The 243,793-nt window shown below is 32.3% G+C and overlaps 12 protein-coding genes and 1 non-coding gene across 18 annotated transcripts; 7 read left to right on the forward strand and 6 right to left on the reverse strand.

The window, feature by feature from the left end:
• The first annotated feature begins 13,590 nt into the window (after nt 1-13,590).
• Trnaa-cgc lies at nt 13,591-13,662 on the forward strand. Its single transcript has one exon. It is a non-coding gene; the product is annotated as a tRNA-Ala (tRNA).
• A 57,004-nt stretch (nt 13,663-70,666) lies between these two features.
• On the reverse strand, nt 70,667-72,012 carry LOC124534744 (beta-ureidopropionase-like). The gene has a single exon (XM_047110744.1). It carries the CDS (start codon nt 71,948-71,950, stop codon nt 70,781-70,783), a length of 1,170 nt encoding a protein of 389 aa, XP_046966700.1. The 5' UTR covers nt 71,951-72,012; the 3' UTR covers nt 70,667-70,780.
• A 569-nt stretch (nt 72,013-72,581) lies between these two features.
• On the forward strand, nt 72,582-73,899 carry LOC124534896 (beta-ureidopropionase-like). The gene has a single exon (XM_047110937.1). It carries the CDS (start codon nt 72,738-72,740, stop codon nt 73,821-73,823), a length of 1,086 nt encoding a protein of 361 aa, XP_046966893.1. The 5' UTR covers nt 72,582-72,737; the 3' UTR covers nt 73,824-73,899.
• Nucleotides 73,900-74,097: 198 nt separating this feature from the next.
• On the forward strand, nt 74,098-75,901 carry LOC124534661 (proteasome subunit beta type-3). The gene is made up of 5 exons (XM_047110637.1): nt 74,098-74,255; nt 74,477-74,682; nt 74,988-75,156; nt 75,254-75,382; nt 75,750-75,901. Exons 1-5 carry the CDS (start codon nt 74,253-74,255, stop codon nt 75,858-75,860), a joined length of 618 nt encoding a protein of 205 aa, XP_046966593.1. The 5' UTR covers nt 74,098-74,252; the 3' UTR covers nt 75,861-75,901.
• A 435-nt stretch (nt 75,902-76,336) lies between these two features.
• Nucleotides 76,337-92,460, reverse strand: LOC124534617 (phosphatidylinositol 5-phosphate 4-kinase type-2 alpha). 2 transcript variants are annotated; one of them, XM_047110555.1, is made up of 10 exons: nt 92,131-92,460; nt 90,893-90,990; nt 87,444-87,554; nt 85,685-85,823; nt 82,183-82,313; nt 81,551-81,719; nt 80,066-80,229; nt 79,734-79,846; nt 79,188-79,258; nt 76,337-78,694 (listed from the first exon to the last, which is right to left on the reverse strand). In XM_047110555.1, exons 1-10 carry the CDS (start codon nt 92,257-92,259, stop codon nt 78,572-78,574), a joined length of 1,248 nt encoding a protein of 415 aa, XP_046966511.1. In that variant the 5' UTR covers nt 92,260-92,460; the 3' UTR covers nt 76,337-78,571. The 2 variants fall into 2 exon arrangements, with proteins under 2 accessions (XP_046966511.1, XP_046966512.1); XM_047110556.1 differs by lacking the exons at nt 87,444-87,554; nt 90,893-90,990; nt 92,131-92,460 and adding an exon at nt 87,095-87,360.
• Nucleotides 92,461-92,970: 510 nt separating this feature from the next.
• On the forward strand, nt 92,971-97,564 carry LOC124534639 (very-long-chain (3R)-3-hydroxyacyl-CoA dehydratase). The gene is made up of 6 exons (XM_047110593.1): nt 92,971-93,384; nt 93,547-93,672; nt 94,154-94,277; nt 95,532-95,737; nt 95,927-96,066; nt 96,555-97,564. Exons 1-6 carry the CDS (start codon nt 93,190-93,192, stop codon nt 96,877-96,879), a joined length of 1,116 nt encoding a protein of 371 aa, XP_046966549.1. The 5' UTR covers nt 92,971-93,189; the 3' UTR covers nt 96,880-97,564.
• Nucleotides 97,565-97,568: 4 nt separating this feature from the next.
• On the reverse strand, nt 97,569-98,694 carry LOC124534642 (NADH dehydrogenase [ubiquinone] 1 alpha subcomplex subunit 13). The gene is made up of 3 exons (XM_047110596.1): nt 98,533-98,694; nt 98,030-98,250; nt 97,569-97,952 (listed from the first exon to the last, which is right to left on the reverse strand). The coding sequence occupies exons 1-3, from the start codon at nt 98,633-98,635 to the stop codon at nt 97,815-97,817; spliced, it is 462 nt and encodes a 153-aa protein (XP_046966552.1). The 5' UTR covers nt 98,636-98,694; the 3' UTR covers nt 97,569-97,814.
• A 100-nt stretch (nt 98,695-98,794) lies between these two features.
• On the forward strand, nt 98,795-100,034 carry LOC124534641. The gene is made up of 4 exons (XM_047110595.1): nt 98,795-99,212; nt 99,343-99,512; nt 99,668-99,748; nt 99,886-100,034. The coding sequence occupies exons 1-4, from the start codon at nt 98,975-98,977 to the stop codon at nt 99,967-99,969; spliced, it is 573 nt and encodes a 190-aa protein (XP_046966551.1). The 5' UTR covers nt 98,795-98,974; the 3' UTR covers nt 99,970-100,034.
• LOC124534640 (V-type proton ATPase subunit D-like) lies at nt 100,028-101,763 on the reverse strand. Its single transcript, XM_047110594.1, has 5 exons — nt 101,346-101,763; nt 101,015-101,253; nt 100,862-100,943; nt 100,663-100,777; nt 100,028-100,237 (listed from the first exon to the last, which is right to left on the reverse strand). Exons 1-5 carry the CDS (start codon nt 101,610-101,612, stop codon nt 100,080-100,082), a joined length of 861 nt encoding a protein of 286 aa, XP_046966550.1. The 5' UTR covers nt 101,613-101,763; the 3' UTR covers nt 100,028-100,079.
• Nucleotides 101,764-101,925: 162 nt separating this feature from the next.
• LOC124534627 (myb-like protein U) lies at nt 101,926-109,634 on the forward strand. 4 transcript variants are annotated; one of them, XM_047110569.1, is made up of 8 exons: nt 101,926-102,143; nt 102,225-103,160; nt 103,704-103,799; nt 104,383-104,454; nt 104,959-105,080; nt 105,737-105,798; nt 107,347-107,434; nt 107,532-109,634. In XM_047110569.1, the coding sequence occupies exons 1-8, from the start codon at nt 102,057-102,059 to the stop codon at nt 108,940-108,942; spliced, it is 2,874 nt and encodes a 957-aa protein (XP_046966525.1). In that variant the 5' UTR covers nt 101,926-102,056; the 3' UTR covers nt 108,943-109,634. The 4 variants fall into 4 exon arrangements, with proteins under 4 accessions (XP_046966525.1, XP_046966527.1, XP_046966528.1 ...); XM_047110570.1 differs by having other exon boundaries at nt 101,927-102,143; nt 104,974-105,080; nt 107,532-109,633; XM_047110571.1 differs by lacking the exon at nt 104,383-104,454.
• A 1,950-nt stretch (nt 109,635-111,584) lies between these two features.
• On the reverse strand, nt 111,585-140,973 carry LOC124534663 (OTU domain-containing protein 7B-like). The gene is made up of 9 exons (XM_047110639.1): nt 140,798-140,973; nt 128,581-128,631; nt 121,232-121,363; nt 120,078-120,228; nt 117,260-117,510; nt 116,376-116,620; nt 115,072-115,277; nt 114,368-114,847; nt 111,585-113,599 (listed from the first exon to the last, which is right to left on the reverse strand). The coding sequence occupies exons 2-9, from the start codon at nt 128,621-128,623 to the stop codon at nt 113,305-113,307; spliced, it is 1,803 nt and encodes a 600-aa protein (XP_046966595.1). The 5' UTR covers nt 128,624-128,631; nt 140,798-140,973; the 3' UTR covers nt 111,585-113,304.
• Nucleotides 140,974-141,626: 653 nt separating this feature from the next.
• LOC124534802 (tumor necrosis factor alpha-induced protein 8-like protein) lies at nt 141,627-197,621 on the forward strand. Its single transcript, XM_047110821.1, has 6 exons — nt 141,627-141,989; nt 166,160-166,217; nt 192,554-192,687; nt 194,228-194,386; nt 195,345-195,442; nt 195,982-197,621. The coding sequence occupies exons 2-6, from the start codon at nt 166,205-166,207 to the stop codon at nt 196,151-196,153; spliced, it is 576 nt and encodes a 191-aa protein (XP_046966777.1). The 5' UTR covers nt 141,627-141,989; nt 166,160-166,204; the 3' UTR covers nt 196,154-197,621.
• Nucleotides 197,622-206,955: 9,334 nt separating this feature from the next.
• On the reverse strand, nt 206,956-242,362 carry LOC124534743 (synaptotagmin-4). 2 transcript variants are annotated; one of them, XM_047110743.1, is made up of 10 exons: nt 242,183-242,362; nt 220,540-220,665; nt 220,065-220,234; nt 218,961-219,112; nt 209,877-210,011; nt 209,385-209,498; nt 208,836-208,947; nt 208,313-208,440; nt 207,679-207,871; nt 206,956-207,224 (listed from the first exon to the last, which is right to left on the reverse strand). In XM_047110743.1, exons 1-10 carry the CDS (start codon nt 242,232-242,234, stop codon nt 207,108-207,110), a joined length of 1,299 nt encoding a protein of 432 aa, XP_046966699.1. In that variant the 5' UTR covers nt 242,235-242,362; the 3' UTR covers nt 206,956-207,107. The 2 variants fall into 2 exon arrangements, with proteins under 2 accessions (XP_046966699.1, XP_046966698.1); XM_047110742.1 differs by having other exon boundaries at nt 220,059-220,234.
• Between the last annotated feature and the right edge of the window lie 1,431 nt (nt 242,363-243,793).

Consider the following 243,793-nt stretch of genomic DNA (forward strand, 5'->3'; position numbering starts at 1 on the left):
ATTAATGACTTTTGTTCGGCTCTGTGTGCTCAGTACTATGGAGCAGGAACAAACGATCTCCCTACTACATTTTATTTGACGCTTTAAAAATAACCTTATTTTTTATTTATATGTAGTGTAAAAATAAATTTTATTTATAGTATAACAAAAATAATAGTAATAAATGATTTCGATTCAAAGTTCTATATGATAACATGCCTGTTCCAATCGAAATAGGAATCGTTCAATTTCTTCTTATTTTCCTCTGACTCCATGCCGCTGCAGCCATTCACCATTACCAATTTTTGTTATTAGGACGCCAGTACATTGTTATATTTCTATAAAAATTTTGAAAATAAAGAATATAAAGTCACAACCAAATACTTGACATAATAAAAACTTCTTTGTTTCAAGTTTTGAAGTCAAACATAAACGTAAGCAAACCATAGATTCATGTATTCTATGTGATATGTATAATAACTCAGCTACATAATACAGTACTAAGAGATTTCGATTACTGTGTCGTTATTGATAATACTTAATATAACTTACAACCCACTATAATTTTACTCACAAAGAACCAACAGAAGCTTCATCGATTTTTGAAAATTCATATCCTTTGGTTAGGTTTGTCCTGTTGTGGGTGGAATAGGATATAGTTTGGCGATGTTATTGTAGTCTTACTACTATATACATATATACTACGTACTTGTAAATAAATAATTATTGCTATACTAAAACAAAACTTACTTATCTTTTATCTGATAATTTATTTCAACTACTTACTTCCCTGTTATTATTTATAATATTTTAGATACTGTGCATTTTTTCCTTATTTTTGTTATAATTATACGTTCTTACAATTAACATAGATGTTGATGAAATTGATAAAAATCGGCGCAATTAACTTCACAAGCACATAACGGATTAATTTAACATGTTAGATGCTCTATAGAAACATTAATGATATTATCAATCTTCAAAATCGTTTTGTTCAATCACTCAGTTCATTCAATCATTCGTTCAGTCGATAAAGCACGCAGAGCCAAAACAGAGAGCTAATACAAATGAAGGGAAGGCTCAATTGAACGCACGTTATTAAAGAACCCATAACAATACCGCGATGACAAAACTCTTATTTTCAACTCCTTACTAATCGCTCAGAAAACTTTATTTTCGTATTAATATATCCGTTAATGTCGCCGTGATATGACGTTATATTTTTAATCTCTTATTTTACTTATTTAAGCCTATGCTTAGGTCACTGTCACAATTAAATATACCACTATAGGTAACATGTTTTTTACTATGTTTTAAATCTATTTGAAAATTAATAGCCTTCGCCGTTTTCTGTTAAAAGTATTCTATTATTCTTAATTTATTAAATGCAATGCTAACCTAGAAACTGATACCGTATTACTTTCTTTAACTTCAAAGCTGATAAAAAAGCATCAATACTATTTATGAAGTGAGAAGTTATTAGCTTTTTAAAATGAAACAAAAAAAAATCTCTCTGTAAAATTTTTGATACAAAAAGTTTAAATCTGCCACGTGTAGAGTAAAGAGCCCTTTTTGTTTAATTGACAAATAGTATCAAATACAGTGTCATTAACGAGAATACTATACCTCTGTGGTGAAGAGACAAAGGCGCTGGTTAGACAGGACGATGAGGGTGACGGTTGAGGTAATGAAAAACATGGCGTCACGCGATTACAACTCGCGCTTGACTTTGTGCGATTGTTCTAATTCATCTAACTGAGATGTCTGTTTGGGGAGGGTAGGTAAGCTCTTTAATGTTAATCGGTTGTTGGAACACGATTTAAATTGAATGAGGTTTTATGTTGCGATTTGTTTTTTTTTTTTTGGTATAAACACAATCTCATTCAAAAAGGTTTATTGTATAACTGAAATTGAGAGGTTTCGATATGTTTCTTTATTTTATTTTTTTTATATAAAATATTTACTAGAACACCATTAGTATATTTTAGGGAAACAAACAATGATATGAACTTATGAGATAAAAATGTACAATATTACATATATCAGCTATGTGTCCACTGGTAATTAGACACAAATTATTAATACTAAAAAAAGACTAACATACATAAAATGAAATACAAACGTATACTAACGAAAACCTTAAGAAATTATGAATAACGTTAAATATTATTTACACCATTTACAGTTACAGTACACAATTATAGATTGACGAAATGATCTTGGACATTTAGTTACATCTCACTTTGCTGTAAAGTTAGTTACCGTAACCAACTTGAGAGTTATAATCAACCAATTTTGCATACAATAATTGTTTAAAGTTTGGAGGATCAAACTATGATCGATCGCTTTTATTTTTATCAGAGGACTTCCAGAAACTAGTTTGTTATCAATACGGTTTTTTTTTTATATTTCAACATACACATATACCCTGATTGTATTCAGCCTAACTTTTAATGACCATGACTTAAAAAGAAGTTAATATTTTTTTAAATATCAATAACATCATATTTAAAATTGATAGGCTGGGATGTGCTACCTGGTTGTAAATGATCACCACCGACAAAAGACACTGACAATCTAAGAAATATTAAATATCCATTATCATTGCCAACAACCTAAAACTAAGATATTACGTCTGTGCCTGTAATTATACTGATACACTAACCCATCAAAACGAAAAACAACATCATCAACATTTGTTGTATGGCGATGTAACATGTGATATTTGGGTGGATCATACTCAGACGAGCTTGCATTGACCTACCATCGCGTGAAAGTCTTTCAGTTTTGGGATACAAAAAGATGGATTTGTTTTTCTATATATATAAACCCTAACAGTTAAACTTGACTATGTTGTTGATAGATCTTTCTCCCAACGAACTATTTCGGCTCGAGTGTGAATTACAAAGCAATTTAATTCCTTACACATAAAGTAGGAACTTATGAGATAGTGTTGTAACAAAACTATGGAACAGAACTAGTCGGATCCGATATATCACTTCTCCGTGAGCACGTGAACAATGGCAGCCGAGTGCTCGCAGCCGGCGCTTGCGCATTATACAGTTACTAGCGGGTCTAGATACTTTATAATACTTTAATTCTTTATTTTAATTGAAAGCAACCTAATTTCACTATGTCATTTATATATTAGAATACTTTTTTAAGACGCTGCTTTACAAGTAATATTATTTAAGTGATATAATACATTGTACATATTTATAATATCAATCCCAATGAATTTAATTGGAGCCATCATAAATATTTAAAAATAAATATCAAATCTGTATGTTATCAATAATTTACATAAAAATTAAATTCAAAGAAAAGTATCAAAATCATCCCACGCACTACATTTAAAATGCACTAAATACCACATTATAAACTAACCGGTGTCTTGCGGTCAATATAAAGCTTTTCAAAACGTCACTAGCGTCTTCATGTTCCCACGACATTGTAGCGAAACAATCGCAAATGTACCAAAAACATCGTCCAAATACCAAAACCGATCAAGCGTGTTATATACACTGGTCGCTTTTAATCCTTTGCAATAGAGTTTAAAATGGCTTGATAAAATATAGCAAAGGTGCAAGTCTTATCTTTGTAGGGCAAGGAGTCCTTTTGTTGGTATTGTCTCGGAAGTCCAAACATGGTCTGTAGTATTATTTCAAGTATTGGGGTCAACTATTATCCTTGCGATTTATTAGACTATAACTTGTATGTGGGTGAGTCAGATTAAGTTTGATCGATGTGATCGTCTTAGATCCTGTGGGAATCTATTTTTAAATACCGTGTAATGCGCTGCCTTCAGCTTTCGCCGTTTAATCCGAAACTATACGAATTGGGATTGCAAAGAAAGAGGCCTCTCAATCCTTAACGGTCGGCAACACACCTGGAAGCATCACGGCATTGCACATCTCCAATTAAAGGTGGTAGGCACGTTCCATTAACTGATATTCCAAATTAAAAAAAAAAAAACATTAAAAAAAGGAAACGCCATCTGCCTCCTTGGTTTAAAGAATAAACTAAAGAAATATATATTAATTTTACAAATGTGAAAGTAATTCTGTCTGTTAGTCTGTCTTTCACGACCAAGCCACTGAACCGAACCGAATTTGGTATGAAGCAAGCTTGAACCCCAAGAATGGACATAGGCTTATTTGCCTGACACATAACAGCCTACACCCTAAAATGCAAGCAAAGCAAAGGCAACTACTGGTAAAGAAATAAACGTGATTCTAAGTCACAACAATGTTTTTCTTCTCTATCAAGGAATTAGGACTAGGAATTACACCATGGGTGTGACTAAACACTCTTTGTTGTTTTGTGTTTGATCACACACTTGCTTTATTGTCTCTCTTGTATAGTTTAATAGTATTCCTCGAGGGATACCACCTTGATAAAAACTAAGCTAGATGAACAGCACAATTTATATAAACGACGACCTCTGTAGTCGAGTAGTATGTTCACCGGTTGTCCAGTCATGGGTACTCTTAAGTCCCGGGTTCGATTACCAGTCAAGTCGATGTAGAAAAAGTTCACTAGTTTTCTAAGTTGTCTTGGGTGTGGGTGTTTATGGTACCGTCGTTACTTACGTTGGTTATGGTACGTCGTACATTGGGATCAGAGTAATGTATGAAATGTTGTCAATATTGTTGTCCAATAAAAAAAAGTGAAAAACGCTATAAAACTATTCAAAGAATTAATGAATCAGCAACTGAAATAGTGCATGATTAAATAAATTAATTATATACAAGCATCAATGATTATATATAGTATTTCGTATTGAAATGAGTTTTAATATAAACCCATTATGTATAGGAGTATATGAGTATATGTAACACACTGTAATTATGCACGAGCTATGGCTGAATTTTATGCAGCACTGATCGAATCACACCCGGACTCTTTTGCATCTGTCTCTTTTTTACATTAGGTTGAAGCACCACCGACAAGCTTTAGATATACCATGCCAATATTACCAAATCGAATGTACAGTCACAGTAAGAAAACCTTCGTCAGTTTTCAAATTAAATCCTTTATCAAGTCTTAAGCTTAGTACCTTTTGGATCTAAACATCAAATCATCGCGACGCAATATGTCATTCTCAATGGGTAAAGCAGATTATCGCACACGAAAATAAACCTTTTCTTACACCGACTCTACACAAGTGCTTACCTGTTTGCCAAGCCTTTTTACCAAGCTGCTACATTGCAATTTATCAGTACACGTATGATTTTCATCCTGCATCTTTGAATTCGAATTCAGTGATGCTCTCCGGATTCGAACCCCCAATCTTCTGTTAAGATTCACGTGCCCGACCATTGGAGCATCACGCTTCGTTAAATATGTTTTATTTTTGTTTCATTAAGAAGTTCATCAATATTTGTTCAAAATAAAGAGTATGTTATACTAGCGACCCGCCTCAGATTCGCACGGGTACAATGCCGATACACAACATACTAGAGAATGTCTGACGGACTTTTTTGAAGACCTTTATAATGTGTACAGTTCTGTTATTTGGATCTATCTGCGTTTGGTTTGCAATTAACCGCAAAAAATGTGTTAATTTACAACATCACTATAGAAGCCTCTACAATCAGTGTTTCTCTTCTATATTGTGCATGTATTATACAAATAAACCTTAATCCTTAATCAATCTATATATTAAAAAACCCACATCAAAATCCGTTGTGTAATTTTAAAGATCTAAGCACACATAGACAGCGGTAAGCGACTTTGTTTTATACTATATCATGATTAAACGTAAATATAATAAAGTATAGCTGTTAAAATTGGATCACCAGCCTTTGAATTAATTCGCCGATGGCCGCTGGCAGTCCTAATTGATTTCTATTTGCCCTCTGTAATTGCGTCGCGTCAATAATAATGCATGTCACTGACTCTTATTCATATTACTATCTATATTATATAAGGAGAAACTAACTCACCGTAGAAATCGTTGGTTGTCAACATTTCATGAGTGAGAAGTGAATTCCTACTGAATCGCAATACTCATAATTAAATCTAAATATCATAATTGAAAATTAAATAAATACAGGTATACTTATTCGGTATTGTCTTACACACGACCGGAAACAAACCAAACGCAGTGCCAACGGTTTAAGGGACTGCAGTGTGTACGCCTCAACCGTCAGTCTCTGGACTTCTTCCTTCTTCTCCATTTCGGCAAAAAGCCAAACAAAATTTCATAGGCTTGACCTCGTGTTTGAACCCAGGACCTCAAGATCTGCCGCCTTCAATCTAGCCACTCGACCCAAGAACTACATTTTTGAAATTAGAAAAATATTTCTCTGAAGAAAATCTGAAATTATTTAAAAAACAATACCGGAATTCCCCTCTCTCGTATTACATACCGCAATCATATTCAACTATACGGGCAAAACTAAAACTATGCGGAAGGGGAGGCAAGCGTCTACTAAAATCATAAAACTACATATGGTATAAAACGATAACAATTATTACACCGCGTATATTGCTCTTAATGTTTCGAAGTTACAAAACACATACGTAGTAAACCAGCAATGTACAGCAGGATAAAATTCGTCAACTATTCCAAGTTGATATTAGTGCAATGCTAAAAAATTGATATTTTATTGCGTCCGGGGTCCACTTTTTCGCTATATTTTATTCTCTCTTCGTCGTATTCCATTGCTAGCGACAAATATAAAAATTGTAACCATAACCCGTGCATGTCACGGAAAATTAATCATTAAGACGTTGTAATAAGGGATCTTTTGTTTTTGTTCGAGGATGTGCTTGGCTTACGATGATTTGTTGGTTGGGAACATGTCGTCACACGCACGGCTGAGTAGTATATCATCTTCTATGAACAAATGGCTCCGAGTATCTTTTGTAGCGGCGTAATCTAGTAAGAATAAACAACGTGCTCCGTAGTTTGAATCTCAAAGGGACTAAATTTGCGTCATTCCGCGAGATGAATTCGCTGATACGGCCGTTTCGGAGGAGATTGCATTTATTTGAATGATGCTATAGTAAACCTTTCTCGTTATATTTATATTATTTAAATTTATATACTTTAAACATTTTTTTTTTCTTTTCGATTTACTCAAGAATTTTAGTGAAATTAACAAATTGTGACCAAGAAGGTATTAAAATAGTATTTCTCCTAAATATATACTGGGCCAAAGTCTTTTCCTCTGGAGAATAAGGTTTAGAGATTATGTGGAATAATCTCTAACCGATGGCAATTGGTGGATAACCATATGACCCAATTGTATTATATAGACAGGTTTAAATTAAATTAAAATTAAAAAAATGACAACTCAGTCGTGCCGGATTTCAACCAGCAACATTCACTTGCTATAACCGCTGAGACATTTCACCTCCAATTTCGAAATTAGATTTATTAATTGCTAATTAATACCAAAACATGGTACAAATCTTTAGAAGCGGCAATCAAAATTCAGAAGCAAAGCTAAACTATCATATAGCAACAAATTCTCCCTTTGAGGAGGAAGTTTGGAACATATTTTCCACCACGCTGTTCCAATGCGGGTTGGTGGAATACACATATAGCAGAATTTCTATAAAATTTACCACATGCAAGTTTCCTCACGATATTTTCCTTCACAGCCAAGCACGAGATGAATTATAAAAGCAAATTTAGCACATGAAAAATCAGTGGTGCACGCGTTCTAACCACTGGGCCTTCTCAGTTCTCAACAGTATACAACTCTATCATAAACAATCACATACAGCTATGTAAACAGAATTCTTAAATGTTTGAACCTGAGAACGAAATCTGCAACCGGACTCGATTCAGGGATCGTAAATCAGAACCGATACTAATGTCATGTATGTTACAACAAATTTCACGGAAGACCGCCGGCGTTAATACAACCTAAATTAGATTTGGTCAGGTTAAACTTCGGTCGTGTTGGAAATTTGACTGGTGAGAATACTTCAGAAAATCCAACAAGATTACTGTATTTGGTCTGTCTTAAATCTATTGTTTGGATTGAGTTTAGTATATTGGTGTGTGTGCATATTTTTAATCAGACAGCATATCTAATTAGTATTTGATGACCTCCGAGGTCGAGTGTGTGTACACCGGTTTTTATGGGTACGCCATTCCGAAGGGTTCGATTCCCGACCGAGTCGATGTAGAAAAGTTCATTAATTTTCTATATTGTCTCGGTCTGGGTGTTTGTGGTACCCTAGTAACTTCTGATGTCCCATACCACAAGTACCTACATTAGCTAATAACATTGGGAGAGTAATGTATGTGATGTTGTCCAATATTTATATTTATGTATTTGTTATTTAAAACTATACATAGTAAAAGAAATTTATGATGTAGTTAGGCGAACGTTCAAATAGATGAACTAAGGTATTGTCAATTTTGCTACTCAGTTACCTTTCAAGAAGTTACCTTTCAGAACACAACAATACAAAGTACTTATTGCTGATTGGCAATAGAATATATGATAATCAGGTGTTACCAAAAGTGGTGATGCACAGAGCCCTATAATCAGAAATTAACTATAACAACATAAGTCATTGTTTTGATAGCTAACTACCGAAAAGAAAAAAACAAATTTCAACCATCTATTTGTTTTTTTATTGGTTTATAGTCAGTCAAATATTAAACTGAAATAAAACACACATTTTTTCTAGATCTACGAGGAATTAATAGTTTAATTGATTCACTTTCATAACTTAATCAATAACTGTTAAAGTCTGAGTTTATAATTGCTAAAAGCCGTGTAAACTAGTCCTACTAGTCTTACTGAACAAAGTCACCTGATGAAGCCGCAATGACCCAGCACAGTTACCTAAACCTTGCCTCTGGCGCTTAAACTTTTATTCGGAACCAGAATATCTGAGAGCGTTCACCCCTGACCCCTAACTGTTGGTCATCTCGAGACGCTACCCGTCCTTCTCTGGTGAAGGATGTAATATATATAGCTGACTCTTTCATCTTGCTGTGCACGATCCGATACAGCATGGATCGGAGTATCCTCTGAGAATTGCACTCCATTACACGGTACAAGAATTGTATATTTCAAAAGAAAATGTTTAACTTAAATTCTCGTAATAATAACTTCCTAATTGGAATTCGATTTTACATACGCTATTTATTTAAATATCTAAATATTTATAGGAAAATACATACGAATTATTAAAAAATATTTAAAGTCTGATAGGAATATATATGTTCCTATTAGACTTTCAACTATCAACACAATTACCCCGAACTACTAATATAACGGACATCTTTTATGACATTATATTGATATTGAATCTAATAAACGAATTTAACTGATTAAAATTAAAATAAATGAAAAAAAAGTTAGAAATCCTTCAACAAAAAAAAAACGAGTTCTGGATCTGAAATTTTGAACAGTATTTCCCATGATTTCTTTAAGACAAGACATTTCAAAAATACACATAAACTAACACTACTTACATTTGAATTTAAGTGCGTCATTTTGGAAACGTTACAGTATGTTCCCAAAAGCTAAATGGTATGAAGTATATTTGGAATAAGTTCCTAAATACTTTGTAGTACATTAAATAGCATTATAATACCTTTTGATTTGATTGTAACAAATACGAAGGATTTATTTTTTTAAAAAGGGCTTGATATCTTACTGTCACTTTTTTGCTTACCCGTTTGAAGCCCATACCTATATTTGACTACAAATAATTCATTCTCATGATGTTATGTCCAGTCTATAGTCAAAATACCAATTCTTAAGATTATTGTGTCCAAACAAAAATATCTGCATTTTCATATGATAAAATGTATTTAAATAAATACCATCGCCTCCCACCTGAACCGTGTCATAGTGGTAACTGGGAAGATGTACGAATGTTCCCGCATTGCTTGCTCGGTTACCGGCGCACTCGCCTTTATCATAGAATTATTCTAACATAGAATTATTTATCATTAAGTATATTAACTAATTGGTTTTAAGAAAATACAAGCGGACCAAAAAAATTTGTTCTTGAATGGGCATACAAAATATATTAAGTTTTTTTATCCTGTATTTTTTTTTTCACACTAAAAAAACAAGACTCAGAATGTCATTAAACTACAGCGTACATGTATATTATTATGTTACGTTTACACAAATTAAGTAAAAACTATTTAAGTTCAATTAAAAGTTCTTTATTTCAAAGAACATTGATCCTAAATATGTTTAATTAATATATAATCGACGCGCGGTAGAATAGAAATTGGTAGTCCAAAATGCTTAAAGCTAAGTAAATACATCGATTCTCAGCAGGAAATGAAGTTTGAAGTTAAACAAATAAGTGATATCAGGATTACATTGAAAATACGTTATACAACTACGATAACTTATTCACAAATCTAGTTACGATGAAAGAATGACACGCTTTCGACATAACAGACGTAAGAGTCATTTTAATACTAATTAATATAATTCATATCGTTCATAAGATTAACCAGAGGAATCATCCTATATTTCACTGGTAATTTAAACGTATTTCGAGATAAAACTAGCTATAACGGATTTGAATCGCGTATATTAATTATTTTCTATTATTATATATTATATCATTATATATTATATCATTAATTATTCCCGTGACCACGAACGCTGTAAAGTGCTCGAAATCGGGATGTTAAAAATAATTAATATACGCGAATCAAATCCGTTATAGCTAGTTTTATTTCAATGTATTTCGGGATGCCAAAAATCGAGTTAAAATCAAATGCCAATCTTTTATTTATGAATAATATTCAGTAATTTTTATGATTCGATATTAAACTTTTTTCATTAAAGGCCGTAATTGACTCATTTCGTTCTCCTTTCAATTATGTCAACCCAGAAATGATATCCGTGTATACGTGTATCTTGTTAACTTAGTCGTGCAAACAGGAATACCAAAAATAATAACATGTATATGTATGATGTAATCCAATTTGAAGGATGAGTGAGTCAGTGTAAGGAAAGGACAGTGTAACACAAGGGAAATGACATCGTAGTTCCCAAGGTTAGTGGCGCTTTAAAGGAATGGTAAATTTATTATACTTTACTTTATTTATTTTATTATACTTTTGCAGCACCAATTAAAAAATTAACAGGTGACAATGGTCGTTCGATAATATAAATAAATAATAATAGGTACTAATGAGACAACGTCACATACATTACTCTGATCCCAATGTGAGTAGCAAAAGCACTTGCGTTATGGGAAATCAGAAGTAACGACGGTACCACAAACACCCAGACCAAAGACAACATAGAAAACGAATGATAATCTATATCGACTCGGCTAGGAATCGACCCGGGACCTCGGAGTGGCGTACCCATGAAAACCAGTGTATACACCACTCGACCACGAATGTCGCCAAATTATATGTAGGATGTTAAATAAAAAATTATTATCGAATGGATTTTATATATAATTTACGATGATCGCTTATTTTTTACATTTGCAGCATGATTGCACATTAAATTTAAAAAGTTTATACGCTACTCTAAATAAAACCAACTATTCTAAAACTACTAAGTATGATAAAAAATATATTTTTGACCTATTTCGTAACCCTACAAATCAGAGCATCTAAACCACAGCGTACAAATAATTATAGAGACGACAACCGAGGGTTGAAACAACGGGGGTGCAACAAAAGAGTGCTGTAATCATTTTGATACGATTTTCACGCATCGCCGCCAAAGGATGTGGTTATCGGCCCCTGCTTAAAAATATATTATTAAATGTTTGACTTTGTTAAAGCTACACCGTTATATTTTTGTATTATGTCACAACTAGTGACGCGCCCCGGCTTCGCACGGGTGCAAAGATATGACATCACACTAGAAACCTCTGAATCAGTACTTCTCTATTATATACCGATATTATACATAAAAACTTGAAGGACTCTATCAATTAAAAAAACGCAAAATACCTCGTAGTAGTTTTAAAGATTTAAGCATACATAGGGACATAAGGACAGATAAAACTACTTTATTTTATACTATGTAATGATAATGATATTACAAGAATGTTAGAATACATCTTTTTTAAATACATGCTAGCAGCATTTCCACTGTTGACTCTCAATTCCGATCCTCTGGGCCAAAAAGAACCAGCCCTCCTGTCACCAGTGGAGGCAATGAGGCGAGGTGTTATACTTTTGATGAAACTTTTTGTACCACTACTCCAAGGGCCAAGGTTATAAAAGAATTCGAGAATTACTATGATTTTTTCCAGTATTCTCGCGAAAATTCCACGCGGTCATGATTTGAGTATAATTAATTATGTAATTGTAAGACACGTATTTTTCAATGTGTTTTATTATTCCTTTGTATGTGCTTTCTGTTGTCTAAAAATAATGTTCATCAATTGTTAATTTAAGTTAAATTTAGTGTCTATACATCGTCACGAAACTAAATAATAAGGTTTAGTCATTGATAAAAAAACCGCTTGAATCTCATGATTTTTAAACGAAATATTAATAAAATGGACATAATAGAAAAGTCCCATGCTTTCAACGTATAAATAAATCAACTACGGATACTTCGTATTACTTTAAATTTACGTTTAAAAAATAATAAAATAACAGCCTCTAAATGCCTAAAAAAGTTAGGCCAAGGTGAGCTTTCCTTTGGAGAAGCACAATAGTCAGTCTCATTCCATCACACTGCTCCAATAATCGTTGGTATATATGTGGCAGATTTTCACTCATCACAGTCAGGTTTCCTCACGAAGTCTGCATTCGCCGTCCAACACGATCCCGCAATCATCTATTTCAAGGTTCATATGTTCAAACCACTGAACAATCCCGGCTTTGAATGTTTAATACGCGATAATTAAACTAGGTATAAATAGAGCGGCTTAATGCTTATTTGTTTTAATACAAAACTATCAATAGCGACATAGTTTATTTTAAATTTTAAGCGGCAATCTGTAGCAGCAGCCGTGTTTAATATTTTCACTAATTAAAAGGGCGCTCTGCGAAAACATTGACTGCGATAACGAATTGACATTGACAAAAGTTAGCTTTAAATAACTACCTAGCGAATCACGTTTCAGCGCCATCTCGTGGTGACTTTATGAACCATCAGAATTAAGCTTTTTAAAGAGGCTGTATTTCGTATTCTTATTAGAATACTTACTTTATGTTAAGCATAACTATGCCTAATTTTAAGGTAATTAATATACCATAATGTATTTATTTAAGTGTGTTTTAAAGACAGAAGGTAAATAAAAGTTTAACAACTTAAAAAGCATATATTATGTATGAAAACTAACAGTTTAAATGAAATTTTCACGCATAATAGATACATTTCCGTTAATTTAATTAAATATAGGTAAAAATTTAATACTATACTGGACAATTATTTTAACAGTATTTTATATTAGTGTAACTCTCATAGGGCTTTTTTCGCGATTAACTATTTAAATAAAACAATTTATTATAACATTACAATTACGTATTTAATTATTAAATTTGATTTTTACAGCTTTGCGACATAGTCCGCTTGTGACAAATAATCACAGGGAATCAAACTTTAAACCAAATATTTAAAAAAGGATATTCGACGACGCTTATAAACGTAAACTATGCTGTTTTCGCGTAAACTTTCTATCGGGGGTGTAACTCAGTGGTAGAGTGTCTGCTTCGCATGCTGAAAGTCCTGGGTTCAAATCCCAGCACCTCCAAATTTGAAATCACTTTGGACTGTTTTTGTTTTTCCATAACTTATTTTTAATATCATATATAGTTATATCCATTTCTCAATACCAATATTATTTGAAAAAAATTATTATGGTCTGTTAAATTCTTTATGATATTTTAAAATATAAGTATACCCTTTATCATCAGAAGTAGCATCGATTTTTCGACCCAATAGAGCAAATACCGACACGCGCCGGAACTAATTACATACTAAATAAATCATTTAATTTTGTGGTGCACTGATTGACACACACCTGGACTTATGTTACCTGTTACGTTCATATTTAATACTCCTTTGTTATAAATTAATTTCTAGAACCGTCACACATCAATAACTTTATAAGTAATACGGGAATGTGATTTATACTTATACAGGAACTAGTGACCCGCCCCAGCTTCGCACATGTTCTTGCTATGTATCGTTATGTTATGACCAAATGACATAAAATCATTATAAATTGTAGTCTATGTGTTATTCGGATCACATCACATTACCGGATTAGTAAGCTGAAGTGGCAGTGGGCTGGTCATATCTACCGTAGAACCGACAACCGTTGAGAAAAACGTGTTCTAGAGTGGAGACCGCGTCTCGGCAAACGTAGTGTAGGACGTCCTCAGGCACGGTGGTGTGACGACTTACGCAAGGCGGCAGGCAGGAGCTGGATGCGAGTAGCCGGAGAAAGACCACAGTGGCGTGCACTGGGAGAGGCCTATGTCCAGCAGTGGACAAAAACGGGCTGATGATGTTATGTGTGATATGTGTTTATAAATTGTAGTCTATGTGTCATTCAGATGTATAGCCTATATTACTATAAAATTACATTCAAATCCGTTCAGTAGTGTTTTTCATAAAACAGTAACAAACACACATATATCAATTCTCACAACTTTTGCATTTATAAAACTAATTATAACGTATATATATTTAAATGTGTAATAATCGCGAAAATTTAAGACAACATTTTGCATTTATAATTTTAGTAGAATATGGAATTCACACTTCATGTCAATAGTCTAAGTTTCAATCTAGAGCCAAGGTGCCCCTGCCAAGATAAGCCAAGCGAAGCACAAGAACTTTATCTTAAAGCGCCTCGTCTTGTTTTTGAACCATTATTACTTGGATTTGGACATAATTTAGTGTATGTCAATAGCGAACTTATTACACATATAAAATTTGAAATGCATAGCTCTCTACCCTATTTTATTGAAATTTAAAAAACCCTGATTATTCTTCTTATACTTCCTACCCTACTAGACAGCTAAAATTTGTTATGAAGTAGCTTTCATCATATCAGGACACAAACAACAACAAAAAAATGTATAACTTGTTACTTTTATGCCCCAATCTCTTACTATTGGAAGGAATTTTGATGAGACGTCTACAATTTTGACCCCAGTTCTTTTAAAATTGATAAAAAATACAAAGCCCTGCAAAATATTTTTTAACAGAGCGATTACATGGTTTTTGTCACATTTTATATGAAAGTTATATAACTTAGATATCATAGATGTTATTCATGTGAATAACAAAAAAAATATCTTCTTATGTATTAGTATATATATTTTTTATGCCATTCATCACAAATTTTTGCTTTCAGGATTAATTTCATTGATATAAATAATTTTATACATTAACACGTCTAATATTTAGATCGTGGCCAGCACCAGCTCCTCTAAGGATTCACTTCGTATCCTCAAATGTTGACAATCTATTTAACATGGCGCCATTTTGACAACTACATCAATTTTATAATTATTATAATCAATGGCGCACATCAGATTCTCATACATATTTCACGCTAATATTCTGCAGTGAATTTTGAATTTCTGACTAAATAACTCTACAGGACCACTCCTTGTTTCCAAATGTTTCCTAAAATGCTTACATTTCATAGTATGACCAAATAAAACCGACAGTAATATTATCGTTTAAACTTCAAGATTACTGATATGACAACCCACCTTTATTGTAGACTAACAGTGCCCGCGACTTATTGCTCTAGTCTACATTACTCCTTATTACACCTGTCAGTGAAAGTGCCATCAAAATCTGTCCAGCCATTCCAGAGATTAGGCGGAACAATCAGAGAAAAATTTAAAAACATATTGTTTTGGTATATGTGCCGTGCATATGCATTAATTAAGAAGCGGTTCTTTTAATATTACAAACAGACACTCCAATTTTATTATACGTATAAGATTAATTTATATAATTTTATTGGTACAATAATATTTAATAACGATCTCAATACATAATACGTTTGCGTCTCTTTAAAGCAACCGTGAAATCAACCGCGTTTCAGTTTTTCATGGTCATTTTCAAATTATAATCTGTTACAGCGTTGCTTCGAGTTATATGACCTTCCGGATTAAGAGGGGAATTAGGCTTACGGCATCACAGGTATTGTGTAATAAATACTGAAAGATAATGCAACTGCAAAATTTCGTTTCAATGTAAAGGGTAAGCCAGTGTAAAGGAGGCACACTAGACACGAAGAAACTAACAACTTCATTGTTGCCAACTAGTGGTAGCTTCACTTAATATACTTATTTACATAATATATTATAAAACATTCCATATATTATAAAAACCAAAAGTTGGTGAATTTTAATAGTCGATTTATTCACACCAGGAAATTTAACCCGTATCTCTGGCCAAGGAGTCATTAGGGGTATAAACTTACAATAAGGAACATATTCAAAACTGAAATCTACAAAATAATATAAATTTTTAATTAAGGTGAAAAGTATGTGATAAGCGGATATAGCCCAACGGTGAATTATCATGAGTATTAAGTGAGTGACGCTTATGCTTACAAGATGACTTGCGTTCATGAGATAACGAAGTAAAGGCAGCAAAATAAGAAAAAAATGGTGGTTACAACAACAACAACAAGAGCCTGTAAATTTCCCACTGTTGGGCGAAAGCCTCCTCTCCCTTTGAGAAGTAGGTCTGCAACATATTCCACCACACTGTTCCGAAGCGGGTTGGTGGAAACATTTGTTAGGTTTTCGATTAGTTAAGAAATATTTAATAAAAAGTTGAAGGACGCACTTTTTAAAGTAAAGAATAAATACAACATGACGTTATATATAGAACACTCAATTTTCTAGTGTACGGTTTGACCTTTAACAAATAATTACACGAACTTTCCTCGTAAATACGATTAGGTCTCTCGAAACGAATCACCTATTTGAAATATTGAGCATTATCCATTTCGGTTAATCCTGTCTCGTTTATTATTCTATTTGTGCTGACATTTGCGTCGGGAGCCAATCAAATATTCATTTCGACCGTCTGTTTTCAGTTAGTAGGATTCAGGCTTAAAAATTTTGGTTTGACATCAACTACAAATATTGAGTACGAACCGACTATATAATACGTACCTACAAGAAAAATGTCATTATTCGACACTTTTAGCACTTTCAAAAAGAAATGTTATGCCTTTTATGCAAATTGTTAGTCAAAGTAAATTTCTTTCTATAATTTGTTTCTGAACTTATTTTCATTTTGTTTAGTTTAGATTTGTTAAATAGTTTTCGATAAATTATTTTACTTCATTGTTTTGTAATTATTAGTTTTACTTTTTTTTTCTTTTATTTTTATTTCCTAAGTTTTGTTTTAGAGTTCAATACTTTATAAGCGCATGTTGTGTTCTATAACTAGAGGTACATTTAATATTATTACCTGTGTTGGAGTTCCATATTAAATAAATAAATATATATTTATACTACGAACCTCTAAATAATGCTTTAAACTTACTAACACAATGCATTCATTTAGGAACAAGTGATCTGCCCGGCTTCGCACGAATAAAATACTGATAGTAAATCTACTGCAAACGATGTTACGACATCAAGTTAAAGACGTCTAAAATTATCAGATTTTCTTAACTACATTGTCCATGTATATTATATTCAAAAACCTCCCTTTCGAATCAATCTATCTATTAAAAAAATCGCATCAAAATCCGTTGTGTATTTTTAAACATACAAATGGACAGACAGGGGTAAACGACTTTTTTATACTATGTAATGTAGATGATTAGTGTATTGAATTATAGTCTATAATACTAAATCCTTTCAACAAATACTAATACCTTGTATTTCATGATATTGTGGTATTACATTTAAATACTTGTAGATAATCCGCCTTAAAAGCAAACCTTCCGTTTAAGTAAAGTTGGAATACATAGGATACCGATATATTTTTGATTAGCAAAACAAAATACTGTTTTAGTCTTTAGATTATCTATTATATTTTATAATAAATTGTTAACGTACTCTGTTAATCAATCATCATATAAGAGACTAGATGTTGCCAGCATCTTTACTCGCTTGGAAATTTATTATATTACCTGAGATTCCAATCCCTGTTTCACCCCCTTAGGGATATAATTTCCAAAATTCATTCCTTAATGGGTGCCTACTTTAATAGTTTACGATCGGTGTCAGGACTTGTTCTTTTATATACATATTAGCTGTGTCCGCGACTTTGTACGTGAATAAATATTATTGTAGCCTAAGTAACTCCTTATTATATCAGTTATCTGCCAGTGAAAGTCCCGTCAAAATCGGTCCAGCCGTTCTAGAGATTAGCCGGAACAGACTTACAGAAAAAAAATTGTAAAAATGTTATTTTGGTATATGCACCGTGTATGTAATACATATGCATTGAGTAAAAAAGGTCTATTTTAATATTACAAACAGACACTCCAATATTATTATATGTATAGAAGATATAAATGAATAATAAGTCAAAGTCAAGTTAAGTCAAAAACCTTTATTCAAAATAGAAGTGTTTACACTTTCTTATTGATTGTTGAAAATCTACCACCGGTTCGGTGTCTAGTATTATTGGAATGTACGTCACAATTTTTGGGAAAATCATTTATGTTTTTGCGTACATACATAACATTATCAAAAACAAATTGAGAAGAATTATTTTAATTTCTTTAAATTTACATCTTAACGAATCTTTTGGGTCCAGGTTATAAATTGCACGAATAACCCTCTTCTACAGTACAAAAATAGTATTATTGCAGCTGCATTACCCCAGAGTAGGATGCCCTACGACATAATACTGTCGAAATAGCTAAAATATACAAGGCGAGCCGTATCCACATCAGTCAAAAGTCTAATCTTTTTTACCGGATAGGCTGCAGAGCTGAGTCTATTCGCCAATTTACTTATATGGGGGCCCCATTGGAGCTTAGAGTCAATTGTCATACCAAGGAACTCTGTTGATTCTAATACATCTTATGCTTCCCCGTTCCCAGTGTGACGGTGTAAATGGCTGGACGGTTAATAGTTAGCTCCAGAATAATCGTAAAATAAAAATATTAAAAAGTTTTTATGTGCACAAAAAATCTACGAACAAGATATGTATAATATGATACTACTGTGAGAATGTTATCTTAACAAATAGTTTCATGAAACAAAAACTGTGCTTAAAACTATATTGGCTGTGAATTAGTGTAAAGACAAAGTGATTAAGTTGGCGTTAACTCTCCAAACAGGTGAATAGTGCGTTTAAACAGACCATTAAAAAAGGAGAAGAAGAAAATAAGTTTATATAAAGAGATAAGTAAATAAAAAACATTAATTTGTACCGAAAATAATTATTAACTTTTGTGTATTAAATTGTATGCAGTGAAACAAAACAAGTATAATAAGTTTACCCACAAAAAACTCCACATTACTTCTTAAATAAATAATAAACTAACGCACTGATACTGAAACGCTATTTTAGCAAATCCACTATGCGTTCAGTTGGTCTAGTGGAGACAACGGGTGAATAGATTCGCAAGCAACCAGAGTTCGAACTCACGAAAAGTTTGAATTTATATTTCTTTTAAAACATTATTTACAATACTAGAATCATATAAGTTCGAAAAAATAGTTATAAATAAAATTACACTTTAAAATATTTAAGCAAACTGAAATTTCATAACAATGTAACGACACGACGACCAAGGCAACAAGAAAACATCGAAATTAATAATATTCCAATGGATCACAGCTTTTAAACCCAGAACATACTTAATGAATCCAGTCAAAGTTTACCATATTTAACTGATGATGAAGAAAATATCGGTACATTATCGTGTTTAAAACAACAAATAAATCATTTGAAGTTAGAATTACAAGCAGCATATGAAAAAATAAATAAGTTAACATTGGACAACGAAAGTTTAAAACAAAACATAAGAAAAAATTCGGAAAAAAAAATTAATCAGAAAAAATCTTTACCAAATAATTTAAAATTAAATTCTGTATTAACACATCAAAATAAATCTGCACACAGTTCAGCATGCAATAGTAATATTGAACAAAAGTCAGCAGATATGTCTAAATTGCAAAATAAAAACTTGAAACATGAAAAATCAAAGAGAATGTACGTTTTTACTACGAATAAGTATCATAATTCGCTGTCCCTCGCAGAAGAAAAATTCGGATCAGAGTACCAAATATGTCGTTATCTTTATACAAATGTTGGAGTAAATACCTTGTTTCAAAGTTTAGATATCAATTTGAAATCATTCACCAAGGAAGATTTTTGCGTTATTATTGTTGGAGAGGAAGATTTCAACCAAACAAATGACTATTATAAGCTTGTTGTGCATATCAGAAACATCACTTTACAACTCAAACATACTAATATTATCATTTGTGTACCAAATTACAAATATAGCAAGTATTCATCACTTTATAATTACAGGGTAGAAATGTTTAATAATTTGCTGTATTTGGATCAACAAACTCATGAATGCGCTTACGTACTTGACTCTAACCGTAACTTAAAATGTAATTATGTAATGTTTTCGGAAAAAACAGGAAGAATCAGTCACAATGGCATGCGACAAGTTTTTCAAGATTTACAAAGTTTAATCAACAGTATTCAACTGGAAATTTTGCCAACTGGAAAAAATAATACACATACATTATCCAAAACAGGTCATGAAGACAACTCCTTTCGTTGCTAACACTTATATGAGAATAATGCATCAAAATATAGCGGGTCTTATAAATAAATCTGATTTACTAACCGTATGTTTGGAAGAACTACTACAAGAAAAAAAACAAATTGATATTCTATGTATTACTGAACACTTTATAGCTACTGGGAATGAAAATCTTTTGAATCTGTCACATTTTAAAATAGCGAGCATTTACACGCGTGAAAATAAAAGAGGCGGGGCATGTATATTAACTAGAGAAGGTGTTTTTGAGTATAAAGAACTACCCTATGTAAAAAACTTATCTTATAAATGTGTTGTTGAATGTTGTGGTATTGAATTGATTGATTTTAATATAATATTAATTTGCATATATAGAATTCCTAACTCTGATATAAATTGTTTTTTCAATGTTCTTAACTGTATATTTAAAAAAAATTGTTTTAATTCTAAAAAAAATGTATTATTTGTGGTGACATTAACATTAATATTCTTAATCGTAATAATATTGTATTTGACTTTGAAAATCTATTACTGACATATAATCTTAAGTTGTTAATTAAACAACCAACAAGACCTGGTTCTAATACTTGTTTAGATAATTTTATAGTCAATTTCAAAGGTTGTAAAATTGAAATAGAGGAACTTGCGCTATCTGATCATAATGCACAAATTTTAAAATTTCCCATTAAAAAACAATGCCTTCTAAAATTTTGGTATATAAAGAAACGTGATTATTCTAATGAAAATTCCAAAAAATTCACTGAGTGCTTACAAAGTCTTTCATTCTATGATATATATAATAGTAATAATGTTGACATATCGTACAATATGTTTAAAGATATTTTTTGTTTATTTTATGAACTATGTTTTCCGTTAAAAAAAAATGTCATGAAATCAAATAAATCACCAAAATGGATAACACGCGGTATAAGAGTATGCAGTAGAAAAAAAAGAGAGCTTTTATGGATATACAGGAAATCAAGAACGATAGTAAAAAGAGAAAATTTAAAAACGTATAAAGAAAGATACAATAAAATTATAAATTTGACTAAACGTGCTCAAAATAATTTTAAAATAAAAAACGCGGTAAATAAATCAAAAGCTTCTTGGGAGGTAATTAGAAATACAAATAATTGCCCAGAATTACTGCTAGTAAAATCAATGATAATGGTGTAACAATAACTAACCCCACGGAGATAGCTAACAAATTTAATAATTTTTTTATAGATGAAATAACAAATTATAATAAAATATCTTATTCATATAACGTTACTTTGTATAAAAATTATAATATAGTTGAATCATTGTTTTTTAAGCCCACTGATTATATTGAACTTAAAAATATTATTCTAAATTTAAATAACACACAAAGTGTTGGGTATGATGGTATAAATACAAAAATACTTAAACAAAATGTAGACATTTTAGCACCATTATTAACCCATATAGTAAATCTTTCGTTGTGTTCTGGTAAATTTCCTGATGCTCTTAAACTTTTCAAAAAAGGATGTCGTTATAACATATCAAACTATCGACCAGTTGCACTTATTCCGGTAATTGCAAAGGTTTTTGAAAAGGTAATATTTAATAGGCTAATTAATTTCTTAGATCATCATAAAATAATAGTACGTCAACAAAAAGGATTTCGAAAAAACAGTAACACCAATATGGCGATTTATGATTTACTAAAGGAAGTAACTTATAATATGGATCTAAGGAAACCAGTCTGTGCCATATTTTTAGATATGTCTAAAGCTTTTGATCGCGTAGATCATAATATATTAAAAAATAAATTATATGGAATGGGGATAAGGGGTATATCTCTTGAACTTATAATATCCTACTTAGAAAATAGATTGCAATATACTGAAATAACTAACCTAAATATAGAAAGAAAGGAAGAGTGTAAATATATATCACAGTATAAATCAAACAATTTTGGTGTACCACAAGGTAGTATTTTAGGACCCCTCTTGTTTCTATGCTATATAAATGACATTACTGAATCGACAAAACATGAAATGGTACTTTTCGCTGATGACTGTACTGTAATAATTAAGGGCGATAAAATCGAAAGTTATGAACAAGATATAAATGACGCATTAAGAGATATAATAGATTGGATTGATAAAAATAAACTAATGATAAATTTAAATAAAACTAAAATTATGCATTTTCAACAAAGAATAAAATCTACTAATATAAACTTACGTTACGAGGGAATTACAATTCCATCTGAAAACCGTACAAAATTTTTAGGTTTAACAATAGATAGGCAATTAAATTGGAAATCACATATAGAGGACACTTGTGCAAAATTAAGTAAATTCGCCTTTGTACTAAAAAAGCTAGCGCGCATTTCTAGTCTTGAGACTACTCTCATAGCATACAATGGTTATGTTGCCTCAATTTTACGGTATGGTGTCATTTTCTGGGGAAATTCTACAGACTGGGAAAAAATATTTAAAGCTCAGAAACGATGCATACGAGCTATTTGTGGTCTAAAGGTAGAAGAATCATGTAAATCACACTTTAAAAAGCTAAATATATTGACTTTTCCATCTTTGTATATTTATGAAGTAGCAATGTTTGTGAAAAATAATCCTAGCCAGTTTAATTTAGCACATTCAGTACATAATCGAAATTTGAGAAACGAGAGTAAGTTGCATCTGAGCCCCTCCCACACGGCCTTAATGCAAAAAGGAATTTTTAGAATGTCAGTAAAGGTATTTAATAAATTGCCAGAATACATAAAATCATTACCAATACCTCTATTTAAGCGTAAATTAAAAGTATACCTCATTGAAAAGACATTTTACAAAATCTCTGAATTTTTTGATATTAGTTAATGATGTTTGCCTAAGTTCGTATCTATTTTCCTAATCAATCTTATTTCTAATTATATTATATTTTGACATATTTTAATTAATGTTTTATTATTATTGTTATTTTTAACAACTCGGCTTAGAGCCGGTATTTACGTCATTCTCACGGGCCGAAGCCAAGTGGTCAGACACGTCTTAAAAATTGAAAGCTCTAAAGCAATTCCCGTTCCCCATCAGTTGCAAAAAATTTGCGTACAATTCTGCAAGTGTTTAGTATCACGGCCTTCTGCATATTTACATATAGAGAATTTGGAAGATTTAAAGCTTTTACAGATATGTGCATTTGTTTGGGTATGACGCCAGTAGTGGACAAAACTATTGGGACTATTGTAACTTTCTGCAAGTGCCACATACGTGCTATTTCTTCTTTTAGTTCCGTGTATTTTGTAAGTTTTTCATTTATGGTGCTTTGCAGATTGTGTGTGTTAGGAATGGCAATGTCAATTAAAAAGGCAGATTTTTGTACTTTGTCGACTATTGTTATGTCAGGTCTGTTGTAGTGAACTGTTCGATCTGTAAGTATTGCTCTGTCGTAGTATAATTTGTGAGTGGTGTTTTCTAGTACCGTTTCGGGTGTATATTTATAGTATGCTGTTTTGTTAGATATTAATTTGTACTTTAGAGCCAGTTCTTGGTGGACTATATTTGCTACCTGATCGTGTCTGTACTTATAATCTGTTTGTGCTATTGCTCTGCATGCGCCAGTTATATGCTGTATGGACTCCGAAACACTATTGCAGCGTCGACATAAATCAGTGCTTAAGTTAGGTATTCTCATAATGTATTTCTGGTAATTACGAGTCTCAATAACTTGGTCCTGTATTGCAATCATAAACCCCTCAGTCTCAGGAAAAAGCTCGCCTCGACTCAGCCACGCGTTCGACGCATTTATGTCGACGTTACTACGGCATAGGTCTTGACGATGTCTTCCGTGTAGTGACTTACGGGCCCATTCGCTTATTTTAACATTTCGATCTATTTGTTCTTCATTTTTTTGCGTGTTTTTATCCTGTAAGTTTAGTGGTGTGAGTTTTTTATCGGTTTCAACTATTGCAGTGTGTAGTTTTGATGTGTTAGATTTAGTGTAAAAGTATTTTCGTAGGTTTGTAATTTGGTTATTGTGCAAGTTTATTATGTCTATAATACCTCTCCCCCCCTCACTTCTTGGCAGAGTCTGTCTTTGTACGCAAGCTCTTGGATGGTGTTTTCTGTTTTTAGTCATGGTGGTATTAATATTTCGCTGCAATTGTTTTAAGTCGTTTTTTGACCATTTAAGTATACCGAAAGAATATATTAAAATGGGGATAGCAAAGGTGTTGATGGCTTTAATTATGTTTTTGGAATTAAGTTGTGTTTTCAATATCCTATTCAGTCTATAATTAAATTGTTGTTTAATTTTTATTTTGGTTTCTTTTTCTAATATCTGTTTTGCCTGATTGTAACCTAAATATTTATACGTATCGTTTTCTTCTAAGGGATCTATTGTTTCTCCGGTTTGTAGTTGATAATGCATTAGATGATTATGACCTGATTTAATTGAATTGATTTTACATTTGTCAATGCCGAACTCCATTTTAATATCCTGAGAGAAATTTTCAGCTAATTTAATTAAGTTTTCAAGACCCTTTTCTGTAGATGAGAACATTTTTATATCATCCATATAAAGTAAATGATTAATATTTATAAGCTCAATGTTATTTGTTAGACTGTTTGTGTATTGTAATGTGTATCCATTGCATGTAGAGTTTAAAATAGTAGAAAGGGGGTTCAAAGCAAGGCAGAACCATAGAGGACTTAAAGTATCGCCTTGGAAAATACCCCGTTGTATTTTGATTTCATCGGTTTCAATAGTTTTATTTTGTAAACTAATGGTAAGTTTAGTAGTCCAAAGAGTTATAGCGCGCTGTAAAAAATTTATGATTTGTGGGTGTATTTTGTAGATGTGTAAAATATTTATTAACCAGCTATGTGGCACGGAGTCGAATGCCTTTTTGTAGTCAATATAGACAGTATACAGATCTTTTTTCATTTTTTGCACTTGTTTTAAAATAACTGTATCGATGGTTAGTTGTTCTTTACATCCCTGACTATTTTTTCTACATCCTTTTTGTTGTTCTTCTAAAATTGCGTTTTTTTCTAAATGATTGTAAATAGAATGTGTAAGACATGCGGTAATGATTTTGTAAATTGTTTGAAGACAGGTAATTGGTCTATATTTAGAGGGATTTGCGGTATCATTAGGGTCCTTGGGAAGCATGTAAGTAATACCTTTTGCTATGTATTGTGGCATTGAGCTTGGGTTTGCAATAAAGTTATTAATATGAGTATACAAATAGGGGTGTATATAAGTGAACTTCTTGTACCAGTAGTTATGAATTCGGTCAGGACCGGGTGATTTCCAATTATGCAATCGTTTTAATACAATATTAAATGTTTCTATCGGGATTTGTCTGAATTCCATCGGTTCAGTAGTTTCGTGTCTGTGTATTTCTTCTTTGATCCAGTTAGCTTCATGGTTGTGGTTGATTGGGGCTTCCCATAAGTTAATCCAGAATTTTCTTAGTTCGTCTCTGGGTGGCAGATTTGTATCGTGCATGGTTGAGTTTTTAGTACAATTAGTTAGATTAGTGCTTTGACTTCGAATATTTTGGTAAAATTTTCTTTCATTAGTTTTGAATTGAGCGTTTTCGGTTTTTCGAGCTGTGCATGCTAAGTATCTTTTAAGACGGCAACTAAAGACTGACAATTTTTGTTTGAGAGTGTCTAAGAACTGTGTGAGTTGTACGTTATGTTCTTCATGTTGTGTGTGTACTTTATAATGTTCTAATATTGAATCTACCTCTAGTTTAAGAGCGCAATTGTTGTTACCATTTATAACTTGTGTCAGTTTACCTATATATTTTCTTAACTTCAGTATCCTACGCTCTAAGCGTTTTTGCCAATTTGGCTTCTGATTCTTGGTCTGAGGGAGGGTTTTATTATGGAAAGGGAGACTTAATTTTGTTCCATTAATTTTAGCTGAAGTCCATGCTGCGGAGTATATGATTGTTTGTTCACTTTCAAATGTAGTATTTTCGTCTATGTATTTGGGTAAGATTGATGTATTAAGATATGTTATTATTTTTGCTAATTTTTTTGAGGTATTTTGTTTCGGTATATAGGGGCGACAGTTTGGATCAGTAGTTTTGAAATATTCTAATGCTTGCTGAAAAGTATCGTCTATTTCTGAATCTATATACTGAGGAGTTTCTTCTTTATTATTTTTATCTTGTATATGATCATCTATTTGTATTCTGTTTAAGTCATTTATTATCTTCCATTGATTATCCTCATTATCTTCATTACATGTTGTATCTTGCTCGCATCTTTTATCAGTTGCTATGTCTGTAATGCCAATCTCATTAGTGACCTCCTGTTTTAGTTCTTCTAATCGAGAACTGGGTATAAGTTTATTGTTTATTATTACTCTTCTTTGGTCGGCTACTCTTTGTTCGCTTATATGTACGAGATGTGGGTATTTTTCAATAAACTTTTGGTGTAGTATTTTCCTATATGATGTCCTATTAGTATTCATGTCATGTGTAATCTTATAATACAACCTTATTATTTCTTCGTTAATTTCGTTACTCCACCGCATTCTTTGATTAGTCCGACCCTGAGTGAAATGCGTTTGAGTGGGTGAATGTGATGATAATTCTGTTAAATGATTTGCGTGTAGAAGTGTATCAACTTTATTGGCACTTGATATATCGACTGCTAAGCTATGTAAATATGCTTTGGCTTCATTGCGTGCTTTGTTTTTATCTTCAAGCGTTAATAATTTATTACGTTCTATTGCTCTGCGTTGATCGCCTACGCGTTGTCTACTAACTTCCATGTCCGGGAATTGCTCTAAGAATTTTGTATGCAAGTCGGTTAAGTAGGATGTAGTATCTTCTTCTAATGAGGTTAAAATATAATATGTGCGCAGGATGAACATGTTCATTTCTTTAGTCCATTTTTTGCGCGCACGCTTAATAGTCTTAACGGGTGCAGAGTCATCAACATTTGTCGACTGCACAACGTTTTCAACTAATAACGGAGAATGACTGCGAAAAGAGGTATTTGTGGAAGAATTAGGATGGTTAAAGGTATTTATGTAAGAGGGTGTACAAGAGGATATTGATGAAAATGAAGATTTTGGAGAGGATGCAGGGTTTGAAGCTGGGTTCTGAGAATATCCCTGTGGTTCAGCTGTAACTTCGACATCGGAAGCCCGCCTGTTCAACTCCCGATGATCGGCTGTAGCTTGTTTTGCGACGAGGGCCCGCCTGCTCAACGCCTCGTCGCCGGTGGACCGCATGCTGTAGCATCCAGCACCGGCTCCAGATGCGCCCCGGCGACCCCCGGGAAGCGACCGTAAATTATATCTATTGGTTTTATCCATCATGCTCCACGGGGGTTGGGAATGATTAGTTTAGATAGAGTAGCCTGGGTTATTTGGGCTTCATAGATTCTCCCATTAAAGGGGTATTTGGTCAAGATGTTTAGACCTGTTTTTTGTTCCTGCTATCCTTAAGCCCCCCCACCACGACAAGGTTCATTCCCTGGGGGGGTTATTGTTATTATTATTATTGTTTTTTTTTTATGTTTTAGCAGTTAATTATTTTTTTATATTTTAATTAATGTAAAGTAATAATGTGTACCAATTTATATTTGTATGCCTAGTGGCGAAATTTTTGTTGTTTTCAAAAATTTTACAAATAAAGAATTTGAATTTGAATTTGAATTCCCCGTTTAAAAGTACATTCGTTTTGACACGATTCTAATTTGACACAATAATAATAATTGAACCCGATTTTAATATGAATTTTGTTGCAATACTTTAGTAGTAAAGCCTTGACGCAGACGCTGCAACTGATAAGCTTACTCTTTTATAAAATATATCGAAAATACTTGAATCGTGTAAAATACACTTTTAAACGATATCATGTAAAAATATTTCACGAATCTAACAGATGTTAAAACGCGTAGATATCCGAGCGGATTACGGCTGGAAATTGAATCGCGAGTCAATTTCCTGCAACAGAGAAACTTTTTACTTGCTCTGAGTTCCTTTAATGCGGCTTTCGAAACTTTTTAAATAGTATTTATTTATCAATCTCTGAATTTTACTCGACGATAAGATTTCGTTTTAATCATAATCTTACAAATTTTATAAAAATGTGACAAATATAAATAAAGAGTATGTGAAAGGTTGGGACGCAATTTTGTGGTCACCATCACCCATAGACAATGACGCTGTAAGATATATTACCTCACATCGTCAATGTGCCACCAACCTTGGGAACTAAGATGTTATGTCCCTTGTGCCTGTAGTTACACTGGCTCACTCACCCTTCAAACCGGAACACAACAATACTGAGTACTGTTATTTGGCGGTAGAATAACTAGTCTTTTACTTCTACATCATCAAGAGCTTAAACATCCCACTATTGGGAATTAACATCAATTTTTTTTTTAAATCTGTAGATCCTTGTCTAAGGATTTAAGGATCTTACTTTACTCGCTATAGTTATTTTACAACATATAAACGTTTTCCATATTAATCTTCAATAAGTGAAGGGCGTCGATATGTATGATAACTTAAAAGAAGTTATTATTAGGCTTCGATAATTTGATGTAAGCAATCTGGGGTTTTGGAAACCAAACCAATGAAATAATTTAAAGAATTGTTTAGTGAGTTTTGAAATTAACTTCGATTTTTCCAATCTTCACAAATAGTGATGTATTTCATGACGAAATTAAACAGTTTAGAAGATATTACATGTTACAGCTGGCAAACGAGCACATCAGCAACACCAGAGGGCTTCCAGATTAGTTACCGGCCTTAATTAAATGAGTAAGCTCTTGAAGTTTCCCAGGTTGTATTGGTTCGGAAAAACCGATTTTATTTATAATTAAGTTTGCACATCAAGAATGTCATTTTCGCATTTACCATTTTTGTATGCCTCGATTATTTAACTACAGATGAAAACAGAAAACTTGCTGGCAATGTCTAAATATATCCAATACTCAGGGAATACTGGCTCAGAAAATTTTCAATATTTCCTCTGTAAAAACTTGATCTAAGGTCAACCAAAATCCCTAAGTGTTCATCGTGCTAAAGCCTTAAGACGTCACTACTTTCACAGAGTGTCAGCCATCGGTGGCAGGTCGACGATGAATCGGTGCCACAGAGGGGACAAATTGCGCTCGCCCATGGGAAATCTGCGGTTATTAGCTGTCAATCATCGCAGATCGAATCGCTCCCTGTAATGATGAGATTGTCGGCGCTGAGATTTTATTTTGGTTTTTTTTCTTTTCACTGTTCAATGTTTGTCTAAATTTGTAATCTTAGTTACATTTGGTACTATTTATTTCAATTATTTGATCTAAATTTTGCACAAAAGAGGTCTTACTTCCCAATAAGGCCCAATAAACTTCTAGAAATATTGTAAGTAATACACAAAAACGAGATATCTCAATAGACGAATTAAATAAATGCAAATTGTCAAATTGTGTACAAATAGGTATCTTAGATTAAAAAAAAAAAACGTCCCAGTTATCCTTAAAAGCATTATTTTTAAATACATTTACACGATCGCATTCCAATTTTAAATCGAATCAATTTTTGTGATCAAAGCTGCCCACAATTCCTTTCATAAACATATTCCTCTCTATATAACGTTATTCTGAAACCTTAACACGGTATTTAATATTATCAGATATGCAAACGGCATCGCCGAGGAATCCTTTAACACCACAGAACGAACGAATCCGGGAGTAGACTTTATAAATATAAATGAAACGGCTTATCTGACGCATACAATATTAATGATTATCTCCATTACTTTGAAAGCCTATTCGGACGAACAAAAATATTATACTAAATTTAAATAAAATTTTATGTAATAAAAAAACCTATTGGAAATAAAACGTAGGTTATTATTATGTATGAAACAAAAATAAAATTATTAATAAAACTCTACTCACAACAATTGTCATAACTATTGCTTAAATAAAACTTACTTCAATAAGGCTCATGACTCTTTAATGCATTCTTAAGCAAGTGACACTCATTTTCGCAAAAAGAATTATATAAATAAAGTATTTTTTACTCAAAACGTAGTTCAGGAGTTATTAGTTACATACAGAAACTTTTTTGAGACACTCATCATCTCATACAATCAGAAAATTGGTGCAAACTTGCAAAATTATTTTCCAGTTTGTAAATTCGTTATTGCTTGGCCTGCTGTTTGAAAATATCGTAACATTTGGTTTTAAAATGTAATGTAACTAACATATTTACCTTAATATCATATATACCAATAAATCACATCTATAAAACGAATTCGTACATAAGTTAATAATAATAATAACATCCTGTAAATTTCCAATTTCTGAGCTAAGGCCTTGTCTCCCTTTTTAAGGAGAAGATTAGGAGTATGCACAAAAGTGTAGGCATGGCCAAATTTCGATGAAATTAAAGACATGTGCAGGTTTCCTCACGATGTTTTATTTCACCGCCGAGCACAAGATGATTCATAAACGCAAATTAAAGACATGAAAGTTCAGTGGTGCTTGCCTGGAGTTGAACCCACAATCATTGGTTAACATGTTCTAACCACGTCACTCCTTATCCTTTTTCTTATAGATATACATTAAATTTACTCTATTATCTATACTATATATTGTTATCAGTTCGAAAAATATTTATAAAATTTAAACTTAGCCGATTGTTTTTACCTTTAATTTATTTTATAACTAGCCCAAAAGTTTTGTTACTATATTTGATACTAATTAGATATTGTTATGCAAGTAACAACGATACACAAACGTTATATTATAAGGAACAAAAATTAAAACGAAAAAACACCCAAGACATATCTAGTAAGCAATAAATCTATAAGTAAGTTCATATATTAGACACAAATCATAAGGGCGATTCACAAGCAGGCAATAAATCCATTCTACCACTACAATACATCAGACCACTCCACCACCCCACTAATTAGAGGAGGCCATAAAAATTAACCTAGAAGTACTTTATAAGTGCACTTATTTTGATGTATGTACGAACTCAACGGTGTCTGTGCCTGACTTTAGAATATCTTAAGAAAAAAAAGAAAACAATTTACAAATATGCGATAGGAACAGACTTTTTACGATTGAGTTAAAATACACATTAAATAGATTAGAATATTATCTACATTATAATATTTAAAATGTATACTAAACACATGTATAAGGTTTAATAACTTTAACGAGTGTTATAATCTAAAAGTTTAATTACAATAATATAAAGTACACATAAGCAAACAATTTATAGAAAGGTTATTTATTATAACGACATGTAAAACTGATTTCTTAATTATATCAACAATAAAATTAATTAATATATATGGCAACACTGTCAAATTAGACATTTGTTAGAATATGAGAAAATTATATGTCTTGATGATACAGGTATCTTGAACAGGTAATAACTAATTAAGGTTATAGTCATTTGATAAATTATTGTTATATTTGTCAACCGACTTCAAAAAGGAGGAGGTTATTTTGTAGTCTTGATATTAATCCATGTTTTAATTTTTTTTTATTGAGTGATAAAAATATATATTACTATTAACGTAAATAAGTTCGTGTATTGATTTGTCAATAATCTTTGAAAATTGCTTTCGAATGGAACATCACGTCTAACATAACCCATTAATGCTCACAACAATATTGCGTTACACGCATCATTAGGGGCCTTTATTAATAGACAATGGAAGGGTTATCAAGATTACCGCAGCCGATAATACGTATTGTCGACAGCTTTGTGTTGAATTAGTGTTTACAATAAGATCATAGACGCTGCAAGGGTTCGTATTAAAGTTAATGTAATCATGAATTAATATACCGCCATTGATTAAGTAAGGATTAAGTGATTGACATGAGTGTATGGATAAAAAAACAAATATTATAATATTGAAGCCTGTAAATTTCCACTGCTGATTTAAGCCCTCCTCTCCCTTTGAAGAGAAGGTTCGGAACATATTCCAGCACGCTGTTCCAATGCGATTTAGTGGAATATACAATTATTGCCAATTTTTTTTTTAAATGCGATACATGCAGGTTTTTCTCGCGATGTTTTTATTCACCGCAGAGCACGAGATGAACCATAAACACAAATTAAGCATGTGATTCAGTGATGCCTGCCTGCGTTTGAAACCGCGATCATCGGTTAAGATGCACGCGTTCTAACCACATGGAGATCTCGTCTCTCACCCACCCTCTCAAGTATTATTAAACGGTTAAGTATACAGCACGCATTAGAGATGTGAAGAGCTACGAGATAATCGTAAATAGCAAATAAATTAACTTATTAATATTACAAATTCCAGTTTGAATGCGTCGTTTAAATTGTATCCAGTGACCGGGTCATTTGTCATCATAACTCGGTCCCCAATTAGCATGCTGGCAAGACACGCGAGCGTGACAAATGGTCACGTTGTCACGCCATCTCAACTAACAACTTCACGTTTAATTAATTCAAATGTTCTAGGATCGGTATTGTCCGGATGAAAGCAATAAATAATTATAACAACATCGAATAGAAAAACTCATGGTCAACGTAATTTAACGAATTAATACTGCGTTGATCTACATCTTCTTATAATTGTATGGCCGTTGTTTTCAGCCGAATAATAATGATTATTTCTTGTTTGAGCTGAGATGGCCCAGTGGTTAGAACGCGCGCATCTTAACCGATGATTGCGGGTTCAAACCCAGGCAAGCACCGCTGATTCATGTGCTTAATTTGTCTTTATAATTCATCTCGTGCTCAACGGTGAAGGAAACATCGTGAGGAAACCTGCATGTGACAAATTTCAAAGAAATTCTGCCACATGTGCATTCCACCAACCCGCATTGGAACAGCGTGGTGGAATATGTTCCAAAACCTTCTCCTCAAAGGGAAAGGAGGCCTTTAGCCCAGCTGTGGGAATTTACAGGCTGTATCAAAGCATGTATTTATTTTATATTTTAAAATTTTACTTTCTCCTTTCTGATATAAATTTATTTCCTATGAAATCCTTATCGTCCTTAGTATTTAATTTTATTTTGCTTTTCTTTTAATATTAAACTAATATACATTTTTTTCTGAGTATTTTTATTTAGCAATAATATAGTCTAATATGGTTTGTTTCCAAAATTAAATTAAATAACATTTTCAAAACTGAAAGGTTGGAAATACTACAATCGTAGTTTAAGTTTGAAATTTATAAAGATCGGTGTTAAACAAGCTTTCTAAGTTGGTTTTTCCATTTCACTCCCGTAGAATTATCGAGGTTTAAAGGAAATACAGAGAAAATGATAGGGTGTTTTGTTTTTAAACATATTTATTTATGTAATCGTATTATAATCAGTCTCAATCGTTTTTGGTTATCTTTGGTTAATTGACTATCAGTAACACAGTCTTTTAATTAAGTAGGAACTATAATAAAATTGATATTAAGAAATAAAGTAACTTATCACAAAAACCACGTTTTCTATATAGTACGAACAAAATGATATGTAAGGTAAGGACAAACTCTAACGCTAACTGAACTTATGTTTTTTTTTATGCTATAAGTTGGCGGACGAGCAATGGGCCACCAGATTGTAAGTGGTCACCACCGCCCATAGACAATGGCACTGTAAGAAACTTTAACTATTCCTTACATCGCAAATGCGCCACGGATCTTGAGAACTAAGATGTTATGTCCCTCGTGCCTGCAGTTACACTAGCTCACTCCCCCTTTAAGCCGGAACACAACACTGATGATGAGTGGGTGGTACCTACGCAGGCGGGCTTGCACAAAGCCCTACCAACAAGAAATGTATACTATTAAAAACTTCATTAAAAAAAGGTTTCATAATTTTGGCGTCAAATGTAGATGGAATTAAAACAAAATCTTTCAAATATTTCGAAATTCCTGAAAAACCGATACACTAGTCACTAATTGATTTTCATAACTTCCTTTAATCAATTGCGCCTTTCATATGTATGCTGATATGTTATAAAGATCCTTGTTTAATTAAACAATTTGCGCGGGTGGCTCCCCTTGATTTACGCGCTCCGAACCACCTGAAGCTTTGACACGACCGACAAATGACACGTACGGTTATCATTTGAGAACTTATTCTGTAAGATAAGTTTTACGGAGGAGGATTTTTATTATTGAATATTTAATATTTTAAACCGAAACGCAATTTGATATACAACAGGATTTCAATTTATGCACCAACATTGGATCATGACTGATTGATGTCAAATCAAATCAAATCAAAATATACTTTATTCAAGTGGGCTTTTTCAAGCACTTTTGAATCGTCATATAACAATTAAGTAAAGAACCGGCAAGAAACTCAGTAGTTACTCTTTTTCAACATTTAAAAAAAAGTACAGTCATGTTAGTTAATACAATTATTTAAATTAATATATCTTGCCTGGAAGTCAACAGGTATTAATTCCACGCTTTTTTATTATCTACAAGATGACATGTCAAGAGGCATTTTCTTGTTGAATCGCAATTCCTATAAATATTTAAATTAATAATAAGATTTATTTTGAAATAGGAACACACACATACGTACACACTAAGTCTGGATTAAACTAACTTGGATTCTTGGACTAGTATCTCTTATATCTTTAAGTAAAATGAATATCAAAATATGATAATGTCTTCCTGAGCATGTTAAAGTTGATCTACACAGATTATATTATTAAAGTGCACAAGTATGTGCTGAAACACAAGCCACGTTTCAGATGAAATCCTCCTTTGTGAATCTAACCATATTATGGGGATTATTATCCATAGGATAGGATGTCCAGTAGGACAAGGACAGTTTCTACTAAATATCTGACGAAAAATGTATTAGTAAAAATAATCTTACAACTAAAAGCTTCTTTATTATTTTTCGACCGGCAATTAGTACAACATCAGATACTTTACTCAGATCCCAATTTAAATAACCGAAACACTTATGTTATGGAAAATCAGAGGTAACGACGGTACCACAAACACTCAGATACAAGACAACATATATAACCAATGAATCCGGGACTTCGGAGTGGCGTACCCATAAAAACCGGTGTACACACTACTTGACCACGGAGGTCGTCCCTGAATGTAAATACCGAGATTCTATATAAATTTCCAAAAATATGATGTATATAAACTATTTACACTTTTAGTTACATTTTAGTCTTATATCACAATAAATAAAAAAGTCACATTGTGACGTATCATTTGAGAGATGTCTCTGGCAATTATTTATTTAAGAATTATCAATGCATGTCAAGTTTTATAAACATTTATTTTATTAAACATTTTTATAGTATGTTTGTTATAAATGTGTACGTTATGGTATTATTTATATGCGACACATTAGCATATTACAAGAGTGGACCAGAATTAATTTCACCGAATGTCGGTACTGTGTTATTCTCGCAATCGGATTTGAGTAAGAAACACTGGAACAAAGATAAAATAAAGCTTCTTCAGGCTCGGAAACATGTACAGGGCCTAATTCCTTACCCCTATCCTTTTGGTACTATAAATGAAGATTATTTGAACATGCTGCTTTCCTATTTTAAAGAATCCTTCCGAACAATTAAAAGAGAAATAAAAAACTCTGAAATTAATAATATGGTTAATAAAGCCCTGTCTGACGCTCTTGGAGGATATTTAAAAGTGTGGGTCCTACCTATCACTAAATTTGCCTACTATGGAGGAACAATATCAATGGATAAAGCAATAAATGTATTCAAAGTTTATGAAGATATTAAAAGAAGTCTAAACACCGACGGGAGTGGTTGGCGCAGCCCTAATGAGAATCTACTAAAATCGGTTGAAATTAATGTTGTTCCACGGCCACGTGAAACTCTTACGAGAAGCATGGAAAATCCTTGCAAACAACTAGCATACTATGAAAACACCGATACAGACTTCTCAATCCCACTCCCGGTGATAAATTGGGATATCATTCCCATAACTTTATTTGTACCCCTTAAAAATCAATCTCTTGTACCAATTTCTTCTCCTAATTCTTCTAATATACTGTTTAATTATTATGACATTGCAGAAAACTGCACGCAGGCTCAAAGTCCTGCTAGTTCTGAAAATTTTAACCGTAAATTTCAAACATGGCTGTCAAATGACGTTGCTCCTCATTTAAATGATGATAACTTGTATTTAGCTTTTGGAGGTATACTTAGTTTAATGAATGATACGAATAAGTTTTGTGGAAAAACGATACTTTATAATGGTGAAAATGAGAGGGTTAAATCTGAAACACTGTGTGGAATCAAGTCGTCACTCCAGGAATCACCGAAAAAATATTTGATTATCACCATTATACTTTTAGTCGAACTAATCTGGTGTATACCCTCCTTATTTTATGTCTTTTGCTATAAAAAAAAGCAAGGTATAAAAGATAATTTTTTAAGATTATTTAAAAGAAAACGTGGAAACTTTAAAATATTCTCGTATTACACACAAAATCAGAACCAAGAAAGAACTCATCAGAACTCTTTAGATGAAAATAAACCAGATAACGGCGTGCAGTTTTTTATTAAACCTCGTCAAAAAAAATTACAGTCAGAGGTTCAATACCCTCCTTCCAAAAACAAATATGTGTCTGTTAATAAAAGCAAATCATATTGCAAAGGTGTGTTCACTGAACGAACTGTGGCAAATACATTTCCCAAGAAATCATCTTTGAAAAAAATTATACCAGAATTTACTAGTATCGAAACTGAATATTCAAAAAATAATCATTGTAAACCTAACGATACTCAAAAGATAAGTAAAGAAACTAGAAAATCGAAAACAGCTATACAAAAGGATATAGAAGTAACAAAAACATTAACTATATCACAAGATGAACAAACAATAAAAGAAGTTAATTACTCTCAAGACAGTACTTTTAAACAATCGTTTTCACAATGTAAGTGTTGCTGCGTAGTAAGAAGTTCAAACTTGCCAGACCACTGTTGTTGTACTTCGTATGGGAAGAGAAGTAAAGACATAATCAATGCTGATAACGTAGACCATTCAACATCGTCTAACATGAACCCAGAAATAAAATCAAAATTGGAAAAAGTCAAAAGGAAGGAAAGAAAACAACAATATCAGACGATAATGCACGCACAAGTTGACGAAAAATCGTATAAGATAGTTAGTGAGAACAATGAAATAAAAAAAGATACCGATAGATCACCGCAGTTTAAAAATAGGAGGCCACTCCTTCGCATCAGGATAGAGAGACCAAGAACTGAAATAAAATTAGGTATCAATAGCTTTAGAGAACATTCGAGTAATAAGCCGAGTAAAATACCGAGACTAGCCGTTAGAAGAGAAAGGAAAGGCTCACATCTAATTGATAATGAAGCAAGTTCTTTGCAAAACACTGATAGATCAAAAGTTACCAAAATAATTTCACGAAAAAAGAATTTAAAGGACACCCTAGATGATACGGCAATCAAACGGACTTCAACCATCGATAACAAATTAAACTTAACAGTGTAGTAATTAATATTATAATGTTTCTTAATTAATATATTTGTGTCTAAGTATTTTTAGCTTTTATTTATTTATTAAACTTTATCAAAGTTTTCCTGCTTAGCACATTAAAATATCGAAACTATTTTTTTATTACTTTTGTTTACTTCTTGTCATTGGGTGGGTATACTGCAAAATTGGGTGGGTATACTAAAAATATTTCCTAGGCCACACTGAATGAAAATAAATAATAAATGAATCACCATTACAAAATATCTAGTAATTTATTCGTATTGCATGCAAACACGAAGGTATTTAAGACCTTAATTGATATTAATTCAAAACGCTAGACTAGACTTTTTTTTAGAATTGTGTTAAATGAGATCATCAATTTTATTAACATTACTAAAATATTTTTTCTTTCTAACAAACTTTCTAAACATTCTTGCATAATTTATACATTGATATAACAATATTTTATGTATTACATATCTTCATGTATATGATATTTAATTGAATGTATTTAATTATGTAACTTTTAATAAACATTATTGATGTATTCGTTTATTTTATAAAGCTTGAAATTTATTCGATTACGCTGTTTCAATTAGGCACATGTAGCAGACTTTCATCCGATGTGTATATATGTTACCTCACAATGTTGAATTATAAACAAAATTTAAACACATAACAAATTATTATTAATTTAATATAAAAAAATATTTTTTTTATTTCAATTACAAAGTTACATATAAAATAAGTGATCTCCATACTTACGATACCAACGCGACCTGTACTAATCACCCTGACGAATTTATTGGGCGCGATCCGGGTGAATTATATTCGGCTGTACCCGGGTTGTGTGAGTTATAGCATATTTTGCCCGGCCAGCTCAGGTGGCCGCAGGGACGCGATAATCTGTCATTAGCTCCACTTAGCAAATTGAGTGCTCGGACTGAGGTGGGTTTTATTCGGTTGCGACTGGAATATCTCGTAGGTCTGGCTTTTCATAACATGTATTTTAAACGTAATGGAAATATTTAATTTTAAATTTATTTAACGTAATAATTTATTTATTTATTTTTTTTTTTGTTATGTATGGATTCTTATTTTATTCTCATATACTATAATAACATATGCTTTAATTCAAAAGTCTATTTATACAACTACCTCGAAAATTATCCTAAATACAACACTAGTATCACCGTACCTCTTTGATGTAAAGAGGTACGGTGATACTATCTCTAGAAGATCTATAGAAGATCTCCCAATAAAATATTATTGGGAGATCTTCTATACAATTCTATACAATCCTTCTACACAGGGATTGATTTCCAAAAACGTTGATGCTAACGTTTTTTACGGTGAAAAGAAGACGAATTTTCATATTTTCAACTTCAAAATGAAGAACATTTTCATACATGATTCATACTAAAACCCCTTTGATGATGAATTTTCTAGTAATTTTTGACAATTGTCGTTGACTCATTATCAGAAGCGTTTTATAATACCAATTTTCATATCTATCATCATATATAGCCAAACTTCCATCTCGTACCCCGTACCCTTTCTCTTTAGACGAATTAAGTAAAAATCTTCCTTAGTTCATTACGTACCATAAGGAATTCATGAACAAAATCTCATTATATTTGAACAGATAATATACCCAAATCTCTATGTTCAATATAAAAGCATTACACTTAGTTATTGAACGAAAATTAAATACTGGTACGAAAAAGAAAATTCCCTGACCTGACATGAACCGGCGAAAGAAACTCAGCAGCATTTTTTGACAATTATAGTATTAAATACGCATATATATCATGAAAAGTATTAGTACAAATTATAAACACACTAATTGTATAATAACCTTTCGCACACAAGCGTTCCTATTTATATATATATATTTTTTAATTTGGCAATATAGTCATTTTGAACGCTTGCTGGGATATTGTTGTACAACATACGTTTCCCCACAAAAGAATTACTGACTCTATACAGTCGAATAACGTAAATATAATAATATTAACGATTCATTCTAAAGTTTTATTAATTAAAATAAATTTTGCCAGAAAGAAGAAAAGGTAGGTAATTCGAAAAATCCGACTTGCTATTCAATAACATAGATACTCCGTTCCTTAATGCCACTGATGGGTCTTGTCAAGACACAGAGGCTGAAATTGATGTTATCATTTTATGTAGTTATTAACAACAGAAAATATACTTACATTGCGCTGCTCGGAACCGCACTTTCGAAAGTAATCGAAGCAATAGCGCTAACAAAAAGAAAAATACCAATATAAGTACACCGGAAACCGGGTATAAGCCTACTTTAAACTATAAAATGTCAATAATCCTACAAGATGTGAGACAGCAGCAGTTTTCGAATACATAGGAAAAAAGGAGCGGTATTCAATATTGCAATTAAAAACTTTAAAAAGTATTTTAAAGTAATAAAGTAACCTGCCCACTGCTGGGCTAAGGCTTTCATTGTCTTTAAGAAGATGTTTTCGAGATAATCCCACCACGCTGTTACCACAACTAGTGATCCGCCCCGTCTACGGACGGGTCCAATACAACAACAACAACAACAGCCTGTAAATTCCCACTGTTGGGCTAAAGGCCTCCTCTCCCTTAGAGAAGAAGGTTTGGAACATATTCCACCACGCTGTTCCAATGCGGGTTGGTGGAATACACATGTGGCAGAATTTCTATGAAATTTGTCACATGCAGGTTTCCTCACGATGTTTTCCTTCACCGCCGAGTACGAGATGAATTTTAAAGACAAATTAAGCACATGAATCAGCGGTGCTTGCCTGGGTTTGAACCCACAATCATCGGTTAAGATGCACGCGTTCTAACCACTGGGCCATCTCGACTCACGACGGGTCCAATGCTGATACTAAATATGCTACAGAATTTTTTTATTTACGATATCTTTAATAACTAAAACTAATAAAATAAACTTCAATAGTAATAATAATACTATATTGTCTATCCATACACAAAAACCTTTCTCTCGAAACACTTTTATCTATAAAAAAAACCTCATCAAAATCAGCCGCGTAATTTTAAAGATAAGCATAAATAGGGACAGCCAGCGGTATGCGACTTTGTTTTATAATAATAATATGTAATAATGATACCTGTTGTAGCTCCCGAAGTTTGTAGCCTGATTTCCTATACCCGTATCAATTAATAGACCATATATTATTCAACAATAACAAATGCTTTAGAAATGTACAATAGTTTTCACATTTAAAAAAATAGATCAAAGCAGGAAATATAAAAAAAATCTAAAAAAAAATTGGTACAAAAACTAATACTGATTAATAAGGAAGGAAGGCGGATAATATATGGTAGATTTTTTTCTGTTTAAAACAATGAAATAATCAAGATAATATGAACGTATTGATAAACCTTTGTAAACAATTCAATCACGCCCAAGACTTATCGGCTAGGGTGACCAGTTCGCTATAAATACCGACTAATGTTTCGGGCTTACGACCAATTTTCCGGGATAATCCCCGATTGACATGGGATTTGGGGCAATCGTCTTCAATTGTAACTAATTTATGGTCAGCGTTACCATACGGTTGTAATTATGGACATCTGGACTAAACGAAGTGGGTACATTCACATACATTTACATAACAATACTTCATTTTTTATTTCGTTGAATTTCGATATATAAGCGGGGATTTTGAAATACATATAGTGACGATCGCCCGGGCGGATTCGAAGATGATGGCGGGACCTGGATGCGAGTAGCTCAAGAACGATCTCAGTGGCGTGCAATTGAAGAGGCCCATGTCCAGCAGTGGACGGAAATGGGCTGATGGATTGGATTGGATTTGGATTGGCGGGACTTAATGGGTACTAGGGACTCGGCAACTTTGGCGCACTTTGGGAGTCCTCCTATATCCAACAATGGCAATCTACTGTCAATCAAATACAACTATTGTAATTGTGTGATGACAATAATAGCGTAGTATCTTATTTATATATCCCATCGGAACAGAGATATCTGCGTAGTAAAAATGTACTTGAATAAAGTTTAAAAAAAAAAAGAAAAAAAGTGGTAACACGGTTATATTAACCGTAGAACATGAGTTTAAATCCAGACTAAAAACGTATTTCATCTAGTACTTGGTGGTAATGTATGTTACTATTAAAATTTCTTTTTCTTGAGAAATTACTAACATTCCTCTTTACCCCGCCAATTGAGCATAAAGCATGTACTAGTGGAATCAACATTTAGGGGTCAGGATCGAACCTACACTTTTAGCGTAATACGATTTTTGTGACAATTGAATCTTGTAAAATTAATGATTGATATCTAAAAAAAGATTTATTTTATTAACCAAACCATTTAATACAATATTTGAGTATCTATTGAGAGACAAACTGATACACAGAAATAATATACGTAATGTATTATATATAGAATTAAATAACAACTTTTATCAAATAAATTTATTAATAGCAATCGTATTTTATAAAATAAATTTATTAATCGTTCGAAATTAAATAACCATATTGCGCAAACGGGTAGAGCTGCGGTCATCTCTGATTTATTTCGTTCCGTAATCCGGGATTACAACTTCATACCTTTCTTAATCTCTACGCTACGCTATAATATTATAACAAATTACTGAATTTGTCGATTTTTTTCCACTTTAAAAAGGTTAAGATCGTACTTAAGATCTTACAAACTATTTGGATTAATCATGTTAATAGATTAAATAGGATGTATGGTATGGAATGAAAATTTGAAACCAATATAAAGATAGATGAATAACTATAATCTTTATCCATTATTATAATATAAATCGCTTTCATTAATAATCGTCGGAATCAACACTTATTAAGACTATAATAATTAATAAAGACTAGGATAAGTATGTGAGCGTATGCTAGCGTATGTCGAAACCAGCCTTTCAATTAACAGTCTAGCCTTTTAACTAAGCAACGCTTAGCCTAAATGACATCCAAGCAATAATTATGATAGCTCGCATAGACGATTCTTTTACTTCCCTAAAGAGATAGAATGAGTACCGTCGGTGTTTCGGAGTATTTCGCTGTACTCAGAACCGACAAAGTACCAAGTAAATAAGTTTATATCAGTCATTGAACGGCTCCGCTTGTTAAAAAGGCTAGGCTATTAATTGAATGGCTAATTCAGCTAGTCTAACCTGCTACCCAAATAATTTTCCAGTTAATAAAAATGAGAGCATCTAAACTATAAAAATTATGTACCATTTATGACTGATGATTTGTGAATATAATTTAGTCTATACCTTGAAACATAAATTTAAGAACTTCAAAGCTATTAATTCCAGCACATTCTCTTGCTATCAGAGACAATGTCAAAAGAACTCCTTAAATTAACCCGTTGACAACGAATTGCCCGAAACCACCCCAAAAACGTCGCCAACTCGTAGGAGCTGTAAATTAAACAATCTCTCCCTTGTTTGGAAACTCGAGACCACGATATGCATCTGCCACCTTATCTGAGTACTTCCCTACCCTTAGCTGAGGAAACGAAAGGACACGAATGATAAAGTGTAATGCGACAAGGTTGTAAGTGCGCTCGAGCAAATAAATCCCATTTCTAATTGTAATAGCTAGGTGTGTTTGTAATTAAAGGATGGTAACAAGGTCCTTCGGGACCTCTTGAGATAGAACCAAAGGTTCACCAAACGTTTCATATTCCTCGGAAATTCCCAAAGCTAAGTATAAACATATTCTAAGCGTTAAGAAGAAACACAAATTTGCAATTTAACAATAAATAATCTTAAACTTTAACGATATATAGTAAAACCATCTTACAAATCTTCAATAAAAACGCTAATTATTTCCTTGATTTTCAACGTATAATATGGCAACACTAATTTTCCTAAGGTAATAATAGGGCTGTGAAATAGAGAAATTTATTTAATCTAATGATTTATTTTAATGTTTACGGTAAAAATGTCACTGGGCACTGACGCAATAACTAAAATATGTTAAACATGTACAAAACGTACAAAATATTAAAATACATTTTTATTTAAGGGTCATGATGACCCAGTTATTACAAGACATACATCTTAACCGATGATTCTGATTTCAAACCAAGCTCATTATTCAAATCGTGTTCAACGTTGAAAAAGAATATCGTAAGGAAACCTGCATGTCATGAACAAGAATTAGGCAAGATATCTTCTTTTCATTCTTTCCAAATCTTCTTTTTAAAAAGGAGAAGATGCCTTTTCCCATTAGTGCGACGTTGATGGGCTACTTTACTCATATATTTTTCTTACCTTATTTTGCTTCATAAAAATCGAGTAATAAATATTATGATAATACTTATATGGCGGTCTAAGATCGATAGTGTAGTTCTTTTGATCAAAGATGTCAGTATAAGCAAAGGTTTTTATAATAATAGTGGGCAGCGGTCTAGTACACATGGTTAATAAACTATCACTTGTAGGACCTTTTAAAAGTCACTCAGACACTCGCATTAACGTGAACTAAACTTAAATAATTTAAAAGAACTATGAAATAATACGAGCTCGATTTAATTTCTAGAATTAAAATAAGTTTCTTTCTTCACATATAATACTCAAAATTATATTAAACCCTGAAATGTGTGGGTATTGGACAACACTGTACCCAATGTAAGTAGCTTGCAAAGGAGTTGTTTTATGGAAAATCAGAAGTAACGAAGGTACCACAAACGCTCAGACCCAAGACGACATACCACGACGGCGTACCCATGAAAACCGGTGTACACATCACTCAACCACGGAGGCCGTCAAATAATGTCGGGTATAATGTTTTGTAAATATTTTGGCAACCCTACGAGAGTCCAGGTGTCTTTTAAACGAGCGTGGAAGTTTCTTAAGGTTATATAACTTGAACTGAGATAAAAAAGTTTTTAATATTTTATTAAATTACTAAAGGCTGTTCGTTATCAACGTTGAGATTAGTGAGGAGTTGTTTCTCAGTAATTTTCAATTTTATTTTAATATAAAAATATAACATAATTTATGTGATTATATTTTTGTAACAAATATTTGTTGCATACTTATTTTATTAGAGTTTAACTAAGCTCGTTAACCCCAGAAACCCAAAATTAATTAACATAGACAAAATCGTTAGTATTCTGCACATAACATTTTTTTTAGTATTAGCTTTGTTGATCTGTAAAATCATATTAAAGCTTTCAAGCTATGATTTAACCTATATTCTTAAATTAAAAATCACATGCTGCAAAAAAATCATCAGGCAGAAATGTTCGAGATAATTTATTTCAATGGAGATTACGTTAGTTGTGAGTAGGTATACACGCACACAGGTTCATAGAAACCCTAACTTTAGAAGTGACAATTTCTATAAAAGTGTATACATTAGAAATTTATAGGAGTTCCTTCTTAATAATTTTGACACACTATGTGAACAGATAGACATCATCACTTAATGATCCCTATTATAATATTAGTACAAATTAAGAAACGACTCCAAGAAACCGCAATCCTAAACCATCCTTTAGAACTATTTGATCAACTAACCAAATAACATACAGTACGTCCAGTTAAATAGACCCATCGAATGTATTCAATTCGAACTGAATGTTTTGAAAACCGTGAGGAAGGGGTTTTTGTAATTTGGTGGTAAATTGCTAGGGGAATGAGCAAATTAATCACAGTTCCAATTTGGTGGAACAATGCGGGGTAGGAATGAGTGGGATTTCGTTATTGCTCGAAGGTCGTTCGGTGACAAATAGTAACGATTTATAACCGAGTTCGTGTATTGAATAATTAGTAAATTATTTAGCTGCTTAGCGAGTGACTACAATGTCAATGTATTATAAATTCCAAACAAAGTCATACTTCGTATGTTAACATAATTTGCAAAGATACCCTAGATATGTGACGGACGATTCTGAAACGAATATACATATATGGCGATACATTCTATATAGATCATAAAATCAATCCACCTGTACTATGACACATAAACATTAATTAATTAGTATGTTACAGAAACATTAAGAAAGACAAAGACAGAAAGCATATCTATTCATATAGTCTCCCAAAAAGAATATAATATAACTCAATTGAATGAAAAACTACCACCGATTCAGATTAGTTCCTATCTAAAAGGACCAGCTAGATACTCAATAGTTACTCCATATATCTAACTATATATCTAACTATATACGATGATATATCATAGATAGATCATAAGAAATCAATGCTTTTTATTATCAATTGAAAATCTACCACCGATCGGAGTAGTTTCTACCGAGAAGAACCAGCTAGAACTCAGTAGTTACTTCATATCTCTAACTATATACCTACGTAGTTAATTAACTAACAGAGATAGTAAGAAATCAATGCTTTTTACTATCAATATAATCTTATATAGTTTATTGATTTGTGTTTATTGCCATTTAAAAGCTTTAGCAAACCTTTTTTAAGCAATACTAATTTGCAATTATAAACATACAGCTAATTTTAATTTCCGTTCGTTACAATAAACGAGTGCGCCGTAAACAAATTGTTTAACAACAAAACGTTTGACACAATGTTCTTGAAAGGAAATACAAATTAAAGCTCGTGAAAGACGCTGATAGCGATGCGTCTAGCGGATGTCACTTATTGTCGTGTTGCTTGCAAGCACGCACTTAGATATCAGACGAGACTGCAGCCGCGATTTCATTAGCTTAAACCCTATTTATTACATATAATTTTAAAAAAGAGTTTTTATGGCAGCGAATTTGTTTGAAGCAAAAATCTGGTGCAAATTAATTTCTTTTTTTTAATTTAACGCAACTTACGCAACTGCTTCGCTTATATGCATACACGGTATGTATAGCAAAAAACTTTTTTTTCGCTTTTGGTCTGGCTGTTTGTTCCGGGTAATCTCTGGAATTACTGGATTTTGACGAGACCTTTACTGGCAGATAGCTGATGTAATAAGGAGTAACTTAGGCAACAACTATAATATTAAAAAAAGTTATTGTTGTTAATAACTTAGTAACAACAATAACTTTTTTTTAATCCAATCGCGCAAAATCGCGAATATAATCGAGAAACACTGATAACTTTAGAGGTTTTAAAGTGATGTCGTAAATAGTAAGACTCTATGTAGTATATTTAGTATCAGCTTCATAAGGTCGCTACTTTCCATACAAATATACTATTCAAAATCCAAAATAGCGTATTAACATCGCATTTTCCTTAAATGTAAATTGCTCCTTTAATACTTATAATTTTGTAGGTGTAATATACATTATATTACACATATTAAAAGAACAATACTTTTGAGCGAACTGTCGTATCATTATATCAATAAAAGTCCAAAATCGTTAAAATAATATTCTAATTAATGAAGACATAAAAAAAGCAATTCGAAATTCAAAATTCAAATTAAATCAATAATCAACATCAACATATAGGTATAACAAAATTCGACCACAAAACATCGGAACTAAGAATTCGCCACACCTGGCGGAACTCATCCACCTAAACCAGTGAAGTAATTAAAATAAAAAAAAAACACCGGAAACAGTTCCCGTTCCCTTCATCCGGTTGCCGATTGGTTGAACCTTTGACCCAACCCCACCTGTGTATATAGAACTTATAGAGCACCTTATATATTTGTACCCTTGTGTAATGTACTATGTGTTTCACCCTCAACATCAGTATTGATTCACGAGCGAAAAATAATTGGAAAAGTGCATTAAGTACATATACAGATATGATAATGAGTCATGCTTCAGACGTATTTTTGTTTACTTGGTGGTAGGGCTTTGTGCAAGCCCGTCTGGGTGGGTACCACCCATTCATCAGTTATTCTACCGCCAAATAACAGTACTCAGTATAAATTGTTATGTTGCGGTTTGAAGGGTGAGTGAGCCAGTGTAACTACAGGCACAAGGGACATAACACCTTAGTTCCCAAGGTGGGTGGCACATTGACGATGTAAGGAATAGTTAATATTTCTTAAAGTGTCTATTGGTGATGGCGACCACTTACCATCAGGTGGCCCTTACGCTCGTCCGCCAACCTATTCCATAAAAAAAAAATTGACGAAAGTTAAGTAGGAAGTCTGAATGCGACTTTAGGAACAAGAAGTATATTATTTTCGGAACAAAAACTGGATCATACCGGTTTATATAGTTGAAAAGTAAGACCTCGGTCCTTATTCTTCCTGATGAATATTAACGATATTTACTACAAGATATACATATGGAATTAAGTCATTTTTACACAATCAACATAAAGCCTTATAACCCGTAGACACCACTTAATCGTTTCACTTATGTGGTTCTTAACTCTTGGAAAAACAACCTTTCAGAAAAATGTTAATTTTATATTAATATAAATAGCGTGTATTTCTAAAAATAAATATACAATTTTCAATAATAAACAATAGTAATATAGTTTGTTAGAGTATTCAATAGCTAATAATCGATATTTTAATTAAAATTATTTCTATAAAGTATAAACATTTTTATTTATCGCCAACAAACATTCTCAAGCTAAGAGTATCAATATTTATTGAGAGTAAAATAAATACTCCGACAGATAAAAAAATAATATTCGACAATTATACTAAAGACATATAATTCATAGGAAATAAAAAAAAATAAAACAATTCGAATTAAAAGATTCAGATTTAAATGAATGGCGATGATCATAACAAATAAAAATATAATAATTACGGGAATAAGAACTCGTTTCAATACATTAAAATCGTGAAATTTTCTCACAGATATATGCTAACAATATAATATTCCACAGACAATATTCAAAACTCTTAAAACAACTAATGATATATTATTTTTACGAGGTACGTTCCTCATTGTTTATCAATAGCCATAAATTACTTTAAAATCTTTCAAGTGTGTTGTACAAAATAATTCATAAAAGTCTTTGAACTAAATATAGATGAACAGACATCGTCTTAATATTTCTGCTAATCACTAGTTACGTATACATTTAAAACGCAAGAAATGGCTATTAACTAATTGTGTACTAAAAGTTTGAAAACAAGATGACATGATGCGGTAGTTAGGTCTTAAACACTGAAGTATGACTCTTTTTTATTTCATATCGAGAAAATAATAAACGACCTCACAATCTTAAGAATTATTTAATCTATGTGTTGCTTCACATACTTATATTCTTAAAACAACAATAAGAAATAAAATAAAACGAATTCAAATATTTCAATACTGATAATATTATATTTATTTTAAATTATCATATTTTTTACAAACTTCTCGTAATTATATTTCTATATCATATGAGTGATACAATTATTGATTAATTACAAATACAATAACAATTGAATATAATATACAGTCGTTATACATAAAACGAATTCAAATATTTCAATACTGATGATATTATATTTATTTTAAATTATCATATTTTTTACAAACTTCTCGTAATTATATTTCTATATCATATGAGTGATACAATTATTGATTAATTACAAATACAATAATAATTGAATATAATATACAGTCGTTATACATAAAACGAATTCAAATATTTCAATACTGATAATATTATATTTATTTTAAATTATCATAATTTTTACAAACTTCTCGTAATTATATTTCTATATCATATGAGTGATACAATTATTGATTAATTACAAATACAATAACAATTGAATATAATATACAGTCGTTATACATAGTCAAATTTAAAATAGTCTCTCCTGGTTCGTACCCGACTCAAAGCTGCCCATAATGCAGGCTGATTTCCACGCTGTACGGCAATGGGTTGTCCATTGCCGTACAGCAGCTACTCTGCGCCAGGTAGGACCCGGAGTGAAGTTTTAATGATATAAGTAGATACGTACCGTACGGAATATTAACTTATAATAATATAACTATATGGATAACAATCGATAACTAAAATGTTATATCTCTTAGTCCTGTAGTTACACTGGCTCTGTGCCCAAACGGGAACACCACAATACTAAGTTTAAAGAAGAAGAAGAAGATGAGTGTGTTGTACCTGGCACGGAGTTGCACCAAGTCCTACCATATGAATTAATAATTAAAATTAAGAAATATTATTCTGAAAAGAAAAGCTTGTACCTGGCACGGACTTGCACGAAGTCCTACCATTTGAATCAATAATTAAAATTAAGAAATCTTATTCATAGAAAATATTATATGTGTTAATACGACCGCGTCTCGGCAAACGTAGTGTAGGACGTCCTCGGGCACGGTGGAGTGACGATTTACGCAAGACGGCTGGCAGGAGCTGGATGCGAGTAGCCCAAGAACAACCTCAATGGTGAATCCAGCAGTGGACGAACATGGGCTGTTAATGATTATATTCATAGAAAACAAAAAATCGTACCTGGTACGGACTTGCACCAAGCCCTACCATGTGAATCAATAATTAAAATTAAGAAATCTTATTCATAGAAAATATTAAAACAAAAACAGAATAATATTACAATTGAGTAATCAAAGCGTTGCTAAATACTTGGATTTGGGTAAATTGTCGTTCTATTTAGTCACAGCGATGTAAATAGCGTAAATAAAACGTTACGTATCGACGGGTCATTGCATTTTGAATTAGCATTACATTTAAATAACCGAACTAAATTCAATTCGTCTTATCCGGCAAAAATTATGACTTATAATATTACAAAAGAATACGATTACTAAAGACACAGCTTTCGATTACAGCGGCCTTTCTCCGCTAGCTAATTGAGCAGGATATTAAGATGCAGTTCATAACTGCGTACAAATATATTCAGGCTATATTTCCTTACTCAACCTACGGGATCTCAATCTGACAACAACAACAACAGCCAGTAAATTTCCCACTGCTGGGCTTTGGCTCTCCCTTTGATGAGAAGGTTCAAAACATATTCCATCACGCTGTTCCAATACGGGTTGCTGGAATACATGTGGCAGATTTTTTATGAAATTAGACAAATGCAGGTTTCCTCACGAAGTTTTCCTTCATCACCAAGCAAAGAGATGAGTCATAAACACAATCTGACACGATTAGAGAAACTTTAAATACAAAGCCAATAGTTTGACGTGCTAGACTCCCATGGGAGTGACGAGATCGCTGAGCAATGACAACTAGCAAACTTTGCCATTTTTGAATGCCATTGATGATTTCTAGACGGAAAAATCCAATCATATATCAATGGTGCAATACGGGGCTTGGAATGCAAACCAGTAGACTAAGGGAGGATATCAAATGCACAGACTATAATCAATAAGAATGCCAATCTTATCGTCTTAATTTTTCAGAAAACTTTTTAAAATTCAATAATTAATGTATTTCATGCCGATACCAGACCGGTACCATTAAACTATTCCTTGCAACCGCTCGCATATTTCAAACAATTAGATGGACCAATCGCGGCCAATTTGAGCTCAGCCGGCCATCATGCTACAGATAATAATGTAAAATGTAGTAATATCGTTTTCGCACTTTGCCTTGACAGAGAAGTCATTTCAGTTAATATTTTATGTTAATTTACGAAAACAATTACCCAAGTATTACATTATTGACACAAATTCTAAAAAAATACTTTTAAAGATTTTATTTTTTACAGATATAATTTGCCGTGAATTATCGATTAAATGATATTAAAAAAAAAAAAAATTATAATTTTAAAAATAATAGTATTTAGTCTTTAATGAAATAACCAAATACAATATTGACAACTATTTATCTTTAGCAATATATGCAGATGGGTCATTTTTAAACATATCTAAACATTAAAATGAATCAGTTATTTAACAAAAATATCTATTCAACATATTAGCTATGACTTCTATTACGCCAATACCAGGCGGTCAGAGCGGCCATAACTCAATGAACAATAGCCCCGACATTCTAATCCAGCCCCGTTGGCAGCGTAATGAAATTCCCTGCTTATTGCCCGCGGCACCGCGTGTAATGTCACGTCGTCACAACAATTAACCGGTCAAGTTGAAAGATGCCTGAGATTCGCTGTTTAATTGCAACGTCACCAGGGCAAAAAAATGAATGTGTTCATTGATATGAAACAAAAGTTCTGCTGGTTTATTAACATTGAATAAAGAACTTTGACTTTGCCTCAAAATGAATTCGTCTTTCGTTGCATTTGTCCTACTTTGAGTGTCTACACTACAGTCTTGCTATAGTAGTAAGACGGTAGGCACTCAAAGTAGGTAGTAAGTAATTTAGACTGAATTAGAAATTCCAAATTTAAAATTATGGCCAAGCTCCTTGCTCTGCTTAATTATATAGATTAACAGCTATCTTATTCAAACAGATGTACCACCTATAGTTCAGATACTAATTCATATCCATCTTTAAAAATAGTATCTTGATGTTATGCCGGCAATCTGTTGATGAAGTATTCATACCTAATGTCTGTCCAGTGATCGAAATTCAATCAAAATTACTATAGAAAAGTTTAAGATAACATACTGTCTCGTCGTTGTATATGGATATTTATTCAATAATATAGTTTGGTTTGGTTGAAAGCTGAGCTGTCCCAATGGTTAGAACGCGTGCATCTTGCGAGTTCAAAACCAGGCAAGCACCACTATATATATGTGTGTTTATAAAAAAACATCGTGAGGAAACCTGCATGTGTCTAATATCGTCGAAATTCTGCCACATGTACATTCGACCAACCCACATTGGAACGGCGCGGTGGAATATGTTCCAAACCTTATCCTTAATAGGAGAGCAAGCCTTAGCCCAGGGAAAATTACGGGCTGTTACTTTACTTACTTTTGTATGTAGGTACATTTTCCGAAAGGACTGTTGACGTTATAAATTGCGTGTTATTTCTGCTCTTGTTCCAAATTCAAATCAATATATTTTTTTTTTATCGATAACATTGTAATCTTGACTTATTGTGTAACTATTTTGACAGATAACCTCCATAAACTCTGTAATGTCTATTGACAAACATCGGAAAAAAAATATTGAAGTTTTTTAATCTTTGCTTTTTTTAACTCTTTATAATCTTAAAACGGATAATCAATAATATCTTTATGATCAATATTATGTTTTTAGATATGGCAAACTTGAGGGTGACAACAGAAATCAGAATTCAGGAAACATTCTGTACCGGGGTAAGAAAAGATCTTAAAAGAAAGAATCTTAAGGTAACGAACCTTTCGATCCGATCTATTTTCGTGTGGTCAGTATGAGCGATAATCTGTTTTACCGATTCAGAATGACATATCGCGTCACAATAATTTGATGTTTAGATTCAAAAGGTACTAAGACTTTAAGACTTGATAAAGGAATTAATTTGAAAACTGACGAAGGTTTTCTTACTCTGACTGTACAATGAGACAATATGTTGGCTATAATCAATGTCATTATTGAACCCATTAATGCCCGATGTTTAGTGCAACTCCCAACCCCCAATTAGTACTATACACCGACTATATTATATTGTATTAAGATACCGATGGTGAGAATAGTTAATCATTAATTCTTTTGTTATCTATGATCAAACATAATTTAGTATTACCCGACCATCGTCGGTAGAAGTGGGCTTCAGCACTAAGTTTTTAAATGCTATGATTATATAATATACGTATCTGTGTTCAGGCTTGTGCTTTTGTAGACAGGGATTGAAATATTTTTATAATATTAATAACAATAATAAATAATAACACCATAAAATAAACATTTATTTACTATTTGTTTTATTTTTATAAAATATATTTGACCAGAAGTTAGAAATCAAATTAACAAAAATATCCAATTGTCGTTCCACGCGCGACTCTCTTTTGTTTTTTTTTTAAATCCATTTGCGCGGGAAAACATCTTGTATTACTTTTTACAGCCATACGAATGGCGTTCTAAAATCGATTACACCTTTATGAAATCGGATACACAAACAAAATATGAGTGTATGAAATTTACAATATAATATAAATTTATTAACATAAAGAAGTATTTCTAACAATATATTTATATCCAAATCTTTACTCTATATTTGTTTTACAATGTTATAGTGGCTCAATTAGTTGTAATAGACGTATTCAATGTGTATATAATTGAACATATGCAAAATTTCATTATTTAATTTTAAAAATGCAATATATTTCTGAACGAGATTCGTTTTGTATAATGTTGTAACTATTCCAGAATAAGACTCTGTCAGACTCTATTGCGGACAAGTATCAATTCAAAACGTTTTGACGTTAATACTTATTTAAATATTCGCTAACAATAATTTGCTAATAAAGGGAAGTGCACTACTAGCTAACCCCATTTTCCACTAAACTCTCCGCCGTAAGAGCTCTATTCACCACCAGAGGGCGCCAGGAATTAAGCGATACATTCAGCCACGGACAATAGCAGGTGTAGTCGTGAATCTGCATACTGACTTTAAGTAATTGGCCTCGCCTCAGGGTTGTCACTCGTCACATTCATTAATATTACTTGTAATATCTACAGAACTATTCAGGAAGTACTACTTTCAAAGACATTACGTAATGCTGTTATGGAACTGAATAGCGTGTAATTGGTCTAGATTTAGGGTTGACGCCGCAAATATTACGTTTCATTAAACGTAGGTCAATGATTTCATAACGATTCTTCAAATTTCGAATACTTTTATCGGAACTTTAAATTATCATTGCTTGCATCGTCTCATTATCATTACAGATGAGATCGCTGCCTGTGAGGCCTTTCATGAACATTTGTAAATGCATAACAAGAGGATCATTAATGTTTAACTGTAAACGCTATAACGGATAAAGTGCCACTGCCCTTGCTGTATCACCTATTTCTACCAGTTTAAAAATTATCTAAATTTATGTCTTTTTTTTTGTTTATTAATCTAGCGTTCAAATTAACATTCCATGGTTTATTCCTACCACAAGAAGATAAAATAAAAATAATCACCAGGGATTTGTGCAAAAATGGCGACTTGAACGTCGACGAAACTGTTATCGAAATATTAGATGAAAAATCAAAAATTGCATGAAATACGTAAACCTAAGGTATATTTATATTCATTCCTTCTTCGATTGGAAAATACTATATACCAGTGAGTAGAGAAAACATTCAGCAATGCTGACATTTTATATAACCAGAAAACTGAAATTCAAAAACGAAATACAAATAAAAATAGTTTCCTACACATTTTTAAATCGTAACTTTAGAGATATTACGTCACAGTTTTTCATGAAGATACTGTAAGCTTAGAATGTGTCTACATGGAACACTCGATAAGAAAGCTAATACTTGTTTATAATTTTAAAATTATATTTTTACCTGGCAAACAGTGTAAGTATGAATGTTCAAAATAATGCATCGGTTTTTGTTTACAAATAATATAATCTTAAAACAAATTGTTTACATATGATTATAATATCTCAGTTCAAATACTACTATGGTATGTTTGAAAATCGTTATGCTGTAAAAGATAGTGATCCTAATAATTTTAAATTTTATAGAATTTCTCAAGTAACGCTCTATACAGATCTTTGATTAAGTATTTCGTTTACTACATTTATCTTTTTCTTGCAACCCTAGTGGAGGGGAGTGGTAGGTCGCCTACAATGGAACTCCCATCACAATGAGTGGCGCCTTCATTATTTACAAATGAGCGTATAAATCTACCGCGGACGATCCAGCCAGCTATACTAATTGCGAATACACGTGTCTCACTCATTCGTCTCCACTTATTCATAAGTGCGATTGAGACAGGGCATATATTAGGTCGTAATCAGTCAGGAACTATAGTTATAACAATAGTCAAGACGTTTAGGAAATCATAGCGAGAGATGATAGCTCGCTTAGTATTCATAGCTGTGACACGATACTTTGTCGTGAGAATTATGTCACCTACACCACACACGAATTCGTAATAGAATCCCAAATAACACCTTAATTATTTAATTAATTTCGTAATTAATTTCAATGAAATAATCAATCTTGTTTCATTGTGCAAATGATGTCGTTATAACACGTATTATTATGAGACTGTCGTGATAATTTATGTGGAGAAGAGAGAGATGTAATCACTTATGCTGACTTCCACTGACTGTACTTATTCCCTTTATCGGAGATTGGTTAGAAATAAGAAAAAGGAATTCTTGTATTACATTTTTTGATAAGAACCGTCAGTCATCAGTCAAAAAATTAGGTACATCAAAAATATAGGTAACTTCAGACATAGATTAAATTTTTAAATTATTTGAAAATAGTCCATTATATCGTATAAAAGTATTACACGACATATTACGAAGTAAAAAAATATTAAAGGTAATAAGCCGATTACGACTTTACAATAAGAGAAAGCGATCAAAATGACTAATTTTCAAAATAAAAAAAATTAAACAAAGAACTGAGAGTCGAGATGGCCCAGTAGTTAGAACGCGTACATCTTAACCGATGATTGCGGGTTCAAACCCAGGCAAGCACTGCTGACTCATGTGCTTAATTTGTCTTTATAATTCAACTCGAACATTCATTCGGAACAGCGTGGTGGAATATGTTCCAAACCTTCTCCTCAAAGGAGAGGAGGCTGCGCGGGAACGCCGGCGACTGGACTGCATTGGAGGACGTGCGTATTTCACTTATTATAACAAATATTTATAACAAAACTTGTTTAGAGTGAGTTTGTTTACGTAACTTGTTTATGAGATGAGATGTCCCAGTGGTTAGAACGTGTGCATCTTAACCGATGATTGCGGGTTCAAACCCAGGCAACCAACGCTGATTCATGTGCTTAATTTGTCTTTATAATTCATCTCGTGCTCAGCGGTGAAGGAAAACATCGTGAGGAAACCTGCATGTGACAAATTTCATAAAAATTCTGCCACATGTGCATTCGACTAACCCGCATTGGAATATGTTCCAAACCTTCTCCTCAAAGGGAGAGGAGGCCTTCAGCCCAGCAGTGGGAATTTACAGGCTGTTGTTGTTGTAAACAAAGAACTCTTGTGTGCAAAAATGTTTGAGTTCAAAACTCACCTTGGATTGGAAACGATTGCCTCCGACTGCATATTTCTTGTACTGATAGATACAGCACAAGAAAACACTAAGTTTCTTTAGTCTGTAATCCATATTAATATTATAAATGCGATACTAACTCTGTCTGTCTGTCTGTCTCGCTTTCACGGCGAAACTACTGAACCGATTTTAATGAAATTTGGTATAGATAAAGTCGAGAGTCTGTGAAAGGACATAGGCTACTTTTAAATGGGAAAAAAGTGTTTTAAACAAAGAGGTCTTACATCAATGTTATAAAATTAAAGTTAATTTGTAAATATATTATTATTTTCTGCGCATTGCGTTGTAGAAAACTCCGACGTAACTTAATGATATAATCGTTCCCTGTCTCATTTCAATGTCGATATAGCCTATAATAAGATATCACTTAGTTCTTAACTGTTAAAATTAAATTGGTGAGTATTATGTTGATGAACAAACACACAAATATCATTAACTGTTAATCAGACAGCTGTTTGTTGGACAATTCACGATGCATTACAATACCCCTTACACACCTAATCCCGCAAAACACAGCCAGATAAAATAAAGGCACAATAGACCCTTCCTTAAAAAAACCCGCAACGGTATCAAGTCAACAACGTCTTAAAACGATTACAGACAGTCGTCAAGGTGTGAGGGAACACGCAAATCGCATTAGGTATGTTAAATCTCAGCCCCCGAGGGGACGGAATGCTTTTTTACGCGATATTTTTATTCGTATCGCTTACTTTTGTGATTATTGCTCGGGCGCCATTTGCATTGCTTTGAGTGTAGCGCACTCGGATAGTTTTGATTTTTAGGAATTATTTTCAAACTAGCGATCCGCCCCGACTTCGCACGGGTGCAATGATATGACATCGCAGTAGAAACTTCTAAAATCATTAGTCTTTACTCTTTCTTTAAAAAAAAAACGCATCAAATTCCGTTGCGTAGTTTTAAAGATTTATACATACATAGGGAGATAGGGACAGAGAAAACGACTTTGTTTTATACTATGTAATGATATACCTAATCTCACTTTTCAACCTCTTAAGCCTCATGTTCAAATGTAAAGTTTAGTATCTCAATTCGAATAAAGTTATTAGTGATTAATCTGAATTAGTGACAAAATCAATTATTTGGAACTATTTCTATAGTAAATTCACATATATTATAAAGTGAATTTGTAGGAAGTTCCTTTAATCAATAAAGTAAAATAATAAACAATTTCATATTAATTCCTAATTATTTTTTTGAATTGTAAAATATTGACAAATAGTATTAATATTTAAGTATTTTTTACTTAAGAAATTTCATTACAATAAAGTATCAAAACGTTTAAATCGCACAATCCGTGTGACATTTCCCTAAGTCTGTTTCCAAGGAGTTGTCACAGAATCCACACCGAATCAGCGACGCAGATGTCAGAAACTCCTTCAATTTACTTTACACGAGTTGTCACTCTTAATCGCGGTTACGATTCTTTTACTTATGGCGGTTTGTTGACGTCATAGTTTATCAATCAAAATTATCTGGCTACGTTTATCAAATATGTATATCATTTTTCAAAAAGTACTAGAAATCTACTACTACTACTACTACTAAGTAACAACAACAACAACAACAACAGCCTGTAAATTCCAACTGCTGGGCTAAAGGCCTCCTCTCCCTTTGAGGAGAAGGTTTTGGAACATATTTCACCACGCTGTTCCAATGCGGGTTGGTGGAATACACATGTGGCAGAATTTCTATGAAATTTGTCACATGCAGGTTTCCTCACGATGTTTTCCTTTACCGCTGAGCACGAGATGAATTATAAAGACAAATTAAACACATGAATCAGCGGTGCTTGCCTGGGTTTGAACCCGCAATCATCGGTTAAGATACACGCATTCTAACCACTGGGCCATCTCGACTCACTACTAAGTAATTATTAGTTAATTAGTTAGGTGGATGCAATTATATATCTAGAAAGGAACATATTTAAAAACAACTCGAATATACTGTAATTATGGCCTCGTGAATTATCGAGAAACGCGGTAACTCTCTGAGTTAAGTTCACTTGATAAAATAGAAATCAAAATCAAAATATTCTTTATTCAAATAGGCACATAAAGCACTTTTGAACGTGCACGTAATATCGTCAAAAATCACACTGTTGAATTGAATGAAACAATTGAATGAATGAATTAAATTATCAAGCTACGGTCGGTCAGGAAAGTATATTCTACCGAGAGGACCCAGCGAAAAACTCAGTAGTTTTTCACCATTTTAATAACAGAATATGTTAGTAAACAACAATATTTTTTGTATACTAGCGACTAGCTTCGCACGGGTGCAATGCTAATACTAAATATGATGATACTACATACTGACTGATACTAAATTATACTAAAAATGATGGGATAACAATCTGAGAGAGATTTCTTTCCCCGGTTTCTCTAATCCAAGAGGTTAAATTCCGAACCGGTGGTATATTTTTGACTATCAATAAGCAAGTATAATCACTTCTATTTTGAATAAATCTTTTTGACTTGGGCTTGAGTGAAAAGAAGAAAGCCCACACGTTGGACCAACAGCTTTATGATCTTTCTTGAGCACGGGAGACAAACTGTTATTGAAATATCTAAGCAAAAAAACAGGACTACAATGCAAACTCGATTGTGTTAATTCAATGATGACGTCAACGAAATTAATAGTCAAATATCAATATCTTGTAAGTCCTCATATTTTTTCATTACTTAAGCTTATTATAAGCAATATTTCTCGCCCTTATCTAATCCAAATGTCGCATAGAACTAACCTTTAAATTAATAAAATACAAGCAATTATTTCGTTCACATCCATCGCTCGTAAGATATTTGTATAAAAAATATAAAGTACTTAATAGAAATGAAGAAATGACAGGTCGTCATTCCGCCCTTTTACTGAAAAATAAAGTGTTATTTGATGTTTCTTTTACAAACAGCCCGTTAGATATTCACAGCCGAGTTGGCGATTATTTAGCAACCCTCTAACCCCTTTGTGTACAATCGGATAAAAGCCACCCATTTCCGGCAATGTGACTTCTTAATTCAAAATGCAATATCTGAAATGTTATAACGTGTACGTAGATTCGGATACTTTCATTGGTTTCATTTTTAACTTCCCAAAGAACTTTTTAACCTGGGGAATTTTTAGTGCTTAGGTACATACTCAATTTCTCTTTTCTACTAACCACTAGATGATGAATATGAACGAATCTGTTATAAATAATGTATTATCCGATAAAGGAATAGTTCTCGATCATATAATACATTATACAAATATATAAGATATCTAACGATTCCTAATATCACAATTTCCCTATTCCTATTATCACTTCTTCCGGGGCTGTATTTTATTTGAGCTGCCTTTTATTGGAATTGGAAAGCTAAGATGTTACTATAATGGCACACTTACAAGATACTTTATGCTGACCAGCTGTTCCTTTAAGACACAGAAGACATCGCAGACTATGATCATCATATGTTAAATATCAATAGTAATATATCAAATTGACTGTCTAAATAAAAATAAAAAAACAGGCAGGATACTCACGTCACAATAGCGTATCGGTGGTACAATATAAGTTGGTTCCAACAGTTTACACGTGAGATACGAAGTGACTTTTCGTTAAAAGTAACTAATGAATTTCTAGCCGATTCTTCTCAGTAGAATCTACTTTCCGAACCGATGGTACCTACACTTAATATAGTTGCAAACTGACGACTCAAAAGTGCTTAAAAAGCCTAGTCAAGAAAGTATATTTTGATTTGATTTGACTACTTATACAATAGAACTTCTTCGCTGGTAATAAAAGTGTTTATACTTGAAAACTAACAAACGTAAATACAACCAACATCTTACTAAATATTTACTTTCTGGACAAATTTAAGGAAAATCTTCGTAACAATCACAGGTGCCGTTAATGATCCAGAAACCTAGAAGGGTTCCTCATTCCCCCACAGAATTAACTCTTATTTCAATCCGCGTAGATAACATCCCGAATAAAATGATAAATTCCTTTACCACCACAAAAAGAACCCTTTCTAAAATGCATCAAAATTAAATATCATCTTACGCTTTGAAGTTACAAAGGCGCCGAAGGTCAACTATAATTGGTCATGTTTTACAGCTTCAACAATATCAAGTTAATGATTTGAAATTATTACTTGGGAGGAGAAATTCGCGATTTATGAAGATAATCTCACTTTATTAGCGGATCTCGGTAATACTGTTAAGGGTAGATGTTTCTCGTTTAATGTTACAAAAGCTACCCGCCCTTTGAATGTCTACGATAAAGATATTTTTTATCGAGACAGTTTTAAATGTATTATGCATATATAATTTATATATCCGATATTTCTCGCAATCAAAAAAAAGATGTGATGCTTCTATTTTAAAAAAAAAAATCGATTTATTTTGATGTCTAACACAGAAAGATCTTCAACGAAATGTTATTTGGTTTGCCCACACTGCAAACTTCGCAATTTTTTGAAAAATTAAATTGAAAATAAACTTTATTAAGATTTCATTATGAAAATAAAATGTTTGATGTAATTATTAGATCTTCAGTTAAAAACATTCCTATAATTTATTTACGAGTGCTTATACAATTCGTTCAAATGGCAGAAGTAAAGATTTTTGAATCGCATTGCAATATTACGCACAGCAAACAGTTTCATATTCATATATATTAATGTATACTACAATATTATATTTACACTGTAATTTTACTTCCTAATAACAAATTTGACAACAATCAATACGCATAATTTTATGCATACCCATAAAAAATAATATTACAATATCTTTTAATTATATGTCAAGTTAATTCAAGATCAAAAATGTTTACATATACAAGATCAAAAGGTTCGTCACATTAAGATCTATTTTCGTGCAGATTATCGCTCATACTGAGCAGTATGAGCGATAATCTGCCTTACCCATTGAAAATGACATATTTTGTCGCATTGATTTGATGTTTAGATTCAAAAGTCGCTAAGAGTTTAAGACTCGATAAAGGAATGAATTCGAAAACTGACGGAGGTTTTCTAACTGTACATACTATTCCTATCATTGACATTGACTGATACGCAGTCCCAGCCCCCTTAACGAGGAAGTTAAAAACAATAATCCAATAATGGCCTTCAGTACTTGAGCCATTTCATTGTTTTAAAAAATGTCACCACGAAAACCACACATTTTATAGAGTTCATGCCCTTTAATGCCATATCGTTTAGAAAGGTCGCGAACTGTAGCCAAATGCCACGCCCTTTGCGCCTTGCTTCTCCCGGAGGAATACTAGTGGCTAGACGAAATTATTTTAACAAAACATTATACACGTATATAACTAACAATAGCTTGAAATTGTTAAGAAACATTAATGACTATCAAAGAACAAAGCTTAATCTTTTTAATGCCAATTGAGTTTTACATTTTCTATCAATAAGTCTCGAGTATAAAACTATGATTAATAAATACATTTACCTTTATAATTATCATTAAAAATTCTAGTGGACTACACAACTTAGATAGCTGGATATGAATAAGGTTTTTTTTATTTATAGTGCAAACTTTAATCAGGTTTCCTGCCATTTTCAAAATGGATGGAACGAAATTCGAAATTTAAACTCTCCGATGGCGGTCCCCTTTGTATGACGTATGAGACCCAGGGGAGTGATCAACTATAGACAAGGAAATTATAAATACGATGTTAAAACCAGAAAAAGGATCGAATTCGTATTTGTATCGAAACGGTAAAGTAAATGCGCTCTTTAAAACACGATATATTATTTACATTCAAGACTTACGAGTAGGCCACATCGGTCTAATTACAGGTGCTGGTTGTATGGTCAAATGATTTTGTAAAGTTCCTTGTACATTTTAAAGCAAATAATGGTACAAAAAAAACAATGCGATTTAAATTCAATGCGCCTGTCATTAATTAATAGCAGTAGCATATGTTTACATAATGCGTAATATAATTTTTAAGGCATTCAATTTAAATTATGATTTCTTTAATAAATAATCAGAATTAAACATTATTTTTATTGCTTAATCGTTTTCGTTTGTGTGAAATATTTAAGTTAAGCAACCCCACTTTCGTTATTCAATTTATAAAATCTTTTATTTTTTTTATTTTGGAAGTGCGAAGTTGTTTTTTTAAATGACTTTTAATGACTTTTAATAAATTGTAATTATATGTCTTCACTGATTTAATTCCAGCAAGATGTGTTTGATTTAAAATGAGTATGTTTTGCATTACTCTATCATGTATTCATTTTATATTGGATGTTGTTTTAATAATATACATGTTAAAATGGCAAACCATAATAGAGTACCTAGAACACATATTAAACATATTAATTTTTACGTCACCTCGGTAATACAACATGCGGACTGCGGAGGGCTAAAACAGGCGGTTATTGTTTGATACAAGTTTTATGCTGTGATCCATCATAGTCTATTATCAAATTATAGCCCTCATCCTTGCGACCCATCCAATTATGTTGCCTTAATTTCAATTATTGCAATTTTCTGTCTGTTTCTCTCGTATTGAACTCATACGAGAAAAAGTCGTGTTTATAGCTCGTAACAATAGAGAAAGAAATAATTGTGCTACGTACCTATATGTCTAGACCATATTTGGACGAATAATCATAAAAATAATTTGATTAATTTTAGAAAAAAGTTTCTAATATAACTTTCCTGTGACAGTTTTTTTACTGTGGCAATATTATAGTGCAGGGTACACACGTGTGGTCCTTCGTTTCCGCAGTGTCAATTTTTAAAGCGATAAACGCAACGCGTGTAGGGCTGCGGTAGCGGGGGTGTCGGTGTCATTGTGTAGCCTTCATGTGACACTAAAGGGATTTTCGAGTGTGCTTTTCAATTTGCCGACGACAATATGGAACAGAACATTCTATCGAGTAAATCGGTTTTTATCGAGCCTTTTCAACAACTGTGATCAATGGATTTTAAATTTTTAGTGTTTACTTTTTACGATTACGATTTACACGTAATTTATCAAATCCATGTTGTCTAATGGACGTATCATGTTATATATATAAAGATATATTCAACTCGAGCGTTATTGCAAATTTACTTCCACATGGAACATAATAATTATTGTTTTAATCATGACCTTAGTATTTAGATGTATTTTTTTTTTAAATATATTTACATCTTGAGTGAAGTGGCTTTTCTATCGGTATATTGTTAAAGTCACAAGACCAAAATTATTTATAATGAAGTGTTAAGTGCAACTTATATGTAATGCCATAGACCATATCTAGCTAAAGTTGATATGTGTATAGTATTTTTTAAAGAGTACCATTAAACTATTTCCTAAACAAATTATTGTTTCTATATTTATGACCAAATTATGTATAAACCTTATATTAGGGGTGGTTACGACATCAACCAGGATCAAAAGGCTATTGGACAATTAGAACTTCACTATTGCGTATATGCGTCGCGCACATACGTGGGAATGCTCTTAGTGTAGTGAAGTATAAGTGCCTCTTTCAAATCACCATTTTCCATGCCTATCGTATCGGATCAATTTAAAGTAATACCAAAATAGCCGTCAAAAACTCTTACTAATTAAAAAAATTAAAAAACATTTCCAAAAAATAAACAACGATTGATTTCTCTGTTCTTAGTCAAATCAAGTCGGTAATAGTGAGACATTTTTTCAATAGTCACTGGAAAACCTCTGCACCGGAAATGAAACTGAACATGGTCGATCGAATCGTTGCCAAGCTGTTAAAAACCTGCTCCCACTTCGCGATCCATTGATCGGGTGATTTTTTTTATCACTCGCGCAAATTTCTGTCAAACTTATCAACTATTTATAAATTAATCGATGTGATATGTATTTAATTTATTTTATATATTATAAATAAAATTTAGTTAGGTAAATATTATAATATGTAAGTTTTTTTACCTTAATGTAGCTTATCATTTTATACCAAACATTTCGCCGATATTTACACTTTTTTTTTAATGGCACAGGTCTTGTGAAACGTGGCGGGAATATAAAGATTTCCAAAATGGCGTCGCACCTGTTTTCTAAATTAAATTTGGTAAATTATTATGATAACATGAATTTCACACTTTTAACAGAAACAATAAAATTTTGTTACGTATGAGTGGATAAAAAATAAATAGGTTAATTATTAACCCATATAGACAACATAATAAAATGTAAAAAAAAGCTTGTGTTCTTTTCTTTAATTTTTTTTATTGTTATTTTAAGTGTGAAATTGAAATTTTCTTAAAGAAATATATTAGGTACATATTTATTAATTTGCATTAAAAACATTCCTTAGGGCAGAACCAGCTCAAAGTTAAATGAGAAATTAGCGAAAAAATTGAAACCGTCGACCGTAAATGAAAAATTAAAAAGTGCCGCCGGAAGCGGTAGTGCGGCCATCTTTCTTCTAAAACGTAATGGCCTTAATTACAAATTGCAAAAAACATACCGCCGCAATAATTATGACTTTAATCGAATTTTAAGATCTTTTTTAAATGAATTATGTTGTTTGTTTTTTATGTACTGTTTACTTTTAATTTATATTTGCGGTATGCCAGAAAAAATCTAAAACTGCTCTTATTGGGATCTTATTTTAATTTATTAATTTAAATTAGAATAAAATAACAAATAATAATATGAGTCTAAATAAATAATTGTAAAATACACGCGAGTCTTATAAATGAGAATTAATATTTATAAAAAGAAAGTTTTAAAATCGATAAATTTAAATATAACGTTTTATTTACTATAACAACATTATATAAAAATAATCCTATACATAAATGCAAGACTAAATATTTATCTCAAATAAATAAAGAGTTATTTCAGTTATTTATATTTAACGATTATGGCAAGGATCAATAATATTACAAAACTGTATAAAGAGACAATTTATACCTACGTCCGTATGCATATTAGTGTTCCTTGCTTATACGCATTAAAACACCAGTATCGGTGAAAACGAGGTTTAAAGCACCTATCAGGTCTGGTGCATTTAGCGGAGCGAGTGCTTCGGTGACATCCGGCCGCAGTCGACCTAGTTGCAACCAGGGCTGCTTGGAAAAACAAAGTTTAAAATATTGCATTTTTAATCTTTAGTGAATAAATAAAGTTTAAACTAAACTTACATTCAAATTTAAGCTAAATAATTTATTTTATTTCATTCATTAATTTAATCATCAATCATGTCTTAAAGAAAGTACGCTTTAACTTTATATACTTTTTAAAAAGATATCTATAGCTGTTTTAGGCGAAGAGTTTTAGCCATAAATAAATAGATTCAACCAACACATCTAACTGCGTCCGGTAATTTTAAAGCTTTGTAAATTGTTAACAGTAATTGATTCTATAATTACCAGACGTGACACTACTATTTTCATCCCTCCCATACAAATATAATGACTAAAATGTACATTTCAAAACGCATCCCTAACGAAAAAACGTCATTATTGTAATGGATGTCACGGGCTGCAACTTCACAAGTACTCTAGAAAACAGGCACCACGTAACTTTAAATCTTGCTGCGCTAAATCCAACTTTAATTCTTTAGCAATAAGAACGTTCAAAATTACATTAAAAGTTTGCAGCGACGATGGCTAGATGGTGCGACATCCGCGAGAGCAACACATTAGCGACATCTTTCGGAGTGAGAAAATTACACAGAAATTATTATGTTGAGTTTCGCGCGCTTTTAGTGACTGACTTTTTAAGAAATACGATTTGTTTTGTTGTCTATAGAAATGTGAAGTGTAGGGTTATTGTTTTTATTTAGGAATTATAGTCTTCTATTATATTTTTAATATGTTAGAACATAGCGATAATAATAAAAAAGGAATAAAAGATGTTACGGGATAAAATATTTTTTATAGTTTGTTACCTTTCCGGTGGTGGGTATAAAGAAACAATATTAGGTTATAAAATTTTTAATGCATAGTAACATAATATTATAAACAACCAATTACTTAATTTACTAGTTACTTATGTTACTTCTTATAATGACTATTATATAAAATTATGCCAGCTAGACTCAGCGTGGGTCACTTGGGATAAAAGGCAAGCTTGAAAATTCAATGTAATTCAATGCAATTCAATATAAGGTTGAAAATTAGGCGCCACTGACGATTAAATTAGTTGATGTGGTTTGAAAGAATACACCGTTCGCCAGACCGGTGTAAACGAAATTTATAATATAATTAAAAGGGGGTACATCACCAAAGTTTCCAGCTACACGTGGATACCGACAACAGCTTAGGGAACAGGCCTGCCGTCCTTGGAGTTGCACCAGCCGCTATCTGGGCACACTCAACCAGGAACCTGGAGCCGTTCCCTCTTAATATTTCCATTCAAGAAGTCCACGCGGTGGGTAAATCCGATTAAAAAAAAAAAACCTCCTGTAATACGAAATATACAGGTTCAATAAGTTAAGCAAATAAGCAAATGATAAATACCTTTAACGAGAGATGTAAGCACGAATTTACCTTCTGGAGGTTCAAAGTCCTGCTTACTCAAATTGACGATCTCAACTCCGGAGAACCATTTCAAAGGGTCACTGGAAACCACAATTTACACATGACTACGACTTTTCGAATTGTAAACCAATGTATTTAATCAAAAACAAGAATAAAGACTTACAATTTTTTACGAGTCGGTAAACATGATATAAAGTTCTGTCAAACTTCAAAACTTCATTGTTAATATAAATTCTGAAAAGATAACTGCTATTAAAGCACTGAATACTAAACAACCACAAATTAAGAAACTCAATCATTAAGACAACTCACCGACATATTCAGTATATCGAATTAGAAGTTTGAATTCGGTGTGAAGCCGATAGTTTCAAAATTCAAAAAGAACGAAATCGAAAGTTCACGAGCCTTTGAAAGGTTAGCGAGTGTGACCAGTATCACTACCAAAACACCCTCAATGAAAAAGGAATTATATCCATAATTAAATCAAGGAAATAATTATGGAATAATTATTAAAATTAAGAAAAGCCAAATATGAGGCAAAGTAAATTTATCATAACTAGACTCCGACACCTACATCGAAGAACTAACCTTTAAACTGGAAGACAGCTAATAAATTAATCTGAAACGATGTGAAATGACCTCTAATCAAATACAACAAACAAATTAGATGATTAAAATCTTATTTTAATAATTGTTTTAATGCACCTTTAAAATAAATGTAATTTATTTTATTAATTAAAATTCAGAAAATGCCAAGTCGAAGCGTTATACTAGCAACACCGACATAAATTAAGTGGGAAATGGGTCAATGGCACGGAATTTAGCGAATTGACACTTTTTTGACGTTTTATATAATTATAAAAAAAAGTTAAAATTATGAAAATAATTTTTAATGTAACAAGTTTATAATATAAAATTAATAATGAAATAAAGAGGTGTATAAGAATAATCACGTAGATAACTACGTGATTATTCTTATATAATTTTTAATAACATGCAAATAATTAAATGCATTTAAAGTAGTATAAGTACTGGTGTGGGACAGTCGTTACATGAACTTGCGGTTCTCCCAGGCTTCGCAATGTTGTTTGTTTGTTTTTGTGCAATGCTGACACTAAAGATACCACAGAATTTCTATATTTACAAGATCAAATTAGAAACTTCTAAAATTGTCAGCGCTTCCTTATGCTATTGTCCATGATAAAGATCACTTGAAAATATACAAAGACCTTCCACTTGAATCACTATTAAAAAAAACAGCATCAAAATCCGTTGCGTAATGTTAAAGATCTAAGCATAGGGGAACACAGTGATAAGCGATTTTTTTTCATACTATGTAATGATAAAATGAAAATATAATGTGTGATTTTGTCTATTTTGAGCGATTTTTCACGTAATTGTTGGCTTTGCGACAAAAACCGTGTACTATTAATTTCACCCTGTGCGGCGTGCGCGCCAAATAAATCACTCATAATTTTTTCACAACTTAAGAAGTGTAACTTTAAAAATAAACAAAACAACTTAAAAAGTAAACAGGGTTAAAGTCCTGTTATCTGCATTTGGTTCACTTGAAAAATATTTACATTATATTTGTTATCAATTCTATTGGAATTTAAAATTATGTTTAAGACCTTGAACCGCAAGGGGGCGTACACAAAATAAAAAAAATAACTAATTTAGGTATGTTGCTATTGAGCTGACAGATTGAATGTAGGTTAAGAGTAAGAAGCTCCTGCATAACCGAAAAGTTTATAGTACTGACTGAAAAATCCAACTTTGATAAATAATTGTACGTAAATGAGTTTGTGATGATCATCAGCGGACATTGGCGCTCCAAAAAATATTAATCATTCTTTACACTGCCGCCACCAACTTAAAACTTTATCACCTGTGTCTGTAGTAACACTGGCTCACTCACTTTCAAACCGGAACACAGCAATACTAAGTGCTGCTGTTTGGCGATAGAATTTCTGATAAAGTGGTACCTACCCAGACTGGCTTGCCCAAAGCTCTTACACCAAGAGATTGCTGTCTGTGATATTTATTTACCATCATTAAAACAAGTAGATGAAGAAACACGGTCTCTTCATTTACGCTAATTTGCATTCTAGAGTTGAATAAAAACATATATGATTAAATATTTATTTATTTAAGTAACGCTCAAGAAACTGCGCAGTGCTGGGTAAGTAATTATTACGTGCATAGAATATAATCATTATATTAGAATGCACAAATAAGGCCAACTTGTAGAAGCAACGGAATTTGCCTGGAACGACTATGGGTTCGATTTCTAGTCTGTGCTAAATTTACTATATATTTATGACATTATATTAAATATAAAATAGTTAAGATTAGGTCATAAACTTATAATAAATAAATAATCAATTTTAAGTATTTATTTTTAAATTCAGTCAAAGATCAGTTATAAATGGTTTTAAATATCACTGAAACATTTTTATTAATTTTATTATATAAAGTTTCGAAACACCTAGTTACCGGAATTTCTATTATGCTACTTGAAAATATCATCATACGAGCGCATTAAATTACGAAACTTAATCAAAATAATAGAAATCAATTATTTCTCATATTTGATTAAAGTAATATACTTATGTTAATGAGAATCATCGTTATATTTAAATATATTACATTTTATAACTGACACTTGGATCTTTTACGTGTATGGAATAATAAGATAAGTAACTATCTCATTATCTAAAAGTTTATTAATATAAACAAATGGACCACACACGAGTAACAACATTAGATTAGATTAGAGTGGATGTCTTTTTGTTATCGATTCCTTTCCTTAATTGACTAATTAAGGAATAATAATATAATTATTTCATAATCATTACCAATACCAAAACATTGAAAATTATAACTAAGGTTACATACAAGCTTATAGCATAGAACTTTTAGCTTGATTATTATTTTTTAGCGAAAGACCTCTGCAATTATTATTACGGGTGCTTAAAAATAAACACATTGTAATATCATATTGCATAAATGTATATGAATAACATTATCTATTTTTCAATTACAAAAATAATCAGAGCCAATTGAAACAAACACCTCATTTTTAATCATTTATTGATAATAATATTCAGCGTGAACAAAACAATAAACTTGTAAATGTGAAGCGTGTACATATTAAATACGAAAGTATTCATGATACACAATTATTTTTTCATTTCTCAGTCTCGTGAACGACTTGGGGCTTGAAGTCCAAATCCAAAACCCTTTTTAAGCTCTCCGCGTACATGTCTAACCTCTGCGTCATATAATAGCAGCGACGGTCTCTAATCTGTCGGTTCATGTTTAAGTCCATTACAGCAATCAAAAGACCATCCTTAGTACGAGAGAGTCCCGGGCATCGTACACCGTCCGGTGCAGTGAAATAGCTGGAACCGTAAAACAGTCCCAAGTCTTTGTGAGCCGGCTTGCCATCAGCAGACGTGAATTCATTGGGGAATTCCTCGTACCCTACTCTGTTAATAGCCGCTGTGAAATAGCAGTTTGTGATTGCAGCGTTTCTAGCTTCTATATTCCACATATACTCACTTCCAGCTTCAGCGGCAATCGTTGCTGACGGGTTGAAAACGATGTCAGCACCGTTCTGTCCAAACATCATCCAGTTCAACACGTGATGACGTCCAAAGCAAATATTAACGCCTATTTTACCATATCTAGTCGCAAAAACAGGATGTCCCGTGTTACCTTCCATATAGTAATTAGATTCGTTGAAGTCCCCGACTCGTGGAATGTGGTTTTTACGGTGCTTGCCGATAACGTTGCCCGTGTCACTAATGACTACGGCAGTATTCCATAGAATGTCTGCGTGATTCTCGTCCCTCTCCAGGATCGATGAGACGATAACCATCGCGTACTTGATAGCGAGTTCGCGGAGAAAACGAGTCGTTGGACCATTTTCGGCGGATTCAGCAAATTCGCACCAAGGCTGCTTCTCCCGTGTACAGAATGCGAATGGCATGTTCCATAACTCTTGGAAACACAGAATGTTGACGCCCTCTTGACCCGCTACGTCAATAATCTTCTTAACTTTAGCAAGAATTGCATTTTTCTGCTCGTTAATTGGACGGTCGGTGGACACGCCGATCGAATGTTGGATGATGCCCACTTTGACAATCCTTGGTGGTCTTGTTGACTCCTTCTTAGCGGGAAATGCGTAAGCCGCGATTTCGAAGTCATTATCTTTAGCAGTAGCAATAGAAGATTCCTTTATTTTTACTTCTTTGTGATCTTTTCGGCCATAATAGATCCTGTTGAACTCATCAAGATCGCGGCCGTTTAGGTTGTTGTTAATTATCGCCTCTAGGCTATGTGTTTCCCCGTCCATTGCAAAAGATTACTGGTCTCTCTCGAGTCAGCGTCAACGACTGATCTTTCTCGATCCTGCCCGCCTTTAAATAGCCCTACCGGTTACACTGCATGAATAAAAGACGACGGTTTCTGTTTGTTTGTGTTAGTTAATAAAGATGAACTTAGACCCTGAGAGATAAGATTCAAACAATGCCGAGTGAAAAAATATTTGGTTTATCTTTGAAAACAAAACTTCGATTTATATACGTAAGAAAATGGTATGATAAGGTCATATGCACCATGCAAAATAACAAAATAAAATCAATTCATTATGCGTATTTAATATAAGAATTTACTGTTTTTTTTTTAGTACTACTGTCTACTGTATATACTTGTATATAAATTGATATGCTATGAGAAAACGAAGTAAAGCTACATATATTTATAAATGTAATTTACTTTTATATAACTTTTTTAATATCAATTATTTATGAAATAGTTTAGATTTATGTTAAATAAAACTTGTGTAAAATGCAACCTTAAAAAATCTCATTAAAATATGCATAAAAAATTAAATGAATTGAAAAAATAAATTTACTTTAAAAAAAAATTCTGTTCCAGCTGCGAGCATTATAACTTGACCTTACTGTATGTGTGTATTAAACACGCTTGTAGTATGAGCGCTTACTTAGCCAATACATCAAGTTTCCATTCCATACTATTAATCTATTTATAGTTAGTAGACACTTAAAAACCAGTGCATACCGATTGAAATTACTTCACATCGACTTACGTAATTATTAACTAACGCTGTGATAAACAAAATGGACAGCTTAGATAATATAATTAAAATTCGTTTAAATAAAGATAAATTAAAGCAGTTTAATAAAATACATTATGGAAGAGAAGATAATTGTGAATTGGAACTTAAGGAGTCCACGAAAGCTGACAGTGCCAAGGGTAATTTTGAAGTCGCGGGATATTCTTTCATAGCAACGAAAGAGGAGCTTAGAAAACCCAACATTTTGAGGTTAGGTTTAATACAACATTCAATTGTTTTACCGACTGATAAGCCGATAAGCGAACAAAGACAAGCTATTTTCAACAAAATCGAGAGAATAATAACAGTAGCAGCATCCGAAGATGTTCGCATTATATGTTTACAAGAAACGTGGACGATGCCTTTTTTTCTATGCACAGGGGAAAAAGAAAAGTGGGAGGAATTTGCAGAATCAGCTATTGACGGACCAAGTACGACATTCCTCAGTAAATTAGCAAAACGATATGAAATGGTAATCATATCTCCAATACTTGAACGAGATGAAGACGGCAAATGGTGGAATACTGCTGTTGTGATTGATGAAAAAGGTGATTACATGGGCAAACATCGTAAAAATCACTTGCCTAGTGTTGGTAGCTTTAGTGAAACATCATATTATGCACCTGGTAACCTAGGTCATCCGGTATTCGATACGAAATATGGAAAAATCGCCGTAAATATCTGTTATGGACGCCACCATGCCTTGAATTGGTTAATGTTTGGGCTCAACGGAGCACAAATTGTTTTCAATCCTGCGGCTACAATCGCTGAATTTGGAGAAACGTTTTGGGGGATTGAAGCTCGTACGGCCGCTATCGCTAATCACTACTTTACTTGCAGTATCAACAGAGTTGGTACGGAAGAGTTTTTTATAAATAAAGATAAAAAAGTTAGAACTTATTACGGATCCAGTTATGTTACTGCTCCTAATGGGTGTAGAACACCAGGTCTTTCTAAAGATAAAGATGGTCTTCTTATCGTTGAACTAGATCTGAATTTGTGTCGACAAGTCAAGGATCAATGGGGTTTCAACATGACTTCTCGTTTAGATGTATATGCAAAATCTATTGATAAAAATAATTCAAAATAAATTTGTGTTCATAATGATAATTTTTAAGTAGCTGTAACGTTCACTTTAAATGCGATTAAATTACTATTTACAATTAGAGATGTTTTTTGTTTCTTACTACAACTAATAGCTTATAAGCCTTGACAAGCATAATGACGTAGACTTACTCATGACTATTATATAATGGTTATTTCTTTTAAATCTTTCACTCTACATTATATTAAAATACTTCTTGTTTTATTTAATGTACATTGAATGAAATGCGCATTAAATTTTTATAATCGATAATTTTTTTTAATCTATATTTATAAACTTTTTGTTTTCTATAATCTGTGAAGTATTCAATGATATGTCATTTTTCATTTCCGAAAACTACAAATTGTTTTTTCATTAAGAGTTAAACACGAATGGGTTATTGAGTTTTAAAAGAAAGATATAATAAAAGTAAGGATGGTGAGTAAATAATATTAACCTTTCTATTTATGAATTACTTATTGTTTTTTTATTCAATTATTTATGCCGGCTGCAGTAGCGTCACAAACGTTACTAAGCTTATTTTGACTTAGTAAATTAATGAATAGACAGATGTTTATTAATTTCTTCCTTATTAATTTTCAATGTTAATGCTTGGTGTTACTATTATACTAAGTTAATCGATTATATCTTTGTTCCAGTCAATTTTGGCTTACAATGGAGGTGCGGTGGTCGCTATGAAAGGCAAAGACTGCGTGGCCATCGCTACGGATAAGCGCTATGGTATCCAAGCTCAAACAGTATCAACAAATTTCCCGAAAGTTTATCAAATTGGACCCTCACTCTTCGTCGGTCTCCCTGGCTTAGCCACAGACACTCAGACTGTGTACCAGAGGCTTAAATTTCGGTGAGACTGCGACCAACTACTAATTATTATTTACATTAATTATATTACAACGCTCCTCAAATATTTTATGAATATAAGCAATTTAACGAGTCACTCACACTCTCAAGAAAAAAAAATTAGGTTAAAAAATATACAATAAATATATAAAATATACAATCTATACACATTAAGTAAAACACAATGCATACAAAAAGTTTTATTAGTATACGATCCATCATCTAGCATTTATTAACATTTGGTAATATTTAAATTTATAGTTTTCCATTGAAATAATTTAATATTTACTGATGTCTTTTTGTTGCCAGAATGAACTTGTATGAGCTGAAAGAAAACAGAATAATGAGGCCCAAGACATTCTCAGCTATGCTCTCCAATTTGTTATATGAAAGACGTTTCGGCCCCTACTTCATTGAGCCAGTGATTGCTGGCTTGGACCCGATAGACAATAAACCTTATGTCTGCAACATGGATCTGGTAAGAAATAATACATACTGACTTTGTGTTGTTTGGTCACACACTTTGAGTTTGTATTGTACTGATACCAAATAATAACTCTTGATACTTTTTTCAGATCGGTTGTCCCAATGAGCCTGAAGATTTTGTTGTATCAGGTACTTGTACCGACCAATTGTACGGCATGTGTGAAGCACTGTGGGAACCTGACCTAAAGCCCGATGAACTGTTTGAAACAATTTCACAGGTAAAATTAATTAAATGCTTATTATTTAAACATAAAATCAGATTAACACGAAAGAACATTGTTGGCAAGGTCTATGATAGTTGTATATTTGTTATGAAGCAAAGGATTAACAATGATAGGCCCATCCATAGTACCGAAACTGAATGAGTAGTTTGCATTTAACTACTGTCCACCACACTCTAAAATGACTCACCTATGACTATAATACTAGTCATGTTGACCCTTTTCATCATGAATTACTATACTGCCGCCATGTATTACTTATAATAAAATTGTATTGTGAAATTTTTTTTATTTAAGTGAACATTATTCCTCTTAATAAGAGTTATATCAACAGCTAAAACATTAAGATTTGTTATTTTTTCAGGCCTTAGTAAATGCGGCGGATCGTGATGCCATCTCTGGTTGGGGCGCTGTGGTTTACATCATTGAGAAAGACAAGATCACTGAGAAGCATGTCAAAACAAGAATGGATTAGGTTACTGTAAAATACAACTTTATAAATAAATTTTAAAAATATTCCCTTTTTTCATTTCATACCTTGGCATTAATTAATGAAAATGAGGGTAACAAATTAAACCAAAAAACAGATTATGTAGGTAGCTAAATTTTTTATGTGAAAATGTATCATACTTTTATCTTTCATCACAACACTAATATTCCAATGCAGACATCCCAATATTTTTGAAAATTAACAGTCCCAGTTATATTTATCTATCACATAAATCAATTATGACTTAACTGTTGGAATTGCCTGTCAGTTAACTATATTGCACAAATTCCTTTCAGAAGTTTCTTTAATGCCTTAATTGCAATGAATTTCCGTCAAATCTTGATAATAATGTCAATGTTTAAATTTAAAAAATACATCTTATTGTATTTTTCAATGGCATTACAAATTTTATATTCAGAAAAAAATACATGCTATAATCGGGAGAAGTAAAATAAAACACGCTCATTGCAGAAACTTTATAAACCGAATAATTAAAAAATTAAAGTTTAATTTTTTTTTCATACACATTGTCTTTACAAGAGTAGGAATTAGACTAGAGAATTATAACATTTCAATTATGTCGCTTACATGCCGATTATTAGCGAAGCATCTGTATTATCCGTAATAAATATATGCCAAGTAGGCTGTAGCTCCCTCACCGTTAACAAAATATAACCTATTGTAACATTACAATTAATTATCGACCTAAACAATGGCAACACATATGACATATTGAATCATTTCATGACTAACACATTGTTCAGGAATCAATGTCGACACATTAAAAATTACAAACCGTTTAAAGTGTGAAACTAATGCTCGCAAATACCAAAAACATCACTTATATTTTTAATTTTACATTATTTGTGTGTTAAATGTGCATAATTTGAACAAGATTATAATGACTGATCGTCTTATTTAGATTAAAATTAAATTCTAATTTAAACAATATCTATCACAAAAATTATCTTTGACAGAGTTTAAAACCAATGTATAGGGCTTAATTAACCTTTGAAACGGAATACTGTTTTTTTTTTATAAATATTTATTAATAAACATACAATGGGTCACAACAAAACGATCGAAAAAGTCTAGAACACATCGTTTTTAGAATTTTCATGGTTACATCCTTAACCGTCCCACAGATTACGATTCAATATTAACACCGCGTTACATATTGACAGTTTCACAGAACAACATCACAAAGATCTCAGTAACAATCCAAGTCTTAATTCTTTATAGAATAATAAATAACAAAATCTTACAATATACTTTAACACTACGCTAGACAGATACTAAGCAAATTATTTAGACATTGGCAAAAACAACGATTACATAGCGTTCCCGCGACAATCGGGCCGGATATAACACAGGATACATCACAGCGCCCAGTCGTAACAGCCATTAATCGTATATCAAACTTTACACCGAATTCAGCGTTTAACATTAATTCATTTTAACTCTCAAAACTTTATATCAATGATATTTAACAATAATATTCATTACATACTAATCTACCATAGCTGAACATTATAAAAGCTAGTAACGAGTTATGAAAATTATTGCAATGTGTGCTTGTAGATTTAAAATATCAGTTCAAGACTTTTAAAGAGATCAGAATCAAGACTAACAGCTTTTTTATACAGTTTCAATGAGAGTAATTGTAACGCTTTATGCCATTCCATTTTTGAATAATAATACACTGATATTTAGAACCAACTAAGTACATAGTCTTACATATTTTAGAATATTTTTAATTTTTTTTTAATAGAATTCATTTTTTTATATGGCAATGGCACTTGTTAATTTAAAAAAAAAAGCTGTTACTCAAGTAATCATCAAAGCTAATTGAGTTTTATTAAAATTGAGTTATTTATTTATTAAAAAAAATATATATGTGCATTAGCACAGAAGCTATTGAATACAATTCAAAATTGACAATGATTATAAAATTCGTTTTCGTCTGAATCGAATATGTAAAACAAAAAAATACAAAAAGAAAAATGTAATTTCGTATTTGTAAAATATTAATAATGAAAGCTGGACAAGGTATTTGAAGTTTTATTATGTTCTATTAATAGTTAGCAAACAGCTTTTCATTCAAATTCGGAACGATTTGAGTATGTACTCAATCAGAAGCTTTAAAGCTTTTTAAATGACAGTTGTGCACCGACCATCCAATGTTGGGAGATATCTTTGCCTCTTTTAGTGCTCAATCAATTTTAAAAATATGATCATACACCCTGTCACATCCGCATTTATTTAATATAAAGCATAATAAATAAACACTAAAATATATTATCGTTTCATCTCATTTCACCAATGTATTTTAATTTTCAATTTGGAATGACCATTTACAATTTTTTGTTTACAAAATATATCAATATGGATAACGACTATTTATTAATAAGTATTTGTAACAAATAATTTCCATGTAATTTTAACATTGGCACGTAAAAATATTACAAAACGGGGCAAATTGTACGAACAAAAATTCACATCGATTGGAAACCTTCAATTGTTCAATCAAAATTAAAATGAAATAAACTAAAATATATTGAAACATTTGTATATACCTATGTATATTATAATTAATAATATAATAAAGAAACTATAATACATGTTCAGAACAAAGTAATAAATAAACCATTACCATCACATAACGGTGTGCACTAAAAGAGGCATTGTCATTAGTTTTAATTGCCTTCGATGGCTTTGGCCACAAACTCAATGAATCGCTTCCCGTACTGCTCCGGGTCGCAGGTTGAAATTCCGTCAACATTGCTCCCGTATTTCACTGTCTTCGCTGCTTTAGCTGCCTGTAAACATAAAAATTACATTCATTAAATCTTCATTACATAGTAAAAACAAAGTCGCTTACTGCTGTCTATGTCCCTGTATGTGCTTAGATCTTTAAAATTACACAAAGGATTTTGGTGCCGTATTTTTAAGAGGCAGATTGATTCAAGAAAGTTTTGGTATATAATACATAGACAATATAGTAAAGAAACACTGATCATTTTAGAATTTTCTAATGTGATGTCATAAATAAACAAATTCTGTCGAATATTTAGTATCAGAATTGCACCCGTGTAAATCTTGGGTGGGTTGCTAGTGATTAATGAAAAATATCTCCACTCCATTGTGCTTTAAATACCATTTATGCTCAAGTGTATGAATTCGCTCATATACTATGTTTAGCAATTTAAGAGACTATGGATAGACCAAACGAATGGGTATTTTATCTCACATCGTTTTGAAGGCGACTTTTATATTCTATTGGAAATATATGATTAAGAAAAGTAGTCTCACCTGTTTCTTGACTCCGTAGTGCGTCAGAACATCGATTAAAGCAACGAAATATATCTCTTTCTTTGGTGCACCTGTAAATAATAAGGAATATATAAGAACTTATATTAATGATACTTGCTTTGATATAAACAAAAATATATTCAGATTTATTTTACAAATTATAAGAATCATTTTCACATTAGATTTATCATAATTATACTCAAACAAGTTAAGATTTTTACATAGTCGTTAGTATAGAATTGGTTTAATTTATTTATAAGCAATCTAAAAAATAAATTCACCGCCCCAAAATTTATCGTATCTGAATCTCTGAACTAAATTTTTGAGACATACATTTTCTGATAACAATTTGTATTTTTCTTCTTTATTCTCACTTTGTGGCCATTTTAATAAACAACTTGTACAATTGACTATAAAACTTCATTTGGTTCATATCGTAGGATTATCTGACATAATCACTTATATCGACCAATGGGATGCGAATAATTTGTTCCCTTACAAATACGAGTTCGACTATATAGATTTAAATAAACATTGTACACTTACCATCATGGCTGGGGATAGCGTAGATGTCCAGTTCTGGTATGATACCTTCATAACGTAACGAGGACTGACGGCCCAGTCCTCGAGGACTATCGGGAGGAGTATTGTAGCCCCATCTGTATATTTACCATAGTTAATTGACAAACACATGCACATATACAAAACACATACATATCAAGTTCGATAAGTAGGTAGGACTGTATGAATGAATGAATGAATGAATGAATGAATGAAAGAATGAATGAATGAATGAATGAGCGAATGAATGAATTAATGAATGAATGTATGAATGAATGAATGAATGAATGAAACATATCGAGACAAGTGTGGGTGACCTGTCGCCGTGGTGGCGGTTGTCGGTGTCGGTGTCGGTGTCGGTGTCGTCGCTGTCGGGCTCGGCCTCTCGCTGGCGCGCCGCCTCCGCCTCGGCCTCGCCGCGCCCGCACTCGTGCACGCCCAGCAGCAGCGAGTAGTCCATCAGGTGCAGCTTCGTTAGGAACTGATTGGAAGACATACTATGATCAGTATTATCAGCAAACGGTACATTTTGTAATGTCGACTATACTCAACAACAATAGCCTCTAAATTCCCACTGCTGGGCTAAAGGCCTCCTCTCCCTTTGAGGAGAAGGTTTTGGAACATATTCCACCACGCTGTTCCAATGCGGGTTGGTGGAATACACATGTGGAAGAATGTCTATGAAATTTGTCACATGCAGGTTTCCTCACGATGTTTTCCTTCACCGCTGAGCACGAGATGAATTATAAAGACAAATTAAGCACATGAATCAGCGGTGCTTGCCTGGGCTTGAACCCGCAATCATCGGTTAAGATGCACGCGTTCTAACCACTGGGCCATCTCGACTATACTCATGACTGACTAATTTTTACTCTGACCATGTTCACGATTGTATACTCATAAAGTGATTGGAATAGACTCCAATCACTAGATGTCAAAAGACTAGATGAAGAATTGACGCGGTATCATTAATCTATAGCTCGAATAATCTATGATATTCTCTATGGATTTGCGAAAAAATTTGGACATCGACCAAACTTTTATAAGAAATTTGGAGGTAAAATGAAAGTGGATTAGTATTGTAATGCAAATAATGGCATATTTATCAAGAACTTAGTAGTGCACAATTTAGCCGAGATAGTAGAAAACTTAATATGAATCTTTATTCTGAGAGTAATTGTATAATTACTTTTATTATAAGTATTTATAGTGTTGTATTTTTACGTCTGCCTGTAAATACGAAGGTATAGTACGACACCACTTAGATGTCGCATCCGCAAAATTCGTAAAACCGATCACATCCGAATTGAGTACGCTATCCCAAATTATCAATATTTATTTCTCATGCGAATATGATCTTTACACAAACTTATAATATCATATGACCTTATATATTCATCAATTTGACGCATCGATTAACATGCACTTGCTTTCTTTGACGCGAGAATCTATAGCGACGAATAGCGCGATAGGGAGCTATATCTATTGGTCGTGTAAATCGGCAGTAATCGGTTTTATTTTCAATCCATTGCATTATCCGATGCTACATCTAATCTGTGTCGTATATCTGATGACTATAGTTGTTTGTTTTATTTTACTAACAATTATTATTATTTTTAATCTGTGCCTTTGTCGCAATGTTAGCCATATCTACGAGCACCCACCTCCTATCAATTATTATTATTTTTAATCTGTGCCTGTTGTAATGTTAGTCATATCTACGAGCAGCCCACCTCCTATCAATTATTATTATTTTTAATCTGTGCCTTTGTTGCAATGTTAGCTATGTTAGCTATATCTACCTCTACGTCGGCGGTGAGCGTTTCGAGAAGCTTCTCCTTGGCGGCGTCGCCGATGTCGACGCGCACGCCCTGCTTGATGAAGTCGTTGTCCTTGAGGGTCGGCAGCTCCTTCTCCAGCTCCTTCTCGGACGCCTCGCGGTCCACCGTTGATCCCTTCAAGTCGTACTTCCTGCAATTGCGTTCGTATTAATATATATGAAGTATTTGAAGTCACTTCGGTGTATCAATCGAACTGTTTATTTTTGTTTAATTAGCTACATTTCTTTAATTTTGGTCAATGTTTGCAAGCTTAATAAGGTGAAATTTCTCTTATCCTTTGGGATTATTAGTTTACGCAATTAATAATAATTTAAGTTGTAAAACAATTATCTTAAAGTAAGTCATTACTTCAGATGTAATCTAATCTATGTCAAATATACAAAAAATTATAAAATATTCAGGCACTTATTAAAACATGAATTCACAAGACTTCAACACAAATCTACGAGTTCGAAATATATAAATATATATAAACTACAAGTTCGAAATATATTTAAAAATCATTTAATACATGCATATGATGATCAATTTTAATCATTAAATTAGTCTATGAGCAAGTCGGAAGTGGTGATGGTGGTGGTGGCGGTACTCACTTATGAATATTAAGGTGGTTGGAGAATACGTTCCTCGTGGCGACGAGGTAATGCTCAATGCCGTCCACCGTCAGCCGGTACATGCCGAGGTACTGCGGTAGGAGAGTCTTTCCGTGCCTTTCGACTATATACTGAAAATATACAATTTCGGGTTCAAGTATTACGTAACGCAATTTTTGAAGATTTTTCATCCTCTTTCCCCCCTTTGTAACGTACCTTTTCTGTATATATTTAAAAAAAACAACAATGTTACGTAACGTGTTGTAAGAAAGACCCCCAAAAAAACGCAATTTTTGAATATTTTTGATAATACCTCCCGCCCCTGTAACGCATCGTAACGTTTTACAAGACACCTCCCCCCAAATTGTAAATTAAGCTAAAGTACGTTAGTTTCGAGTTTAAGATTGATAGCACACCTTGGGAATGAATCGAGTGCATCCTGGCTATTTCTATTCATATTCAGTATGTATTTAATTAATTTGACAAAAGAAAAAAAGACCCGCTGAGTTTCTTTCGCCGGTTCTTCTCAGGTCAGGGTGTTTCTTTTCCGAACCGGTGGTACTGTTTAATTTGACCATCAATAAGTTAGTGTAATGCTTCTATATTGAATAAAGGAATTTGAGTTTGAGTTTAACTCTCAAAATCTTTTCTACCGTGGTATACCAAAAATGCCGTTAGCTGACATCTAATCGATTTCCAACTACTAACTTTTCATCGAATATCAATAAGAAAAATAATATCTTTCGTTATATATTTGCCATTTTTTGATATCTTGATTATTTTGTAAAAAATTGTCTTATTATCGACAAATTACATAATACTGTTTACGTTTTTACCGCGTTTTTTGCTCATAGCTCATAATTAAGTTTAGGTAGGTAACGGCATTATAGATAGGTATACCTTTAGATTATATTATTACAGATTATATTTGTGGTCAAGCTATGAGATATACTTACTAATACACACTTTTATATCAAATTCCTAAAACGACGGAATATTTGAAAATCCCAAAAAGTCATTAATAGCCCTAACACGATATTATACGAATTTATTTAGCTGCTAAGTTAGTCGTTAATCCTAAACGCTAATAGCTAAATCAATCGAGCGAGGTAGATAATGGATGTGATAATATCACAAGTAATTATACGTTTTTAAACAACTAAGATACCTTTAGGAATTGGTAATAAAACATATTAATACAAATTTACGATTAAATTACTAAGCCGATTTTGATTGAATTTGGTATGAAGTTAACTCAAATTTCAAAGGACATAGCTACATTTTTGTACCTGAGGACCAATCAATAAGACGAATCAACTTTACAGGCAGTAGTTGAATTAACTAGTTACATTAAAAGTATTGGCCTTATAGTAACAGCATGTAAACTTCCCACTGCTGGGCTAATGCCTCCTCACCCTTTGAGGAGAAGTTTAGGAGCAAATCTCACCACGCTGCTCCAATGAGAGTTGGTGGATTCACATGTGGCAGAATTCCTTTACCGCCAAACTCAAATTAATTATAAACACATGAAAATTCAGTGGTGCTTGTCTGGGTTTGAACCCGCAATCATCGATTAAGATGTACGAGCTGTTACCACTGGACCATCTCTGCCCTTCGTCGTCTTGATTGCCCTTATCGAAGGTCAAACAAAACGAAATATTTGTTAAGTTTTATATTAAATAAAACGTTTCGGAGGAAAGTGTTTTATGCATTATCATATCAAAATGTAAATTTCTCCGAAAATCGTAGGCATGTGTCATGAGATTAGATAGAAGATATCGCTATCACATGTAACAGAATACTTATCAAGTATTTGCATTTAGATTCTGCATATATTAGATCATCGCATACAATAGTTTTAGGAGATACCGAATACGAGAATATGAATTCAATTTGAGATACTACACATTTACATAAGAAAGACGAAATTTGTATGTCTGTAATTTTTTCTATGTGTGTGTGCGTGATTAGTGTTGCCAGGTCTCCATCTTTTGCGGTTTAGCTATAATTTCGTAATCGGTTAAATATTAACAGTTACATGTGTCTTGCAATATACACGTTGATATAGAATCTGTAGACCAAGAATCCGATTTAAGGAATCAGGAACAAACCTAACTACGCTAATAGAGATTAAACAAAGAAAAAAATAACAAAAACATCAATGGCAACATAAATAATTTAGTATTATTATGTTTAAGCATAATTTGTTTTCTTAAATAATTTTTTTGAAACCACAATAAAATATTTTAAAACCAGACTGAAAGAAATTGTTTAAATAAGTATGAAATAATTAGTTACTAGAGCCCTTTGTTGCCTCTGGGCCTTCAGATCTCTCAATCCGACCCCGAGTAGAGCTCTATTATAATCCCACTGAAAACATAATTCTGACGCAGCCAAAGGTCAAATACTTAAAATTAAAATTTCATATTTATAGCCAAGACCGCAAGTAACCTGAAAAGTGAAAGAAACTAAACAGGGCATCAAATTTTGTAATACGTGTTTTCATTTTTTCAATTTGCAATTTGGAACGAAATTATAATATATCAATATAAAATCTCTAATCGGCAACTATGGCGACGTATACAGATTTCATACACTGAGATTACTTGCAGTAATCAGGTAAGGATTGTGTTACAGATAATGTAATCAGTTTTATTTACATGTCATGTACAGTGTCATAAAAAACAAAACAAAAAGAAAGATTAAAAACGATTATAGTTATATCGAAAATTAAACAAATTTTAAAGACATGGCCTAAGAGCTGTGTATTGAATACAATCATAGATCATGTGAATCTAATAAGAAAATAAGATAAGTTTAGAGTGAAATGTATGCCATATACTTATATATCGTTTAAAGCAAAGTGTTACACAGTGTGATCGAATAAACTCAAACTCGAGCATATAGGCCACCTGATGGTAGGTGGTCACCATCGCCCATAGACAATGACGCTGTAAGAAATATTAACTATTCCTTAAATCGTCAATGTGCCACCAACCTTGGGAACTAAGATGTTATGTCCCTTGTGCCTGTAGTTACACTGGCTCACTCACCCTTCAGACCGGAACACAACAATAGTGTTGCGTTCCTGTTATTTGGCGGTAGAATAACTGATGAGTGGGAGGTACCTACCCAGACGGACTTGCTCAAAGCCCTACCACCAAGTAAGTAACTAAAATGATTTAGCGACTCCATTTACCGACTTTAGAATTAATGGTAAAGTATTCTAAATATAGAAAAGCGAAATACAACTTACTGATTAATCACAAAGTCTCAGAAACTATGATAACACATACAAACTCAAAATTGGCAGGTAGGTTCCTTATAGGGTGTAAATATGCGCTGAGAAACGATTTTACGAAACTCTACCCCTAAGGGAGTCAAACGGTTGGTTTGTTTTATAAATATTCGCACGGGTAAAGCCACAGGAACAGATATTATTAAATAAATCAAGGTAAGTAATTTCTTATTAGGTACAAATATTGTCTATAAATAAACTCACAGGATGATAGTGTTTGAGGAAGGAATGCATCCTCTCCACCTCCTCGGACGTGAGAGTCTTGAGGATGAAGAGTCTGTCGTAACTCTGGTAGAACTTCGCCCCGGACTTTCCCGACGAGTCGTCCGGAATCGGTTGAGATCTGGTGACAATTCCATGGAGAATTTAAATCTTCCAGCGATGAGAAACAACACTCGCCTCGCTGAGTGCTTCAACGACTACGTCATAATCGTAGAACAATGTTGAGTTCATAACTTTGTTACTTTATTGTACACAATGAAGTTATTTTAAATTTAGAATAAAGGCTTTTGTACAATAAGAACGGACTGTTGGAAAATAAAAACAAATACATGTACGTATATATTTGTTCTACGACCATTAAAGTTTATATTTACATCGAGCTATGAATGATTACAGACACTTTTGGTAAAACAAAGGCAAAGTTTAACTTATATTTTTACTAAACATATACAACATAATTAAATAGTATTTTTAATTAATTTTTTTTTTTGTAATAATGTATGTTTTATTGACCAAAAAGACACTAATTTTTAAGAGGTAAAAATAGATAGGCCAATGAAACTGTTTTCAAGATATCGAATTTACGTACAAAATATTTAAAAATAGGGAATTTCATCAAACACAAATAAAATACCATTAGAGATCTATTGCTAGGAAATCTCACACAAAAAATTAGATACATCATACAATCCAAAAACGTAACACTTTCTTATGTTCTTTAAGAATATTAAAGGGTATTACAGGGATGTTCAAAAGAAACGTCAAATAAATCAGACTTTTTTGGTTTTTTTATCTAAATCTTTTTTTTTAATTATATACCATAGACCCCAACCCGAATCGTCATCGCCACCAATATTAGTTAATCTGTGCTGTTCTGATATGTGCATGAAGTTACTGATACTTGCATCTTGTACATAAAATAATACCGTATTTTCAAACTTTTTTTTCATGTGTCGTTAATTGTGCCTAAATGCTTACCTTCATATGCATCTCTGTAAAGTGCGATCATGAATAAAAACTGCCAAACGCTGCCATCGTGTAAATAAATATATAAATACATAATATTAACATTCGGCCATGATTTTGCTTTACAAAGGTTTTAGAAACGGGAAAATTTCAAGGGAAAAGGGAGTAGTAAGGACATTTAAAACACAAAAAAAAACCAAAGGGATTTTGCAAAACTGAATTTCACAATTTCAAAACACACTTCATGATCTTTGGAATTGTATATTTATGGGTGCTCTTTGTTAAGGAAGATGACGATACACAGCGACAGCCGACAGCGTGTGTCCGTGATATGCGAATGAATGCCGTGTCAGTTTGAAGGCACACTAAAATATTGTTATTTAAAAAAAAAAAAAATCATACAGCGCTTAGTGAAACTCCGCTGACCTCAGACGTTTAATCGTCAAACCGCGCTTGACGAATTCACTCGCATCGTGGAATATCCCCTCTTGGTGGGCATCGGCTTTCAAATCGCCGACACCGGACGGCGCTGTAGCCGACCGCCTCAGCTTACTGTTAAGCCTCTTCGTCCTCCTCGAGCAGAGGTAGTTATCTGGCTTTCTAAACCTAGGGACAGGATGGGTGGTAGGAACGGGGATACCAGTCCGAATAATATGGGAGTAGAAATAAATATACATAAATATATCGCAATTACATTGTACGATAGCTCGTTAGCGCTTCACACGTGCGCAGCAGTGTACGATTAGTCTCTATTTATTATCGCGTAGTTCCTTACCTTGTCAGTGACTCCTTGTAGTCTAAGTCGTCAATACCGAACCTTTCCCTGAGGTTCCTGAAGACGAGGGGGCAGTATTCTTTCACCTTAAAATGGGATGGCATGTTTTCTCTGTAACATAAAAACTCTTTTGTTAGTATTAATTACAATCTAAGCCAGAGATTTTTGCTTTAAAACATTAAAAAAAAAATTGAATTTAGATGATTTATATTTTTTGTAATTAACCGGGACAAGATTTTAAAAATCGAATTTGTACCCAACGTATCTTTACGAATGTTTAGAAAACTTATCATCCCTTACAAGGAAATTTAAAACTTCCAGCTCGTTTTCGGAGTTGCACGTTTTTTTTTTCATTCATTAAACACGCAACCTACGCCGCAGACGGATACGTTACACACGCAAGTCGAAAAATAATGTCGCAATGTATCGTATCCCTACGCTGCTATTGGTCAGCGGCATTGGACATTCAGTAATCAGTTAAGTACGGACTACTTAGGACCGTAGTTACTGGAATAAATTTGGTTTAAAAATCGATTTCGTTGTAAAAAAAAAAATAAGTAATGGGTTACTCGTAATAAATATTCATAAAGGTAACATTACTGTAACACAATATACGGCGATTGAAGCGTGGAACGTATGTTATCAACGATAAACTACTGGTATCTATGAATAAGAAATAAACCTTGCTTAATCTAGTTATTAATGCTGTATATACCTAGTATATAAACAAAGATTATTCTTTAATTAGCTATTATTCGTTTTTTCATATCAATGTATACCTTTTAAAACGTAAATATATTTTGTAACTCCTTTCAATTAACAAGTACATCGCTAAAGCTGACATACAAATTATATTGTCAATAAAAATTTAGTTTTAAATTTATGTACTGTACACAATTTATGTATTTTTACATATTAGTCAAATACTTAAAAGTCCAATTATATTATGCTACGGCTCCATCTACGCGTGTACGCTTATATTATCGCGTTGATATAATTACTAAGCAGATGTATGTAACTTCTAAGGCTTTCGTATTTGATTTAGTTTAACTCATAATAGCTAGGCGGACGTAATCGACCTTTTGATGGTTACTGGTTAGTGTGGTCATAGTGCTGTAAGAAATCTTTACTCATTTTCTCGCGCTACCATCTTTGGGAATCATCTTAAAATATGACGCTTGTACCTGAATTATACTGGATCATCAACCGAAACAGAAAAGTACTAGAAAGAGAAGCTTAACGATATGTACTCATTCACACCTAGTACTACCAGTACTATTACTGTACTACCTATCTAGTCGCGCTTGCACAAACCCCCAACACCAACAACATTCATTCTTTTCTAGCCAACTACGCAGAACATATGACAGTGGACAAGCGTGTAATCCAATGCTTTCCAAACCAATCTCTAGGCTGCTACCGAAAACTTTCTTTACTAAAGACTTTAATAATAGTATCAAATACGATAACTCGACTGGCGGGCCTCTACGGATAACATTTTTAATGCCTTAAATTACGTTTTAATCTTATTCTGATTGCATTATACACAGTTATCTCATGAATATACAAACAACTCTTGACCGAATACAAGCGGTTTCAGAGGTACTCTGAACGGCGTTTGATCTATTCGTTAACAGAAAAGCAATAGCTCGTGAAAGTGCCTTTCCGAAAAACAAATTGTAAGTTTAACTCAGTTTGAGAAACCACTGTGTGCCGATTGTCACTTTTATAAATTAATCTGAAAACTACATACATCTACGAGCTTCAACCAGATTAAAAAAATTTTAGTACGCGATATTTTACATCATCTTTAATTGATGAAACTCACATTAAAAAGAAAAAAAAAAAAACATAAAAATATTAATACAGTTTCTATACTTTTGCGTTTCAGCGCACTGACATGATATCTAAGTTAATTTTTTTATATAACATAAGTCCTATATTTATATAAATAGTTTTCGAAGAGACCCGTTTTTATTTACTTAGCCTTCTATTTGCCTTTTTGCCTCGTCCCCGACATGCAGTCATCAAGACATGCCAATACCCAGGATGCCTAGTCCGACCTATACATCGGAATACCCACAAAAAAGAAACAGCGTAACCGTCTCCGTCTTTTCGCAGGGCGTCACTAGCTCAGTTTCGCGTGCTACCGTGACGAACCTTTATCCACCAAGCTAAACTACAATTATCATTAATTTTATCACCGATTAAAAATAAGGCAATCATAAAAAGGAATAAGCGACTAAAGATGGCGCAATAGATATACACGACTGATTCGAAACTATTATTTTACTGGGAACTTCAGAAACAGTGCATTAAAATATTAACATAGATGCAGCAGTAGCATAATGTAATTAGTCATTGATGAATTTTATGTCATAATGTCAATATCTTGTGGTTAATATGTAATATGATCTCTCTCTATTTAAAATTATTAATATTTGTAGCAACTAATATTACATTTACTTAATAAGATATATCAATGTATAATTATTGCACCAGTATTTATTTTATGCATACAATAAATTATACAATAAAATGTATTGTTTATTATAATTAAAATTTAATGACTTATAAAAGGAAATAATACATAACTTTATAAATAGCTAACAGATATAAAATATATTTATAGCCCTCAAATTACATTTGATTTATTACTTTTTAATTGATTTTGTTATTGTTGATGCACATTGTTTGATTTTGTAATAATAGCTACCCAACACAACTTATAGGTAATGTGGTTCTTTATGCAACTCTTAGAAAAACCTTCAAGAAATTAAAAAAGAATTACTACATACATATATATGGGTAAATATAAAGATACTAGCGACCAGCTGTGTCTTCTCACATATGCAATGCTGATACTAAATATACTACATAATTTTTCTTATTTCTATACTATATTGTCCATGTATTATCTACCAAAACCTTCCTCTCGAATTAATCTATTCATTAAAAAAACCACATCAAAATTTGTTGCATAATTTTAAAGGTACAGGTAGCAGTAAGCAACTTTGTTTTATAATATGAAATAATAACCCTTTCTTTAATAACTCTGCTAATATTGAAACATACAGAAGGGAAGCCTTTGTTTTATAATATTGATGTTAATATAATGGTTTTTGAGTGTCAATATTTTGAATATAGGAATCAAGCATGAAGGAAAAGGTTACAGTTAGTTTTGACTATAAAACCATTTGTATTCTGCAAGTATTATTTCAATTTAAGTAACAGGCTGTACATGTCGCACTACTGGAGTGAGGGGTTCTCTTCGTTTGAAGAGGTTCGGAGATAACTCTACCACACTGCTCCAATAAGTAAACATCTAGAAGATTGATATTCAATCCATACCTATTTCCTCACACTATTTTCATTTAACATCAAGAATCTCAGCACTTATATTATTTAATCAAGCAATATTTTCTGAGCTTTATATGCCTATATCTTACTTGTTAAACAAGTGGTTGTCCACTTTGAGCTTCGAGTAAGCTCTGAAGTCATCGGGAAGCAACATAACTGGTATTGAGACATGGCTTAATTCATTTATCTGTAACAAAACATTTGAGTATGAGTTAGACTACATAGACTTTTGAAAAGTTCTATAAATAGTGAGTCATGAACACTTAAATTGTAATACATTTTTACATATGTAGTTATTTACTATTTAACTTTAAACAAACCACCAAATCTATCTAAGCTTGTAAATCACTAGATATTTTGTAATACTTAACTGACATATACTAAACATATATTCATAAAACTTACACCGGAAGGTTTGGCATATTTAGGAGGTTTTATTATATAATATTGTTATATAACTGTGGTTGATATTTCCACCTACTTTAAATCTAAATTAATTACATAATTGTCCAAAATATAAGGACCCCAAGCCCAGGTTGGGGTAATTTTGGTAATTTAAATAAATATTTTAAAGCAGGAAGATATAAAGAGTAACCATATATTTTATTTAACAATATGAATTTATGAATGGTTAAATTGATAAAACATAGTTTTTTCTAAATATCAAATTGATTTGTGTTTTATTTTCTTTCTTTTTAGAAACAATGGCAAATTGGTCATTTTCATAATCTAATAAGATTATTTTTATTTATTAAGTCATTTTGTTGAAATTTAAATATAAGGTTTTTTTTTTAATTCTGTATTTGTAATGTACCAGATGAGAGATAAATTAACTTAAAATATAATCTTGAGATTCCTTAACATTTTTAAATCAACATCATAACAAAAATATTAAAGGTACAAAAAATGTTTATTTACTGCTACATTTTCCCTATTATTTTTCTCTTAAAGAAAAATAGATATAAAATTAACTTTATTTACTTTCAATTCAATAGACCATTATGTCTCCATATACATGAGAAGTAATTGGCTCCTCATTGAGCTTTTAAATCCTTCAATGTTATAAACATCTATATTTAGAAGACAATAACATATTTAATTATTGATCATTTGCCAGCAATCAAAAATTTATAAAATTTGTATAACATAAAATATAGGTAGGTCGTATTTTACAGGAAACATTTATAACTTACGACGTTTTAACGCAATTATATTAATTTTTATTTATTTTTCTTCGACTGAACACTTAATAATGTTTATGTTGTCGCAAGATCTTGTTGGAATAATTAAACATTAAGCTATCATATAAAAATAACGTAATAATTACCGTGTGATTAACACCCCACATAAAAACAGACAGTAACGGTTCATTAGCACGAAACAATTTCACTTTTTGATGTTTCACGCGAATATGTTTCTTTTTCAATTTGCTCAATCCAGTGTTGGGAACGGACATTTTGGATTTGTTTACAAGAGTCAGTGCACAGCCACTTAATAAATTTTAAAAGAATTTACAATAATTAAACCATTTTTTAGCAATATAAAATCGAAAAGATTCTCAAAGAATTTGAATAAATAAGAAATTTATTACAGAAATCTCGACACCCATCAATAGGGCAAACGGCTTTTTGACAGACGAATTAATACCTACAGGTTAAAAAGGCTGTTTTTAGTCGCCATCGGTGCTCTACAAACAGATAAGAAAACAAAGTGTATTCCAATTTTGTCCTCTTTTTTACAAACGATTGATGATACTGGAATTAAATACTAAAACAAAAATTCATAAATTTATTTAAATACAGAAATATTAATTTAAGTATAAAAAAATTATTCATTTGCATGTTGAAGACTTTATTCGCAAGTTTTATTGTTGTTTCCACCCTATTCATTTCTATGTGCATTGTGCATCCACTTTTGTTTTTTATATATTTTTTGTGATCATAAATATATCCATATAGTGGAATACAATATTTCTTCTTCAATTTGAATAAGCTATAGTGCAAATAAATATACTATAAGCAACTAAAATATATTATAAAGGTATCAACTATTGGTTCCGCTGCATTCTGTGCAATCTAAAATAAGTATCGATAACTCGATAGCACAGATCAAATAGTATTTTTTTTAAATACTCTGGTAACACTGATTTCGTATTATTGATAAATTGCTATCTATGTATTTATTCATAATCGGTAAAAAATCTGATTGTGATTATGTACCTAGCACATAACACATTATAAAAAACGTTGTAGTAAATACGATTTAAAATGAAATTCCTATGTAAGTAAAATGTATTAACAACAATACGAGTGAATTTATTTGGTACAGTGAATTTATCCAAATAATTCGTATTGTTTATTAGTTATATTGAATAAAAAAAATAGTAATGGGTATTCCTAGCCCCTTTGTTTATTGGGCTCAAACTGACAAAACTGTATCACTAAAAATTGATTTAAGAAATGTTTTGAAGCCTGATATTAGTGTTTGTGATAATAATATAAAGTTTGCGGCGCAAGGAGTGGGTGCTCATGGAGATAGTCAATACGAATTCAATTTAGATTTATTTTCTTCAATTAAGCCAGTAAGATATTTGAAATTATTATTTTCAGTGTTATTTAAATGATTTTTAATTAAATTATTTTCCTTTAAACTCATGTTGTTTCTGTCTTCATTTAAATATATTATGCTAAAACTGATATTTGATAACTTAACTTTATATAATTTCATTAGTATTTATCTACAGAATAATGATGGAGATGCAACGACGGTCCGAATTTTTGATAACAGAGTGGAAGTAATTTTGCAAAAGAGCAAGCCGACATGGTGGCCGAGACTTACAGCTCAGCCTCAAAAACCGGCTTGGCTAAAGGTAACATGATTACAATTAATATAATATGTAAAGTAAAAAGTAAAGTAACAGCCTGTAAATTTCCCACGGCTGGGCTAAGGCCTCCTCTCCCATTAAAGAGAGGGTTTGGAACTTATTCCACCACGCTGTTTCAGCGCGTTGGTGGAATATATATTATGTATTTCATTTCAATTAATTTTATATAATCATCATCGGACACATCACACATGCAGGTATTACTCGTGATGTTTTCCTTCTTCCTTCTTGTTTTTTTCTGTTGAGCAAGAAGTAATAATTCATTTATTACAAACATTAACTACCCGGGCTCAAACCTACAATACTTCTTAAATGAATGTTTTTACAAGTTCTAGAAAATTCATCAGGAATTTTGTGTATGCCAGCAAAAAACTTAACAAAAAAATTACTGTTATTTATTTAAGTATGCTTATTAATGATCAATTAGGTTATATTATATATAATATTTATTTTTTGATGATTATAGATAAACTTTGATTTATGGAAATCTGATGATGGTCATGACAGTGAAGAGGAAACTAGAGATGTTATGCTAGACTACCCTGGCATGTATGACAAGTTACAAAAAGAAGAAATGGGCTACAGAAAAGGTTTGATATATTTTTATTTTATTATTCAAGTATGTTGATTTCAGTAATAAGTACTCAATAGATAACACCGCCTTATTTATGTTTATAAAATGTCACTTACAAGTTAATGAATTCATTTTAAATTAACATACTGTATTAAATCAATGAACTGCTGCAAGTAAACAAAAGAAAATGACCTATAGATTAAGGAATATTATGAATAATAATAAATATGACTTACAGAATAATTGGAAGGAATATTATAGTTGTTTCATGCCCTTTCTGAATGTCTATACTTATATATTACAAAATATATATTTGAAACTTGAAACAAAACAAAACTTAAGATTTTTTAAAAGCCAATTGGTATAAAAAAAAAAAATCTATCTTTGGAGCTTTATGTACTGTGACAGAAATGTAACAGTTTTATTGTTTATATTTAAAAGCCTTTTTATGCAAAAATCAACTGTATAGGTAATGCTCAAAAACCAACTGATCCTTTGTAATTGGCTTGTCTGTAAGGTATTTAACTTAGTACTTGCACTGCTCTTTGCAAACTTTTTTAAATTTCTTCTATATATTTTTTTATATCTTAGTTCACATTCACACAATACGTGAAATGATTATATATTGTATATTTTTGCATTTATACATAATTGATTGTCTGGGCACATTGAAGATAATAACAAATATTTTATTGTAACTTTAAACATTTAAAAAACTAAGTTGTATCATATGATTTATAAAAATGAGATTATATAAGGTAAATATCAACATAGACGGTTTTTTGATTTATTACCTAACTTATATAATCTCAAAATTCTGAGGTCATGGTTACTAACGGAGACAAGTCTATAAAAGACTGGTTTTTCAATTGAGCAATTTAAGAAGCAGCTAGGTAATTTCTTTATATGTTGACTCAATGTAATACACTCTCTTGCTTTTAAAAGCCTGTTTATAAGCCTCTGGTTCTGCACCAAATTGTGTTAGTTTACCATTGGACTAGGGAGACCTGAAGAATTATTTATGTGTTCTTAACATTCTGCATAGACTTCAAATATAATCTTTAAAATATTATTTTAATAAATTATCTTATCAACCATGAGGATTAATCTGTAATATTAAAGCAAAATGTGATTGAAATTAAAGTCAAATCTTGTATGATTTTGATAAGAATTGTGATATATTTAGGAAGATAGTATAACATATTCCAATTAACTTTTTAATATAGAGTAGTTCGTGTGTAATAATTCAAAATGGTGTTAAAACTTTCAGAGGATGTGAAGAAGGTGTACCTGGTCATATACAATCTGTGCCAGTTAATTGGATTTGTTTATATATTATGTGTGATGGCTATAAGATATATTAAGCTGGACTATGATTCCGTTGCTGACACATATCAGCATGTGGGCTCCGCAATGAAGTTCCTACAACTCATGATGTTTCTAGAAGTTATGCACCCTCTATTCGGATATACTAAGGTTAGTACTAATGGGCATTTTGTTATCTTATGTTACTATTGTTAATAAAATATGTAATAAGGCAAGAACGTAGATTTGTTTTTTGTAGATGATGTTTACGTAGTATCATTTTCATTGTCATTTGAGACAGGTAATTTTCAATCTATGTTTTATGAATTACTATTATATTGTCATGAATATTTTTTTCAGGGTGGAGTTCTTGTGCCATTCTTACAAGTAAGCGGGCGCGCATTTGTTCTGTTCGCTATGATCGACGCGGAGCCTAGGATGCAGACGAAGCCAGTTGTTTTCTACCTGTTCCTTATGTGGAGCATTATTGAAGTTATCAGGTATATTATAAAAAAACAATCATAACAACTTTTTTGACATAACCATAAGATACCAATATCCATATCATACAAAGCTACCTCTCATTTATAAAGTTAAAATTTCCAAATATCCTTCAATTGAGGATACTAAGTGTCGAAAGGACAGTAACTATGTCAAATTTCAAGTTAACCATTTTTAAATATACATATATTAAAATTAAAAATCTATAGTTTTCAGTGTCAGCATTGTAAATAATATCGAACTTTATGTGTAAATACTCTATGCTGTTTAGATATTAATATATGACTTTAGTGTAAAGAAATATAATTAAATATTTAAGGTTCTCAATATCTTTAAGCATTTTATCCTACATCTGAGAAAAAGATAAAGATAGAAAACTTTCGTCCAGTCAGTAAACTTTAGAGTTTGTATGCAAAATAATCAGCTCAAATTGATGGGAAAAGAAAACATTCAAAATTTATTATAATGACTTTCATTATTTTTTCAGGTATCCTTATTATATAATGCAGTTATATAAAAAGGAAATTTATATTCTAACTTGGCTGCGTTACACAATGTGGATTCCACTTTACCCACTTGGAATTGTGTGTGAGGCTACCGTCATTCTACGGAATATACCCTACTTTGAAGAGACCCAAAGGTTTACTATAGCAATGCCAAATGAATGGAATTTCACCTTCCACATGCCAACAATGCTAAAATTGTATTTATTGACTCTTACCTGCCCAGGATTGTACTTTGTTATGAGTCATATGTATAAATTGAGGAAAATAAAGTTGAAACCAAAAATTGTTATTAAGAAATGTAAATAAGGCACAAGAATTAATGACTAAATTTATGGCTTATATTGCTGTGCACATGGCACATTGTTTACATTTTTTTATGGTGCAATTATTATGAACATAACATTGCAATATTGCTGCCTATTTTAATGAAGTTAATAGTTATTCTCTCTTCACATCATAATGTAATAATCAGTTGTAATGAATTTGATTTATTTTATTACTTGAAATGAAAAAATATATGTGTCCATACATAACTTGTGGTTTATATTTTACTTATATAGAATAACAAACCATATATAAATTAATCCGAATACATATTTGACAATTGTCTCACTATTCATGTAGTCTTTAGCATATAAGTATAGGCATGTAGAATAATAATTATTTGTCTGCATATTACCCATTGTCCAGTTGTACTTGGGAACAAAGATTCATATATTATGTGGAAAGTATAAGGAAGGTATGAGCTGTTTTGTTTATCAGTTAAAATTATTTTGTAGTGTTTAAATATCTCATAATTGTTTTTGAATTTGATGTTTTTTTAAAATAAGGAACAATATTTTTGTTTTACACTTGTTTACATTTGTTGCAATTATGTTTATATTTTTGTATGTTACACATAATATAGAAAATAAATGACTTTTTTATCAACAAACCTTTTTATTACAGTTGTATTTAAGGGAACTTTTACAATGTGGAAAAAAATATATGAGAAATAATTTGCTCACTAATAAATAAGCCTTTATTAAAGCAACTACATTTTCCATTTTGTTTTGTATTTGAATATCAAACTGTGTTCAACATCTATTTCAACTAAAGTGACCTTTTATGTATTTAAGTCAGTCGTTACCATGCAATCGAACACAATACAACTTCTTCAAGGTAACCAAGAGCTTATTACATATTACTTTAAATGACTGACTTATTCAAAATTCCCTTTATGAATATTTCATAACAGGCACTTAAGACTGCAATTTGATGAAAGCCCTCTTGAACCATTCAGTTGGGGAGCTGTGTGCATAGTATTCATGGAAGATGGGCTCCACTAGAGCATCAGGTGGCAGCAGCTTATATACACGCTCACCATAATAAGTACCAACCTAAAAACGAAATAAAAATTAGGAACTTTGGTCAATTCACAATTATTTCTTTAATATTCGTAGATTAAGATCTTTACCTCCCATCCAGGTACATCACGCATTAGTTCTGCTTCCGCGTCGCGGTTTCGGCGGAGCTGTTTCAAGTATTCCCTGTCCCTTTCAGCCAACAGCATAGGGTAAATGGCCATTTTGGCAGAGCGCATCTCAATTTCATTTTTATTGATTTTCTTACAAGTCAAATTGTACAAATATATAGATACAAGGGTCATACCAGCATAGCCAGCAAACATAGCATACCCTATAAAAAAAGAGTTAGGAGTTAAGTTTTCAGTGCCTTTTTTATTTATAAGGTCGTTGCGTTTTGACTTGTTTTATGGTAAAGGGTAAATGTTATGTTGATAATTACAATATTAATAGAAAGCGTAAACTAAGCGTATATATCAAATGAAATAGAATGTTATTGTTATATTCAAGAGTTCTGTAATTTTTGAGTACATATTAGTAAAGACCTAACCTATTATGAAGTTACATAATGTCATATCAAACAATAGTTAAAAATGTATTTTTATATTTTGCTTACCACTAAAGTATTGTTTCGCCGGCAGCCGTTTAAAGGGAATAGGCTTATAGCCTCCCGGAGGAGGCAAATCTTGTTTTCGAGCTATCTGACAAGCCTCAGCCATTTTTGAGGTTTGACAATGGCATTGACAACTGACCAAAATCCAAATACTTTTTCAATGTTGACAAAAGCCATCATTTAAAAACAGATTATAAATAAGAACAGATTTAATGGTCAATTTACAATTTAACGTGTGACGTTTTCATTTGTATGTATTTAAGGCCTTAATGATGATAATTATTTCACAGTTTGTCTCAAAGAGAATAGAATCACTGCTAGTGTCTGAATTTAGTAAAAACATATTGTCACATATTGTTGCCTACGCGCCTAGCAACGCATAAACAAGCATTTTTGAATTAATTTAATTACATTTTCTAGTATTTGAAACACCTTTTCTTTGATAATGGACGAAGAAGTACAAGCAGATCTACCAGAGCCCCTTGGAGAAGAAACCGAATTAAAAATTAGACCTTTAGAACGCGTAAAGCTTCACCCAAAAGCACCCATTGAACCTTCAGCATACGGCAAAGGAAAGAATTTCAGTAGACCATGGATTTTACAAGATGGTCGTGAAGTACCTGGAAAAGGCAGTGAAATGCGTGATAATTATAAAATTCCTAAAAAATCAACCCACACCGAAGGTACTTTTATGTTGATAGTACTTAAACTACCACTTACTATTTTTTCGGACCCGTTTATCTGCTTACAAAATAATGTTTAGTAAGTAAAGTCATAAAAATTTAATATATATTGAGTGATGTTTTCTTAAAGGTATTCGAAAAAGAATGCTGACTGACTTTTTTTGGGAACAAATGCTAGATGAAGTAATCGATGAATTAGCAACATCAGAACCTGTTGATGAATACTGTTCTGAGTACGAAGCGAACTATGTAAAGGACCAGTTTGAACCACGGAATCTAGAGAAGACTGCAGATAAAAATGTAACGATTTACGCATAAAATCCTAACAAATTGTAGTATCTAAACATTGAAGCCAGTGATGCATAATTTTTCTTTAATTATAGTTTTAAATGTTTAGAATTTTTTATGAATATGTAAATATTGTTATCATTAAGATTTTATTAATGTGATTTCAGATGCATCTTAAATATCCTTTATATGGAACTGGATCCAGTGCGATAACTTATTACAGTGAGAATATTAAAAAGACAGGACCCGTAAGTTGAAAATTTTTAATGATGAATTATGTCATTCTATTTATATTTTCATTATTTTCATGGATGTAAATCGTAACTGGAAGGGCCTTCTGTACTGGTCAAGTGACAATTTATGAAGTGAAATGACTTTTTTTCAGGGAGAAATATTAGAAAAATTCAGGAGATGTCAATATTTTACAAAACCGATGGAAGAGAGACTAGATATCGGTTGGGTTTTGTGATTACTTCAAAAGTAAATTGTCCGACTTCATTCCAATGTACTAATAAAAATCGTTTGGCACTTAAATTTTTTTATTTATTTAACGAAAGAATTAATGAATAATATATTTATTTAAAACAGTAAGTCTTCATCTTCCCAATTATGTGGATAGCATTCTGGTTTAAAGTCGCCAGCCGATACAGTAGTGGAAGAGAGGTTGTCGCATGGACGAATTTTAGAAAGACATTCTAACGATTCTTTGGGAGATGCTAGCGGGTTTACTGGTTTATCTGTAATTTGATCATTATCTTGAATATTTTTATTTATTTAATAAGTACACTAACAATATACATATTAATTGATGGCTTACACAACATCCAAAAAAAGAAAAACAACTTCTGATATGTACATCGATTACAAGTGTACATAACATTCATAGTGTATCGTGTCAACATATTTGTTTAAAGTTGAAAATAAAACATATTATACAATTTAAAAAAAAAATTACCTATGCTATCGTCGTTTATAAACATAATAACTATAACTAAATAATATAACAGAAAAAAAAAGAAAAAAAACAGGAATGTAACGCACTATTTAGCTAACAAAAAGTAATCCATGAGCTTTTTTTTAATATTGAACAACATTTATCTTTAAAAGCCTAAACTTTTAATACATATGTAATAGCGTATTTCTACTGAAAAGATAAACTGACCATTATCGCCAATATCTCCACATACGGCTTTTTTATCAGTCTTAACTTTTGAAAATGACTGATTCATGTTTTTCTTTGCCTTTACCATTTTCAGACGATATAATTCTTCTCTTTCCTTTGTTATAAAAATAAGTATTAATTAATAGGCAAAAAAATACAGATTGTACTTCGAAAAATAATAGCAATAACAATTTTTAACCCTCTCATCCATTTCTGTCAAAATGTAGCTTTCCGTGTTCCGTAATTTGGGCATAATTACTTTTTCGATGCCATTTACCTTCCTAAAAGAAACAATAACACATTATGTAATATCAATTTTACTATCAATACTATAGGTAAACTATTTTAAGACCTTAGAGTTGATTTGACTGCTTCATCAAGTAATAAACATGTGTTGCGTAAAGAGGCAAATTTTATTAATAATTCTACAGCCTTTCTAAACGCTTTTTTGGTCTCTGCTGTACGGTGTCCACCAGCGCCAAGACCGGCATAACGGAGAGCGTCATTGGCAGTTGTGTCTTCGACAACTTGAAGAGATACTGTTGATACTCCTGATATATTTTCTGGAACTCGCTGAACGCGAATCTGTGCCTATGTAAATAAATGAGTATAGTTAGTAATAGCATATAGAATGATTTATCTAAATAATTGAATAAAAAAAATATTTATATCTTATTGTGTACCTCTCCTACGTTCTCTAACACCAAAGCATTAGACTCTCCATTAGTGAATTTTATAGCTGCTAAAGATATATAAGCCTCTCTCAATGTATGCCCTAATATTCCTTGAGTAGTTGCTAATTCTGCTGCAGCTTGCCGACCACGAATCCGAAGAGCTTCTGCCTTTCTCTTCAGTAGCTGATATCCTCTATTAACTTTATCTTGACGGCTTTTTATTTCTCGTAACATAAATAAAGAAGCCGTTACTGGATAACGATTTTCAACATTCATGGTTTGTTAGTTATATTTTACGTAATTGACACAATTAATTATTTTATATAATGATATTCAAAACAGATGCTAATTTTTAGTTTAAACTTATTGTATTGAAAAGATTAAAGATTAATGACATCAAAACGCAAATGACACATGTTTATTTTAATAATTTATATTTTTTCCTTTTTTTATTATTTTATTATATTTTAACGTTTTACTTTTAAAATAATGGCATCTTATACCAGTATCTTGAGCGCTTGTCACGCCCCTATCGGAAAAAAATGTATTTATCTCAGGTTTTAGAACGCAATAGACGCTTCTGTAATGTCTATGTATGGATTACCTGTCTTGTTTTAGGACCATAACTTTGAATGTCAAAACAGTGTCTTTTGCATAAAAGATGCATTCTTCGAAAATAACATAAATAAAGGTTAAATAAGGATATTGTACCCATTAATAATGTCTGGTGGACTCATAGATAAGGTTTATATAGGTTTGGACAATGCGCCTGCCGCATTTGATATTAAATCAAGAATACTCGGACCAGTAAGTTTTTGGGTTTTAGATTAAAAAAAAATCAATTTTTACACATAATTTGCAATAAGATGTCAAATCTTCTAATTACAGAATGGTACAAACCTTGAATATATAAGATCAGAGACAGGAGTTGTTGCTGTATTGAAAAGTGATAAATTTGAACCTCTACACTTAGCACTTCACCACACAAGGTCAGAGGCACTGGCGGCAGCCAGATCGCTAGCTCAAAATCTTATCGAGACGATCCGAGCCGAGTTAGCGCAATGGAGCGCTGCTCAGGCAGGAGGCCCGCCACCTGCTCTGAATGTGCCGCCGCCAACCCTTACCACGACTGCCGCACCGCCGCCCGTACCCCCCCCTGTTGTCACAGTAGCACTATCTACTCCATCAACAATGACAACAACATCACATCCGTCAGTTATTCCCCCAGTAGTTAGTGTTGCACCCGCTTCCACACCATTGATGACTGTTAGACAACCTACAGTCTTACAGCTACTACCACAGCAGCAATATGTCCTAAATCAGGAAAGTGGTCAACTCATACCAATTGTGCAGCCTGGAGTTCAAGTATCCAACACTAACTTTACATCACTACCTTTAGCGCAACAATTAAGTGCAATTCAGCAACCTAATTTTGGTGCAACACAAATTGTCGATATATCTAGTATGCAGCCAGTAAATGTCACTCAGTTGCGACTTAGTGGGGTACCATCATCAATGTCAATGATCTTGCCAAATGGTCTATCATTTCCTCAGGCAAGTTTGACAGGTGCTGATACAACTACGGTTAGTTCAGCTACAGCAACCCCAGTAGTTTGTGCGGCACAAAGCACTAATGCTTCACAAAAATTCCTGTATAGTACCGATAAAGGTGATAAAGAAATTAAGTACCATATACAAGGAGCTGAAACAATGCAATGGACGGTTCCTGGATCACAAACAATGTTAATACCATATCAACAGTTGCAAGATTTAGCAGCAAGTCAATCAGGTTTTACTAACATTCAGCCGCAACAATTTGTATCAGTGAGTATCAGTTTATGGTTTTAACAATATTCAAAAATTATCATAGCTATCATTGTAAATTTAGTTTATGATCATTAAACTTAATGAAACACTCTTCCAATTAGAATAGTATTAACTTTGAAAGTCTAAAAATGCTAAAACAAGTTTAATATTTACACAGGTTGCTAGCTATAAAATGATTGATGTGGATTTTTTACCTATATCAAATGTTTGTTTTAAGTTTGTTCTTAATTCAAAATTGATATTATAGTTGATTTGCTGTATCAATAAATGTTTTAACTGCCATCAGAGCAGTGGCAATTAAAAATAAATAAATAAATATTTTGAGTACTTTAACAATTTGGCTTACACAGTTAGTGCAAGCAGTTACATATTTTTAACAATTTTAATAATATTTAAATTCATAACTACTTTGTTAATTAATAAAGTTATTAATCTTACTTTGTCAATTGTATGCTGATGTTTTTGTCTTTTACATATTTCACATTACATACTTTTTATTTGAAATACCATATATTGTTATGCATTAACTTCTCTTTGCAGATTGCTCCAGCAAATAGCTTTCAGCAAACATCACTGCCATTATCACAACTACAGCAGTTACAAGCAACTGGTACCATAATGCAATTGAATCAAAAGGTATAAATTACACTAAGATTTTAATTTTTATCATAATTTTGTGTTACAGTAAATAGTACTAGGGGTCTCACAAGGTTCTATATAAGGACACCTATTTAATAATATGTGTAACGATTTTTTTAAATGTGCTTTTTTTGTTTGGACTTTAGACATCAAAATACTATCTTATAGATTTGTATTGATGAATATCAAGTGCTATTATTGTAGTTTTACTCAATGTAAATTTATAGAAACAATAAGATCTGACACAAATGCAAAACAAAAAATATAGTTCACTTTTTCCAATGACACTTCTTGTATATTGTCTTTAAGTGCATATCTCACGTCAGGGTACACATACCCAAGTTATCCGCTGTTTCTTTCGCCGGTTCTTCTCAGCTCAGGGTGTTTATTTTCTGAACCGGTGTAGTGTTTAATTTGACTATCAATAAGTAAGTGCAACGCTTCTATATTGAATAAAGGAATTTGAATTTGAGTATGAGGGAACCTTACATGCTATCCTGACAAAGTCCAAACGAAAAAAGTTTCATGTACAAACTATATTGTATGGAGATTATAATGAGATCTTTTACATTTTTAACAGCCAATAGTAAGCAGTGCGTCTTTAATAAATATTATTTCTACTGGTCAAGCGTCCTCTCCACAAATTATATCAGTGAGCAAATGCAAATATTAAATTAGCATTTCACCATACTAATATAATTTCTTCTCTTTTTCCCCCATTTCCCATTTTAATGTTAGCTTATAATATTTGAAATGTTTATTTGCCTTACGTCATTAATTGTAGTTTATAAAAGGATCTGTTGCATTTTTTTTAGTTTTAATTTAGAAACTTAAATTATAATAACATTTTACCGGACTATGTGATTAAAATTATTGTGTCTAAAAAGCTGAAATTTGGTTGATTTTTGGAACTTGGCATCGACTTGAAATTACATGACTGTAATCTTCTATAAATGTGACAGATTCTTTCTATTCCTTTGCAGCTTCAATATATTTCTCACTAATTTTAGTTGCAAATAATGCCCATATTGTTTGTCTCTGTCTTTTAATTGTATCATCTGTCTCATTTCCCCGCACTAGCCTTTACATTAATTGGTTTGTGGGCTTATCGATGTTATTCGTGTTGACACTTCAGCTTTTTTAAAGTTTAAATTAGTTTCAACAATTTCAGAGTTCGTCAACGCCGACTAAGAATTCGGGTCAAGAGACGAGAGGTCAAAAGAGGTTGTCTGACGGTACGCCGAGTCAATTACAGTTACGACCAATCGCTCCGGCAGGGTGAGTCTCCATTATAGTTATAATCGCACTAATATATTTTTTCCAGCTATTAGAAGAAATTATTATTTTATCTCATCTATAATTTCGTGAAAGTAAATAGAATTTTTCCACAAACCCGCATTGGAACAGCGCGATGGAATATGTTCCAAAACCTTCTCCTCAAAGGGATAGGAGGCATTAGCCCAGCTGTGGGAAATTTTTACTGCTGTTGTTGATATGGAATTTATTTATAAAAGAAAATTACCTTTACTATATGGGCGATATGTCCTTTCGAATGTTTGAGGATCATTTTTAATTATATTTGGTTTTATTTTATATCAACGCAACTGCTATTATTGATGGCGTTGCTTCGACTATGATATAAAGACATTTCAGCCTATTCAGAAATATTTTTGGTCTAAAAACAATTTACATATATTTCTCATTCTCACGTATGATACAAATCAAAGAATTTTAAAAGGACAAATTATTAATTCGTTACAGGATACATAAAAATCGTAATGAATGCATGCATTTTGAATAGGATATTTATAAAGGAATATTTTAGCTCATATACTCATTTTTAACAGCCTTCGTCGACGGCTTACGTAATAGTTGTTTTACTATGTTTAACATATATATATTTTCGTGTGTATTGAAATGATACGATGCCGCAGGTCGCATGTAAGCCAGGACAAGAGTTCGTCGAGAGATTCGAGGTCTTGGACAGCCGCCGCAGGTACATTGAAGATTTAATGATTTGCAATTTATATCCGAGATTATTTGACGACGATCTTTATATTTGCTATTTTTTTTTCTAAACATAAATAGGATTGTCATACCGCGATTAATGTTTTTCGTATCTATTTAAACTATAAGTACATACGAAGCTTGAAGTTTTGGAGACTCATGAAAAAAAAAATGGGGGTGGTAATATCAAGTCCTCTCATTATCTCGGATATAAAATGTTTCTATATTTGTTATAACTAACTAATCTTAACTCCTGTAGTATTTAATATATTCTTTGCGTAGAAGCCAGTATTTTAATTTATGTTGTAAAGATAGCTCAGCGAATTATTTTCAGATGACATCGAGAGATGTGGTCTTTGAATTGCGCAGATTTTTTGAAGAATTATAAATCTTGTAAATTTTTGTGATCAGTTGTTGAATAAAGATTTGTGTTTAATTTATAGATCTACAATGAAGGCTGGACTTGTAACAGATTTACGACAGTAATCACTATTGCATGTTTTTTCAGAAGCAGTTGAAAATTTTGTCCATTCTGTTAGACTAGACGTGATCGTCGTCCTCAGACAAAAATTATGGCTTATATTTACAGTTTGACAGCATAACGTGTTTCCTAAATGGATTATGGAGAAGCTTCGTTTAGCAAGGCATTTTTTTTGGTCGTGGATGTTTAAAATGTATAATTTTAGACATGTGCTTAACTTGCCTAAAAAGTTATGCGTAATTGCGTAAAGTAATTAATCTTGGACTATTTGGTGTTTTAAGTCGCATCCTACACTTTGTATTATACTAGCACCGCCTAAACAACGTTGGGGGTTTTCTATCATCATGGTTTCTTGATTTTCAGGTTGCCAGTTTTTGGCGATAGTGCTTAATGTAGTCATTTTTTAATTTAGATTGAAAGGGAAATCTCTGTCGTCTATGGCTGTAAAATAATTGCTACTGATACATTTCCTTTTACTAATTTAGGTAAACATTCAGGATACCAAGTGCGAGTGGAAACACAACAGAAGCAGTGAATCTGCTTAGAATAGAATACAAAGCGATTGCGTAAAATTTGCATTATATTGGACATAATTTAATTTTGAATTAAGAACAATTTTAAACGATTATTATAATTAGCCAATTGCGTAAAAGCTGTACAGCGTAATGCGTATGCGTAGGCGGTAGGCGTAATGCTTACATGTATCTGTTAATCCTATTATTTAAAGTCAAAGCTGTTTTAAAATGTGAAAAATGCGGATTCTGTTGGGGTGGTTTTTTCTTGTAAATATTTTTGTTCCAGCATCGTTTATTAAAAAAAGTACGGAGATAGTACAAACTGCCTACGAAAGTGATGCGAGGGCAACAAATAATCATTTATTACAACCTATTTGAATTGCAGATTTCTGCTTGGAGTCTCACCGTCTAACTACTCCACTACGTTAACTATAAATATGCATGCAAAAATTAAAGACAAATGCGTAGTTTCCTGAATGCAAATCTGCGTAATAATGTGTATGAATTATAATCTTTGACAAAATAAAACTATTCCCTATAGCTAGAGACAACACTATGGTCAGCATGGGTATGAAGATAAATCCGGCTCACGGGACCATCATACATGTCTCCTCCGGACAACAGACTAAGTAAGTAATTTCATTGGCTTTTGGAAATTATCATTCTTAAATATATTTTCCAAATCGTTATAAGAGATATGTAATGATTTTATTTCCAATTTCTTAGTGTATCAGCATCAACAGTTACCCAAGACGGTACTGGAATGTACATAAAGCAAATAGACAGGAACGCAATTCAAATACAGACAAGTAAAGACGGGCAGAAGCAAGATTTGACGACGAATAAGATACAGAGCGCCGCGCAAAACGTGCAGATGATAACAGTTCCTCAGGGGATGACTGTGCTGCAGAATCCACTCAACATCAGTCAAATGCCGACCGTCATTGGTCAACCCAACAGCCAAGTTTACATGATACCAGCGAATCATCCTAATTTAGTTCAAGGAGGTCTTCCCCCCGGATTACTCGGCCAACAAGTTCTACAATCGGGACAGAATGTGACGGTGATGCAGCCAAACCAGCTTGGAATGCCAGGCGGTGTTCAGTATAACATGCCAATAATGCCGATGAATATGCCCCCGAATTCTCAGTATATGCAAGCTGGACTGAACCTCAACGCGCAGTTGTCAGCGCAACAGTTGAATGCAGCCCTGGCCGGTCAGCAACTAGCCAATTCTAACCTTACCGTTTCAGGGACGATACCGATCGTTCAAGCGCCGCCGTCCTCGCCGATGACGAACAATCCTGCAATATCCGGGTCGCAGCCTCCTTCGGTGCATCAAATTTTACCCCAAAATTCTAATTACCTAACTCCTACCTCGCAGTACGCGGGAATGCCCCCTCAGTACGTGATGCAGACGAACTCCGGAGCGCTAACTATGCCGGCGACCAATCAGAACGTTCAGTACACTATGCCCACAAACCAGGCCACCGCCCCTGCCCCCACCAACGGCAACGGACAGACGACCACCTCCGAGCCCGACACCGCCAACGGAACGAGCAACCAAACCAACTACATTTCCTCCTCATCCCAAGACAACGGGTACTCCATGTCCGGCACGCCGGCCGTCCAGAACACCGCGCAGCAGAGCTTCCCGGCTGACGGCAGCACCACGCCCACGGCCGGCTACCCGGCACAAGCCGCCACGCAGCAGCAATCCTACTCCAACGGCAGCGGCTCGCAAAACGCCGGCTACAGCGTCAGCCAAGCGTCTACGCAGCCCACGTATGCAAATGGGGCCGCGGCGCAGACGCCAAGCCAGCCCTACGCGCAGGCCTCCACACCGAGCTCGCAGAACGCGTCGCAGACAAACTTCTCGCCGTCCACGACGCCCGCTCCCAACCAGCCCTACCCCGCGCCCGGCGTGGCCTACCCAACCAACCAGGGCGCGCAGAACCCGTACCCGAACGCGACGGGGCAGAACCTGGCCGCCTACGCCAGTAACCAGTACCAGTACACGAGCCGGCCGTGGTTCCGACCGCGCTACGGCTCCCCGCAGGGCTCGCCCTACGCCGGCGCGCCGCCGCTGCCCGTGCCGCCGCCCTCCGCCAACTACAACTACTGGCAGGACAGTTGAGACTTGGAGAGCATCGTCGACTCGGACATCGTTCCCGACTCGTGACACGCGCCGTGCGCCGAGCTGATGAATATATTGCTGTTGAACGATTCATCTCTGCTGTTCTAATTCGGGTCGACGATCGCGTTTCCGTAGTTATTAAGTAGATAGTGTCGGTGACACTAATGACCAGTGGAGGACGACGAGTGTCCCAGTGTATTGTGCTGTAAAGTTTTATAAGTGACCGATTAGCCGACCTCCGATACTTCCCCTTCGTATGTTTCCTTTGTACGAGTTCTACAGATGTCAACCACGTGCCAGGGAGACGAGAAGAATCTATAAATATAAGATGTATGTCAGAGAGACTGCTTTAATAATAAAAAAATACATTTATGAAATGTATAAATATATTATATAATTATGTCTAAATGATATTTCTTTCCACCTAACTAGCGCATTCAAATTCGAGAATATTGGTTCATACTATACTTGTAAATAATTGTAGGTCAGAGGCATTTTAAATGTGATTAAAACGTAATAAAAGTAACCAAATGTGGCTTTGGCTGACTGAATTCGAGAAAATATTGACAACTATTTGAAGTGGTTTCATTGTAGTTCTATTGACTCCCATTTCCTTGGTAAAATTTAACAGAAAAAGTAACCTTGAAGATATATTTCATTAAATATACTTTTAGAACCAGAAGTAGGAAGTAGGTTAACCTCTAAAACAATCATCTTTAATTTAAAATAACAATCAATCTATCACAAAACGAAAAACATTTAGTCCACAACACAAATAACCATCAATAATCACATTACACCCTAATAATTAAATCGGCATCTCAATGTGTCAACCACGAATCTCCCGCCTTTTTTTTTAAAGGGAAGTTTTGTAACTTGACACTGCTTATTTATTCCTACAATATAATTTCCAAAACATAAAAAAAAACAATTAATAGTTATTTGAAGCAATAAATATGCAAGTACCCCCATTTTTTTTTGTGTTCATGACACTTCACAAAATCAAGGAACGGGTTGTAAGCGAATCGAACAAGGTCAACGACCTGTATCGATCTCACGATGCAGACAAGAAGGTATTTATCAACCACAAACATGAGTTTTGCAAGTTGAAATCCATTTTTTTATGATACAGAAAGAAGACAGAACTAGGAATTCATAAAAAAATTCAATATGTACTGTGATATTTATATTTTTAACTAGTCTAAATTGCAGCAAACATGGTCATATGTTTAAATTTACTACAATGTGACGTGTTTTTTAAGTTGCATGGCGTAGAAAGAAAACAAAAATTAAGCTTGAAACGAAAAATTATCAATAATACGCACACAAATAGAATAATTTATTTGATATTGAGTGTTAACAGGTTATCATTTTGTTAAAAAATTCAAAGTCAATTCAACTTGCATAACCATTTATTGTTCTACAAAACATGATATGCCATATCTATCCTTAGGATATGAAATATAACAGTACCAACCGGATATAACATGCTTTATAGTTTTACTTATAAATTCGGTGATTGTTAATCTTATGTCATGTAATCTCACTTCTATATTAAGTAATTTCACAGATCTTTAAACCTAAAAATAACAATTAGTAAGTGACAACAGCTTATATTAAGGAATAATGGTGGGAAATGTTAATGTTTATTTGAATGCAAAACGATTTTTTTTTAATTAAAACAAAATTTAAAAGTAATCAACATAGTGTTTCCTAATTTAACGCAACTAATTAACATTAAATAAAACTATTTTGAACTTTACGCACAAAGAAAGATTAAAAAAAATTTAAACGATTAAAAAGAAAAATAGAAATTTACACACTTATAGCATCCGATGGACTTAAAACTTTGTACAGTTATAGCTTGCTTGATGGTATGGATAAAGATTATAAAATAATTTCAAAATCATTGCAAAACATGCCGGGGCACGATCTTTTTTTATAAAAAAATATAATTTTTCAATCAGTCAAAATTAGTTTTATTTCAGTGAATAACTTAATATTAATTTTAATCTAATTCTAAACTATGATTATAAGACTAGATCAAACAATTTTTTATGAATGTGTTATAAGGACGGAGAATTCACTCCAAGCTCATTTTGTATGAAAAAAAATAATATAGAGGAAAAACATTTACCCTGAATGTTGGCGAATTTTTTTTACAAAAATATATATTTTTATAACATATAATATCAAGATGTTGAAATTAATTAATCTACTTTATATATTATCTGCATTCTCATTTCAATGGAAGCACCATAACTTGTCTGAGATTACTTGTAAATTAATAAATCGTCAAGAACTTAAAGACCATGGTAAAATATTTTGTTTAAAGACTTAATACTCTAAAACCGAGGAAGGTATTTACTTTCTATCTATATCAATAACTAGAAACATATTACTTTGGAACTATATATTAATTAGTGAACCATTTTATTTAAACTTGAGTGAATTTAGTCATTGCTGATACAAAAATATGTTCGGAATATTTTTAAGTAAAATATTATTATTCTATAATCTTTCTATGTTTTAATTTTTTATTGAATTTATTGTCTTATTATAGGGTAAAACGTTTTTTTTATTCTATAAGAAGAAATAATATAGTTTTCGCGTCATAGCACCTGACGATACGATTTTTTTTGAACACATTTATGATCAAAATTTCTATCTAGTGATGTAACATTTACATGTTTGTTTTGATTTACATTAATTCAAACTTGGCACTCCTTTATAACAACAAGAATACTTAATTTGTTATTTATTGCCATTCAATGTCAATTGAATACATACTTTTACATAATAAACAAAAAATCACAATTCTGAATGTATGAACTGCAAATGAGATTTCATTTTACAATGAAATGATTCAGAGTTTTACATTTTACAATAAAATAGATCAAACTCGGAATCCTACAACTTTGTCATGTATATTTTTAGGGATTTCAATCAATTACATACAATTAAAACAAATATAAGTTTGAGATTGAAAACTTGATAGTATGTATTCTATTGAAATGATATTTCAAGATCAAGTGGTATTGTGTCACGAACAAGAGTGAGGAATAATTATTTCTTACAGCAAACACATTTCCAAAAACTCTTCATATTTTACACCTATTCTATGTAATATAGTAAAATTTTAAACACTAATAATACATTTGTTTGAAAGTAGCCTTAGGATATTAATATCAATTCACACGATTACAATCTTAGGAAGCCTATATAACAATGAACTTTTTCATTAATAATAATTAAATTTAACGATATAATTAGAAATCGAAATATTTGCACCTTATATATATCATATAACCAATTGGGTATTTGAATTATTTATTTTTGTCATTAAATAAATTAATGCAAACTAAAAGATAAATACTAAAAATTTTATATCTTATTTTTTTAATTAATACCACTTTTGAAAGAAAATGAAATGGTGAACAAAAAGTGATATAGGTTTTTTAATTGCCATTCAAGTACCCAATTGGACATTTTAAACAAATTCCAAATACAAAAATTTATTAAGTTACTTACTTGTAGCGTCTGTGGTGACTTTAATATCCGGTTCTTGCATTTGATATTAATATATAATTGTAACATAATAGTTATCCAATAGAAAATTAATTTACATTATTGTAATATTTTTGACTATTCCTGTCTATAACTATTAATGTGGAGTCTAGATGAAATTTGTCAATAGATAAAAAAAAACAGGGCAATGACTGCACAGAGTACCAAGCAACCTTTTTTTCATATTTAAAAAACTAAATATTCTCAAATTTACTTAACGCTTTTATATAAAATATATATGCTAGAAAACTAGCAACGGTTTTTTGAGTATAATTTAATACTTTGATATCCGAAATTTATATTCAATGTCAATATTTTATATCAATCCTAAATTTATTTTAATTTTCGAAAATACTTGTTTGGTTATTTTCTACGAAAAACAAAAAATGAAAGCGAGTATCCGAACGCACACATACATACATAATCATTTAAAAGCAGACTAGTCTATTTTGGTGCTTGTATTGTTTAGTGGGGTTTTGCGTTCAAAAAAGTATTGTCTGTACCAAGACTCCTATAGAAAATTTATCATACAAAATTGGAAGCACATACAGTTACTCCATACAGATAAATTAGTGTATTGTTACATTTTATCTGACATAATAAAGGTTTAATAAAATTTGGAAATAGAATCACATATCGTCTACATACATCGCTCTCACGTGAAGTACTGTTTGTCTCGTATTGATTGATGATGAGTTAGAGCGAGACAACTATATGTTTATCAATACGACAGAAAGATACAAAAACTTTGTGATTATTAAGTACAACTAAATCTACATTACTAGCGGGAAGCACTCACTGTAACTTCGCACAGCTGGAACAGTAGTCGTTATTCGCCGGACTGCCGTAGTACATGCAGAGCGGGGCGCGGCATGGTTTAGGGGAGGGGGGACGGTCATCGTAGAACGTCGACTTGGAAAGGTACAGGGTTCGATCCTGTGCAGGCTTAACCGACCGAGCGGTGAGTGTTCTGGCGACTTCGTGCGCCGCTCGGTCGGCTTCAGCGTAGAACTGCGAGCGGCCGGTGCCGTAGCGAGGCTGCGAGGGCGCCGTACGGTTTTCTTCCTTTCTGTTTTTTTCGGCGGTATATCTGTAAATTCAAACAACATATAAACTCAATGAACTATTTCTCTCTATAGATATATATGTTTAGGGCGTTGGTTTTGGTAGCTAGGAAATTTTGAAAGATTTTTATAACTATAATCTTAATTGATTGCTATTATATAACCAATTTTCTATCATAATGAACATTTAATATAGTATTACTACTTTTATGTAACTGTAATGAATATAAGAAACCGAAATTTGTTATCCTTTCATCTATGTAACGCAGACAAAACATTTGTTGTTATATATGTCGGAGTCGGTCATGAATTCCTTAGCGTAACGAAGTGCGGCACGATTCCCGCGAGGCGGCAGCACTGTCGTGACGTCACGACGCGACTAACTTCGTGCGACTCACTTACGATTCCGCTCCCATTCGCTTCGTTGCCAAGTGTGATACAGTGTGATACTGAATTCCTACTAAGTGTATTAGGTACTTTAAATGTAGAATAAACGTGTTCCTGTATTCGCGGTTTCTCTTTGCTCGATCACCCTAGTGATACGCCCCTATGATGTTTGACGATCGTACTGATGTCGCTGTCGATCCGACATATATTAAATGCGACAAGAATTTATATGAAACCTGTCACATGCAGGTATCCTCACGATGTTTTCCTTCACCGCTGAGCACGAGATGAACCTATAAAGACAAATTAAGCACACGAAACAGCGGTGCTCGCCTGGGTTTGAACCCGGAATCATCGGTTAAGATGCGCGCGATGTACGGCGTAAGAAGGGACAGGGGATGTCGTACCCGATCCAGGCCTCGTCGAGGTAGTTCTGGACCATCTCGTCTTGCACGGGCGCGCGCGCGGCCGCGAGGCGGGCGGCGAGGCGGGGGGCGAGGGGCGCGGGGGCGGGGGGCGCGGGCGTCTCCTCGGGGTTGCTTTGGCCGCCGCGCGCGCCCAGCTTGGCCATCGAGCCAAAGTTGGCCATCGAGCCAAAGTTGGCCATCGAGCCGAAGTTCTTCCGCAGCTTGCTGCTCATACTGCGCCCGATGCTGCCGAACTGCTTCGCCACCGAGCTCATCTGCTTCGAGCTCTTCGTCGACAGCGCGTCGAGCGACCGCCGCAGCTCCTCGGGCGCGCTGCGCGAATGGCACTCGACCGTCTCGAGCTCGAGGTACGCGGCGAGCATGGCCGTCCTCTGGTACTCGTCCGGGAGGAGGTTGTTTATGGTCTTCTGGTCCGGCTCGACGTCCCATCGGAAATCTTCGCCCGGATCTACGTTGAAGCTGTAATCGAATTAAGTCGAAATTTTATTTCAAAATTTGTCCAATGTGTGTTTTCATGACATTGCAAAGATCTTCCTATCTAAAAATTGAGTACAGTAATGTTCGGAGTCCGTACAAGAACTCAAAGTTGGGTAGCTTGTTGCGGCGACTTCATTAAAACACTTTGACTCATAAATATTCCTGTTTTATGAAGCAAGTGATTTTGGTTAAGCATAATTAAATACCGTATTGGCATAGGGTTTCCATCCTCGTCTTCCAGCGGGACTCGAGCTCCATCGGTGGGCAGAGGCTCGCATGGGACGAGCGCTGAGAAATGTCCGGCGTCGTAAGCGAGCAGGATGGGCGCTTTGCTGCATACCGCAGGGTCCAACTCCAACGGCAGGTAGATACCGCCGAAGGGGATTGGGGCTATCGGATCACCGCGGAAATCCTGTCATAAATAAATAGTTTTTTTAGAAACTGTTTATCTTCGAACTTAGCTATATTTGATTTGATTCTTATGTTCTTATTTTATTCGTTTCGTAAATATAGAAGAAAGATAGACGGGGAAAAAACGCACATCATGATCATTATATTTGGTCGGTTCAGTCATACATGGTGTGTATCTGTGATATCTGCCTACTCAAAAAGGCTTACACAAAGGAATACCATCATAAACATGACATTTAAAGCACGTTTGACAAAGAAACAACGATAGCGTGATTTATAATAAATATGAGACAACATCACATACATTACTCTGATCCCAATGTAAGTAGCTGAAGCACTTGTGTTATGGACAATCAGAAGTAACGACGGTACCACAAACACCCAGACCCAAGACAACATAGAAAACTAATGGTAATCTACATCGACTCGGTCGGGAATCGAACCCGGGACCTCAGAGTGGCGTACCCATGAAAACCGGTGTACACACCACTCGACCATAGAGGTCGTCGTCGTCGTCGTCGTCGTCTAACGTCACCTATAGTCTGTTCGCGTTAAGAATGCAGTGAGTTGTCATTCTTTACCGGCCTGACTCCGCACCCTTTGACCAATCAAATCTTTTCAAATTACAAAGTCAAGTTCACATTTAATTAATTATTAAATGATATTTTTATTTTTATAATTTAAATTTTGTTTATTTATATACTTATATTTAATTTATTCAAGCTGTACACGTAATAATTAATCTAACCTATAGCTACTAGATGACGTTATGTCAAAATATGTAAATTTCTACATCGCGATGGCAAGATTCGCAAACGATTGTATATACCTAGTGTTAAGAATTTTGTTGATTAAACACCCCGATTCGATTTTTTACTTTAATGTGTATTTATAAAATTCATTATACTTAGTCTTTAAAACAAATATAATTTGTTGGAATTTTAACACAAATATGCATACACCTTCACCCTGCTGTTAAAAAAGATTTGATTGGTCAGGCGGCGGAGTAAAGCCGGTAAGCAATGATAACTCACTGCATTCTTAACGCGAACAAACTATAGTTTAAGTACTGTTGTATACAATATCGAGCAGGGCGTACCCTGAGCGCGACGTCTGCGAACACGATGACGGGGCGCTTCATGACGTGCGCGAGCGCGAACACGTGCAGTTGCTCGAGGCCGGCGTAGTGCGGCTGCGCGGCGGGCTGCGGGCGCGGCCGCGGCTCGGCCGACGCGGCGCGCACGGCGTCCGCCCACTCGCGCGCCCACTCGCCCTCCGACGGCCGCAGCCCCGCCGAGCGCAGCGGCACGCTCTCCGACCAGCGCCAGCGCCGCTTTATGGCCTCTGCCAAACCACGCGACACATCACACTGTCATTACACGAATCGAATTCGGCGAAAGTCGTCCAACCGACTTTTATTACTCGGGCTTAGGCCACCTCTCCCTTTTGAGGAGAACTTTTGGGGCTTCTTCCACCACGCTTTTTCAATGCAAGTTTGGATTTAATGGAGTATGGAGATTTAATTTTTTATATTTTGCAGTTTTAAACATGATGTTTTCCTTCGCCACCAAGCACAAAATAAAGTACAAACACAAATTAAGTACATTAAATCTATTGCTTAAGTTTAAGTGTGCAAGCATAAAAACACATGCATGCACGTCTTCTAACCACTGGACTATCTGGGCTTTAATTATTAATAGTAGCAATAGAAATAATCCAACAATACAAGAATCTGAAACTTGATATTAGTAGATTGATGAAATACTCACAAACGTACCTAACTATACATGGTGTTATTTTATTACGCATTTCTTTTGTAAGAGAATAGAGAAAAATAGTTGAACTGGATTTTAAAAATAATAATTACCGTTTAACAAACTCTGTGGTATGATGACTATTTATAATAGTAATTTAATCACATACATGGCAATGAATCATAGACACAAAGAGTAAAAGATTGATAGAAAAAAAATGTAAACTTACTTGTTAGAGCATCACCTCCCTCGCCGGATAACAAGGCTTGCACTTTCGTTCGGAGAGCCAGAAGTCGATCATGGAACCCGTAGGCAGCTAGCGAGGCCGCGTGAGGTAAGCAGTTACCGTCGCCAGATGTCGCCAGCGGTAATAGCCGTGGAGCCCCCGGAACGCGGCCGTGGCACCACCAGTTCAATATACCAGCCGACTCTAACGTTACGAGCGTGGCTGTTTCGAGAAGATCCTTTTCGATAAATATCCTGAGAGCAAACGAAACAAAACATTACAAAAAAATCGAAAAGTTATTCGTAATTGCTTATTGCTATTTAAATTTTTACTTCGAAACTACATTAAAATGCAATCTCTTAGAAGCTATATAAGCAACTAATCGAGTCAATATTAATAAAATTTTATTACTATACACTTTGTAGCAGCATTCCATTATGGTTTTTTAGAAAAAATAAAAATAAATGGGCGAATCTTGGAGCATAAATTTAATGCTGTAGTTTGAGATAAAACCAACATTGTATGGTACGCGTAATTACTGCCGAGAATGTAAAAGTACATAATTTAGCTAAATGTCGAATTTGTTATGGGGATAAAAATACATGTCCTATACACAATATCGTGTCTTTCTAAAGGTCTATTTATTTTAAAGTACCTGAAAGTATAGCATGAAAGCCTTTGCATATTCAACTAAAAAAGATTTTTTCTTTTGCAGTGAATTAGCAGACCAATTTTGAACTAGATTATTACGTGAAATTGTATATGTTTTGCACATAGTAGTTATAGCCTATAAATGACCCACAGCTGGGCTAAGGCCTCTTTCATTAAGGACAGGGTTTGGAACATATTCCACCACGCTGTTCCAATGCGGGTTAGTGGAAATGCTTGGTTTGTTGCACATAGGTATGTGTCTAATGTATGTAAACTTTTATAAACGTTAAAATATTTAGAAAAAAAAACAAACTAATAAATTGCATAAATTCAACGCTTGCGTGCCGGTATTTTTTTGTAAATGACCACAAATACCAAGTTCAACAATCGAGTTACAAAAGGTTAAAAGAGTGAATGGTTTGTAAGGGATCAATGACTGAAAATGATTGTAATGTGTAGCGTGCTAGATAGGGTTGGGCCCAGACGAATGGTTTACTTAATCAACTAAAAATTCGATGTAGTATCTGTATGCTTCAATATATCTGTTCAATTACGAAAAATGAAATAATCGGAAACACATTGTATTTTTCATACCAATTAAATATTGACAATAATAAAATAAAAATAAAAGTCGTACTCATGACGCAAATAAATTTGACCAGTTCGAGTATTCTTTCTTTAATTATAAAAATAGCAGTTGTTTCATTATTTTGTTTTTATTTAATCTAATAATAAATTATTTTCTACGAGAAGTATATATAATTAAGAAGTTGTTTATAACAGATACAATTTGTGTTATTTAATATACCTATAATGATTTTTCGTATAGATTACTTATATAAATAGGCTGAAGACAAAACAATTCATTACTTTTTTTAGTTCTGTCTTTCAATATGAATAAAACAAATGATATAGGCATAGAAAAAATATTCAGAATGTACAAATTCGTAAAGATTATCCTGTTTTTTTATACCAATAATAAACGGGCACATAAACCACCGGGATTATTATGGTTAATGGTCACCGCGGTCTTTGGCGCAGTAAGGAATTCTTTGCATTGCCAATGTGCTACCAACCTTGGGTACGATGTTATACCCCTCGTGAGTGTAAACTCACGAGGGGTATAGAGTGAGTGTTTTTAGTTTTAGTGTAGAGAGAGTTTAAAGAGTGAGTGAGCCAGTGTAAACTGGCTCACTCACTCTTTAAATCGGAACACAACAATGTTATTTTGGGCGGTACCAACTAGGGCGGGCTTACACAAAAGCCTACCAAAAAAATTTTCAAAAATGGAGATCGAGAGTTGTACAAAATCGACACCCCTATTTGTCCCTGTATTGGCAAATTGCCGAGACACGTGTGGGAAACGCAATGTCACGGCGGCTGGTTCGAGAGGCCAAGAAAAATCCTCGCTATAAATGACTTTTATACGACTATATCCGTAGGAAAATTAACTGAAAAATGCTGAATAAGCCGCATACGAATTTCGGTACTACGAAACTTATTTGTGTAGATATTTGACATTTGAACTTTGTTTATTTCCTAGTTTTAATTATATGCTATTGGGTATCATTAAAAATGTAAAGTAGCTGTAATATTTAGGCAGGTCGCCTTGACCTCGGCATTCTGACAACAAATTGACAGTTTATCGCAACGAATCGAAATGTAATCGTTGCCGTTGAGCCGAATACCCATTTAACAAAAGGAATGATCGAACCTATTCCAATGGAAGTAGGAAAAAAGATGAACAAACCTCAAATATATGTATTTCATGCAACTTTGTACACTCCTAAAAGTTTATGATAAATATTAATTTTTTTTATAATATATTAATATATATTTTATATCATATTACTTGCAAAATTCCGATTACATTTTCGTCGACGTTAAAAAAGCCAATTTTTGGTAAAGCTATTGTGAATATCATAGATTAATCAAGCTCTTGACCATCATGTCTATCACGTCAATTTGCCGTCAAAAGTTCTTTATTTGGCTTTTTTTATTGTCATGTTTGGAACAGAGCTTTAGCAAATCGCCTGAAATACGTAAATAAACATTTGTTTATCTTTTTCCTACTTTTCAGCCATACATATGTGTACTTGTATGGTGTCAAAAAAGTAATTGTTAACTTAAGAGTTGCTATACTGACTGAATAATAAAACCAATCTCTTACCTAAAATCTGGCGGATAAACTGATATATCCGGCAGTAGGAGAATGTGGTCGGAGGTTAGTGTGTTCGGTTCCGGGTCTGTGTTGCTTCTTAACGCCCACACCAGTCCCTCGTTATCTGTCGCTCTTGATATACCTCGGGAGAGTTTACGACCTGACGATAGATATAGACTTATTGTGTGAAATTATTTATTTGTAATTTTTGCCCGACTATTATAAAGATGACTTGCAAAGTAAAAATAAACCATATTTCAAAAGGGATATGATTGAATAATTTATGATTTATAGTGAGATTGTCTTAGTGTAGGACCATTTTATAGTTTTATGGATGGCGAATATTAGCTGTCACGCTATCTTGAAAAATACATTTTAGCAAAAAATTTGCTATAAAATACAGATATTATATAGATACATTAGCCGTTCTGCTATACCGATGGGAGTATACGTTTCTAATTATATGAGTGAATGAAAATCACGGTCTGGTTTGATCGTGGTCACTAAGATAATACGGACGCATCCTAAGTTTGGTGCTTTATGCTTAACTTGTAGTGGAACATTAAAACATGAATAATATTTTAATATTCATATTTATATTGAGATAATCCTACGTTGTATGAAAAATAATTGAATTCATTCATGGCTTGCAACGCTAATTGCAGATAGGTAAAAAGTAATTTTACAGGTAACAACAAATAATCGGGATATTTTTCGAGTTTCTCATTATCGCCAATAGATGGCGTTATAGTATCATGTATCATTTATTTTTACATTGTTCGAGGTTTTCTTAGCAGGACGAGTGTTGTAGGATAGTTTTACATATGTTTTTTTTATGGAATAGGTTGGCGGACGAGCAAAATTATCCTTACATCATCAATGTGCCAACCAACCTTGGGAACTAAGATGTTATGTCTCTTATGCCTGTAGTTACACTGGCTCACTCACACTTCCAACCGGAACACAACAATATTGACTACTTGGCAGTAGAATAACTGATGAGTAGGTGGTACCTACCCAGACGGGCTTGCACAAGGACCTGCGACCTAGAAGTTTCGTAGTTAAGTCTACCATCAGCAAGCAAAATGAATCGTTCCTTGAATGTTGTATAAAATATATACGGAAATTAACTATTATTATTGAAATTATTTGATGTTACTTACATTCGGGTGCTGGTGTGAGTACTAAGTTGGAGGGCGCTGAATATGACATGTTGAGGTCGAGTGTTCCCACAGAACGTTCTGGGATTACATCGCCACCAGCTCTCGGCCGAAGGGACGTGTTATGGACCCGCTCTAGAAATAAAAAAAAAACTTTATTAATTATAGTATTGTTAAGATCTATCACAAGTTTTTTTTTTGCCAAATATAGAGGGAAAATGCCTAAAATAATAAACGATGATTTGATGAGCATACTTTTTGAAATAGCAGTCACAAATTTAGTGTTAAAATCATAGTATCGCACAGTAATAAAAGTGTATTGACTAATGTGATGTTGGACTTAATAGTCTTGTAACTAAAAACGTCCGCCATCATATTCCTTATAAGCCTAGTATGCGACCAAAAATCTCCCACTGGATTCTTTCCACCGTCTTCTCAGATCTATATATTTCTTTTCCCCCAACTGACGTTGAATTTTCGATGATACTTTTTTATGTCACGCACCTTACAAATAGTTTATAAATGTTTCCACAATACTTTCTTTTGTATTTTCTAAATGGTATAGAATTACTAAATTACACCACTAAAATACCCATTTTTCGGATATTATTGTGACACATGCCCGACACCAAAAATTCTCATCGTCGAACCAGATATATGTTTTAATAATTCACATTATAATTGTTTCTTATTGGTTACGATGGCCTACTGACCGATTTCAACCATGGCCACTCTCGTGGGAGACTATCCAACTGCTCAGGATATGATGGAGCACAGATGTATGAGCAGCACAAGTTTCATCTCAGTTCATCTCTCTATCGTTCTAATGGAATACCGTCGTAAGACAAAATGACAAACGTTCTTTTGTTAGTGTAAGTTAGCCTTTATATTTATCAAATAATTGATGTAATAGGTGGATGGACAAATAGGTCAACTGATGGTAAGTGGTCATCACCGACAATAGATATTAACACTCACACCAATCACTACCAACCTTGAGAGCTAAGATGTTATGTCCCTTGTGACTTTAGCTTTACTATTGCTGTTTGGCGGTAGAATACCTGAGGATAGGTACCTTACGGGCCTTACCGAGGCACTACCATAAGAAAATGAATTGTAAAGTTCCTTAGATTAGATATACAAAAAGATTTTTATTTAAAAACCCGCTATGTAAAAGTTATCAGATAGTTGATGATGTTGTACCGTAACAACCGTAACAAGATCAATTTATTTTTTACACTATACTAGCGAAACTCAGGCGGCCTGTCCATACATATACAATGTGTATGTATGGACAGGCCGCCTGGTATATGTGTATTACACATATACCAATAGTCAAGTCAATCGCTTGAACAGTAAACTAGTGTACGTGCTGCAATTCCATCTAATAATGAATTACGACAGAGGTATTCGAGAAAAATAAATATGTACTCTCATGGTAATCGGTCTAAAGGCGTCGAGGTTTATTGATCACAGACATCAACGTACACTTTTTTATACAAATTTATCCAAATATTTATTCTTAGATTTCGGTAACCTAGAAACAGGGTATTTTTTTTTTATTTATAAATATGAGACATCACATACATCACTCTGATCCCAATGTAAATAGCTTAAGCACTTGTGTTATGGAAAATCAGAAGTAACGAAGGTACCACAAACATCCAGACCCAAGACAACATAGAAAACTAATGATAATCTATATCGACTCGGCCGGGAATCGAACCCGGGACCTCGGAGTGGCATACCCTTGAAAACCGATGTACACGCCACTCGACCACGGAGGTCGTCAAATTATTTCATTTGCTCCTAATTTTGTATTAATGACAAAATTAGGAGCAAATAAAATTTAGGCTAGCAGACGGAATCTAATGCGATTTGCGGCTCGATCGTTCGTGATTCACTTTCGTCATGTCATACCTATAATGGGAGGTATTTTTATTTCTGCCTCCTTTACGCGTTGCGTTGTTCAAACATGACTTCAAAATATTATTATAAGACGGCTGCTCGTGCCAAAACAGTCGTCATCGTGCATCGACGCATCGTATACGATATGTAATTCTAGATGTTTTTAAATAAGTCAGTAAGTCAAATGTGTTAAAAATACATTACTGATGTATATGGAATGGTATGGCAACCATCATTTGGTAAAGATTGCGTGAATCTTAATGAACGAATGCGGTTTCAAATGTAAGCACGCTTAAATTTTTGCGTAATTCGTGTTTATAATTCATGTCCTATCAGCGTGGTGGAATTCCCTTTCCTAAACACAAGATGAGTGTTAGTTATTTTTTTTATTTTGATAGTCGTTGGCGATCGTCCAAATGGGCCTTCTGATGATAAGTGGTCACCATTGCCCATAGACAATGGCACTGTAAAAAATATTAACCATTCCTTACATCACCAATGAGCCATAAACCTTGGGAACTAAGATATTATGTCCCTTGTGCCTGTAGTTACACTGGCTAAATCACTCTTCTACCAGGTAAAAAAATTGAGTTCGCTTGTCGATTCGAGGTGCGTTCGAAAACAGCTTCGACGCCTGTCCCCGCCATCTCCTAATTGAACGAAAGCCGGGATGGTCACGCGATTGCTATCCAGTGGTTTTAGTTAGTAAGAATTCCATATAACTCGGTTCCAACATTTGACAGCGTAAAGTAAACAATGCGTGCGTTCAAAAAGTTGGATCTCAAACGCAGCTCCAGGTACGAGTTACCTATAGTCGATCTAGTTAATTTATCACTAGCCGTATGTATTTAATTCAAGCAATTTTCTCGAGTCATATCAGACGAAGTTAATTCGTATAGGGCTTTGATGAAAGACAATGGAAGCAATGAAGCGAGAACCGGATGCGATTGACGTGAACAGACGTACGGTTCAGTGCGCATGCGTACCGTGTTACATAATTTTACTCAGAGCTAGCCCTTGCTCCCAGCTACGCTCTAATGACTTTCATTAATGAAGATAAACTAATTGAATCGATTTCATACATAACCTATACTAATGTGAATTATCAATAAAATGTTTTTCTATCATATTTTCTTACTTCTTCTATTTCTCACTTTACAAAAATATATACAACTTTATTCTTAATATAAACTGTCTCAAAATCGGTTTGAAGCTGATAAAAACCGATAATATACAGTAAATATCCAAAACACACCGGCTCTTGATTTTGTTATTGGTTTACTCGACTATGTTAGTAAATGTGAATTTAAAATAGATTGTATTTGTTTTCGAATTCACTGATTTTGAAAATTGAACGTTGTTGAAATCATAGTGTGGTCAATGTTAAGGGAATATTCATGTATTCATTACCAAGAACAGTGTTGACTTTGGCGGATATACTCTACAGGCTGCTTTAAGCAGCTTGCTTAAAAAAACTGATAAAACAGGATGCAACAGCTGCAACATTCCTCATAAGAAAAAATGTCTTCTTTTTATATAACAAAAATAACAACAGCCAATGAACCCAATTTTTCGGATCGCGATAGCAACAAATTAAGGAAGAATTTAATAAATTAAAAACAATGAAATATCACGAATTGCTCATGAAAGTAAATTGGTTGGTATGAATAATTTAAGCATATTCCACGAATAAGACTACTTTCGTGACATTTGTATCACGGGATAATCTAGTTTTGCGGGATTCGGTGTAGATTATTGTTCCGCTGATTTCGTAATAGGTATACACTGGCATAGTTTAAAGGATATAGCAATTAGACTGCTCCGTTGCCTTAGTGGTTAGTTTTTCAACGTGCCAATAAAGTATCTACGATTTTTTGTGTTTATTTTCAATAGCCTAGAGTTTATTGCTTGATAGTGTTAATATTACGTGTCTCAAACAGTAGAAATATCTAGTTAGTCCCGTAAATGAACAATTCCTGTAAGTTTCGGGACGCGATACCGTCGGATTATATGAGTAATTCAATATAGAGAGCATATCTATCGTCGTATATCTATAATGCCGTTATCTAGCTAAACTCAATTATGAGCTATGAGCAAAAACGCTGTAAAAATGTAAACCTATGGAATTAATTGATGATAAGACCATAAAATTATTTCCAAAACGAATCATGATATGAAAAAACCGCGTTTTTATGTCGATAGAGTTTTATTTTCTTATGAATATGCCATCAACTATGGAAATCGATCACATGTGAGACATGTGTGTATGAGGACGCATGGAGTAGGACGTCCTTAGGCACGGTGGAGTGACGGTCGACTCAAAACGGCTGGCAGGAGCTGGATGTGAGTAGCCGAAGAATGATCACAGTGGCGTACAATTAGAGAGGCCTATGTCCAGCAGTAGACAAATATGAGCTGCTAATGATGATGATGATGATGATGGCTGATTTATATTAGCACAATTTTTCAGCAACTTTATATTTGTCGGTGATTTGTTATTCCGAGTTGAGATTTTCCGCGATGACAGAAATCGAATTGGACATAATCACCATTATATTTTATTTGATTTATAATAAATAAATACGTTAATACAAACAATATATTATTATATAAACACATTCCATTTCTCAAAACAACTTTAACGATGTTATTAAAACAAACGATATAAATCAATCTTCATTACTATCATCTTAAACTTATTCAGAACTATCGACCCGCCCCGGCTTCGCACGGGTGCAATACTGATACTAAATTTACTACACATTTTCTTTACTAAATATTCTACAGATTTTTTTATTTACGATATCACGTTAAAATAATCCCACCAAAAATATTAAATGTAAAAAAATGCCAAGGGTCTTTCCATTGTATCTCTTAAAACCAAGTCCTATTCAAATTATTATGTTATAAATCAACATTTAGTAATTGTATCAATAGTTTTCTTTATATTATAATTATAGTGACTTGGCAATGAGCACAAATTAAAAGCTGCTTGCTGCTTGGAATTATATGCCAATGTTACTGAGCATCCCCCGATACTCCAGTACCAGGCATTTGTGAGTAAACCTAAACCCCCCTCCCATTTACATGGGGGAAACGCGGAAGAACGATGTTCTAACGAGATGATGTTTCAGGAAATTTCATTAATCATAATATATTTTTTATTTTTTTTATAATCTAAGTTTATTTTAGTTTTAGTTTTGCAGTCACTGACTGATTGATAGGCAGATTTAAGTAAAACATAACATGATGACTATAGCTAAATTTAGTATTTAACAATTTAATTTTTGTATTAAGAAATAATAAACATCCATAAAAGAAAAGAAAACAATCAATGTAAGACCAAAACGCCGTGGGCGGGAAATGATTGTCATGAACTTATGAAATAAAACAGTGAGTGCGAATGAGTAGTCTTGATATTTTTAGAAATCACATGTTAATATTTAGGACGGTTGGACTCCGTGGGCGATTTGAGGGTATACGTTTTTATTTTGGTAACAGCCGCTCTATTCTCAGTGATGTTATAGCGACTGATATAACATGATTGTTTTAGTTAATCCTTGTTAGTAAAGATTACGTTACAAATCTGATCAAGTTTCAAGCATCGCTACTTATCGATACATAGTATAAAACAAAGTCGCTTACCGCTGTTAGTCCCTATGCTTAGATCTTTCAAATTACGCAACAGATTTTGATACGTTTTTTTTAATAGATGGACTGATTCAAGTTTATTTGTGTAATACCTGTATAATATAGTAGAGAAAAACTGATTTATAGGTTTCTAATGTGATGTCATAAATCGACACATTTTTGGATTTATATTTCACAAACGTCTATTTACTTTAATACCAACTAGCCATTTATAAAAACAATTTTTGAAACAATAACAACTTAATTTACGCTGAAGCTCCAGTCTAATCTCCAGATTATTGATTTAGAGTATCGTTAGTAATACTGTTTGCCTATTAGATTTCATTTTATGACGTCATAATGTCACAAAGTATTGTGTAAAATTAACTGAAACATTTGATTAAGTGATTTATAATTGCATATATACGTTAAATTAGTAGTTTCTTTATCTAATCAATATGTTACATATTGTTAGACAGTTATGTGTGTTATTATATCAGCTAATCGTAAAACCAATGTTTTGATAATATTGAATATTTTTGATCTACGTCAGAAATAAGGAAGTTTGTAAATTGGCAATTTTTCTTCTTTAATTATAATTAACCAATATTTAAATTCGACTGTATATGTTCATCCTGAAAATTTATTTGGTGATGGGCTTTGTACAAGTCCCATCTGGGTAGCTACAATCCATTAACATATTATATATACGTATGAAATATATCATATAGTGAAGCAGTAATACTCTGTGTTTTTGTGTTCCGGTTTGAAAGGTGAAGGAGCTAGTGTAACTACAGGCACAACTGACATAACAAATTAGTCCCAAGGTTGGATGTACATTGGAGGTATAAATAATTCTTTAAACATCAATCTATGTGGCGTAGTGACCCCGTAAAATTAAGTGGCCCAAATGCATGTAACGCTACCAATTTCATACAAGCTATTTAACTTAGCTATGTAATATATAATACTAGCGACTCGTCCCAGCTTCGCACGGGTGCAATACTGACACTAAATATACTACAGAACTTTTTTTATTAACGACATTACATTAGATACTTCTAAAATTATCAGTATTTCTTTCCTATTTCTCCCTGTATTATGTACAAAAACCTCCCTCTCGAATCATTCTATCTATTAAAATAAACGCATCAAAAGCCGTTGCGTAGTATTAAAGATTTAAGCATACATAGGGATAAAGAGACAGAGAAAGCGACTTTATTTTATACTATGTAGTGATTTATAACTTACCTACATGTTATTTATGTAAGAATCCTTGACATGTTTGGTTAAGAATAATCATGTTTTTAAAATAAATTTAATGAACCGCGTTAATAGCTAATAAAGTGAAAATTAATCATGTAAGGATTAAGTTATTACGTTTCGTATTTAAAACACAAATAAGTATAATATGAACGCGTTCGGATTTGAACATTCCGAGTGAGTGGATGCTAATGAATGTTCGAAGGTTGGCAGCAAATTTCGGCCTCCATACGTTACCAGATTAATCTAGGTTAATTTTCTATTTAGATTAAATGTTTATAACACAATTATTTATGTATGTCCGCTTGTACTGGCATGATTTCATTGTTATGCATTCTCCTTCAACTTTCTGAATATTGAAAATAATATATTGTCAGAGTATACACCTACCCACTTTTAAAAAAATAACATTAAAAAATTATATTCGAAATTTAAATTTTAAAACCTAACACAAAACCAATTTACTTATAAAGTTACTTTTTCGAAAACACAAAATAATGTATTAAATAAATTTAATGATTATTAATAAAAAAATAAAAAATATAGTTTACCATCTGTGTGATTGTCACCAATAGGATTGGCTTCCATCACCATGATGAACCCTGAAACAATAGAAATAAAATTAAAAAAAAACAACGTAAAAATAAATAGAAACCTATTCTTTGTTACGAGTTACGACTATAACCATTCTTTATATTTGTCCCGACCGTGCTACTTGGAAACGAAAATAATGGCACCCAAGGGGTAACGATGTAATTTGCGCCTTTTATCGCCAAACATCACGTAAAACATTTTCGAGACTTAAATATACTTTTCGTTTGAAAAACATACGTAAATTGTAAAATATTCCTAATACATAGTAAAATTATAAGTAATTTTGGATTTATATTCTTTAACCTTCGCATAATCACTAAAAGAAGTTTATTTATCTTTTGATCTAGATAGAACACTTTAGATGTAGCAACAAATATAAGTTATATTGTCTAAATGCGAAAGTATCTGTCTATCTGTTGCATTTTCGGTGAAATCGAATTTGATGAGATTTTACTACTCTTTATGTTTAATACCTGACAGGCAACTCTAAAACCCGAGTGAAGACGCTTCGACAATCATTCTAAAAATATTATACATAGAGACAGCTTCTTTACGCTTTTATTGTTGGAAATATTATACATACATTATTTAATATATAATATTAACTTTTAACTAAAGTATTTGTTGTAATGTTTGAAGCTGGAAATCGTGGACGTCTTCTAGTTTAGATATATAATAGTATAATATATCTAAACTAGAAGACGTATAAAGTATATAGTATAAATAATTGTGAAAATTTAATTCTGTTAAGCGAAGTGTATATAACCAAAGGATCCTATCGTATTATTTTAAATAACTTTCCAAAAGATATCACAAAATTTTTGGCCCTAATAATGTTTACAGCGATCGTTGCCAAAATGGTACATGAAAATTAAGAAATAAACACGCATGCAACGATGACACATAATACACCTACACAAAGTTTAAAATAGCGTGGCAAGTCTAATAATAAGACGGCAGAGCAACCAGTTACATTGACCTCTCAGATTTAGTATCAGTTTCGGTCCTTTGAATCTTCGTTAGTAGAGCGGAAGCTCATTGTATCGTGGTTGTTTTAAATTTTAATGACAATATTTTAACAGTGTAGAAAGATTTGAATATTAAAAGCGCTGTTGTGGAAATTTTCATCGTTCGTGGTTATGAATTTTTACGTTGGATATTTACGGGGTCGTTAGCACTACTTTACTGTGAAAGTTAGGGTTACCTTAAATTAATTTTTTGTTTCGTTAAGTTTTTAAACTATATTAATTTATTATTTTATCGTTAGATATGTAAGATTTATTATCAAATTTTACCATCGTGAGCGTTTACATATTTTTTACGCGCTAACATACATGCGCAAAATAATCAATCAATTTAATTTTGAAAAAAAAAAATTATATATACATTTGTGTCTAAATAATGAATAAAAAATGACAGCAGATCCATATCATTGCCTGGTAGGACTTGGATTAGCACTTAATAAGGCGTACTATGTAACTTTATTAAGCTGTCAACGCTCGTCTTAAATAATATCCATCCTCAAAAATACACTCTAGACGAGTATGGCGACACAGCCACAAAAGCAATATGATTGAGTAGCTGAGTCGTTGCGTAGTTGTCGTATAAGGTAACGCAGAACCTAGAAGTCGGTTAAAAGTGTGTTATGTTACGTGAGGTCTTAACGAAACCTTATAAGGCCTGCATCACAGCGTCTGGGCGTGAACAAATGCTAACTACAAAGGAAACGTTTTATATTGTGGGCGGAAATTCGAAACCGTGTCTAGTGTTTATAAATAAATACGTGTATTGTGTGCGTTTTAAACCGTTAACGCTATCTGTTTAACCTACATATTTTTTTTATGAATTTGCCAGTCGCCTCCACAGCGTCACTAGTCTTAAAATAATAAACCGGAATAGTTGTTAATTAATTCATTATATATTTATACAGACATGCTTATATAACTACGTTTTAAAATAACGTGTTCAAAATTCGAGATTTACAAATGTTATCAGTACGTTGTGTATACAATTATAAAAATCTAATTTAAATTAAAAAAGAGAAGGAATAAAAACAAAAAACCCTTTTCTCTGTTTTTGTTAAATTTCATTTTTTAGTATTAATTATTAATACCAGCAGTCAGTTAGTATGTTTGTTCGTGTGTATGTTTGTTACCAACACAAAATAGTTGTCAGCAAGGAAGCTGAGAAGAATTTAGCTATCCTATGGTATTGAAACATCGATTACTGTATAAAATAAAATCGAATTTATATTATATACAATGAAAAAATGAATTATCCATTTGACATAACTTGGAACCGATTACAGCAAAAATTTCAACTGAAAGGTCCATATTATACAGTCACATATCATATTTATATAAGAGCTTGTAAAATAATAACATTAGCATTTATATAGGTAAATCATAATAAGACATTTATCTCTGAAAACAATATTTCATCTCGGCTGAATGATTCGAGGTATATCATTGTTTAAACTCATTTAAGGGTACAAATTCTAAACTAATGAATGTTGATATCGAACGACTCACTCTAACCCTGAAATTTGGATAATAAAACAAAGAGATCTTACTATGCCTATAGTCTCCCTGAAGTTGAGTAAACAATTTATTGCTTTTTATTTGTTGGATGTTTAAATTAATATTGACGCGTATCATTGCAAAAGATACAAGAGTTTTATTTTTACAAAACAACCTTTTATATTAAATACATATATAGTATATAATATAATTGTGGTATGTGTTTACTCATACGAATTTGGGTAAGTAGTACACATACCTAATTGTCGAAAAGAGATTAGATTCTTTGCGGATTGTTGGACGTTAATACGTGACCTTACGATATTTTCCTTATTCGCATATTTTGTGGCGAAGAATAAAACAAATTTAAAACACACAAAAAATAATATACAGTTGTTTTCGGTAAGTACATACGCAGATCCTATTAGACAATAATTTACTGAAAAGTTTTAATCTTTTTTTTACCTGGTGTTTTGTCATACATTTGAGTCTCAAATGTAGTCTATCTCATACAATACTTAACATTATTGGCTGTAATAACAGGTACATGGGGTAACATCATGATTTCCAACCAAGGTCAGCATTCCGTTGAACATTTATTTCCACTTGCATTCTACACTTTTACTTTGTTAGCATTTAGCATCAGATGGCATTCTACCTAGCTGTCAAAATTAAAAAAATATTTATGTCAAATTACTTTTTTGTCTCATTAGATGTCGAAACACTTGGCCCTTGGAGTAGTGGTGCAAAAAGCTTCATTAAAAGTATAACAGCTAGCTTTATTGCCTCCTCTGGTGACAGGAGGGCTGGTTCATTTTTATCCCAGAGGATCGGAATTACGATTCAACGGTGAAATGCTACTATCATTCTTGCCACCATTCCACGCGGTCAAGATTCATACAAATACTATTTTAGTTGACATTTGTATATATTTCATTACTTAATGTTAATAATTATCATATTAAAAACATAGATAAACAAAACTGTATCTCTATAATTACGTTATCAAAATACTTTATAACATCAAATATTCCACGAAACGTGTACATTTCGCTATATTAAACGTGGACTCTCTGAGGACATCATTATACAGAATACCAAAAGTTGTTAAAACACGCTCAAACTAATGCTTTTCTGTGTCAAGCTTAAATGAGATATCTAGATGGAGTTTCGAAATTTGTTTATCAACTTTAAGTTCTACAATAAATAAGGCTACGCTATTGCACAATTTTAATAAACAAATTGAATATAATTGTTGAGGACATACATTTTAAACAGGAGCATAATTTTCCGCAAAAAAAAACCGGTAAAAGAGTTCTTTTTTCAAAAATATTTATGGCATGTATTGGAGGAAGGCCAAATAAGTCACCTTATTGTAAGTGGTTGCCACTGCCGTAAATTTTAACCATTTGTTACGTAACCAATGCGCCTATCAACCTTGTTACTGAAATGGTAACAAGACAACTAACATACAATATCCTGTGCATGTAGTAGTACCTACAATAACATAGATTATTGCGTTTTGCCGGTAGAATATATGGTGATGAGTGGGTGATACCTACTAAGACAGGCTTGAACAAAGGTATGTTACCAAATACTCGTAAGTCTCGTAAGTATTTTGTACTTAAAGGGATTTTATTATACTAGAATAGCAGTTAATCATATTATACACTATGTTAAGCAACGTAATGTTGAACTTAAAAAGTGATACGATATATTTTGTATATCATTCCTTAAACTACCAATGAATCACCTAAGAATACGTTTTATGTAATAATTACTATGATTGACTTGGAAGTTTAATAGTCTCACCTATATGATGCCTATATGACCCATACCTATGATGAATGAGGTGGTACCCACGTACAAAAAAGCCTTAACAGCAGTAGTTCAATAACATATATACCTACTAGTACTACTATAGGAGGCATATATTGCTGGTTATTTCGATTTTTATACATACGGATAAAAATGATAATACATTTTATAAAGGAAGTCAGATACACGAAAATAATCTATAAAAAAAAATTAGTTGTTTGTTCAGTTTGTTTGTTTATTTACGCAAAAACAAATAATGAAAACGAATAATAATAAAATTAACGGCTCCCCTGCCTCCTGACTCTAGAGTCAGGCACAAATGGCATAATAGTATTACAAAATTGGATTAAAACTTCGCTGCAAATTCAATGTGTTCCGTCTGACTATTAATCGCCCTCAAACAGGTATTTGGGACAAGGACGGAATTAGAATCTTCCATGTCAATATCGTGTCTATTGAGCAGAGCAGCTGAGCTGTCTCGTGAAGCCTTATTATTGAGTTGTGATCAAACAAAGCCGATTTCGAATGAAGAATAGATTTTTTTCTTAAGTACTTTATACTATAAGAGGAATAAATTACGAATTTCAATTCTCAACTATCAAATAAATAAGTACTAATGAGATGAAGCTATCATAATATTAATAATAGGTTGGGGAAAAAGTTTCTTCGTATTTTATATGAAAATTCAAAAAGTTTTTTTTATAGTTTATTTACATTTGACTAAAGTATGTAGGTGCTATTTTGTTCCATAACTTTTTGCCATCTTGTTGGTAGTGACATGATCCCATTGCTGTAAAAATTTTGGGGCTTCTGATCGAAAAACTGCGACAAGTGGTTTTGGCAGTCCTTTCGTGATGTTAACCTGACACTGCCTAAGGTATTCTGCAGAGACCGAAACAGATGAAAATCTGAAGGTGCAAGGTCAGGACTATACGGCGGATGCATTAATACCTCCCAGCCAAACTCTCGTAATTTTTGTTAAGTGGCTAAAGATGTGTGAGGTCTATCGTTGTCATGGTGAAAAACCACACCCCTTCTGTTGATCAATTCTGGCCGCTTTCTCTCAATTTCTTGCTTCAATCTCATCAATTGTTCGCAATACAGTTCTGAATGATGCCCTTCCAATCCCACCATACACACAGCATTACCTTGTTGCGAGTTAATTCGGGTTTTGCCACAGTCTGTGAAGCTTGACCTGCCTTTGACCACGATCTTTTTCGCACGTTCTTGTCGTATGTGATCCACTTTTCATCACCAGTTATCAGCTTCTTCAAAAATGATTCGGTTTCATTACGTCGTAATAAAGAATCACAAATGAGTACACGGTTCATTAGGTTTTTTTCAGTGAGTTCATGAGGCACCCATTTATCGAGCTTTTTTGTGTACCCAGCTTTATTCAAATGAGTCAAAACCGTTTTGTGGTCAATCGCCAGTTCTTCAGCTACATCGTAACTACTAATATGCTGATCTTGCTCCACTTTTTGAAAAATGGCATCAATTTACCAAATATGATACCAAAACCAGCCAGATACAAATGGTATAGCCAAAGAGATTTTATTACAAGTTCATACATACTATATGCGAAAAGACATTTTCCCCAACCTAATACTAATGTTTAAAATACTAAGAAACATTCATGAATAATTTTTATAAATGATTTTAAGCTCAGATGGTCCAGTGGTTAGAACGCGTGCATCTTAACCGATGATTTCGGGTTCAAGCCCAGGCAAGCACCACTATTTATATGTGCTTAATTTGTGTTTATAATTCATCTCGTGCTCGGCGGTGAAGGAAAACATCGCGAGGAAACCTGCATGTGTCTAATTTAATCGAAATTCTCCCACATGTGCATTCCACCAACCCGCAACAGTTTGGTGGAATATGTTCCAACCCGCTCCTTAATGGAAGAGGAGGCCTTAGCTCAGCAGTGGGAAATAAACAGGCTACTACTACTTTACTTTTTAAGAAAATATTTAAAATTATTTAAAAATCGAATGCATAATAAGACGTGACGTTGTATTAATAAAAATTTAAAAAAAAATCTAATAGTATGTCATGAACAGTAAACAAAGCACCAAATTTATTGAAAATAATATATTTTATTAATTCTAAAGGGTATAAAAATAAAAAATGACATTAATTGAGAAGCGAAATCGAGACACGCTGAGAAACCGGAAGAACGTCCGCGACTAATACGGCGGCGAGGCGATGTGGCCGCCGACTAGTCGTAGGCAAAATAAAGGATAATTGAAAAGGAAGTCCGTTCATTGCTGTGATTTTCTTTGTTTTATTTAATTGCGAAATGTTCGGTTTCGTTTTCCGGTGTTAAGAAATTGACAAAGAATCTGACGATTATATAGATATCTATCATAACGACCGTGGTCGAACAATGTGTGTTCGGGAATCGAACTGATAACCGGATCAGTTCGATTCTCGACCGAGTCGATCTTGAAAAAGTTCATTCGTTTTCTATGTTGTCTTGCGTCTGGTAGTTTGTGGTACCGTCGTTACTTCTGATTTCCCATAACACAAGTTTTAGCTACTTACATTGGGATCAGAGTAATGTATGCGATGTTGTCCAATATTTATTTATTGACATCTAATTATATCGTTGCTACCTGTATTAGATATTTTAATTAAATTCTAATTTAATCTGGCTTTATATATTCATAGTACAAATATTTTTGTTCTGAATTTGATTTTAGATCGTCACGAAAAACGGGAATATTTCTTTTTTTATAATTATTCGTTTCAAAACGTTTGCGTAATATTGTGATAATGTTATTAAAATAATGCTAGGTATGTTTCAAATAAACCAATAGCTGTTTATAAACACGCAACATACTAAAACAGAACTGATAAGACACATACGGCTTAGCAGGCCAATAATGGTGATTCATAATACTTTTTGCTATATTTACAATTTTATCGCCTTGCAAAAAATATTTTACTATGGTTTTTACGCATACATTACGAAATACATAAATGTTTTACTTAAAATCTTAAAAGAATATGCAACATCAAAAATACCTTAAAAATACATTATTCTTTCAAATACTTTTGAATCGTCCTTATAATTATGTACAATATTATATTAAAAACTACAACCGATTCGGAATGTAGATTGTAGATATTATGTACCATTATATAGGTATGTTAATTATGTCGTTAATCAACGAGTTAGCGTGAAGATAGAAATATTTTAACTTCTGTAAAATTAATTAAAAAAAGTGTAGAAATCGGCATCATAATAAGACAAAAAAATTATTTAATTTTTTTTTAACATTTTTGATGTTTATATGAAAGGTACATAAATAAAGGCTTACCGTATAGGATTTGACAAAAAACAATTTCTTTCAGGGTTTCTTTTTCCGAACTGGTGGTAGTGTTTAATTTGACCATCTATTAAGTGTAATGCTTCTATATTGAATAAAGGAATTTGAGTTGAGCTTAAGTTTAGGACACTTTTTTTACTATTGTTTTAAACGATACCACGTCATTTTTCGGAAAATTATTTTAAACTTCAATGTATTGAATTTATTAAATTCGTACGATATCGCTCAAAATTTAATATCTATTTGGCAAGACATAATCACATCGCGTATGCTCGTCGTATAGTAAGAGAAAGTGCGTTGATATCATATAATTGTTACAATGAACTTCGATTGGTTACGGTCGTGTTATGGAAAGCAGCAACGATGTAGCAAAAATAATATTACTTGTGACTATGCCTGGTTGACATTGAAAAATACCCCATATTTTTTAAAATGTAAACTCTCTGTCAAATCAAATCAAATCAAATCAAATCAATTTTATTCAAGTAAACTTCATAATGAAGCGTTTTTGAATCGTCAATAATCAAATACTACCACCGTTTCGGAAAGCAGCTTCTAGCGAGAAGAAACGGCAAGAAACTCGCATAGTTGCTCTTTTCAAATAAACACATTTACAATGCTGTTATTGACAGTAATTAGCGTCCTATGATGGAACCCGAGCCTAACTCCAGGCGTTTCTTTCTAAAAAGTACTCTTTTAATGAATAGTATGATTTATTTATTAATTTAGTCTTAATAATATTATTATTAATGATTTATTATGATTATATATTATTAGATATATAATGATTTATTTATTAATTTAGTCTTAATAGTCTTAATAATATGTCAAGGTTGTTTCTCTAGGCAAATAAAAGATTTTTGGATATTTGCTTAGAGCTGTGCGAGAATGAAATGAGATGGTATTGAAAAATCAAAATCAAAAAAATCTTTATTCAAGTCGGCTTTACGAGCACTTTTGAATCGTCAATTAACAATTAAGTGAAGCTACCACCGCTTCGGAAAATAGATTCTACCGAGAAGAACCGGTAAAAAACTCAGTAGTTACTCTTTTTCAACATTTAATAAATACAAAGTCATGTTAGTTAATACAATTAATTAAATTATAATAAAAATATTGATGGGTCAATGAAAACAAACCTATTGTGTGTGGATTAAGGTGACTATCATATATCGGCTATGTAGGCCATTGTAAGAATACGTACAATATACAAATGTTTTAAACGGCGATTAAGTTAGGATAGAAAATTGAATTAACAGTTAACATTGTTCCTATTTCCCTGATCTATTATTTATTTTATCTACTAATCAATGTAATTTACATTACTGTATTCCAAATCGTGGATCTTGGTTTTTTTTTTTTAATACTACCTTTTGAACCTCTGTCTCTTAAAAAAAGAAATATTATTAAATTAAAGTATAATATAACAGAATATTCTGGACTTATGAGTTACAGGCAATTACTTTCCTCGAAACCGTTGTGTCTGTCTATTCAAACCATAAACAAATCTATGTCAAGCGCTGCTATATTAAAGACACGAAATAAACATAATTCATGTGTTTAAAGAAATAAATGGTCATCAAACGTGGCACTTCGTAAATTTCGTGCGATACGACAGCCGCCCATTTTGGCGATGCAACTTCGCACCGCTTTTATGGCCCTGAAGGTTGAGTGAGCGAGTGTAATTATAGGCACCAATGATATATATTACATTATAAAATAAAAGGTAAACCAGCGTCTCGATTTCATAAGGAATGGATCATAACAATATGCAGTTACCTATCCAATAGCGTACCTTATTGGAACTGTCTTTAAAAAGATTCGAAGTTCGAACCAAACTGGCTTTGGTTCGAACTTCGAATCTTTTTATGGAGTATTCGTGCTGTTAAAAAGCGTGCCTATTAACAATATGTTCTCGGATTGTGGCCTTTGTTAACTACCATTCACTATTATATCAAATTAGTTTTGGTAATGACTTATTCGAATGCTTTATTGTAGAATCAGTGCAAAAAATGCTTATTGTGATTTAATTTATTATTTACGTCATTTTATTTGGTTCAGTAAATAGACAAATAAAAATAATACTGTTATCAGATAACACCTTGTTCTAAATGAATATCTGTGACTAATAAACTCCCTGCCCTGACCAGAGTGACTGATAAGAATGCTTGTCGTCACAACTATTATATGAGGAGAGTTGTTATCAGTGATACATAGATATTAACATCTAATTGTTTGAGAATTGTTACAAATTTTCAATTGCGGTCTAGTTATACTGGTTTGGTATATAGATATGAAGAGAATGTGAGGAACTTAACCAAAGGTCATAGACTACTGAGTTTTCATTTGCCTGAATGCTTATAGACTCTGGAGAAATACATCAGATACTTGAAAATTTTAACAGATATTCGGATATATATTTTTGATATATCTCAATAGCAGTGAAGTGGAAAAATGAAATATTGTTTTCCATAACAGAAAACTAGTGTTCTGGCTTAACTGTATGTGTGTGTTTAGTCTATATATCAATCAACATTAACAATTAACAAACCTCATATACCTTAATAAAAAATGTATTTGAACTCAAACACCTTTGAACATATCGAAACTTTTCAAAATATTGCTGTTTATTGATTAAATACATTTACATAATTATTTCAGTATACATATTGCATAATGTTCATAACATAATTTTTATCAGTATTGTATAATATATTTATTCATTGAATTAACATTTGACTAGAACCTTTACAAAATTTGTTATTTGGACATATAAAAAAATTTAATACAGAAACCAAGAAATTCAGTGAACTACAATGTACATACAAATACTCACACTGCATTTCTGTGTACCCTACACAGAAATGAAAGGATTACATATAATCCTTGATGATAGCAGTCAAAATAGAATGACTACCGCTTTTCAGTCTTAGCCAGAAAAATGCTATCCTTATTCTGAGAATAACAGTTAGTGCCTCTCGCAATAGAAAACATGGCAAATACTGCCAAAATAGGTCTGTTTTATCAGAAAGATTAGAAGATAGACAGAAGTGCCAATGACACATCTAATGACAAATAAATAATCTGTTATTTCAATAATAAAACTTAAAACAACAAAGTATCATCTTACATCATTGGTATGATATCAGCCAGTACTAAAATATGATTAATAAAAAAATCCTATGTATATTTTAAAAAAATACTTGAAATTCATGCATGTAACACTAATAGTTTTATTTAAAGCTGGTTGAAAAGGACAACTCAAAAATACATAAACAAAAAAAAAATTATACTAAAACCTTCTCAAAAACGTACTGCATTCTGGCATAAAAAATATCTGTCCGCAGTTATAAATATATGTATAATATAATAAAATAAAGAGAAAGGTTTATAAAACTATTTTATTATCTGACAATGTATTTGACTTTTAGCGAAATATATAAATACTGTGAATAAAAAATATCAAAAAGGTTTTATCCTACATTAATATCTCTGTACACCTAACATATCTTGTAATATTTATTATGGTTTTAATCTCTAATTGATAACAAATTCATTTGTTATATTCTAAATCTATTATCAGTAAAATTATATATTTCCGGTACTTTTGCAGTGGCTATAATGGTTACAATTTTTAAAAAAAGCAAGCATCTCAATGATATATTAATTTTGTAGTGTATAAAATATGTATTGATAGTTTATTAATTAAAGAAACAGAAAAGTTACATTGACCTTTACTTTAAAAGACCTTTTTTAGTCAATCCTTGAATAATATATCAATGTGTCAAAGGAATTAATTAGATTTAAAGATTGATATTTAGCAAGTGAACAATTACAATAATAATTGACTTGATAATATATTTATATATTTGATTATATTTCAAACTGACACTTATTGTTGATTGTACTTAGACAATGAACAACAAAGCATTACAATTACATTATTAAAGAAAAAAAAAATGAATTTAATAAAAACAAATAAGTATAACTTTAAGTTCAACTGTTATGTTGTTTATTGATAAAAGAGCTGCAAAAATTATAGATTTATGTAAGGTATTTTTTTTTTGCTAAAACAATAATTATTGGTTTCCCGAATACTGTTCTCCATTATCAATTTCCGAATCCAATTATAGTTTTTAAGTTTTTTTCTTTTCATCAATTTTAATTTTAATGGAAATATATTTTTAGCTCATGATGATGTTTAAAATATTTTCTGTACGAAATATAATGTTGCAGTACAACAAAGTACACACCTTGCATTCAAAAACATATGTAAATTGTAAAGCACAGCTGCCGTTTTTAACGATGACACTCTTTGCCTCAAGGTTACACGGAACAGAGTTAAATTTCACTATTTATTTCATAATAGGCTTAAAAAGATAGCTTCGTTTCGTATCTTTTGATAGTAACAAAATAATGTATGGCTTCCTTATTTTATTTTATCATGAAAAGAAAAACCAAGCAGGTGTTATAAATATTATGCGTAACAAAAACTAACTCACCTGTATGGGCTTAAACTTGTCTCAACCGACGAGTTTTATCCATAAAACACTTTAATAAATATTAAAAACAAAGATTTCCTGTATAAATACTATTTTCTTCTAATATTTACAATATAACAATATTTACAAATAGAGCACTTTCTACTGCGCGAAGCACTTGTGAAATGCCATAGACAAATAAGACACAACTGTCATTTTGGAAATGACAACTGATTAACGTTGCATGTTGTCGATATAAATAATCAAAAAGAAAATATTTGTGATTTCTGTTAAAGAATATGTTATTAATTTAATAAAAGCCTACAAACAAATAAGTTTTAAAATACTCGATAAAAACGAAGTTTGATTACAAGTTTACTTTTTTTTAGCGTTTTTATCGATATTCGATAAAACATGTCAACGTATTCTATACTAGCATTGCTCTATGGAAAATAATGTTGTCAGTTTTCTAAAATTTGCACATGTTACTGATTGATAGATTTGCATATTTACCTTTTCATATAATGGTACTAAAAATCTGGTATAGTTTCGGAAATTGGAAAGCTAGACAATATTAAAAAAATAACTGGATAATCATCATACAACTCATATACATATAAAATAGACATTTTGTATAAAGTAGATAATTTAATATTTTTTAAATATTTATTTTAATAAAATACTTTATTTTATTTAGCCTCCTTCTATTTTTTAATAAAACTGCTGCCCTGTTAAATGTTACATGTTTTTTTTCTATTATGATTAATTTAAATATTCATGACTTCGAATATGTGGTAAATTGTAATTCTAAGTTATGGCAACTCTAATTATAATTTCCGATTCCGGCTGGGGCTAGTAGCGTAGAACTACACTAGTAGCCGAGAGGATAGCTTAATTGTATCATCTTTATATATTAAGCTTAAGCTTTGGACGTGGGCGGTATCAAAACATTGAGTACGTTTCGTATGTTGACGGACTATTTACTGTTTAATAATATTGAATTAAAATTAAAGACGTACGGATTGTTTTAATTAAATATTGATGTTAAGTGAAAGGCAATAGTGAAATTAAAAAGATACAATTAGTATTTCCTATTTATTGACTGAAGTGTTATTTGTTAATTGTCGGAAAATGACAGCATCCACGATGATTGAACTGGAATCCTGGATAATCTACCAGTGTGTTCTGAATGAATGCCATGTCTCCAGCACATGTATGTATATAAATTCTTCTATTTATATTTTAACAAATATATCTTTATTATTTGTGAAAATATTATACGAAAATTGTCTCATTTTATTCCACTAATTATTTAATCGACAATTTATTTTATACGTTTAATTATAAATTAAAAAAAAAGACCTTGTAAAGACTAAAAATATTTATGTATTTTTTAAAAAAAAAGGTATGTATAAGGTATTTGGCGTATAATTATATATGTATATTATAGAGACAAGGTCTAATTGCATCACGTGTTCGCGCGCTTACTAAATGTTCTAAGTATGCTTAATTAAAGTTAATTGGCGATAGTCTTAACAAGAATAAGTTCTGCTTGGTCATACTTTTGAATTTATATCAGAGAGACAAAATTTAAAAATGGAACATGTACGCGCCATACCAATTTTTTTTTATATTCTGTAAATTTATTAAGTAAATACGATACCCAATACTTACTACGAATTTTTATATTTAATTATATTGATTTGTCTATACACAGGCCTTATAAAAGATATAAACCTTAATGTAATGTAGGTGATCAATTATCTGTATATATAAATAATCGATTCAGTAATAACAACAAATATATACTTATATAAATACTTACTAAATCTGTATTTTACAATTATTTTAATTATGTTATTTTTTTATCTTTAATAAAAAGCAATATCATAGAGCTATAAAACATATTTATTAAAGGCTTATTATTATTATTATATACTTACTAACAAAAAAGATAATCCATGAATATTATAATATGACTTTCAAAAAAAAATAATGCGTACAAATGTAAATCGATTTATTCTTTCGACACACCTTACAGCTCCAAGGACGCAGCCTTGGTTACCGTAAGTTTCATGAACATCATTATAATTTCTCTATGAAATACACGTCACATAGATTACAGCTGATATTCAGAATATAATTCGAGGTCTATAGCGTTCGTAATGTATCAATTGCTTGGCGTACCAATATGAATGAAATGTCACAGCATTGCTTACTACAGATATCTTGTCAACCCTTTCGCATTCAAGCATCTCTTTGATGTCATGTTAGTTTAAAAAAAGTAAAGATTTTATGAAATAGTTTATGTTACCTATGGAGTTAAGCGCTTTTTTATTCATTTATATTAGGAATTGGTACATCTGTAGTACTGTTCAATTTCTAAATACTTAGATACAAGTTTTCTTTTTTTTTAAATTCTTAATACGACATACTTATTTAAAAAGGAAATTGCATGATTTCTTGCCGTCTTGAAATTGTTCAATAGTTTATTGACACACGCATACATTAAATTTTACATACGAAAAACGGATGCCTTATTTTGCCACACTACAAAAATACTGATGAAAATTATTGAACAAAAATTGCGAAGTTAGAATTTTTTTTTAGTTGATTTATTTAAAATCCGCGGTAGGCTTTTTATATCCTATATCTTTGCCTTCTCTCAATCAAGTAAATAAAAAACAAAGTAATATCTATGCAAAGCATATTCCTGCCAGTACAATAATAACCTTTAGTAACAACAATAATAAACACAAGTCTCGTGTTGCATTGTGGTTGTTCTAAGGAAGACGAGTTTCAAGAAACGGAACGGGGTTAGTTGAAAATTAATATGCAACTTACAATGACATTATGTTATTAATGAAACTGCGAAGCGCAGCTACACACATAATAATATTATCGACGACCTTTTCCGAAAGGTCTTACGTTTTCTACAGCTATAGACTCAAAAAAAAAAAAAAATAAAGATTTCATAATTAATTAAACTAAACTTACTCTAATTTGAGACAATAATGAACATGTTAAGTTCATATATTGAATGATTAATATTAATATATAATTAATTACGAATTCTGCTGACGAGGATTCATCGATCTGGGTCGTATTTGGAACTGGCGGCTTTCAGCATCAGCGATTCTCCTACAGTCGTCTTATTTCTCATCTTCGGGTATAAGTTTAACGAGTAACAAATGAGTATAACATTATTTAGGTTAAGTAGTTTTTTCAGTTAGGAATTGAGAAAAAACCTTTTCTTATTTATTGCTTTGCTATGAAGTTCGGTTTTATTACCTACTAGCGACCTGCTCCGACTTCGCACGGGTGCAATTCTGATACTAAATATACTACAGAATTGTCCTTGATTCTTTACAATATTGTCAATTGTGAATCAATCTTTCTATTAAAAAAACCTCATCAAAATCCGTTGCGTAATTTTAAAGATCTAAGCATACATAGAGACGGCCAGCGGTGGGCAACTTTGCTTTATACTATGTAATGATATGTAACGATGTTAAGCGAATTAGTAATAAATATCATAATAGATTCACGTTTGCGTTAATAATATAACAATTATAATTCGTTTTGCTCGTGAGAAGCGTGACCCTTTAGTACCTTCGTCAGAACTGGTTTCGTTTCCCAAAGATATCGCTGTACCAATTTTTAGTAATTCATATCTCATCCCTTTGATCAGACTGCAATTGTAAATTATACAGGGTTTCTCGTTTAAATTTGTGACCATGCTTTTAACGTTTCAGACAAAATCTATATTAATATTATAAATGTGAAAGTAGCTCTGTCTGTCTGTCTGTTTGTCTCTCGCTGTTTTACGATCAAACCGCTGAACCGAATTTAATGAAATTTGATATGAAGCTCAAAGGCTGATTGCGGGTTCAAACCCAGGCAAGCACCGCTGATTCATGTGCTTAATTTGTCTTTATAATTCATCTCGTACTCGGCGGTGAAGGAAAACATGATGAAGAAACCTGCATGTGACAAATTTCATAGAAATTCTGCCACATGTGTATTCCACCAACCCGCATTAGAACAGCGTGGTGGAATATGTTCCAAACCTTCTCTAAGGGAGAGGAAGCCTTTAGCCCAGCAGTGGGATTTTACAGGCTGTTGTTGTTGTTTGTTGTTGATATGAATGCTAATTTGAATTTCAAGAAACACATAAGCTTCTTTTTTGCCCAACACATGACAACTAACACCCTAATATGAGCGAAGCCGCGGGCGTCTACTAGTACTTATAAAGAATTTACATACAGGAATGATTTTCATAAAATGTACATGTTGCAAGATTATGTGTTGAAACTATTTTATTTTTTTATTATAACACAACTGTATCTAAGAATTAAGGTCGTTTAATTATTCCCCAACGGCTCTAGGGTTTAATTATGCATGGTAAGGTTAGGGAGCGCGCTGTGCAGTAACGTTGCGTATATTTCTTTAACGACAAGAAATTAATCATTCATCCTTTCATTGTTCAAACATTTTCTATGACAGTCATTTACATTTTCAAGACACGTAGTTTTGGTAGAATTATATAGCAAATTTTTTTTTCATAAATTTTCATACTGAATACAAATTTTCGTTCATTAAAGTGAAATGAAGATAACGTTATCCGTGCTTAATCTTTGATTCTTATGATGATGATCTTTTACAAATTTATCTTAATATCGACATACAATTTCATAACTTATTTAAAATATAAGAATACGTAATGGCTGAATGTGACTTGAAATCAATCTATATTCGTAATCGGCGCTTTTTGAACATTATAAATGATTAATCCATATATTATTTATATAAAAGATACTTTATGTGCGTATAACATAGTATTAAAATATATACAATACCTGATCAGTTACTGTTTGTATTAGTTATCATATCTAAACATATTTAATTTACATCGATCTAAAGTCGGTCGCTTAATATATTTATGTTTAAAAATATATCCAACTAATTACATAACTTTATACGTCAAAGAAAGAGAGGATACTTTCAAATTTATATCGAAAAAGATCCACAAAAAATCCCATAAAATGTCTACACTCATAAGTTTCTGCGCAAACAAAAGCAATCAATGGCGTATTAAAACTTTGTCGATATTTGTTTCTGCAACAGATGCTCGATTTCGACTTCATGTCAATGGCCTTAGGAACTTAAACAGTTTGGTCTCATCTACATTCGCTTCAAATTGCCTTCCCTTGGAGATTATCCCCAGCAAACTTTGACGCAAGTAAATTTCTACCAATCCTGTGCAACCTTCAACAATATTAAAGTTTATTAAAAACGATTTCATCGGATTAGTACTACGACTGAGAAGCTAATTTAGAACTCTATACATTTTTTAATTAATACACCGTTAACATGGCTTTATTGAAATAAACAATACGATACCCAATCACAGTTATACTGAATTCGAAATGCAAACGAGGAAAATCTATATTCTGTTGTTTTCAGCCAGTGTCTATAGTTTTTAATGTCACTGATATATTCATAAATATGTAAGTATATTATATAAAGCAATTTAAATTCTACGATCTTATAATTACGGTTCCATATAGTATGTTCCAGATTATTCGACATTGAAAATTAATAAACTTTGTCCTTGTACGTAGGCACGTTAATCTTCAGGATTCGACGGGGAATGTTGAATATGAATGGACGAAGGTTGAAAGTTATGAGTGTGTTCTTACGCTCTGCATTCCATGGCTCGTGTGGTATTATACTCGACCTTCCACAAAACGCCCTTACGGGTCGGATAATATTATATTAGACGTGGGAAATCATTTCAAAGCTAAAACGTATTATGTTATACGTTATATATAAAGGAACCAATAATTATTCTTGTGATCAAAAACATTTTATTTTTGTAAAAATATATTTGAATTCAAAGTCTTATAATATGGTTTTGGTTATGTAACTTCATCTGAGTTTAGTTGACAAGACGCGAGACCTTAGGACCTTACGTCTCATTCAAAACCCATTGAATTATAATGTGACATAACCTAAGAACAAGGAACAAAATTAAATAAATTAACTTTAACAAAATTTATATTTCATATCTTTTTGGTGACCAAAGCCAATAGAAAATGTTACATAATAAAAAATACGAAACAACGTATACAATACTAGGTATTCATCAAAGCATATTATAGAAGTTCAAAAGCTTCTCAATGAGTCCCCTTCGAGCTAAACAACGTTGTAAAAACTCAAAGATGTGTTCACAGCCGGTAAGTCGGTAACGGCAGGTGGGCAAACAGCTGTTACTGTTAACGGTCGCCGTCCTTTATCCTGTACTGTTTATTTACCTGCGAAATTACATCTCTTATTAGGGTTCGAAAGAAACTTTAACATCGAATACGAGAAAATGGATAGATTCTATCTTTAAAAGAGAAAATTGTTTTGTAAATAAATGTGCTATCGGTAAATGGATATTTCAGTATTGAAATGGAATTAATGTAATGAATGTATATAAATTTATTATATAAAATAGTTTTTATAAACCTCGTATATAATGAATGCGATAAATTGGGTCAGGTTTAATTTAACCTATTCAATGTACCTCGATTCAACACTTTGCAAATTGAAATAGCGATGAGTATTCATCACATTACGTATAGAGTATACAGACCTTTTAACTTGTATTTATTTTAAAATATCAAGAATCAAAAATCAAAATCAAAACATACTCTATTCAAGTATGCTTTTACTTTTGAATCGTCATTTAACAACTTTATTAGGTGAAGCTACCAGAAAGTAGATTCTTCCAAGAAGGACCGGCAAGAAACTCGGTTACTATTTTTCAACGTTTAAAAATACAGTCATTTTAGTTAAATACACTTATATACGTATGCAATATGTACTGCCTGGAAGTCAACGAGTATTAATTCCACGCTTTTTTATCGTCTGTAATCTTGTATTGAATAATATGACTTCTTTACTTATGTATTTTTAACTAATGATTTGAATTTATGAAATTGCAAAGTTAGAAATGTTAAAGCAGTTCAAGTTAGACGAATATATTAAGTGCAATTTTAATAAATATGTTTTATATTGCCCATCAGAAGACAAGATTTAAATTTGCTATCTTTTTTTAACTCTACGCAATAAGAAAGGGATGTGATGATTTTTATACTGTGTATTTTAGTGTGTGTGTACCACCCATTCAAGAATTAGTCCTAAGTCGTAATATAATCTATTGCTGTCATCCTCTTTGAAAAGTGAAAGCCAGTAGTTACAAAAAAATCCATTTTAAACAAATTATTAGATCCTATGATTCGTGTGTCTTCTTTACATAGTATCTTTACCTACATACCGGTTAAAATTTACCATCAGAAAGCGCATTAGTTTTCACAAATAATTTGTTTTTTTAATGTTTATTTCTACAATTTCAATCCATTTATGTTACTTAACAGTATAGTAAAAATACAATCATTATAGTATTTGCTCTATTCTATTTGAATTGTAGATAATGTAAATATAAATATGGTCAACTTAAATCGAAATATTTCAAACATAAATTCAATTTCGATTATAATTTGTATTCTAAAAGCACTACGCTAGATTGGATTACATTTTTGATGTTTCGACATTTCAAGCGCTTTCGGGGCTGTATGTTACATTCGGTATAAACCATTATGTACATTTGTGACAACGGGCAGATCTTATATGGGTTCTTCTGATTTTAAATTAGGAAATGCACAACTAACCTAACAACTAATCTCTTATTATTTTCAAGGCATTTTTTATAATAGATTATTAATAAGCGTAACATTTAATGACATAGTTAGATTTATTTTAATTTTAAGATTAAATACTTTTTTATAGAATCTTCCTTTGACTATTATAGAAAAAAAAAAATGAACGAAAATTTTTTTTTCATCGCTGCTTTTACTCATCATATTTCAGACTTAGAAAATGGCAGGCGGTGTTAACTTGGACCGTTACTAGTTGCTACGTAACCGGTGCAACAGATTGCGTCGCGATGTGAAGCGACGGCTTGTCCACGATAGGTACTATTGACAATTCGGACCGTAAACAGTAGTTATAGTACGACACAACTTAGGTGTCGCATCGGCAAAATTCGTAAAACCGATCACATCCGAATTGAGTACTCTATACCAAATTATCAATATTTATTTCTCATGCGAATATGATCTTTGCACAAACGTAATAACTTGTAATATTATATGACCTAATATATTCGTCAATTTGACACGTGGATTTACATGCACTTGCTTTCTTTGACGCGTGAATCTATAGCGACGAATAGCGTCGAGTGGCGCGATAGGGACCCATTTCTATTGGTTGTATAAATCGGCAGTAATCGGTTTTAATTTCATTCCATTTCATTTTCCGATACTACATCTAATTTGTGTCCTACTATACTTAGGACCAAACTCGACAGTCATATAGATCGATCTTGAGATCTCAGAAAGTGACATTGACTTTATAAATAATAACAAAACGATACACGTAACAAAATAGCGAATAAAAATAAGTTTGTTTTAACAATTCGTCTGTTATACAGGTGGAAATTTCCAAAAATATGTTGTCATTGAAGGAAACACTATTTACGCTGACGAAACATTTTTTAAAAAGTTGAACAATTATACTATTGTATGATCAAATTCATTTATAAGTTAATATTTGTCGCCCTCAGCTTAGCTCGTTTCTTGATTTTAGGTTATCAGGTATTAGGCATAATAGAGTAGCCTTCCTTAGAGGTTTCGTTATAAGAAATTACATCAACATCGGTTTAGTAGATGTGAAAGAGCAAAGAATACAATTTTATAATATTAATATGGATTGGATGGACCACAAATGTATTACGACAATGTACTTTTTTCCTTTTAATTGTTCACAGATAATTAAATGGGAAACCACATTTCGATCAACTATTTTTAATTGTTTACAGTGCAGTTGTATATCTGTTCTAAACGATTCGTCTTATTCCCTGGAAACTTTTCTATACAAGCATACTTTATTGAACTTTTCTTTCTATTTATCTACATTCCTGTCAGTTTGAAAATTTGCTATTATTACTTATCTATAATTCCCAAACTAACTTCTTAACTGTTTGTGTTCGGTTTATTATGATCGTTACAAAATAAGTTACACAAATATTATAAACGCTTTCAATTATCGTTATAATTTTTAAATTTGGATCGAATTCATTTGTTTTTTTTTTTTATTTTAAATTAGTTTGTGTTCTCTGCTTAGAATATCATCATTTCGATTGGTGTAAGAGTATCAATTATCATATGCTCTCATAACAAATAGTATAGTGGCGGGGAATCAGACACAGACAATACAAACCAAGGAGGATTGATATCACACAGACGTATAACACCAAGCTGTAAAATTCCGCGAAATCCTTTTTCTTACTTTGTTATAAAAGCTTCTTATTTTCTCTGAGCCATCTCAAGGCGAACGTCTTCAACAAATTCGCTTTAAAAAAAACAATCCTATACGGTATTAAGTGTCTACATATCTAAATACTATTTTTTTAAAAACATAAATATTGTGTGACGTCACACATTCTAAGTTTAAAAATGCAAACAAAACACTGTATTAGTAATAAGCAAAGCTTCTTAATTTCTCTGAGCCATCTCGAGACGAGTCTTCAACACATTCCCTTAAAAAAAAAAACAATTCTATATGGTATTAAGTATCTACATATTTAAATTCTATTTTTTGAAACGTAAATATTGTTGTGTCGTCACACATTCAGAATTTAAAAATGCAAACAAAACACTGTGTCAGTCAGTAATAAGCAAAACACGACTAATTAAAGTGGTAATGTTTGTAAGGCCACAAATATATGAGTCATAACGTTAAATGATAACTCCGTAGGTTATTAATATTAATAAACGCGGCCTGTGTTCGTATAATAATTAATCCACAGTCGTATTTTATAATGAATTACTACGCGCAACATACATCTCGTATTGCTGATTAATTATTCACATAACGCCGATTTTATCCACAGCTGCGTCCGTCTGTACTAGAGTTATATGTGATTTTATTTTTGAGTTTAATCATAATAATCTATGAAATATTGCTTGTTTTATTTAAGTTTAGCATGTTTTGCTAAATCATTTTAAATAATTTGTCTTTTTATATCGCTTTGATATAAAAAGACTAATCATTAAGAATCATTATACAATCAATATTGAGGATTTTTTTTATATTAAGGTATAATATTTAAGAATCGATGCTGAGGTAATCGTATTTTTTCGAGTTTAGTGTTATTCCAGTGATGTCGAAATATGATTATTGAAATTTAATATTTAAATAATTTACTGCTGTTTTCCTAAAAATAATTCGAGTAGTTAAAGTAGTTTTAAATAAATAAATACGAAAACAATTTATTGTAATTCGACATCTTACTAGAAAATTGTAGTATGGAATAATATCCTTTAACAAGTTTGCCCAAATAGAAACAAGAAAAAAAAATGCGTTCTAATAATCCAATAAGTCACAATCTACATAATAGTTTATAGAGTAGTGTATACGTTCAATTAATACTTATAAAATAAAGTACATGATAGTTTTTTTTAATTGCATTTTTAAAATATTATCGTAAATACGTTACGTTTGATTTAAATCTTTCTGACGCAAAAACCATGCATTTCAGTACTGAGAAGCGAACGAGTTTTTTTAAGAATTTACGAATCCTTATCGAGTTTTATAACATTTTAACAATCCCTAAGCCAAATACCGCACTTACAAGGAAACCGGTAAGTGAATCAGTGTATGATTCATACAAATAGTGGGAACAATCACTGTTTGACTATTCTTGACGTAATTATGTTACCTACATAGTGTAAGTGGTTAAGTGCAAACGTACATCGGGTACGTACAAACATTTTTTTACTTTTTTATATTTGAATTACAAATGACAAAGGTCTTTAAAGTTTCAACCAAATAAGTTATGTCATATCGCATGTTTTACTTAAGTTATTTTAAAAACATATTTAATTTAAAAAATGTATATGCCATAAATTAATAAGTTTTGTATACTCACGAAAAACATTTCGAATATCAAAAAAGTTCTAAGTGATTTGAGCTTGTATTAATATAATTTAGATTTTGAAAAAAACATCAATAACTTAGATTTTTCGTTAAAGTCAAGAGTCAAGTTAATTTCATCCATTTTGTATTATTTTTTCTTATTTTCCTGTCTTATAAGGATCATAGCTATGAACGTGACGAAGTATCGAACACACAGATTTTCCTGTTTATTATAAATTATTCATCTATTTTTAAGCATAATCATTATATCATATATTTTATGTTACAAATTCAATTACCTCATTAAAAGTTTGCGTAATAAATGTATCACTCCTATATTTAATAATTTTTTTTTTGTAAAACGTAATCGATCGATATATATTACATGTTATTTTTGTAACTAATGATATGAAAGCATATTAAATTAAAAATACACCAAAAAACGTATTACCTTGTTCCAGGTATAATAATTAGGTAATAAGACTAGGGTTGCCCACTGTTTGGTCAGCGTATTAATTGCCATACGATAAAAATATTGAGATCTAAAATCGCTATCGATATTTTAAAAATATCTTAATTGAGAAATAAATACTAATAAGTTGTGAAATGGTTGGTAACATACTGAGTCAATGAGTGAGTGTTTGCGTTTCATATACATGTTATGTACATACTAAAATACTATCTTTAATAGATAAGCAAGTGTGTAGTAAAACTCTTGAAAAATCTGGATTGGTTAAAGAAAAAAAAGTGTCTAAGAATAATACGATACTTCGCGATATTTACTTGTGTACACAAGTAAATTAAATAATTTTATTTTAATAATATTATCTATACAAATTTTCAAACTAAGTAAATACTTAAATATTTCATATCATTTAAATCGTGTCAAATGTATAATGACGTTATAAGTTAACAGTTTTTCTTTTTAGCGGATTTAAGTAAAAGCTTGTTTTTTAAATGGTTTCTTACTTTTAATTTATGTTTGTACTAACATACAGACACTTGACATACGACGCCTTATATTGTCAAAATATGCATAAGTTCAATAACGTATGACGTTTTTGTTCAGTTAATAAGACCATGAATAAAGTGATGACTGATGAGATATTATGCGATAGGTCAATGAACTTACCGTCTCAACGAGAATTCGCGTGGTCTGGATGTTTCAGATATTCGAAATATCTAGTGTTGAGCAGTTTGAACGAAACCGCGAAACATCCAATATTAACATCCTGTAAATTTCCCACTGCTGGGCTAAGGCTTCCTCTTTGAGGTTTGGAGCATATTCCATCACGCTGCTTTACATGCATGCATGCAGGTTTTCTAATAATAGCACAAATAGGCTTAGTAAGGGTTAGAAGTAGTTAAAAAATTATAGTGCCATGTTACAAAGATGCAGTTGACAACTAGGAGCCAATTTGTATAGCCGATTCCTCTCGACCTCGGTTATAGCCAGTTGGTATAATATCACAGTGTCTAGTCATGCACTACTGATTTCTCACACGCTTAATTTGTGTTTATAATCATAAATATATCATATCGTGAAAAAACCTGTACAAACCGGATGAAACTCCACATATATAATCGTGTTGAAACAAGTTCCAACTTTCTCCCAATGAGGGAAGAATACTAGCGACCATTAATTTAAAAAAAGAATGCGTCGCGTAGTCATGGTAACCTAATAGTTTTCCCATATGAATACACCAATGGAATGCTTTAAATTAAAGTTTGTGGGCCACAAGTCGCGTGCTACAATTTGAAAGTGCGACAACCAAATTAGTATCGCAGCATCTGCAACAGTAATATAACTGTTAGATGTGGTCATTCCGGTTCTGTGCCGGGTAATTGATTTTAGAGGACTCGTTCGCTTGATTGCAATGTCAATGAATTTTAATGAGATGCGCGAAACAGGTCGATGAATTATTTGCGTTTGCAACTTTCTTTAATTTTCGCTAATAATTTAAAAAAAGAACAATTCACAAACATGTTTGAAGAAAAATATAAGCTTTAAGTTATGTATGTAATTAATTTTGCAAAATATGTACTTGTAAAACGACTATGCTTTATATACGACGTTATATAGATTTTATTAATAGTCGTTATATACAATGAGCCATGTTGTGAATAATTAGCTATGTTCATTTTCCATAAAGATATTTATATATGTAGGTGTAATTATAGTAATTTTTCAATTAAATTACCCCAAAATTTATAGTTCAATGTAATCTTGCTTATATGTAACAGATTTTCTAGAACAGATTCGTATACTCGTTGAATTTAAATTTAGAGTGCCTTCGAATGAAGATTATCCATTTCATTACTCGCTTGTAATATGAATGTAAGATATTTTTTTTTTGTTTAAAAAAGGTTAAGTATTTACTCCGAAAGTCCATACAAAAATATTAACGATTTTTTTTGTTCTATTCGTCTCGTCAAAAATAGAGTTTGTGGTTTTCATAGTCTATTTTCTTATTAAAAAAAATAATATATTAGAATAGTATTTCAGCTAATTCTATTTTTAAATTTGATTTTATTTTACCGTTGCTATAGTCACGAAATGTTGCTGCTGATGAACGAGCGATTATTGCTTATGTAGATTGTCATTGTAAAGTTATATTCATATTATTAAATTAAATATTGAGACTGTAATGTGATGCCGTCATTGTTACCGCGAGCTTGTGGCATTAGCAGATTAAATATCAATTACTGTACAATGTTTAGCTTTAATATTTCAACGAAATACATTCTTATATGTTTGTATTAAAAATAAAAGTTCTACTTACTCACTGCATATTAGTTTTATGCTTGAAAAAAAATCTGGTCCGATAAGTAACGTTTATCATGATGTTTTTTAATATAAAAATTTAGTTATAAAAGTACAATCTCATATTCTTTGATGGAGTGTGTTAAAATTTTACTTTTAGAGACTGTATTTTAAAACTTAGACTTTATTAATTTGTTTATTACGCTTTCACGATTGGAGTACTAAAACGATGATCGTGTAAATTCGCTTTCGTATTGTCAGCAAAGGGACATAGAAAACACACTTTACAAGCGGGCAGAGCCGTGGAGGAAACCTAGTATGGATTGTACATAGATTTAATGTAAATCTCACTTTTTTTCTCACGTCATAATTTTATTTTATTTTTAACTAGCAAAGTAACTGCTAGTTATGCCATATATAACATTTAAAAATTTCGTACTTACCCGTCAGGGGAATAATGGTATAATGAAAGAAGTTCTTAAAACAGTTAATCACTCTAAAATAGAGCAAAAATCGCTGCATTTATATTCCTTTGTTCGTTATGAAAATTATTCTTCGTTTTCGTGTTTTATTTTCACGGAATCCTTTCACAGAACAGACTGGTTTAAATTTAAGTGCAAATTAAACTAAAGCTTATTGCTGAGATAATGTAAAACTTTAATTACAGTTAATATATAATACATATAAATTATAGATCGTGTCTCTACATTAATATTGTCTTTGAATATTATAATAGAACTTATTAGTCACTGCGGATGTTGTAAAGTTTTTTTTTTAAATCATTTATTTTATAGAAACATTACCTGCTGGATGTTTTTCGTTTTGTTTGTCCCTTAAATAATTCAAAATAAGAAGTTAATATAGCAATTTGATGTTCATTATGTAATTACATATGCGATAAAATCGACGTAAGGCCTACGTAATATGTAATGCCTATGTAATTTGTTCTTTAGATATGGGTAAATCAATGAATATTAATCACACACATAAGTGCATCGTTTAAAAACATATTATTTATGTAGAAATTACTATAAAAATATCTTAATGTAGAAAGGTACTATTTACTGAGGTGATTTGAATATATTTAAAACGCAATCAAAATTATACTAAGCTTATGTTTTAGGCACTTTTAACTGAATACATAGTTACCATAGTTGAAATCAATTTTTAACCTTTAAAATATAAAAAAAAAGTCAAAAATCGATCAGAACTGAAAAGGCTTAAGAAACAATAAAAATGCTTTAGTTTTTTATAACCTCGTAAGGACCATAGTGTAAAATTTTAAGAAACATGATTCAGGGGAAATCCCGCCTACTAAATTTATATAAAACCCGGACTGGTGCATCGCATTGGGATAAGCCCCCATAATAGAGGATTTCCTTTTAGATGCTGTTACAATATATAGTATTATTACATATACTTCTTCTAGTATTATTAGTAGTAGGTAAATCCTGCGTATCTTATCTTTAGTAAGATTTTATCAAATTATAAATGTATTGTTAGTTCATTTTCATGTTTTTACAGATGATTCAATTTTATTTATACATCTTATGTCGATACGACTTTTCTTTAGAAAGATTTTCCATATCTCTTATGCTTAAGGAATCGTTATTTTCTCATGAACGTATTTCACGGAATCGTTTTTTGGTCGCCATACGTTCCAAATTGATTTCCACGTAAAAATCTACCATTGTGTCTTCTTTCTAAATATTCATCAAATAATTTTTGATATCGTATGAGAAGCTTCGATTGCTCCTTACATTTTTTTTATGATATAGTTTGGCGGACGAACATATGGGTCACCTAATGGTAAGTGGTTACTATCACCCATAGACAATGACGCTGTAACAAATATTACAATTCCTTACATTGTCAATGTGCCACCAACCTTGGAACTAAGATGTTATGTCCCTTGTGCCTGTAGTTACACTGGCTCACTCACCCTTCAAACCGGAACACAACAATACCGAGTACTGTTATTTGGCGGTAGAATAACTGATGAGTAGGTGGTACCTACCCAAACGGGCTTGCACTAAGCCCTACCACCAAGAAAATTTCCTAACATCCAAACTCACAAAGTAAACATCTATATAATACCAGTTGATTTGAATGTTATGCAATAGTTACAACATTAAGGGGTTAATTATTAAACTTTTGAGCAGTTACTGGAATTCCTGACTAACCAGACGCCGTAAATCTTTTAAAGTTAACTCCGCTAAAACAATTTGGTACCAGTCACGATTCCACGCTACGGTAACCGGGTTCTTTTATTTACGAATATGTTGTCATAGTAATGGGAATACCATTGTATGATTTAAGGCAGTTAAGTGTATCATAGCGAGTGTTATCAACGTTAATTATTTACGAGATCGAGATCGCTAATAGTAAGAATAACAATGATTGTGAATTCAAATGAATTCAAAGCCAGGCAAGGATCATTGGATTTTTACTTTCTTAATTTTTTTTATAATTTATTTCGTGATCCACGGTAATGAAAATCATCGTAAGGTTGATGCCTCCACTGGTGATAGCAGAGGCTGATGAGGCGATTCTAAGATCTGATGAAATGATCATATTCAACGCAGCTATGATGTATACAATTACTATTATTTCGTATAATCTTATTTATTTCTTTGTGTAAATATTTTTTGAACAAAGTGTGTTTTTCTAATTACTTAACTGAAAAACTAATAAATCAAAATAAACTTATGTCAAAAGAAGCTGCGCGTTTCGGAAAAGGTTTTAGAATTTAATATATGCCGAATGTACTACCTACTCGTGTATATATCAATAAATAAAATGTAGTGTTTGTAAGCTAATAATGAATATTTACATTTATATAATAAATTTCATAATTACAAACATCACGTGTAAGTCTAATGTTAAATTATGTCATGTACGAGTAAGTTTGCCCTTAATTACTTTGATCCAAACACTGGCCGTTCATATTTTTAATGCGGAACTACGTCACTATCTTAACGAACTATTTGTAATGTTGAAATTGGTTCAAATTTCAAACATATTACGGAAGCGGTTTTGTTTGTTTCCAATTTCAGAATTGTATGCTTTGTTGAACTTCGTGTTATATTTCTTGATCAAACATTTTAGTTGTTTAAGGGTTTTATTAGGTAAGTTACATTTTAATATAACTTATGAGGCGAGTTGGCCCACCGGTTAGAACGTGTGCATCTTAACCGATAATTAGGGGTTCAAACCCAAGCACCATTGAATATTCATGTGCTTAATTTGTGTTTATAATTCATTCTCCTGCTCGGCTGTGAAGGAAAACATCGTGAGGAAACCTGCATGTGTCTAATTTCATTGAAATTCTGCCACATGTGTATTCAATCAACCCGCAATGGAACAGCGTGGAAGTATATATTCCGAACCCTCTCTTTAATGGAAGAGGAGGCCTTAGCCCAGCAGTGGGAAATTTACAGGCTGTTACTTTACTTTTACTTTACTAACTTAGCGCGTCAGTATAAAGGTATGTTAGAAATACTTATTACATTTTTTCGTTTATGTGAAAAGTATAAATTAAGTTTCAATAATTCAGTAATTAATTATGGATGTAAATGTAGTATTTTCGGTAGAATCTACATACATTGCGAATCGATAAAATTACTTTTAATTAACGCTTACAAGAAAACAGTACCTAAGTAAAGATGGATATAATATATTTTTTTAAATCAATATTTGTTGGACGCGTAACCGACGCGGTTCAATCGTTTGTTTTTCTATTTTTTTTAAGACAACAATTCGTTCAAACGTGCAATTTTATTCAAAAAATTATTTTGTTTTTTATTTTTTTTTTATGCTTGACAGGCACGCACTGTATACCCTTCATGTGTATTTACAATCAATTATATCGATTCGACTCTAGCGACTCAATTGGCAAATATATACATATTTGGAATAGTATACCCGACAGTATGTTTGTTGATTTCAAAAGTAGCTTTTAAAATTTAATGGAATATTTAACATAAAACACAAAATTAATAGAAATAACAAGTTCGTTAAGAGTGGACAGGAGACCATTAGGATTATTTAAATAGAATTAACCACATTTTATCTCTTAGGAATTTACACCTGAACTAAAATGATTATCTTTACTTATTATAAAACAAAGTCGCTTTTTCTGTCCCTATGTATCTTTGTACGCTTAGTACAAAGTATATAGGATGATCCAAGGGGAAGTTTTGTCTATAATAATACATGAACAATATAGTAAAGAAACATTGATAATTTTAGAAGTTTGCAATGTGATGTCGTTATTAAACAAATTCTGTAGTATCAGTATTGCACCCGTGCGAAGCCGGGGCGGGTCGCTAGTTTAATATAAATTAAAAATATACAACCCATGTATAATTAGACGCACGTTTACATAAATAGGCCACTATAAATAATTAAATATTTATCAATACTTTCAGTTATAAATGGTGTTCAGTGTGATCCGCTCGTGTGCAGTGACGGTTTCCAAGCAGGGGAAGTCAGAATAAGACCATAAGAAACCTTACATTACCTTAACCGATCTTCTACGTTCACCAATCGTCACATATTTAATATATAAAATTTATTTTACCATCGAAGTCATACCTAAAGTAAAAAAAGTAAAGTAACAGCCTGTACATTTCCCACTGTTGAGCTAAGGCCTCCTCTTAAATTAAGGAGAGGGTTTGGAACATATTCCACCACGCTGTTCCAATGCGGGTTGGTGTAATGCATATGTGGCAGAATTTCGATGAAATTAGACACATGCAGGTTTCCTCACGATGTTTTCCTTCACCGCCGAGCACGAGATGTAGCATGTGTAGCATATATATATAGTGGTGCTTACCTGGGTTTGAACCTCTCAGCTCAAGTTATTCCTATGTACTCGTATTTATATACCTTATTGTTTTTCTTAAATTATAAATTCTTTCTTATCCTTTGGTGCTTTCCATTTGTTCTTATTTATGGTTATTTTATATATTAAAAGGTAGATCATTGGTCACACAAGGTATATTTTGTCACACAATTTCTGTTTATGATGTCATCATGACATTTTTTATAATTGTTACAAATAAATTCGTCTTTGAAATGGTATTAAAGCAGAATTTCGATTTGTAGACTAATATAGAATTTATTACAGTAATCTGCAGACTCGTGAAATGACTTAGTGGGTCATTGAGTCGAGAATTACGATTGGTTAACTTCCAAAGTGATAAGCAAACTTTGATTTATGCCTGAGTAAATTTACATCTAGAATATAGCTAAGGGAGAGCATTGAATATATAAATTATCGCCTGTGAAAGAGATTTTGCGTCGGCGATAAGAAAATCTATTTAGTTCACGCAATTTTTTTCTGAAAGAATATATTGACATTATAAATGATTTTTATGTATTCGTTTTACTTTTTTATTTTTGTATGTCATTGTATATGAGTCTAATTATGTGTATAGGTATTTACATTACGAATAGTGATCTAACTTTTTTCCATATTGTGGATAGATGGATGAAATTTCATCCGATTATATACAATTTGCATTTCATCGAGGAACACGAAATAAAATATACATGAAGTATTTTCGAATTCAGTGAGCTCAGATAGAACCTTTGGTTAAGGTATACGTGTTCTATCTTGATATTAAGAATTTTGGCTGAAACAAAACTAATATGTCTCTTACTTAGTTCTTACCTTTTATATATATTTAATGATCAGACCCTTACTATATTTTTATGGTAATATTGATAGAGAATAATTTAACAATACTAAAATGTACAGCGCCTTTAAAAAGAACAAAATTTAGTTGAATACTGTTATTAGATTTAGACAATATTATAAGTCGTGAACGAGATTTGATGCGAATTTGGGTGATAAGTAATTGTTATGAGATCTTTGTTTAATCTTTAATGAGGCATTTTCAATATTTTTATGTAAAAACAAAACTGTATTTGAACGCAGCTAAAGTCACCGAACACGAGTTAGTGTGAGTTATTAAAATTAAGGTTTTTACATCACGCAAGTAATTTTTACGAGATTTTCGGAATCGCTCCGACTTTTATTCAATTACATTAACATCAGGGATTACTCAGAAAACATGTCGTGACATTTTGATGGAAAGTATTATTATTTCTTACGATATGTAAATATATTCCAAATAACAAGAAGAATTAAATTATAACAGATGTATTGTTATTTATTATTGATTGTTAGATGCCCTATATATAAGTAGTTGTCGCCAGGGTTTCATTCGTGTTTTAAGGGATGGTCGTCAGTTATTAGTCATAAGAATTTGCCTTTGTCCTTCCTTGGAGGTGAAGCTCGCTCCATACAAAATTTCACCAAATTCCCTTAAGTGTTTTGGCCGTGAAAGAGCCACATTCATACATCTACTTTCGCATTTATAATATCAGTATATAAGTATACATATTGTAGTCATTTAGAATATTAGTAATCAACAACAATATTCTTTACGAATACATAGTAGCAGTTATAAAAGAAAAACACTATATCGATATATGTCGATTTTATTTAATTCAATTATACTAATGTATACATAATGTATATTAACTAGCAACCCGCGATTCGATTTACAAATACTACGTAGAGCTACGTATATTTTTCGAATCAATCCTTTTCAGAATGAGATTGTACAGATAAGAAAAAGGTTTATGCTGCCACCTATATTATCGTTTTTTCTTTTAATAAAATAGAACAAGGTATTACTTTTTTAATTTAAAAATGGAATGACTTCGATAGTAACTCTCGCAAAACATAAACCCCTCATTGATAGACATATTATAATACTATTTATACTATGTTTAATACTATTATAATGCAGACTTAGAAGATGTAATCATATTTCTTACTGTTAGTATACAATCGTTATATTTCAATTCTGGGTAATATCAAGAAGCGTTGCGGAATTTTTTAGTTATTGTAATATGAATCCCACGGTTTTACTCGCCTCTCGAAAGTCGAGTGAAATGATTTGTTCCTCTCTTTAATATGTTCATTAGATTTACAATTGTTTGTGATATTTGATGTGAGACGTCTTTTGTTTATGGTGTTACATGAAACAAGATTTGTTATTTAACTGTTAACCTTGTGAGTCGTAACTGACTTCTTAAGTAAAAAGGTTTAAATATAAATTACTAGTAGTCGCCCGCGGTTTCGTTCGCTTTTTAGGGTGTTGGTTATCATGTGTCAGGCAAAATGTCCTATCTTTGAGTTCAAGTTTGCTTCATACCAAATTTCATTAAATTCGGTTCAGCGGTTTAGTCGTGAAAGAGCGACAGACAGACAGAGTTACTTTCACATTTATAATATTATTATAGATTTATTTTAAGATCATTCAACCCTAGTTAATTTTTAACTCTTCTTATTAGGAATTTTTGAAAATTAGCTTACAAACATTTTAAAAGAAAAAAAAACAAACGAACCAATATTTTTTTCTTAGTGTGACAGATACCTTTGGCTCCTGTCAAACTTCATAGTAATTTAATAGTATACGTGTACTTAGTGGGTAGAAGTCGAGCACTATTTCTTGTATAGTAACTATAATTTAATTTTACGTAGGTATATGTATTTTATATTATTTATGCTACATACATACCATACAACATGCTAAAAAAATTTAAAAACATATTGTTAAGCAATCTTTTAATAATTTATTATTGTGTATGGTAACCCTAAATGGAATGGGTTTCTTAATAATGCTTATTCACTTCACTGTTAATCTCACATTTCATTGTATTTATATCACAAGGAAATGTGTCATGATCCAAGCTTCCGGTGCGAGATTACTCGTTTTCTATTATTTTTATAAATGTGGGAAGTTATTTAAAGAATTTAATGGTTTAAATGAATGTAGATATTTATTGGGTGGGAAATATATTTTTCTTTTGATTTAATTTTTATTAGTTGAATATAGTTAGAGGCACTTTTTAATATTTATTCAGATGATACACATGAATATATGAAAATAATAAAACATACTGATGAAAATTAAATTGCCTTTTATTATCAACAGTAATAAAAAAAGAGAAATCACTGTAATTATACAAATTTAAATGCCTTTTTTTTAAATGACAACTATTTTTTTAAATCAAGTAACCTAGTGATGTTTGCCATCGTATACTAATTACTATTAAGCATAATATGGCAAACTACATTTTTTTTCAATTTAAATCTTTGCAACTGTAACTGTTGGAATATTCGAGAATGCGTAACAAAGTATTCGTAAATAGAATTAACACTTCCTAGTGCATCTTAACTCTACACCGGAACGGTTGAATAGAAAATTAAATATTGTCACGCACAATGTTATCCACACACATGGTCCACAGATAGTAATAGAATTTGTCATAAGTAATATTGATAGTGTAAAAATAGCCTTAAGATCGATAATTTTATTTTTTATTTTTGACTTAACTTTTTCTGTTAAAGGCGTTACTAAGATTATACCAAATAAGTGCATTCTAGCAGCTTAAAGATTATAATAACACAATTTTTTTTATTAAACATATTTTTACGGTCTAGTAAGAAAATTTATCAACTAGGTATGTCTTTTTTATATAACATGTTTCAATGCTATGTAATAGTTATATCTTTTTAAAAACTATTATTTTTTTAATTCATTTCATGAAAGCAATTGCTAAATCCTATTTAAATTGAATAAAGTGTCATCAAATGAAAACGCCATGGCAAGTGCGGTTGTTATCGAGATGAAACTTACAAAGTTATTAAACTTTTCAGACTTAAAATTAAAAAGGTTTTAATAAGACAAGTCCGAATCACGAGAAAGAATTAGCGAGCACAGATAATAAAGCAAAAACATAATTAAAACGATTTAAATGTTAAAACAAGCACCTGCCTGTGTTGCATCAAAGCATTTCAATCGACTGATGACTCATGACGGATAATCCCGTTTAATTATAACTTATTATAGGTAGTTCAATGACTTCTGATGCTAAAATAATATATTCAAGATAAAACATCCGAACCGTTTGATGTTAGTTCTATAATGTATTCATTTCCATGTAATTACTAAATATTTATCATTCGTGTGGCTTTGGAGATATTGTTCGGATATAAGTAAAGTAATAAATTTCAAGATATATATCAGTTTTTTCATGCATCATGTACCAGATATAAGTTTTGTTGAAATAGGTTCAGCGCTATTTGAAAAAATCAACAAATTACCATTTGTAGATATAAATAAGGACGATTTTGAGTGAAAAACAAAATGTAGAAATATTTACATATGATCGGCCGAATTCAATAATACGTGTTTAAATCAAATTATTTTATTACTCTTTGGTGATCAATTTGAAGTCGGTGCTATTTTTTTTTTATTTTTTTTATTAATTATTATAAACTAGATCTGAATCGACTGATTTTTATTGAACAGTTTTCTAACAGGCCATACCGTACATCTATGAAGAACTCCGTAGTTATTTTAAATAAGAATGATTTTAGTTTCAATGATAGTGTATATTATTTTCGTATAAAAATAGTTTATTTTTTAATTATGCGAAGTTCTCATTTTACCAACTAATTGACATTTTCTCGTCTCTATACTAAATATATTTCGTATTATATGGAAAGAAATTATAAATATCTATTAACAGTAAATAAACGCCGCGCTACAATCGGATGATAAAAATCGCGATGTATTGGTTAAACACAATCGCAATTCACTAAGGGAGTTATTTACTCTGTTATTCGACATGTCTTTGCTTTTTCAAGAGATACTTACTAAAGCAAATGTTTTATTTTGCCAATTTGATTGAAAGATTGAGAAACGTTATTGCAAAAGTTTCGAATAAAAATTCGAAAGTTTAAAATTTGAACACCTATAAAGGACCGTTTATTATTATTTTTTTTATGTAACATTTTAAATAAGTTTATAGTTAATAGTATCCAGCCATCGATTTATTGAAATTACTGTAGAGTTTCAATAAATATGTATAGACATTGGAATCCAATAGATAAGACTAAAATAGTTTCCCATATATTATTGCCTCTGCGTCTCCTCTATAAAAAGACTAGTTCGTATCAGCGACGGCCCTTATAATAAATTAGGCGGAAAACGTGCGTCTACGGATAATGGTACAAATGGATTACAGAGGAATATAGCCTTTAAGTTTTATAATATAAGGATTATAATTCCATCAGAAAAATGTTTATGTACTGTCCAACGCACACGATAGCTACAGTCTAGCTCGTTTGGTACGACAATTGTAAGCGGTAAATGCATCTGTTCATAGCAGACCCGCTCATGTTACTTATATTATCGTACTTTTACAGGACACAAGACGGAAACGCGGTGCTTTAAAATAATCACATATAAATAAACGATAGAAGTATTTTTATAAGAAGTTAATTGGATAAATATATATATTTTTGGCCATAGAACGATCACTTCAAAAGTTTATCAATAATTTTGTAAATATCTATACATATATGTTTTTTTTTATTATATCATAACGACATAAGACTCAAATTAAGTAGCATGTTATTGGACTGTATTTGTACATAGCTTTCTCAAATTTACACATATATATTTTTTTATTTTTACAAACTATAAACTTCACAAACAGTCATAACAAAAGACAAGATATGTTAATAATGAACTAGTATTACAACACAATCGTGTAATATTTCCTGCCAGGATGTCTTTTCAATGCACACACATGTGTGCAACCGAATCCTTTTTTACCGCTTCCGGTTCAGCACAGATAAAAGGATACGAAAATAACGCGGCGCAATAACAGTTATGTTTAAGATTATTTCCGTAATAATTTTATCTCGTTGCGATATTTATGAATATATTACAATTGACTAATTTGGTGTTAGTGTATATTTAAAAGTATATCTTCATTACATAGTATAAAACAAAGTAGCTTACCGCTGTCTGTCCCTATGTATGCTTAGATCTTTGAAATTACGCAACGGATTTGGATTCGGTTTTTTTTTAATTAAGTAGGTATAATATAATACATGGACAATATAGTAAAGTAATAATGATAATTTTTAAAATTTCTAATGCGATGTCGTAATTAAACAAATTCTGTAGTAAATTTAGCAATGGTATTGCATCCGTGCGACGCCAGGGCGGGTCGCTAGTGTATATAACCACGTCTATCCACCGTGCTTTCACGGTCAAACTTTGATAAAAAAGGTCATATAGTAATTTTTTTTATATCTAACGCGCGGGCGACATTTGGCATTATATTAAATATGAATTATTATTTATTTTATGTACCTACTGCATATCAATATAAATTTAAAATCGCCTACGACAAATATACGGTTCAGTATCAGAATCGTATATGTCAAATCTAAGTTCTTGTTTTTTAAAGGTGTTTGTTTACGGCCGATATTAATGTTTTATGATTTTTTTTTAAATTAATCACATATATCTTTTCAAATTCCGATCCAGAAAATTACAATTACGGAACGCAAAAGCTTGTATTATTTTTTATTTTATTTTTATTTCTTTTTATTCAATTTTTACTTCCGCTAGTTTTTACCACCAAACCCATCCCATTTTTTCCTGTTTATTTTTGTTTTTATTTTGTTTTCATTATTATTTTTTTATTTTCAGGAGCAGAACAGTTTTTTTGCCACGAGTTTTTTTTAAGTTTTCTTCATGGTAGCCACTTGTAAGTTTTTTTTTTTATTATTTTATTTCATTTTTAATTCATTATTAAAACGTTCAAGAGCATTTTTTAAATAATGTAATGTTTATATATTCTTCTTAATGATAAAAAATATGTTTATTATTTATACATGCACACTTTAATGAGTCGTTTAAGATAATAAAAGATAGAAAAAGCTTGAACATTTAGCGATGATTGTCCGTACCACGTGTCTGTACACTGGGCCATCTCGGAACCCATTAATAATACGACCCCCTAAGCCAATGGAGTGTGTAGTATCAGTTATGATAACTGGTCTTCTATTATGGTGGCAATGTTGCCACTAAACATATTTGAATAAAACATGAGCGCGAAAGGAAACGCTGTTACATGCGAGGAAATCATTTTCCGAGAATAGTAAAACTACTATTACTCAATGCCAGTTTGTTGAGATTGAAAAAAAAAATTATAAATAAGAAGGTGAAGGTTTTATATGTCGTCCTCAGTGACTAGTATCGTGGTCACTATGTGTAGCAATTGCGCTAAGTCAAGTGTAAGCTCGTGACTAATGATTAATTAAAGTACTTGTTAATATTGTTTATTTTGTCACCAATAAAGATGTCCATTCAATGTTGACATTACAATATCTATATTGTTAGGACAGGAAAAGACTACCCAGTCATACTATTTATGAAATATACTATATGGTAGGGTTTCGTGTCAGCCGATCTAGATATTCATCCCGCGCCACAAAATACTTCGTATTGTTATATTCCGTTTTAAAGGATGAGTTAGTTACTAGATCTATAGAGACAAAGGATATGACAGGACAGGACTTTTAGGTTCCAAAAGTTGGTAACGCTGTGATAAATGGGATGGCCAATATCGTCAGGCGGCGGTGGCAACTTACCGTGAACTTTGATCTTGAATTGCCGTGTGATGATTGGCCGAAATTTAAAATAAATGGTATTAAGTATGGATTTGTTAAATGTCGATGAAGAGGTTATCTGAAATTGGAAAGTGAAATTAAATTGGATTATGTGATTGAGTAAAATATGTAGTCTGTTCATGCGTATGTATAAAAACTCGTTTCATTAATTTTTAGTTACCAAGTTTGGACCGATTTAGGCTGAAAAGTCGCCGTGGCGTTTCGATCATAGTAAATAAGATTCCTATTTCTTCCAGACAAACTGAGGGTGGGTAGCTAGAAAGGATAAATTTATTATTAATTAAGATTGGTTAGCAGCATACAATATTAGCAGAAATCGTATAGAAATTAATGGTTTGTTGATCTTTCAAAGTATGTATAAAATACTTATTCTGTAAGACTCTATTATTAGAGGATAAGCCATAATTACATGTTTTTCCTCGTTTAATCACTGTAAGTGTTTACTGCATGAATTAACATGAAATATACAATAAATTCAGGCTATTTTCGGTACATACCCAATTAGTGGTTTTGTGTGTTAACTGTTTAATTTCGAAGTATTTAACGTTCAAAGTCTAATTTGAATCGATTAGAACATAACGTAAGCAAGGAAATAGATTCGTATTAAATATTTATATGTATCTATATTAATATCGTAAATTTGGAAGTGACTCTATCTGTCAGTCAGTCTGTCGTTCTTTCACGATCGAAACTAAATAATAATATAGTGTAGTAATCGTACACATAAATTATGTCGGATTATGTGCCTTATATATTAATGCTTATTATTTTAATAAAAGATTTAAACAGATTACATTACCCGATATAAAAGTTTAATCTTAATTTACATCAAAGGGAACGCGGATTCAATTTCATCTTATTTTCCGCTCGTACGGTCTTTCAGTTTAAGAGCTGCTGGAAATATTTGCTAGAAAATTGTCTCTGGTTACGACAATAAAACGCGACAAAAAACCGGAGTGGATTTTTTTCAGCGTAACATAAAACAGAAGTGAGCAATTTAAATCCATAATGTAATGTCGTATTAGCTTATATAATTTCGTTGTTTCATATCGTAGGAGAAATTACGTTTTCAGATGAAACTTGAGGTGTTCGTGTATGTAAGGGTGTATGTGTGTGTACCGTAATAAGTATATGTGTGTGTAGAATATCAATAGATAATATAAAACAAAAGTTCCCTGGCCGCGTCTGTCAACCGTATGTTTGCGATACACTCCAAAACTACTGAACAGATTTTTATGCGGTTATCACTAATAGACAGAATGATTTGTAAGGTATTAATTATGTAATTTATGAAGGTGTTTGTGTAACGAACGACAATTGTTAAACATGTCGGAAAGCAATAAAAAATATTTAAAAAAACTATGTAAGCCGGGAGGGGCCGTTTATTGTTAAAATAAAATAAGACTGTTACTGTGTGTTCACTACCTTATCTATTGTTAAAACGAGTTATGTTTTTGAATATGAATAAGTTATTGATAAGTCATACACTGCACACACACACACACACACACACACACACACACACACACACACACACACACACACACACACACACACACAGATATGAGCTGCTAAGTCAAATTGAATGTTAAACTTGCATATATACCAACCGTGTTTATTGGACTGTAACTGCATAATTATGACCGTGAAATAAACAGTTCGAATAGCCCTCGTTCATATTAGGTTAATATGTTCGAAATGAAACACTTTCCTAGGTAAACTCGTAATACTGTCCCCTATATAATATATGTACCTAAGTATTCTGTATGTAAATTCGCCACGATTGGTCTAACCTAACTTTTTGAGACTTGGAACTCATTTATATACATATGTAACTCTCAATGTTTCCTTCACCGCAGCAGGGCCGGATTTAGGGAAGGGCAACCGGGGCAACTGCCCTTAGGCCTCAACATAAGTGGGAGCCACACAAGTTTTCAGTGAGTTAATAAATACCGAGATATAGTCAAATTATAATAATCTTACTTAATATTTTAAAAGTTACCGATACCAGTCAATAAATACTTACTGAATCAAATTAATAAAAGCTTAAGCTAATCCATTAATCCATGATATAATTATTAAGATCTCCACGCTCCTGTTGGTCTAGGGCCTCCACTGCTTTGTGGCCCCAGGGCCTCCAGACCTTTAAATCCGACTCTGCACCGCAGCATTTAGTGTTGCTTGCCTGATGAACAAACCATGACAAATTTTAAACCCATTTGTTTTAATTACTGAGCTTACATTGATGGTATGTACACTTATTTTAATGTATAAAGTAATCTTTAACCGATCTATTCTTGATTTCTTAATATGAGAATTAATATTGATACAAAATACACAATGATTATTTTTTCTTCTTTCCAATCTTGACTAATATTTATAGTTTTGGCTCACGGTTTCACTCGCACTTTAGAGGTTAATCATGAGGTGTTTCAACTATAATAACCCTATGTTATTACTTGGGATTCGAGTCAGATTTATACCAATACTAGTTGTCACCCGCGGCTTCGCTCGCATTTTTTTTGTGCCACCTGATGGTAAGTGGTCACCATCACCCATAGACAATGACGCTGTAAGAAATAATAACTATTCCTCACATCGTCAATGTGTCACCAACCTTGGGAACTAAGATGCTATGTGCCTTGTGCCTGTATTTACACTGGCTCACTCACACTTCAAACCGGAACACAACAATACTGAGTACTGTTATTTGGCGGTAGAATAGCTGATGAGTGGGTGGTACCTACCCAGACGGGTTTGCACAAAGCCCTACCACCAAAATTTAACAGAGGTCGATTGTTATGTGTCATGTCATGTCAAAAAAGTAGCCTATTTCCTTCTTTTGAGTTCAAGCTTGTTTCATACCAAATTTCATCAAAATCGGTTCAGCGGTTTGGTCATGAAAGACCGACAGACAGACAGAGTTACTTTCACATTTATAATATTAGTATATATTCAATTAATTCAGTATGGTTGATATATGCAACTTACTTAGCGATATTAAATACAAACAAACTGTAAGGTATAACAAGTGAAGTGGTGCTGCACCTCATTCCTGATGCTGTCGGTCAAGGTGGGTGGTAGTGGTAGGTGCGGCTGTCCTTGATACTGCTGGCTTCGATTTGTACATTTGATTTACCTTGATTATTGACACGAAACATTATACTTAACCGATTATGTTTCAATCTGTAATTAACTTAATACCTTCGTCGTCAATCGTATGGTTGAATTGTTTACGAGTTATTTAATTAGTTTTTATATATAAGTCGATACTATAAAAGCCAATGTGAATTGTCATGATATACTATTGAGGTATATGTAAGACTACTACCGTGTGTGGTGTAGATTCTATTAAGAGGAATCGGCGAGAATCTCAGAAGTTACTAATCGAATCATTACAAACATAATTAGCTTTCTTTTTTAACATCTATATGGAACTTATTTATCAATGTATAAATTTATTAAAGTTCTTTAATGTTTCATCAATCTTTATAAAATAATTTAAATGAAATGTATTGTTGTTGCTTACTTTAAATAATTTAATTAGCCTTAAACGTATGAATTTGTTATTATGTATGTCATTTGATACGCATGATTGAGAAGAAAATCGTTCTATTATAATGTGTTATATTAGATTATTATTACTTAGATATAATAAAATGTATTTACAACATAATAATATCCTGAATATGTACAGTAGAGCGTTGTGAAAGCCCTTTTGCCACCTGCCTTCCTAGCACCTGCCTATTATTTATTCTACCGCTAAACATAAATAGGTGCTTTGCTGCTTTGTTCCTGTTTAAATAGTGAGAGTAATTACATAGGACACAATCTATGTTTGACAATACATTGCCTTTATAAAAAGCAGATATTATTACTGAAGTTCTGACTAAGCCTGTGTTGACAACAACAACAGCATGTAAATTTCCCACTGCTAGGCTCAGGTCTACTCACCCGTTTTTTTAGGAGAAGGTTTGGAACAAATTCCACCACGCTGTTCCAATTCTGTTTGATAGAATAGACATGTGGCAGAATTTCTATGAAATATGACACATGCAGGTTTCGTCATGATGTTTTCCTTCACCGCCGAGCACGAGATTAATTATAACGCAAATTAAGTACATGAATATGCAGTGGTACCTGGGTTTGAACCCACAATCATCGGTTAAGATGCACGCGTTCTGACCACTGGGCCATCTCGCCTTTAACGCAGATAAAACCTCACTGAGCAGTTAGTATTCTATACTTTATGTATATCTTTTATTTTTCAATGCGAAATGCGCTGACATAGGAAAGTTATTGAGAAGGTCTTAAAAGGCTTCGATTGTATAGAATTCTTTTATGTTGTGATATCTAAGTGTGTTAAGCCTCCGAGAATTGACGATTGCCATGACGACGCTTTTGAAGAGGAAATCGAAGGTCGAATGCGCTTTGATATCATTACACGATCGTATAATTCTAAGAACTGCGTAATGTCATATAAATTCTAAAGATTTATACGAAATACTATATTTTATATTTTCTATCAAATCAATTTTATTCAAGTAAATTTTACAGTGAGGCGTTTTTGATCGATATTTAAATACTTCCGTTTCGGAAAGCCTCCAAAGAAGAAACGGCAAGCAACTTGCATAGTTGCTCTTTATAAATAAACAATATCTGCTAAACGTCTCAAATTGCTCATATTCATTGCAAGCTAACACAAATAAAAAAAATAACTGAATCTTCACTTCCGTGTATCCAATTAGGTAATACTATCCGTCCGTAGTAAAAATTAAATATTTGTTGTGACGAAACGTAACGAAGTGTGGAATAAAATGTCATAATAATTATACCAATTAATCAGTAAAGATAAATGAGCACGATTTTGTTTCATTACATAACAATAAAACGTTTTTTATTTTTCTTAAATGTGTGCGTGATTACGAGAACATGTGTGTAGTAGAGTATGTGTATGTGTGTGTAATATTATTAATTCCAAATGCAACGTATAATATTTATTCTTATTGCGGTATATTGGTATTAAAGATTTCGAACTTGTCTGTCGGGTTCATTGGCATCGAACTCTGTTTATTTTGAGTGAACCCTCTAAACAGTTCATAGGGCAACAACTTATTACCACTATCTTAGAATATACGCATTTTTTCGAAAGGTATTGTTATTCTTACATTCGCTTTACTCTACTGTGCTTTTTTAATTTTGTCATACTATAATTACAGTACATAAGTAAGTTATATTGAGAATAGATGATTAAATAATATTTATAATATTCTTAAATATGAAAATAAAATCAACAAAAATTGTCGAGATAATTTATGTTTACCTTATGTTAATGCCTCACTCGTGCTACTAGCACTTACTAGCGTGCTTTGTTAGTTTGCATGTGTATACACGCAAACTTTAAATTTATAAACATAATAACTTTTTGGTAGTTAATTATTATGTGAAAAAAATGTACAAAGATTCGATTATTTGGATGTTCATTTTTATATATTATTTTTTATGAATATTGTCAAAGTAAAAAGTATAAAACTATCATTATATAGCGTTTATTACAAATATGCTCAGCAGTAACAGATTGAAGTGACCACGTACTCACGTGTACGTTTCTCACAACCTTTATTGTATTGACCGTGTCTTGTTACAAATTCTATAGTCTAGTCTAAGCCCCAAGGAGGTGTTATATACAAAGCAGGCCAGCCGTGTCAAGGATACAACATTGTTCCAGTTTCTGGAGTTACCACTTCGAACCGGTTTGCACTCGTTTAGGCATAATAGTATTATGATATACTCTGTGAATTACTGTGAGAGTTATACGCAAATGAGGTTAAGGAAGGGAAGGGGCACAGCAGGCACCATTACTTGATTCCACATTTACCTATTATATGGATAAATGTATAAGTGACTAATTAGGGTTATCCCACTTCATGACTTTATTAAAAACATTCTTCGTTACTTTTAATTAATAGTAATTTACCAATACATTAAGTATAATTGGAATTCTATTTATAGCATTTTAAATATTAAGTTATTGTCTTGTTAACTACTAATAATACTGAATAGTAAAAATGGAAGAAAAAGCCTACTAATGTTTCGTTGCTGGCTAAATTATTGCCCTCCCTTTTGAGGAGAGTCTTTGGAGTTTCCATCACGACTCTTAATTGCGGGTTGGATTAACGTGGTGGCCTCTTACTTAACAATTAAAGATTTTCTCAGTGTAGTTTTCTTCACAACCATGTACGAAAAGAATTAAGTAAGCCCAAATTAAGCTCACGCATTGAGTGATGCTGGTCCGGATTTAAACTGAGAATCATCAGTTAAGATTCACAACCCATGTGTCATCACGGCATACTCTAACTATGATTACAGAATCTTTCAGGTTCTACTCATGCAACAAAGTCAATAAAATTTGGACAAAGACAAATTTGATACTTTTTACTTAATTGATTTATCTCTAATTTCTACCTGTATATTACGTTTGATGGCTACTTAGCTAAACATTGCTGTCTCATTCATTCGAATATCAAACTAATGATGTCGAAAAGAGAGATAAGTAACTAAACTTGCTGAAGTACGTTTGTAATTGAGGTCGTTAAATTCTATAGCATTTGTGAATCCATACAAAGTGAATAGCGAACATTTGATCCTCCGAGATAGTATCAAAATTAATAATAAAATAACAATTTCACAAAAACGAAAACAAAATATTATAATGGAAAATGAATCTCAGTGACAAACTTAAGCCAGCAAGTCTGAGCGTCTAAGTGAATAACTTCAGCCGCCTAGAACTTGAGCAAGTTTCCACTTATAAAGTTTGTGTGGCGCATCTGTGGCACAAACGTTGTTGGTTCTAGAAAAATCTTAATGATTTAAAATAACAAAATTACAATAAATAGGACGCAGATGCCTGAAAACAAGTCAACAGTCGAATATGTGATGTGGCAGCACCCATCAGCATTGATAATTGGATGATAATATTATATGTCCTGAAATTCTATACATGCAAAAGTTTGGATAGATTTTAGTTAGTCATTCAAGGCAACAGATGAGGCTGGATCTGAATTTAAATCTCGAATTATCTATAAGAAGTTACTTTTTATGCCGCGGGTCCCCCATTGGATAAAAAGTATACATAGAGGGATGCATCTAACACCTGCATTCCCTCTCCGACTGCACGCAGTTGAAGCAGCGAGCGCAAGTTAGTATCCATATAAGTTAAAATCAAATTTTTCAGATTGTATTTTCTTATTCATGATTGGAGAAGTTATGCCGTAGGTAGTTAATGCTCAAAATAAGCTGGTTAACCGTCTTCTTATGACATTTATAGGTCTTCTTATGACTTCAACAACAATACCTATTCATCCAGAATAAAACTTATTAGTTATGAAAATGAAATAAAGTGTTTCGAAAACCTTTCTATAAATAACTTTTCATGCAAATCGCGTACTTGAAATCAAATCAATGTTTAATGCGTACATATATGTTACAACCCGGTACCGTGAGATAGAGCTGATTAAATATATCATTGTTCTGAATCGCGCAAGCTAAATATTTGTAACTAGATACATATGTACTCGTAAAATCTGTAATAACGAGTCCTCTCCAGCCGTCAGGTTGTCTGAAGAGGTCACTATGGTCAAGAGCTATCTTCACGAAAAAAAATATATCGATTTCCAGCAACTGAGATACTGACTTATACTATGCAGGATGGATGGATGGAGCACTAAAGCTTCAAGGCGGACTCCTGAGTATATTTGCTCTACACCCGGTAAGGTGGTACCAGACACGCACACACACACATAACAACTTACACGCAGATATACACACATTGTTACAGATGAATTTCGAATAGTACATACAGTGATTAATGATTACAGTTTTAATATTCTGCAACCCATTTTTACTACATATTAATGATACATGTGCAATTAAACTCATTAAAATATCCGCCTGAAAACAAAGCGTCGTCACTCGTCGCAATGACAACGCTATAACATCACGTAAGCCTTTCGTTAATTAGGGACAAAATGTTAATTATATAAAACATAATTATGCTAAATATGGAACACGTGTTGAATACAAACATATTATTTTTTATGTTTCAAAATATTGTCACGACAAAAAATATTAGTTAGGTTATATAATTACGGGAATTTTCCGTGAGTGTGATATTTTATAGAATAGGGATGCAGACGAACAAACTCACGAATATTGGCAACGAGCCCATCTCAGGTGCTAATACTTATTATGTGCACATATTCTGATTCGCTTGTAAATTATACAACGTTTTATATGAATATATTTTCCACTTAATATATTCGAAATTCTGCCACATGTGCATTCCACCAACCCGCATTGGAACAGCGTGGTGGAATACGTTCCAAAATCCAAACCCTCTCCTTAATGGAAGAGGAGGCCTTATCTCAGCAGTGGGAAATTTACAGGCTGTTACTTTACTTTACTTTACTTATATTCGAAATTATAATTTTAATATATAGGTCAAAAATTATTTTATTGAGCTAAGATGACCCAGTGGGTTACGCGAGCATCTTAACCAATGATTTCGTAGTTCAAACCCAGGTAAGCATCACTAAATATATGTGCTTCATTTGTGTTTATGATTCATCTCGTACTCGGCGGTAAAGGAAAACATCGTGAGGAAACCTGCATGTGTCTAATTTCATTGAAATTCTGCCACATGTGTATTCCACTAACCCGCATTGGAACAGCGTGGTGGAATATGTTCCAAATTTCCCTATTTATTATAATCACAAATGACCCCCCCTCCCTCACCCCACCAGTGACTTTAAGATAATCACCTCGGCATCCTGTTTTTTATGTCGCAATAAAGGCGTGTTTATGGTTATCCTTTACGTGGTAAAAGTGTAAGAATTCTTTGTAACATTAATTGACATAAGTTATACAATTTTATCAAAATGTTGGTAATATTATATACTTCATATATTCCTTACATTTTGCTTGTAACAAAAAATTGCCAGTGCTTCTCAGGCCAGTAATATCTTTTCCCATCCGACGGTATTTATAATTTCAGTACCCAATTTCAACTAAAAAAAATGTTTTGCTAATATTTAGTACATTATATAAAATAAAAGCAACAATACAGTAGCAATTAATCATTGAATCATCTTTATCTCTATCATTACACAGTATAAAACAAAGTCGCTTACCGCTGTCTGTCCCTATGTATGCTTAAATCTTTAAAATTGCGCTACGAATTTTGATGCGGTTTTTTTAATAGATAGAGTGATTCGAGAGGAAGGTATTTATTATAAATGGACAATCACTTGCTTCATTTAAAAATTGCTTGAGACAATACTATCTTGCACTTTAATTGCTGTTCGTAATAGAATTATTTACTTATTTTATTGTTTTTTTTTTCTCGCGAGACATTAATTTAATTTTTGTATATTATAATTTGAATTTAATTAGATAGATACATATATGTATGCATTTTAGATATCAGGTACTGTACATTATTTTATTTATTTTTTTAATATATTAATATTACACTGTATTTATTTATTATGTTTATGTCTGCTCTGTACACCCCTACCTCTTTCTATATCTGTTTTCCTCTACCTTAAGGTTGCCTGGAAGAGATGGCTGTGTTAGCGATAAGGCCGCCTCTTGTACATCTTTCATCAAACCGTGTATATGTAATTTATTTACTGGTGTACAATAAAGAGAATTTTGATTTTGATTTGATTTGAATGTCGTAAAGAACAACTTACTAATGAAAATCTGTGAACGTTGCGAAGCCGGGTCGGGTCGCTAGTAAGTTATATAAGTAGTAAATTAATTTTTAATATATAATATATAATAAAGTTCCAATATATAGCAAAGTCGTTAATCACAAGTTTTATAGGTAAAACGTAAGAGTTATAACCGTGATCAGTAAACATCTTATAAGGTACCCTATTACGTGGCTAGACTTTACGACCTCCCGATACGTGTGGAGTCTTTGTAACCAAGCCTTAGTGTACGAAATATGTGAACGGAAAAGTTTTACTGTCGTGGTCTGTCAGCTTTGGATATATAACGTGCATATATATGATCGGAAATGGCTTAACGGATTAAGCGTTTTATACATCAAAAGATATATTACCCTTTTTATTAATAAACTTATATTTACAACAACAACAACAACAGCCTGTAAATTCCCACTGCTGCGCTAAAGGCCTCCTCTCCCTTTGAGGAGAAGGTTTGGAACATATTCATATAAAGTTAGTCTTTAACTTATATTTGAACGACGAAAATCCACTTGAGTGTACAGTCCAGTACAGAGTTAAAAAAGAGCAATCACTGAGTTACACAACACAATGAAAAAATTAGAGGCACAAAATGATACAGCATTATATCGTAAGGTTCAGTTATCCTATCAATAAAGTGAGTTTTATATGTTATTTGGGCAAGAAGTATCTGAAACTGTGCTGGTAAAACTGGAGAGTTGCTAATATGAAGAAGTTCATTGGCACGTTAAACTAAATCGCCGATAAGCTCTTCAGTATGCACGTATACTTTAACGTGATTTAATAATATATACTTAAAAGTTTCACCTTGAGATTTTTTTTCAAACAATTTAGCGTGAAAACGATCGAGTGGGGACGCTACCATCAATTGTTAACACGCACACTTATAATACTTTGTATACGCTACGAACGTTTAGGGCGATGGTTGTCATGTGTCAGGCAAAAAAGAAAAAGTACCCAATGACCTTCCTTGGAGTCGTTTATACGAAATTTCCTCGAATTCCATCTGTATAAAAACACGACAAATCAAAGACATCTATGTATGTATGTATGTATGTATGGTTGCTAATATCATAAATATGAGACAACATCACATACATTACTCTGATCCCAATGTAAGTAGCTGAAGCACTTGTGTTATGGAAATCAGACGTAACGACGGTACCACAAACACCCAGACCTAAGACAACATAGAAAAGTAATGGTAATCTACATCGACTCACACAGGAATCGAACCCGGGACCTCAGAGTGGCGTACTCATGAAAACCGGTGTACATACCATTCGACCATGGAGGTCGTCAAAAAGTACTCTGTAGTTACTTCCGCATTTTGGATATTGGTATATCACATTAGTAGCCTTTTGTTCACTTCGCGTGTGCAAGAGATATACAAATAAATATTTTAAAAATACTTAGCGCTATGCATAAGTTTATGCAAAAATAACACAGTTGTGCACTTTACAGAATGGAAAAAAAAGCTAAATTCTTAAGCTATATTACATGTAATATTATTATGTTATATAATATTATACTATATTGTATAACGTGTATAGTATGATATTCATATCATATTCTTTTACAATTTCCATACTAAATTTCCACAAAGTTATTGTTAAAGGATTACAGTCACAAGAAAATAAATTGTGACTACTTGAGAGTTTCACCTTTCATAAATATTTAGGACGTTTTCTTTCTAATAACATTTATAACTCCAGAACAGATATTACTCAAAACTTCATCTGACAGTTTTATTAATTTGGATAGCCATTTATTATGTAATAAAGTTTTATAAGTGGTGGTAGGGATTCGTGCAAGCACGTTTACGTAGGTATCGCCCACTCATCACATATCCTGCCCCCAAGCAGCTTAGGTACTTAATATTGTTGGGTTCCGGTTGGTTGAAGGATGAGTGAGTCAGTGTAACTACAGGCATGAGGCACGACATGAGGAATGTTCTACCTACGTGAGCCAAAAAAGAGTGATAACTAGATATTTAAACTTATTATCAAATAAACTGCATTTTAAAATAACAAGGATAATATCTAATCGAATTAATAGTTTTTGAAATCTCATACATAGAAAATTTTCTCTATGTAAATACAGGCACGAGGGACATAATATCTTAGTTTCGAAGATCGGTGGCGAATTTGTAATGCAAGGAATGGTTAATATTTCTTACAGCGCCATTGTCTATGGGCGGTGGTGACCACTTACTATCAGGTGGCCCATATGCTCGTCCGACAACCTATACCATAGAAAGATAGAAAAAAATGTATTGGTATTATTTAAAATGAATACAAAAACGTTTAAATATAAAATGACGTTCCATTATCACGGAATTTAATTTTATGTCTCGCGGTTATACACGATCGGTTAAAATCGGTTGCTTTTAAAATAACATAGTGGTATTGCTTTTTTTTGGCAATCAACGCGCGAAGATGACTGGCCGTTTGTAACGATATAATTAATGCGAGATTTTTATAATAATTATAATACATAAGTTGTGTAGTGACGCTTGTGCTTACAAGATATGTTAAAAGTCTTAAAGACAGCAAAAAAAAAAATTAGATTCTATTTTTATTAAAACGTTGATAAGTTGACGATATAAATCTATAATTGAATCATTAGTGCAGTGGTCGTTGAACTGATTGGCAACGGTTGTGGTTTCGGGTTCGAAAACGTACCTCATTTGTAGTCTAACTTGTGTCAAGCATGCGTCATCAAGTCTAATTTCAAGCCTTATCTTAAATACAGAACACATTTAGTTGTTTAATCATTGTTGTTCGAAAAAGAATACATTTAGTTATCCAAGTCATTTTTAAATATTTTAACTATTTAACCGATAAAATTAAATCATCATACAATACTTTAATCAAAGAGTTTCTTATTAGCATTTTTAACAGGAGTAATTTTAAAGGATTCGTATAGATCGGGCATGGGGATTTCACCGAAAACTTAAAAGTATTTGTCGACACTCACTAGTAATAGTAAAAGATACATAATCACATATAATTTAATTAATTACCTTTTATAAATATTCATCAAATCTAACAATATTCTTCAAATATTTGATCTTTATCTAGAAACGTCAGAGAAATAAAAGCTCTAACTCAAAGATTTAAAAAGAGAAGATTTATATTTATTTACGGCGACACCCTTTAATTTCTAAGGCACAACCAGCGTCAACGATCGCCTCTATCTGGGATATATCTTTGGAGTTAATTGGACAAGTATTGTTGGAAAGGCAATTGTAGTCAAGTACTAAATTGATACTTGCTTAGACGCAGCTTAAGAAAAGGTCACTGACTTTGTCTCGTATATAACCCAATGGCATATTTAAATGATTCCATATATTATAAAAGCATTCATTTATTTATTGATAATATGATTTAATTTTTGAAATATAGTCAACGCTCTCAGATATTTGAAATGTCTGACCAAGTCTTTTGATCATTTAATCTATATATATGTAACGATAACATTTGTAAAGCCTGTAATTAATATATATATATATGCAGTAAAATATATAGATACTTTTCGTTAGCCTGCTAAGCTTAACAGAGCATATCCACTTAGATCACTTATATATCTAGACAGATCGTCGCGCTACAAAAGAACTAAAATAAACGAGCCATCTTTATTATCTTGGCGCGCGTGACAGCTACGCTTGTCAATCATACAACTTTATTAGTGTGCGTGTATTTATCGGCCAACTGTTGGCTACTATTTACTTCGATGCGTTCTCGGTTTTAGGTGTTGGTGTTTCAGTCTGTCTACGCATAAATAATTAAAGCATGTCAGTATCACACTATCTGATATTATTATCGTGTATTTAGCAATCAGAAGCAGCTATTAGATAGTACCTATATACATTTAATAAAATACGAGTGATTGTTTGTAATATTAAAATTATCGCTTTTTTACGCATACATGGTACACATACAAAAAAAAAAAACTTTTTTTTCAACTTCTGTCTGTCTGTCTGCATGTTCGGCTAATCTCAAGAATGTCTGGACCGATTTTGACGGTACTTTCGCAATAAGCTGATGAAATATGGAATAACTTAGGCTATAACAGTATTTTTTGGTAAATTCAAATGCGCCACAAGTCACACACTAGGGCACAGCTAGTTAGGAATTAAATAGCAACACTTAAGTCCTATAATGGCTCAATTAAGATGATAATAAGTTTCAGATCTTCTTAACTTATTTCACTTTGAATTTTACACATTTAAATTGCTGAATATATACTTTGCTGAAACAGGGCCCTAATTTCGTCGATGTGTTTAGTTTTTATACGGTAGATTGTATTTTTTTAAGAATATGACATATTTTAAAAAGGAAAATTTTAAAAATTGACAAAATGCTTTAGACTATACTAATATGTTACTTATTACTAATAATGACTTCTGCGTTCGACTTATAAGTATAGTAAGATATTGACTAAAAAAAAATGTTTTAACGCGGCTGTTATAGTATAGTGATTAATTTAAAATCTTTGTATATAATTAACTTCTCATATAAGTCTTACATATTTTATTTAATAAGACAAATGTAGATTGTTTTTAAAATTCTTTAAATTTCCTACTCATTATACAAAATAAATTTGTATTATGGATGTGAACGTTTAAAAATCTATTAAAATCATACAAGTAAAGTAAACGGAGCATATCACACCAGTCCGAGCCACTGTGGGTCGGTGTTGATTTATGAGTATATAATGATTAAGATTTAATTATATACATACACATACAGTGGTAGAATTTTGACAATCAATACTACTGAAATGCCTCTCTTGAATAAATATATTTGAATTCGAATTTATACATGACTATATAAGATTATTTTAGTATAGATTAACATTTGTGTTAACTCTGTGCACAGAAATAAACGCAAACATTATGTGTAACTCAATATCGAATACCCAGATTTGAACCTATGAACTTTGCTTTTAATTTGATTGTGAGCCAATAGGCAAATGTTTAAGTGCAGAAATATTAAAATCGCCCATGACGTTAAAGCACTTATTTTAGTGTTCCGGTTTTCCGTTCATTAAAGGGGTTAATGGGTGCCCTGGGGGCAATTTCCTGTCCCGTTCTCTGTAACAATGTACATTCGTTATGCTACTTCAAATATTAATGGTTCTATCATGTAGGCTATGTCATATGTTTGAGCAATGGAGTGTCGCGTGCATTGTTCAGTAGTTTGGTATTATGTAGTTTTTGGTGTATGTTGTGTGCTTACATGTGCGAATAAAAAAGTATACTCTTCCAGAAATTATCTAGCTATTCTTACTGAAGAGTTATTTTGCTTTAAAATTAAGAATAGATCGTTATTAATGAAACTATAGCTACGAGTATAGTTAAGAGTTTTTGCTCGCGCCTTCAATCGCCTTTTATGGGTGGTTGTTGGATTTACACAATATAATTAAAATAAAAATTGCCTTTGTGTTATTCTAATATATGAACTATATTATTTTAAATATATTTTAAAATTCGAGGAGTAACAAAATATTAGCAAACTTTTGCCTTTATAATATTAGTAAGGATTATTGATAGCTGTACATTTAATTCAACACTGTTACATGCCAATTTAAAAGAGCTTTTATTAAACGATTTGAATTTAGAATATTTTAATTTTGATCATAAATATACTTAAAGTTATTCTTAAAGGAGTCGAGATGGCCCAGTGGTTAGAACGCGTGCATCTTAACCGATGATTTCGGGTTCAAACCCAGGCAAGCACCGCTGATTCATGTGCTTAATTTGTCTTTATAATTCATCTCGTGCTCAGCGGTGAAGGAAAACTTCGTGAGGAAACCTGCATGTGACAAATTTCGTAGAAATTCTGCCACATTTGTATTCCACCAACCCGCATCGGAACAGCGTGGTGTAATATGTTCCAAACCTTCTCCTCAAAGGGAGAGGAGGCCTTTAGCCCAGCAGTGGCAATTTACAGGCTGTTGTTGTTGTTGTATTCTTATTCAAATATTGGTACTAAAACAATGACTACACTATTCTTTAGTTAGTTCGTAGAGTCACGAGTTCATTAATACTCTGCCCACGACGATAACAACTACATTAAAACGTATAGAACAAAGCGAGACCCGAAATATAATCGTGTATAAGCACAGGGCTAATCCTGAAAAGCTGATTGGATTTTGTATCTGGTTTGCACTAGAATAAACCGGTTCTAGCAAAAGCTTAGGTATAATACGATCGATTATGATAATTGATTTTTAGCAAGATTATAAATGTGAGAGTTATTTTGTCTGTCTGTCACTTTTTCACGACTAAATCGCTGAACGAAATTTGATGAAATTTGGTATGAAGCAAACTTGAACTCCGAATAAGGACATGGGCTACTTCTTTACTAAAGCTAAAACGCGAGCGTTTAATATAAACAAATTTAAATTAAAAATACTTAATAATTTTGACCGCGTGGCAAGAAAGGCATTATTTTACTTGATATTGTAGTAGAAAATATCCCAATAGCCAACATAAAAGTCCTTTAGCTCAGTTCAAGTGAAGTCAATCAGGATTGACCGTTTGCAATGCCATTGAAATTAACCAGCGTTGCGTGATGAAGTGGCCAATCAGAGCTCGTCACAGTCATCAGTTTACAAACGTCTTATTAACATTGTTTTAAAGACATCGCTTGTTTGCACAAAGTACAAACCGTTCTGCCGTGAATGAAAATTTTAAACATGCTGTTGAGACATTATAGAATTAAAACAAACAAGTATACTATGTAATTGAAAAGTTTTCGTTTCAAAACCAAAACGTTACAAGAACGTTGCACCCACATTCGACTTTGAAATTTTACGTAGAGCCTAATGAAATTTCGCTTCAATCGCAGACCTAAAGTTAACTGTCTTAAGCCAATGATTCTAAATGTGCATGAGTATATAAGGGAATGGGTTTCATCGTAATAAAACTGTTTTATTTAGTTCCCAATAGATGGCGTTAATAGTACTTTAAATCGCGCTATTATTGTCTTAAAATATTATCGGAAGTATATCGACTATATTATATGAGTTTTTATTGGCTACCAATTGGACTCTATTAATTCATTGTAAGACAATGAAATAATGATTTTTCTTGTATTTTTTATAAAATCTTCCAATAAACGTTACTCCAAAATAGAGATTGTTGAGTTCCAACGATTTTTTTTAAATATCAGAACTGTCTAAAATGTATATAACATGTTTATACGTGTTAATTTTTCTGAATCATAGAAGGCCTAGTACCATTTTCCATGTTAAAAAATATTCTAAAATCTATTTCCAGGTGACAGCAATTGTTACAATATTTTTAATTACAATTTATCAAATATTTACGCAATATATCATAAATATAATTTGATTCAAAAAAACAATTTATTTTAATTAAAATATTCAATGTGATTAATATTAATATGAAATTTGAACATTGTGTAACAAACAAAAAGTTCAAGATATTAACAGATGACATCATAAGACCCGCATTGTGTACGTGTAGTGCGCGATGGCAATTGTTGCAATCAATGCAGGTCGTTGACCTCAGCTAATGACACCGAAAGACGCTCAAACAACAATTATATTTAATTTAAAATAAAATAATTTCATAGAAAATTTAAATCAATAGTTATATTTCGTTTTATTATATAAATATATGCATTAAATTGCAATTTTCACTATGTATATTCACAATATAGCGAAAAATAATGCTTTAAATTCCAATCATATTTCACTTTTCACAATATTTCGACAGATTATATAGATAAACATACTAGTAGTCGTTGTAGTCTACGGTGTTGGTTGTCATGTGTCAGGCAAAAAAAGTGGCTATGTCTTTTCTTGGAATTCAAGTTGCTTCATACCAAAATTTCATCAAATTCGGTTAAGAAATTCAAATTCATTCCTTTATCAATTCGTAAACTCTTAGTACCTTTTGAAACTAAAGCACTAAACTGACAACTGCATATAAAATTAAACTTTCCTAATATGATAACTTGGTTTAAAATAGTGTAACATCTTTAGACTAGTCTAGATTTTACATGAAATATTTTTATTGGCGTAATTAGTCATTACAAATTAAAAATACAAGAATCAATTCAATTCTTGGTTTAAGGGCTTTTAGTTGTGCTGACAAAGCACAAAATACAAGATATAATACATATCTTGTACTAAATTGTCAAAATATGTCTGTCAGTGTCATATATTCTCGATCGATAAAGCAGATTATCGCTCATACTGAGCACACGAAAATAGATCTTAAGGTGACGAACCTTTCCTTACCCCGACTGTACAATACCCGGTAAATATACAAAGATTTAAGCGACGTTATATGTTCGCAATTTATCGAGTTACATTTACAAAAGTTAACCTTTGATATATTTGAATCCGTTATAAGCAAAAGGTCTTTTCCCTTGTTAATATGGTTTTATATTCTGTGTAATATATTATCTGTCGCACCTGCGCCGTGATAGATGCATATCGTTAGAATTTTTTATTCTCTTAGTCATGTACTCGCCTACTTCCATAAATATTGTCACCCTTTTAGGTGATAGATTTTCAAAGAATCTTTAACGCCTGTATTTAAGTGTAAACCAATGATATTCTAGTATATGATATGTCATTAACGCGCAAAAAGTGAAGACTAGAAAACGTCCTAATTGGGACGTTTGCCTTTAGTCGTTTTCATCATAATTATGCCAGTAATACGTTATAATACATCATAATTATGTAGTAATACGTTTTGCGTAATTAAAACATCTAGTTATCCCTTTTACTTATTGTTTTTATCAAGCTATCCTTTTTACTTGTAACGAAATTTAAAATAAACGGTCCCCGGCTCAGCACACTTTTTTCTGTTGTTTAGTATGGGTATAACATATCTGTTTATTGGAATATCATTGGTGTAAACTATTAAAATAAGACTCACTTTACTTACTTACATAATATTTTGATATTTCATTTTCAACATCAGAAACGAGAAATTTCTATGTAAAGTTTTACTCCCAATTGAGCAGATGTCATTAGAAATATCCTCTCCGTAATTTTAATTTTAAATAGTGTGATTGTTTCATTTATCACATTTAATGAATGTAAAATATCATGGGTTTAATAATCCAGTACTTTACAGTTTGTACAGTGATCTCTACTAATCAATGAGGAGACACTTTTTTTGTAATGAGAACTCTTCTTCAATCTACGTAGGAAATGAAGAAGAAGATGCGGCATCTTTCGGAGGTGTAAGCATTTTAATTATTACACAGTATAAAAAGAAGTCGCTTACCACTGTCTGTACCTATGTATGATAAGCTTTTTAAATTACGCAATGGATTTAGATGATTTTTTTAAACAGATAGAGTAATTCGAGAGGAGGATTTTTGTATCCTTTTTTTTATTTTTGGCTCCACCCGCTTCAAATTTCGAATATTGAGTGACAAGCGTGAATTCCATTTTCTTGAAATGATTGCTTGATTGCTAATATTTATGATTTACAATTTTATTTTGGTTGTTCGTAATTTGTATGTAGATTGATGTGTTGTTCTCTTTATGTCCAGTCTTGTGTACAGTTTGTACTGCATTGTAATGAGTGGAAGTGTTAGTTCGACAATAGTAATACGGTTATTTAATAATTCATACGCTTTGATGATTCGCACGAGGCTACAAGTAATGTTTGTAATAGTGTTATCATTGTCATTTACAAGTGTTTCTTTATATACATATAACATAATAATTTGAATACGTTTAAATATTATTTTATTCGACTACGTTATCGAAAGCTTCGGGGCGTCATGGTAGTATGCGCAAACGATCCTGTGTCGTCCCCTTAAGATACGGAGTATGAGCGGTAGTTTTTTTAGTGGGTATTCCGGTGCATTTCGCTGGTCCATTAGAAAATAAGGTTCATAATAGCAAATTTTAATTGATTACAATAAATTAAAAATAAATTAATTATAACTATACTTTTGTAATAATAACATGTAATTATTATATCCTAATTATATAAAATAATTATAATTCTTATCGCTTGGATTATAGTCGAAACTTTTATACCAAAACAGTGTTTAAAATACGAGTATTCGTATTTATTACAAAACAATTGGCTAATTTCTTAATAAAACATATACCTATTAAAAGTCTTACAGAAATATACGTACCTATTTATGAATAAAGGTTATTTGGAATAATAGAAGCTCTTATGTGTGGAACGAATGAAACGGGACCACAGCGGTCAAGCTCAAAGTATCTGCGCACGCGATATTATACAGCAAGTGATATAAACACAAGAACTCTTTCCAATCATTCACTCACACAGTTGCAATACCTTGCGTGCTTTCCGGAGGTGGAAATATAACATTGTCAACTTCTTAAATCAAGGGTACAGCACAGCACTGGGATATAACAAAACAGTAGGTAATTGGCCTATAGTTGGGGTAAGACAGCCTCTTATTATTAATTAGTTTAATAACGTAGATGCATAATGAGTAAGATACTCTAATTCTTTCGTAGGCTCAAAGAGCTGTTGATTCACTAGGCGAGCTTATACGCATACAATCGATGACTCTACAGTATTTCCTTATTATATTTCGTTAGTCCTGATCATCGACCGGCGGTGATGAAGAATAGAACGGCCTTATATCATGACATTGTAAGCGCGCATTCAACTTGACATTGTACTTGATTGTGTATCCTAAGCGAAGGCCGCTTCAGCACGCGATATGCTAATATACCACTATCATGTTCCGCCCAAACCTGTGTACATGGCCAATACAGCTTTTTTGATGCTCAGCTATTTTGTAACTAATGACGTTACCCTAAAGACTATTTTGCTATATCAAAGTGAACAACACCCCGCTATATCATGAATCTTTATTAAGTATGTAAAGAAAATTGCCTTCAGGTTGACGAGGCGTTTTTTCGTCAAGGACAGAGTTATAAATTGACGAAACAAACAGGAAATTAAAAAATAGCTGCTGTAAAATATACTTCGGATTTTCGTGTGATTATGTTTAGCTATACAGAATAAATACATTGTACATATTGTATACAACAAAATGTTCCGTCATAAGTTATCTTATTTCGCTCCGATCCAGGGTAAATTATGAAGAAAGTTCTACCAATGTGGCAGTAAAGAATGCTGCGATTTTTTTTTAATTTCATTTCAGTCTTAAGCTATGGCTACATAAATCACAGCTATAACATTTGAAGCAAAAATATACCAAGTGAAAACGAGAACTTTAAAATAAGCTTGCTCGTCATCTTTAGCTGAACACCGGAAACCTTTTTCAGGAAATATAAAAAAAACCGACCTGACCAACGTAGACAGTGGTAAAACCGCGAGAGTCTGGTTACTAATTTACATATGTATCCAATTGCTTAAAAGATGAGTGTGGAAGTACAAATGTTATTAGTCATTCGTTTTCACGGAGTCGGTCATTGTTTAAGTTACTGCTTTAAAAATATCTTGAGTCATTCTTGCAAACTTTACTGCAGTACGGAAAAAATCGTACAATATGTAAAGTATTTAGGCAAGTATATTTACCAATACTTCACTTGGTGTTAGATGTTTGTAAAAGTCTGTAAAAGTCTTCTAAATAATACCTATATTATGTTTAATACCTATTTTTGTGTATCAGTTGGTGAGTCAAGATAAGGTAAGTAATACCGGTAATAATAGGCATAAGGTGTAACATCATAGTTCTAGTTGATGTCGTATTGGTGATATAAAGGATGCCTAATATTACCGCAACAATGTCTATTGGCAGTGATTTGTTTGGCAGAAAAACGCTTAAAATAATTAAGAAATCTTGTATGTTGATGATGCCTCTTGGTCTAGAAGACTAGTTGTGTCAATTGTGCACATATTAAAGCGCAATAATATGTGCTCATACACAACTACAATCTTTTTTTCACTAAGTCTAATTTTATCTGATGGCACCTCCAAGAGATCATGTGCTTTCAGAAGACGGCAGACTATGTACTGAATTGCGGAACTGCAATATTATAAAGAAATTAAAAGACCGAAGAGGTAGTTAACACAGTATACTACACATACGAGTATATATCATATGATTATAAAGTACATCCACCGTTGAGCCATTACTGATATTAAAATATCGCTAAAGTGACTCAACCTTTCATACCATGTTTAAAATAGATTTTAATCAATACAGTAAACTCATAATAGCTTAATAATGATTCAGAAATACGAAAGTACGTTTTGTACGATTTGTATTCATTGAATAGTTACGCATTATATAATACGGGAAAAAGTTTGTATATTTAAGGACCATTATTTATACTAAACTCAAAATTCCCCAAGTTTTTAATGCACTGGATATTTCTCCATGCTGTTCAATTTTCTTTGACAGATATTCGTTGGCCAACAATTTCTCAAAATTGATTCAAGAAAAGATGATCGATGTCAGTATTTGTCAGATTTATTTCTGCAATTTGATTGAAAAGATTGTATAGCGTTTTTAATGCAGCAGTTCATCGTATATAATCTACTGAACGCGGCTTATGAAATAAATTTGATATTAGACTCGATCGACCTAATTGCGAGCCGAGATGGCCCATTGGTTTGAACACGTGCATCTTAACTGATGATTGCGGGTTCAAACCTTGTGCTTGTGCCTAATTTGTGTTTATAATTCATCTCGTGGAAAATATAGTGAGGAAACCTGCATATGTTTAATTTCACTGAAATTCCGCCCCATGTATATTCCACCAACCCGCATTGGAACAGCGTGGTGGAATATGTTCTAAACTTTCTCCTCAATGGGAGAGGAGGCCTTAGCCCAACAGTGGGAGATTGACAGGCTGTTGTTGTTGTTGACCTAATTGTAATTATTTAGAAAATTGATTTACGACGATACAATGTTTAAAGCTAATTCCATTATTTTTTATTTTATTTTATCGCTGAATTCTACTTCATATTTCGAATTTATTCTTAAAGAACAGCGTAGGCTGTTATCGTTATATATGGTCGTTGTAAAATAGAACGCGTTTTAAGAGATTTTCCTTTATAGAATACCAATATAATGCCTATCCGAGGAACAGGGTCGGATCGTACCCTTTAAAAGTTTAATGTGGTATTTTAAAGGGTTAAAATGACTACATCTTACCTGTATTATCTTTACCTGGGTACAGAGATGCCGTTGACCTTTCACTGTCTGGGGATACATAAATTCATCATATGCAAATTAAAATCACATTATAATATTGCCCGCGTCTGGCGAAAGGACCAATGGAGGTCATTGACCTTACTCTGGCTTGGTATAAATAACCGGCTAAATATATTTGCGATCTTTTTAAAATTGTCGGGTGTAGGGTTTGGTTGAAGAGCGAGTAATTAACATATTTTTTCCGATATATATTACGTGTCGGAAAAAATATGTTTATAATTACCTAGGTTTTCTCTTAACTCAAAATTCACCAACCTGCTAAAACCTGCATGTGTCTAATTTCAAGTAAATTCTGACACATGTATTTACCACCTCCACTGGAAAAATTAAAAGGCCACGCTTAAACGGTTGAAAGTCACTCTGTAAGAAAGTATTGGTATTCAGAGTTCGCACTATCTATTGATGTGAAAATACGTTCAACGTTTATATTTGCACGATTAGAAGCTGTTTAGTATAAATTAAAAGAATATCAAAATCAAAAATGATTTTGAAAATAAATAAATTCTATGAAATAGCCGAGGATACATTTTTTCATGATTTCATTTTTCGACTAACTTTGTATGGAAGCAGTTGTCATAATCCCAAATAATATTAATCTTTCATTCATTTTTTTTGGTTGTTGGTCTTTTATTTGTGCAATATAGCCACATGTTATTTTGGCTACGTCACATACAAATTAGACAATATAAATTCTTATTAACAAATAAAGGACCCCAAATTAATAAAATAATAATTACACAATATTATTAATGAAATATAATGACTTTTTAGTTGTCCTACCAATTAAAATAATCAAGTCACTTGTGTTAACAATTAAATACCGTTTGTTCTAATTAGATCATGATTAATCTAATTAAGCTGGAATTGTCCGGTGTTTAGAACACAGTGGTGAAATAGGCTCGAAACCTCCTGAGACGGATATAAGACTTAAGGTACATGTAAGAAGATACATAGATACTTTTACATTATATATTTATAATTGCTATGTTCTGTTTTGAAGTATAACACGCCACACGTGGCACGGCCATAATCACTTGTATATACATAATATAAAAGCATACTCATGTCATCTTCGACAAGGTGATCCTTTCGCTTACGCAAAGTCTGATATTAGTTAATCAAGGACTATACATGTAAAATTTATTATAAGTATAAATACTTTTTCATTCTAAGCATTTAAGTATAATTACTTATAGTAAATTTTACATGTATAATCCATGATCAAAAAATATGTTTTATTCTGTACAATCTTTCTTCCCTTTTTAAAATAATTTTCGTTACGAACTAGTAACCTTAGCTAAATTGTAAGCTCATAAAGTCAACTCAAAATTAACTATTAATAAAGCATATTTTGTATATGCGATAGCTGAGATCCACTCTTCTGTTGCGTATAAAAAAATACTTCCAATAATGTTGTAATTAAAATGAATTAATTATTGACTCAATTATATATTTGAGTCCTACTTAGTTTCATTTCTCGTAGTTTTAATAGGATGGTTATTTTTAAACAACATAATTCTGTATAAGGTAGAGCCGTATGGTTTTAAATGACGAATGCATTCAAATGGTGAACGTTTAAATCGTCGTAATTGCATTATAATGTTATGTTTAATAATAATTATGTATTTATAGACAATCACTCATCATTACTCATAATGTATTCTATATATACAGGCATATCTTATAACTGTTATTGTGTAAAATACATAAGTAAAGAGTTTCTTTTCTATTACATACTTTGTTATTTGTTAGTTGTTTTTATTTAGTAGTTACGCAGAATAATAAAAGTCAATAGGTATTGTATTATGTATATAATATATTGCATTGCATATTAAGTTAGTAATAAGTTAGATCAGAGCATTTTAGATTTGTTCATTTTAATGTCCTATTTGATTATAGTTTTAGTAGTAATTTAATTTCGATATTATACTATTATTATGAAAGTAAACTCTTTAGCTTTTTTTATTCGAATGTAGCTCCATTCCGAATCCAAGAAGAAACAACTCAATATTGGAATGTCGCGATATCATTGTACATGAATAATCTTTGATACTCATCACGGATTATGGAAATATTGTAAAATTTTTAGCAGTTAACTAAACATGATGCTATTACAAATACAAATTAATGAACATAAATAAAATACAAATAATTGAACTATAAATACGCATATCAAGACTTTTTAGGAAAACGGACAAATCTTATCTAATATGTGATAATCTTTCGACCTGCCCGGTTGAAATAGGCTTTAGATTCCAACCGCAAATTCTTACCAGAATTTGCTAGTTTCAATATACTTGTGTTATGAATAAACAATGTGTTTACTAGTTACTTTATATGAATCATATATTAAAACCGAGGGGCGTATTGGGAAAAGCCTTAAAGTCATAAATATTGTATGTATAATGGGAAAAGTTAGGTTTTTAATGTCACGTGTTCACGCAGTTTTTATTTATTTCACAGCGATGGAGGGAGGCGCGTGGTGCGCCCGAGACATTTCCCTGCGCGCGCAGAAGAAGTTCCTCTCGCGCGTGGGAGGGGCTGCGAGTGCGCGCTCGTTGGTCCTAGACGAACACGCTGCCAAATTACTAGACCAGGTAAATTTATATCATCATCATATTAGCCGTAACACGTCCAATGCTGAACATAGGCCTCTCCCAATGACTTCCACTAAATTTATATACCTACTTCATTATCATCATTATCATTACATAATATAAGACAAAGTCGCTTACCGCTGTCTGTCGTATGTATACTTCTTTCTAGATCTTTAAAGTTACGCGATGGATTTTGATGCGGTTTTGTTTAATAGATAGAGTGATTCGAGAGGAATGTTTTTGTATATAACTAAAGAAACACTGACAATTTAATAAGTTTGTGATGTCGTAAATAAACAAATTGTGTAGTATATTTATTATATAATATAACTAAGATCGGGCGGGTCGTTAGTCAGTAATAAAGATTTAGTAAAATCACAAGCTACGAGCTGTCTGTTAGGAACGCGCTGATGAACAATAGATTCGGATACTTACCATGATCAGAGCTCTCGACAATACATATATATACACAATTTGATACCCAAGTTATTCAATTGCTAATATGTACAATTAAATAAACTTCGGTCAAGGCGTTTTATTATTTAGAATTACAAAATAAATGATTGGGACTGACGTACCCGTGTAAAGTAAATAAAAGTCACTAACAAAAAAAATAAAAAAAAAAAAATTTCAATCTCGAAAAGGCTATCTTGAAAAAGAAATATTTTAACCGAAATTATTGAAATATTTTTTCAGTATTCCATAAAAACACGTTTCGTTCAACACGCGGGCCGGAACGTGACGAATGTACACCGTGGATTTTATTGATTACTCCTTCTTAAACAAACTTATATAAAAGAGGACAACTTCCTCACATTTCCTCCTTTCCACCAAGTATAATTTAATCTGAATTTTTAATGATATCATTAGATTAATAACGTTTAACTTAAACAGGGATGTTAAATTAATTGAACAATTAGAAAGTTGTAAAGCTAATCAATCTTAGTTTTATTATTAATTTCTTCGGATTTATTCTCTATAGAGAAGATTTGAGTTATTTAAAGATGTTACTTTTTATATTCATCACCTTTTTTTTAAATTACTTAATTTTAAAGGCATATAAATTAATCATTAGTAACATGTATGAACTTATGTGAATCGAAGTTAGGTACTTAATAATTTTCACTTAAGTAACGATGGCAAATTCCCTTCCATTGTTGTCCAAATTAAAAAAAAATCAAGTGTAAGAAGTTCAATTAAATTGTTTAATACAATTTATATTTATTAAACAGGGTAACCTGTTTAATTTATTTATGAAAGCAAGCGAGTATTTGATATAAGTGGATAATAACACTTAAAACAATTATAAAACGACTTCATACACCGTCAATGTACCGTCATTTAGAGCTAAGATGTTATGGTTAATTCCTCAGTGCATATTTCAAAATACAATGCAATTTACATTTTTAATGCCAAAGTCGTATACTCATATGCAGCTCAAATTTAAATCAATCATTTCAATCCGACGTGAATTAATATTGAATGCAGAATGAATCATTCTGCATTCAATTTTGAATTAATTAAATATTTACTCTTCCAGTTCTTGAGCGTATTACGCGAGCGTGTGGAGAAGCGTGAGGCTGAGAAGCTGGTCAAGCACGTGATCAAAGCTGCTGTGAAGCTGGGTGTGTTGCGGCGTCATGGACAGCTGTCAGCTGCTGACGAAAGGGCCTTGGGTGCATTCCGCTCGAAATTTCACGTAAGCTATTTAAAAAAAAAAACACTTTCAATAAATGACATTCAAGTTATTAATTGTAAATTTTCAGTAGCACTTGACAACACAGTAAAAATGCTCACTTTATTTACTGTCTCTGTACGAAATTTATGTTCCCGTTAAAACGGAGAGTCTAATTAATTAAAAACAATTTAATGGCGTACTATTTTTAACGCTTAAATGTAAAATGTTATAAGTTTGTCTGAATCGTAGGTAATAAGGTTCTTATTTAGAGCGCTACATTTATTTTATCATCGATATGAATAATGATTAATAAGGTTCTTATGAAATATGTTACTATTACTAAAGTACACACAACATTGAAAGTTGTCCAGTAATTTATTAAAAAACATGCATTTAATTGATACTTTCGTACAACGTAATAAAATAATTGAAAGCAATCTTTAGCCACAAAAACGCTTTCTTACAGACTTTTGTTTTCTGCTTATAAAAATCACCATTATGCATATTCGTATAGTATGTTGGATAATAACTTATAATATAAATACTCTTAAAGATTCATTATTCTAAATTTAAATCAATCAATTCAACAATATTTTATTACTAGAGCAACGTCGTTAGCTAACTGCCATCTACTACTAGACATATGATTCTCCTAAAGTGCAACAATGATCTCTGTTCTCCAGTAGGATTCCGTCACTTTCTTCAGCTCATGTACATCTATCTAATATAAGCTTCATCAAAAGTATAACACCTCGCCTCATTGGTGGTGAGGAGGTGACAGGAGGGCTGGTTCGTTTTTTGCCCAGAGGATCGGAATTGCGATTCAACGGGGAAATGCTGCTAGCATTCTTGCCACCATTCCACGCGGTCAAGATTTATACAGTAACTAGTTTTAGTTCATATTTGTATATATTTAAGCATTTAATGTTGTTATTTCTTACGTTAATTAATTAATACATATATGAATATTTTTATTCAGACCGTATTGATGGCCGTGGTATCGTTCTGCGAGGTGGACTTCTCATACGATCGGGGATTCCTTCAGGATGCTCTTCGGGAATCGCATCAATCACTTAAGTAAGTCATATTAGGCACTCATTCACCTATTTACCATTAATTATTATTTTTAATACAGCTCGGATCATATACTTTGTTATATTACTTGCAAATATATTAGATAGCTCACACATTATCCGTCTCCAAAAAAACACACCATATAAATTATACGGTGGTAAATTAAAGACTCATTTAAATGGATATCCCATTATTTCTGTAAATTGGACCTTTAACACTATCTAACAGTTTAATATTCAGAGGAATTAGCCATTTATGTTATTGTATTATTTTTGACGACCTCCATAGTCGAGTGGTGTGTACACCGGTTTTCATGGGTACGCCACTCTGAGGTCCAGGGTTCGATTCCCGGCCGAGTCGATGTAGATTACCATTAGTTTTCTATGTTGTCTTGGGTCTGGGTGTTTGTGGTACCGTCGTTACTTCTGATTTCCATAACACAAGTGCTTCAGCTACTTACATTGGGATCAGAGTAATGTATGTGATATTGTCTCATATTTATATTTATTTATTATTAACTTAGACATATTCTATGTTTCCAGGGCCGTAGTGGAGCGCCACTTATCCGATAAGTCAGTCTCACGACTGGCCGGAGTATTCGCACTCGCCTCCAGAGGTGAGCTTCTAGATTCGTTATTCGCCGGCCAGATAGACGATGACGTCATCAAACTAACCAGGATGCTTCGGAAGGAACTAGACAGGGGGCTGCTATAATCCAACAATATGGGAACACATGTGCCGTCCTACTCTAAAGCTCTGCTCACAGACCATCTTATAAAGTCGCCTAAGATAAACAATCTTGGAACGCTTCGACAATGGGATCACATAATCGTTATCTCCACAAATGGGGAATTGACTCATAAGTAAAAGTTTTAAATATTGTTGCACATAGATTTATTTGCAGTTTGCTTTGCACGTTATGGATTTCCATCAGGCCTAGTTGGATATCCAGTGGATTAAACAGTATTTGCGCTAATTCGACTATTTTTGATGCGAGAAAATTATAACAATTTTGAGATTGTGGTGTTCGTAGCGGCTTGTGTCCTGGATCACTAGCATTCACTGATACTCCGAGAGCTCTCTAGAATTTTCTTAGCGATTAATTGATCAACAAAAGTTTAGACAAACAAGACTGTTTCGAATACTCAACAATGACATTTTATTTATTAATTTACAGTATCCGTTAACGCACACTGCATCGGCTTAAATTTTAGAGAATTTGAAAAGTATAACGGAAATGACATAAGACGTCATTTTTCAAATGATTATTCGAAATTTAGAATTGCGCGATGGCTTTGACGTTTTGTTATAACGAAATTGGGTGTAATTCATTGGATAGTATATGTCCTGAAAAGTTTTTCATCCAATTAAAAAGCGTAGTTATATAATGATATTAAAGACAGCAAAAGAGATCACACTGATCTGAAGGATGCCTGAAAGAATGATTAAGCTGTAGGTCGATAAAATCTCCATTTTCACTTGCCGTTAATGACTTTAAAAGTTTAAACGACGCTACAACTATCTCAGTCGTTAAAACTTTTCATGTAATTGAGAACAATCTTAGTTATAAAAGACGATCAGTCTTAATGATGAATTGACAATTTTAAAATGTATTGCGTGTCGCTTTTTGAAGTCTATTTATAGACTTAAGTCTTTGAAATGTAGAAGGATGAATGTGAAACTATAAATGCCGCATTTTGCCTACAAATTGAAATAATGCCTAAAATTTACAATGCGAAATTTAATGAGACTTATGATAGTGATTACTCAATGCAATTTTAAGAACTTTCCTATAACGATAAATACTAATCTATTTCTTGGCTTATTCCCTTATGATATTATAAGTAAATATTATATTGAAAAAATAAAATCGGTCAAAATTAAAAAAGAAAATGTTTGAAGTAAATATTTCAGTCGATTTTCAATTCTATAACGATTGTGTAAGGCTTCAAATGTTTAAAATTTTCAATTAAATTAACACTCATAACCACTAATTGCGTATGTACCGAAAATAGCACGACTTTATTATATATTTAATGTAAATTCTTGTCGTAAATATTTACCAAGATTAAACGAGGAAAGACATGTAATTATGACCAAATTAATCCACAAACAATGTCTTACATACTTTACACGTGCATTATTAGCATTAGTCTAATTTAATTTTAAATTTCGAATTTCGCACCAAAATTAAAAAAAAAATATTTTTTTAATTTTGCCTATAGTTTTCATTCCAGAACAATTGTATTTCGTTCTTATTGTTTTTATTACAATTGATTGGAACTGCTTTTGTGAATGAGAATGTACGAGTATGTTCTAATCAATACAGATTAAAAATTTAAAGAATGAGTTATTCGTATCGAATCGAAACTTTCTTAAAATTGCATTGCAGTTTATTTGACTACGTTGTGACTAAGATCTTGCCTCATTTTAGTCGATCGATACAATTTTAGTGTTGATAATTTAATTTTAATCATTATGTAAATATAATGTAGTATATAATATTTGTACATTGAATGGTTAGTGGTGTAAGGAAATATCTTTACCGTTACCAATATTTTATAAAGTTAATTTACTGATAAGCAATTTATACAATAAATTATTTTCCATCTAAGTTCGGTTTGTAGGAAGTTTGACAAGTTTTTATTAATGGCAACATTTATTTATGTCTTTAAATTTTATGTTATCTATAGTTCATTAAATAATTAATGACTTTCAAAATGTTTACGTTTGAAATGTTATGTACTTATACTATTTTAAATTTTTATCAATGTTCGTATAATATCAATAAATTAAAAAACACCCAAAACACTATATATAAATGAATAATTAATGTAATTTTCAATTTACCTAAACTTTACATTTTTATAATACATATTCGTAATAACAGATCCAAAATATCATTTTATAAAAGACATTTAAACTTAAAAAAATATTTTTCTGAACGATTCGTTTTACTTGATTTAGATTATAACCAAGAAAATTATTTTAAGAATTTCTATTGAATAAATAACGAATAAATGACAATTCGGACCAAAAGTTTTAATATCTAGAAAAGTTCAAGCATATCTGAACTATCGTCATATCTCTCTTATTAGCAATAAACTAATTAAGTTTTAGTTTAAATAAAACTATTTATAACGGGCAGACTGCCCGTGACTACGAACACTGCAAAGTGCTCGAAACGTCGGGATGTTTAAATATAATTAATATACGCGATTCATCCGTTATAAATAGTTTTATTTAAATGTGTAATCATCGCGAAAATTTAAGACAACATTAAGTTTTAGTTTATGAACACTTATCTAGTAGAAGTAGCCATATTAACACGTTTGCACAATACTTGCCACCTAGTCCAGACACTTCGAGCACCGGTCTTGAGCCAATGTCGTCCGGGAATCGAATCAAACATTGGTTCACATTATTGTGATCTCGAGTTCTAATACTCACAGGAATAGTAACGATCTTACAGTTATTAAAAACGTGAACAAGACATTCGTAAATACTGAAGATATATCGAATAAAAATAAAAAGCATGATAAATGACCCATTTTAAATAACTGTAATAATAAAAATAACAATGTTCATTTAAAATCTCATAAATAACTTACAATTGTCGGTAACATATATACCTACATAATTTTTCAATGATTGATAGATAATATATAAAAATACCTATGATTAAATTAATATTCGAATTAAAAAAAAACAAACATTATAATTTTAGTTCATGTTAAGTGAAACCTTTTTGGATAAGCTGACATTTAAAAACTTCGCCCTAAAAATTCAACCTTAATACTAGTGTTATCGCGGCAAATGCCCAAAGAAGTTTCACTCGGAAACAGAACCTCCTTTTTGAATTATCAAGTATTTATCCATATGTTATGTGATCTTCGTCAGCTAGATGGAAATCAAAGACACGTCCGAGTAGTTGTATTAAAATGACAATATGATTGTGTAATTTGTAAAAAATGTAGCTTCGTATAATTCGCGACGGTTCTCCGGAAGACGTTTTAATTGAATGTGATTAGGTATTTTACGCGTTGTCATGATTTGTCGATGGATTTGTGTAACCATATCAAAATAAATGTTGAAAATGTTGCTTCTAGCTAATGTTATAGAACATGAACGGTATTTAATTTAAGGTTTAAATTTAGCTAAGTCATACGTGTCCTACTGACAGTCACTGCCCATTATTTTATTAATAAAAAAAAAATCTACTTTAAATCATTAAAAAAAACCATGATATTAATGTTTGCTTGTTTTATCTGTTTTAAATTGATATGAAATATATGTTTGAATTAGTAAGAGATGAATTAAATTGTACAGCCACGGCCTTATTTATTAACTTTGCTTGGGAGGTTTTTAGTTAAACATCGATTTATCTCTTTCTGTTATCATTCATTTGACATTCGAAAGAAAATAATAGCATTATTTAACTAAGTACCTCCAAGGAGTATTTATAGGTGAATCCGCTAATTTTAGTGCACACAAATTTCGATGAACAACTAATTAATTTTAAATAGTATTTAATAAGATATTGTTATTGATAAGGAATATGGAAGATAGTTGTTTTTTTCTTCAATGTAATTTATTACTACGAAATAAATCAATGATGTAATAAGTTGGATAAGATCTCACTCGTATCTCGTTTGACTCACAATAGCTACGAAGTAATAAGTGTTAATGTATATTTTCAAATTTGCTAAGCCATGTTATATGTATTAAGATTTGATATCAAATATACAATTGATAAATAATGTGTGTTGTTTTATTTGATATTTTTTGAGTATTCAGCGTTGTGATATTTCTTTCATCTGTATTGAACACTAGCTGACCTAATAGACATATTGATGTTTTTAATAACATTAAATATATACAAATGTGAATTTAAAATAGTTACTGCATAAATCCTGGCCGCGTGGAATGGTGGCAAGAATGCTAGCAGTATTACCCCGTTGAATCGCAATTCCGATCCTCTGGGCTAAAAACGAACCAGCCCTCCTGTTACCAGTAAAGGCAATAAGGCGAGGTGTATACTTTTTTAAATATTAAATTCGAACAGGAATAAATCTCTACATTATCAGTACTCTATACACTCTTATATAGGAAAATATAGGAAAGCTTAAAAAAAAAGAATGAATTCGGCAAAGTCATTCTCAAGTGATGACCCTACCAAGAGAAATAGATATTATTTTTTATATATTACAGGTACATATCGTAAAAAAAGTTGCAATAACTTTAACTATAATTTAAATTATATTTATTTATTAAACAATCTTATATTTGTCGTTGTGATCAGTAAGAAAACGCGCCATTTTTATTTGTCTCGAATGTAATAGTTTTAAAAAAGCCCGCCAAAACTCCTTCTTTTTTATTATCTGTGGAAAATGATTCCACAGATAATAAAAACCTACGTAAGTATATAAGTCGATTAATATAATTACTGTTCGATTAATAAATAATAATTGGTTTGAAATAAAAATTAATTAATAACTAATTTTCTTAATTATAATTATTAATATTTTCTTAAAATATGGTTGATTTCTAGTGATTAATTATATTACTTCTGACTTTTTCGATTATTCCACACTAGGCTAGTCAGCTACGCAGAAATTATTGTATGTAAGTACCTACTTCACACTATCTTCTTTTCTGTAATAGTTCAAAAGATTAACAATAAACCGCGTCTCGAGAGAGATAGAGGCAGGTCTCTCGGCTTTGCGCTAAGAGCGTACGTCAACTCTAAGCTGCTACTTGAAAATCTCTCGTCTGACGTCTTTTTGAATCTACTGCGTTTGAAAAGACCTAACCGCAACACCAGATCCTCAACTTTAAACAAGCAAATATACTATATATATATATATATATATATAATAACTAAATATAGGCTTAGGAGACAGACTTAGGAGATCGAATGTCTTATGAAATTCTCCTATAGCGACGATGTAGCTTAATATATAAACTCCAACCCAACGATGCCATATTTTCTAAATTTACCATTAAAGCCTTATATTATGCTAAATTATGCATAGAGTCAGTAACTCCTTTGTGGGGAAATGTATACGGTTTTACAACAGGATCCCAGAAAGCGTTCAAAGTGCATCTGTTGCCAAATTAAAAAAAATATTAAGGATCGCTTGTGTGCAAAAGGTTATTATACAATTAATGAGTTTATGATTGATACACCTTGGGATTGAAACGATCGCCTCCTGGCTATTTCATCTCATATTAAATTGTATATATAACATATGAGACAAACAACAAAAACAAAAAAAACCCGAACCCCGAGTTTCTTTCGCCGGTTCTACTCAGGTCAGGGTATTTTCTTTTCCGAACACTACCACCGGGGTAGTGTTTCAATTGACCATCAATAAGAAAGTGTAATGCTTATATATTGAATAAAGTTATTTGAGTTTGAGTTTAAAGCTTCTGCCAGCTAGTGGAGACGAGAATAGCCTATGTGGTTAGGATAAAATCTACGACTTTTGTCATCGCTCGGCGGTCCTTAAACCATGTCCTATTGACGCTTCGCTCGACCTTTTCTTCAAAAGTATAAATTAAGCATATAAAAAAGTATTTTTTTTTATGCTTTTTTTTTATTTGTATCGCATTATTTATTGATCTTCTAATACTTTCATAACGCCAACTTAAAATATGAAATCAAATTATATTTGCCAATATTTTCATTTCTCTCTATTTTAATGACCTGTGTAATATATATATTATGTCATCATATTATATGCGCTTACACTTTACTTGTAATTTAGTATAAAGTTACACTTATGTGTGTAACTTTTTGTTAGCAACTATGCGAGTGTCTTGCTGTTTGTTTTCGCTGGAGTGTGCATGCGAATCGGTAGACTGATGATATGATAATGAAATATTAACGATTCAAAATCGAATTAATTGAATTAATTACATTTCATTTGATCAATCTTAATCATAAATCTTGTAGTATGTATCTGATTAAAAGATTTTTTCAATACACATTTCTAGACGTTATCATTTTTTTGAAGCAATCGTTACTTTTAACGTTAAAAGTAACGTTTATTGAAAAAATCGTTACAACGTAAAATGTTAAACAATTTATCATTCAATATATTTCATGTTCAGGAATAGGACAAGGTATTAAATGAAACTTACAATTATTGTGAAAGCACCAGTCAATATTTTATTCACTAAAATTTTCTTAGTATACAAATCTGATATTGGTGGAGTGATTCTGTTCTAGTGTGCTGGACTATGCGATCAGTAACGCTCAAAGCGTATCACAGAACATCATACAAATTATCATACTTATCTAAAGACAAATCCAATGCAAATATGTAAATAATATTCTACTTTTGAGGAACGGCTACTTTAACCCTTATGTGATACGCTCTAAGGGTCATTTTTGGTTAGCTCTTGCTAAACCATGGCAGAAGACAATATCGATTCAGTATAAACATATTGATCAGAATCATTACAACTTATCTGCTATATAAAACGAGGCAAAATATAAATCGATCACTTTTGTAACAAAATAAAATATCTTTAATCTAGCTCATAGCTCGTCTTCTGCCAGAGTATAGCACGTGCGGTGATTTTGTAGCTTTATTTAACGTATTTTAATTGCATTAATTTTCATCTACTACATTTATAAACATTTACAAATTATAAACGAATTTTAACTTAAATTAAACACAATACTTATGATTAAACATTAATTACACTAAAATTAGAGAGTAAGATGTTTTTCGTTATGTTTCGATGAATATTTACAAATTACATCTGGAATGTTGTAGAAGTATGGAGTGGGTTTAACATATTACATCTACGATGAAATCTTTAATACTATACACAAATTATTATTATTATTTATATAAAACTACATAGTGATTAAATTGGATACAGGTTCAAAGAAAATATGTAAGATTTTATGTATCGAAAATCAATTGTAGTAATTACAAAATCCACTATTTAGGTTATTGTTTCATAAATATCAGTTTACATCTTTATTGTCCCTATAATATTGGTAACATGTCGTCTTATGTTCGAATTAATAATAAATTAAGATGAAACAAAGTTATGATTATTAATAAATAATGAGAGCATAATTTACGAAAGTATACTTTGATTAAACTTCAATTAATTATAAATGAGATTCACGAAATAAATATTGAATTCCAACAACTTTGTACAAAATATTTGAATTCGAAAAAAGAACAAAAGACAAAAAGCTGTTATAGAATTATCAGCATCTATTAGGTACAGATGGCTACAAGCTTCAAGCCTCGTCAAATGAGCCGTTACATGTTATAATCTATGTAATATATCCTATTTAGTATAAAATAGATTTTTTTTCATCTATCATATCGATAAGTATATATTTTTTTTCAATTTATCATACGAGTATTACACGTCAAATTCATCAAAGATACTATCCCACGAGAGTAAGACCGCGGTATATCTAATAGCATTAATAATAATGATTTTTCTTATTAATTTTAATATGCTTATTAATTACAGCAATATTTTTACAAACAAAAAGGTAAATAAATATTTTAATATTTCTGTTTCATAATCTGCTGTATTAAATAATTGCCACATTTTATTTTTAATTTCCAATTATGTTATAAGCAACATAAACTCGTTAAAAAAAAAACAACTATAATTTAATCATCCGTGTCACTTTGCTTCTAATTTGATGACACTACCATATAGACACATAGATTTTTTTCAATCAATTACGTCGATGTCTTAATAATTATATTAATTAGGTCTTTATTAAAAAAAAAAGAATTTAATCTCTGGGTGTCTATTGTTGTCTTAAATACTTATCTATTTTTAATTAACTTTTTTCAAATAAAAATGAAAAAGTTTTTATATAAAATAAAATGTACACAGATTAAAAATATACTTTTTATGGATCGTTAGTCGTTATGTGTCAGTTACAGTGTCTTACCGTTAGATATGTTACGTATTTTATTAATTAGAAAATAGAGTGGTTTTTTTTCTAATTTCAATGGAACTTTGTTTTTCTATTACGCAAATCAAAGAATTTAATGTTTAAATACGTTCCATTATTTCAATTCATTTTATTAATGGTCGAATAATAATTGGCATATTTTATTGAGACATATGAGAATTTTAATTATTATTTTTATTGAATTATTTTTCTTTGTGAAATAGATAAAGGTATGCACCATTCAGCCAGACATATATTTTTCAAAACATAATAAAATATTAATATGATTTAACGTCATCGCTCCTACAAAAGTCGCTATGTGTTTTTTTTTTATATTTTTCGATTGTTACAACGTTTTAATCGCCATTTCAATACGCACGAACTGTAAAAACAGTTTTGTCATTACTTCTATACTTTTAAAGTTTACAAATTTAGCCATGCGATATTCATAAATCGAAATTTCCATATATTGAAATAACGATTAAAACGCCACAGCAATTGAAAAATATGAAAAAAAAAACATATAGCGACTTTTGCAGGAGCAATGACGATATGTAAATATTAAAAAAAAAAAGTAATTTTTCGAAGTGCGTAATAGAAAAATATAATCGAAGAAAATTTTAACATGACATTTATGAGTTAATAAGTATCTAATCGCTCGAGACGTTAACTACCAGACATACAGAAATGTGCGTTTTTAAAAACAATTATTAGTTGGGGTACAAGAGACAAAAATATTATATTAAAATCGATGATGAAATAAATTTATCTATCTAATACAAAATATCACTACTTTTTTTTTTAATACGTCTAAAGAAAGAGTTTACCTGCTTTTGGACTTTGGCTAATATCCCACTTACCCGTTTGAGGATTTCATTTGATATTCGATTCAATATTACGTTTATGTCAAATATATAATCGTCTTATTAATAAACGAGCGCTTCTTCATTAGCAATCAAAAGTTATACGGAACATCAGATCCTTTACAAGTCTACGTATTTATTATTACATACTTATATCACAACATATAAATATAATATTTACTTGGTGGTAGGGCTTTGCACCAACCCGCATTGGAACAGCGTGGTGGAATATGTTCCAAACCTTCTCCTCAAAGGGAGAGGAGGCCTTTAGCCCAACAGTGGGAATTTACAGGCTGTTGTTGTTGTTGTTGTTGTAGGGCTTTGTGCAAGCCCGTCTGGGTAGGTACCACCCACTCATCATTTATTCTACCGCCAAATAACAGTACTCAGTATTGTTGTGTTCCGGTTTGAAAGGTGAGTGAGCCAGTGTAACTACAGGCACAAGGTACATAACATCTTAGTTCCCAAGGTTGGTAGCACATTGACGATGTAAGGAATAGTTAACATTTCTTACAGCGTCATTGTCTATTGGCCCATATGCTCGTCCGCTAACCTATACCATAAAAAAATTACCCTGTCTTAATTTCAAAAATAGAACAATGCAAAGTTTTGAGAACAAAACAAAACACAACACGTAGGAACAAACTATATGCGGTTGTTTCACTACAATAGTAATCAGAATAAGTTCCATACTTGGGTAACTTACTCCGTCTATCAGAAGCGAAACTTCCTCCAAAACAGATTTATAATTTTTCTATTATATTTTCTTCTCATTATGTGATAGGAAGAAAAACATCTGATGTACCATCCAATGATAAATGATGAACAGAGCTTATCAGAAACCACACAGCCGTTTTTTAGTGTCGTAAGAGGTGGAAACCAATGTTATACTTCTCGTGCCTAGCGTAACACAGCAATACAAAGTATCCCTGTTGTTGGTAAAATAATGTAATAATACATAAGAATGTTTAATACATAAACTGTTATGTATTTTAACTGACAATTCAAACCACATCGTTCATTAATAAGACATTACACACGATTATTTTATAAATATATGCAATTGTGCAATATTCAAATGATTTGGACCATTCAATAATACGATCAAGACTAAAATTCGGTAATTTCCATTCGATAATTATGACATTTTGAGACTTTAGAACGATGTATTTAATTTTGTAATGAGTAGATATTTCAATAAACTTTTTATATGTAACGGGGTATTAATGTCATTTAAATAAAATCAAATTGACATTTGCTTATGAGATATTTAGCTGAGATTATGTTCGTGTTAACATATTTTTTATTTCTACAATTAAAACATACATATATTGCACATAAAATAAGGAACTGATTTTACAACACGTTTCTTTAATCCATCATTGTATATAGTATTTAACTCAGGTGTAGATTTCTCTATTTTGATTTTTTTCCATGAAAAGGTATATTGAAAATACATTTATATGAGAATTATGATGTTAGGTACGCAGTAGTTATGCCAGATTTAGAATGAAAGTCTGTGGTATTACTGGGTATAGAGATGTGGAAGGAATCCAAAACGCTTAGGCTCTTTTCGAATCCGGGATGTCCAAATTAAAAATGTCAAGAACATGAGCGTTTCTATATTGAGCTTCAATCTAAGTTAGGTTGACACTTCTATAACATGAGTGCACATCAGGCGTCACGAGTGACTCACAGGTGACACAGGTGACACATTGGATGCTCTTCACTCATGATGTTCAACGTTTAAGCACTGCGGACTAGTGTTTTAAAGGATATGATAATTATTAGGACAGGGGGTTTGCGGTGTGAATGAAGATGCGGGTAAGTGTGCGTGGGGAGGGTCGGTGTGGGCTCACTCCTTGAGCTTGTGCCAGTCGGCGATCTGGCGGCGCGGCGCGGCTTGCACCTCGCGCCAGTGGTGCCGCGCGCTGCCCGCGCCCTCCGCGCCCAACTCCAGCCGACCGATCACCTGCACACACACATTCAAACAACACATATTACACCTCATCGTCACGATCACCTGCACACGCAACAGACATTCAAACAACTCATATTACACCTCATCGTCACTCTGCTGAACGCAAACAGAAATATCGTTATAAAGAATTTATGTATCGCAAGTCTAAGTCATGGATATTGTTACATTTATTTTGTTCAAGAGCATATCTTAGTATATAGTATATTAAGTTTAAATAAAACTAGTTATTACGGATTTTAATCGCGTAGGGTCATGCTGTAAAGTGCTCGAAACGTCGGGATGTCAAAAATAGTTAATATACGCGATTAAAATCCTTAATAACTAGTTTTATTTAAATGTGTAATAATCGCGAAAATTTAAGACAGTATATTAAGTTACTCTCCTCTTTGTCTTTCTTTAGTATGAACCTTCAACTGACATATATACTTCGTGTGACTATAAATACCTCGTTCTTGGTAACGCGGTCCCAGTCGAGGACGAGCAACTCGAGGGAGACGTGGTCGAGCGTGGCGTTGGGAGCCGCCGGCACTTCGAACACGAAAGACTCGTTGAATACCGGATTCAACGTGCGCTTCTTCACGTGTGTCTTCTTCTTGGCGATACGCTGCCCGTTATACAGCAGGTACATCTTGACGTATCTATTGATATGAGATTTAAACGTAAGAAAACGTTAATTATACTAAGCTGTCGTCCGCCCTAGGATATTGACATCCTAAGAAACATAAATCTTATCTTACGTAAAACATAAATATTTTTAATCAAACCAGTCTTTATAATAACAAAAAAACGCACTTTTATTCGACAGTGAAAAAGCCGGTGAGAAAGTGTTGTCAAATCAGAAGTGGGTTTGTCGTCTTGGTCTATTATGGCCTCCTCTTTAAAGTAGCTTGGAGCTTACTATACCACGCTGTTATAAAGCGGACTCATTGACGTACATAGGTCAGAACTATATATAGCACATGCCGTTTCTTGATATTTTTCACCACCGCTGAGCATAATATTTAACAAGTTAGTTGATAATGATAAGATTCACGTGTTCTTATGGCTTTGAACTCTGCAATGGGAATAAAAACACTTACGGATCAGCAAGTCCAGTGACATCCATCTTGGGTAAATTGCGGGCCTTGAGCAGCACGACAGTGAGGCGCGCCGCAGCGGGCTGCCAGCAGAGAGACACCAGCACCTCACCACGGCCCACGCTGCGCATCTGCACACACGGATAGAAAACACTTACAAATTATCCTAATAAACATATATACACACACACACATGGAGACTCTCGATGAAACTATTCTTCAAAGTGATGTGTTACTGACCTACAATATCTTAATATCCCTTGATTCACACTAAAAAACTCTAACACTGAAAAAACACCACAGCGTTTTACTTTAGGTATCGCCAACCTATACATTATAAAATAAAGGCGTAATAAATTGAAATCAGTCAAATTGAATTCGGACAGACAGACAGACAGACACGTCAAACTTACAACACCCCTTTTTGCGTCGGGGCTTAAAAATAGAGTTAGTACTAATTATAGCCCTGGCTGCTGATATTCGTTTTTCTATTATTTTTAATATAAGTAAAAATTGTACTAAGTACCTTCAAGCTCCGTGGTTGTATCTCACGGCAGAGGGCGGTAGCTTCTCCACTGTGCAGTTGAAGAGTAGACAGTGGCGACACCACTTCGCCGATAATCTCATCGCGGGAATATCTGCAAACGGTAATCATTATTATAACTTGGAAATAATTTATTTAATGCAATTTATACTATCCTTAAATTATTATCAATTGTATAATTGATTCGTTTATCTATAAAAAGGGATACTGAATTGTATTACGCATAATTATATTATAAACTATTGAAGCGTAAGGATTAATTGCAATTAACGATTCAGTGTACTTCAGACTTAAAATTAGACTATTTCTGTTTCCCAACAAGCGTTGTAACTTTTTGGTCTTCATAATCACTAGTTATATTTTCTTGTAATAATTATAATAATGTAATGAATATTCAGAAGAGCGTTATTAATTTTCTTTTACTCAACATGTAGACAGAAACGTAACTACTAAAATATCACAATGTAAGTATGACTAAACTCTCAGGTACTATCATAATTTACCACAGATTAATAAGATTTTTGACGTTACCTGTCAAAGCTCAAAACAACGAAATGCAGAGTGATCGCAGCGAGCTGGTGGGGGGCGATGCCGTAGAAAGTGAAGTCTTCATCGTACACTGGGCAACGGGTCTTCCGGACGACTCTATAACACGAAATTAACAAGTAATAATTATTACTATTAACAAGTTATTATTATTAATTAATTTATTATAATAAATTCTACTGTATGTAAAAAAAGTGGAAGTTTTTTTAAAAATAACAGAATAAATTTGACAGATCTTAATTCTGGCAAAAAATATGTTATTTCATGTTATCGTTAAGTGATAAATATAACATATTTCAACATGCGAGCGGATTATACAAATTATATTAGTTGTGATACATATGTTCTTGTATTGTCTGGTATAATTATATGTTTTACTTGGTAATCCTTTTTATTTATTTCTTTCTACAACAAATTTACACATATAGTTTACTTTAATAGCTCATACTTAATTTAAACAACTGTGCCATATTCTACCTTGTCTTCACTTTATGCTGTTTGTCGGGCAGAAGCTGGAGCTTCACATAGGGGTCGGGTCCAGCTGGCTCGCGACCTGGCAAGCCCTGGCACGACACGACCGACACAACAAGGGCGCTCTTCTCATTTTCATATCTATAAAAAGAATTGTATCATTTAATATTCATAGTAAGTAAGTAAGTAAGTAACAGCCTGTAAATTTCCCACTGCTGAGATAAGGCCTCCTCTTCCATTAAGGAGAGAGATTGGAACATATTCCACCACGCTGTTCCAATGCGGGTTGGTGGAATGCACATGTGACAGAATTTCGATGAAATTAGACACATGTAGGTTTCCTCACGATGTTTTCCTTCACCGCCGAGCACGAGATGAATTATAAACACAATTAAGCACATATATATAGTGGTGCTTGCCTGGGTTTGAACCCGCAATCATCGGTTAAGATGCACGCGTTCTAACCACTGGGCCATCTCAGCTCCATAATATTCATATAAACAGCTATTACGTTTTCTGACGGCAGGTATTCTCAAATCCAACTAATACCGACGTATAGAATGTGTTCGTATAAATTGAAGACGTTATTTTCGTGCCTGTAATTTAAATGGCTAAAGCGCTCTTCGAACTAAAATATAAGTATTGATTTCTCCAAGTCGGGCTCACTGAGTAAAGTTTTTTAATTCTACATATAGGTATTAGGTATGGACGTAAAAGATCGCTTACTATTTTAATTAGTAACATAGCTGTAATAACAACTACGTTACATCAAGTATGTTTTTTTTTTACCTTTTGTAAAATAACACTGATCACATTTAATGACAAAATTAATTAATATTAATGTTTAGTGAGAAAAACAAGTCACAACCAAATAAATGCCTGAATGCCACACAGACTCCCAAGGTAATTAAGTTCAAGTAAGAAAATGTGCCAGCTGAGATGGCCTAGTGGTAAAAGCGAATACATTTTAACTAACGATTACGAGATCAAATCCAGGCAAGAACCATTGAATTTTCATGGGCTTAATTTGTATTTATAATTCTAATTTCAAAGAAATCCTGCCAAATGTGAATGCTCCAAACCGTACTGGAGCGATTTGGTGGAATATGCTTCTAATCCAACTCAGAACTAGAGGAGGCCTTAGCCCAAAAGGGACATTTACAGGCTCTTATTATAAGAAAATTTGATAAATAAATAAAAGAGTAAACTCTACATTATTTTAATATTAAATCGGCTGGATGAAATATGAGATTCCGTTATTATGCCGACATGTTTTATAAATTAACATCGAAGCACCCCGTCGCTATCCAATATCAAATCTTAAATATACATTGTTCTTTATTAGCGACATTCTTTTGTCTGGCACTGATACAACTTTATAACAAAAAACTAAAATACGTTTATGTAATATAATTCTGTGTAGTGTTACATGTATGTGTCTACTACTACACAGTATTATATATATTTTTGCATCGGCAAATTCAATAAAACCTATTACTGCCGATTTATACAACCAATAATAGCTCGCTATCGCGCCCTACGACGCTATTCGTTGCTATAGATTCTCGCGTCAGTTCAACCCAAGGAAGCAAGTGCATGTAAATCGACGTGGCAAATTGACGAAAATGTCATATGATATTACAAGTTATATATATGAGTATTTCTTTGCATATTAAATTGTGTATATAATGTATGAGACAAAAATGCCCTCTGAGTTTATTTCGCCGGTTCTTCTCAGGTCAGGGTGTTTTCTTTTCCGAACCTGCGGTACTGTTTCAATTAACCATCAATAAGAAAGTGTAATACTTTTATATTGAATTAAGTAATTTGAGTTTGAGTTTTATTACGTTACCTTAAAATCATATTCACCTAAGAAACTAATATTGATATTTTGGGATGCTATATCTAAGTTGTGTGTCACTCACTATATCAGTATATAAGGCGAATACATTAATAAAAGTCTAGTCAGCTCTTTAGTGTTACATAATGTTGGATAAATAGTAAATACGTTACGAATTTACGGCCGTGTGGCCCACCGTCACAGCTGTAAAACCGCACGTCTTTATTATACGACCGTTCCGATGGCTATCATTTCGTATCAGTTAAACTTTTAGTGCTATTTACATTTATATATCCAAGACCAAGACTTTTATATTTTATTCTGGCAACTATCATACTTGTTTAGCTATGCATTAATAATAATAATAATAGTAAAAGCCTGTAATTTTCCACTGCTGGGTTAAGAGGCCTCCTCTTCCTTGTTTTGAGGAGACACATGTAGATTTCCTCCCTATGTTTCCTTCACCGACTAGCTCGAGATAAGTTTTAAACACAATTTAAAACAAGAAATTTCAGCGGTGGTTGCCTGGGTTTGATCTCGCAGTCATCAGTGTTGATGTACGCGTTCTAACCACTAGGCCACCTCGGCGCTTATCGATTACGCATTGTTTTTGTCAAAATATAATCTATGCAATGTTTAAATAAGAAAAGCGACGGTCTTGCGACTTATTGGCGCTGCTTGACTGGTGTGGATTCTTTTCTTAGTAGACATTTACTAGTAATTACTGTGGCTTCAATTGATAGCGCACGCTTGGATAGTAGTTTATATGCAGGTATTATATGTAGGAGTAGGCCTAACTTTCCCTGCGTCTCAAATTCTCTGGACCGAATATACACAGACACACACATATATACAAACATATGAGTTAGTAATACTAGAATAGACTAAATAATTAATCTATTCAGTTAAATTATAATATATTCTTGAATTTAAAAAATTAAATTGACATATATTTTTAATGACAATTATTTTTAATTTTTCTAATCTGGAACGGTTTGACCGATTTTGATGGGACATTCACTGGCAGATAGCTGATGTAATAAGGAGTAACTCAGGCTACAACAATAGCTTTTTTGTTAAGTTCCAACGCGCTCGAAGTCTCTGGCAGAGCTAGTATACATACATTTTTTGGTATAGGTTGGCGGACGATCATATAGGTGATGGTAAGCGGTCACCACCACCCATAGATAATGAAGCTGTGAGAAATATTAACTATTCCATACATCGTCAATGTGCCACCAACCTTGGGAACTCAGATGTTATGTCCCTTGTGCCTGTGGTTACACTGGCTCACTCACCCTTCAAACCGGAACACAACAATAGTGAGTACTATTATTTGGCAGTAGAATAACTGATGATTGGGAGGTACCTAACCAGACGGGCTCGCACAAAGCCCTACCAAGTAAGTACATAATTATATCTCAAGAAAAATATTTAGCTTACTTTATATACTACATATATGAATTCAATGTGAATGAAGCCTTAATATTATCCAATAAGGTTTATTTCTATTTGATTATATAATGAATATTAACTCAATAATAAGTAGTGATAAGAGCCAATCAACTGAAGGCAAGGTTAACCTTATAGCTATATAGTTTAGGTACGCGTTCTCCTTATCTAACATCTAATTGTATAATATGAAGTTCGACCTTCGAACCAGGGTTGTACGAGATAATAATAAAATATACTTTTTATTTAAATTTTACTTTATCTAGTAAACTGTTACTGTTTACTTTATTACCGTTTACTTTATTCAGAATACTACGACTGCGAATAAAAATAAGATATATATTCAAAATATATATTTTATACTCTCGTAGGTATTGGGAATTACAATGGAAGTAGGAAAACATACAAGCCTTAGATTTATGTATTTCATGCGGTTTGCTAATAACTCATATTGGCTGTATACTAGTAAGAGTTTATAATTGTTATATATTAATTTATAGTACAACACTGTTACAGTTATCTACTTATTTCCAATTTTATTTTACATTCTACAGGAAAAGTTTTTGGAATATATGTGGTTGACGAAATCTAAAATATGAAGAAACAAAAATATATAAAACGAGTTTTGTATAATATTAAAAAAATATAGTAAAATAAAACTACATTATACGATTCTTATAATAAATATATCATCTCACAATATCGAGGACGTTAATTTAAAAATATGCAATGAAATGAGTTATTAGTTATTATTTATTAATAAAATAAACTATTATTTTAACAATTGTTTGTTAGTTATTTAATAGTATAATAATACAATAACATTAAAGAATAGGTATTTGATCCCAAATGGGCGTAGATAGAAATAAATATAAGTGCATAAAAAATCAATACACATATTATACAACGGTATATATTATCTATAAACATCGTTGTGTACACTAGGCAAACACAATTAGTGATGAGGAGAATAATTATTGATAAATCTGTTAGCTATCCCCCCCGAGGGGTGGGGGTGGTGTGAAATAGCCTGTGGTTAATACAAAGCTAGTACACACGTTATTGATTTTGCGGTTACACATTGTACGGCTATAGCGAATGTCGTCGCCGTATTTGAGCTTTGATACCTGACGGAGTTATTGATGTATATATATATTGTTGGAATAAACAAGCAAAATCTTCGTCAAGTTACACAACTTTCCTTTAAAAAAAAAAGGCGGGAGAATCGTGGTTGACACATTGAGATCGCGAATATAATTATTACGTTGTAATGTGATTATTGATGGTTATTTGTGTTGTAGACTAAATGTTTTTCTATTGTGGTAGATTGATTGTTACTTTGAATTAAAGATAATTGTTTTAGAGGTTAACCTACTTCCTACTTCTGGTTCTAAAAATATATATAGAAATTTCTACTGACTATTTTATTTACACGGATAATAGGCTTTTAGAAAATCATTCTGAAAAACAATTTCAATGTTCATTGAGTTATATTAATGTAAGCCCAAAAGTGTTGTAATATTTTTTACATTTTTAAATTACATCCAAATAAAGTAATTGATTCAATAAAGTTATCACTAGACACATATCCACAGTATAAAAATAGAATAATATAACATCATCATTACATAGTACAAAACAGTCACTTACCACTGTCAGACCCTATGTATGCTTAGATCTTTAAAATTACGCAATTAATTCTGATGCGCTTTTTTAATAGATAGAGTGATTCGAGAGGAATGTTTTTGTATATAATACATGGACAATATAGCCAAGAAACAATAAAAATTCTGTTGTATATTGCACCCGTGCAAACCGGGGCGTGTCGCTAGTACCATTTAAATAAGTTCGATTTTACGTCAACCACATAAATAAATATGTCACGCTTAGGTAGGAGGCGATATCGATATCAAGGTCTCATTTTATTATGATTGAAATAAATGATATATATACTGATGAATAATTATCGGCATTATCTTTACTAATTACGTTTGCGTCATTATTAAAAAGAAATATGATGTCATGACACTTGCGTAATAAAGACTTACAATTTGAGATCTTTGCTTAAAAAAATATATTCTACAATTCTTAGATTAATGGATTTTATCTGTGCCAAATGGGCACAGATTTTCAGCAATGTCACGCAGAATAGAAAAAAAATTGGATGCAATTTATTTGATTATTAATTGTGACAGTTTACGTTTTTAAATTTTACTGACAGATTATCATTAAAGAATTTAAAAAATTATAGATTATATTTGTTAATTTTATTTCATTAAAAAACCAGCTGTTCCCAAGACTTTGTGCTCGTTTGAATTAAACAAATAGTTAATGTTGTAGACTAAGTTACTCCTTATTACATCAGTTATCCAATGTACGATAAAAATCGGTCTAACAGTTCCAAAAACTAAACGGAACAGACAGACAGTCTGACGAACATAAAAAAAATCTTATTTTGGAAAATATATCGTGTATACCTAAATATGCATGTGGTTAAAAGCGGTTATTTTAATAGTACAGACAGATATTCTAATTTTATTGAGAATTCCAATATTATGGATGGGTGTACACATGTGGACTTAATTATAATATCAATCCTAACATTTTATTTGTAACTGGTGACGTAAACAAAGTTCGAAAATTAAATTCAAAAAATCGAATTCCTAAAAAAGGTTTAAAAATGTCAATGTGTTTAAAATTCTGTTACAAAAGTGCACACGTTCAAAGAAACGCCACGTCGTCGGTAAGAGGGCATGAATGCTTCATGCGATGTGCTAGACACAGCTAGACGGGGATTCTCATTAAATATTTCTTAAGTTAAACTTACAAAGCCTGTTATTACCTCCCCCTTTCCTACCAAACATGACTGACTGCTGAATACATCCTTACACATCTTTTTAATACTATGTTTGACTTTAAATTATCATTGTCATTATCAATATCATTACATAGTCCAAAACAAAGTCGCTTACAGCTCAGTATGTTCACTTAAATCTTTAAAATTACGCAACGGATTTTGATGCGGTTTTTTTAATAGATTTAAATAAAATTACAATAATTATATTAATTCTAATTAATATAATTCGAATTAATTAACAATTTGGAGTGTACGTGAGGAAGGATTTTGTATGTATGTGTTTTGCATACATGGACAATATAGTAAGGTAACACTGATAATTTTAAAAGTTTCTAATGTGATTTCATAAATAAGCACATCTTTGTAGTATATTCCTTATCAGCATTTTACCCGTGCGAAGCCGGGGCGAGTCGCTAGTTTAGACTAAATGTTTGGACGTTCGTATGTTTAATGTAAAATAATCCACCAAGTTCCTCATCTATTAGTCGAAGACTACAGATATATGTATGACCTATCAGATTCTTTCGACCCTTTAAGATATATCGATGTTTTCAAACCGACGAATCATAAATACAAGCCTAACATAATTAGGACATTGCTGCTCTACCGGATTTGAACCACAACCTCCAGTTAAATCTTTAATATTTAAACCACCGTGCCACTTTGGCTAATGAAATTCAATTTCAACAATTTGTAGTTAAATTAATTGAAGTTACATTATGTTCTATATAATGTTACGTAATCAGTTCTATTGTAGCAATCCAAAATTGCCTTGAAGAGTTATTATTAATTAAATTTCCTTTGTAGAAATGGTTTCTAAGAAGTATTGCGAATTTAATAAAATAAATGCTATTCCTTGTAATAATACTTCATCTACGCCCACGCTTTAAATTTATTAAGAAAATCGTGATTTTTTTTTATGGTATTCCATAAATAAATACACTGTTTTTGTTTTTCATATTCCTTATATTATTATTATTGTCAAATATAAAAAGCGACAACTAAAACGCCATTTACTCGTAATTAATCGAGAAAAATAATTTGTATAACATTATTACGATTCATAACTAACACCCATTCTGGCTTCGCAAGAAAGAAAATGAAAAATATGCTATGTGAGTAAGTAAATATATTTATTATATACCGCCTATTTATTCATTCGTTTATATAATTATATATACAAGAAAATATATGAATAATATTTAAAGTGGCTTGAGTTTTGACTTGAGTCTTTATTTTATTGTGAATAGAATCAATCGATCCTAGATAAACATTTGATAACTTTACCTGCCAAGGTCAAAGTTTAATGGGTACATTCAGTAATACGACCCCTCATTTTGAAACTTTGACGTCTTTTAAAGTACCTAGTCCTTTAAATGACATTGTAAAGGACAGTTTATATCAGGTATTTTTAAGAGTAACAGTTTATTGTACAGTCGGGTTAAAAAAAGGTTCGTCACCTTAAGATCTATTTTCGTGTGCTGAGTCCGAGCGATAATCTACTTACCGATTGAGAATGACATGATTCAAAAAGTACTAAGATTTTAAGAGATGATAAAGGAATGAATTTGAAACTGACGAGGGTTTTCTTACTCTGACTGTACCTACATTGTATCGACACATTTCGTAAGTTTAGAAGATACATCAAATTGGCTTGTAAACCATATCAACAAAGATCGCATTCGGCCATTTTGTTCACTGCTACATTATTTAAGAAAATGCTTGCTATAAATATACGAGTAGATGATATACATCGAAGTCATATAGGAGTACAATAGCAGAGATGTCTCAACGGATAGAACAATCTTAAATGAAAATCGCGAGTTCAACTTCAAATTCATGAATACACTGCTGATGTAATATATAATAATAATAATATTAATAGGATAACGTAAAAATCTTGCCCATTGTAATATCAACAAAGGACGTCGTCCCAAAAATCCCTCTCGACTAACCTAAACGCCTGCAAATGCCTGCACATTTATTCAGAAAGCAGTTATATTAAACACGTAAATTCTTGGCATCATCATATACGTAACTCTACAAAGGCTGATTGACACTTGACTTAGGCTCATGTATTTGTTTCACCACCCTCTAAAAGGGAAAAAAGAGACGATAAAAACAATTATACATAATAATAATTATTATCTATTTTTTTTTTTACTTGGTGGTAGGGCTTTACTAGGTGGCTTTGTGCTAGCCCGTCTGGGTAGGTACCACTCACTCATCAGTTATTCTTCCGCCAAATAACAGTACTTAGTATTGTTGTGTTCCGGTTTGAAGGGCGAGTGAGCCAGTGTAACTACAGGCACAAGGGACATAACATCTTAATTCCCAAGGTTGGTGGAGCATCGACGATGTAAAGAATAGTTAATATTTCTTACAGCGTCATTGTCTATGGGTGATGGTGACCACTTACCATCAGGTGACCCATATGCTCGTCCGCCAAAGTATACCATAAAAAAAATTACTTTGTTTTTAAAATTGTTAATAAAAAAAATTTATACTGTTTGTGTTCTTTAAATCAACGACTTTGATCAAACTTCAAATCTTGAAAATGACCAGTGAAACAATTATTGCATTTACAAATTCCTAATTAAATATATTTAATTGTAGTATACTGTATTTTGCTATGTACTTAAATACCACAAAAGGCCATACCTTTATTGGATTCGGTGAATTTAAAGTCTTGCTAAAAGTACTATAAAATAGCAATAAAATTTCTTGTTTATGTTTATTTTTAATTTAAAAATGTACTGTAGTAGTAAATCAATTGAAACAACATTCAACGAATCGTGAAATTCTACTAAAATATTAAACACAAAGCTTTCGAATTCGCGGGAAACAGCTAATAAATAAATCACGGAAAATTCGAAGAACCGTTTGTTATGTTTGAACTCTGCATTGAGTTTTGTCGAGAAGAGTGAGTTTGTGTACTCACCGCAGTTTGAAGTGCAGATCGCCCAACTTCCCATCGTTCGTCTCCGGTTCCACTGGCTTTGGTTTTTCAGTGGCGTTGGCATCAGCGAGCTCCTTGCTCAACGGTGCGGGCTCGGGAGCTGTCGGGGTATGCGGGCTGTTGCCACCAGATGGCTAAACAAACAGGTAATAAATAAATATTAGAAATATTTTAATAATTCTGTGTTTTATTACTAATTTTATAGACCTTTTTATTATAAAGGTTGGGCAAAAAGGCCAATTGATGGTATGTGATCATTAGTGAATATAGATATAGACGATAAGGCTCATGTACGAGACAAAACTCACAATAATTGCTGCTTGGAATATATTATATACAGATTACATAGTATTCTATTATAAAATAGATACATATTTAAAATATTATTGTTTAACATGCTGTAATATCGAATTAGAACACTGTCCTGTAATGATATGGATACAAATAAATAAATGGACCACCAAAAGACTTAGAACCAATTTAGATTTTATTTCCGCAGTACATGTTGTTACGCGGACTCACTTACTATTCAAACCGTTGCACAAGAAGTAAGTAAAGGGAGCTGTTTGGCGGTAGAAATTGTAGAATACGTGATGGTAATGAGTCAAAAATTGCACTAATCCTTTGTTACTTAAGCTATCAACTTAAAATTAACTATCTAAGTGCACTTAAGGTTAAGATTGTGTATTCAATGCAACTAAAATAGCCGTTGAGCTCTATTTATAATAATTAAATAGCGTAAAGTTCATCGTGAAGAAAGGTCTCGTGTTACAAGCAGAGAGATCGATGTACATTTTTTCCTTTTAGTGATATTAAAAACACAGATTATCGTGCTATTTTATACTAGCATTTTACACACACAATAAAGTGTTTTAATTGAGGTAATGCAAAATTGATTCTAATTCTATAATATACTTTTTTATTTTTTTTGTACTTACGTAGTCACGAGTTTCACTTAGTTTCACGAGTCTACGTTTTTCTCTTGTTTTTTTTTATCGAAAAGGCTCAATTGTGATTGAAAATGTTAATAAAAACAAAGTCAATGTGTCTACTTATAAGTATTGTCAATAACAATCAGACCATTACTGGGTTAGTCGGAGGTTGCGGCTGGGGTGGTGACGTGGCCGGCGGTGGTGCAGCGGCAGTCGGCGATGGTGATTTGCGCAGGTAGTGCGTAGCAGATCCCGGGGACCGCACGGCGGTGGCGCGGCGAGGAGGCTGGAACACTAGAGCCTTGTCCGGGCCTCGTTTTCCACCTGAGTAAGTGCATTTTGCATAATAACGAAGACATAATCTCTTTATCAATGTCTATGACAGGTTGATACTAACAATATCATATTATACACAACTTATCATTCCGTTGAGGAGCAATAAATGCATATGCTCTACAAATATTATAAGTTCTTACTTAAAAATATTTTCTATTTAAATATCATAATGAATTAAATTTCCTGAATACATTATTCTCTAAACTTTTTACATTCACTGAACAATTTTTGGTCCAATGAACGAAACATACACCGCTTTCTTTGTAAAAATGTTTTAGAACATATGTATTTACCAAGTTTATGAGCAAGCGTGGAGCGGCGACGGGTAATCCAGCAAGCGAAGACGGCCAGTGCCGCCGCCACCAGGGCTGACGCACCGACCACCAACACCCAAAAAGTCGCACTGTGCCATTCACCTGCTAAGGAAAGAAAAGCTCATCATTAGGAAATTTAATATTGATACAATGTTTAAAAATCAAGGTTTAGACCCGGACAACAACAATGAGTGTTCATGACGCCACATTTTGTTTATTATAATTAATGCTGATCCGTTGTAAATGAAGGGTCAGTCGGTTGTGGTGGCCTCCCGTAGCCCGGTGATTCTTAGCACCCCCCGTCCCGCCGTTACTATCGTCGCCACCATGACGAGGAATAGCGGGGCTGCCGGGAACTGGGGGCCGTGGCTTGCGTGTGTGCTGCATGTGGAGGTTGTGCCCATAATCGCCACTCTGGGCAGGCGGGTTGGCGATCGCAGGGCGTAGCTTCTCGCACCGGTGACGCTGCTGCCCGTCACCGGTCTGTGGTATTTAGCTACGCCTATTATATTGATGGTTATACCGCCATCAGTCGGTCGGTCGCCAGAGCCTTTGCTGGTCAGCAGGATGCACCACGGGCAGGTGAGGTTGGCTTGGGGCACTTAGATGTAATTTGCGCCCCCTTACATCCCGTGTCCACGTTTCGCCGAAACGTGGACATTCACGACAAGGCTGGTCCACCAGCTTAAAGTCGCTCAGCGTGCTATGGAAAGGGCTATGCTCGGCGTTTCTTTGAGGGATCGCATCAGAAATGAGGTGATCCGTCAAAGAACCAAAGTCATCGACATAGCCCACCGGATTAGTAAGCTGAAATGGCAGTGGGCTGGTCATATTTGTCGTAGAACCGACAACCGTTGGGGAAAACGTGTTCTAGAGTGGAGACCGCGTCTCGGCAAACGTAGTGTAGGACGTCCTCAGGCACGGTGGAGTGACGATATACGCAAGGCGGCAGGCAGGAGCTGGATGCGAGTAGCCGGAGAAAGACCACAGTGGCGTGCACTGGGAGAGGCCTATGTCCAGCAGTGGACAAAAATAGGCTGTTGATGATGATGATGATGATGATGATGTAAATGAAAACATCGTAAGTAAGCCTGTGTTAGATTTATATATTGCTCTCAAACTCGGTCACATGTGTAAACAACGATCAATTCGCATTTGAGCAGCAAAATACACTAGGCTCAAAACCTTAGGAGAGTAGACCTTTGAATGGATTTTCATGAAACTTGGGTTGATGATAGCTTATGCCCCGAGGAGCCAGAGCTGAGCTAAACGAAGGCATTCTATCGGACTTTGACATCATTTCTGATTAGATGTATGTTTAATGTTGTTTTTATATCCACGATAATTTTATCCTCGTATTAATAATATAGAAATGGTTACATCTTCACAACTATTTTAGATAGCGCTGAGCACGAGATAAATTATTTATCAATTTGTACTAGTGTTCGTGTAAGTTATGTATAAGTACTTATTAGTACAAATTCACATGTTCCATGCACTCGCTTCCGCAACGTAAAATTGTAACAAAATAAACCACAGGAAGTGGCTTAGTCTAAGTTTAACCATTAAAAAGTTTTTGTCGCCACAAAATGGCCCAGTTATGCGACCACACAGAGTAAGTATCGCAAATACTACGCGATAAATGCTATATTTTATTTCTGTACACACTTTAGAAGTAATACACTTTTACATCAACAATGCATCGCCAACAACGGGATTATATGTTTGTGCACGCCCCGGCATCACACGGGTACAATACTGATACTAAATATATTACAGAATTAGTTTATTTACGACATCACAATACAATATTCTAAAATTATTACCAGTGTTTCTTTACTATATTGTCCATGTATTATATAAAAAAACATTGCTCTTGAATCACTCTATCTATTAAAAAAACCTCATCAAAATCAGTTTCGTAGTTTTAAAGATTTAAGCATACAAAGGGACATAGGGACAAAGAAAGCGACTTTGTTTTATACTATGTAATGAAACCGGAATACGTGATAAATGGCATTATTATTTGGCGGTAGAATAATTTGATAAATTAGTGGTAACCCTGTCAGAAGGGTCAGACACAAAGCCCTAAAAATTCAATATTAAAATATAGGTGAAAAAAAAGGAAAGAGGTTTCATACATGTTTTTGAGTTCCGAAGAAAAAAAGTGTTAAAAATTGTGAAGTGTTACTATTCTCTAAGATTTATCGATTCAGTCTGGCTTCAAGTCTCTTGACCTAGTGTAACGTGTAGAACCAAGTGCAATATGGGCAAATATAGAATATTGAATCAAGTTCAATAGTATCGGGTCGATGAGGGCTATAATCATTGGCAACCAGAACATTTCGAAACAAACAGATTATAGGCTTTATATTAATACGAATTATACCGGATGAATTTTTTAACCCTTTTTTCCGTACCTCATTCGAAATAATATTCAATTTTACTTTTTTCAAATGTTTTTTAACCTGTTTCGTTCAGTGTAGTGTAGTGTCCTTTATAATAATTTGTTGTAATTTAAAATTTTGGCGCCGAATGTAAACGAGTGACTGTAGTTTACAATTAATTGAAATCAAAATTAAACCTGCCATAAGGTTACGAAAAATTATATCTATCGAAGTTAAAATACATATTTTTAATCAACACCACAGGTTTTTAATTAATGTCATTAAATATGATAAACAAATATTATTAACAGACATAGAAGCAGAAGCCTGTAATAATCTCTACTTTGGATAAGTATATTTCGGTGAATAACAAAACACGAACTTATTAAAAATAAATTATTACTTCCTTTAAAAGGACGAATATTTTCGAAATCTAATTAAAGTAAAAAGGCTTCGAAAGACATTTATTCGCAGAGACGGGTCTTCAAAAGTTGTAAAGAAAACTAAATTTTAGGTCAGAAGTAATTTAGAACAAGCACAAGACATCCTTGTACTAAAAACTGTACTTGCTCTGTTTTACTCGCTGAGATGTTTATTCTAAAAAGCTTAATAAAACATGTTCATATATTATTATATAAGAAACGTAATTTAAAATGTATAATACGTGTATTACCTGTAAATATTTTCATCTTCCATTACATATATAGGTATGTCACCGTAAGATTACAAAATTCGTTCGATTACAATCTGTCTCGTCAGATCGTAATCTATCGCAATATTATGAACCGTGAAATATGATTGCAATTTAACGCATTATTTTTCGCTATATTGTAATCTATCGAAGTTAAATTTAGATTACGATCTATCCCACGTCAAATTGTCAACTGTCTTGGATCTTATTTACTTGGAATTCTATTCGTTTACGTATAAGTATAAGTTATTCCTTCAAATAGAGGATTTTTTTTTGGGATATTTCAACTTCAAAAGAGGTAAGGAGAGATCTTATATGAATTATACCCAGACGATTAAAACACATTATAAAGCATGTCTATTACTTAGACACTGGATTCCGAACTCAAATAATCCTCAATTAAACAAAAAATGCTTACAACTAGTTTAATCTTGATATTATAGCAATATAATTATACATGGTTTCGTTGTCATTAGTAGTTAGTAAGTGAAGTAAAAAAAAAAACAAAAGAAGATCACAGAACATTCGATTTTAAACATTACCTTTTCTTTTTGAATGTTGACAAAAAAGGTTTTATATATGGCAAATTAATGGTTAATTAAAAATTAATAAATTTAGATGGTTATATAATATAGATATAATTAAAATATAAATCGCAAGGCGAACAAAGCATAAACGAAGAACATTCAATCTCGTAAAAAAACTCCTTATTATTTAATTACTTAATATCTGTAAGTATACTTGAAGTTTTATATTTATATAAATACAGTTTAACTCCACATGCACTCGGCGACATTTGTGACTTTAATCACGAGAGAAAATATGACCTACATTCATAAAATCTGAAGTAAGAAGTCGGTGGCAAAAATCATAGGAGTTGGAAAAATAAAGAAAAAGCCTAGCGTTAATTTATTTACGACAATGTCAAGGCCAGGCTTGGAGGTTTAATTTAATTAATATTAAAGGCTTAAAATCTTAACATTTTTTGTGTACGAGTGATTTTATTAAAATTAGAATTTACTAGAACTGGAATCATTTGGAATGTCTTTTTTTAATTATAGTACACTAGATAGTCTAAACATTTATTTATATATTACATTTCACCCATTTTTTTCGTATATGTAATTTATGTAACTAAAAACTCCGATTTTGATTATTTTTTTTTTACCTGCTTAGACTGGATCGGATAGGTAGCATTGAGATATAATTTGTTCCCCCGACGTGTATTTTATAAAATACCGAGACATATTTATAGAGAAACTTTTCGAGAGTAAAAGAAACAAAATAAAATATATGTCAGACACATTTCTCTCCTGGCTAAGAAAAGTCGGTAAATCCATAAAAGTTCCGACACAGAACCCGAGTAGAACAACGGAATGTATCGTCTACAAAATTGAACTAAAGCCGGGCTCACCCTGCGGGACCTTTATCAAAGAGACATACGCCCGAATAAAGAAATACTGTTACAAAATACAATTCTGTAACGTGAATGAAATTGAATTCATAATCTGAATAATTGAACTGGAATAGAATGAGGTCGGAGCATATTGTGTAGAGTTTGTTGTGCGACGCCATATTGTTTAATACGAGGGTACAAGAGCAAATATTAATGTGATCATCGAACTAACTGACATTTTCAGTGCTCATATTAAGAAATAGTTTTGAATATACACTCAGTTTTAAAGCTTTAAATGAGCCCTTTATCTTATATTTTTATTACAATATAAATATTAAGTAAGTATGCTTGAGCCGTGCAAGCTATATTATTTGTGTGTTATTATTTTTTACAGCGTCAATGTTTATGGGGGCTGGTGACGACTTACCGCCTACTTATAAAAAAAGAAAACATTCCTTTTTCAAAAATCTGAAGCACCAATGTCTTTATTACAAATAATATTATTAACTCGTGATAACGTTTGATGAAAATCTGTTTTTTGTAATAGTATGACTTAATGTACGGTAATTTGAGTTGCCTATAGCCTATTGATTTTATTGAACTGTTAATAGCTTTACCCTCCCTAGCCCACCCCCTAATCTAATGACACCCCATGGCGCCGTGGAAATGTTATCGCTTGTATTTATTACGTACACATGTATGGAACCTTACTATTCTTTGTGATTATTTAAATCGAACTTATCGGGGTTTGATCTTTGTTCTAATAAGACTATCATATCGATAAATATACTATTAAGTAATATGTAGTACATACTAGTTTTCCTCTGCGTTTTAATGGTTAGTTGTATGGTATTATACACACATTGTATTTCAAAATCAAAATAAACTTTATTTAAGTAGGCTTTTACGAGCACTTTTGAATCGTCATTTTACAATTAAGTGAAGCTACCACCGGTTCGGAAAGTAGATTCTACCGAGAATAGTTACTCTTTTTCAACATTTAAAAAATAGTCATGTTAGTTAAATACCATTACTTAAATTGATATATCCTGCTTGGATATCAACAATATAATTCATACATTATAGCCTAAAACCTTTGTGTTATTTCGATGTATCAGATATATTAATGTAAAGTTTCATTAAATGAATGCATTCATTAAATTTTAAGTCATGAAATAACAAATAATCATTCAAAAAACCCTTCACCTTTTTGATTTTAGTAAGGATTTAGGTACTTCTTTATTAGAAAAAAAAAAAAAAAACAATTTACAACGCAAAGACGTATCTTAACATAACTTATGTTTATCTAGAACAAATTTATGTGGAAGTTATTTAATATTCAAGCCTTTACTACTGAAAATCAGCATTCACTCTAGAAGAATTAAAGTTCCAATATAACCAATGAGCTACACTCATAAACGTATATCTGGAGTAATGGTGTACATCTTAATCGGTTTTTGGCGTATTGCTACGCAGTTTTCGCCCCAGCGCACAAGAAACAGATTGAGTGTAATAAGATTATCATTATTATGTCTTGAGTAAGTCGTGTCAACAATAAACTCTAATCCCATTATAAATAAACCAAGTGAAGTGTGTTTTTAAGTAAATATTTTAAGTGTCTTCATATTTAAAGATTACGAAATTAAAGAGCACAACTTAAAATGGAAAACATAATAAAAAAAATTTCGAGTATTTGTGTATTTTTTTTTAAATATGAAATAGTACTTAAGGACGTATATATATATTGTTTTCTTTTATTTGAATTCGAAATCGAAATTGAAACGATATCTGTGCACTCCCCAAAGTACAATTCCTAACTTAGTTCATCTCTACATAACGAAACGAAGATCTACTTAAGATTCTTTAAGTATTTACTGGTAGTGTAAACTGTGCTTAAAAAGTCGATCAGTGAAGACACTGCTTTATATACATAAATGATACATAAAAGGAAGAAAAGCTAAAGTGCCAAGAAGTGTGTTTGAGAAATGAGGTTTAGTAACTTATCATTTAAACTCATTTTCTTAGTATATAATTTTGGTGCTTAAGCCCTTTTTCTTTTCCACTGACGATAATATTAAATTATTATTGAAAAAGGTCGATACAATGTCGAACCACAACGCCAGTTACGTAAAATCAGCTTTATGATATCTAGATATTAAGATATGACGTCTAGAGGTTGTCATTCTAAAAAAAATATTATTAGCTAATGAAAATTGAAACTGATATACAAATATTACGTATACTAAAACTCAGATTATACATTCAATAATTGAAATAAAAGCTTCTGAGTTTCTTTCGTCGATTATTCTCAGGTCAGAATGTCATCTTTTCCGAATCGGTGGTTTAATTTAACAATTAATAAGAAAGTGAAATGCTTCTGTATTTTACAAAGGAATTTGATTTGATAAGACATGTTTAAGCTCATTCACTCAAAGGTCAGGCTAAAAACAAATATTCTCAAAAACTGAAATATTCATAACAGAATAATATTTAAAGGTTCATTTTAGTTATAAAGAGAATTAATTACTCTATTAATTAATTACTGTATAAAAAAATCTTTTAATTATGGAGCGAAAACAATTACAAAGAAAACGAACAAGTTCCAGTTAATTAGGATTACTTAATAAAAGCTAGAATAAATTAGTTTTTAATTTTAAATGTTATGTTATAAAAATCAAATTTAATCTTGATAAATCATTCACAGCGAGCTAAAAACGAACACAATTTTAAATTCACAGAACATTCTATTTTACAAAATTAAAATATACTTTACTAAGTAGGCACTTATGAGCCCTTCTGAATCATTTTACAAGATTAATTGAACCTAAAACAGCCGCCGCTTTGCGAGGTTCTACGGGAATGACACTCAGTGGGTACTTTTACATACAAACAGGTTTTCGCCGCCCGCTTTGCGTGTTTGGGAGGTCTCTGTAGTTTTCTATACGTCTGACAATGTTTAGCCAAAAAGTCTGGTTTATTGGTTAAAGAGTTAAGCGTAGCAATCAAATTAACTTTCGCATTTTTAATGTTATGCATGTGAGTTACTTTATTCTTAATGAATTAAAAGCGTCAACAAATAATAAATTTTGTGACAAATCGAAAGCTTTATCGTAATTTATTATTATTATTTGTTTCATATTCATATACCAGTTTTCGGCAGCTAAGAAACCGTTTTAGCTAGGAAGGTTTAGATATTAAAAGCAGCCCAGCCCATCTTGGGGTTCAAACCTGATTCATACCAAATTTCATCTCCTACATAATGATAAAGTATGTTTTTAAAAAATGAAAGGAGTTTTACAAATCATAAAAATGTCCTCACTGGAGGCCAATTAGAACTATATTTATCATCCATAGCATCACTTGTTATAAATCAATAATGTGTATACTTAAAACATCAAAAACTATACTTATCAAACAAGTGTAATTTTTTATTTATTTTAAGAGATAATGTACCTAAATATTTTAACGAGCTATCCGCTCCACGCTGCGTTACTCAAAACTTATTGCTCCATCCCCGTATTACTTTATATAACATCAACCTTCTCCCACGCACCACCTAAACCTCTAAAACCTTTCTGAGTAAATAAGCTTTCTAACGCAAAAAAAAACATATTTTTCAGAATTGACCTTGTCTATCCTGAGATTAACGCGATCAAACATATAAGCTTTTCGAGATTATATGCTAATTTAAATATCAACGAAAAAATTTACAAAATTGGCAAAAGTGAAAAATACGTACACGCGTCGTAAACAAAACTTCTAAGAGCCCTCCCACATGATAGCCCTTAGAAAAAAACGTCATCTGAGTACAAACATCAACATTAATTAATTAAGCTACCATATACATATATGTATTTGCAGTTATAAAAATGTATGTGGGTAGTTTAAACTATTTTCTAGTATTAATTAAAAAGATCGTCCAATTTTTAAAAGAACCATCCTTGCCTCAAAAGATATAATATTATAATGAATTTTGTCTAAATTATAAAACGATATTTATGTTCATTTAACTCTTTATAAGAATCTAGCGATCCGCCACGACTTCGCACGGGTACAATACTACAGAGTTTGTTTTTTTATTATATCACATTAGAAATTTCTAAAATTATTATCAGTGTTTCTTTACCATATTTTCCATTTATTTTATACAAAACCCTCGAATCTCTATCTATTAAAATAAACCGCATAAAAACCATTGCGTAATTTTCAAGATCTAAGTATACATAGAGATAAACCGCAGCAAGTGACTTGTTTTATACTATGTAATGATAAAAACTATTTTTAACTTCGTCATAGATCAAACTAAATATATTTTTATAAATAACACCCCTGAATGTATGAATCAAACAATCATTGTCCATAAATGTATGTTTATGTTTATAAGAAATAATCTATCTATAAATAAACGTTTCACCAGTATCGAGTCTCAGGCGACCTCCGTCAACTTCACAATCAATCTTCTCCCTGAGTAGGGACTCCTACTAAGTGTTTCATCTTATCAAGATCACTTCGTGGACGTAATTTAATTTATCGTAAAAGTTGACTAGTGAGTAGAGTCGTATAGGAAATTTGGAGAATACTTGAAATTACTAAGTATCACCAACGTATGTTTATAAATACTTTAAAGTTACTTTTTATTAATTTTATTATTTACCTAATTTTTTTATTTCATGTGTCGAGCAATAAAGTATTTTAAATTAGAATTCGCTTGCGTTTTAGGATGTTGGTTGTCATGTGTTAAGCAAAAAAAGTAGCCTATCCTTACTTGGAGTTTAAATTTGGTTCATACCATATTTTATCAAATTCGGTTCAGCGATTTGGTCCTGAAAGAGTGACAGATAGACAGAGACAGTTACTTTCACATTTAAAATATTAATGCAGATTAAATAAAAAAACATTACCCGATGATTGCGGGTTCAAACCCAGGCAAGCACCGCTGATTCATGTGCTTAATTTGTCTTTATAATTCATCTCGTGCTCAGCGGTAAAGGAAAACATCGTGAGGTAACCTGCATGTGACAAATTTCATAGAAATTCTACCACATGTGTATTCCACCAACCCGCTTTGGAACAGCGTGGTGAAATATGTTCCAAAAACCTTCTCCTCAAAGGGAGAGGAGGCCTTTAGCCCAGCAGTGAGAATTTACAGGCTGTTGTTGTTGTCGTTGTTGTTGTAAATAAAAAAAATAGTATTGTGATATATTACACTGCTACGAATGGTTATTACATTTTAGAGAAACCTATTTACTGTAAAATGTTTTGATGCGAATGTACATAAATAAATAATTCGATTTTAAAAAGAACACGCTACGATATCAACTTCTTGACACTAGTACGTGCGTGCTAAATAATTAAATATGCAAATACGAATTAACATTTTAAAAATAATTACGATACCGATCGTCACCGTTTGATAGTTGGTATAAATACAATACGTAAAAGAACATTTCAATATATTCTGTATATTAAAAATTTAAGTCAATGGTATATGGTCGAAAATAATATGCTATAATTATATACAAGTTTACACATGATTCTTCATAAAAATACTTGTAAGTATTTGTGTATTATTTTTTCGTAATTTAAACAAAAATAGTAAAACCTTTTATAACATAATCATCCTAGAGTTACATATTTTGTGAGTAAAACGAAGATTACGACGAATAATAAATTCTATAGAAGTCGGCAGGTAAGGACGTCTGCGGGTAAAAATATAATATTACACAGAAATGTACCATGTGACCCGACCTCTACTTTCTTGAAGGATTTATGAATTAAAATATCTCTTAGTAAACACTATAATACTGGTAAATTGCGATGACGTTCAGTCATATACGTATCTTATAAAATGAGCTTTCATTTAATTGAAAAGAGTTATTATAAATCTTTTTATTAACATAATATTACGAAATTCGAGAAATAAAATTTGTTAAAATCATACGAAACTATTTGTTTTTATGAGAGAATATTCAGAAATAATTTAAAATTGTTTGTTTAATTTAGAAAATCAATAATGACCTCATCTATCAGATCAGAGTTTTTATACATAAAACATAAATATTGACGGTTTATGTAAAGAGAAAATAGATTGTTTACTTTTACAGAATTTCCCAACGATTTTTTTTATCTTCGCGAAGTAAATTATAAAAACAAATTAAGTGTGTATACACTAACTGGTGCTTAAACTGCTTTGAATCCAAACCTTAGCTTAAGATTTTGATATTTTAACTACTGGACACATCATGGTTACATTTGAAAAAAAAAATTATTATAATACTAGTTGCACACTCGTTGTTGAACATGCGTTGTTGCTGACTCTGTCGCCGATGTGGTGCTTCAGGGTATGGAACTATTCATTCCATATTCTGCGGTGCCCATTGGTGGCAAGTCCCAGCCCTGGTTTGGTCGCCTCTGTAAGACGGCTTCACGCCGAAAATGGGAACGCTACCAAGACTGGGCTAACGCATCGGCGTCTCGTGATACAAACACCAGCACATTCAGAAAGGAATATAACTCTGCCTCCAGGTCCTTCAAAAACGTGATAGCTGAGGCGAAGTCGAAGTACATTGGCAGAATTGGCGAGAGACTGGTGCGCTTCCCATCAGGAACACGTGCGTTCTGGTCTCTCGCTAAGGCTGTCCTAGGGAATTTCTGTCAGCCTTCTTTTCCATCTTTGCACAGGGACGGTGAGTCATTGGCCCATACCGCGAAGGAGAAGGCCGATCTTTTAGGGTCTCTCTTCGCGTCGAACTCGACTCTGGATGACCAAGGAAAGTCACCTCCATCAATCCCGCGATGTGATACGACGATGCCGGAGGTTAAATTTCGGCAAAGTGCAGTTCGGAAAGCACTTCTTTCCTTGGACATTCACAAGTCGAGTGGACCCGATGGCATCCCTCCAATCGTGCTACGGACATGTGCTCCCGAGTTGGCACCGGTCTTAACGCGTCTTTTCCGGCAATCCTACGCATTAGGCGTCGTCCCGAACTCCTGGAAGACTGCTTTGGTGCATCCGATCCCTAAAAAAGGCAACCGCTCAGATCCGTCCAATTATAGGCCTATAGCCATCACCTCCTTACTCTCCAAGATAATGGAGTCCCTTATTAACTGCCAGCTCCTGCGGTACCTAGAGGAGAATCAGCTGATTAGTGACCGCCAGTACGGTTTCCGTCGGGGTCGCTCAGCCGGTGATCTTCTAGTTTACCTTACTCACAGGTGGGCTGAAGCAGTTGAGAGCAAGGGGGAGGCATTAGCAGCCAGCTTGGACATAGCGAAGGCCTTCGATCGTGTATGGCACAAAGCGCTTCTTTCGAAGCTTCCTTCTTATGGGCTTCCCGGGAAATTATGCAATTGGATTACCAGCTTTTTGGCAGATCGGAGCATCAAGGTCGTTGTCGACGGTGCATGCTCTGACTTAAAATTCGTCAATGCTGGTGTTCCACAAGGCTGCGTTCTATCACCCACTCTGTTTCTTCTCCATATCAATGATTTGTTGCAAATCGGGAACATTCATTGCTATGCAGACGACAGTACCGTTGACACCTTATACACCGGCCGCGCTAATATTTCTCGGGAAAACGTCGAAGAAAACCGGAACAAACTTGTGTCTGAAATCGAGTCTTCGTTAAACGAAGTCTCGAACTGGGGCCGGCTAAATTTAGTCCATTTCAACCCCAAAAAGACGCAAGTTTGCGCGTTAACCGCTAAAAAAACACCATTTGTCGTATCTCCACGATTTGAGAACATCCCGATAGCCGCTACAGGTAGTATCGGAATACTTGGCGTTGATATTTCGAGCCTCGTTCAGTTCCGCGGTCAATTGGAAGGCAAAGCCAAATTGGCTTCAAAGAAGCTCGGTGTGCTCAGCAAGGCGAGACAGTACTTCACGTCGGCCCATCGCCTAAAACTTTACAAGGCGCAAATTCGGCCTCACATGGAGTACTGCGCTCACCTCTGGGCGGGTGCTCCCCAGTACCAGCTCCTTCCATTTGACCGCATCCAACGTAGAGCGGCTCGAGTTATCGACGATCAAGCCCTTTCCGATCTCCTTGATCCTTTGGCTTTGCGTAGAGATGTTGGATCACTCTGCATCTTCTACCGAATTTTTCACGGGGAATGTTCCGAGGAATTGTTCGGATTAATCCCGGCTGCTGAATTTCACCTTCGGACATCTCGTCAAAATTCTAAGTTTCACCCGCACCATCTTGATGTCCGAAAATCCACAACAGCGCGATTTCTTAGACATTTTCTGCCTCGCACAACCACTCTGTGGAACCAGCTGTCGCCGGCGGTTTTTCCGAACCGATACGACATGGGAACCTTCAAGAAAAGAGCCTACTCCTTTCTCAAAGGCCGGCAACGCACCTGCAAGCCCCCTGGTGTTGCAGATGTCCATGGGCGGTGGTAGTCACTTTCCATCAGGTGAGCCTCCTGCTCGTTTGCCACCTATTCCATAAAAAAAAAAAAAAAAAAAAAAAAAAAAAACACACCTTTGACCCCGTAAAATGTGATCCACATTAAAAAAAATCCTTCGTACTTTCCTGGAACTCAAACTATCCCCATTCCAAATTTAATAATTCTAAATCGGTTCAGCTGCTAAAGGATAAAGAGGTAATAGTCAAACTTCCTTTCGTATTTATGATATTAGGTAACGATAGATAAAACAGTACCCGCTGGATAAGCAAGTATGGTGAAATTATATACCGAAATAGTATTTGCTGTCATAAATAAAACCACAGACAATAGTAACATAACAAAAGAGTAATCAACTATTGAAAAAGTCTTATATTCATTTGTATTAACAGACACATTTAAATTGTAAATATATCTAATGTTTTATACCATTAAAAATGAACTAAATTGGTACAGATGTTTAAAAATGTATTGTAAGCTTAAGTAGCCTTAATCCAGTATCAATGTGAAATCATTTATATCATTAGTATGCATTTAACTCACAGATAAATTATAAAAAAATTTAATGTCTCACATAATTATAATTACATATATTTTTAAAGGTAAGGTTTAGATAAATTGTAAATATTTTAAATCAGATTAAAAAAATTACTATAAATATACATCGTAGTCCATTAGCAATCAAAGTAATGGATAGAAAGCGCTCGGGAATAAATCCTTTAAGCCTCTTACGTCTGCAAATAAATTAATAGCGCACGTTTCATATTACGTAACGTGACTTCACAAGTACTATTTTATTAATAATTTATTTATTTTTATTTTATTGATTTGTGATTGAACAGTTTCTAAAGAATTGTTACCTAGTACTTGTTTGATCTTGTATGTACGTCCTTGCTTCGGAATAGATGATGCACAAATTAAATTCCTTATAAAAATATAATTATTAATGTAACGCAACTGCGGACTATAGCTGCTTTGTAATATATTTAAGAGATTTATATTAATTATCATTATTCCCGACTTAAGCGAAAAAAATTAACAAAGAGATTTACCGACGCAATTCTTTCTCGCCAAATTCTAAAACGGCGCATAAACTTTAAGTGATAATAATTTGAGTGTACGACTAAGCAGAGTTATATATATTTACTTTTCATTTACAAAACTTTATAATATTCCGAAATGGTCCAGTATATTTGATATATCGATTTTAATGAAGGTTAAAAGCAGGCACAAATGAGTTTTACACGTGCATGATTTGACTATAAATAATAACATAAGGGTGAGAGATAGCCCAAGGTAACTTGTATGTGTCGCCTGAAATTATGTACATACACACGTGTATCCATAAACTCACCGCAGCCGCTCAGAGCCTTCTCCTTTGAGAGCAGGCTTTAAATTTATATCACCAACTTTTAATTTCATCATACAAATTCATAGACTACATTTGTTTGCTTAATGATACTTTACGACAAAAGTAAAAGCAGCTCGATACACTTTAGTGTGTGGGCAGCGCTAAAGACCTTATACGGAGATATTTAAAAATAACTTAATCTATATATAACATTAACATTTTCTTTATGCAATTTCTACCGACGCAAATTATTTAAAATATTTTTATAATTTTTTTTATACCTTATAGCAAACTCTCTTTCTCTTATTTCGTATAATTAGTTAGATAAATGACGTACATACCGCGTTCACACTTCCAACGTCTACAGCTCTACGCCGTAGCTCATTGGAATTGACTCTCAATTAAAATTTTAAAGAATTACATTCGGAATGAAAATAATCCTTCTTTTATTTCAATAGAAGGATAGCATATTTTCCAGAATTTCGATGATTACATAAAATCAGATTTATTTCAATTTAATTTTAATTTAACTTCAAAACGATCGACCTTTAGTCGATAGAATTACCGAGAATCGATTTGATGTGATCGTGCAAGTATTCCGTTTAAGCCCGTTGCCGTGCGGTGTGCACTCAACCTTGTATGAAAATTAATGAGAAAGCCGGATAATATGTAATGCGCCGACGTAGCGATCAGTTCGCCGAAACCGTCTTGTCATGTATTGATTGTCTTTGAAGAGACATTCTAGGAGCACTAGCAATTCGGAACCGCAAATACTTTCATTATTAGATGAAATAATATTTATTTTTAGGCTCAACTCAACTCATTTTTTTATGTATGTACTGTATTCTTAAAAACCGTTTTAAAGAAAAGTTTATCTGTTATTAGCGACCCGCCCCGGCTTCACACGGGTGCAATACTGATACTAAATATACTACAGAATTTGTTTATTTACGACATCACATTAAAAAATTCTAAAAGTGTCAGTGTTTCTTTACTATATTGTATATGTATTATATACAAAAACTTCCTCTCAAATCACTCTATCTTTTAAAAAAAACGCATCAAAATCCGTTGCGTAGTTTTAAAGATTTAAACATATATTGGATAAAGAAAGCGACCTTGTTTTATACTATGTAGTGACAGTGATACAATTTGAATAGATAAAGCAATTAGTTACCACATTTTACTAGTTTCCTCACGCAGCTCAGTCAGGAGTCAGTTGGAGTTCAGAAGAGTGTAGAGAGTAAGAGTGTGTACATTTAGTGAGTCAAGTGAAAAAGCAATAAAGTGTTTAAGCTAATGGAATCTAGTGCAAGGCAACACTGATAATATGCTTGCCAAACAGCTTGCTTGATTGCTGAATTCCAGTCTGAAGGGTGATTATGTCAAGCACAGACAAAGGACAAAGCAATATGGCCGTCATAGATGACAGCATGTCGATAAGGAAGGCAATATGAAGAACTATAACAAATCAATCCAATTATCTGTTAATAGGCAGTGATAACTCATTAATGAAGCACACATTGATTGCCTGTCTTTTCACTATTAACTTTATAAAAAATATTTACAGACATGACAAATTTATTTTTTTTGATAGACAATTTCATAGCCTTAACATGTTTAAAACTGAGCGAGGTCTAATAGGCCTCGTGTGTGTCTCCCTTAAATAAACATAGATTTATCTGTCGTGGGGAGGTCAACACGTCTTTTTGAAATATTGTTAGACAGTGATAAATATATTTAGATGACGTCTATTGAAAACAGAATGCTACGGTGTACCTACATTAATATGGGGTCTTTCTGACAACGTTCCGCACTGAAGAAATAAAATCGACCACATAACATCGAATTTAGTTTCTTAAACGTCACACGAGGTCTTAAACGCCCCATACCGCAGCAATGCATAAAATAAAAAATGATACCGCAACCGATGTGTTAAATGTAGGAAAAATATATCTTACCTTCAAAAGGTAACTTTAAAGCGTGAAAATTACGACGAAATATTCAGATAAAGTGTACGTTTCTGCGTACCGAGTCAAGCTTATCTAAATAGTTGCACACTATCATTTTATGTTCCAACATTTTTCAAACAGTTATTTTCAACCGACTTCCAAAAGGAGGAGGTTATCAATTCGTATGTATTTTTTTTTTTTTTTTTTTTTTTTTTTTATGTTTGTTACCTCATAACTTTTTACTGGGTGGACCGATTTTGATAATTTTTTTTTTTTGGTTGAAAGATAGTGCTTCCCGTGGGGTCCCATTTTTTTTATTTTTTTTTCCGATGATGGTATCCATGTGAAAACGACATAAGTCTTAAATTTGCATTATGTATATGCGCGACAAATAGGTGAATAACTGAAAATCACGTTAACCAATTTTGATAACTCTTTTTTTATTATAAAATATATACTTCAAGGGTAATTTGGTGAAAGTTTGGTAAGGTTCTGAGCACAGGATCCATGACAAAGTAACGGAACGGAAGGGAACGGAACAATTCTGAGGAGCACGTTAGCGATACTCGGTCGAATCTTTTATTTATAGGTTATTTGGATATTTGAGTCACCTTCCGTAATGTGGTTATGTTTATGTAATTATCATAGTCGAATATTATAATCAACTAGCTACCCACCCCGGCTTCGCACGGGTGCAATACTGATACTAAATATACTACAGAATTTGTTTATATACGACATCACATCGCAAACTTTTAAAATTATCAGTGTTTCTTTACTATATTGTTCATGTATTATATACACAAACCTTCCCCTTGAATCACACTATCTTTTAAAAAAAACCGCAACAAAATCCGTTGCGTAGATTTAAAGATATAGGGACAGAGAAAGCGACTTTGTATTATACTATTTAGTGATGGAACTCCTATACGGCTCGCAGTTAGGGTGCGATATGGGGCAGAATTTCTTACTATCTTTAATCAAATTTTGTGTATGTGATGTGATGTCATATGATGTACGAAATATAGTTGGTCTTTTTCAAAGTTTTTTTGCTGAGTTAAATGTTTTCCTAAGTTAAATGAAATGAAAAATATTAGACTAATTAAAAGTCGATTAACGATTATATCATGTAGTTATAATTATTGTTATATTTGGAGTCGGTGTCAGCCACTAAAACCCTACAGTATATCTATCAAAAAACAATACGAGAATACTTTAACAAATATGTTTTTTACAAATTACCTTTTACACAATAATATACTGGATCAATCAAGGGGCTCGTATCGCTTTTTTCTTTTGATTGTTGGGGCAAGGGCACCGTGGCTGACACCGGCTCCAAATATACCAATAACTATAAATACATGATATAATCGTTAATCGACTTTTAAGTAGTCTAATATTTTTCATTTCATTTAACTTAGGAAGACTCTAAAAAATATGTTGAATACGCAATTATTTTTATTACTTTTTCGTGCATATTCATTTGTTTTAAAATAGTGTTTTGTTTGAAGTCGGTTTTTCTTTTTGTTAAAATTTTATTATTAAAAGCACTGCTTGAATCACCGCCCTAAAAAATGGGATCGATATTCCTCGGAATAAAACTACATTCACCTGGGATTCAGTCATCTTTTTCAATTTGTTCATAAATTATTTTATCTGTAAGTTAGAAATATCTTTTATATTACGAATTAAGCCTGATAACTGAAGCTCGTGTAAAAAAGAACAAAAAGTTCGGTAACAAAGCGGTCTTCAGAACTTACCTTTAAAATATTTTTTATTAATTGTTAATTTAGTTTTTATGAATTGTACTTATGCTTATAGTGAAAAGTGTATAAAAAGGATTTATATATTTTTAATATAATATTCATAGTTTATTTTAAAGCTTACGCAATAGCCCAATGATTTACAGGCCGACTATCTATTGATGTAAAAAGGATGAGGATAATCTTAGGGAGACCTACATATATAACACTCGACAAAGACAAAATAAAACACTATGATGATAATTTAAATAAAATGTACTTACATATAAAACTAGTGAAAACTACATAGTTAAACTATGCCGGCTTCCATGCGTTAATTATAGTACACGCTGACTAAAATCAATTTTTATGCAAATTAACTTTTTTTGATTTACCCAATATCAATTTAAAAATTATTTTTAATTGATAATTGTTCTGTCTATTCCCCCTCACAACCATCTCTACTCTAAGCAATCTTATTATCCGACGTGACCAACAAATTTAACGATTCGGAAAGATTTTAGGCTCGGCCCGGTTTTGAACCCCAGTGACCGTATGAGAATGAAAGCTAGCATCGAGACGGCGAGGCTGTCAAATCAAAATATAACATATTTGTATATAGTTACATTACTGTTGTCAAAGTGACTTGATGAAAAACGTCTAAACAAGGTAAAAATCTATACCTTATCTATTTGTGGTTGATATATGTATGTATTTACAAAACGGTCAGTCAGCATCCCTCGAACGCTCAGACTGACCTCTGACTAAGGTTAAATGTACCACTTGTAAGGTTATACGTATATAATAGAATACACCTCTAAGTGAATACAAACGGATTTATTCCCCACAGATTTCATTGTGTATTTTAGCTTAAATTCTTAAACCTGTTAAAGTTCTCTCGTGCGAATAGTTCTACAGATTATTCATTCAACTTAAACATACATTGGTATAAGACAGGTAAATATTTAGTAACGCGTCACCATCTTTATTGAGGCTTTTTATACAGGTTTGTGATGGTACGTAACTATACTCATTATTATAGCATATGATCCTGTTTTGAACAATTTCGAAAATTGATGACTTATAAAAATATGGTTCTGCTACTTTTCAATTGTTTAAAAAAATAATTTCGTTTGTGTTACTTTCGCTAGTTCTCATCCGGTCTGAAGTTTGCTATCGAATCGGGATTTTGATAATCAATAAGAAAATTATTCCATGTTAACTAAAATGAAGTAGAGGTAACAAACAACAAAGTTTTTTCCCAGGCGGTTTGGCGTTAGGCTGTAAAAATCTGCGTAAATTTCATTCTTGCAATATTTTTTGTTATAAAGTAGGTTGCCGGACGAGCCACCTGATGGTAAGTGGTCACCTTCACGCATAGACTTAAGCGCTATTGGAAATATTACCCATGTACCTGTAATAGTTACGCTAGCTTTCTCACCCTTCAAACCGGAACATAACAATAATGGGTACTGCTGTTTGGCGTGTCAATTGCCAACTATTAATCTATTTCATCTAAAATAACTAATATCTTCTTGATTTTTACTTCTGAAACGCAAATCTAGTTATAAAAACTAGGCAGAAATATTTTCTTTCAGTAATTATCTGATAAGATTTGCGTGCTACTATATTGCACGTTTCTATTACGAAGTAATTCTTCACGCACGTGGCCGTAACAGCACCGCTTCCACACGAACGGGTGGACAATACGCAAACGTATATTTATATATTTTACATACATAAAATACATAACTGGAAGATCAGTTAGTAAAGAACTGTCTACATAATATTATGTACTATCTACTACACTACACTAATCTACACATAAAGTCGTAAACATCAAAAATTTTCGTAATTTTTGTCATGAAAATTTCGACATGGTTAATTCATATCAAAAATGAAAATAAAATGAATAAATATTGCATTTTATAATTGGAAAAGTACCCATATTGATAGGATATTAGCATTGATACCATATTCATTTAATAACCCAATCAGAATCGCTTTTATGCAAGCATTATCTATAAAAAATATACATAATACCTACTTATAGTAGAAACAAAAAATGTTTATATTCAAATAAAATTGAACTTAACATAGTATATTTTATAAAACAATATATGAAGTAGATAGACAACATAGTCACGCGTCACGCTTAACTATTGGATGCTGTGAAGGTAAATGGGTAAATTAAGATTAACCTTTAATAGTACATTGTAAGTTTAAATAAAAAAAACGAAAGAAAATCACATGTTTTTCCTTCTTAATTCTATGCTTTTTTAAATTATTTATAATCATTTGAAACTATCCGTCACGCGCGTATGACTCACGAGCGTGTTAACGGAGGTCATAGAAATATTATCGATTTCGTTGCAGCCAGCAGATTATTCATAACGAACCAACTTGAAAACATTTCAATTTTTGACGATTAAATTTGGCGCAGCGTTCTCAGCATCACCGGATTTCAATCTTTTCATCTTAAGAGACTTACGTTTATATAAATAATGTTTTCATATATTACTGATAAGCAAAAAAGTATTCTAGTCGATAAAACTTTGTTTTCCATTTCCCTAGAGCCTCTATAATGGCAACGAGATATTACTATGCATTATGTTATAAAACGTATTCGACAAGAGTTAATCAAACAGAAACAGCTAGCTTTTTTATGGTTATTTGTTATGTTTTTTCATCTTGTAATGTTACCTTATTCTAGATATATATTTAATAAAAATATTTTAAAAATGTATTAAATTATTATACTAGGTACCACTTTTAACTTTATCCAGTTATTTTTAAAATGACGCACTGAATAACTAACATACTGTCAACAAAAAACATAGTTATAATATATTCGATCTCATGCAAAATCATATACTTATCGATTAGATGTTATTAACAAATATGAGTATGTAATAAAATATAAATCAATAACCGTTATATAACTGTAAGAAATTACAGCGAAAATTCTGACTATGTATTCAACATATATTAAGGCTTTCTATTACTTTTACATTAACACTTGTTTCGAGGGCTGTAATTGATCTGATATGTGATGTGATGGTCAACTGAAATTATCATATTGATAAGCCGTCACTTTCAACCATCATAGATATATATCATGATAATAGTATATGATTATACGCGATTACAAATATATCATATTCACATAAAAAGCAATTAATTTGAACCTCGAAACATATTAATATATAGTTATATAAAGTGAAAATCTTACATTGATAAATCGGATAAAAATTAACTAAGCCGACATTCTTTGTAATGACGCAGATTGTACACCCACATAAAATAGGATATCATTCTATCGAAATGGACAATGATGAGATACGTCATCGATCTAGATTTCTTGAAATTATACTTATATTTTATTAAAACATTTAATTCATTTAAACTTAAAAATATATTTAATATTGCAACTCAAAGCATTTCCTTATAGAATTTAGTTACTCACTAAATTCATTTTCATTGTTAAACACCTTTTGGAACAGTCATGTTTTTCCATAAGCGAATAATATCAATTGCGCATCATCAAGAATATTCGTATTATTCGGATATTTTCATCTTATTTCAACCAATGTTGCTATATAATTAAATGGTATAATTAATAATTCTGTATTTAATCATACTTGTATGTTTTTATGACGTAAAAATATAATATTACTTCAGTATCACTTACCGGAGTCAATGGGTGAAATATCGGGTCCATCGTGGGGTGTCAGAATATTCATCGTGAGCGCTTTTTGAAAGACGTTCGTTGATACCGACACCTTGTAGCTTTAAATACAACGAGAACTCAAGAAACCGTGTATTTTAATATTAACACGCAAAAATATGTTTAACCCAACAGGCTGTTGTCTGTACTGCACTATCGATTATATTCGGAGGGTAGTCGCGCAGGCGTCCTAAGGGTTCTGCCGCGCATGCGTTGTCCCTGGTAGCGGAAAGACGTCATATGACAGGTGACAGCAGGAAGACGTGCGTCCATTCGAATTGCGATGACGTTATTACATCATATTAATGTTGTCGCGACCTGACTAAATTTTATATATATTTATGAGCCTCTTGCCATTGATTATTATTTTCTACCTTATTTTGGCTATTAATCATATTATATATTAGCTAGTCAATGTTGAACTTTGATATAAATCTTCCAGTCAATATAATTTTTGTTGTTAAGTCTACACTATAGAACATATTATAAAGGAAACTTAAAGTAAATTATTTTGGAGTAAGAAATTGTTTTAAGTTCCTTACTCCAAAAGAATTATACCAATTACTTTCAATTCTTTTTATATGATGGAATCCTCATTTTTGTTTACTTTAGTTACTAATACTTGTCCTGATCAAATCCGCTTTGATGCGATCTGACAATAATAGTTTTTACCAATCACAATACGACGCAATTGGATTTCACTAGACACTGATTTTACGGCATTTTCAACCTTTTTTTTTACCGTTTGAAAATGATATATTTTTATCTTGAGTTTTATAAACTAAAACAAGCTTCGCCTAGATATACAACATCCAATATCAGGCTTAGGGATAAAACACCAAAGAAAATATTTATATATAATATATTCATGAGCCAGGAGGTCCATACAAAAAACTGGGACAATTTTTTCTACATTTTCTACAATCTAGCAGATTTTTTAAAGATCGCTATATGTAAAGCAATTGTCTTATCTGATTATGAAATGGAACATAATGTCTATATGAAAGAGAAATACAATATTTTCAGCCCCTTTCATAAAACATTTTTATACACATTTCAAAACGTCAAATGATAAGTCGACGCAGTATCTGCACCACATAGTAAATACCAGTATAGGAAGCTGAGACGATGCGAACTCTGTCCATTTTGATGATTTCTTTTTATAAAGAGCAATTTTTAAGCATTTCACTAAGAATTTAAGAAGAAAGCATACATTTAAATAAAACTAATTATAACGGATGAATCGCGTATATTAATTATTTTTAAACATCCCGACGTTAGAGCACTTTGCAGGGCCACGTGGCCACGGGTAGACCCGTGACCACGAACACTAATATACGCGATTCATCCGTTATAATTAGTTTTATTTAAATGTGTAATAATCGCGAAAATTTAAGACAACAGAAAGCATACAATTTCTTCTTTTCAATAACATTCAGATGCACTATTTAACTGCATGTATCTCGTTGTAAAATTTAGAAATAACAAGCTCGACATACGAAAGATTGGACCAATTACGTCTACAACCCCGAAAGTTTAATATATTTTTATTAATAGACCTATTTAACTAAGTAT

Source organism: Vanessa cardui, chromosome 13, assembly GCF_905220365.1.
Source record: "Vanessa cardui chromosome 13, ilVanCard2.1, whole genome shotgun sequence".
Taxonomy (NCBI): domain Eukaryota; kingdom Metazoa; phylum Arthropoda; class Insecta; order Lepidoptera; family Nymphalidae; genus Vanessa; species Vanessa cardui.

What these genes read in the sequence shown, in the direction of transcription:
- LOC124534896 (XM_047110937.1), top strand. Translation starts at nt 72,738, where the DNA reads ATGGACAGCTTAGATAATATAATTAAAATTCGTTTAAATAAAGATAAA.
- LOC124534617 (XM_047110555.1), bottom strand. Translation starts at nt 92,259, where the DNA reads ATGTCCGTTCCCAACACTGGATTGAGCAAATTGAAAAAGAAACATATT. An exon ending in AACCACCTTAATATTCATAA is followed by an intron (nt 81,720 to 82,182) that starts GTGAGTACCGCC and finishes ACGCAATTGCAG; the next exon opens with GAAGTACGACTTGAAGGGAT. An exon ending in CGCTCACCGCCGACGTAGAG is followed by an intron (nt 80,230 to 81,550) that starts GTAGATATAGCT and finishes TCTTCCAATCAG; the next exon opens with TTCCTAACGAAGCTGCACCT.
- LOC124534642 (XM_047110596.1), bottom strand. Translation starts at nt 98,635, where the DNA reads ATGGCTGAGGCTTGTCAGATAGCTCGAAAACAAGATTTGCCTCCTCCG. An exon ending in GGCGAAACAATACTTTAGTG is followed by an intron (nt 98,251 to 98,532) that starts GTAAGCAAAATA and finishes CTTTTTTTATAG; the next exon opens with GGTATGCTATGTTTGCTGGC. An exon ending in GTGATGTACCTGGATGGGAG is followed by an intron (nt 97,953 to 98,029) that starts GTAAAGATCTTA and finishes TTTCGTTTTTAG; the next exon opens with GTTGGTACTTATTATGGTGA.
- LOC124534663 (XM_047110639.1), bottom strand. Translation starts at nt 128,623, where the DNA reads ATGGTGATGGAAGCCAATCCTATTGGTGACAATCACACAGATG. An exon ending in ACTCACACCAGCACCCGAAT is followed by an intron (nt 120,229 to 121,231) that starts GTAAGTAACATC and finishes ATCTATCGTCAG; the next exon opens with GTCGTAAACTCTCCCGAGGT. An exon ending in CTCGACGAGGCCTGGATCGG is followed by an intron (nt 113,600 to 114,367) that starts GTACGACATCCC and finishes TTGAATTTACAG; the next exon opens with ATATACCGCCGAAAAAAACA.
- LOC124534661 (XM_047110637.1), top strand. An exon ending in TACCAGAGGCTTAAATTTCG is followed by an intron (nt 74,683 to 74,987) that starts GTGAGACTGCGA and finishes TTTTGTTGCCAG; the next exon opens with AATGAACTTGTATGAGCTGA. An exon ending in ATGTCTGCAACATGGATCTG is followed by an intron (nt 75,157 to 75,253) that starts GTAAGAAATAAT and finishes TACTTTTTTCAG; the next exon opens with ATCGGTTGTCCCAATGAGCC.
- LOC124534627 (XM_047110569.1), top strand. Translation starts at nt 102,057, where the DNA reads ATGTCTGGTGGACTCATAGATAAGGTTTATATAGGTTTGGACAATGCG. An exon ending in AATCAAGAATACTCGGACCA is followed by an intron (nt 102,144 to 102,224) that starts GTAAGTTTTTGG and finishes TTCTAATTACAG; the next exon opens with AATGGTACAAACCTTGAATA. An exon ending in GTCTTGGACAGCCGCCGCAG is followed by an intron (nt 105,799 to 107,346) that starts GTACATTGAAGA and finishes TATTCCCTATAG; the next exon opens with CTAGAGACAACACTATGGTC.
- LOC124534802 (XM_047110821.1), top strand. An exon ending in CTGCCAAATTACTAGACCAG is followed by an intron (nt 192,688 to 194,227) that starts GTAAATTTATAT and finishes TTACTCTTCCAG; the next exon opens with TTCTTGAGCGTATTACGCGA. An exon ending in GAATCGCATCAATCACTTAA is followed by an intron (nt 195,443 to 195,981) that starts GTAAGTCATATT and finishes CTATGTTTCCAG; the next exon opens with GGCCGTAGTGGAGCGCCACT.
- LOC124534641 (XM_047110595.1), top strand. Translation starts at nt 98,975, where the DNA reads ATGGACGAAGAAGTACAAGCAGATCTACCAGAGCCCCTTGGAGAAGAA. An exon ending in AAAATCAACCCACACCGAAG is followed by an intron (nt 99,213 to 99,342) that starts GTACTTTTATGT and finishes GTTTTCTTAAAG; the next exon opens with GTATTCGAAAAAGAATGCTG. An exon ending in AGAAGACTGCAGATAAAAAT is followed by an intron (nt 99,513 to 99,667) that starts GTAACGATTTAC and finishes ATGTGATTTCAG; the next exon opens with ATGCATCTTAAATATCCTTT.
- LOC124534639 (XM_047110593.1), top strand. Translation starts at nt 93,190, where the DNA reads ATGGGTATTCCTAGCCCCTTTGTTTATTGGGCTCAAACTGACAAAACT. An exon ending in AGAAATGGGCTACAGAAAAG is followed by an intron (nt 94,278 to 95,531) that starts GTTTGATATATT and finishes TAAAACTTTCAG; the next exon opens with AGGATGTGAAGAAGGTGTAC. An exon ending in CTCTATTCGGATATACTAAG is followed by an intron (nt 95,738 to 95,926) that starts GTTAGTACTAAT and finishes TATTTTTTTCAG; the next exon opens with GGTGGAGTTCTTGTGCCATT.
- LOC124534640 (XM_047110594.1), bottom strand. Translation starts at nt 101,612, where the DNA reads ATGAATGTTGAAAATCGTTATCCAGTAACGGCTTCTTTATTTATGTTA. An exon ending in GCAGTCAAATCAACTCTAAG is followed by an intron (nt 100,944 to 101,014) that starts GTCTTAAAATAG and finishes TGTTTCTTTTAG; the next exon opens with GAAGGTAAATGGCATCGAAA. An exon ending in TGACAGAAATGGATGAGAGG is followed by an intron (nt 100,778 to 100,861) that starts GTTAAAAATTGT and finishes TTTATAACAAAG; the next exon opens with GAAAGAGAAGAATTATATCG.
- LOC124534744 (XM_047110744.1), bottom strand. Translation starts at nt 71,950, where the DNA reads ATGGACGGGGAAACACATAGCCTAGAGGCGATAATTAACAACAACCTA.
- LOC124534743 (XM_047110742.1), bottom strand. Translation starts at nt 242,234, where the DNA reads ATGAATATTCTGACACCCCACGATGGACCCGATATTTCACCCATTGAC. An exon ending in CACGCTTGCTCATAAACTTG is followed by an intron (nt 220,235 to 220,539) that starts GTAAATACATAT and finishes GCACTTACTCAG; the next exon opens with GTGGAAAACGAGGCCCGGAC. An exon ending in ACCGCGTTACCAAGAACGAG is followed by an intron (nt 207,225 to 207,678) that starts GTATTTATAGTC and finishes GTGTGTGTGCAG; the next exon opens with GTGATCGGTCGGCTGGAGTT.